This window comes from Argiope bruennichi, chromosome 5 (genome assembly GCF_947563725.1).
Source record: "Argiope bruennichi chromosome 5, qqArgBrue1.1, whole genome shotgun sequence".
In the NCBI taxonomy this organism is placed as follows: Eukaryota; Metazoa; Arthropoda; class Arachnida; order Araneae; family Araneidae; genus Argiope; species Argiope bruennichi.
In genome coordinates, this window is record NC_079155.1 from 61,035,538 (window position 1) to 61,323,895 (window position 288,358).

Here is a 288,358-nt window from a genome sequence, read left to right on the forward strand (position 1 = left end):
TTGAAAGGATTGCCGGTGACTCTACCATTTGAAACAAGCAACATCAGCTTGATGACAAGACTAAAGTATCTGTATTTTAAAAGGAAGTTGCTGACCATATTGAAGGACAATTTCTTCAACGACTATATAAACTTAACAAAGATGCATTTGAAAACCTCTAAATGCAGTGCACACATTGAAGAAGTGATCAGAAAATTCATTAAAGTCTGTACTGTGTTGGATCTTCAGACAGAACTGACCAGAGAAGATGTGCACCAATACGAGTTCATGGCAGATCTTCTGAAAGTTTGCTATGAAGCAAATATACAAGACAGCCAGATGGTCACAACTTTAGTCAAGATGGTTATTGACAGATGTAAAGTTGAACTTTCGGACATCAGATATGTAAAGCAACCCCACTATCCCCTGGAGTTTTTCAAGTATATTCTGGAACATGTGATCAATGCAAAGTTCGATATCGTCTCATATTGCAACGACAATCCACGAACTCTCTGGGAGTATTCTAGAAATTTTTCAGTGTAAGTGCTGTTTCTTTTGGAAATAAAGATCGGACTTTGGCTCTTCTGAAATATGGCTTTGAAGTTTTTCCAGAATATGAGGCGAGAAGAAGCGGTCATGGATTTCCTTTTATGTAAGTCATTTAACTATTTTTTTTTTTTTTTGACTGACTTAAAAACCATTAAATATATTTTCTTGAGATATTTATTCAACTTTCGAAGTAATATTTGAGTATGCTGTGCCTAAGTATCTCCTGATAACATCTTTCGTTTTTACATGCGGTATTTATTATTATCATATTTATTTATTATTATTTCTTTTTGCATAATTTGTGTTTAAATTTAAATCTTCATATTTAAATTGAAATTTTAGAATAAGATTTCATTTATTTTCCTTATTCGTGAGTAGGTGATTGATTTTTGATATGCTACTTCTTAGCTATCTCTGAATATATTTTGCAGAAATGACACCACTTAAAATTTTTTAGATGAGGGATCTATTAAATCTCCACTGAAAGTTTTATTATAATACAGAAATAGTCATTCTATAAATTAATGACTAGGGCATAATCATTTCCTGATTTGTAAGTTCCTGATTTATCGGAGATTTTCCTTTCTAGGAATTTAGGTCGCCTCATAAATAAATCTAATGTTAATTTGATCAGTCTACATTTCTACATGTCTATACACAGACATTTTTTTTTCATTTATTATTACTTTTTATTTTTGTATCATTAACACAGAATTACATTAGGTTGCCAACTACAAATTAATCAATAATTTTGTTACCAAAAATTAGAAGCATTCTCTTCGAGAAAAGCACACACCCACTGTTTTGATCTTGCTGTTTTTAGAGAAAACATGAAATATTAAGATTTGAGAAAATTGCAATGTTGATTCACTCGAGAGTGTGGGAACATATCGGCTTTTAGCCGAGTTAGCAATTTTAGAACTCATGTTGAAATAGAAAAGGTGGAATGGGATCAGGAAATAAGAGAATATTTTAGAATGAAGTGAATATGGGCTAAATTAAGCTAAAAATTATAAAATTAATTAAGTTTAAATAAAATTTTAAAATATCATTACACACGCACATACGCACAAATATATATATATATATATATATACATTCTTTTAGCTTCTTTGTTACTCATGCAAAATATTCTCTAAAAATAATGAAATAATTTGAAAATTACGTTAAAACACAAAGAAGAAGGAAAATTTTGCATTTATCTTCGTTCGTCATCATAATTTTAATAAAAACTGCCCAAATAGAAAAAAAAAGTGAAATGCTTTTTAATATAAAATTTTAAGTGCTTTACTTAACAGATAAAATATTAAAACTAAGAGAAGTGCAAAGAACTTTTTACCCTTACTTTATTTTATTATTTGAAGTAATACAACAATTATTTTTCCAGAAAATTTTTTGGAAAAATCTTTTTTTTTTTTTAATTTTATAAATCTAAAAAAGCAGTTCTTTATTTTCTTGAAGTTTTCCGATATTAATTTTTAAAATATTATATATAAAAATTAAGACAAATAATAACTGTATTTTCTCTCTTAATGCATTTAGAGAAGAAGTTGTACCAAAGGCACACCAAATTGTCTTACAGATGATGTCCGTCATGCGATCTCTCAACCTCATCATAATGAATTCGACACATTATTCCAACAACGGTCTTCTTACTCTCACAAAAGATCAAAAGGAATGTTTCCGCTTAATTTGGAGAGCAATTCCTGAGGCATTTGTCAAGTTTGCTGAAATGGGACTGAGTATTACCGCTGAATACTTCCACCTTGCCCAACATGGTATTCTGGAACCGGTACGCTATGAAGAAAACACTAAATCATGTATTATGTATGAAATGTGTTTCAAGGACATGGCATCAGGTGCAAGAGAGCCTCGGTCCTTACAACATCTATGTCGATGCACTGTTCGAAAATCTTTACGTGAATCGTGGAATTTACCTCATGGAATATACAAGTTAGGCTTACCAAAGATCTTGGAACTCTACCTGAATCTCGAATTTGATTAAGCATTATATTAATAGATGCTGCGATTTTCGTTTAAAATAGGATCTGTTTGTATAAAAATATTTATATTTATTCTCTTGTATTTTTATTGTGGTATATATTGTAATAAAGTAAATTGGGAAAAAAAATTAGTATTTATAATGCAATAAGAGTTTTTTTAGATAATTATTAATCAGCATATAACTCATTAACTAATGTATTTTCATGGTGTGTTAACATAATGCATAATGAATTGTTAGCATAACATTGAAAATTTGAATTCATATAGATAACTCATTAATTAATGCATTTTAGAGACACAAAACATTTTTTTTGTTTCGAATGTTTATACTAAATCTCAGAATGATATAAAAGAAATATTGTTTGCCTTTTCCCTCAAAATGAAATTTCTTATACTTTTGATAGTTTAATGTATATCGTAAAGTTAAATTTATAAAATGAATATTCAACACACTTCCAATAATATTTTAAGATAAAATGTTTCTTTCGAAAATAAGTTTATAATCGTTTATATAATGGTCATTTAGACTTTCTAATGTAGTTGTTTAAACTTTCCAAAAATTCAAAATTTTTGATGAAAATGATTTTAAAATCGCAGTGAATTGTTTTATTCTAAAAGGCTGAACTTCAAAATTATCACAAAAGAACATAAATAAAAAATTATAAATTATTTCTCTAATAAGTATTAATGAATTTTACTTCTGATAATGAATTCAAAAAGGTTTATGATGAATTTTTATTGAAGATTTTCTTCCAATGTTCCTAATTATAAGATCTAGAGAAGTATAAGATATATGAGCTTATACTTCTGTATATGAGCTGTATATGAAAATATTCTCTTAAAAATTATTATTCGTTAGGCACAAAAAGCAAAATAAGTAAATAAATAAAAATAAAAAAAAATCAGGCCATCTTTATACATCAATAACAAAAGATTTAGAAAATATTATGGATGTACACAATCAGAGAAATAATACGAAAAATCTTTAATTTTTTTTAATCCACTTTTTATAAAATCAAAGTATAATACTTAACAAATTTTCTTCGTTAAAAATGTAACGAAAATGAATGTGATGTTGTTTAAGCTAAGTTTTTTAAAAAAAACTATCACATGTACATTTATTATACAGAGAGTACTTTCAAGTGAAATTTTTGAATATATTATTTTAAACGTTTTTGAAAATTCAAAATAATAAATCAAATTGTAAAGCTTTGCTTTAGTTTAGAATTTGTCACAATTCAAGACTTTTAATCATTCTTAAATGTATTCTTATTCAGAAAAAGTGACCTGCTTGTGTGATCATTTTATTGCTAGAAATATTGATTTGCTTAACCGTTTTGCTGTTTTATTTCCACTGTAATCAAATACGATGAAACCTTCCGTCTCAGAAATTTACTGTCCTACAGATTCGACTAAAAGTCGATTGAATACGAAGAAAATGAGTTAATGTTTCTTTTAAAATATCATCTCTGTAACAGATAAAAATTATGCATATCATTATATATGCAGCATCTATTGTATACTGACAATACATAATTATAAGCAATAATAAATAGCAATAATTTATTATTAATTAGATTTTATCGCTTTTAGCTATAAATCGACAAGATATGACATACATGATCGTTATATAAGAATTATGTAACAATTTTTTTTGTCACATAATTTTTTTATATTTGTGCTCGTGTCTATTATTTATCTGCAAATGAAATAATAACTTTGTGGGGCTTTTTTTAAAGCTTATTTTGGTCTTTAATGTGAAATATTTTTAAAAACTTTACTAACGAGGTTTTTATTGTAACTGTAACTGTCCTTATGAAATATGGAAAAAATGTTTTAAATATATAAGAATAATGTAAATTAAAATCATTAAAAACTGCTAGAACAAAAGAAGTCAAAAATAAGAAATAGAACTAGGTGGGTGACTTCCTTTTTCTGCCCTCTTTTCCCATGCAATAAAGTGTGCTCCAAAATAATTATGCCTATGTCTTATGTATGTTTTCAGTTTAGTTCAGTAAGAATACTCCAGAAGTATTTACAGATAGTATGACTGAGATTTCTATAATTTTTATGATTTGTTTATCATTACATTGATTGTAGTATTGTAATATCGAATAGAAAGCTTGTTAATTTTCACAGGAATTTACATACATTTCCATCGGATATAAATGATAATATGCATGTTTAAAGACATCGTTGTGAATATAATATACTTTGCTAATAAATTTAGTAGCTTTTGATAGTAAAGAATTATAAGTTCTTTTAAACATTTTATTTGACAAATCACTCAGAAGCACTGAGTTTTTATTAGTTTTTATGGCAGTATCTAACTTCAAATATTGTACATGGATACCGTAATTATGTCTTCGTACACAGATATCTGCGTAAAATTTAACCCTTTCCACTCGTAAGGTGACTCTCACTCATCATTCAAGACGGTGCCTCATTTTGACGTTTTATTTATTTATTATTTTTTTTTTTTAAATTTTTATTGTTAAAAATGCTTAGAGATTTGTAAGAAGACGTATATTACTTTTTCGGGGAAATTCAGCTTAAAGCAAACATATATTTTTACTTTTCGGTTGGTTGGTTGGATGTGAATTGTAATGGGGCAAAAGCCAACCATGGCTAAATTGTCCCACTCGTATGGTTAAAATAGTGAAAATCGTGAGTAAAAAATTAGGTTAAAATTATTGTGCCAACTGATATTTTTATTTTTTTCGGAGCACTAAAGAAGATAAGTATTAGGGGGAATATCTATGCATCGATTTACTTTTCCGCGGGGAAAGGGTTAAAATAAATTAATTAACATAAATTCCTAAGAATTTAATTAATTAAAAATGTAAAGAAAATGTTAATATATTATACATATCCTACTAACTGAGTAAGTACACCCTCGCCCCACCCCCGAAAAAATTATTTCAATTTTTCCCCAATTGCTAGTTAAAGTGTTAAGATTAAAATATCTGCACTCTTTAAGACTTTTAATGACATTCTTTAATTTCAAGTGAATTAATTATTCTAACTCCATCTTAATAAAAATCATGAACAAATCAAAACATTCTTTTGTAAACATTTTCTATTTTCTGTATTTACAACTTCTAAAATTTATACAAAAATTGGCAGACAGTTTATACTACATTTAATAAGCTTAATGGCGTCGTTTAAAACAGAGTTCTTGCTTTTTGGGTTGAAGACTGATTCCGAGTTCCCCTTCTAAATCAATTTGCCTACCCGGTGGAGGTTGTACTTCAAATTTTTGTAAAATGGCTACTAAGTATAGGAAAACTTCAGTTTCCGCCAACGTTTTGCCTGGACATGCTCTTTTACCTGCAAAAAAGGAAAAGTCCAATTAAAAGGGTTAAAAACTATGCTCCCTGAATGAAGAAATAATTATTACTAATGTCAAATCCTTATTTTATATTAAAATCAGGAATGAATTCAGATCAAGTAATATGATTCAATTTTAATTTTCTATGTAAAATATTGGAATTTTTTCTTAAGATACAAATTATAGTACCCTGAATATATTCACACAAGATGCTCAAAATCATATTCTGTTATATTTTTTTTTAATATTACTCTGTTTTAATTTTTTTTTTTTTTTTTGGAAAATACGTAAATAAATGAATCGCATTTAAGGATGCTTTTTTTTAATCACTCGTTGAAATTATTGAGTCAATAGTCTTAGACATAATTTGAAGAAAGGGGGGGGGGGGGATTAAGGGCCAGTTTTTCCATATGATGCGTGGCGCCCTCTAGAGGCTAAGATGTAACTTTTTGCATCCTTTGCAAGTGATGAATTCCTTCAAGAGCTATTTAATGGCTTTTACTCGAAACTATTTTTTTTTTTTTTTTTTTTTTTTTTGGAAATTTTACCATTCATATTTTCACTTGTTTATATATTCTAGAATTTAAGTTTGCTATTCAACTATTTTATACAAATTTGCTTTTTATGACTTTTAAAGCAAGTCTTAGATCAAAATCAGAGCAAATTCGGTTTATGCCATTGAAAATACTCATAGTGAAGAATTTAGTTAATCAGACTTTCTTCCATTTATATACTTTTACAGAACTAAGAAATATCATTCGCATTGTTCCAGAATATTCCTAGCGCAATCTACAATCTCTAATCTTCTGGAAAATCTAAATCCACGCCGCAACTACACAAATCATCAAAGAATCTTTTTATTCGTACCAAGAAAATGATAATAGATTAAATGGATTTTAAATTTAACGATAATAAAAGCTAAATTACATAATCATATTTTAATATTATTAAATCTAAAAAAATTAAGCTAGTAATTTTATTAAAATGCAATTCTTATAGGCACACCTTCTTCAGAATAATATATTAAATTTCTATTATTAACATTAAATTATTGATTATTCTAAAATGTTATGAAAGATCCACATTTATTTTTAGTAACCTAAAAAAAGAGATACATGACGAAATTATAATGTTAGCCAAACATTTCAAAACAACGTGTGTTCTGTAACACTGTAGTGTAAAGCTTATAAGCCAGTTAATAACCTACGCTACACGGGCGCCACAACAGCTGTACAAAGATTGAAGGTTCATCACTAATGTGGTTTCGAGGTCACCAATGTAGCGGGTTGGTATGAGCGAGAACAGAACCTGGGATTTTGTAGTTCGGAGTCCAATAACATGACCATAATACAAAAGCAATAGCTCGTATAGTGTAGCTGTTAATTGGCCTATAAGCTTTCACTACAACACCTTAAAATATCGTACCATTCAATCCAGGGATATCCAGAAACTCTTGTAATATTTTGTAATATATGTACTAATTTTTTCATCTTCGCTTCTCTCCTTCATATCATCACTCGGTTTTTTCTTAAGGATATTTCTTCTGGATTTTATTACGTATTTAGAATACGCTATCTTGTAACATGAAGAGCATACTTACAATCATGCGATTACTGTTGCTTTTTAATAGTTTTTACACCAAAAGATTATTGTTTGCTAATTCATGATTCAGTCTCTTCCAGTTAGGACTCAACATGATTTAAATTTCCTTAAGTTCTGAAATTTAACTTTCATCGATCCCTATTTTCAAAAGATGTTGTATGATATTCCCACAATGCTGTTCAATGTTCCGAATGCCAGTCAATGTCGGAAAGGTATCTTAACAATATTGTTCGGCATTTTGTGCTAATAGGAATGATAAAATATGACCTTCAAGCTGTGAAGGTCAAATTTTATTATTTATGAATTGTTTTCTGCTTTTTTTTAAATATTAATTAGCACAATTACTTATCAAAACTGTACTTACCAACTGAAAAAGGAATGGCGTATTCAGGCTTCACGACTTTACTTCCATCCTCGCTCAAAAATCGTTTGGGCTTGTAAACGTGAACATCATTCCCCCAAAGTTTCGGTTCATGATCCACTGTCCATATAACAGATAAGACGCGTGTATGTTTTGGAATAAAATAACCTTTTAGTTCAGTGTCTTCAAGAGTGCTGTAAAAAAAAAAAAAAAAAAAAATGTTTCCGTTACCATTGCAGGGATATTTCGAGCAAATTTTGTACAAATATGAAAAATTTCACCGTATAATCAAGTTGCTGCGTCAAGATCTCATAAAATGTCAAACAGAAAATCGGTGTTTGGATTACGTAAAAATTGATGAATTAATCATCTTATTATGACTCGTTTCAAGAGGGTGGTGGTGGTGGTGGAAAGAAGATGCAAAATGTTGAAATCGAAGCACCATAAAATATGTTTTACTGATATCATGTAAAATGATTGCGTGGACGTCGTGATTACCAGATATGATTCCTTGAACTTTTTCTGCTCGGACAATTAGAAGAATTGGTATATCAATGCCAAATGTACCTTCTCTTTTGATGACACAATGATAATAGATTGTGCGTAGAATTCGTTCGAAATTGAAGAGCGTTGAGGTCATTTTGAGGACGTTCTTAAGTACCACTGTTTTGTTTGTAATAAAACTTATTTTCTATACTTTGGAAGCTAAATCAAACTGTCTAATCTTAATTTTCTAACAAAATCATATTGCTTTGAAAAGATATAATTTTGCCTTTCTTTCTTTTTCTCGCACTAAATATCATGCCATCCGAAGATTACACGTTCTTGCAAGAATGCTTGCTTTGCAATAAGAACAATCAAAATAAAAAATGAATGCATAAGAAAATAAATAATAAATTTAAATGTATAAAAACCTTTCATTATTTTAAAGTTTTGAAAAAAACAATTAATAAAAATTCATGTAAAAATACAGGATGTCAAAAAAGTGAAACAAAACTGTATTTCCTTAAAGCTTAAAAATGTGTAGATATATTCTTTTGATTATGAAATTTCACTTAATAATGTAAATAATTATATGAAAACACTTTGTCTTATATGGAAATTGATAATATAAAGCTAAAAACCTTAAATTCTTATAGAGAACTCCATAGTGTAAAATTGTCAATTAATAATATAATTTAGAATTGTCAATTAATAATATTATTTTTCATTTTTAGGCACATAAACTTTGTGCTTCTATCAATAAAATACTCAAATAAATTTTTATTTTTAAATTTTAGGGATCTTATCACAAATAAAGATGGAGAAATTTTTTTAGAAATGCTAATTTATTCAATACAGAAAAGTGCCATATACAAATACTTGTTTAGTAATGCAATATCAACTTATCATTATTTGAAAGAAATTTGCTAATCACTCACTGTTGTTCATTTTGGTTAATCGTTTGTTACAACTTCAATTATATAAAAATGGTAAGAGAAATAGAATATTTCAGGTATATCTCATAGAAATAGTGTAATACTGAACAGAAAATATAATTCTTTGCTCGCAATTGTGTTCGTGATAGTGATACGAAAGAGAAATACAGAAGCCCTTTCTCGAATTCCTAGTATCTTTCTGGAAGTGTAATTACAGGTGACTTATTCTAACTTTGACTATTTTTAACATGATTTGTATCGACACATTCAAATAAATAAAAAAAATCACTACTGCGATTATTTTCTTTTCTTAATTTGAAACTGTCTAAATGCATGTAAACTAATGTTTAATAGATTGAAGAAAAATACTTAAATAAAAAGAAGGAGCAAAAATATCTATTGGCTGCATTGCGTATCAGTGATCAATTTTAGTAAATTTCAGAAGTTGTGAGTGTTTTAGTTTTTTTAAATGTATTTGAGTATAATTATTTATTTATTTAAATGTAGGGGTGCAGTATATTTATTTTGCAGCAAATGCTGAATTATATGATATCAACAAGGTTATTATCTATTGTTGCTCCAATATGTAATGTTTCATTATTATTTCCTAAGCACTGAAGAGAATTTGAAAATATTGATTTAGATATCAAAGAATCAGCTTTTGATTTTCAATATGCCGAGAGGAACTTTTATTTTAAATTTAAAAATTCACACAGAAACAACAAAAAAAAAAAACACTGGCAAAAAGTTTTTATATATGGAAAAGAATATAGTACTCTATATAAGATAATGTGTTTGAATTAAAAAAAAATTATCGATTTCATTGTGCAATTTCTGATTTTCAAAAGGAATGTAAAATCGATAAAACTGACAAAATTCACTTTTTTGCATTTAATCGAGATTTTGAGAACACCAAAGTTACTCATGAGATTTATTATGCATGGAGAAGCAGTCATCAAAGAAATAAAGGAATATTTTAAAAAAAATTTGAAATATTACTATAAATTTGAAAAACTTTAATGAATCATTATTCAAGTCAATATAGTATAAAGATTATTATCATGAGAGTGTTTATAGGCTTCATACATCGTGACATCCATAATTTAATAAATCATCTTGAATGTCAAAATCATTCAAAATGCTTTACAGTGCAAAGAGTTTCACTTAGAGCTACCAAATTTGGCAGGTAGTAACTTCTTGGGTAGTTGATGATCTATAAGAACAGTTATTATTTTATAGTACGTCAATTCACCTAGAGTAAATTTTGTACTTACTATCGCATTATGTTCAAAGGAACTATTGTTTTCCATCTCATGAGTTCAAGTATTGCTGCCTCAGTGAAAGGCATCTTGAGGTGGTCATTCCTGGCTGGGAAACGGTCATGTCCAATGACTTCGTCGATTTCTTCGTGAATTTTCTTCTGAACCTCCGGATAAGCAGCACATACGAGCAACATCCAATCCACGGTAACTCTCACGGTTTCACTTCCAGCACCAAAAAATGCACGAGATAAATCTGCCAACACTTCCTCTGAAAATGCAAGTTAAATTAAGTGCAAATATGGTGGAAATGGATCTTAAAATTAATGTGTAAAATGTACTAAATAACATTATAGTGACTATAAGTTTGCTATGGTCTTAAATGAATTAAATGTTTTTTTAATTTTATCCGAGGCCTCAAATTTTTATTGGCATTATTTTCATGGAAATTTAATTTTGTGCTTTCATTTTATTCAGAAGAGGCATTTACTCTAACTTATTCAAATTTAAACTAACCGGTGGCCATGGTTATTTTGGGACGATTTCTCTCCTAATGTAATCATGTGATTGTTTTTTAAATTGAAACCTTAAGAAGGTTTTTTTTTGTCATTTTTTGCAGATATTAAAAATGCAGAATTTTGGGGTGTTTTGAATGATTGGCACAATTTTCTCCTGCGACTGAAAACAAATTTCAATAACTTAAGACTTCAGGAGGAATAATTTATCAAGAATCGGACTTTTAATACACTTTTAGAAGAACACCAATGAACAGAATTCTATTTAAACTGGCATCTAGCAACTGAAAAAAATTATTATATATTTTTTATCATCTTTGAATTATTTTACATTTTTATTATTATTGCTTTGTATTCTGCATCTTTTATATGTTTTGTGCGTATATCATTTTATATTTTTGTTTAAATTTGCTTTTTTTAATTAAAAAAAATACACCACCATCCATCCAAACAGAAAGAATCTTTTGGCTCTAAAAACTAAGAAGTAGATGCTTTAATGTTACGCAAAAGTTGGCATTCTTTGGCTTGGCTTGAAACTGGATTCTAATCTTATTTTTTTTCTTCAATTAAAAGCATAATCGTTTGAATTTCAGAACATTATTCTGAAAATTGTTTTCAATTTCTGTAGCAGGTCGGTGAAATTTAGTTTGTTTTCTTGTAGACCAATTGACTTAGAAGTCGATTGCATGAAGGTAAGAATTCATATTGAATTGAAAGAAGTTCTGCAAATTTTTTTCAAATAATTTAAAATTAATTACAAAAAGACATTTCTGTAAATGAGAGATATTGGGAAACAGCTATCTTAAAGATGATCGGATATTACATGTATTATTTTCAGACTGTCATAATATTTACTTAAATTATTTATATCGATATCGAATTAAAATCGTTTAACAAATATTTCTATTTAGAAAATTCGGGTGCAGCCCTCATTAACTGTATTGCTAACAGGCCTTGAAGGACTTAATTCAATCCTTTTTTTAATCTTGTTTTTAGTGTTTTAATTTGTCTATATTTTTTCTGCGATAAAATTTTGTTTTCAGTGAAAATCTGCATTGTTGACATATAGAAGTATTGGACTACTAATTTTTTAGGTAAATTGCTTCATAAGCAAAGTGATAATTTTTTTAATCATGCACGATTTACCCATTTTATATATAATCAATGAATATAAATAAAATTCACAAAACTTTTAAAACCTTAATTCCATATAAGATTCGTATACATATTAATAAATATAAAATACTGATATTTTTCATATGACACCAGCTATCATCATGCTAAACCATCTATGCATATTGCCACCAAATATTGCGGCAATATAGCAACTCAGAATAAATAGTAACAAATGATTCTCATCAGACCTTGACCTTGGCCAATTAACCTTAGCTCCCAGCCAGGTAAAAGGTTCACTTTTCTTTAGTTAGATGAGATTGGTTTTTTTTCAAGATTGTGGTATCTATGAGATTTCCCCTTCTCTGCAGTTTTAACTAAACGAGCACGGAACCAGTCCACTCTACGCTAAAATATTTGTGATAGTTATCAGATTGGCGGCAAATATTATTAGCGCCAGACCTTGATATATTAGTCAATGTCTTGCTTACAGAAAGTACCAATTTACAAAATCAGCCGAAAGGTACAGCCACAGGTAACATTTAGTTCTTATGATATGTTTTTAATGTTGTTCTCTTTATTTACAAAGGAATCTAATGAGAAGATTTCTTTGTAAATAAATTAATATCGAATAATACGAATTAAAGGTTTAAATATTTAAATAGGTATTTTAAAAAAGTATAAGTGTAAATTACACATACACACTATGAATGTAAATTACAGTGAAAGAGAAATTAGGAAAATTAAAAGTTACTGCTGAAAGCTGTGTTTGGATCATCTTTCCTTTTCTGAATTTCTAATAGATAGCCATCCACGAAATCACGAATGTTGTTAGGATCCAACGTTGCTTCATGTGCCTCGATTTCTTTCCTGCAATGTAGAACAAAGTGGCATATCAAACACAAATTTTGCTGCATCAATCTTTGAATCAATCCTTTATATAAAATTTTCAGATAAGCAAATAGAAAATTAAAAAAAAAAATAAAGTAAAAAAAATATTTTTATTTTGGTGAGTCCTTTCAGTTGATAATTTTGTCATATGCATCATGATAAATGTAAACATTATATGAATTCAATTATACTGTTTTTTTTTGTTTTTTGTTTTTTTATATTTCTCATCGGTATTTTTCTGTTCTTAGAACGTCATTGGACGGATTAAAGTTACAATTATGTAAGTCACATTTTCTTTGTTTTCCAGAAATTAAATATCTCAAAAGAAGTTATTAAAGTATTAATCAGGAAAGAAACGCTGTTATTATCTAGGGGATCTCTAGAATTTGTGCATTGGTTACAATTTTAAAGTCATTTTTTTTTTTGCTTTTATTAAGGAATTTATATCATTGTAATTTTAACTTCTCCAATTTTTTCAAAATAACCGTATTTATAACCGTGTGGCAACTATTCAGCATATCTGAATTGCTGTAGCATAGCAACAGAGCAGTAATTGATATTACAAGTCTTTTTGTTTTTAATCTTTTTCGATTAATACTGAGATTTAAAAATTCATATAATCAATCAATAACTTTATTTCATATTTAATGAAAACTTTTTTTATTAAATCATTAACATTTTTAAATAATTAATTTTGATTAAAATTTAATAAAGAATTTTATTTTACTAAAAATTTAGATTTACAAAACCCTTTTAAAAAATCATGCAGTATAGAATTATTTATTAAATCTTGATTTATTTTATCTGTATTTAAAGAAAAATGATTTTCAGTTGAGTAAACTTCCTAAAAATTATAAGGGGGAGTCGAACTTTGAAAAATTAGCGAAACAATGCTTTAGACTTGATTCATTTATTTTTATATTATTTATAAAATGTATATTTATTTATACAGAAACGAAAACGTGCATACAAAAAGATTATTTAATTTATTTCACCCAAACACGCGTGAGTGTGAATTTAGCATTAGAAAGAACAAATAAAAATATTTCGAAAAATTTATTAAAGTTAGCGAAAAAAAAATGTTTTAAGGAAATGAAACTGATTATCTTTAAAAGGCTGTTGTCCCGTTCATAACGATATTATGATGAGTTATGAATAACTAACATCAGCAACTTATTTAATTTTTAATTAAAATGTTGAAATCTCCTTTCTTGATGAGCAAGAAGTAATCATGCGCCATATTTAGTATCCCTAGGTTTAATTGCTCGTAAAGAATTTTAAATGGTATGTTCCATTATCTATATAGGATGATGCAATTTATAATGAATTTTCTAGTCTATAAATGTTAACATTCCAAATGAAAATAAAAATGGCTTTCGTTTATGTAAAGCTAAATAACTGTATTTCTTTGACACCTTCATGAGCAGTGTCTCATATACACGACACGCTCTTTCTACTCTTATCGGTCTAGCACCTCAGCGAACCGCTTAAATTCTCTGTACAGGCCCATGGTCGTTTATTGGCGACTTGAAAATGGGATGATCTATGTGAATTTTTAAATGCTACAAAATAGAGCAAAGGTGCAATGTTTTTTTTCAACAATCGAATCATATAGTGTTTAACCTTCATACAAAGGTAGTTGTTTCTGTTCTGCACTTCTGGATTTAATAAATTTCTTGATATAAAGAAACGAATCATTTTAAAATTGCACTTAAGATTTAAAAGGACTCCGACATTCCTGTTGATTGCTTTAGTTTTTTCGTTATGAGAATATTTCTCATTTCAAAGCACCTTTACCTCCCCCCCCCTCAACAATGCGCACTTTTAGGGGATCTGAGAGTAAAATATTTCTAGATGTGTTTCCTAAAAGTCTTAGTATATGTATTGGTATTACTTCATTTTGTTAGCCCGTAGATAGAACTTCATTTTGTTAGCCATAGATAAGAGATCATTTTGCTTTCTGAGATAAATAAAATGATACTAGTTTAGTAATAATAGCAATTCATAGGTTCATTTTATTTAGTCACAGAAGAATATAATTATAATATGGTATTAGATACTTCATTTAAACTTGCAGATGGTTGGTCTTCTGAAATAAAACACAATCAAAGACGAAATTTTCAATGAGAATTGATGAGACTGTGAATTTTTAAATTGTAGTTTCTTTATCTGCAGATTATAATTGCTTAACATTTTTTCTGTATAAATTACGTATGAATAGTATTTGTAACTCTGTTTTCATGTATATAATATTTATTTTCGTGGTCATGGTTAAAATTTGTATCTCATTTCTTTTAATGTTTTATTCTTTATAGTAAAACATACGAATAAGTAGTAGCATATTAAATACGTAATTTGCAAAATTGAAATCACTATATTAAAATTCTGATTCTATAACAATTTTTTGTAAAATTAAGTTAAGCTTTGGAAGTAGTCCGAGTGGAGAGCGAAGCTCAGTTTCGGAATGCTCGGTGACATGACCACGCTTCGTTATCGCGCGCTGGTCCTGAAAGGGTTGATCAGCTCTTCAGCCTGATTCTGAGCGAAGAACACCAGATTTTTATTCATGATACATAGATAGGTATGACACTTAATAAATTACCTGCAGTACTCTTTCACCTCATTCAGGACTCTAACCAATCTTCCTTTGTTACCGATGTTAAATGTGCTCATAAAATTTCTCAGCCAAGGGAAGAAAAGCTGCCAAGAAGAAGATCCAGCGAGTCTGCCAACTTCTCGTACAAGGTGGTCCAGCTTCAGTCTCTCGGGATCGTTGTATTTAAGACGCTTTCCGAAGACTAGTGATGTTATGTTGTTGGATGTACTTGGAGCGAGGAGGAAGGCATGTTTTACAGGTTTCCCTTCCTGATCGGAAATTCTTTCCAATAATTCCAAAATTTCTTCCTGGACAAAAAATAAAAATATATGTTTAAAATGGAAGTCTGGAAGATGGTTTATCAATATATGGGCAAAAAAGTTCAAACATATAAATTACTTTTATGTGTTCCTCCATTCTTGATTTTCCAAAACCCAAATCTCGAAGCATATGCAAAGAGAACCTTCTCTGTTCCTTCCAGGGCATACCATTAAATGCTCCAGTTTCTACAAAAGAAATTCAAATAAAAGTGTAGAATGCATAGTATCAAGTTTATTTGCTTTGATAAATGGAATTGTTATAATTTACAGTACTTTCCCACCAATAGTTGTAGCCAAGCTCAAACATTTTAGTCATTGTCACCAAGTGCCATATTGTCGTCTAATGTTGGCGGAAACGTAATATAAATAGTAGCCACATATTATTATCAGTCCTTAATAACTGCAATTTGATGTGGCTTTTTCATCCAAAAACTATTATGTATTCAATATATATGACACGTTTATGGTTTTGAATTCAATCGGACAATCGGAAAAAGATTAAATTGCATTTTCGATTCGTTCGACTATACGAAGAAGCTAAACATGAAACGGCATAGAAGCAACGTAGAGGAAATAGAATGTTGCCACTGCCTTTTTATAAATATTATTTCGGAAAATTAATCAGATGAGCATACGGTGAGAAATCACATAAGTTCGATAACAAATAACGATGCTTCTTTTTTTACAAGAAAACACCAACCATTAATAGTAGGACACAGATGAAACATATACAAAGACCAACAGCAAATCATTATTAAACAATCACAAACGAACACACTGCGATCAACACTCTAAAGAGAGAATTCACATATTGACTTCACTCGCTTTTTTGCCTCTCGCTTTATACAGTTTCTTCAACAGTGCAAAGAAACGTCTAGAAAAATCCCTAGATCTTGAGTCCTAATAAAGATATCACCATATTTCCTGTACTATTAAGAACATTTATTTTTATTGAACGGGTGTTTTTGACTTGATATACTTTCATCATCCATTTGAAATTTTCTTTCTTACTATGAGACTAACTGCGCAGAGAAGCGGTATTATAGATTCACAACAATATTTCTTTTTTTTTTTCAATTTTAAAGTTTTTAAGCAATAGAATATTTAAAATGTACTTACCTATGGTCTCACGACTAAGTTCGAAAGGTAAATCTGGAGGTCGACCCATGAAAGCATCCTTCGCAAAGGCCTCTTTCATTGTTTCGAAATCAGTTATTATCAAGACATCAACACTTCCAAGTCTTAACCTGCCAATTTAGAAAAGACCAGGAATTAATATTGAACGCAGAAAAAGAAGTCATATTTAGAAAGCATACAAAATACCTTTGAAAACTCAATTTCTTTCTTTAACGGCTAAATCAATATAAAAAGTAAAGGCGTGTTTAACTTGACTTAGAATTTTGCAAACGTTTTTTCGCTCTCGTCCTAGATTTCTAAATTATTGAAATTTTTAACACCTATGCAGGTTTGATATATCGACAGTACACGATTAAGACAAGGATAGAATTCATTCCCAATTTTTATTGAATGAATAATTTTGTGTCTTTTTTTGTTTTTCTATTTATGATACGTATGATATAATAAGTAATTATTTTTTTAAATTGTGTACTAAATACTTCATTAAAACTCTTTTGTTATTTTATATTCACAGCTATTTTAGCAAATAAAATACTTCAAAACAAAAATAATAAAATTCTTTATTTATCATTTCGAATAAATTATGACCAATCATTTTTTTTCAAAAAATCTCTCCATTTGTCAATCAATAACACTAAAACATTATCAACTTCCTGTATTTACGATGTTCACCCAAAAACCCTCTGTAAGATATCTATCTTTACGTGTTCATTGTTTTATAAACCTATTGTTTATCAGAGAAATCTGACGCGTAATTCAAGATCAGAAAGAGTTGCAATCAATTAAACACAAATGATTCCTTGTACCGTGATGATAATTTTGCTCGTCTATGCATATTGATACAAATGATGTAGCAATTCTTCAAAAAAAATTATCAGCAGTTATCCATAATCAATAATACTTGGATATTAGTTTTCTCCCTCTCTCTCTCTCTCTCTCTTTTTTTTTTTTTTTTTTTTTTTGTACATAAAGGGTGGATTGAAAAAACGAGTAATCAACGAAAATTTGAACTTGAGATTTTCATGCATCAGTACGTTTTAGATCACTCTGTTCAAATAAACCTCTTTGAATTTATGTCTATCTGTCATTCTGTTTTGTGAGTGCTTACTATATCATAGCACTGCTGACATTTAGATATATGCTCTTTCCAATGAAATAATGGATTCCTCTTAAATTTTAATATTAGGCTTGCCCACTGAATGCCAGCCTGTTTGTCTGCCTATGTGTATGTGAATGAGATAATTCAAAACACAGCTAGCTAGAAGGGTGAAAGCTGGCAGGCAGTTTTATACTAAATTTGTGGATACGTCTCAAATTTTGCACCTAATTAGTCAAAAACCAGGCTTATTCTCACAATAAGCACTCGATTTTTTCGCATTGCTAAAAGACTAAGCAAATAAATAAATAAAATTTTCATATTTAGAAATCCTACTAATGCCTCTTTTTCCTACTCATGTCTGAATAAATTATCTTATACAGTGTTAATGACTAATTTATTTGTCATAATATTTCCACTCACATAAATGCACATTTTACTGCTGTTACGGGATTGATGATAAATTGTTATGGCTATTTACCAGTGGTCTTCTCCTCTATCTAATTAAGTTTTGGTGAATAGCATATAAACCAGTTAACAACTACGCTACACGAGCGTACGCTTTTGTATCCTGGTTATGTTACTGGACTGCAAACCACAAGGTTCCAGGTTCTATCCTAGCGCACTCACATACCGCTAAATTGGTGACCTGGACAATGATCCTTCAACCTTCGTACAGCTGTTGTGGCGCCATCTACCCGCAGTCAAACTCACTTGACGCAGCAAAACCAAAGTCATCAGATTCACTTGACGCGACAACCACACACACTCGCTACTCAACTGGGTACAGGCCCATTAGACAACAGCTAATAATACTTCACCACTCAACAGTCACATAGTTCGACTCACTGGAGGGAGAGTCTGTGGTGCCGGTTAACAGCTCTGCTACCTGAGCAATTGTTTTGGTATCATGGTTTAGTTACTGGACTGCGAACCACCAGGTCCCAGGTTCTATTCTAGCGCTCTCACATACCGCTAAAAAGTAATTAATATATTCCAATTCATTTGGAAAAGAAATATTCGTGATTATAATATAAAGACAACATTTTAAAAAGTTTGAAGATAAGATGAAATAACATAATAATCAAGCGTGAATTATTGTATAGACAGTATTTTTTAATTTTAAAATACAAGAAAAGTGCTTTTTTTATCACATTATATATCTAAATAAAAGAATACTGACAAATATTTCAGTACAAAAACTTAATTTTGATGATTTTCACTAATAGATAGTTGGATAGTTTTAAAGAATATTGGAAATGCTTGGGTAATAGAAATTCCACGTGTTTTAAATGTTAACACACACGAAATAACCATGTGCGATACAGACAGTAAAAAAAAAAAAAAAAAAGAATATTTTCAGCTTTTTTAGAGGAATAATCTTTAATGCATTAAAATGGTTTTAAATTCTTGTGATGTGGTGCTTAGAATCTATAAATTATGTTAAAGCCAGATATGGAGTTAAGCAATTTATGGTTTCGGGCACTATATATTATGAGGCTTTTCTTTTAATAACTGACATAATTTATTTCCATATTTTGACAAATTTTTATATCAAAATATATTAATTATTATTTTATATCAAATAAAAAATAATATTTTTTAAATTATTATTTTTATATCAAATACATTGTTTTATATTTATCAATATATCAACACTCACTTTTACATAATTTTTTATTTTATTAAATTTGCTATAATACATAGGTTTTTTTAATTATATATTTTTTAATATATATGTCATGAAAAAATATCTTATAAATTTCTTGAGAAGTTAACCACAATTATTAATTAACAATTTCCTTTTTTATAAATAAAGTTCTTAATTATCATTATAGATTATAAGGAACTAATAATATTTAAACAAACACACACATTAAAAATCATAATTTTACAAAGCATATCAAGAGGAATGTAATATAAACATTTAAATGAATAATTAATATTTTAATGCATTATAAATAATTTTGTAGTTTATTTAATAACTTTATATAAACATGCGTTATCGAATGTTTTTTTTAATTCATAGAATTTATATTCTTTCGAGTCTTTTTAATAAAACAACAAGCTAATAACACTTTTTAATCAATATGCCTCTGATCATCATCATGTAAGTTCGCAATTGCTTTGTCAGCATAGTCGGAGGATTCCTCCATTAATTAAAGGAAGAAAAAACACAGAAAAAAGTTAAATTTAAAATTCGATTTCTAGTTCAAACCATAGTGGCATATTAATACATTACTCATCATTCGTCTGTTTTGCTTTTGTCAGATTGCATTTGAGAACTATCATTGGTGTGAAGAGAAAAAATTCTATTTGAGAAAAGCGACAACAAACCTGTATACCGGACCAAACTTTTTGGATAGTTCTGTCAGTTTTATGAAAGGTTTACTACTCATGATTGGTAGACTTCCTACAATAGGCAAGCTGTTGGTCCAAGGTCCAGGCAAACCTTTCATTGTAGTTTTGGTGAAAGACAGCCATATCGAAACCAAAACGATGAGAACTGCCACGATTATCAAAGTAGTTCCTTCCATTTTTCAGGCGTCAATAAAATATTTCATTTCCTTTTAACACTTAAACTGTTACTGCAAGCATCATCAGACAATTTTATTCGAGTTTTATCACATCTAAAATGAAAAAAGGGTTCGTTTGTTTGTCTTTATCTTTGATTCTGTTACATAAGTGTCCTTCACTGATTTTATATAAGGAAAAAAAAAAATCAGTGCCATCGTGACTTGGCAAATGATAACAAAAAGGAAATGAAATGATTTTGAACTGTTAGCTTTCCGTGTTTATAAAATTTACAATTCGAACAATTGAATATTCCTTGTCATTAAATTAAAAAAAAATGATATATAATTTTTTTATTGTATTTATATTTGAAATATCTGGATTGATCATCTCTAAAGAAAATGATCCGTTTAAAGGGAATTTTCATTACTCGAATTATTTGTTAATCATTTATTTACGAAGAATATTTTTTCCTCGTAAATCGATTATGAACATTTGAAAAGTTAGTTCATATAATTCAGACACGAAAATCGAGTGAACATTTCGATAAATTCTTAAAATAACAAATGTATGAATTCCTATTTGAAAAATCATATTGCTTAATACCAAATTTATTTGTTTTGGCAACAAAAATATTTAAATCTGACTATGTATCTGTGAAGTGTACAATTTTGACATCTTGGCCTTCTAAGGCTTGGCGATATTATCAGTTTTTTTGTGTTTTTTTTTTTTAATTTCGGGAAAACTGTAAAAAAAATCAAGAAGTAGAAGCAGCTATGCCATGCAGATGGCAGAAGAAGATTGAATTCTCTATTGGCAGAATCGCGGCCCAGAAATCATTCATAGATATATAACGGCTGCCATTTTTGATTTTGTTTGAAATCTTGATTTTCGTTTTTATCTGCTCGACTGGCGATTTGGTGTTGCTTTTGGCTGTCCTTTGTTTATCTGCTTTCTTCAGTTCATCTCTTTTGCAGCGATGTTACCAATGAGAAGTAGACAGTACTCCATAAACATTACATTTAACGCTGCTTTTTTTTTCTCGAAGTTCTTGCAATATTTTTTTGATGTCAAGAGCGTAGTAGGGAACGATTTTGAATGAAGGTCCGATAGTTGAACAGATGCAATAGAAGGGATGTAATTCTGTTACACACATAGGATATAGGCAATTGTTATTATTAGCGCTTCAGATTTATCTAATTGATATTACTCTCCATTCTAAGAAAGTAAAAATAATGTATGTTTTTACACTTCTGAGTGTGTGCCATAACAGTGTGATATAATTTCTAAATGTGGAAACAATACTAAACAAAATAGCGCTTTGTGATGAATTTGCGCCAGCTGTTTATCGGTTAGTTATGTATATACTATGCTTGACGTTTTGTAAACAAAAGTCGTTTTTACTTAATTTGTATTGGCAAATGATAATTAAAAAATTGCTCATATTATAAGGACTTATTCTTTGCTTTTATGCTTTCCTGTTTTTTTGTAGATCCATTTGGATTTCTAAATATTCAATCCTTTTTTTTTAAGCAAAAAAAAAAAAAAAAAGAAGAAAGAAAGAAAGAAAAGAAAAGAAAAAAAAGAAATGTGATATTATTTCACAGAAGAATTGAAAATCAATCCTTTAGCCAAATGTATTCTACCAAAAATTAAATAAAGAAAAGTTATAAGAAGGACAAAGCTCCAAATTTTACTTTTGATGGTTTTATTAAGCCCCTTAAGATCTTTTAATTTTCAGCAAATGAAATGTTTGATTACTTTTTAGCTGAAAGTAGAGAAGATTTGTATTCTTAGAGATTTATCCAATTTATCTAAATACCATTAATAAGCGTTTTTATGTTAAATTAGTTTGCTTTTTTCATTTTGGAAATGTATATCTGACCAAACTACAGTCATTTAAAACTCCCAATAATGAAAGGTGATCTGTAGACTAATATCACACTTTCAGGAACACGTCCGCACACAAGACTTGCTTAATTATTATTAGAGGTTAATATAAATAAGAGATTAATTCCTTTTATATTTATCTAGGTTATTCTATCACTAGTAGAAGTTTTAATATAATATTATAAATATATAAATTATACTTATAATATTATAAATTCTTAAATATTTTTATTCTCATATTCTTCTTGTTCTTAACAATTTTTGGTCCTGATTAATTCTTACATTCATTTTGTGGCATTAGATCTTCAAACGTTATACTTTCCAGAGCAAATATCGAAGATTCTATTTTCTATGAAGCTAAAAAGTAAACTGTACGTAAAACTGTTTACACTCTATATCGAAATTCTTCTTCGAAAAAGACTTGCCTTAAAATTTCATAAATTCTGTCAAGAATTGCAGAACTGTATACACTGCAAAGACTTAGTTGCAGCAGTAGAAATATGTCTTCAAAATATTTGCAAACCATTCATATTAAATAATAAAAAGCAACCGAATTTTTTACTAAAATATAAGGTTGTGGATGCAGTACTTCATGAAACATGTTTATAAGAGTGGTAAAAAAGAATGGAAAGGAATTAATGATGAGTTGTTGAATGAAATATTTGGGTAAATGAACATCTCAATTGGGGAGATATTTTTAACATTATCTGCTAAAGAAATTTGAGAAATAATATCTGCAATCATTTTTTTGTGAATATTAAGTTATAATTCCAGTACCGTAATATTTTATTATAATTTTGAGTAAATTCTCAGTAGAATTAAACGTTTGATAAAACAATTGAATAATAAAAATTTAATAACATGGCGATGTTCTTAAAACCATGGATGTAGAATACTAAATGGATTGTATGCATCACTTTTTCTATAAACTTTCGACGAGTGCTGGTTCGTTTTCTGAATGATCAAACTAATTTCTAGTCAACAATATTTAATTAACAATTCCATACTTTTCATTACAGAACGCTCACCATAGAACTCCAACCACGAAACGAGACAAGAACAAGAATAATAAAGAACAAAATCAGAATTTTTATAGAAGAACGAATGCCACAATTGGCGAACTATCATTTGACGTGGCGATAACAACAATATTTTTGTTTGATATTTAATAACAGGAAATATATAAACTTTATTTTCATAACGTTTTCAATAAATAATAAAAATCTAGATGTTTATTAATTGTATTTTTTATGTTACAGCGTTTTGTTGACATTTCTGAATTAGATTCACATAGAACACAATGCTAATAAAAAAAGTAAAATAATGATTCTTGAAAAGATTTCCAGTAATTATAATGAAATTTCAAGAATAAATCATCATAGCCTTTGATTTGTATAGATGACGTAACTTGAAAAACTTTCTGCAACTTCGTTCTGTTGTAACAATTTATAAAATCACTCGCAATGTCCTTCGTTTAAAATATACACCATCACATTGTCTTTCACTATAACGAAAATGTTTCTTTATCTGTATTCAAATATTTTAATAGAATCTTTACTTACCAATTTTATCAGCAACAGCCCAAGAATTTTGAATCAAGAAATTATAGTGTTCTTAAGAATAAATTTAATTCATTTAAATCTGCATTTTCCAAAGAAGAGAAAAAATTTCGATTATGACGAAATATTTATTACACATATTCGAGTGAAAACGATTTTTATTTTTTAAAACTTAAATATTATAATATCTTTTCTTTTATCATTGATTATTTTTTAGTTTATCGATCTCTTGTGATCATATCTTCGAAATATAATAGAAAAGGCAACCAAAAATTACTTTTAAAATATATATAACTGTAGTATTCATGCCCCTGCCATTTTATTCAGACATCTGTATTTTCGTCTTATAAATTAAAAATGACAATGAACAAAAATAGCATTGTCATTAGAATGCTTCAATGCAGTTATAGTTATAACAGAATCCATAATCCTATTTCATGAATGGGAGAAAATCGGGCAATATCATTGGTTCATACCGCCGCGTATTCTGTAAAAAGATGATGACGTCATTATATGCAAACTTCGGAACAGTTTCGTTTTGCATTGTTCGTATTGCTGTATACCGTGATTTCCGAACAAATTTTATCTTTGTGTTTTGTTGTGTGACTTCTCTCTCTTTATTTTACCTTTTATTGGATTTAATTTTACTGAACTAAATGGATTTATCTGATTATATTCGTATGAATATCACAGCCGAGAATTTCCTTCGAATTTGGAAAATAAAATTATGGAAAACAACTACATAATTTCCATTAAATGCAACTTAAAATCCATTGGTGATATCACGAAATGGGTGAAAGAACTTGGAAATTCAACAAGTACCAAGTGGAACAGTAGAAAATCATATCCTTCAGGATAAATATTTATTTGCTGGTAAGTCGAGTTTCGAAATTAATTTCAGTTTCTTCTGTGTAATTAAGGAATAAATTTTAGTAGCGTTAAATCTTAATAAAGAGTTTTCCTAGATACATTTTACGTTTCCTGGTGAACTCTTATAAAGTGTTGGCATTATTACAGGTAAAAATTTGTATGGCATCGTAGCTCATTCAATAAGATGCCATTTACCAAGAATAGGAAAGGAATTTCAGAAATGCTGAATGTCTTGGCTTTGTTATGGCGAAGATAAAACTAAATACTACATGCATAAGAACTTGAGATGATTTTTCAAGAGAGACAATTTTAATTTACATTTAAAACTTAACAGTTTTCTAAAATTGTTTATTTTTGCAATTAATTCCGTTTAATGAGTTATGTACATTTAATTATTTTAAATTATTTTATTTGAATTATAAAAATTGTTGGAGATTTTATGCTTATTATCTTTTCAAATGCAGTTCTATCTTATTATAACATATTTATTTCCTGAATTCGACGATGTAATTACCATAAACGGTGAATGTTAGCAAAATCGAAATCATAATAAAGTAAAAGAATGTTATAAAAAAGAAATATATATATATATATAATTCTGATTTTGACGCTTTCATTTTTTTTCATTCGCGTCTGTTCTTCTACAAACGATAATACTCTGAATCATTGAAAATGAAAACGTACTGAAAAAGAACGCGAAACAATAAAATTAAAAAGTATTCAACAGACGATGCAATTAGAATTTTTTACTTAATAAAAAGAATTTTCATGACTTTTTCTTAAGTTCAGATGTTGCCAAATCAGCGAATCTGAAAAACTTCACTCCATGGATCAGCTGATGGATCAGCTAAGGAAATCTTGGCTCTTTGCCAAATCAGATATTAAATCGCACATCCGTCTGCGGAACGGAGAAGGATATCTTTGCATTCATCGAACAATAAACTAAAAATCAATGAATGAAAATATTTTGATGGGTTTTTTTTTTGTTTTAAAGAGAAATGTTTGATTAATCTCCACAAAAAACATTTAAATAGCTGATGGAATTAAAATGTCAGATGCAAAAATTTTAATTTCAATTATTATTTTTCTCAAAAATTGATTAACCAAAAGAATTTCTCAACATTCGGCAAATTACGTCAGAGAAGTAGAAGAAATTTCTTTTTAGAATGGTAATTGCTCGATCTTTTCACTTGTGCAGAGATTTTTTTCTTCAGTCATTTAAAATTATCCCATGGGTAAATATGAAGAAAAATCATTCAGTTCAATACAAAATATTAAATAATATCTTTATCTAATTTTTATTGTTCTGGTTTCGAGATATATTATGTCGCTATTGCGACTAATCAAATTTTTAGCATTTTAAGTGTGTTATAAAGAATTGCAAACACACACGCACACACACACGCGCGCGCGTGCACGCACACACGCACTTTCTTTATAAGTATAAATAATGTTTTTGGATTAGCACTGAAAGAAAGAATCGGTGACATTGCTGCATAAATTCTCATATTTTAACAGGAATTCAAATTTCCCGCACAGTAATTCTTACTCTTGGGTGCAATTGCAAATTATATAGATACACATTTCTTTAAGTGTATTCACGAACTCCATTAAAGTGAAGTGACAAGTGTTTTAATTTTTCATATAAGAACTTAAATCCTTTTAAGAATACTATGAATAGGATAACAAGTAAAATGAGTAAGATTTCCTCTTTAATTAGAATCTTGCATTGATTCAAATTATAATCTTCACTTAGGCGTTTTTAAAAAATAAAACTTAGTATTAGTTTTTAGGAAAGTTGACGAAGATGTAATTGGTTTAGAAAATGGAGCTGCCATATTTAATAGAATTAAATTGTAATAAGCCACAGTCTTAAAACAATAGAAATTGCACATGCCATCTAACATTTGATTATATATACACACGGGGCTTAATTTAATTCAGCCTGCCTTAACCTTAACCTTATCAATAGTTACTATTTCCTTACCAGTGTAAGGTACGCGGCTCAAAATTAACGAGGTCCGTCCCAAAATAGACCTTGTGTTGCTTTAAAATGGGGCGTTAATACAACTAAAACTTAAAAAAAAAAAAAAAAAAAAAAAAAAAAAAAAAACAGTGTGAGGTAAAAATGGGATGGAGGAGAAAAAGAACCCTCATCAGCACGAGGTGGCGGAGGGACAACTAAGCCCCCAGGATAGTAAAAGCCCAAGCAGCGGTCCCAACCAAGCATACAAGTTGCATATATTTTTGTGTCTTCATTTATTATGCCACATCCTTTTTCTTTCATAATGCACAATAGAATGAAAAATTAACCCTTTCTACCCGATTTCTTCATGATCAAAATTTTAAATCCCTTGTAAAAAGGGTTCTTTTTTCTTTAATCCTTAAAGTAGGTTTATTTACCTAATAGGGAATGAAGTCTGATCTTCGGGACGTATATGCCCATTAGAGCCGAAAAGGTTAAATTGTAAACTGCGGATTTAAAGTGTATCATGCGAGAATAAATTGCTGCTTTTATTTCAAAAATCAGTCTTTTTTTTAATTTTAAGAAGAAAGCATATAAATATACAAGGAGATCGGTAAAACCCTTCGGAGTCCTTTAAAATGGCCTCTAGTATAGAGAGGAAAGTGTACCTACAGTAAGATGGTAATGCTGAATTTCTTGAGACAAGTTATTGCGCCCCCTAGTGACGAAATAGAGAAATTACAAAAAAAAAAAAAAATTAAAAAAAAATCGTATTTAAAAAATTAAAGGAGATGGCCAAAAATTCCAATTAAAAAATAAAGAAGACCATATATAAAGACCTTACCGTAATAAAAACACAGGAAAACGTTTCATGGAGTTATCTGTAAAACTAAAGAAGATATTTGCGATTAAAATTATAAACTTTGCGTGACTTGAAAAAGTGTTAATTCAAAAATTGAAAAGCGCATTCTCCAGTATTCTCTCCCCTCCTACTGTGTATACAATTTTATTATTATTATTTTCGTTTATTTTCTTTGTTACTTAGATTTCACTTTGGCATTGTTTAACTCAGAAAAACTGTATGTTAATAACGAAGAATACATTTTTCAATTTAGGAAGAACTTTTTTTCAAGTTACGGAAGATCATAATTTTAATCGCAAATATTTTCTTTAGTTTTACAGGAAACTCCATGAAATTTTATTTCTGTATTTTTACTGTGGTACAGCGTACATTTTTCTAACTGGATATTTTGGTCTATTTTCTTTATTTGATAGTTATTTTCTGTAACTTCTTTACTTCGTCACTAATGGAGAGGACACTAACTGCCTTAATCAATAACTGATAAAGGATTTTATAAAATAACAACACCCTGATAAAATAATAGGGTGTTATGTTATAATCTAATTTTATCTAATATATAAAATCTCACTAATTCAATGAGAAGTTGATGAAAATGCCCCTAATTAATGAGAAATAAATAATGTAATAATTCCATTCCATAATTATCCTAAAAGTTTGATTCATTTATTGGATTTCAGAGTTTTTCAGCTGCACAAAAACTATTCGTTAAAAAAGTTGTTTTATTGGCGGAGTTTAAAGCATAATTCTTGTTTTTTGGGCTGTAAACTGATTCCAAGTTCACCATCAAGATCGATTTTCTGCCCTGGTAAAGCCTGTACATCGAATTTTTGTAAAATGGCCACCAAGTACAAGAAAACTTCAATTTCAGCGAGCGATTTCCCGGGACATGCTCTCTTTCCTGTAAGAAAAGACAAAAAAAAATTATTGACTTATATATTTTATTTAAATTAAAAAAACCATAAGAGGAAATATATTTAAGTATACAACCTATTATATGGATACATAAGCAAGCTTTGAAAAGGGCATAACATTTTATGGCCGAAAATGGGAGTTTATCTTTCTTATGTTAAACCATGAAGCAACTACTAGATATAAAGTGGGAAATATCCTTATGACAACGCCTAGTTATTTTGATTTATTAAAGATAGATTTTACTTTGTAAAAAAGATAAAACATGAAAAAAGAAAATAAGTACTACAGCGTATACATAATAATAAAAAAATGCAAGATTTATAATACAAGGCTTGAAGCTATAATAATTTATTTCATTGGTGGGAGTATAGGAAGTTCTAATTTTCATCATATATAGACAATACTATAGCCGAAAGTACAGGATTAAAAAAAGTTTCGAAATAGGCTTTTATATAAAGTAAAAGATAACCCTTTTCTTATTTTAAAAAGTAGAAATATTTATACATCTGGGGCGATTGGGATGAGCGAGAATAGAACCTGGGACCTTGTGGTTCGCAGCCCAGTTACATGACCACGATACAAAAGCAACTGCTCGGGTAGCGTAGCTGTTAACTGGCTTATAAGCTATTCATCACAGATCCTGTAGCTAGCTGTTAACTGGCTTATTAGCTTTCACCACAGACTCTCCCTCTGCTCAGGTAGCGTAACTGTTAACTGGCTTATAAGCTTTCACCACACATCTCTACCCTAAAAATCATATCGCTGTTTATTGAGTAAAGATTTTTAGTGTATGAGGTGTTTTTGTTTCTTAAATGTGGATGAAAAAGAAAATGCTTGTAAATGCCGCAAGTGTTTTGTGATATTAATTGCTAAAATACCAAGAATTATTGAAAGTGGGGCAAAATTTAACAGAACATTGTTGGAAATTGAGTGTATTCAAAGCTATTATATAAATTTTAGGTTATAAATATTATTTATTGTTCGGCAACAGCAAATGGACAGGAATTTCTTTTTGTTATGATTTTTTTATAATGTGTGTATGTTGGTAAATTTATTCGATGTGTACATCTGAAACCATTATTGCACTCATCCTAACCTCAGATCAAAAACAATGGTTCCGTATCTGCGTACATATTCATATCTTCATCCAATTTGTTATAATTGATTCTGCTAAATCGTTTTAAAATATTCAATTAATTTTTCATAAAAATCCCCAACTTACCATATGAAAAAGGAATGGCAAAATCGGGTTTCACAAATTTTCGACCATCTTCCCGCAGAAATCTTTCTGGTGTGTATTCATCAGCGTCATTTCCCCAAAGCCTCGTATCATGGTCAACAGCCCACAGGACAGCCAATACGTTTGTGTGTTTTGGTATAAAATATCCTTTAATTTCCGTGTCCTCCAGAGTACTGTTGAAAAGAGAGTTTTTCTTATTAGAAAGTTACAATTATTTGCATGGAAATGTAAACTCGATATAAACATATTATTAAAATAACGGCAGTTATTTCTGTTTAAAAAATCATTCTAAATTATATATATAATGATAAATTCTGGAACTAAGCAATTAGCTTTGAAAAATAGTTGTTTATGTGATTCAGTTTTAAATTTCGTTCCACAAAACATTCTTTTAATCTTTTCGGGCTTGTAATGACATTTGAAATTATCTGAGACAGCTGATTTGTTATTTATTTCCGTTTTTAATTTCAAATAGTGAAGATTTAATACCACGTAGATGGCAACTATATCTACTCAATAATAGTGAAAGAGTAATTTTAATTAATTATTTAAGAAAATAATTAATTTATAATTAATAGAAAAATTAAATAGAAAGCTATTTTGATGCCTTTATTAGTTTAGTTTAGTTTTTTTTAAATTTATTTTTTTACAAAGTTTAATTTATTTTTTTACAAAGTTTTATTTTTTTACAAAGAGATTGAATACATGAGTAAGATAATTTATCAAAAAGACGATAGCATCTGTCTGCATGTCATGACTTTTTAACTTTTCAACTTGTGACCCAATTTTCATTAAAAAAAAGAAAGAAAAAAAAAGCCACGATTTTAAGCGTCAGGAATAATTACAAAGTAGTCAGTTTTAATTAAGGTTTTTTTTGCATTTGTTTATAAATATTTTAGATTTTAAAATAATGCTCTGTAAAATTTTCTACTACTCTGTGTTGCCTTACAGGACTTTATTTAGGATCGAAATTTTCAATATGGAATGCAAGAATTAATGAGGTAGTGATGCATCATTAGTGTAGACAATCTTTAAAACATAAGATTTATGTCCATGTCGAAAAGCGCAGTGAAAGATTGTTTCTTATTATCGACTAATCGCATTTAGCAACAAGTGGTTTCGCTGGGATTAATAGTTACTAAAAATTTTAATTAAATGTTTTATGTAACTTAATTTTAAGGATTCTAAGCAAAGTACTTTTACATATCAAATTTTGATAAGCATATAATAATTCATACCATATTAGAAATCTTAGACAATTCTGTTCATTGTACTATGCATTTTCCTAATTCTCTGTTTATATCTTTTCGTATCTGTTACTTATCCGTACAGTATTAAAAAAATGCACACTTGCTTAATTCCGAAACTAAACCTTGACTATAAATATAAAAATTTCAATATTTTAATAAAAGCATGCCTTGTATCGAAATCTACCCAACATGGAAAATTAAATCAAATCTTCATAATTTGTGACATCAATAAAGGAAAAAAATACAGGATGCAATATTAGCAGCAACAATGAAAGCAATTTGAGTTTTTCTTCAATAATATATGATAGATTGTTATGAAATGTTTTTTTTTATTTATCAAATATAGACAAATTTATACGGCAAAGAACCTGATATCATTGAAAAGTTTTTTTTAAATTTTTTATCTTATAAAAATCATTTTTAAGCGGAAATATTTTTAATCTTTAAGTAACAAAATTTCAAACTTTCACTTAATTTTTAATTCAAATTCTAATTAATATTTCAAAAACAGATCGCACATTCTTACTCTTTCAAATATAATTGCGTCAATTTTGATAGCTTTAGCTCATACAATCTGGGTTTCAGAGCACGCAGACTGACACAGAGGCACATGTATTTATTTGTATTATTAATAGAGTCAGAGATGCCTTTATGGAATATGTACATCAACATACTGTGAAGAATATTAGATGATGGTACCGGCCTCGTATTATATGGATATACTCTACCATGTCTGGTTCATAAAATGATATTCACTGACTAACTCTCTCCCGTAATACTGACTAGTATTTATTGTTTTTTTCTTTCTCCCAAGAAATCCTATTTAACTATCATTTTAAAAGATAACAAATACAGGTTACTACTATCTTGCAAGACTTTTATGACAGACGAATATAAAAACTAGAACCATCTCAGCTTTGCTGGTAATTATGTTGAAAAGTGCCGGCGTCCTGGCATAGGGGTAGCGCGTCTTCCCCGTGATCTGGGCGTCCCGGGTTCGAGTCCCGGTTTGGGCATGGTTGTTCTTCTGTTGTTCTATCTGTGAGATGTGTGAATGTGCCCTCCTGTAAAAAGGGGTTGTGCAAGCGAATGAATGATGCGTGAGTGGCAAAGTCTAACTCTTGGCCCTAGTTGGCGCTGCTATAAAAAATAAGAGACGTTCCCCCTCAGGCTTAAATTGCTGTCTTCGTAACAGCGGGCTTGTCAGTGGCAAGTGCCATAAGAAAGAAACAATGTTGAAAAGTAACTCATGACTGTACCATTTAATTTTTGAGTACAACTTTTTCTATGCCCTGACCATAAGGAATCTTACTTTCTTGATTAGCCTAGGAGTATAAATAACTTCTTATTTACAATAAAAAACAATAATTAATGAAGCGTTAAACAGTAAAACAATACTTACTATCGCATTAAATTCAATGGAATGATAGACCTCCATCTCATGAGCTCTGCAATCGAAGCTTCTGTGAAAGGCATATTGAGACGGTCCTGCCACGTTGGAAAACGCTCTTGACCTACGACTTCATCGATCTCAGCTTGGATTCGTTTTTGCACTAGGGGAAAAGCAGCACACACGAGCAGCAACCAGTCCACGGTGACTCTAACTGTTTCGCTCCCAGCTCCAAAAAATCCTCTGGCTACATCAATCAGAATGTCTTCTATCAAAAAATAAGATATAAAGTTTAATAAGAAAGATGGAAAGTAATAAGTAAAAAAGTGTGATTAATCTATAGTTATCAAAACAATAAATTTCTAATGAAAGTTTCTTTAATTAATTTTTTTCTAGTATGTTGATTTTTTTAGCTGAATTAATTTAAAAGATCGATTATTATCAGAACTGATAAGCAGATTCTGTATTCCTTATATTATTCAAGAAAAATTATTAGGAGACTTTTACTTAAATGTTTATTGTTCCCATTCTATTTCTTTCTGTTAATTGTTCCTTATTAGGAAAATTGTTAATTATTTTTATATAATTTTAATGGACTTGTTTCATTCTTGAAATAATAGAATTCCGCAATCGATTCATCGCTTCATTTCTAATGCAATAGATGTTTCAAAGTTTTATTATAAAATTGTGTTTATGTATTCTCTAATAGGTTACATTATTTTATTTTCAAATTTCAGTTACTAATTAATCCATACAATAAATCCAATTTTTATTTCAAATATGTGATGCAATCTAGCATTGAAGTTGAGAAAATATTGAATTCAGCTTCCATAATAATTGTAATATTAAATTTTAAAATTAATTAATTTCTTTTCATTTTTAAAAATTTTGAAGTATGATTAATTTTGTTAAACGCAGTTTAGAAGAGATATATCTCTTACTTGAAGAGAATTAAACATTTCTTGAATATTCTTTCTCCTACATTTTCATAATTACATTAGGTTATTCAGTTTAAATCAAATCTATGATTTAATTCATAATACAAAATGCACGCTTTAAAAAAAGTGAAGTATGTATTTTTACATATATTATTTAAATAAAATAGTAGTTATTCCCTTATTAGAAATATTTACAGAATCAATATCTGTTATTCAAGCAATACATGAATTATTAGTTTTTTTTATTTATATAAAAAAAGTTATTTATATTAATTTTCATGAAATACGTCGAAACCAGAAGAATTTCGACGATCAATATCGAATTATAGTTCTTTATTATTTTGCTTAGAACCAAATACCTTAATATTAGAAATAAAACTTGAGATAACAAAAAAGGTAGTTTACTTTTAAAAGTTGTATTCGGATCTGTTTTCTTTTTCTCAATTTCTAGTAAATAACCATCAATAAAATCTCGAATATTGTTTGGATCAAGTGTAGCTTCATGTTCCTCCATTTCTTTTCTGTGAAAAAATAACCAAAATTACGAATTTAATTAAAACATCTCACATAATTCTGTGATGTAGATGTTTTTATAATAATGGTTTTTACTAATCTAATAATGATTTATAGTATGAAGAAAATGAAAATTCTAATGACTTTATAACTTTCTTTAGATATGATAAAACTATTTAAAAAATTATTTTAATCTTTGTCAACAAAAAAATCAATAAAAAACAAATGAAATTAAAGTACAGTATCTAAGATAATACAGCCAGTGTTATGCATTTGGCTAGCTAGTTGGGTTTTCACTACTAGTTTAAACTTTTACCAAAAGAGGGCTCTACTGTCTTGAAGACAAATTAAGGCAGTTCTACTGTTGCATATTGAGTTGAATTTGTGCAATAAATTGCCCTGTGAATGAATTTCATTATTTTTATTTCCATTAAATCTTCCTAAGCGATCAAAATTTTGATCTCGTAAGTTTATTCTTTTTTCATGTAGTTATTGACTGGACGAAATTTAATGTATTATTAATCCTGATAGAATTTTTAATGCCATTCAATAACATGTGATAAATTTTCTTAAACCGTATATATAGTTTCTACATGCATTACAAGAAATTTCTGAAAACTAACTGTAGAGAAATAAGATCACAGGGTTACCGTACCTATATGTGTTAAACCTTCAAAATTCAAGAACTTTTTTTCTTAAATAGTATACTGCCCTGTCGTCTTTTTTAGAAAGTTTTCAACTTTTGAATTTTTACCAGAATGTAAGAATTTTTAATTTTTTTATTTTTTGACAATCTTTTCATTTGTATACAAAATATTTCGAAATAAATAAAGGAGCTCTATTTATAAAAATAGTGAAGTTGTGCCTTTTTACAATTTTTTTCTTTGGTTTAATTGAAATAAAATTAAGAAGAAATAAATAGATTTGTTGTGAAAATAAATAAGTGGCCGAATTCTCTCCCTGCTCTCTTTACTTTAAAAATAAATGTTTAAATTTCATGAAAAGTTAAAACAATTTATAAAAACTGAAAGTGAATAAATAATATTATCGAGTGTTTTTTTTAAATTTTTAAATGCTTTATTTTCATTTTTAAGTGTTTTTTAATCATTTTTTAAAAAATTGTTTCAAGTGTTTTTTATCAAATATTATTTATTAATGCATTTTTTAAAAATCAAATATGTTTTATTTATTAATTAAGTGTTTTTTAAATCAAATATTTTTTAATTTTTAAATTAAATATTTTTTATTTTTTAATCAAGTGTTTTTTATATCAGATATTTTTTTTTAATCGAGTGTTTTTTAAATCAAATATTTTTTTTATTCAAATGTTTTTTTAAATCAAATATTTTTTTCTTTTTTCATTAAAGGTTTTTTTTTTAAATCAGTTTTTTTTCTTTCTTCAAGCGTTTAATTTATTTTTTGAAGTGTTTTTTTTTAAATCAAGTATTTTTAGATTTTAATCAAGTGGTTTTTTTTATTTTTTCAATTGAAATTTTTTATTTTTTTAAGGTTTTTTAAAAATTTCTTTTAGTATTGCCTCATTTATTCCAATGCAGTATAAAAAATATTGACCGTATTACCCTCAAGCATTTTATATAATTTTTTAATACTTAATTTGAAAAGCTATCCTTATCCTCCCTACACACAAGATATATGTGCATTATTAAAATAACTTCTTCAGAGATCTGCAAGGACTGTAGGCTTCCGTAGAAGTTTATTTGAACAAACAAATGCTTCCTGTGTTAAAACATTTGTGTGCAGCTCTAAGTGTCTGTCATTCGAACTTGTCTTTCAACACCGAGTTGTACAGAAATTATCTTTTTTTTTTAGTAGCAAAATATACGTTTATGTTTTGTTTCTTATTTTTATTACTTTTCGATTAGAAATCTTCCTTTTGACGTTACCAAACGCATTATTCATCATTTTACTGGGAGTTTCAAAAAGATAAGATAAACTTTAAAAAATGATAGTGCGCACTGAAATAAACAATTTAAACTTTTTAAAAACAAAACAGTTGGAAGTAAAATACATTTAGATTAAAATACATTATGCGGTCATTATTTTTCATTCTAACTGTATTGTCGAATTGTATGTTTGTATAATTAGAAGACTGCTCTGTTTCGTAAAATGTTGATCAGTAAAAAAAAAAATAGTTGAAATCATATTTTGATTTTCAACCCAAAATATTGAAATATTAAGTGTCATATCTAAGCCAACAGAAAATGTGGGTTTCATTTTCTCATTTTTCAATGAACCATTCTTTCTGTTACTGAAATTCATCTATGAATAAGCACATTTTTGATATTTTATATCTCGACTGCCTTGAGTTTTACGGTCATTTGTCAATTCTTGTCAGTCTTTGGATCTGACAGTTGTAGCGTTTATTCATCACATTCAGCTACCTAGATCTGTGTTTCGCGTTCTATAAGCTTACACTTGATAAAACTCGATATATAGATTTCTTTTATAGATTAATAATAGGCGAATTTCCAAAACAAGCTTATAATTAATTTTCAACAGCCAAATCTTTATAACCTAATCCGGCAAAATCTCTTTTTTATTGCGAATTCTCGAATATGAAGTGCTATCGTTTTCAGAACTTAAGTTTCGAAGTCCTAGATGTTATCTCTTTTAAATTTTCATATACTAAAAAAATTCACTGAATTTTTAATCGAATCTAAACTTTTGCAACAAGCAAATTTGTTTTTTTTTTCAATTGTTTAGTCTTATAGTAAATAAAACAATTATGATTTGGTATCGCTTTTTAAAATATTTTTAAAGGCTCTTATACCTGGTATCATAATTTTAAATTTTAAAACAGAATAACATCAGATATTAAAGTTTTGTATCGCAGTATATTGTACTGTTATAGCCAGATTAGTAAAAATATTAATTTAATATAAACAAAAAGAATAAAAAAAGGCAAAAAAATGATGAGTCCAGCCTGAAGACTTTCTTAAGGGTTTCCCTCAGGTGGGGATTCAAACAAGGGATTTTTTCTGTGAGGGGTCTGACTTTCGTCCAAAAGTTATTGACCCCTCGTGACCCAAAAATCCCCTGAAATTGAGGCCTTAGAGATAAACTAGATTCATCATTTCTTTGTCTTTTTTTATTATTCTTTTTGTTTATAGAGACGCCTCACAGAAAAAAATCCCTTGTTTGAATCCCTGCCTGAGGGTGACCCTTGAGAAAGTCTTCAGGCTGGATTCATCATTTCTTTGCCTTTTTTTTAATTCTTTTTGTTTATATTAAATTAATATTTTTACTAATTTGGTTAAGTTCATCTGTGTTTTAGTAGTAGCAGCATTAGCGCTCTAAATACATTTTCTTCTTTTTAAATTTTTTTAGTTTTTTTAGTTTGATTCAGGAATAAATTTTTAAATTGAAATTCCATAATGTTTTTTTTTTATTAATTTCGTACTATTATAGTTATACTTATTGATTAAACCTTGTATAAAGTACTTTCTTCGCCGTCAAAAGAATTAGAAATCACAAAAATGGCTCATTTTAAGATAAGCTTATTATGAACTTTTACATGAAATTTTCAACATATGGAACAAATAAATGTATTGAAGTGTGTCCTTTCAACATATTTGCTTACCTTCCTCATTGACTCATGAATCGAATAAATCATTTAATGAATCTAAATATAATTTATTCCCGCTTTATTTAAAGGTTAGATGGCTTTATCTGCAATACTCTATCATATTTATTTACTTTCCTTATTGCCTGATGAATAGAATAAATGATTTAATGAATCTAAATATAACTTATTTTCGATTAATTTAAAGGTTAAATGACTTTACCTGCAGTACTCTCTCATTTCTAGAAACACACTGGCTAACTGTTTGTGGGATCCGATGTTTAATTTTTTGAATATTTCTCTTATCCAAGGGAAGAAAAGCTGCCATGAAACCATGCCAAGAAGTCTTCCAACGTCTCGTACTAGAGTATCCAGTCTCTGTCTTTGTGGATCGTTGTATTTTAAACGCTTTCCGAAAAGTAATGATGCTATATTGTTTGACATGCTTGGAGCTAGAAGATAAGCGTGCTTTACCGGCTTTCCATTATATTCAGATATCAGCTGTAATAACTCTAGAATTTCTTCCTGTTGAAATAGAAAATATTATTGTTGCAGAACAGTCTTTGAAAAATATTGATACAAGCTGTTTGCCATTATACTTTAATCATTTCTATGTATATCCAACTACTGTAAAGAAAAAGGAAAGGGCAGGAAGGATTCTAATATTAATACAAAAGAAGGAATCCACACAAAAAAATCGGTTATAATTCCAAACTTTGTCTTTAGGATTATATGCGAAATAATTGTATTTTGTTTAACAGATAATTTCCGGAAAAGCACTGTAAGAATTCAAAATACAAATTTATAGCTATATTGGTAACAACAATATTAGTAATTAGTGGTGTAAATATTTACGGAGACTGTCAAAAACATTTTGAAGATGCAAATTCAGCATACACTGAAGTGCCAGAAAAACTGGTACACCAATCTAATATCGTGTAGAGCTTCTACGGGCACGAAGGTGCCACAACTCGGCGTGGTATGGATTCAACTAATTTGTGAAGATATTCTGTTGACAGTTCACACTATGATTCCCTCAGGGCAGTCCACAAAGCCCAAGGGAAAAATGGGAGTACTAGGTGATGGAGATCTCCTAAGGGCAGCACTTACAAAACATCCTAGATATGCTCTATAATGTTCATATTTGAGGAATTAGGTAGCCAAGAGAGGGAAAGAAAATCAAACGAGTGCTCCTCAAGCCACTCCGTAGTTACTGTAGATCTGTGGGATGGCGCATTATCATGTTGGAATTGTTCACGTCCGTCGGAATGCACACAGGACATGAATGGATGCAGGTGGTCAGAAAGAATGTTAACATACTGCTGACCTGTCAAGATCGAATCTAGACATATCAACGGTCCCATTTCATGCTAACTGCACACGCCCTATACCACCACAAAACCTCCACTAACTTGAGCAGTTTCTTCTAAGCATGAGGGATCCATGGATTCATGGGGTTTTCTCCACACCCGTACACGGCCATCCACCCGATACAATTGAGTCTCGTCAGAGAAAACAACGTTTTTCAATCGTTAAGAGTCCAATGACGGTGTTGGCGAGCCCCTGAAAGGTTCTGAGCTTCGTGCCACTGAGTCAATAGTGGTACACGATATGGACTGTGGCTGCGAAAGTCCACGTCAATTAGGGTATGTTGCATAGTGTGATACTTTTGTTGGGCCTGCATTCAAATCCGCAGCAATTTTAGGGAATGTTGAACGTCTATCTCATGTAACAGTTCTTTTCAGCCGTCGATGATCCCGTTCTTTCAAGGTCTTTTTCCGGCCGCACCCTATCGGAAATTTGTTTGGAAACCTGATATTCGCTGTATATGCTTGAAATGGTCGTGCGCAAAATCCAAATTTCATCGCTACTTCGGAAATGCTGTGCCCCATCTCTCAAGCTCCGACGATTAGTACCTCTTTGTAAATCATTGATAATCTGCCATTGATGTAATAGCCTCCTCAGACACCTGTCGTCTTATATACGCACTGTAGACCGCATCGCATTACTCTGATTGGTTGAACACCTTTATTATTTACATAAGACCTGCTATATCAATTTTTCTGGCTTATCAGTGTGCATTTTATACTATCGCATATTGATGAAATAGTTTGATATTTTTGACATTTATAATTTAAGATATAAAAAAAATGAGTGGTTTGATTTCGAAGTCTTACCGCTCAGCAGGTATTTGCTCTTTAGAAAAGTCTTCGAATCCTGAAAAGAAGCATTATTTATGCTCAATATGCACTTTTTTAATAACAATCTGTAACGGAATTCATTCCGAATTTTCTACAGTATATCTTTGTCGATGCTTGTATTAAAAGCAAGCAGATTGTATTCGAGGCATAAATGCATTGTCTATTGATAAATGCATCTGTCGAATGAGTCCAGAGTATAACTTTTGCACAAGAAGTTCGAGAATAAGAGTATACATTAAGACTTCCAATATTTGAATGAATTATTATAAACATTCCTTAGGAAATTTGGTGGGAGGGAATGTGAAATGCATGGGAATGTGAATGTGAGTGTGAGGGAATGTGAATGTAAAATGCAAGATAGGTAGGCCACATTAAATTTTGACCAATGTAAATGTGTTGAATAAAAACATTGTGTTTTAATATTTATTGGTCAGTAGTTTTTAGAATACAATATTTCGTAGTTTCTTTTGTAAAAATTACTTGCGTGCACTATTAATTTTTCTTAATTTCATCTTCTTATGGCATAGTTCCCAAATATCACAGCCTGTTGTACAATATTGTACTATATTACGCGATATTATATGATATTAAGCAATATTCCACAATATTAAACAATATTACGAATATTAATTATGTCATACAATATTATACAATATTTGTGTGCTATTAGAGTTAGTCTGCCAACCTAGTTAAGACCTATTTCTACCGTTAAACTGAACTCGATTGTTTTATATTAATTATGAGCATTCTGATATTTAAACAAAGATAGGGATTTTATTCGTGGAAAATGCTTTTAAAGATATTCAAAATGTGAAACTGTTTAGAATTTTTTTATTTGCATTGATAAGAAATGAATGTTGGAATTGGAAAACGCAGTAGCTGCCAAGTAGAAAATTTTATAGGAGTGTAAAAAACGAATTCTAGGGCAATTTTGGTACTTAATGATTTTTGTTGTCGCTATTGTTATTTTTGCATATCCCCAAGAATAGCAGAGATATATCAAGTCTATGAAATTGTGCACTCTGAAGAAATCCAATACTGACAAAGAAAAAAATGAATTTTACTTAATTGTGGCATTAACCGTTTTCCTCCAAAAATATTCGTACCAGCTATGATGGCATTTATTATACTCACCAGAACTCACACATCACTATGTTGGTTTCATTAGTAACATTTGTTATCTATAGTTTAAACTACTTAGAATGTGTCGAACATTTCCATCATTTTCCAGGTTGGAATCTTGAAATTATTTATAATGGCTCATCAATAAGTTTTTTGCACTAATTTTTTGAAATAGGAATAAATCTTTTTTTGTATCTTGCTCCATTTTTCTGTCTTGAATTCTGAAAATAAAATTTCTATTTCTTTGTGTGCGCAAAAAATTAATGCTAAAATCTTACTGATGAACGAAAACGAGGTTCTTTTAAATATGTTCTAACTAAATATATTCTGTATAATCTATCTAATATTCTATTAAATGTGCATTCCAAAAGTTTTTTAATTTCTCGTATACGTAGAATAGAGAAAGTATATAAATCGTCAAAAAAATCTAAACCCGACATTTTGGCGAATCTCCATGTTTTAGACCGCCCTGAGTTCCAAAAACACATTTTTGGAATGTCCGTCTGTCTATCTGTCTGTGACAAAGATAATGAAAAACTGCTTTTATCTTGACGGATGAAATTTAGTGTACAGTTTTTATACCAAATTTATAGATTTCTATCAAATTTTGAGCAAAATCAGCTGAGATGAAGTCGGCTGTTCGAATATAATTTAACACGATAACTACAAAACGAAGAGAGCTAGATAAATAAAATTCGATACACGATTAGCATCTATAATCTAGACATCTGTCGAATTTTGAGCCAAATCCAACCAGGGATTGACCATCTATCCTTTTAAAAACATGTCAATACAATCGATAATTCAAAGGCGATGTGACTTAAATGTAGCAAATTTGGTATGTGATATTTTGGCTATAAGTGTAGTTTTGTGCCAAAGCTTTGTTTTAATCGGTTGGGAAAAGGCATTTAACACAAATTCGATTTTTGGTTACTGCTAACCATATACTATGGATTAAGCGTTTAAATACTCATCAGGTATTCAGTAAAAAAGCTAAATTCACGTCAAAGTTTAATATTTCATAACCATTATACGCCAGTGCTATGCAAGACTTTCTCTGGGATAATGCCTTAATCGGAGAGTATGTGAGAAAGGTTCGGCATCAGCCCTCTTGCTTTTTTTATGTGTTTGTTTTCTTTAAATGTCACCAGAGAACGTAAATGATCCTAGTACTTGGGATAGTAAAGATTTTTTTTGCTACATCTTTCTTTGAAAGTGAAACAGAATTCGAATATGTCATGTAATGAGAAACATATTTTATGTGTATAAAGAAATGGCTTTGCTTATTTTTATTACATCTATTTTATCATCTAATAAACCATTAAAAAAGTTGTCTCAGCTCATTAAAAGCTCAATACATTCGCTCACCTGAATATGTTCTTCCATTCTTGTTTTTCCAAAACCCAAATCACGAAGCATGTGCAATGAGAATCTCCTCTGATCAATCCATTTCATTGTACTCATTACTTCAGATTCTGCAAAATTGATTAAATCCATGTGTTAGCTCAAATCCAAGTTTAGTTTAGTTTAGTTACATTAATGTCCCATTTTAAAGCAACATTAGAGATACTTTGAGATGGACCTCGAAGTTTTGAACCATGGTCGGGCGACGAGGATGATACCTGAGCTAGCAGCCCCATCTCAAAGCTTCCACACCACATCGACAGGAGGATGGCCCCCGATTGATTTAAAGAGCGCCAACTCGCTTACACGATGGTTCTTTGGTGGTATCGGGTCTCGAACCTGAAACCCTACATTCCGAAGCTTAGACCTTACCACCAGACGTCAATCAAGCGTTAAAAAATTTTCACAGAAAAAATAAGGCACGAGCCCTATGGGAAATATCATTTGGTAGATATCAATAAAATTGTTGTACTCCGTCTTGATCCGTATTTAAATTTTTTACAAGGGTAAGGTAGAAACTAACAAGGAATAATAAAATCTTATAAATAGGAAATGATTGTCCAAATAGGTCCTATAATACATTTATTATTTTTTAAAGGATTTTCTGTCTTCAAGCCTTCAAATAACCTTTAAAATGAAACACTGCCCTTATGAAGAATTATTAATAAATAATATACTAGCTGATAACGATGTGACTGTTGATTATTAGGTTTGCTTTTGGTCTATAACTTTAAGAAAATAATTTAATTTATATTAATATCTTTTTTCCAACTATCTTTTCTTCGTGGAAATCTACCTTTTTCTTTCTCGCATACGAAACACTGTAATCTTAAAAAAAAAAAAAAAAAAAAAAAAAAAAAAAAAAAAAATCGAATTTGAGATTTCGATGAATTGCCATGTTTTAGAACTCACATTTCACATTTTTGGCGTTATGTATGTTTGTCTGTCCATCTTTCTATCTATAAACATGATAGCTTAAATACTATCCTAGCCAGACGAATAGAACTCAGTATGCGGTTTTGACAACAAATTTGCAGATTTCTATTAATTTTGAACGAAATCCATTAACAGGAAGTCAGTTGTCCGACTTCTCGACTACAAGTAAACTACAAAATCTAAAGAATAGTAAATAAAATTCGGTACATAGATTTAGCATCTAAAACATAAATTTTTATCAAATTTTGAACAAAATATGTTAAAGGGATCTACCATCTGTAAGTCTGTATATTTGCACACATCGAAACGTAATAACCTATAAACGCGATGATTTAAATTAATGGAATTCGGTATGTTATCTTTAGATTACAAATGTAGTTTCAAGTCAAATTTTGTTTTTAATCGACTTAAAATGCGCCCAAAATATAAATTCGCACTAAATATTAAAATATTCTACATTGACATTTAAGACATAGTTCATAGTTATTGGTCACCAATGTAATGCAAAACATTCGAGGTCTTACTCAGCGTTCACAATTTTATGTGGGAAGGGGATGGGGGATTTAGTTTAGTTATATTAACGTCCCGTTTTAAAGCAACACTAGGACTATTTTAGGACGGGCCTCGCAATTTTGAACCTCCGTGAGAAGACGAGGATGACACCTAAGCTTGTAACCCCCTCTCCATACTTCCACCCCACCTCAGCGGGAGGACGTTTGGCCCCTGTGGATTTAACTTATACCAGACCAGCTCACACGATAGTTGTTCGGTGCAATCGAGTCTCGACCCTGAAACACTCCGGCTCCGAGTCGAGACCTTACCAATATGCCAACGCGGCCCGTTGCTGCTCGTCAAAGCCATGCAAGACATTCGAGATCTTACCCAATATGCACAATTTTATGTGGAAGCTGGGAGATAAAAACCTTTATTAGCAAATGCTAGAAAATTTTGAGCAGACTATTCCCTCTGGTTCTGAAATGTGTTGGCCAAATGGAAAAAAATTCTTCTTAGATTACTAAAAATCTTAATTGGAAGTTGGAGATGGAAAACTCAAGTTAAAACAGAACATTAATAACTGAAATAACTCAGAAGGCACACTAAAAAGTGTATAAAAATATTGAAAAATAGAAAGTTCTATGAGTTCTTTCAAAGGCATTTTAGTTCAACATTGAGTGTTGAATGTTTAGTTCCGCTGAAAAAAATCTTGACTGCGACACTGAAAGATTCTGGATTCTGAATATTTATGAATATGAAGGTAAACATTTCCAGCATATTTTTTCTTTCTTTCTTGTAAAGTACCCTATTGTCTAAAAGTCGTACTAGATCTACAGATGATAGTTAATTTTTTAAATACTAATCTGTTTCAAATCTACAAGGTATAAGATAAAATAGGAGATTGCAGACTCTGTATTAACCCCATACGTTTGACTACGGATAAAAACTGCGGATTCAATCAAGAAACAGTTTTAGTGCATCTTCAAAATCAGACGTTTATCTTATCAATGATGAAGCTCTGACGTTTAGGAATTTCACAGAAATAAGATGTATTGTCAGTTGATAAGACAGACTTTCAAAAGATATAAATATTGACTTGACATCTAACAATTAAAACTGTCAATATTTTGTCGGATTTTTGTTTTGTTGTTCGAAATAATTATATAAATCACAATAATAGTCCAATAAAATAAGAATTTATTTAAACACCTAACCAGATGGAATATTTTACATTATACATTCATTGTTATCTATATCCATTATTTATGTTATGAAAAGTTATCCATTATTTATGTTATGTAAGTGCTAAAACGTGTTTAAATGATTTTTACGTTTTAAATTAATTCTTCTTTAAATAAAATACAGATTTAAACAATACATTTTTTAAAAATAAAATATTCTAAAATATTTATGCACCTGAGAGAAATTTCTAGTACATATTATAATATTTTTTTTTCATTTGCTTCATTTTATTTTATTTATTGTCATCAATTTATATTAAAGAGATTTGAAACGAAAAATAATAATCAAAATCAATATTAAAACGTATCTTTTCTTAAAAAAAATATTAAAATATCGTTGCCTACAAATAAAAAAATAATCAAATCACTTAATGTTTCTTCTGTGAATTCCAAAGGTATATCAGGAGGTCTGCCCATGAGAGCATCTTTTGAGAAAGCTTCTTTAATAGTTTCAAAATCAGTGAGTACAACTACATTAACGCCTCCCAGTTTTAATCTGTAATGAAAGAAAAGTAGATAAAAATGCAAAAAAAATAGAAAATGTGGATTTGAAAGAAGAAACAAATACATTTTTAAAAAGTCATGAAAAGTTTATTGTGTCGTTAATTTTAGCATTTCGCTTTGTAACTTCTCAATGACTTGTTTAAATTTAGTTGTTATAGCAAGGCTATCATTTCGAGTGGTTAATGAATGATCAACAAAATTTCGCAATGCTTTTTCCCTTTTACTTCTTTTATGTAAATACACAATAATCAAAACGTAAGTTTCTTTAAAGTTTATTTTAATATCAATTCTTAAATCAAGTTTTCACTTATCGTTAATTATTATTTATATTTTAAAATTGTTTTCTTTTTTTGGAATAGTAACATACTTTACACCGCGAAAAATTTTGCTTATTTAGATCAGAGAGTTCAAAGTCTATTAGATAATTAATGTGCATGTAGATATATATAAGATTTTTCCGCATTTCCATGTTATATAGACTTAAGATTGATTGGTTTAAATAATTATTACAGAAGTGTTGAAATAGCAAAATAATAGTTTAGATGCAGGACATGAAGAGTTTAAAATGTAGCATCAAAAATTAATGTTGATATATCAGTGTAAGTAGAGGGTCCATAAATTTGAAAATATAAGATCTATGCTTTTTTTTTTATCAATCCTAACTACTTCCAATACGTTGGATGATAGTGTACATTATTTTTCAATATTATACAACATTATTCGTTATTATCAAAGTATTGTTAGATATTATGAATGCTATCGTTATTCTGTATTTTCAATCTTTGTATGTTACTATGGACTTTTAAGGCTTCCTTATTCTTGACAATTAGCTTTTAAATAAATTTATTTGTTAATGTAGTAGAAATTAAGAGAAAAGAAATTAAAGGTTATTTTAATGTTTATGTCAGAGTTTGATCCAAATAAAATTATGACTTTAATTTTATTTACATTTGATAAAAACATATTCCATAGTTTGGAGAGTCCAGTAATGTATTATTTTAACTCTAAGAAAAAAATATTAATTATGTGTCATAATAAAACAAATCGATTATTTTTTAAATTAAAATTCCCTAAGTCTAACTTTATTTGGGTTGCTTTGAATTTGGCAATACTAAACGAAGTACATGGCAAAGAAATACTAATCATATTATTGAAAAGCAACATTTAAAATTAATACAACCACTAATTCAAGCGGAAGGACACTAGTCATTCTTCATATTGCCAAATATCAATTAGCGAATTTGACTTGATTTTGCGCTCATGTAAGAATTTTATATGCATAAATTTTTTTTTTGTACTGTCCAACTAAAAAAAAAAAAAAAAAAAAAAAAAGCATTGTCTCAGATTTTTACCAAAGCAAGTATGTAAAAATTCTGAAAGTGCGAGCTCATTTTGCGTCAACACAAACATTTTATACATTAGCACATTATAAAGATAATTAATGAATGCATTAAATACAAGCTAATAAGATTGTGTTGAGTTACCAACTAATGCCAACCAGAGAATTATAGACTAAGTAATTTTATTATGTGACGTGATCAACTTATGCCAAATAACTGATAAATATATTAAATGCAAACTAATGATATATTATGTAGGGACCAACTGATGCCAACCAAACTACTGATCAAAACATTATACACAAATTAATATCATTATGCGAAGTGATTAACTTATGCCAAGCAAGCTACTAGTCAATGAATTATATTCAACTAAGGCAGTTAATATTTTATTAAACTTGAACGATGAACTAAAAATACCCGATACACTTACCTGTACACTGGACCGAACTTCTTACCCATCTCTGTCAATTTAATGAAGGGTCTACTTGTCATGAAAGGAAGGCTACCGACAATGGGAAGTCCGTTTGTCCATGGTCCAGGTATTCTCATTTTCGGACCCGAAGACAGCCATATCTTAACCAGAACGATTAGAACAGCTGCTATTATCAAGGTTGTAGCTTCCATGTTTCGATATTAAAATTTGATCGTTAAGTCAGTCTATCTTCAAGCTACTAAAAGTGCAATTGTCAGTTGTTTTTATAACAAATTTATATCTCTGAAACATTCTGATAAGTACTTGGGAGACTGTTAAATGACCTTCACAGTTTTCACGTTATCGCATTCATTATTTCAGTATGACATTATACCATTTCTTCTATTGATCTTTGAAACTCAAAGTTAACAAGGAGTATTGAGCGAGCAGTGACATATCGCCCAGAAGTAAGAATTGTAAGATTCCGTTTGTCGTAAATGAAAATAAAATATTGAATAATGATTGTAATAATTGATTGTAAGTCGATATATGAATAGCTTCTTTGCTCCTCCGCGGCGTCGCCATTCTGGATGTTCTCAGATTCAAATAAAATAATTCAAAGTTTGAATTCGAATAAAGATTTCTTGGATATTAAAGTATATGAATTTTTGCTTTATTTTACTAGTTTATACATATTCAAATGATATTTAAGAAAACTTTGATGTTAATATATTCTATTAACTTAGAATAATAAGAATTAAAATATCTTCACTCATGTATATATATATATATATATAACTTTCTGGATATTCTCTAGTAATTGTATTTCTGTTTTATTAACCGCATGTAATTGACGAATTATAGTTACGAAAAAGGCGATTAATGTACGGTCTTCGACAATTACTAACCGGGATAGGTTAATTTACAAAAATTAGAATATGTGGTATGCACATCTTTTTTTTTCAAGAAGATTGGAGCCAAAATTTGTCACAGAACTGCCAATTTAAATCATATGATCACATACCAAATTATATATATTCAAGTCATTGCAATTTTGAGTTATTGCTCTCAGATGCCTGCTACAGACAGATTTTACATTCTATCATCATGTGTTTAATAAACATGTTTATTTTCATTAAGAATGTTTTTATATCAAATGAAAATCAATCATTTCCATTTTAAATTGAATTGCTAATTTTAGATGAGATGACAGAAAATTAGGGAGATGCATAGCACGATCAACAAAATGGTCTATTTTTTCTAAAATAGTATGCTTTACATCTCTATTAAAATTTAAGTTCAAAAACTCCTCCTTCAAAAAAAATCATTAACGGAGAACAACATAACATATTTAATTGAAAATTTGGCAACAATTGATTGTTCGTTCGTCAAAATGTATTTACCATACAAAGACGGGCAGTGAACAAATATATGAGAAATTTCACATAAATTTAAATATCGCCATCTAAATTCATGAAGACTTTCTGCAATTTTTCTATTTAATTTAGAATAAACAATTGTTCATCTCTTCTAATAACAAAAGAGATTTTTTTTTTATTTTTTTATTTTCCATTCAGCAATATAAACGGTTTGACTTAAAAATGCCAAATTCAGCAGAAATACACTTTGGAAGATAAGAACATGCATCGCGGAATGTTTTTTAATAAAAATTATAATTAAAATTTTTCTTAAAATAAAATACATTTTGGTAATTTCCCGTTGTAATTATTATTGAAATATTATTTTACAAAACTGATTATTGCATAGTTGTAAACTTTAAAAAAATCCTCTTATTATTAACGAATTTATTTACCATACAAATTTTTATTCAAATTTGACAAATTAAGAAAATTTGTTTGAATTATCTTCAATTGTAAATTTCACTATTGCAATGAAATTCAACCGTTTTGATTATTCCATGAATTTTTTTTCACGTGATTTTCTGCTATTGGAAGCGAAGAAGGGATTATTTTGTTTAGTTTTCTGTATAAAAATGCAATTAAATTACATTTAAATTCCTACTGAAATCATTCATTAGACTTATTAGAAGGGCTCATTTAATACAATAAACAGAATAGCATATTATAATAACCCGTATATCAGATTTTAATACAAATTTTTAGTTTAGGGATTAATTAACGTGTAAGACATTTAATTGCATTTAAACGCAATAAATACTTCCGGGGAACCAACAGGTTGCCAAAAGTGTCTATTCAAAGTTGCATAACTAAGCAGACAGCGATTTAGAACACTGTAAGGACTAAGGACCTCCAGACTATTTTTCGCCATTCGCTATACAGTGTCAAAATTCACCAATTCTCCTGTCTTACATTGCTTCCTTATTTCTATCACATATTTCTACATGATACCATAATTGCAATGAAATTCAACAGTTTTGATTATTCGCAGCCATAGAGGTTGAAGGTTGTCTTTTCAAACATCTACTAACAATTTCAGTTACATGTTTTCCAAGAAAATGTAGCAAGTGCGATTAACTGCTGCTAACTAAATGAGAAAAAAAAAGACAATACGAATCTGGACTTTTAAAAAAATTGCATTGTAATTCTTTGTTTTCTCTAGTTTCAATTTCAATACATTATTTTCTTCAAGCATAAAAGAAGCCAGATTGATCATTCATATCTAACGAGCAAGTATCTATCCAGACAATTCCAAGAAGTGTAGCAAGCACTTATTATTTTAAAGATTGCGCATTCTTCTGATTGCAAAGTTTTATTAATTAAGGCATACAATTGTATGAAAAAAGCTTTGTTTTTGAAGAAGTTAATAATAAAAAGTTAAAATGTTTAATTAGTATACAGCCCCCCATAGTGTCAATTAATAAAACGTTGTCTTCATTTATGCTGGTTCAGTTAAGTTTTGTTACACTAGCGTGCTGTTTAGAAATTACAGACAGTTATTTTTATATGAATCTCTGAAATTTGAATCCTGTTCTTTTCAAAAGAAGGGCACTTTAGCTGGTTTTCTCTTTATGCACTTTCATACCACATTAATGCTTAGGTAATAGTGCTTGAGGCCCACATATCTGCAAATAATTCTTTACAGAACCATTAGGAAACGTTAAGCGTTTTCTTAATCATTTTCCTTTTTTGAAAATTAGAAAATCATTGCAACTTTGATAAAAGCTGAAACTTGTACTATTGTAATAAAATAAACATTTTTTGTATTTATTTCACCCAGAATTTTTTAAGGTTCTGCAACTTTTATTCGTCTTAATTTTACTATTGAATAAATTTTTTTCGAAGTGCGACTAAATAAATGCTTTATTTCATTTCACTTTTACTTACATAATATCTGAAGATCATCAAAAGAAGAAGTTGAACACAAGATACAATAAATTTAGGTGATAATAGCAATAAAATCTTAACCGTATACCCAAGCAGCAAGAGAAGTCGCTAAACGATTGGCCAAGCATCGCAGCCATCTGATATACGCCGCCCGTATTTTGCCAATGTCACCTTTGCATTGGCGCGACATCGGATTTTGACCATATTTTTTTCTGTCGCCTCTGAAGATCGCTTTTTCATCGGGGCGAACTCCTACGGCGACTTAGTGAAAAAGACCGGCTCAAAGCAATCGGCCCATAGTCGCCTCGATGTCGGGAAAGTTGCTTTTCCTAGGTGGCGCTATGAGAACATATTTTAGAAATTTCCCATGAATCACCTGGCGTGTATTGGATTTTGAAATTCAACCAGCAACGCATACTGTCATTTCAAGAAACTTGGTAAGTGTAAAGTTTTTATTATTATATATTTGTAAATAATATATTATTTATTCTAAATAGTGAATAAAAAAGATTATTTTTGTTGAAGCCGTCCGAACTCGTTGCTTAACATGGAGTTGCACGTGATATTATTAGCGTTAGGCGTAAGCTACGATTATCATGTCTTTTCTTGTTTGTATTCTTTTCAAGTGATTTTATTTCCTATCTTTGTGTGTGTGTGTGTGTGTGTGTGTGTGTGTGTGTGTGTGTGTGTGTGTGTGTGTGTGTGTGTGTGTGTGTGTGTGTGTGTGTGTGTGTGTGTGTGTGTGTGTGTGTGTGTGTGTGCGTGTGTGTGTCTGTTCTTAAATTATTGCAGATATTTTTCCATTTCATTTACAATGCCTTTCCTTTTGTTAACAACAATTTCTAATGAAAAAAGTTTTAAAAAAATATTAAATTACGTTCTTATGTTTTGGTTTTGCAATAACATTTGTGTTATTATTTTTATTTCGACATAAAGCTAAAAAAATAGATTAGCAGAATATATTTATTGTAAATTTCAAAAAAAAAATCTTTAAAACTTGCAATTATGTAGTTATATTTGAATACTCTTATGTGAATAGTTTATAATTATTTCACCTTTCATAAAATAGTAACATAAATTTTACACCCATTAGTTTATATTATTTTTCTTTATTGACCTAAACATTATTATAATATTTCCCTATATAGTTTTATCAGATTGAAAACATTATCAAGCTTATGAAGTTCTATATATCTATTTTACTCCTTAATTACATATCTCCAATTGTCAACAAATATTTTATTTGTACTTTTAAAAGAAGTGAAAGCTCAATCATTATTCTAATTAAGGAATATGTTTTTTAGGTTCATCAAATCTGCAAAAAGAAGAGTGAACTTGAAGAAAAGTATATGTATTACCAGAAAAATATGAAATCCAGTATTCTATAGAATGCCCAAGCATTGTATATAATGCCTAAAACAAGCCAGTAATGTATGAAATAATTTGTATTTCATACATTTTCTAAGCATTCTATAGAATGCCAAATGACAACCTGGCAAAGTATGAAATACATCTCTCATTCAATGAAATAAAAAATTTTGTGCAACCTTTGTTTCAAAACTGAAAATGCAATTAAAGATAAAATAAATTTTAAAATTGATCTATAAATATAAACAAAAACAAAAAATCTCAATATTTTTTTGGAAACTACTGTGCAAGTTTCTATTTCTGACTTCAAGAAAGAGCAAAATATTGGAAGTTATAATTAATGTGACGGAGTATGGTTTCTACCTACTTGGAACATCAGAAGGAAATTTAAAACAATTATATGTCCCAATTCACTTTATATCCTAAGAACTTGTTTAGAATTGAAGATATTCCAAATCAGAAAATTTCTCTCTGGTCAGTTGCAATTACTCAGAGCAGTGGAAGCAATCAAGGATTTATCAGATGTATGTGTTTAAGTGCCAAAATATGTAATGTCTTTTCGTGAAAAATGTAGTAAAACTTCAAAATGTTGCAATGTGATAGGCTTGAATGACAAGTAGGTAAATTTTAATTTCTGATTTTTTTATCTGAAAACTTATTTGCCTTAATTAGAAAGTCATAAATTTTGTTTTGTACAAATTTTATTTTTCTATATAATTTGAATAAATTTTTTTAATGGCAACCTCATTATTTTTTCAGACTGACAATTCAAGTGATTTTAATTCTATTTAGCTTAGTTAATTTTCCTTTTCATTTACAATTTTTCTATGAAAGAAGTTTAATAAAGTATTAAATAACATTTTTATATTTTGGTATTGAAATAACATTTGTGTAATTATTTTTATTTTGACATGAGGCTAAAAAAAAGTTTAGCAGAATGTATTTATTTTAAACTTCAAAAAAAAAAAAAAACTTTAAAACTTGAGATTATGCAGGCACTTTTGAGTTCTCTTATATGAATAGTTTCAAAGTATTTCGCATTTCATATAACAGTAACATAAATTTTACTCCCATTAGTATGAGTTTTTTTTTCTTTATTATCCTAAACATTATTATAAAGTTTGCTTACACAGTCCAGAATCAGAACAAAAATATTATGCTTATGAAGTTCTATAAGACTTTTGCTTGTTAATTACTCATGTCCACTTGTCAACAAATGTTTTATTTGTACTTTTAAATGAAGCGAAATCTCAATTACTATTATAATTGTTTCCTAGGTTCAGCAAAAAGGAAAAATGAAATGTATAAATAAATGTATAATTTTTTATATGTAGCTGAAGATTCAGTTATACATATATAGAATATTTATATAAATGTGTGTGGATTTTTAGAAATTTCAAACTCTTCAAGTATTACATAATAAATAAAGTTTTAATAAATTTTTTATAAATTACCTTGTGTCAATATTATTTATTCTTCTAAATTATAAGTCATAGTTTCAGGATTTTGCTTGGGTGTATAAGTCATTACAGAAAATTCAGTAAAAAATTTCAAGTAAATTATTATTTTACTTTGTATTTCTAAAATATTATTTAATGAAGGTCTTTGTAAATAAATTGTTTTGCATAGTTGTTTTTCTTTTCTCCTAAAAATAAAGAGGGGAAAATAATAATTAAAAAAATATTTGTCTAAAGAAATTTTGTATAATTGAAAGTAGTGTTTACATTTTTAGGTATGGAGTTTTTGTAAAATATTCAGAGTTAATCATAGATCAAATTTGGTTCTTGTGCCATGAAACAAAACCAAACTAATCATAGATTTTAAAAAAAATTAGAAATTTGAAGTAAATTGTTAATTTGTGCTTGTAAAATGTTATCAATTGGACATTAGCTAACACTAACATTTGTAATAAGGTATAAAATTTCTACACCATAAAGTAACTTTGTAAGTTAATAATAAGATTTCGTATAAGTAAAAGAAGTGTTGTATTTTTGTGCATGGAATTTTTGTGAAACATATTTTTCAAATATTCAGAGTTAATCATAGATCAAATTTGGTTATTTTGCCACAAATCTAAACCTCACTAAACATAAATTATGAAAATATTAGAAATTTGAAGTAAGTTATTAAATAAGAAGTAAGTTTGTGCTTGTAAATTGTTGTTTATTGAATATTAGCTAACACTAACATTTATAATGAGGTTTAAAATTAATGCAATATGAAGTAACTCTGTAAATTAATAGTAAATAAAATTTCCTATAATGGGAAGAAGTGTTCCATGTTTGGGTATGGAATTTTTGTGAAATATTCAGTGTTAATCATTAATTAAATTTGGTTCTTGTGCTACAAAACCAAACAACTAAATATAGATCAAGAAAATATTAGAAATTTGAAGTAAATTATTAATTTGTGCTTGTAAAATGTTGTATGTTGGACATCAACCGACACTAACATTTATAATGTGTAAAATTTCTACAACTTGAAGAAACTTTACATGTTAATAGTAAATATAAGGAATTTTGTAGAATTGAAAGAAGTGCTGCATTTTTGTGTATGGAAGTTTTGAGAAATATTCAGTGTTAATCAAAGATCAAATTTAATTCTTGTGCCATAAAAACAAACTAATCATAGATAATAAAAAAATATTAGAAATTTGAAGTAAATTATTATTTTGTGCTTGTAAAATGTTATCTATTGGACATTAGCTAACACTAAAATTTATAATGAGGTATAAAATTTCTTCATGAAGTAATTTTGTAAAATCAATAGTAAATAGAATCAGTAAAATTGAATGAAGCGTTACATTTTTGTATATGGAATTTTTATGAAACATATTTGTGAAATATTCGGGGTTTAACATTGATCAAATTTTGTTATTTTGCTACGAATCTAAACCTCACTAAACATAAATTATGAAAATATTAGAAATTTGAAGTAACTTATTAATTTGTGCTTGTAAAATATTTTCTACTGAAGAAACATATAATAGGAATTATATAATTTAGTGTTTGAAACTATTTTTAACCAATGCATTAAATTTTAGGGTGTTAAAATAGGAATTTGTGTTTTATTCATTATTCTTTAGGAATTATTTGTTTATTGCTCACATTAAGCAATATAAAAGTGTGTATAGTAATATATATATATATATATATATATATATATTTTTAATAGGAATTATATATTTTTCTGTTTCGAATTTTTATAAAATAGCTTTTAAAAACAAATGATATAGGCAATATATATAATACATCTACTTTTAAATTTCTAATATCAGTTAAAATCATACTGATTAATTATATAATTGAAACTATGATTATGTTAACATTTCTTCCCATGCATTAAACAATGAAAATAAATAGGAAATATCAATGAAGGAAATAAATCTTATATGTAGATAGATGTTCAGGGGATCCAATTTAAAATTATTTCAGATAATTTTAACATTTGTTTATTTTTTTTAAAGAACAGTAAAAAAATGTCATTTAAACATTTTATAGGGTAAAATTGTGGTAAAATCTATGCTATAATAATAGTTAAAAAAAAGTTGGAAGAATTGTTAGAATGACATTTTCCATTAATTTTTATCGAAAACAAGTATTTTATGGAATTTTAAATTTATCAAAATAAATAACAAACACTATTATTAATAGGTAAAAAAGAAAAGTAAACTATTCAAAATATCTCGTATTTTCAGGCTTTTGACAAAATTTTGAAAGTATGATAGTTTTAAATATTATGACACTAGTTTCTAGAGTTTGAGAAAATTGAATAACCATTAAACTAATATTTCAATTTGACACCAGCAAGTGTTCAGAAATAAATTGCCTATTGAGTGGCATTTGGTTGCCCATTGCTAAAATACATGGGGAAATGATTGGTATTGGGTCGCCCATTGCTAAAACACATGGGGAAATGATTGGTATTGGGTCGCCGATTGTTAAAACACATGGGGAAATGATTGGTATTGGGTCGCCGATTGTTAAAACACATCGGGAAATGATTGGTATTGGGTCGCCCATTGATAAAACAGGTCGCGAAATGATTGGTATTGGGTCGCCCATTGCTAAAACACAAGGGGAAATGATTGGTATTGGGTCGCCGATTGTTAAAACACATCGGGAAATGATTGGTATTGGGTCGCCGATTGTTAAAACACATCGGGAAATGATTGGTATTGGGTCGCCCATTGATAAAACAGTTCGCGAAATGCTTGGTATAACGTCGCCCGTGATAATAACAAGTCGCCAAAGGATCGGCAAATTCGTCGAAAACAAGTCGGGGCGACCATCGCGCGGCGAACCGCCGGGGGACATGACCAATGTCGGGGCGAGATCGCCTCCGATCTCGCCCCAATCTCGCTCGTTCCGTGGGGCGATGCTTGGCCAACGATCTTTTGCTGCTTGGGTAGTTTCCCTCCAATAAACAGCCCCTGCCATTGATTTCATAACGGCAGTATGCTTTACTTTCCATCTGGTAAACTTACGATAAAGATAACAAGTAATAAAGATTTTCTCACTTTTGATTAATCAATTTTAGTAATATTGAAATATATTCAAGTTTTTATACCTTTCATTGTTAGGAATAGGATTTTAGAATATCTGAAAGGATGTGAAGTTTTATTACTAAAGAAACACTACTTTTTTTAAACAATGATGTTTCAACTGAATTAATTTATTAAATTAATACTGATAACACAAATATTTGCCTTTATTTTATCAATCACCCTTAATGGAATCATAATATATAACAAATTTATGGTCATTTTATTATTTGGAATAAGTTTATAAAATGACTGAGAATGATGTGAAGTATTATTACCAAACAAAACTATAATACATTTTTCAAACAATAATATTTCAACTTCTGAATTAATTTATTAAATTAATGTTGATAACATATGATTTGCCCTTCTTTTATTAATCTCCCTTAATGTTATCAAAATTTATTACAACTTTATAGAAGTTTTGCCATTTGGAATAAATTTACAAAATGACTGAGAATGATGTGAAGTATTATTATCAAATGAAACCGTAATACATTTTTTCAAACATCATATTTCATCTTCTGAAATAATTTTAAATCAAAACTTTTATTAACTCTCATGATTTAATATTTCTCAAAGAACTTATTAAAATAATGACATAGATATGCAAGTTTTTTAAAACATTTATTATAAACATTTTTTATTTTATATACAAACAAGAATCGCTTTATGTATCTCATTGTTTAGAGGCAAATACACTTAATATCTCAGTTTCAAATACAAATCTTGCTTTGGTGGTCGAAGAGAAGTTCCCAACTTTCCTTCCAATGATATTGTTTGTCCAGGTGGAGCAGATAGTTCAAATTTCTGCAGAATAGCCACCAAGTACAGAAATGTTTCGATTTCTGCTAATATTTTACCAGGACATGCTCGCTTCCCTACAGAATATCACAAAATAAATAAAAGAGATTTTAAATTGAAAAGAAAAAAATATGCAGCATGTTTTAGGGAAAATCTGAATTCCCAATGCACATATTAGTCATTTTTTCGGTTTAATGTAATTTTAAGGAAATCCTCAAGGAGATTTTCACTATAATTTTGCATTAAAATATGTTTCAAACTTTGGGGGGAAATTACAGAGGAAGGGTTGGAAAAAGGATTTAAAAATAATTAATTTAAATGTTTACATTGTTTATATTTATCAAAGTCCAAATAAAGAAAATTTAAGTTTAAATGACCGCATAAAAAGGGAAGTCGTCAGTTTTTAAAAATAACGCCATCGCATTTAAAAAATACAATATGAAAAATTAAATTAAGATAAAAATCAAAGTATTAAGTATTCAGGTTCTTGGTCATCTCTTCTCCAATATCATCTTTCATCGATCATGAGTCATCTCATCGATTGATTTCAACATTTATTCAAAGTAAATGTCAGTAATTATAGATATAATTGGATACATCTATAATCGAAAATAATTACTCCCACTATCCAAAAATTAACATTTTTTTAAATCAATGACAATATTTCAGTGCTTCCAAAACTGGAAGACAGATACTTATAAAACTCAGCTAATCCGACTTCGATGAATTTTGCCTTCAAGTCTAAATGATATTAGATATTGATTATCTCGCCTGATGTAATATAACTGTTGAATTTTAATTAGTCTATGTTGTGATACGTTTTTTTTTTCATTTTATTTGCCATTTTTTTCTATAATTTTCCAAATTTAGGTATGTTGACTTTTTTTTAAATTTTACCATGCTTCTTTATGTAAATATCTATCATTTTCAGAAACTAATACAGATCCGTGAAAATAATATCGTAATACCGTGAAAAGAAAAATTCAGGGACGCCAAAAGGGCAATTTATAGCCAAGCATGGAATGACAGAATCTATCTTATGAAATTGTAGCAAACATAAATCAGTCCCTTTCTGCGCATGTACTGTTACTGGCCTAGTGTAAGCCCACCATTAGCATCATTGATATTTTTGTCGATATGAAGGGACATATTGAAAGTAGATTTTAACCCAGAATAAAGTTGGTTGGTCCTGAAAAAAACCTTAAATTTACAATGAAAGCATTATGAAAATATATTCAAAAGTTAAAGGAAACTAAAAAATTAGAAAGGTGAGAGGTAAATATTGAATTTTAAAATAATCAATACATTGATATTTCATAAAATTCTTTAAAACAATTAATATTTTAATTAGTTTATGTTGTGATACGTTAATAATAAATTTGCTTGATTAAGAAATATTAAATTATGTATTCATATACGGAAAATTATAGACAGTATAAATTTTTTTTATAAAATTTTGTATTGATATTTCCTACTAGGCCACGAAAATGAGTGATGATTTTTTTTAGTGAGACGCGAATCTAATATTTTTGTTTAAAACACGGTTTAATCGGGAACATGAAATTTAGAAAGCAGGTATGTGCTGTATACCTTCTAAGGCATATTCTGTATCTTTCTAAGAAGGTCTATCTAACATTTAATCAGAAATTGGTAGGCCTTTGTGAAATTAAGCAAAAATTACTTAATGGGATCGGACTTGCAACATAAATTTTGTCTTGCAAGCAAAGCGCAAAAGTGGTCATTTTCAGCATAATAGTGCTTCGATAGTTTGACAGGTTTGGTTCAGAATTTGATACGTTTCTTCATTTTAGATTCTAAGCATGTGTACCAAATTTCTTCTACCTACCGCTTTGTGTTGTGTCATTAACTAGTTAATTTGTTCTTGAATATTTAGACAGACAGACTTCTTGAGAATGGATTTCATTCAAAATTTGATAGAAATTTACAAATTCGGTTCTGATTCCATGTACCGAATTTCAGCAGTCTAGCTCAAATCGTTTTTGAGTTGTCGTGTTCACTGATTGACAGACATACTGACTGACTGGTTAACTAAAGGTAGATAGATGCAAAGCCAAAAATGTGTTTTTCGAACTCAGGGTGGTTCAAGACGCGGAGAATCGTCAAATTCCTGAGTTCGAATTCTTTGACGATCTGGATACTTCTTCTATACTTGTATATGAGAATATAAAAAGGTGTTTCATTAATTATCACCTAATAATTCCTAATACAAGAAAGTAGATGCAAAAATTCTTTCTTAATTTTCTGAAAAAATTGTTAAATCTTGTTTCATGCTCGGCGATCGACAATTATTCGAACACTTAAGAAATACATGTGAGGTAAAGAAGTTACTTTAACAGCTCACCTGTCTTTTAACACATTAAACACATTTAAAGGAGACAATTTAATAAGAGATGGTATTCTTTCTTAAACATGTAGATGAATATCTGGTGATCACATGTTTGAAAATTCACCATTATTATTAAGCTACCACATCTATGTTTGGCGTGCTACAGGATTGCAGAATTACCAAAAAGATTTATATTTAATATACCTCTCCGATTCCATAATATGTACATTAAATTTTATTTTATTGATATAAATTTTTTTAAAAACTTACCGACTGAGAAAGTAATGGTGTATTCCGGTTTAACCACCTTTTTCCCGTCTTCAGACAAGAATCGCTCAGGCTTGTATTCTTGGACATCTTTCCCCCATAGTTTCTCGTTAAAATTTACAGCCCAAAGAATACTAAAGACGTGAGTGTGTTTTGGGATGAAATAGCCATTGAGTTCTGTGTCTTCAAGAGTGCTAAATCATGCAAAAAATAATTAAATTTATAATATAATCAGCTAAGTATTTTTATTAGATATATTTAAATTTCCATATATCACGCATTGCATACACATAACCTCACATTAATATCTCAGTTGCCGGCAATTCTGGCTTCTCAACCATTTTCAGGGTCTAAATTCTTTGAATAACCTTTCTTATATTTCCCCTTCAGAATTTTCGATGTGAAAAAAAAAAATCGAAACAAAATGGTGACGCTAACGTCCAGAAACAATAAGAGTAAACAAGATATTTTAGGCTAATCAGGCAACGAGGGCCTTGTCTTCATTAAAACTTTTATGTAAATTTATTTTATTTGCATGAAAATAATTTCTAAAAGCATTATGAATGCGAATCACAAAAGATTTGTGCAGAATAAGCACTTTGAGTAATCTCCAAATGATCTATTTTAGATTATTTTGATAACAAACTGTAAATCCAATACTAATTATTAAAATTTAAATGTTTCATTCAGATAAAGAACTTTATTTTATATTTGATAATTTCATATTCGTGCTATAGAAGACAGCCAAATTAGAAGAATATATTACTATTGGAAAAAATATTGATTGCTATTACAAAAGTAAAGGAAAATATTGTATTCCTACATTCTTACCAATTTAATTATCACATTATAAATAATCTTTTATGCAACATATTTAAATTAATCTAGTAAATTTCTCACAACTAGGGTGTAGTTTTCAGTAATGAAGCTTCTTTCGATTTGTATAACTATTCTAAGAAACCAGCAACTGTCCTGCTGATCTTTTGTACTAAATGATAAAATCCATTTTTTTTTTGTATTTGTATTTGAAACAAATATCGAATCAGATTCATGAGTATTAAAAATTATCTTGAACAACTGTTTAGTAATTGGTAAAAAAAGATCAGGATTACAGGGAAATGGCATTTTTACGTAGAAAAAGATGATTCCACAAGCAACATTTGGCCACTTCCGATACAATGGAATAACATAAAGAATAGGGAATCATGTTAGGCAAATACATATCGTAAAATTAAACTATGAATACTTTCTCCAGAAATTCTTGACAGGTTTTGCCAATTTCTGTCGAGTCGTGTTAGCTATAGATTTGAACAGATCAAACTATCTCGTACTATGTCACACAGAATATTAATGGTGAAATTTTTACTATGCATCGTTTCGATTTACTGTTCATGATTTCATTCGGAGATGTTATTTGCGGAAAATGATTTACTATCGTTTCAAAATGTAATTTAGTCCTTGAAAATAAAAAATAAATAAATAAAAAAAAAAAACAGTCTGAAAAATCAGCCAGTGGTAAAGCTCTCATGTCACAGAAATCGTATGTTGTGATTGTGACTACATATTCCTATGTTTAATTGCTTGTGTTGCATTCCTTATGATTTGATGATGATGATGTCGGGACCGCGTTACCACGGAAAGGGGGTGCAGTAGCTTCTAAGGGTAAAGACCCCTGAGCACCCGAGGGCAGAAGTCTAACTTCTAGCTCATATAAAGCTGAAATTCACACAATCGCTTGCACAACCCCTTTTTACAGGGGGACACATTCACACACAGAACACAAATGAAAAACAACCATGCCCTTCTTCTTCTTGCGTACAGCCGACCACCCCGCCACCACTGAAAGTAGCAGTATCGACAGGATTTGTTGTAGCCGAAAACAACCATGCCCTAATCGGGATTTGAACCCTGGATGCCCAGACCACGGGCAAGATGCGCTACCCCTATGCAAAGACGCCGGTACCTTCTGATTTGCAAATTATTAAACGTTGGTTTTGAATCATCATCTACACATGTAAAAACGAATAAAATGTATACTAACTAATGGGGAACGTTGATAGGAACGATGCTCTTCCACCTCATAACTTCTGTCAAGGCGGCTTCGGTGAATGGCATGTTTAAGTGATCCTCCCATGTCGGAAAACGCTCACGTCCAATCACTTCATCGATTTCAGCATGGATTTTCTCTTGAATTTCTGGCCGAGCGACGCACGTGAACAACATCCAGTCCAAAGTGACTCTCACAGTTTCGCTGCCAGCTCCGAAAAGAAATCTGGAGAGATCAACCAGAATTTCTTCTAAAAATACAAGATAATTGTTATAAATATTTCCTATAATTAATGTGGCATTTAATCGTGAAAGAATTTGATCTTGGAAATTTGATCGATTTCCAATACTAAAAGATCGTTTTTGAAATTGCTACTCCTTATGTCTACCTGCTTGTATATCAATTCGATAGCTTAAAGACCCAACATGTACAGGATGGATAAAATTTAGACAAAAAGGCTGGGGTTTAAAACAGATTTAAATTAAGCTTATTAATTAATGGGCTAAAAACTAGAATTTTATCGTATTTTAGTTATTTTTAACCTTTAAATTTGTTAGTCCTCTTAATATGGAATTTCTCAAAGGTATTCGCTACTAGATGGCGCCTGCAGTATGGAATAAAAATTAAAAGCCAGTTATCGATTTACAAGTAACCAAGCTCAGATATTTTTAAAATATTGTGTTAAAGAATATACAATAAAAATATCTAAATTCTGACGCATTAAGAAATAAGTGAAAATCGATTACAAAAGTACATTTTAACAAATCATTAACAGTAATAATTAAATCAGAGACAAAATAATAATTAAAATGGCATCATCGAATAGATAATTTTTTGAATTTTAGGACTGAAATCATTCTATTTATAATACTTTCCGAGTTTATTACTATAAAATCTAAAATCATGAAATCAAAAAATAGAAATGCAAAATTAATTTTGGCTATTTTTGGAGAAATTTTATTGATGTCTGTGGAGATTGCTTGATTGAATAATGTCATTTGTAATATTCGTTACAGTCGTTATTCGTGTACTTAAATATGTTAAATCCTCCATTCAATAAAATTTTCTTTAATGAAGTTTTTAGGATAGCAAAATGTTTGGCAGAACTTAAGTTTTGAATTGCATTTGCATAATATTCATTCTTCATTTTTGTAGGAGCATTCATTCGGAGCATTTTTCCCAGCTTTACGTGACTTCTCATTTGTCTAAGTTCGAAGTTCTAATAGCATCTACTAATTCGACTGTCTTGATCACAAGAGCACGACTTTGCTCTAATACAGAAATTATCCAATACAGAAGAATCTAATTCCACTAATCTTGAGGAAGACATTCTAAATGTGAAATATGAGACTTCATTAAATAGTGATTCAAAGTTATGGCGAAAAAACACCAATTTTCTATTTGATGAAGCAATCTTGTTTTTTATGAGCTTTCTTTGTGCTATCCTTCAGAATTTTCTTTCTTCTTATAATAAAAGAAAGAAATTTCACAACGTATCTAAATAAACAAACTTATATATATATATTCAGAATGTTCGGAAAAAAGTGGAACAAATGCTTATTTTCCTAAATATTTTCTTGCATTTATACGTATGCTTTTAATTAAAAAGTTTCCTTAAATATGATGGAAATTGTATGAAAAAGTTTCTACTATAATTAAAATTAAATTTACCTTTTATCTTTGTAAATTTCTTATATAGAGCGGAAACTGTCTTAGTTTGCTTGAATGTAAGAGAAATATTTTACTAATTAATACTTTTTCAATCGAGGACCATATAAAAATTTAATTTTTTAAATATTTTATTTTAATTTTTACAGAAGCGAAAGTGGATTCGTGCAAACAATTTTTTACTTTATTTAATGAAATTTTTTAATTATAAGTGTATGTCTAGATGCAATATTTTAAAAACAATTCTTGTTCCTCTGTCGTGAGACACCCTGTATAAACAAGATATTTATTTATTCCTTGTTGAAAGCAGCAGGGCGGACAAATCAATTTAAGATTGAAAGCCCAATGTTTAAGCTAAAATCTTACTTTGGAAAGTAGATTTTGGACCATTCTTTCTCTTCTGCATTTCCAAAAGAAATCCATCAATTACATCACGAACATTATTAACATCCAGAGTTGATTCGTGTCTTTCTATTTCTTTCCTGTAAGAATAAACAAGACAAATGATGCAAAGAAAAATTGCTTCATAAAAATGGTTTGCGTACAGCTTAATAATTTTACTAATACTTTCATGTGAAAATAATTAGGAAATAAATTCCTTAAAAAAAAAAAAAAAACGTATATACATAAAATAGCAATTTAAAAAATCCACAATTTTTTTTAAAATAGCAAATTTTTAAAACTATATGGATATTATAATAACCCGTTAAAAGGCTATTTTTTCTGACAATGGTATATTAAAATATTTTTGAGATTGCTTTTAATTTTAAAAAATAAATCATCAAACTTATTAGATGTAATCAGTCTAATAGGCTGATTGATTTGTTGATTAATTAATTAAGACATTTCATTATGGCGTATGGTGTGAGATATGAGAATAAATCATGCAGAATTTAGTTACATCGAAAATTTTGATGAAAACATAGGGCAACAAAAACTGATGAATTTGGTAATAAGTATACTCACCATGGGTTCAACCTGAAAATAACTACACTGACATTAAAATTATGGATTTGATACTAATTTTATTCAGTATTTCACTTCAGTAAAATATTTTTATACACTTATAGTCTGATGATTAAATTTTTAGCAACTCCGAAGTCAACTTAAACACACATATCAGTTTTTAAATTACAATAACGAGAATAATGTAAACGCAGTTATAAATTACATAATTTTGTTTTTTTATATGTAAGAATTACTTGTTCTTACTGTCAAATAATTGACTACTAATTGAAAGCTGTGTGTTGAAAAAAAATTGTAAGGTATATGATCAGTAATCATGTTCTTATATGGCGCTTTTGAATATGTTTTTATATAGCGAATTCTTATTAGCAACAAACCAAGCCAACCTGAATTAATTTTTTTCCATGTTTTTACTTTAATCAATACCAAATAAAAGTGAATTCTACTTTAATACTTATAAACTACTTAATTCTACTTTACTTCTTGAATTTATTGCCAGTATAGTAACTGAAACAATCAAGTGTAATAGTTCAGCTAGCAACTCTTCGGCTAATCTTTTTTTATAGTTTAGTTATACATCTACTACATGAATTTTAAGAGAAATGAAAATTTAAAACAATTAATACTTAATTATTGATTAAAAAGTTTAAGTAAAATGTGAGTTTAATTTCTTTTAAGAAGATTATTTTGAATAAAAGTAGTATTTTAATACTATTTTTAGAAATAATTTCAAATTAATTTTATTTTCTTCCTTTTCTCCTGGCATTTATTAAAAAATTATTACTTTTATAATAATCGTTTACTCTCTAGTCTCTTGAAATTGTTTGTCTTTCATTCGCAATTCTATATTTTAATATAAAATCTTCATCTCAAAGGAATTCTTAGAAATTTTTCGTTTCCGAATGCACTGATTTCATGATTCTCATGACATTACTATATTTTATTGATTGCTGAAAAAAAATGGAAAGAAGGTGAGTAGAATACTTTTTTTAAAAAAAAATTGGAGATGTTAGGGAGAATTTCATTAAAAGCTTCTCTTCTAGTGGTTGATGTTCTTTTAACTTTTCATTTTTTGTGCCTGTTTTTTATTAATTTTTTTCTGTATCTTTGCTTTTAATGTATTTCCAAAGCGCATTGAACTGTCAACAGACTAGTACAGACGGTTCATAGAATTTCTTTATTTCTAGAATAAAAAAGTTGGATATTGGTGGGCCATAAAGGAAGACTTAGTTGATAAAACAAAACCATTTGTTAAATTTCATAGATGTAATAAAAAATAATTTTTGTGATTTCTTTTCCGTACTGTTTGCCTTACAACCATCTTGTTTAATTTATTTTGACAACTTAGTACCGTTGATATTTTTGTTAATATGAAGGTATATTTTAACTCGGAATAAATTTCGTTAGCCTTGAAAAGAGCCTTAGATATGTGATAAAAGCATTATGAAAATATATTCAAAAGCTAATGGAATCTGGAAAATTACAAAGATGTGGGCAAAATATTGAAGTTTAAGGTAATCAATACAATGATATGTCATAAAATTCTTTAATTGATATAAATTTTAAAACTTAAAAAAATGAAATATAATGCAGTTACAAGAAGCTACATATTGAACTATTTTATAAAAGTTATTTCCATGTTTGTTGCACTTTTATGTAAACTTAATTACAGAAACTAATTTTGTGGTGGTATGTAGATTATTATGATCCATGCAGGAAGCAACAGGACGAATATTTTTAGGAACATTTCTTTTAATAATCGCATTCACACACTAAACAAGCACAAACACAAAGACAAGACATTCACACGCGCGGCTTCACAGTTCAGCATCACATCTCATTCTAATTACAATCGCAATGCACTATGGGATGACATATGGGATGGCCTAATCAGGTATCGCCATCTAGTATCCAAAAGAGAGGATAAGATTAATGCAACTGCTACAGTTTGTCATCTTGGAACAAATAATTTCTTCTTCTTTTTGAATATATTTCAAAACTTTCTACTACAGAATCATTAGTTTATTGAGTCTTTTATTTGTTTATTTATTCTTCCGATGAGATTTAACAATACTATAAAAATAATAGAATAGAATAATTTTTTGCAATATCAGTTTACCTGCCTCAGGATTTAATTAGAATTTTAATCGGCAAGCACATAGTTCCATTTCGCCAAGTTTTTTTCCCAATTTTCTTTTGCTAAAATTCTTAGATTTTTTCTAAGCTATTTTTATTATTATTTTCTGTACCTTCATAAACAGTTTTGTAGAGAATTAGAGTAACATTTATAAACAAAACAGATGTGCGAATGGGTAAAACATATTTTTTTACTGAGAATTTGGAATATCAGATTTATTCATTATACGAGTATTCTAGATTTATATGACGTTATGACGTGAAATTTAACTATCATGCAAGATATTGATTTAATTTCAATAATTTCAACATATTTATATAGAAAGGATTAGATTATTTAATTTATAACTAGCGTGTTTGATGACCAGCTAACCTAAAATATTAAATGTGTTCAATTTAAATTAAATTTTTTATGCATATCTTGATGCCCTCCATTCGCTTAACGAAGCATTTTTAATTAGCATATTGTGTCACATAAAAAGACGTGTTAAAATAACAAGGTTTCTAACGTGTGTGACAATTTGCTTCACACAACTGTTTATTGTTTACATTATCCACTTAATGGAGCTGAGTACCACGGCATAATAACTTAAGTCTATATAATTTATGACAATTTGCGCGTTTTCTTTAGTGATTATGTAATTACATTTTTTAAAAAAAATTTATGTAGATTGTAATTAGTGGCAGCTTTCTTACTTAGCTTCCAATAATGGATACAAATCACGCGATTAATTATCTGAAGAAACAATGATGAAAACGGTTTGAATTTTATTCAAATGTTTTGTTTAAACTTTGGAAAAGATATTTAAAAATTATTTTCTAAAAGTTGATGGAAAATTTGCGAGGCATTTAAATTGGTGAAGTTAAAAAGACGATTTTAAGATGATGAAAAATTCTGGTATATATATATTCTGGTAAATAAAATTCTGGTTTCAATAATATATTTGAAAGTTATTGATGAATTACGCTAAAAATGTCAATTAATTTTTCATTAAATAAAATTGTAATTAAAATTTAAAAAAAAAAAATTCTCAAAGTGAATATCTACCCTCTGAGATAAATCTAACCTGCCAAAAATGGTATCCTCATACAAACGTGTAGTTAAAAAACAGAAATTCCGTACATAATATTTCTTCCTTAAAGTTACGCTATTAAATATTTGTTGAAAAAATGAAAATGTTTGAATTCATTGTAGCAATTATAACTCTTGTTGAAAATGTTGGCCAAACAGTACATTGAAATTTTTTTCAAAATTTAAAGTACAAAACCCACAACAGTTAATTTGATATCATTAGTGAAATATTGAATTTTAAAGCGGTATAAAAATCATTTTTGGGCAAAAGTAGTTTGTGAAGTTATTACAGAAAAAAAACATTGCAGAGAATGTAGATACTCACCGAGGAATGTTGACATTCCCTTATTTTGGTTATTCACGGTAACATATAACGAAGATTTTCACATTATTATACGGAAAATTTTTGTATTGAAAGAGATTTAAAGTATAATTGTTTAAAAATTTGGAGTTAAAATGACCCTATATGTTAATTTTCCATTAAAGGTTAATGCAATGGAAGATGAAATTTATTTCGCAAACTTTCCTGCATTGAATATTATACCCTGATAAGAATAACAAATTCAGTTTACCTGCAAAAGTTCTTCATTTCGTTTAAAGTTTTTGATAATTTGCCTTTGCTTCCGATTTTAAAAGTGTCGAAAAACTTTTTGAGCCAAGGGAAGTATATATTCCACGATGCGACTCCAGCAAGTCTGCCTATTTCTTGTATTATACGGTTCAGTTTCAGTCTCTGCGGATCATTAAATTCCATGCGCTTTCCGAAAACTAAAGATGCTATGTTGTTTGACATACTTGATACTAACATGTCCGAGAGATTGATAGATTTCCCTGCATTCTTGACCAGTATATCAATGAGTTCATGAATTTCTTCCTGTTGGGAAAATAGAAATGCATTTTAAATGAAATATAATCGTTAAAAAGTCTAGCTTTCGATTTCAAGTATGATGTCACAGAAACTGAAAACTTTGCAGTGATTAGTCTTCTCAGAAATTACCATAATAAGGAATTCAATGTAAAAACATTATTTAATATTTAATCTGTTCATACAACTATGCATATAATTATGATGGCTTATTATTTTTTTTATCTTACCTTTAATAGAAGAGGAGCTTTAAGACGAACAAAATTATTCCTTAAATTAGACTTAAAACAAGCAGCTATCAGTGATATTAATTCAAAATATCAAAATGTCTTATATCAGTTTATATAACGTTTATGCAAGAAGTAAGAATTGCGTCATTATAAAGGAGTAACTAAGCACAAGGACATATGAAATGAATAAGTTGATTAGCTGATAGAAAATGTTAATAAAAATGACGTACGCCATTTGAAAAAAGATGAATTAATGATTCTATAGATATAGGGTGGGCAATACTTCTATGTACTTTTCATAATATTGCGGAGTACATGTTTCTTCCTTGACAAAAGAGCATTTTCCAATGACAATGCCATGCATAGGCAAAGAATTATTAAGTTTAACGTTAAGAAGAGTAGAGTGACATACATTATATGATCAAAAGTATTAGGAAATTTTCGGATTCGCACATTTTTTTTCACTATTTCTCCAGAAGGACAAGCTGTTCTTGAATTTCGTTCAAGTGAAAGCAGACTTGACTTTACAATTTAGAAAAGTTTCAAATATAATTAAAAGAACCAACCAGAATGGATGAAGATCAAAATGTTTTGGGTTTTCTCCGTTTTACAGAAAGTTGAAAGGTAATGATTCGGATATTTTATCAATATCTATTTTGTTTTGATTTACGTAATATATTTCATGAAGTTTTGTAATAGTATACATAAGACACCATACACTTAGTAGCCTACACGTAGCATACACATGCAAACTTTTTAATCAATTTATACGCAATTTAGGAATACATGACTATATATCATCACAAAAGTAGATAAAAAAATTAAAGCAAATATTTGGTAGTAAATTTAAAAATAGTAAATTTTTAGGGTATAATGTGATAAATGTACGATGGAATTGATAATTTATTTTTAACTGTTTATCTGTGAATCCTCGTATATTTCCTCTATCATAACTTATATATGAAAAGTCCATATGATGAATATATGAAAATATGATCATATATGAAAAGTCCAGTATGATGTCGTAAAGTTTCGCTAAAATATAGATACTCTGGATTTCTGATGCCATTTAAGAAAAGCAAAACGGTCAGGGCCTTTTACCAAATTGATAATTTTTAAAAACTTGAGTTTTTGAACAGTTAAATGTGCGTAGTTTGGCAGAACGGGACGTAAAGATGAGCTTTGTTATTGTCATTGTAATTAATTTTTTGTCACTGATTTTTGTATGATATGAAGGTTCCATTACGTAACATTAAACTTAGTAAAGTGGAATGAGCTTTATATATGTGAATTTACATTACAGTCAAGATAAGAAATCTAGTCATAATTTAAGCTATAATCAAGTTAGTCACTTTTTAAAACATTTCACAAAATTTGTTTTCTCTTTTCTATTCAAACTTTGGTTACAAACAGAGAACAGAACGATTGGCTTCCATTAATAATATTAATTTTGAAAATTGACAAAACTTTATTGATTTATTTAAGAAAAAAAAAGAATTTACTTTCAAATGTTGCTCCATCATTGTTTTCCCAAATCCTAAATCGCGAAGCATGTGCATGGTGAATCGTCTTACTTCCTTCCAAGGCAAATCATTGAATGCCCCCGTTTCTACAAAACAGTTAAAAAAATCATCAGAAATTGCTTACATATTTATTATTATTATTACTATTTTCTTATTAAAAAAATAAACAACAATGAAAGCTAAATAAGCAATTGAAAGATTCAAAATTTTGAATAAATACTGATTGATTAACATAATCAAAGTTTTATACAATATAAGCGTTTACCTGATTACAAAAATTATGGATTATTATTATTAGATATTGTTACGAAATTTCCGGGGTTCGTTTGGATAGTGGGAGTTATATGGTGTGGAGAACGCTCAATCAGCAGGCGGCAGTAGAAAATAAAACAACGACTTTATTTAGACGAAGACACACAGGATAGCACAAAGACGACAACTATATACAACACAACAGACGATTATCTTCAGCCGAGACGTGCAGCATACAACAAGTCTCTACTGTAGACAGTAGCGCACAGCTTAGTTCAGCACTAGTTTCACTCCCTCGCTGCTCCGCTTATCTCTGGAAGGCCAGTTCTTTACCATCGATCCCGACTACGACGACTCCACTGGTTCACGACCACTCTTCTCTGTCGCTTCCGACTACTCAATTCACCACTGGTTCACAACTACCCGGCAGCGGCAGGACTGCCTCGTTTTATAGGCATCAGGAGGCGGGGCTAAAAGCCTCTCAACCAATCAGGAACGTTCGAGGCGTAACTCGGTTCCTACTGGATGGATCGGGAAAATTCTCGATGTTTCGGGTATAATCTATTTTGGCACCAAAGTCGCCAAATGGTCGCCAAGTTTGTCGCCAAGCTCTGGGACCTCCTATGGAACCAACTATGCTGGAAAGCCGCATCGCAGATTCGTAACAATATATACTCATCTTTTGTAAAGTGTAGATACTAGAAAGAATTTTTAATAAATCCTTAGAAAATTTTAATGTCTTTCCCCTTTGTACTCACAAAAGGCCAACAAGGTATTCTAGTTCCCGAATGTGTTGTACAATATTAGATATCATGAGCTGAATTTTTTATTACGTATAATCCAAAAGACGACACCAGGGTGACTACTAATTTGAAATTTCAAGAACATTTATTCATGTTTAAACATTTTTAAATTTTTCTAAAATTTAAAAAAAAAAATCTGCATTATCGTAGAGTTTGGCAAAAATGCCTTGACAGCAATAAAAATTCGATTTTTCAGAAAAATAAAGTCATTATCTATGTAATAAAGGAAACGAATGTGGAGTGTAAAATGGTAATTTCAAGCCTAAAAATGATAATAAAGATTAATTTTTTTATCATTTAACAATCTTATAATAAATAATATATAATTTATAAAATAATCAACAAAATTACAGCAATAGATCTTAGCAAATAATCGACAAAAGATACTGCAGTCGTATTTATTTTTGTTCTTCCAAAAAATACATACTGAGATTGCAAATATCTGAAAATATTAAATACCTTCCGAAGAAGTGGTGTGAAAGATAGAAACTTCAAATTAAATGAATTAAATAACATAAAGTTAACAACAAAACAAATATTACCAATAGTTTCTTTGCTCAGTTCCACAGGTAAGGTTGGTGGTCTGCCCATGAATTCATCCTTCCAGAAGGCTTCTTTCATGAGCTCAAAGTCTGTGATAACAATGATATTTGTGCTACCAAAACGCACACTGAAAAAATGATGTAAAAGATGAGATGTATAAATACATATATAATGCAAACAGACAAAATAAATTGTAATAATGCGAAAATCTGATACAAATCACAGAAAACAATGAATCTAAAAAAATGCCCATTTCTTTTTTACTTATAAACTGGGTTAGCAAGGAGAAAAATAATAAACAGACAAAGAAATGAAAAAATTGTGAAGGAAAAAGAATATGTTAGAAATATTATTGAACATTGCATACAAAGGAAGTACCGCATACAGATATAGATGCTATGCCGTGATGGTGGTTTTCGAGCTTTTATTTAATAATATGTTCTTAAAGGAAATTAAACGTTGAAAAATTTCAATTCAGCATAATTCCAGCTCATTGTGACATGCATAATTTTTTCTTATATATTTGATAAGTTACTTTTAAGCTAATATAGAAATGGAATTAATAATTCTGATATTGTCATGAATTGATGTACTTATCCTTTATGTCATATAAATTCATTCGTTTCCTCAAATTAGAATTGTTTATGCATTTAGGGAAATCATAAATCTGTGACACGCATTTAAACAAATGCAATTTTATAGAGCCAACTTTTTATTTTTCTTATCCGTTAAACAACATCTACGATGAACAAGATGCAAATAAAATAGAAAATGCTTTTAAAGAAATAGTTTCTTTTACTGGTTTATTTTGCAATTAAATTATTTTTATTCAACTATTGCTTTCAATAGTTATTTCGATTTAAAACGTATCACAAATTATAAGCAATTAAAGGTATCATAAATTATATCTAAAGTACCTGGCATACCAAACTTTACTCGGCAGTTTTTTTCTTCTTAAAATCGTAAATAAATTCCTATCCTATAGCTCGTTTAATATATTGGAAATATAATTGAAATGCAAACGTGAGATCCAGCATGAGGAAAATGCATGGAAGACCGAAGCCCTAACCATTACTCCATCCCTGATTTGTTTATACAGGTCATGTATAAATTTTAGCTATAAAAATTTTTGTGTGTGAGTGTGTGTAAAATCACGTATTTTCAGGAAAGACACCTACATAGATAAACTTAAAAAGTAAAACCTATCATAGCATTGTGGTGAAAGCTTATAAGCCAGTTAACAGCTACGCTACACGAGCAATTGCTTTTGTATTGTGGTCATGTTACTGGGCTGCGAACCACAAGGTCTCGCTCATCCCAATCCGCCACAGTATAAACATAAAATAAATATTCTAAACGTAAAATTTGATACAAATCGTTAGAGCTGTTTTCCAGATTCCCGAAATAAATTTACATATGTTAAAGAATTGCGCGTTTAAAGTTATAAGATTATAGCATAGTTGAAAATAGTTTAAAAAAAGGTATCAAAATAAATACGATACAATATAAGGAATGGTGACTTAATAATATGAAATTGCAGTTACTTAATAATTGTTAATTAATATTATTTGATACGTAAATGTAGACTACCTAACAAAATCTTAAATACAATTATATATTTAAAAAATGAATGAAATATTTCATTTGTTTGTAATTTAAACATTTCTTCTGATTTAAGTTGAACAATAAGATATACCATAGTTAAAATATTATTTGAACATCATTTACAAACACGAAATTGCATATGTAATTTTCTGTTATAAAGCTCTATTTCAAAACACAACATTTTTTACAAAAGAACTTACTTTGAGATAAAATATAAAACAAACGCATTTTTCATTTATAAAATAGAATTTTATCTAACATTTTTGTTCTTAATTAAATTATATTTAAAGGCATTGTTTAATTCTTTATAAAAAAGCTAAAAAGAAAAAAATTATTAATGAAATGAACAATATTCCTTGAAATATAACGAACAGGCTTCATTCAAGTTAAATTCTAAAATATAATAAATAAAACAAACCTGTAAACCGGACCATAAATTTTGGATAATTCAGTCAATTTCTTATATGGCTCCTTCGTTAGGTAAGGAAGATAACCTACAATAGGCAAGCCAGGCGGCCCAGGTGGATATTTTTTGTTTTTTTTATTAGATAACAGCCATACTGAAACCAAAAAAGTCAATACACATAGAATTATGGCAGTTATTGTGTCCATTTTTAGCGACTGAAAGTATCCTATTCCATTCAAACACGACTTGTTGACATCGACCTTATTCCAACAATCTTTTATTTGAGAAAAGCCCTGATGAAACCTAATGATGTATCAGTGTCATCATTAGAAGAATTTTATTGGTTACCACGGGAGGCAGGACTACACGTCATAAATAAAAACTCATAATCGGGATAAGAATAAGACGCAGTTATGCAACAAGGAACCAACTAATATTTTATAAATATCAGATTTACTATTTTTAAACTGTTCCTATAAATAACTAGTCCGTTATGCAAAATTGAATTAACTCCACTAGTTGAATTGTAGATTTTCTATAATGCAACATTTAATTTTGGAATAATTCCCCATTTTCTTAAAAATTTAACCAACATTGCTATATCACAAAATGTGCGGTTTGGAGTTGGTTCCTAACTGCGTAACTGAGTCCTATCGTCACTTACGATATGAAATGTAATCAGTGACATAATATTTAATGTTTGAAATGAAAGCACTAATTTTTTAGCTGAGTAATATCGATTCTTATATAAGAAAATGAACTGAAAAACATGAAACTCGATCAATGTTATTGATAATAGAGAAATATTGACATAAAAAGTGTTTTTTGTAAGATAAAGTATATTAAAATGTTCCATTCTTTTGTTGCTTGAAAAACATAACGTTTTCATTTATAGTTTATAATAAAATTTTAGGTTTAGTTTTCAATTATAACAAATTTTCTATTTAGACAGCCTAACAAAATTTTATTTTGGCTGGCTGGGCGTCGACCGTATTTTAACATCAAGATATTTCATGTGAAATTAACTGATATTTCAATATACGACGATGTTTTTTAATTATTTTAGTTATAAATTACTAATAATCTCAACCAAAATGCTGACTAAAACCTTTTCTAAATAAAAGAAGCTTTTATTTTATCTTGCTAAATTTTCATTTTATATAATATATTCGTGATTTTACTTTTGATAAAATGATTAAAAAAATAATAGTGTTAAAATCTTTTCAATAAAGTAATAATAACAATAGCTATTCGCTCCAGCAATCTCTGCATTTCATGATTCATGAATTCACTTCACTTCTCTAATAATAGAATATTTTAAAAAGTTTATCGTATTTTCTGTTTGTGTGGAAAAGGAGTTTTTTCATTCTTGGCAAAAACAACAAAAATATATTAATGCCTTTCAAATGCTAAATTATGAAACTTTTATAAATCCTAAAACCAAGATCTAAAGTATAATGTCAGAAAAAATCTATTCAATATGTAGCATAAATTTTCCATTTTACATGAAAAGTGTAAGTGACTGATTTAATATAAATATGGAGTTAGATTTTAAATTCATTTGTAAATTAGGCGATTCTAACTAAAGAATAACGTTTCTAATGAATAAAGAATAATTTTACATTTTCAGAAACCAAAAAAGGATTGAAAATGAGTACTTGCGAACAGAAACAGATACTAAAACAAAAGCATATTTGAGGGAGAATGATGCAATACATTAAAATTTTAGAAAATGCCTTCCATTCTTTAACCTTTAGGAAACAACACGAACAAATAAAAGGGAATTAATCCGTATACAGTATTGAGAAAATGATAAAGTCCAGCTAAAGTCTTCATTTTTTTTACAGCCCTATATTTGAATTTTTTGCAGATTTAAATGTGATGCAAAAATGGTAGTTTTAATTATTCCGATCAAAATAATTACAGCAAAAAACTTTTCTAAATTTCAAAATTCCTTTTTTATATAAGAAAAACACTGGAAAAAATGATGAAGTTCAAATTCAATTTTAAAGCTTTCATTTTTTTATTTGTTATTTTCTGTGATTTTATTCTTTAAACTGTCAACTTGTTTTAACAGATTTCGCACACGTGTCATAGAGAAATTGTAATATTTGTAAGAAAGAAAAGATGCAAATAATTAACGTAATAGAACAAGATAAGAATCTTAATTTTACAGAATGTCGTTTAAATTCTCGTGAAATAATCAAACGATGAAACAGATATAAAACTGTGTGAATAACTTCCCTAAAATATAGCGATGATTATGCAAAGTTATATTAACCATCCGTCTTCATTGTTTCCTCGGTAAATAAAGATCTTGTTAATCTCTTAAAAAGCTTTCATCATCACAAATTGTGCCTAATTTGTACTTACCATGCATGCAATATTCTATCAAAATTTCCACTCGTAAAATGTAGTAAAACGAAGTATCAACCACCTATAACTAAGACACGTGAAATGAAACGCCTAGAGTTTCTAAAGAAAAATGTTGCTTTTGTGGATAACAGGGACAAGCAAGCATTTATTCAAGCAAATACGAAAAAAAAAAATTAATCTCGATTTTCAGACAAGTTTAGATATTATTGGCATAACAATCGGCGTGAACCATCTCATTTCAGGAAGAGAGAATATGGTGGGAGAACTGTGAAGATTTGTGGTTGTCTTGCTGCTGATGGAACAACACTATTTAATTTGAAAGCAAAAACTTATACAAAAAGACTACTAAGATATCCTTGCGAAATTTCATTGCCTGAGGCACCTCTGATAACATCTGTCTGGAGAATATATATTCCAGCAGCACAATATATCCATCCACGTCAAGTTCTACAAAATCTTGGCCTCAGGCTAGTAATATTCAACTTCTTGAGTGAACATCAAAGAGCCTGAACAATGATGCCAATAAAAAATCTTTGCGTATGAAATTTTCGGAACTGGTAAAACTTGTAGCAACGACGATAAACTTAAAGTGATCATTTAAAACAATAGGAAAAATTTCTCAAAAGTACTTTGATTAAGCAATTTTCAATCATGATCTCAAGAATGATTAAATTAATTGATAAAAAAAAATAAGCTCTTAGATTATTAGCAGTTTTTTTAAATAAAAACTCACGTTTCCTTAATATTTTTTTCCACCTCGCTGCATGTATAAAAAGAACAAGTAAATTTCCGTAAAAATAATTTAAATCATCATATTATTTTTTTAATTAATGGTAAAACTACTATTCCTTTCTCTGTGTGTTTAATTCGCATGAATTTTAGTCGTGTAATTTTCTAAAAATATTGAAAATTTCAGCTTTACTGTATCATTTTCCCTCCATTTATCATCAATATAAACTTATGGGAAAAATAATCTATTAAATTATTATGTATATGAATTTTAATACAAATTTTAGTTATTCTACTAACATTTAAGTATATTGTGAAATTCGGATTATGAATTTGAAAAGAAAAATATTAAAAAGGGTTATATAAAAGACAATTATAAATATGAAAACTTCTGCTAATGGAATGGGTCGATGCCATGTGAAGAAAAATATATAGATATATTTCCTTTTTTCAACTGCTTGGCTGAAGTTAAATTTTCGATAGAATATCGAACGTAGATCGATCTTTATACTCGCTTTTCCGTTATTTTCTGTTTGAAGATAGATTTTAGATGAAATATTGGTACCTCAGAGTAGCGTTGTTCATTGTTTGATACTGCAGATTCCTATGTCAATCTTTCCCCAACTCCCCTCACATACGAAAATGGGCTTTAATACAGGAAATTAAGATATATCTGAATATCTTTCTTCTTAGATTTCTTTAGATGTTCCTTGCTATTTTTGAAGTTATCTTCCTCTTATACTCTAGCCTGGTTGTCGATTATTCCCTTGGTGTAAAGCTTTAACTTATTTTATTGCTTACTTAAGGGTTTAGAGTCCTGTATAAAATCTGAAGGAATAAAACTGTATTGTAATAATTGTGTATCTTTCTGCATCACTGAGTATTATATCTTGGTTTAATATGATACAAAATGACAGGTTTTCCATTTTTGTCTTGGACTAATCCTTGTAGAGACGAATTTATTCGGAGATTTTGCCTTTGGATGTCTCGTGATCTCACGAGTTTACAATATATGTATATTTAAGGTGGAAATTTGGAGCTCATTTTTATTGGACCAGAATATAAACATGGATATTACTTCGTGCGTTTAATTTTTTTTTATAATGAATGCATGAGAGAAAGAAAAAAAAGTCGTTTGAAAATACTGGATTCTACGTATTTTCTGTCCAGTTTTCTAGCAGATATCCATTTGCTACTAAATACCATAGAATTAAGGCACTACTAGAACGGACAACCCATCTTTGTTATCGAATATCTTGGCCTTCACTTAAGTACAAATTTTCTTTTGAGTAGCAAAATTTAGAAGATCTATGTGAGGTTATTAGATTGAAATCAATTGAAACTATAGAAATAGATATATAGAAAAAAGTGTACATCACTGAAAAACTAATTTTTAAATTTTAAGATGATGTAAAAAAGAAAATGTGTAAGGATATGCTTCGTAATTATGAAAGGGAAGCAAAAAAAAAAAAAAAATCTTTTAACCTTGATATGGAAAACATGGCAAGTTGACTTGAGACATACTTGAGAAACATGGCAATTCTTTAATCGTGCAAATAATCTCTCTAATATTTAATCTAATTAATCTAGGTTCTATGAGACATGTATGATAAAATTTGTTTGATTCTGTCAAGGAGTGTGGAATTGTATATGATTCGAATAAACAAGCAAATGGTCATTCATTTCTATTTATACAAAATAGATTTTAACAATTTATTCATACATCATTTTTTACTTTAAATAAAAGCAAATTTGGTTTTAAATATCGCATTGTTTAGCTACAAATAAACTAATGTCTCAGTTTCAAATACAAATCTTGCTTTGGCGGAAAAAGAGTTGTTCCTAACTTTTCTTCCAAAGAAATCTTTCGCCCAGGTGGAACAGACAGTTCGAATTTCTGTAAAATAGCTACCAGGTACAAAAATGTTTCGATTTCCGCCAGTATTTTACCAGGACATGCTCTTTTACCTACAAAATATCATAAAAAAAGTAAGTAAAAAAATGAAATTTGTAATTTTATTCAAACAAATCAAATCTCGAAAGGGAAAACATGCAACAAATATTAAAAATAAATTGAGTTTCCAAAACACTTTAATTATAAATTTAAATTAAGATATTTTTAAAGTTAATTCCCAAATATTTTAAATTATGATTCTGAATTTAGATATTCTTAATATAATTTGATATTGTACATTTTACTTAATACATAATAAATAATAATGTACTTAATAGATAATGATAATAGAATTAATATGGATTTCGAATAATGAGAAAAAATAATATATATATTAAGAATCAAAAGAAAAAATTTAAAGCATGGATTAATCTAAATATTTATACTATTTGTATTTATCACGGGCTAAATAAACAGGATCTCGCCACTAAAAAAAAAGTAAACTTTTATAGAAAAATAGATTTATTTTGAAAACACAATATAAAAACGAACAAAGTCAAACATAAAATTAATATATTCTTCTTGGTATATGGTATCTTTTTCTCATGACCATCTTTCCTATTTCGAGAGATATCTGTCAGCAGGGATTTATTTCGAATTTGTTTCAGGGTAAATCTTGTTATGACAGGAGATATTTTTCCTTTCAATAATGAAAATTATTACTGGTGCTGATAAGTCTTCCAAACGAAGAGATAATTCGACGCCAATTTCCGAGATTTTCATAACTGGAAGGCGTTTGTAAAAAATCAACCTTCCCGTTACTTAGGCAATCAAAAGTCTAATCTTCCCTTTACCATGAGTCCTTGACTCGTGGGCTAAAGCAGATATATTAGAATTAATAAGGTTTAGGTTTTCATTTTTGGAAAGGGATTTTCCTTTCTGATGAATTCCTTTAAAAAATACTACTGCCGAATTTAAACGATGGAAAGATTGTAATCTTATAAACGAAATAATGCACTATAATAATTATATAATATAAAGATTTTTATAAAAAAGAATAAAATGTTTTATATAGTAAATCTTCTAATAATGTGCTAATGAGATTTTTAAATAACATTTTAATAAAGAGATATAAAAAGAAAAGTACTTTCCTATTTTTCACATCAAACGGTAATAAGGCATGATGCCTGAATTAAATTATTCTTATTTTCCTTCATTGGAAATAAATTTATTCATTTCAGGATTTATTCGTTGAATGATGCAATAGAACAGAATTATTATGAAATCTACTAGATTTAGAGACACCATATGTAAAACATTTAGGGTGGGTATAAATTATTCTATATTAGATAACAAATCTATCTATTGCAATACTAATTCATACAATAGATACCCGTTAGTAGAGGGTAAATTGTTCATAAATCATCTGTATTATCAATAAGTGAAGATTCATCATTATGATGAACGAAGTATTTTCAAATGGTCTCAGTTGAATAGTATGATAAATGTTACACACCATTACTGCAAATTAAATACTTCTAAAATCAAAAATGAGATACATAAATCTGCAGATCCTGAATGCCTTTGTCCATTTAGTAAGGAAAATTTAAAAAAAATATTTTATTGTGAATTGAGTAAAATATAACCTAGTATCAAAACTTAATACTTATTAAATCCACTTAGAATTTGGAGCAGTCAAGAAGTGCAATTGAAATAAGTAATCAAAGAGATTAATTTTATATATATAAATTTAAAAAAAATACTTACCGACAGAAAAAGCAATGGTATATTCCGGTTTAATAACCTTTTTGCCATCGCCACTTAAGAATCGTTCAGGCTTGTATTCATTTACATCTTTCCCCCATAGTTTCTCGTTAAAATTTACAGCCCACAGAATACTCAAGATGTGCGTGTGTTTCGGTATGAAGTAGCCATTGAGTTCTGTGTCCTGAAGAGTGCTAAATCCAAACAATAAAAATTTGTAAAACAACCAGTTTTATATTCTTATATTAGATTAAACTGTGTGTATATATTACACACACACATATAATCTTCACTCTAAATTCTAACTAGCACGAGTAGGGATTGCAATACCGGACCAAAATTCCAATACCGGTATTCGGTATTTTTTAAATCTTAATACCAGGATACCGGTTTTAATACCGGTATTAGAAATTTTGGAAAAAAAAGAAAAGACAGATGTTTCTTTGTTTTATTTGCCAGTTTTGTTAGAGAGTGTAAATATCACAAAAATAATTTGTAATTTATAAATTATAACAGTATAAAATCACAAAAAAGTAAAGAAACATCTTATTTATTTAAATCACAAAAAAAGTGTAAATATCTCTATTCAGTCTGTGGTACTATTACAAATTTTTGAAATGCGATCTTAAAAAGCATAATGCATCAATTGTACTGTCATTAAGCCTGTAAAGTAATTTTGTGTAAAAATTACCAGCTATCGAAAACGCTCTTTCGGCATCTACGCTAGTTGGTGGTACTGTTAGCAATGCGCAATATACTTTTTCTAAGTATTTACCTCTAAATCCCTCATCTTCAAATAAATCGATTTCTCGTCCGATGGTTTTGGATATAGCTGATTTCTGTATTGTATTTTAGTTCGTTGAAATTTTTTTATTTATCGCTAATTCTAATTTTTGTTCAAGAGACAATTCCTTTTCACTATCGACATTAGTGTCATCATAGTCTTCGATAATTGTACCAAATTCTTCTGAATGTGGATAGGTTTGCGGGTAAACGGTAAGAAAATTTACTATAAGCTTTATCAGATTTGAATTGGTTAGTCTCTTTTTCTTCTTTTTCATTTTTAAAACCATTACAATTATGTAAATACCGTAAGACATTTTTTATTTCGGTATGCCTTTCTTCTGTGCGATTTTTCAATGTATTACATAATTCTTCAGATAGTGATGTGTGCTGTTCTTTCAGTGACTGCAACGTGAAATTTATTGTTGCATTAGCTGTTAAAAAATTAGAATCTCTCAGACATAATGCCTCAATAGTCATTTTTATTGTAAGTAGAGCTGATATAGTTCTGGATATTAAGTCGAATTCACTATCTGAAAAATTAATTTACAGGTTTAAATCGATTATTGCTTTTAGGACTGGATTTCTCAGTTTCAAAAATCGTTCCATCATTAGGAGTAAACTGTTCCAACGTCTTTTAGAATCTAATATTAACATATATTCTGTTTTATTTTCAGTTAGTATATATTTTAGTAAAATATCCTTTTTATAGGGGAACGTTTAAATATCTTAACAATTTTTCGAACTTTATAAATTGTAGGAAGCAATTCTTGATAGGTTAATATTTCATCCTCATTAGCAATATCTTCTTCAACAATTACATTCTCATTATCTTCATTGTCAATATTACTCTCACTCTTACTCTTTTCAAAGTTGGAATCCGAAATTTCTATATCCACACTATTTGGATTCTTCTGTTCTTTATTTTTTTTGGTATAACATCTATTACTCTTAATTGAATTCCATGAGCATAGCACAATTGCTGATTTGCACCAATCAACTTTCCAACTTTTTTCATAACTGTTGCTCAATTAGTCGTTAATAGGGATTGCAATATCGGTATACCGGGATACCGAATACCGGTATTTTGAGCCATTTGTACAATTTCGTAATACCGGTATTCACAAGTTTAAATACCGGTTTTTCGGTATTTACTAGAAATTTTTAAAATTGTCTCCACTATATGTTCAGGTATCGCGAACATAGCAAAATAGTATACGTTTTTGTTTTTATGTCTCCCTAACGGACGAAATTAATTAGCCAATTAATGGCTTAAATCTAAATTAGCGAAACATGGATTATCCCTGAAAGAAAATATTGTATCCATAACGACTGATGGGGCAACAATTATGAAAAAAGTTGGAAAGTTGATTGGTGCAAATCAGCAATTGTGCTATACACATGGAATTCAGTTAGGAGTAATAGATGTATTATACCAAAAAAAATAAAGAACAGAAGAATCCAAATACTGTGGATATAGAAATTTCGGATTCCAACTTTGAAAAGAGTAAGAGTGAGAGTGATATTGACAATGAAGATAATGACAATGTAATTCTGGAAGAAGATATTGCTAATGAGGATGAAATATTAACCTATCAAGAATTGCTTCCTATAATTTATAAAGTTCGAAAAATTGTTAAAATATTTAAACGTTCCCCTGTAAAAATGATATATTACTAAAATATATACTAACTGAAAATAAAACAGAATATATGTTAATATTAGATTCTAAAACACATTGGAACAGTTTACTCCTAATGATGGAACGATTTTTGAAACTGAGAAATCCAGTCCTAAAAGCAATAATCGACTTAAACCTGTAAATTAATTTTTCAGATAGTGAATTCGACTTAATATCCAGAACTGTATCAGCTCTATTTCCAATAAAACTGACTATTGAGACATAATGTCGAAGAGATTCTAATTTATTAACAGCTAATGCAACAATAAATTTCATGTTGCAGTCACTGAAAGAACAGTACACATCACTATCTGAAGAATTATATGTTACATTGAAAAATCACACAGAAGATAGGCATACCGAAATAGAAAATGTCTTATGGTATTTACATAATTATAATGATTTTAAAAATGAAAAAGAAGAAAAGAAAATAACCAATTCAAATCTGATTAAGTTAAGAGTAAATTTTCTTAAAATTCTTTACCCACAAACCTATCCACATTCAGAAGAATTCGGTTCAATTATCGAAGATTATGTTGTCACTACTGTCGATAGTGAAATGGAATTGTCTCTTGAACAAAAATTAGAATTAACGATAAATAAAAAAAAAATTCAACGAACTAAAATACGATACAGAAATCAGCTATATCCAAAACCATCCGACGAGAAATCGATTTGTTTGAAGATGAGGAATTTAGAGGTAAATACTTGGAAAAAGTATATCGCGCATTGCTAACAGTACCACCAACCAGCGTAGATGTCGAAAGAGCGTTTTCGACAGCTGGTAATTTTTACACAAAATTACTTTTTAGGCTTAATGACAGTACAATTGATGATTATGTTTTTTAAGATCACATTTCAAAAATTTGTAATAGTATCACAGACTGAATAGTGATATTTACACTTTCTTTGTGATTTAAATAAATAAAATATTTCTTTACTTTTTTGTGATTATATACTGTTATAATTTATAAGTTACAAATTATTTTTTGTGATATTTACACTCTCTAACAAAACTGGCAAATAAAACAAAGGAACACCTGTGTTTTCTTTCTTTTTCTAAAATTTCTAATACCGGTATTGAAATTTTGGTCCGGTATTGCAATCCCTAGTCGTTAAGGATAGAATATTTTCTTTCAGGGATAATCCATGTTTCGCTAATTTAGATTTAAGCAATTAATTAAGCCATTAATTAGCTAATTAATTCCGCCCGTTAGGGAGACATAAAAACAAAAACGTATACTATTTTGCTATGTTGGCGATCCCTGAACATATAGTGGAGAAATTTTAAAAATTTCTAGTAAATACCGAAAAACCGGTATTTAAACTTGTGAATACCGGTATTACAAAATTGTACAAATGGCTGAAAATACCGGTATTCGGTATCCCGGTATACCGGTATTGCAATCCCTAAGCACGAGGCTCTGGAGTTTACACGCTTCTCAACGATTCTTTTTAGTAATTTTTAATTGTTCAAAGATAAATTGCAATGTCACATGTTAGTGAAACTCATCAACTAAATATTTGTACAACTAAATATCAATAAAATTCCCTTCTTGAACATAATGCACCATCATAGGCCCTTTTTCCAGTTTCTGCCTTGTAATAATGAGAGTTCAGTTTTTGTTCCTGTTTACAGTTTTTAATTTTATAAAAAATGATTTAACATCATTAAACACTTTTAAAAACTTCTAGAAGATGAACTTTTCGCTTAATAATCCAGATAATAAATAAAAGCATGAGTTAAAAATCTCCTTTCACTCATTATATATATATATATATATATACACACACACACACACACAAGGGGTATTCAAATGAAAAGGTACTAAACGACATTATGGGTGTAAATAAAGACTTTATTCAAAGTATAGGCCTGAGCACAACGATCCCATTGATTAGCGAGAATTCCTGTGGCCGTAACGAGACCTAGTCCTTCACAGCGTCCTTGAGTTCGCCGTCCGAGTTGAAGCACTTCCCTTTCAGATGTTTCTTCAAGGGACCAAACACATGAAAATGGCAGGGCGGCATGTCCGTGCTGTAGGGCGGATGGTCAAGCTGCTCCCACTTGAGCTTGACCAATTCCGGGTATGTGACCCTGGAGACGTGTGAACGAACGTTATCATGGAGCAGAACCACACACTCCGTGAGTAGCCCCAGTCTTTTGTGCTTGATGGACCTGTATAGTCTCCGCAATGTCTCATAGTACATCGGAGTTAATAGTTCTTCTGTGTTCGAGGAATTCAACAAGTAGCGCAGTTTGATGGTGCTCTTTATAAGAACCTCCACTCTTTCTTGCGCATGCGGGCTACCGCCCATGCTCCGATCTCGCTGAAGACTTCAATCGCATCCCTAGATGTCTCGCTACGTTCTCCCATAAAGGCATAGGCAAATATTCAACGGTTACATTGTTATGACGTATCTTACCTTTTCATTTGAACACCCCTTATATATATATCAAATTGTCAATATAAATCAATCCCCTTGTATATATCAAATTTAAAAGCCTGAAATTTCTTATATTTTCAAGCTTTTATTTTCCTTCAAATTTTAATATTTTTGCAGATATGGGTTCTAAACTACTTTTTCGTTTTCAGTAATTTACGACCCCCTGGATCATCAAATCGGCATGTTACTTACATGAAAAATAACCTTTAAGAATGTGCTTTCATTTAAAAAAAATTCATATTTCAAATATCATTTGTTATTTTTTTTAATTAATTTTTTACAGTTTCCAACAATTTTTGGACTATTTATATTTTTGCGATTTTCATCTACTAAACATCGTTTGGGACCCTATGTTGTATAGTGACTCTTAATCCCCTTGATGCCTACTATCACCTCTCTGAATCTTTCTGTCGAATTCGGCAATTCTGCCACACCCTGTATATATATATATATTCTTTCGCAATTAATTATCAAATTATAAGTTGTACTCTTGCACAACACATTTAGATTGTCCCGTAATTAAATATTAAATTTCAAGCAGTTGGATATAGTTTTCAATAATAAATTTGCAATCCTCAGAAATGGATATCCCATAACTCCCATAATATATGATCGAAATAAATTTTCTTTCAGACTCAAGCAATCCAGAACAACTATTCAATTGCAGGAAAGTGGTGTTTACTGAGACTTTTCATTTCTATAAAAAAGCAATAAAACAACGTAAATTCTAGAATATCATGTTAAGGCAAATAGCTGCCTCAAAGTAAACTTAACAGTAATTTCTTCATGAATAAATAACAGGTTCTACCATCGATTCGTATTAGTTGTGTATACGGGTTGAACAAACTCTCATAATGCCACCATAAGTGTGAATGCCATGCGTTCTTTTGCTTTTCCTCTCCTGGATTTTCACCATTTACAAATAGCGTTTTTGCATAATGGCCCCATTATCCTTCCAAAATACAGGTTTTTTTCCCCCACGGAAATAAACAGTCCAAAAAGTCTAAAGCCATGACCTGTTGCTTCCTTACATAGCGATCATATGTTATGATTGCTAACCACATGTTCCTAAGCTATAGTTTCTTGGTATTGTATTCCTTACCCTTTGCAATCCTCCTTACCCTCCCTATCCTTACCTATTACATTATTTTTGTGCCATCTCTATACATGAAGATATGTATTACCCTGGTGGGTACCCCAGATATGGGAATTAGAAGCTTCTGACATGGTTGTTGGTTTTCGTCGCCTTGGTTGGTAAAGAAATGTTGTGGGCTGGGTTCCCTATCGATGGTGGGTTGTGTCTCTTATAGGGGGAGTTACACTGTAACAAGTGATGGCGCGTAGGACTTAACCATAGTTCTCGCGAATGTTATAGCAACGAAATCATCATTCAAAATGGAAGTCGCTTATGATAACTAAAAAATTGAATAAAATTCATACTAACTAATGCATGACGTTGAGTGGAACGATGCTTTTCCACCTCATAATTTCTGTCAAGGCGGCTTCGGTGAATGGCATGCGTAGGTGATCCTCCCATGTTGGAAAGCGCTCGCGTCCAATCACTTCATCGATTTCGGCATGGATTCTCTTCTGAATTTCTGGGCGAGCGACACACGTGAACAGCATCCAGTCCAAAGTGACTCGCACAGTTTCGCTGCCGGCGCCAAATAGTAACCTAGAGATATCGACCAGAACTTCCTCTGAAAATTCAGTGTCCATTTTTACTTTCAAGATTACGAAATTCACAAAATTATAAGATCACGTTTGTATTCAGATCTGAATATTTTGGATTTCTCTGAGGCCGGAAGAAAAATATTTGGAATCATGGTAATTTTTCAGACGATCAGAGTGTCTATAAATAAGATATCTCAAAAACATAGTAAGCTAGATGATTAAAATTTGATTCCAGATTTTGCACGAAAATTGAATTTATAAAAATAAGTCCACATGTGTCCTTGACATGTAGATTCTTAAAAGACTTATCGAGCAACAAATATATAATGAGGCGACTAAAAGGACATAATAAAGTTACTTCTTCAAAAAAAAAAAAAGATCTTGTAGCACTAAATTTGTATGTAGATATCTATCAAAGCTTGAACGAAATCTAATTTTTGGATGGATACCTCTCCATCATTCTGTTTGAATGGAAAATGGTTAATTCGAAAATGATGCAGAAATCCTTATGGAATAAATTTAGCGGTTTAATTTATCATTGAAATTTTAAATCTGTATACAAATTTATGTCAAATCCTTTACCTTCGATCAGTCCATTCCTTTAGTAGGACGTAAGGACGTTTCTTCCTCTTTCCAGCTTTGATCACCAAGGAAACCGACTCATGCGCAATTTTTCAAGAACTTTAATTCATTTTTTTGTATGCTTAGCCATAGAAATTCTGTACTGTCTAATTAGATATGTAACCTTGAATATCTTTGTATTCGTTTGTGTTTTACTAGTGCGTTAATAAATATCCAACTATATTTAATGATATATATGATTGGAGAATTTGAAACTAGATTTCAGATGTTCGATAGAGGAATAAAACCATTGAACCACATAATTAGGGATTGCAATACCGGTATACCGGGATACCGAATACCGGTATTTTGAGCCATTTGTACAATTTCGTAATACCGGTATTCACAAGTTTAAATACCGGTTTTTCGGTATTTACTAGAAATTTTTAAAATTGTCTCCACTATATGTTCAGGTATCGCGAACATAGCAAAATAGTATACGTTTTTGTTTTTATGTCTCCCTAACGGACGAAATTAATTAGCCAATTAATGGCTTAAATCTAAATTAGCGAAACATGGATTATCCCTGAAAGAAAATATTGTATCCATAACGACTGATGGGGCAACAATTATGAAAAAAGTTGGAAAGTTGATTGGTGCAAATCAGCAATTGTGCTATACACATGGAATTCAGTTAGGAGTAATAGATGTATTATACCAAAAAAAATAAAGAACAGAAGAATCCAAATACTGTGGATATAGAAATTTCGGATTCCAACTTTGAAAAGAGTAAGAGTGAGAGTGATATTGACAATGAAGATAATGACAATGTAATTCTGGAAGAAGATATTGCTAATGAGGATGAAATATTAACCTATCAAGAATTGCTTCCTATAATTTATAAAGTTCGAAAAATTGTTAAAATATTTAAACGTTCCCCTGTAAAAATGATATATTACTAAAATATATACTAACTGAAAATAAAACAGAATATATGTTAATATTAGATTCTAAAACACATTGGAACAGTTTACTCCTAATGATGGAACGATTTTTGAAACTGAGAAATCCAATCCAAAAAACAATAATCGACTTAAACCTGTAAATTAATTTTTCAGATAGTGAATTCGACTTAATATCCAGAACTGTATCAGCTCTATTTCCAATAAAACTGACTATTGAGACATAATGTCGAAGAGATTCTAATTTATTAACAGCTAATGCAACAATAAATTTCATGTTGCAGTCACTGAAAGAACAGTACACATCACTATCTGAAGAATTATATGTTACATTGAAAAATCACACAGAAGATAGGCATACCGAAATAGAAAATGTCTTATAGTATTTACATAATTATAATGATTTTAAAAATGAAAAAGAAGAAAAGAAAATAACCAATTCAAATCTGATTAAGTTAAGAGTAAATTTTCTTAAAATTCTTTACCCACAAACCTATCCACATTCAGAAGAATTCGGTTCAATTATCGAAGATTATGTTGTCACTACTGTCGATAGTGAAATGGAATTGTCTCTTGAACAAAAATTAGAATTAACGATAAATAAAAAAAAATTCAACGAACCAAAATACAATACAGAAATCAGCTATATCCAAAACCATCCGACGAGAAATCGATTTGTTTGAAGATGAGGGATTTAGAGGTAAATACTTGGAAAAAGTATATCGCGCATTGCTAACAGTACCACCAACCAGCGTAGATGTCGAAAGAGCGTTTTCGACAGCTGGTAATTTTTACACAAAATTACTTTTTAGGCTTAATGACAGTACAATTGATGATTATGTTTTTTAAGATCACATTTCAAAAATTTGTAATAGTATCACAGACTGAATAGTGATATTTACACTTTCTTTGTGATTTAAATAAATAAAATATTTCTTTACTTTTTTGTGATTATATACTGTTATAATTTATAAGTTACAAATTATTTTTTGTGATATTTACACTCTCTAACAAAACTGGCAAATAAAACAAAGGAACACCTGTGTTTTCTTTCTTTTTCTAAAATTTCTAATACCGGTATTAAAACCGGTATCCCGGTATTAAGATTTAAAAAATACCGAATACCGGTATTGAAATTTTGGTCCGGTATTGCAATCCCTACACATAATGGATTTTAAATGGCACGATTGCACGCAGAATGAGTTGTTGAAAGCTTTGGCGCCATAAAAACCAAACAGATAATAATAAATCGCAGCAAGTTATAAGGGGAAATTTTGGTTAATGATTTTGACATAACATTTATAGATCTATGTCAAATTTTGATCTAAACTGCCAATGGATGAACTATTTATTTGTTTGTCCTTGTGTATGTTACCATTGTAATTAAAAAGCAGGAAAAATTTGGAAAGTGATTTGTGTAGCAGAATTTTAAATCTGAATTAAATTTTGGACTTAATCAGTGAAAGGTAAAAAGACCAAAAGCCATACTCGATTTTCTTTTGAATATTACGAAACTGAATGCAAAAAAGTGTTATATTGTGTAAGCGCATGAGAAAAATAGAGGAAAAACATTCCTGAGGCAAGTAATTATCACTACCTATAAGAAATAAATACCATGAGAGTGAATTATATCTTAGATAAAAAAAATTATATCGATAATATTACGAATCTCACTGTTGTTTGTCCAAAATAAAATCCACCCGAGTCGAAAAACTCTACTTTTGGGTTTATATCTGTGTATCTGTCTGCCCATGTAAGAGAAATTATAAATCAAAAAGCTAGAATAATTTGGATAAAATTTGACTATTATATTTAGAATTTAAAATATTTTTTATAAAGTATGGAAATCAGAAGAAAAATAAATCGTGAAATGAATTCATTGTAAATTTAAAATTTTATAATTTTTAGATTGAAACATTTTTTCGATAATAATTCCTAGGTAATTGCTAGAAAATTTTAAAATCCTGAAAGCCGGCGTAGAAGTAGCGCGTCTTCCCCGTGATCTGGGCTTCCTGGGTTCGAGTCCCTGTTTGGGCATGGTTGTTCTATTTGTGAGATATGTGAATGTACCCCCCCCCTGTAAAATGGGGTTGTGCAAGCGAATGAGTGATGCGTGAGTAACAAAGTCCCTCTTGGCCCTAGTTGGCGCTACTAAACAAACAAGAGACGCTCCCCCACCCGCTTAAATCGATGTCTTCGTAACAGCGGCCTTGTCCATGGCAAGTGCCATAAGAAATAACAACAAAATCATGAAATCAAGACGGAACAGTGAAAAATGATATTTTGAATACTTTAGAGAATTTTTATTCATGGCATTCGAGCATGGTTGGTTAAATAATATCCGTTTTAACATTCTTTGCAAATGTCATTAATATATTGAAGTATGTGAAAAAGTCGCGGGGAAAATATTCTAATTTTAATCAATAAAATGAAACAGAATTTCTCTTCAGCACTCAATATGCTGTCCTTGTTCAAAATTGTTTTTTATTGTGATGATAAAGATAATTTCATACTGAATCTGTATGAAATTATCTTTATACACAGATAATTTCATGTATACACAGTATTTAATCAAAACTTTTCTTTAAATTATAGTTTTATAATAAATACTTTGACATGGGAAAATCATAGAGGCAGTTTTATTAAATTATATTGCTGAAGTGGCTATTCGAAACCGGTCTATAAGTTTCCACTCGAATATGTTGCCAGATACAGGATAGAAGAAGAATGATAATTAAGATACCGATTTTTTTTACATTTAAATAAAGCTATAGTCAATTGAGTAAAAAAAAATTTAATGAAAAAAATGTTGGATACTAAAGAAAATCTATAAAATGAAATGCTAAACATTATAAAAATTTAATTGGGTCAAGAGTAAAGTTATAAAAAATATGAATTTAGAAAAATATTTTTCATTTTATTATTATTATTATTTGAGAGAAGCTTTTCGGAATTCCACTAGGTTATTTACATAGAATGAACTTCCTGACAAAACTTTAAGATCAATGCCTGCATTATTTTTTGAAAAATTCGAATTAGTCAAAAAAATAAGCTCCGCGAAGAGTGTTCTAGGAATACTTCAGTCAAAGTTCACGGATCGAAAAAAAAATCTACTCTAAAAGTATTGCTCTAAATTTCAGATGGTATCATGAAGTCGATTTAAAAAAAAATATGAAAATTAAATTTGAAATTAAAATTTTGTGTTAATTCTAAACACTGAATTCATTATCCGATGGCTTGCACTCGCGAACTCACGTTTTAATGTTTTTGTGCATCAGCTGTCTTTTTCATCAAAGAGAACTGATAATTGATTAATTTTTTTTCAATTTTTTTTTTATTTTTATGTAGCGTCTAATTAAGCAAAAACTTCAAAATTTTTATTATTTTTTTTAAATGAAAAATGCGTTCCCAAATTTGCTTTTTTTTTTTTTAAATTTACTCCTGACGTAAGTTATCATAACGCTTGACAGCTCATTTCATAGATCTTTTTATTACCAAAAACTTTTTTTTAAATTTTTCCGTCCATGTTAATGACTTTTCAATTTAGAGCAACATATCCGATTGCAAACCTAAAGGCTTGTTTTCGATAGCCAACTGAACAATTTAAATCAATAAAAACCTGCTGTTATGTATTTTTCGCATTTTAATACTTCTCATGATAATTTGACTGGACTTTAAGTAAGATTTTCGTTAATTTCTTGCCCGAATTAGTGTGATTGGGAAAGAATTAGATGTAAAAGTTAAATGATTAGAAAACCTTACTTCGGAATGTAGTATTTGGATCATTTTTCTTTTTTTGCATTTCTAAAATAAACCCATCTATAAAATCACGAAGGTTATTAGCATCCAAAGTTGATTCATGACTTTCAATTTCTTTCCTAAAACAGAGAATAAACAGTTACAAAGACACACAAAAAATTGCTGCACAATGTAGATCTGTTTTAGTTTTATCGAATTTGTTATTACTTTCAACTGTAAATTACTTGAAAAAGAAAACTAACATGCTTAAAAATTAAAATCTTTATTTTTTTAAATGGAAATTAGATTTTCATATTCTTTACATACGTATTCGTTTAACATGTTGGCCATAAAATTAGACATTCTATAATGCATTTCATTTTAATTCATTTCAGTAAATATATTTCACACTCCCATAATCTGATAAATCTATGCCTAGAAATGACAATTTAAAATGAAATATGAAAGGAAACTGACAATATAAAAAAAATATGAAAGAAAAATAACAATATAGATGGGGAAATAAGAACTGTTCTTGCAGCTGGTTTCTTTTGTTATTTAAAATGTTCTGCAGAAAAAAATAGCAGATATGGAAGAGATGTTGCGTTTGACAAGAAAGATAAATAATTTTGCCCGAGTCTTTGTTTTTAAATTTACAGGATGAACACAAAGTTCTCCCATAATAGCAAACTAGATTTTGGCATTGAATCAGAACAAGGTAAAGCATTTTAAATTTTATAACTTTGTTTTTTATCATCCAAAAGACAGCACAACTAGTTTTCTGTCTTATTTATTTTACACAAGAAATTTCCTAATCATAACATCATAGTGTGATAAAAACTTAAATCTGCAGGTATTCCATTTCAAATTGCACGTTTTCATTTACAATAATGTAATTTCATTTTCTGAGCCCTGACGTATCCGCTCAAATTGTAAGCAGAGTCTCTCTTCTTTAATTTTCAACATCGGAAAAAAAAGTATGAAATTAAATATTTGAAATTGTTCGGTACGAAACTCTGTCATAAAAAATGCAATTTTTTAAATTTTAAAATTATGTAAAATGTGATTATTTACAATAATATTTTCGAAATTTATTATAGAAAAAAACTATATTCTAATATAATTATTAACTAGTTAAAATTCTAATAAAACTATTTTAAAAATTGTTACGATTTGCACATTGTATCTTTCCAAATTATATTTCAATTAAATATGGTAGCTTTGGATTCAAATGGTTTCTTTTAATATAAAAACATCATTGCCTATATTTTCCTTTATTATCAGTAGATAGAGTTAGTTCTTTATTCGAAAGGAAATGATAAAAAAAATGTCTGAGTGCAGAAAAAATAAAAAAAGGCTTTACATTTTCTTTACATTTGTGTTATATTTGTATCTAAAAATTCATCCATATTTGATAAAACTTTTATACATGAAAGTTCATAAGCAATTTCAATTTCATGCATCCAATGACTTTAAAGTGCTTAACGGATTGGTAGAAAAATTCATTAAACTTAAAATCTTGATTTTTTTACACTAGTTTAATAATTTTTATCACCTTTCATTTTTGTAATCAATTTTGAATTAAAAAATGCTTCAAAATATTAATTTTTGTTTTAAATATAGTTTATAGCTATTAAATAGCTTATTTCTAGTCAGCAACATTGAGCTTTAGTGATTAAAAAATCGTGAAAAATAACAAACATGAACTTAATACCTTACTTTCCAAGAAACAACTTTTAATTCAGTATTGCTGAAATTTGAAAGGAAGTGAAAGGATATGCCATTCTTAATAGTATAAACAAAACATAAAGGACATGCAGCCACAAGTGAAAACATCGTTTGTTTGTTTTGGTTTTCACAGGCCCTCGTGCTTCCAAGTACATGTTGTAAATCTAAATTATTGACATTATAGACATGTACAAATTGGTAACAAAGGTATTAAAGCCTCAGTCTTATTCTCATGATATTATAGAAGACAAAATTGGATATATTGATTTTAGTCAATACTCGGCATTGAAGGGTAAAATGGTAAGATTTTTTAGCTAAAATTCTTTTGGCAATTATCTACCAAATTAGAGATAAATAACCTCGTACATTTGTTAATGGATTTGTTAAATGATGGATACATGTGTTCAAGGCTGAAATTTGTTTTATAAAATTTTCTACAAAAAGAAAGAAGAATCTTTCTTTGAACCCAGAAAAGAATAATAGAAAGCAGTTTACCTGCAAAAGTTCTTCATTTTCATCAAAGTTCTTACTAATTTGCCTTTGTTTCCGATATTGAAGGTATCGAAGAATTTTTTGAGCCAAGGGAAATATATATGCCATGACACGGCTCCAGCAAGTCTGCCTACATTTTGTATAACACGATTTAATTTCAGTCGCTGTGGATCGTTGAATTCCATGCGCTTTCCGAAAATTAACGCCGCTATGTTGTTTGACATGCTCGATGCTAACATGTCCGAGAGATTGATAGCTTTCCCTGCATTTTTGACCAGTATATCAATGAGTTCATGAATTTCTTCCTGTTGAAAAGATACAAATGTTTTATAAAAAAAACGTATTTTGCTAAAATTAAGATTCCTAAAATTCCCAAAAAAATTTTAATGGTAGATAGTCAACTAAAAAAAAAAAAAACCATCTTTACTATACATTATAAGAAATAAACAATTAAGAGCCAGAAGTATTTAAATTTTAGTCTTTCAATTTTAATGTCATGTGTGCAATGTTTAATTTTATAACTAGCCGCCCTTTGAGGACCAATTTATCGCTGGGATTAATAGTAGCTAAAAGTTTCAGTTATTTCCTCAGCTAAATATTTTTAACTCTAAATTTTGATAGACATTTAACTTACATTTTTGTATATGCCTTATACTATACTGTTCTGTTTATCGCACTTTGCGTTTCTTTAATTTTTTGTCTATATAATCAATTATATCACAGAAAGAAGTATTTAAAAATATTTACACAAAAAAATTTTCATCGTTATTTGTTCTGAATTTAAACCTTAATTTTAAATGCAATCAAGTATCAAACAATTTATTAAAAAAATGTTTAATATTAAAATTCTACTTAATAAAAAAAAGCTGAATTTTCAAATCTTGATAACAACAATGGAATGGCAGGATGAAATATTAATTGCAACAATACGAACTGTTTGAGTTTTCCTGCAACAAGGAAATATATTGCTTTAAAAAAACACTTCAAATATTTTAAAAACTAATTAAAAATTAAAGAAAAATTATATAGCGAAAAAATGTAACATCATTGGAAAAAATAAGGTTTTGAAATTTAAGAAGATGTAAAAATTATTTTTCTATTCTATTATTTTCGGATTTTGTCACGAAAAAATCTAAAGTTTCGCTTAATATTTACTTAATTGAAATTCTGATGAATTTTGTTAAAAAAAATCATTCCGTGTTGTACATTTCCACTCTCCAAAGTACACAAATGCCATGTTTATAGCTTGATCAAACGGTTTGGACTGTAAAGCGCTAACACACACACACACACGCACACATACACACACACAACACACACACACAACACATCACTTTAATCTTTAATATTATTAGAAACGAGAACAAATGTGAATGTTGTCTAGAGTCCTTTAAGTAGTTCACATTAGTCTGTATAGAGACCTCTAGAATGAAACACTTTTTACACTTACGACATTTATTATTTATAGTCTACTTATTATTCCAATCGAGCAATTTCTAATTCTCCAGTTTGCTTTTTCTTTCAAATTAAGAAAGGATCAAATCCAGATTGGGGAAATATCGTTTTAGATAGTTGCTCATAGACTTTGAAACTTCACGTTTCTTTTTCAGAAAATCAAAAAAAAAAAAAAAAAAAAAAAAAAAAAACATTTCATCTTTTGAATTGCAGTTAATTTTCACTTTTTTATTTTCAAATAATGTGAAAATTCCATTGTGTATCGCTTTAATAAATTCGAATGAAACTTAATATTTGAGTATTAATATGATATTGAAGGTTATAATAGTTAAGACTTATGTTATTGTCAAGTCAGTCAACTTTTACTGTGGAATTTAATTATTTAATAAAGATTTATTTCATCCAGGCTTTTTTAATGTCACACTTTGAATGATAAGATCATAATTGGCATACATGAAAAATATTGCCATGAAGAAAATACAATTTAAAAAAATAATTTGGTAGGTTTTACAATGTTAAGCAGAGATAAAATGAAAAGAAACGCTCAAAATAACCCTTGAAAATTAAAAGAATCGAAAGAACTAAAGCACGTGCAGCTTCTGGAATTTTCAAGCTGATCGTTTTTACAAAATGTTGCCAATAAAGTTTTCTGTTTTTTTTTTTTTTTTGAACTAGTTTTATTCAAGCTATTAAAATTTGTTCCACGTGCACGTGAAAAATAAATGAAGAAGTAAGCATATAAATTTTAATATTGTTTCATGTGTCAATATTTCAGAGATTAACACAGCTTTATTTTTTTAGAAGAAACTGAGCTTACTTTCATATGCTGCTCCATTTTCGTTTTTCCAAAGCCTAAATCGCGAAGCATGTGCAAAGTGAATCGTCTTTGTTCCTTCCAAGGCAAATCGTTGAAAGCTCCAGTTTCTGCAAAACAACAAAGAAAGTCATCAAGTCCATTACTTTATTATTATAAAATATTACTGCATAAATTAACCAGCATTTGAAAAATCACGAATAAATATCACGAATCAAAACTAGTTGGTTAACATATCATGTAATGTAAAGATTAGTATTAATAATTATTAACATATGTTATGCATTACTAGTTTATTAGCATATAATGTAATGTAAAAGACTAATTGGTTAACATAATAATTTATGTAAACATTATATAACATATTATGTAATGCGGTTAACATATATAAAATAATCAAGATTAGTTGGTTAACTTATTATGTAATTTTGATTAACACATTTAGTAATGCATCAATGCCTTTTCCTTATTATAAAAAAATATATACATAGTTCTCTGAAACTATTATTCTAGATATATACTCATCTTTTTAAACCCTTTAAACAACCTTTTTTTTCTAGTCATAATATGTTAAAATATTTTTAGGCTTGAAATTAGAATAAGAAAAGGGATTCATTTAGCTTATTAGATAAATTTAATTTGATTCATTAATTAATTTGGTTCATTAATAATTAAGTAACAAATCAAGACACATCATTATGTCTGAGATAAAGAACTGAAGCATCTAAGTTTCTGACTTACTAAAAAAAATTGTGAGAACTTATGCCAACCTACTATCATACAAAGATTGGTAAATTTGGTGGGAAGCATACTTCCCACGGCCCTAGAAAGGGTTAAATAATATATCTCACAACGGAATATGTAATAAAATCTAGGTAAATCTCTTACTGTAGTAGTCTTACTGTCTTTCTGTGTGTAGAATGTCGGCACGGTATTCTAATTTTCGGAAGCATTGTATAATATCAGATAGCACGAACTAATGTGAAAAACTTTCTTTCAGTCAATTCAAAAAGAAAAAATAAGGAAATGTAATGCCAGGATATCGTTGAGCCCATGTTATGATCCCTTCCTTTTAATTCAACTATCCATAAAATTATTATTTATTCTCTATATTCCCTCTGAACAGAAATTATCTATTTAATTCCGTGGAACCTCAAATGTTTTTCAATTTTTCTCTCAAAGAAACCATTTCGTTAAAAATTAATCTTTCATTAAATCCTTTTGTTTATGGACTCTATTCGCAACGACATAAAAAATTTTAAGAACATGACTATGTAATACAAGAATCTTTATAATACAATTATCTTTCTTTTCATATACGAAGTATAGATGGAAAGGGAATATTTTAATAGTAAAAAAATTCAAACATATTGTTTTGACGAATCTTCGAGTTTCAGACTTCTCTGAGTTCAGAAACATGCTTTTGTCATTATGTCTGTTTGTCTGTGAACATAACACAAATCCTCTTTGCAGTAGATGGCTTCAATTTGATATACTGAATTATGATCAAATTTGTAGATTTTATCAAATTCTGAACGTAATCCATTCGCTAAAAGTCTGTCTATATGTGAACTCAATAATTACAAGACGTAAAGATCTAGGTCAATAAAATGTGGTACACAAGCTTAACATCTAAAGCATAGATACCTATCAAGTTTCGAACCAAATCCATTAAACTTTTGATCGTCTTTCGGACTGTTATCTCCAGAAAATCTGTCTGGCTGTTCGAGTACATGTGAATTTGATAACTATAAAACATAAAGATCTAAATAGATAAAATTTGGTACATAGGTTTAACGTCTAAAGTGTAGATGCCCTTCAAATGTTGAACCAAATTCATAAAACGTTTGATCACCTGTCAGTCTGTACTTTCACATTCACGCAAACCTAATGACTTAAATCAACAAAATTCGGAAAGATATCTTGGGACTACAACTGTAGCATCCAATCAAATTTTGTTATTAATCATTAAGCAAAAAAGCTGCCAAAATACATATTTTCGTGATAGATTCGCTAAAAATGTAATTTTATTGTAGTTTTAATGTACGTTCGAAACTATCATTCATCAATACCATGCATGCTATTTGCGACCTTATCGAAGGTCCCCAATTTTACGCGGGAAAAGGTGGGTCGTCGCAATGACAACACATCTTAAATCGATTTTATTGCTTTCTCAGAGGGCACGGAGTTAAGAATTCAGTTAACCACGTGATCTTCCTGGGCGGAGCTAGCTGCCAATCATGTATCACGTGGTCTCCCTGTTGTTTAGTACGTTTTTTTTTTACTAGAAGCGAACTGGACTCCTGTACTGAGGGGAGTGTTATCTCGACTCTCTCTCTCCCGAGAGAATTTTATGTGTAGTTCTGTAGGCCTTCTACACTTTGGCGTAATCATGTGCCTTTTGTTGTTGTTGTTACATATAAACCCCAAAAAAGACAACATGTGTCTTCAAGTCATTTCACCCAGACCACAATCTTCACTATCAAATGAATTATTGTGTAATCAAGAAACGCAACGATAATTTATTTTTACACGGCTTGCCGATCAAAAATGACACCAATAAAATAAAAACCCAGGATGCCTAATGGGTGATAAAGATGCCAGAATGGCAAAATCTAGAGTGCTTAATTTTCTCTCCCTGGTAACCCTATTGTGCCTTTGCTGCACCACAATCGAGTTTCCTGAATTGACACCATTCTTTCTCGGTATGGAGGCCTTTTAAGCTTAATCTCTGTCAGATGGGTAATAGCTCGGATTTACCTATGAAAATGGACGACCATATCTTCTAAATTTATTAACTCCCACAAATGGTTTGTGCTTTATATTAAAATTTGAAAAATTATCTTTTTAATGACATCAGTTTCATTTTTATACTAAGTTTTTATTTGTAATAATTTTTTTAATGTAATACATAATTTGTAAAAATAAATAAATTTTAATTAAATTTTGTGACAAAACATAAATTTTTAATATTATGATGAAGTTCGAATTCATTTATCAAAACATTCTGTCCCTTGCTTTTGCCAATTTACTGCGCTTTTATTTTATAGTACATATACATTTTTTGCCAATTTACTGCGCTTTTATTTTATAGTACATATACATTTTAATATGTACGTGTACTAATTTATTTTGACTTATTCAATAAAATTAGCATTTTTCTTATATATATATATATATACGAGGGCAATTCAGAAACTAACCTCCGATTGGTCACAGTGCGGGTAGTGGGGGGAGTAGCGCGCCATCTGTGCATTCACACGCTCAGCAGGTCAGTCGGCATCAAGCCGTAGTCGAGTGAACATCGTACCTGCGCTAGTTTAGTTTTTGTGGCAGTTTGAAATGTGTGCTGCAATAGAAAATCCCGCCAAATGTGAAGTGCGTGCTGTTATAAGGTTTTTTACAGCCAAAGGATACTCTGCAGCAGCTATTCATCGTGAGCTTTGTGCCGTGTACGGACCAAAAGTTATGAGTGAAGGAGTTGTCCGTGAATGGGTACGTTTATTTAAAAGTGGACGAGAAAACGTTCATGATGAAGAGAGGAGTGGTAGACCATCCTTAGTGACTGACGAACTCGTTCAGACAGTTGATGCAAAAGTTCGTGAAAATCGACGTTTCACAATGGCGGAGTTGTCTACTGATTTTCCACAGATTTCTAAGACTCTTTTGTACGAGATAGTGACAGCAAGATTGGGTTACCGTAAGTTCTGTGCACGATGGGTGCCCAAAATTCTTACCGACCACCACAAAAGTCAAAGAATGGCCTCTGCATTAGACTTTCTGTCACGTTATGAGGACGAAGGAGAACCATTGTTAAACAGAATCGTGACCGGTGACGAAACCTGGATTAAGTACGTGAACCCTGAGACAAAAGAACAATCAAAGATGTGGGCACATTCAGATTCGCCTACCAAACCAAAACAAGCCCGGCAAGATTTTTCTGCCAGAAAACTGATGGCAACGGTGTTTTGGGATGCCAAAGGGGTGTTGTTGGTTGAATTCATGGAACGTGGGACGACCATTAATCAAGACGTGTACTGAGAAACACTAAAAACATTACGACGGGCTATACAGAACAAACGCCGTGGTATGCTGACTTCCGGTATCGTTTTTTTGCACGATAACGCCCGTCCTCACTCTGCTCGCAGAACAACAGCCCTTCTTGAGTCCTTCAAGTGGGACGTTTTCAACCATCCACCTTACAGCCCAGATCTGGCGCCAAGCGATTATCACCTCTTCATGCGTATGAAGAAATGGCTCGGGTCCCAGCGGTTGATGACGACGAAGAGCTCAAAGATGCGGTCACAGGCTGGCTCAAGGCACAAGCGGGTGATTTTTATGCAGAAGGAATTTCAAAGCTTGTGAAGAGATACGATAAGTGCCTCAATCGTTATGGAGACTATGTCGAAAAATAGTGCAAAGATGTAGTTGTAAGATGTATATATTAAAATATTTTTACTTAACTTGGTGTATTTTTTTCAATCAACCGGAGGTTAGTTTCTGAATTGCCCTCGTATATATATATATATATATATATATATATATATATATATATATATATATATATTCCTAAAAAGTCGAACTGGCCACATACTGCTTAAAAAGTAAAAGTCAATAAAGCTGGTCTGCAAAGGCCAGTAGGTACATAGTAAATAGATAATCGCCTAGGAATTTTAATAAATAAATTGTTAATAACTGAAAAAGTAGAAATTTTAATTACTTTAAGAATAATATTCTCAATAAAGAAATGAGTAGTAACAATAATAAATCTTTATACCATCTTGAATATTGCAATTTTATAAGAACCCTTGGAAATAAAAAGCATCATTCAAAAGCTGAATTTTCAAAGTTTATTTTTAAAACATACTATGTATATTTAATTATTTTCTCTACACGAGACATCATCTACACGTTATAATCATCAAAAAAATTTTTCTTGAGATTTTGACGAATTTTCTCGTTTTATCCCCCCCCCCCCACCTCCTACCGTCCTAAGGGCGAAAAGTAAATTTTTAGAATTATGTTAGCCCGTCCGTGAACATGATAATTCAAAACCATTTCGATTAAAAAGGAAAAAATTTCGTATGTAGTCTGTACACCAAACTTGAAGTATCCGAATATGTATAAGTTCGAGTGAAATTGAAACACGGCTACTAAAAAACGCAAAAAACTAGGTCGATAAAAAATTGCACAGTTTTCAGAATTGTCACATATTAAAAAAAAATTTTAAGGCTATTTTATTGAACTTTTAAATTGTTTTTTTTTTGAAAAGTAGAAGAAAACATTAATTAAAACATGAAGTCACCCCAATAGCTTTTAATTCTGTACGGAATCAATTTGTTTTATTTTTAAAAAAACAAACTCGAATGAAAATAATTCTTTAAAATTGTAGTCAATTCTTATTATTTTTTTACCAGAATTTTTTTTGTGTGTATTTATTCCATTGGCAATTTTTTATATTATTTATTACGTATCTGTTTTCCAGTTCAAGCATCTCTAGCAGTAGTGCCATATACTGGGAAAAGAGTTTAAACTTTGCAATAGATATTGAAGTGATTTTCTTTTTTTCTTTTGAAAAAGACTTGTTGAGATTATTCCTCAGGAAATATTGATATGCATTTGATTGGGAACTTGACAGTTTAAATCACATTATAGAGACAAATCTTAAAGAAAAAAATAGACAATCATTACCAATTGTTTCTTTGCTCAGTTCAAAAGGTAGGTCTGGTGGTCTGCCCATGAACTCGTCCTTCCAAAAGGCTTCTTTCATGAGGTCAAAATCAGTTAGAATAATGACATTTGTACTACCAAGCCGCACTCTGGAAAAGGGATGCAAAATATGAAATATACATGTAATATTATTTGTTGTGAAGCATGATGCAGTTTGAAGACAATGAAGATACTTTTAATTTTGTGACGTTTTATTTCATTTTGAAGAAGCAAGCATATGTACAAGCGATGAGCACACAGAAACGGAAAGAGGGAAAAAGCTCTTGGACATTTTATCCCTGGTCTTATATAACCTATGATTTTGATAGGGAAAATATTTCTTTACAGTGCTAATGTATGATGAGATTTCGATAGGGATTTTCGTTATACGGGTGGACAAGGTAGGGGAAACACAGGGAGATGCATGTTATTAAAAAAAGAATTTGCTTGATCAGCGGTATGTTAACTCTTCACGCGTAGTGTGGGAAAGTTAGATTTTAGCTGATTCAACAATTTAACAAAGCTTCTCTTGAATTAATTAAGTAGAGACAGTAGAATTGGATCACGAAATAAGAGAATATTTTAGAATGAAGTTACTATGGGCTAAATTGAGATAAAATCTTGAAAATTAATTAAATTGAAATTAGAGTTAAAATATCATTACATATATATATATTTGTATGTGTGTATTGCAAGCAGACAAAAAATTAAAACACGAATAAAAGTAAATTTAATACAAAACAAATTGCAAATTCGTTATAGATTTTTTTAAATGATATATACATTTTTAATGATATATGTAATGATATTTTAAACTCTAATTTCAATTTAATTAATTCCTAAAGTTTTATCTTAATTTAGCCCATAGTAACTTCATTCTAAAATATTCTCTTATTTCCTGATCACATTCCATTTTTTCTATTTAATTAATTCAAGAGAAGCTTTGTAAAATGCTTAGGTCGTCAATTCACACGCTCCTTGTGAAGGGATAGAAAAATGTCAAGTAAGCACATTCTTTTTAAAAGATCCCTGTGTTTCCCTTACTTGTGATTGACATGCTTCAAAAATCCCTATCAGAATCTTAATAATATATTAACACTGTGTAAAAATATTTTCCCTATCGATATCTTATGTTATATAAGAAGAGGGATTATTAATTTCTCGCTCTTCCCTCTCTTCTTGCCTAATCTGTTGCTGTAACTGTGCCTTGTCCGCGCCTTCTTATAAATAAATTATGCCTTCCTGGGATGGATTAAGGCGAATTTAAAAATACAAAGTCCCTTCACTGCTTGTTGCGCCTGAAATCTGCTTGACATAAAATCATGCTTACATTACACACACACACACACACACACACACACACACACACACACACACACACACATATATATATATATATATATATATGTGTGTGTGTGTGTGTGTGTGTGTATAATAATAATAATCGATATGTATAATATATATATATATATATATATATATATATATATATATATATATATATATATATATATATATATATATATATATATATATATATATATATATAATTAAAAATATCCATAAACGATACAGACTAATTAGAAATTTGTTGCATAATAATTGTAATTTTCAACTGTAAAATTAAATAAAAAATGATATTTTCCACTTTTTCATATTTTAAGTATTTTATCTCATTCCAGTTCAGCAACAAGACGATATGCCATAATTAAAATGTTATCGCGCATCATTCATATTCACGAAAAGGTACATAGTTTTCTGTTTTAAAGCTTTATTTCAAAAGAATAAAAAAATTACAAAAAATAAAAAAGTACTTATTTTAAAAATATGGTGTTAAACAAATGCCTGCGTCACTGAAAAGCTTTATCAGTAAAATACACAAAGCCCTGAAATGTAGCGAAAAATTTTCATTTAAATAAAATTCTAAAATACAACAAATAAACAAACCTGTAAACCGGACCATAAATTTTGGACAACTCGGTCAATTTTTTATGCGGCTCCTTCGTTAAGAAAGGAAGATAGCCTACAATAGGTAAACCAGTCGGCCCAGGTGGATGTTTTTTTGAATTTTTGTTGGATAGCAACCATATCGAAATCAAAAGAGTTAGTGCACCTAAAATTAAAGCAGTTACTGCGTCCATTTTCAGCTACTGAAAAAAATCTAATTCCATCCGAACACGAACTGCTGGCATTATCATTATTTTCATAATCTTTTATCTGAAAAGTAATCATGTTAAAAATAAAAGATATATCACCATCAGATGAAATGTTTTTGGTACGTATTAGAAGCAACAAACCAAACTGCAACTCCTATAAACCAGATTAGATATGAATGCAGTTAACATTTTCTTTTGTTTTACTTACCGACTGAAAATATTTTACTAACTAACTTTAGTGTTTTGCGATTTTCAAAATTGCTGTGCAAAAATAAATTTCATAAATTGGAAATTTTTTATAAAATGACTCTTTTAATGATGCAGATTTAATTTTGGTGCAATTTTTCTCTCATTTTTCTATATTTTCCCAATATAATTTGCAACAACTTTTTCAATGAAAATGAAACTATTTTCATAGATTTGGAAAGAGACATTTGGGAGATTTCATTCTTTATATACCTCCAGTCGCGATCCTCTAGAGTTACATTTACTGACACATGTATTCATGCTTATGAACTCATTACTTTTTCATTTATTTTATCAGTTATTATTAATTTATTTATTTATCAGTTATTTATTAATTTATTTTATGTCTTCAGTGCTATATTTCGTAAATGTTTTGAGCAAGTTCTTTTATTTCTAAAGGCATAATTTTCTTGAACCTTTTTTTCGAATATTCTTTAATAAAGGTGTTTCCCTCCCTCCCGCATAAAATTGTAAATCTTGAGGAAGGCCTTACACGCCAGAACAGAATTTTATTTTCACAACCCTCACATGATAATTTTGTGCTTCGCAATATAATAAAGAAAACCGAATAGAATCAAGTTCAGAATTAAAATAGGGCTTGCATCTATACGATGTTGGATACTTTGGCCAAATAAGACTAAAAAGCCTTTTGGCTTAGAAAATTTATCGACAATGGACAACACGAGCACAGAGTACATGTAAAACGTTCATACACACACACACACACACACACAGATCTCGAGTTCTTTCTTAAATCAGCTCGCAGACTGACGTCATAACTTCGCCACCTATCGGCGGTTACATTTCGATTCTCCTCACGTCAGGGTAGAATACTACGGAATTGAGGCTTTCTAGTTTTGTAGTGCGTGTTTTCACAGTGTTTTCTTTTATCATTCGGGAGTTTTGAACGTATGATATAATTCTTAAGAGCTCCGAAAAAATTAATCAAATGCTAATTTTACTATTTATAACTACTAAATAATATTTTATACTTTTAAATTACTACTTATATTTCATTGTATTAAGACACAAGTTTGTTCTTATTAGTGGTGGTAATTTATATATATGCTTGAAGGTAATAAACTAGAGAAAATTTCATAGGCTTGAATAGGTAGCTTTCCATTTAATTTAATTCATGTATAAATTGTAAATTTTGACTTATAACATAATGATTTTCAAAGCAGTTCGACAACTACTTTCAATATCGTGTTTTAAAATCTTCTTTACAACTTCCTATTCTTTATTATCAATATTTCTAATTCCATTCACTGAAATTGAATTTTTAAAATTTGTAGATGAATAAAAGAAATATTAAATAGTTATGAAAAAAAATAACAGAAATAAAAATTCGTTGAAAAATTTATATTATCTATATTGATTTTGTCCCATAACCAATTGAAATTTTAGTGCCTTAATCGTACAATATGCCCAATAATAATATTACGTTTTTTCCTGATATTGTATAGTAATCAAAATATCTCACAATATGGAGGAGATATCGTACCATATACTTTATTCATTGGATCCACATTTTAATTATGTTTTATTCATTAATTGATACTGTTTCGTTCTCTAGGTCTAGAAATAACATTCTGCTATACATCGCTTAATTGAATTTCGTCATCTTCTGTAACTGCAAAGAACATTACATCAACATAAACTTTTTTTTATCGGCATATGTTATCAAATGTATACACACAATAGAACTTGCAATAACACTTCAGCTATTTTTATTTTTTGATAAAGAATCCCATACATCCTCTAGCATATTTTATCAAAAAACACCTGTATTTTCATATTTAATAATATTTTTTGTTGTAATTTAGGAAGAATTTTAGTATGATGCATTTTAGCTTAATTGAAATATACTAAATCATATTTATATTCTATTCTATATTTATTATACCTTCTATTTATCTCCATTTTATTCCGATTTAATTTAATATTTTTTCTATATGTTTTTTTTTTTTTGCATTAGTTAACATGTTTAACCTATTCGTTAAAATAATATAATCTGTTTGGTTAAATAAGTGAATTTAATCATTTAATTAATTAATTTTTTTGGGATTCTAAAATATTAAAATAATTGCTAGATATATTATTAAATTTAGGTTGGTAGCATGAAACGTCCAAAAAGTTTGAAATTATCATAATTTTTTCATAATCATAAAATTTATTTTAAGATGAATACTTAGACGACGTGATGTTTAATTTGGCGGAGCGCCTGGAATCGGTGGTCTTTAATCTCCGCGACCTTAAAGTTGAATTAATTTAATCTGGTTTAAAGGATGATTTAAGCCTAAATATTTTAATGCTTGATTGGCTGGTGGATATTATACCGTACTTTTGTTAAATTATGCCTATTAACATATTTTTTCATAATTCCACGATCCAAATTATGTTTATATTTGAATTATGCAGTTTTACAATAATTCCTTAAATGTTTTGGTTTGTTTTTCCCTTTTTTCCAACAGTTGATATATGCAGCATTGCTTTGAGTTATAATCATTTTATGTAAAGCTGGATTACATTTTATGTAGAATGCAAAACATTTTATGTATAAAACCTTTAACATAAAAATTACTTTTGCTTAATATACAAATCCTTTTATTTTCAGAAATGTATCTTTAATTACAATTAGAATAAAAATTGAACCAGAATTTTTTTAAATGTCGGTTATAGCTCATTTCCTCCGTAAGATATTGATATTTAATATATTAGTACTGTGGATTTTGTTCACCAATAAAACTTTGGAAAGTTTTAAAGTGCATTTTAAGATAATAATTGAATAATTAATTTTTCATCAATATAGAAACATGAAAATAAATAATATCAATAGCTGTTCCTGATACAAGTTGTTAATCGTCTGCTTTTAAAGATTTCGTTAAATATTTTGCCAATGATTTCTGTCAGCAACTCTTCGTATGTATTCTTGCTATTCTGCAATAAAAATATTTCATTTACACGATGAAGCGTTTTTTCCTTGAATGCATTTAGAGAAGTTTAAAGTGTTTGTCGTTGCCTAATAGCTGGATTAAGCAAACCAGACTAGTTCCTATAAATTTTATTATTCGAAGTTATCTACAATTATGCCATTATTTTACAAACTAATATAAAGGCAAAATCTCACAGAAATTAATGTAATATAGCTGTTCCCACAGTTTTTGTAGACTTCATTCTTGTTAATCTTCCGATTCTTCATCTCTTGATATATTCTTCCACTCCGATAACTCTTGATATTTATATCTCTCTTATTCGGCACAGTTCCTCACAATTTGAAGCTGCTGCTGTCATCAAACATTGCACCATTTTGTACCAAAAACGTTGCTTTTCTTGCTTTCGTTTGAACGATCGACTTAAATTTGCTTTTAATCATCTTTAAATCACCATTTTATAAAAAATCAACAAAAGCATTGTCAAATGGCATGTATTAAAAAATGACAGACGTTAAAAAATGGCTGTAAAATGATTCAAATTTTAAAAAAAGACAAAATTTTAGTTAATTTCTAATTAACTTAATTAATTTTTGCATCTGGAAAACACTCTTTCTTTTGGCACTAAGAAATAGATTCTCAAAGTTTAAGTGAAATTGTCTTAATCGTATAGATGTGAAAAATATATAGCCGCAATGACTTTTATTGATTCGCTTTCTTCCCTATCTCTTTGTCTGTTCGATACACATTTTTCAATCGATTTTAAAATAAGTTACCCGATGCGCTAGAGGTTTGGAACTCAAACCGTAGTTCAGAACTGGATGGCAATGCAATATTACCTCCTTTCTTGCCTTTCTGTTAGATTGGCTATTCAATATAAATGCTGTATTCGATTAAAAATATTCATTACCGACAGATGGCACCAAGGCAAGTTCTTAATTTATAGGGAAGTTGGTAAAATCGATTACAAAATTTTTCACACACGAAGCTAAGAAGCAGAAAATAACTATTTAAATAGAAACTTAATATACCACATTTCTAAAGCAAGTTGAAAAATAATAAATAAATTTTCCTAGCTCCCTACATCTTTATAACTCCACATAGATTGCATAGGCGTGAATTTTTAATATTCAAAATTTTCAAGACAATCTGCATGAGGCTAAGAATCTGTTATAAATATTTATAAGACGGGGAGAAATTATTTTATACTTTCTAGGCCGTTTCAAAAACGTGCTGTATTAAAATCTTTTTATTTAAATAATTACTTATATTAAGATTAGATTATACTTTCGTTTCGATAAAGTGCTGTCTTACTGATCCCATTAAGAATTTATAGACTGGTGTTGATATACCCGACGTTGTTTGGAATTTAAATACTTCATGCATGATATTTTTAATGTAAAAAAATTAATTTTGTAAAAATTGTTATACTTTTCATAATAAAATTGTATACTTTTTTATACCATATACCACCTGAATGACAACTCTTGGCCTTAATCACTGGTAATGGCTTGAAAAGGAAAGGTGTATTTATACGCTCTTACAGTTCTTTTAGATAACTTTTAATAACTATCTTAAATCAATTAAAAATTCAAAAGTTATGAAATAAAAATTTCAAAAAAATAGAGATTAACTCTCATTGTATTGCAAACTCATGAGCAATAAATTTTAAAAGAATTAATAAAACTCGAATGAAAATTGCATAGGAAGGAATCTAATATCACTGAAAAAACAAAAATTTGAATATTAAAACGACATTAAAATATTCCTTGTAAATTTATTTTCTCCAAAGTTACTGTAGAAAAATGACGCAATTTCAGTTAATATCTAATTACTAAAGAGCCATTTTTTTCTAGTCATATTATGTTAAAATATTTTTAGGCTTGAAATTAGAATAAGAAAAGGGATTCATTTAGCTTATTAGATAAATTTAATTTGATTAATTCATTAATTTGGTTAATTAATAATTAAGTAACAAATCCAGACACATCATTTTGTCTGAGATAAAGAACTGAAGCATCTAAGTTTCTGACTTACTAAAAAAATTTGTCAGAACTCATGCCAACCTACATAATTTCATACAAAGATAGATAAATTTGGTGGGAAGCATACTTCCCACGGCCCTAGAAAGAATTAACTGAATATTTAATTAAATTTTGCACTTTCAAAAGGTCACAATATTCTTTCTCTTATTTTAAAGAATAAAAGCTCAAAGTTTGGTTGAAAGCGCGCCGACGGCAAATACTTCATTTGGCCCCAACAGATATGGCGAGCGCCAAGTTCGCTTACACGACGATTCTTCTGTGGAATTGAATTTCGAGCCTGGAAATATCCGGTATCGAAGTTGGGAGCTTATCACTAAGCCACCAAGGTTCTCTTGCCCTGTTTATACTTTATGCATAGTTTTAATTTCAAATTATAGAGTTTTTAAATTATTCAATTTCTGTAATTAAATTATTTAATTTCAGCGATATTCCAAAGCCTCTATAACGCATAGACAGGCCGATTAAGGAATTAAGACGAATTATGTATTACGGATATTATAAGGAAGATTTTTTTTGTGTGCGGACAGTCATAATATGGTAATATGTGCACACAGGTAGCGTGGTATTCAACGTGTCTATGAGATTAACTATAACACGATAAAACTAAATTCACATCACAAAATGAACGGAAACAATAGAAAATTTTATCGCGATATCTGATGGAAAAAATTCCGAGTCGAAGTAGAAAAAAAAAAGATTGTGGTTGGCATGATCGCTACTGAGATAAAAACAAAAGGAAATTATTTCGGAAACAAAAGACAAAAAAGTGTGATGATGCGTGTTTTGCTAAAAATGCAGCTGATTTAATTTCTAATAACATCTGTCATCGAAAAAGTTGCGTCATTTCTCATCAAACTTTTTCTAAATGAAAGATCAAATGCTTTGCATTCGAATTTTGTGTTCCATTCTGTAATATTTGAGATTCATTTGCTACTGTGTTTGCTTTTTATAAAGAAGCCAAGATGGATTCATCAGAAAGTGATTATTCTTGGCCCTTTACTACAGCAAATATTATCGATTATGAAGTATTGTGTCTTCAGACTGTGTATTCCAAAGCGCCAAGTATTAAAAAAACTCTTTCATCGTTAGAAGCTTTTACAAAAGAGTGTAAATTGATAGCAGATAGAAATGGTGTTGAATATTATACTTATTCTCAACTTCATTTTCTAAAAGAAATGGTACTGACAATACCTTTCGATACAGCATTTCTTGATTTTCTTGTGAACATCAACTACTCTTTATGCAAACCTAAGTTTTTTGACAATTTCAAAAATGTTTTGATGAATGAATATATTCATCATATGGAAAAGTATCTGTCAACATCTCTCAAGGCTTCAGTGGAACTCGATGGTGGAATTCTGTTAACTTCTCAAGTAGAAACTATTGTAAAGAAGTTCTTAAGAGTATTTCATATTTTGAAACTAGACCCAGAATTGACTTCAGAAAATTTAGTCCAATACGAATTCTTGGCTGAGCTTTTAAAAGTTTGTCATTCTGTGAATGTCCAAGATAGTCAACTGGTTGTATCTTTATTGAAGTTAACCATCGACAGATATGTGAGTGAAAATTGTGGCGTCATGTTTGTGAGACAGCCCCATTATCCTCTTGAGTTCTTCGAATATATTCTAAAGCATGTGACGAGAGTGAAATTTGATTTACTTCAGTATTACAGTAATCATTCCCGAACGCTATGGGATTGTGCAAGAAATTTTTCTGTGATATGTGCAGCATCATTCGGAAAAGTTGACCAAGTTTTAGGTTTGCTTCAACACGGTTTCGATATTTTCCCAGATTATGAAGCACGGCATAGTGGACATGGCTATCCTCATATGTAAGTAAATTTTCTCCCTAATAGAACGATACTTTTTTCTAGAAAAACTGGAAAAATTTTAACTGTAGTAAAAATAATTTATTTATGAGTTTTAATGAGGTTTAAATATAAAAAAAACTCATTGCTTTCTATCTTTTCGAATAAAAGTCAGCCAATCTGCAATCGAGGTATATACAAATCTAAGAGCACTTTTCTCTTATAATATAGTAATTTATGATAAACCTTTTCATTAATTATTTTTAATGAATTGTATCTTAAGTAAAATAAGTTTATTGTTTTATGTATGTGCAAAAGTACAGTCATATATCCGCTAGGTGTATGTGCAATCCAACAAAAAGGTTTGCATATTTCAATGCATTCCGTTTCAGGACACTTCATTTCTATAAGTCTGTTAAAATCTTGAATTTTTTAAAGTAAAAACGTTGCTTGCCTGTGTTTTTATAAATTACTAGTTACGTTTATATTCTTTCCATTAAATCAACTACAGTTGTCTCCAAGAATTAATATATGGCATAAATGTTCATTTTTACTTTCTTGTATATGATGTATAAAAAAAGGATTGTAATCGGCAAAAAATTCGAACCTGAGCTTTACAGATCTCCACATTTCACTGAGTTTGAAAAACACATACTTCGCATTATATTTATATGTCTGCCCGCTTTTCTTTCAACCTGTGAACACAATAATCCAAAAATGCTTTAAGGTAGACGGATGGAATTTGGTGTTTGGACTTTAGACCAAACTTCTAGATTTCTATCACATATTGAACAAAAAACGTCATTCTGATGAAGTCTGTCTGGTTTTACAAGTACCAGTTAATTCAGTAACAACAAATTCCAAAAATCTAGGTAGGCAAAATTCAGTACACATGTTAAGTATTTAAAATATACTTGTAAAATTTAGAATTAAATCTGTCAGATGTGGCCTGTACTTTCACGTGTATATAACGCAATGATTTAAATCAATGACATTCGGTAGGTGATCTTGAGAGTATAAATGTAATTCTATGTCCATTTTTGGTTTCAAACGGTCTTAAAAAAGTCGTCCAAATATATATTTGCACTACAAATTTATTAAAAATGTTAGATTCATACCATCCATCAATATTTCATAACTAAAGTTCGCCAATGCCACTCAAAGCATTCGCGGTCTTATCCAAGTCCAATTTTGTACGAAGGAAGAAAGATCAGACCTGTAGTGGAGAGTATGAATTAAAATTTTGGTATTCCACTTCCGCTGATTTTTAACAAGACAAACCTCAGCATGCTTCTAAATGATAATGTAGTAATCGTAATTCTTAAGCAAATAAAAAATAAGCCTCATGCCTTTCGCAGCCTACACTTGCGTAGGTACAATCAAAATGGTAGTTGGCATGTACTGTAGCTCCTACAGAGCGGGCAAAAAAGCTATAGTTTTCCTATTTTCCCTTCATTTGTATATAGCACATTGGAATCCCCTGTATTAGGTTTCCAGATAGATCAGCTATAGGCATGGTATCACAATAACATATGCAAACTTTGAGTAACAATTAGGTAAGTAATTATTGATTTTAATAAAAAAAAAGTGCTTTCAACCAAAACTCCAAACATCTATTAATTTTTCAATTTATTAAAAAAAATATAATTTTATAAGTGAGGGAAATTGGAAATCTAATATTCCATCATAGAAATTACCCCCAAAAATAAAATTAGCTAATTAATGTCCTTCATATCTCATTTCCTGTTAAATAATAATTTTCCTTGTTCTCTTCTTTGCAGCAAAGAAATTATGTCTCCAACAAACCGCATGGTATTACAAATCATGTCCAGGATGAGACTGGTGAATTGTTTCACTTCGGATTCTGATCAGCCTCCTGAAAATGGTTACTACATGACAACACCAAAACAAGAAGAATGCTTCAGACTCATTTGGAGAGCCTTACCGGAACCTTATGTGACACACTCCCAACTAGCTTTAGATATATCTACAGAATATTTTTATCTTGCTTTACATGCCATTTTTAGGCCATTTCGTCACAACAAAAACTTGAAGCTGGCTGCCATGTATGAAACTTGTTTCGAAGATATGGCTGTTGGACCACATGAACCGAGGTCCTTGAAACATCTTTGTCGATGCACCATTCGAAAAAGGCTGCATCAGACCCGCAGCTTACCAAATGGTGTATTTCATCTAGGACTTCCTAAATCATTGGAGAAGTATTTAAACTTGGAATATGATTGAGTTGTATCAGATTATATAGTCCGTAATTTATATAACAAATTATTTCAAAACACTTGTGTTGGAAAGTTGTCACGGATATTTCAGCGATAAGTTTCCTTTTCTTTTTTTATTTGCATTCATAATCAGTGTTCTTCATGGTAATCGGAATTAATCTTATTCTTGAGATCTGGTCTGAGAGAAGATATTCAATAACGAACTTTTAAAATCGCATGGAGAAAGTGTGGCCATAGTAAATATACGAGTTATTTCTATTCCAAAGCAGATTTATTCTGTTTTTGTTTTTATTCTCTGTATTTGAAACGGAAAAAAAATTAAACAAAATTAAAATACAAAAACAACATCTTGGAATTTATATTTTAATGCCAAAAGTTAGGGAAATAAAAATAATCTAAAATCATGAAATTATCTGAAAAGATTTGAGTTTCAGTATAAAAATTACTTTTCATCCGACTTAAAACAGAAATATTGCTTTAATTATTAATAACATAAATTTTGGACCAACCATATATCTATTTTCCTATTTTATAATCGCAAAATATATCTACCCCATCCAATTTTGTGTTTTGATTCTAAATGATTATTATTATACCTTAATTCTCATTTTATCTTAATATTTATTAGTAATTATTTCAGTAAAAAAGTCGATAAGGTTGTTATTATAATAAAATTAGGTAATCATGCTTTTGGAATAATCGGATTTGTCATTAATAAATAGAAAATAAAATCCTGTATGTATCTGTATAAGTAACTAACTTTAAATATTATAATTATTTTAATTTGTTTTTAAATGGTTAGTAAATATCATCAATATGTTTCTATACGTACAAGAAAATATTTATAGATAATATATGTTTATTAAATCTTTCAAAATGATGCATTAACATAGAAGAAAAAATCTGCAAATCCAAATATTCAATGAATTTTGCAAGAAGTTTGAAGGTCTAGATCTCTATATTTCACTGCTGAAATAAAAACTGTAAGTGAGAAAAATTGATAAATTATTATTGAAATAAATCACGTGATTTACAGGCTAAAAAAAAGATTAGAAATTTATACATTGCAAATTAAGATCGCTATGAAAAAGTTTTGAATAAGCAATAATTGCAGAAATAAAACTTGCTTTTTATAATTAAATATATTATAATTAGATTAAATTTAACTGTGCAAATTCGCTATGAATAGCTTTTTACAAAATAAACATTTTACGTTTCTTTCAATATTAATACAAAGGAATTTAACTTATTGGAATTCGGCTAAAATTTTAATCATTTTTTTGTTGTTGTTCTCTTGAATTTTATTAATATCGTGCTGAAATTCATTCTTAATTCGAATTTAATTTATTAAATTCGAAGTCGAAATTAGAAAGTCTAAGATAGTAGTTCTTATTTTGAAATGCTTCCAATTTTGAATTTTGTCCGCAAATGGTGAAAATCGTGTTTGTTTTATTTTATTTAAGTAGTTAGTATTAAGTTTTATTGAACAATTGTTGTACTCAGGACGATGTATACTATTTATTTAATAAAATTTTTATTATTTATTTATTAATTACGAATTTATTTATTTATTATTAATTATGACATCAATATTTCAAATTTCCGTCACTGTCGCTTTTAGCTTAAAAATTTTATTTTTTCTTGTACTCCTTCTTTGATCAATTTTTCTTAATTTGAATAAGATGAATTTTTATTGTGGTTCCTACAGCTTTGATTTAGACAAGTTAAATTGTATTTTGACTAAAATCAATTTTCAATTGTTAAAATATAAATCACTTTTTCTTAACAAAAAATGATTTCATTAATATAAGTTTTTTTTTAGTTTTTTATTTTTGTGGAGAATTTTTGTTTCAAACAGATTAAAATGTAATAAAATAGCAGCTCAGAATATAGATCACGTCATTATTTATTTATAAATTAAACCATTTTTAATAAAGGGAAGAATAGAGAGATAATATAATTAAAAATTCAGTAATTCTCTTGAAAACAATAATAACTGACTGTACAATATTAATAACTGACTGTACAATACATTATTTTTTCATATATATTCAGCAATATTCGCAACATGTGGTTCAAACAATTCATTTTAACAATTATTACTGAAGTTTATTATCTCTAGATAAAAATACATTGACGTATATGGCACAGAAATTGCTGTTATTATTTTTTTATCAGATCAGGCAACAGACAAATATAAACAAATTATCGTATGAATTTTAAACTGCGTCATTCAACGTTTTCCAGCTGTATTGAATTCAATGCTTCGAAAAGAGCTGCAGTAACTTATTCATTTATCATTACATCTGCATTGAATTCAGCCTTTCAAATAGAGCTGAAAAATATTATCAGAAATGTTTTGGAGGAGGGCACGTTATGTCACCAAAAGTTCTATTCAGTTAAAGAAAATAATATATAAAAGAAATCAAGAAACAGACTTCAAATAGACAGTTTAAACGGACCAAAATATAGGATTAACGCTGCCCCTGTGTAATCTCTACGATTTTCATAAGAAAATTTTTTTCGAAATAATCAAAGGCTGCGGTGGCCTTTCGAACCCGGAGGATTTCAGGTTCGAGACCCGATTCCATCAAAAAACCTTCGTGTACGTGGGTTTGGTACACGTTAAATCCGTCGCGGCCAAACATCTTCCAGCTGTTGTGGTGTGGAAGTTTGGAGTGGGGGATTCCAACTCAGGTGTCGTCCTCGCCATCTGACTGCGCTTTAAAATTATGAGGTCTGTCCCAAAATAGCCGTAGTGTTGCTTTAAAACGGAACGTTGATAAAACTAAACTTCGAAGCAATTATCTTAATAAAAAGTAACTTTTTATTACCTCAAGACTTATAAGTTACCTTTATAATGATATCAATTCTATTTCCTATAATTTTTCTTTCATTTTAATTATGTTTTATAATTCAATTTTATGTGCTATCTGTAACAATGTTTTTAAATGTTATATTGAAATTCAAACTCATCGAGCAAAACATTCAATTACGTACTTTTGATAATCATTAACTCTATAACAGGACTTTCACTTCCGCCTTCATTTCGTAATATGTACACTTTTTAATTTGCAATAAACTAATTCAATGTGTTTTTCAATCTAATAAGCTTATATATATATATATATATATATATTTAAAAAAGCAGTCCTTATTTATTATTTAGCAACCTGAAAAGTCAATAATCTGGGCGAACAAACTGATCGCCAAAGGCGGCTAGTACGCTGAATGATTTCTAATACCCATCCATATGTTAACAAAGAAAAAACTACAGAAAATGAAGGCATCAAATATCATTAATATCCATCGTAAAATACGGATAATCAAAACAAAACAACCGCTAAAATGTTCCGGAAATGATCAATAGGAAAAGATAAACGTATGTTACTAAATATAATAACCAGCTGGAGTGATCTTTCAAAATTAAATAGATACAATTAGCAATTTATTGATTCATTGATAATTAATCAGAACTTAATTCAAATGAAGTAATTTTTACTACATCATTAATATATCGAAATAATTATCCATAGAAATAAAATATATGAAAATGCTAGGAAAACAAGATTTTCTTGTGGAAGAGATGCCTAAGTTACACCATAAATGCACCAGAGATTTTAATAACGGTTCGAACTATATCACGATCTTGAAATGTGTGCGTTTTGAATCACTTGGACACCTAAGCGTTGTTCATTAGTACCTACTGTATCCGAATTTTCTTTAATAATTTGATTCGTTCAAATCCAAGACAGTTCATGTCCGAAAAGCCCTTTTGAAATTCCAAAAAGTAAATGCCAAAACATTTTTAAATTTTTAATCAAATTAATTCTTAGAGTTGATTACTTGAAAAGCATGAAATTAAAATAAAGCAAAATATGTCATTTCTAAACAGAAAAGTCATTTGCTACCATTTTGATGCGAAAATTTTATTATTTTTCTGTATTTAACATTTCAAAATCTTTATTTTATCAACTTATTTGCAAAACCATGTATAGTGAAGAAGATGCGTTCTTTATTCAAATGTCTTTTCTTACAAGCTGCGCGAGCCATTCTTGCGTCTCCGTCCAGTATCATTAATAAATAGTTCACCATAGAATGCTGGGGTTTGTTTGGCGGATCCTTTAGCATCTCTAAAAGCTTTAGATTACCTTACTAAATGTTGCTTTTCTCGAAAATTGGACTTATGGCTAAGATGTTAATGCATAAAAATTGAATCAAATATTCTCCGGGTTTCAAGAAGGAAGGCGGCTGAATCAGAAATGAAGAATTCCAATTTTGCCGCTGTACCAGAAAAAAGGTTTCTACTCTACATGGTAAGTCGATAATATTTAAAAATGAATTATTTTCCTCTTGCATTATTTGTTAGATATCATCGCAATTATGCTCGACTTATAAACTGCTTAATTTGAATTCCCATTACAATATTTTTATTTATTGCAATGACTCTTCCTGGCTTAGTATATTTTGACTTTGTTATATTGTATCTACTGTTAATTGAATTCGTATATTTTCTTTATGTAATATTTTTAACTATTCAAAAATGTGTGTATTGAAAAGTAAATATTTTTACTAGACTTATAATTTTTTAAGTAGAACTGTTTCATTTTTACGTCTATTTAATGAAGTAGTGCGATGTTTAAAATATCCACTATAGGCAAGAGTGCTTCTTTAACCGATTTTTAATATTAATTTTGAGTTTGTAAGTTCACAATTTTGTTATGAATCCTGATATTAATTCCGTTCACCTTGTGTTATGTATTTTAAAAGATCAAAATTTTCAATGCTAACGTTTAAAAAAAATCTTGTATAGTGTTCATTGGTACAACACTGTAGTTTCACATTTAAATTTACAACTTATTTTTGATTCGCAATAAAAATTCAGTCTGCATTAAATACGACTATTTGTTTTTCTGTAGTATTTACACCATTATCGTTCCTTAATTATATAAAAATACGAGATGAGTTGTACTATTTGTAGCGCGTTTTAGTAGTGACATCGGATAAACACTTCTCTTCGTCAAAATAAACATTTCTACAAAACGCAAAATTGAATCAAGTAGTTGATGCTATATCTTTATACCAAACTAGCTAACTGTTAAATCTTATCGCTAGCATACGTGGTCATGGCCTTCGGAGCAACTATCGTGCTACCATTCTTTGGAATTACTAGTAGTGAAACTTTTAAGTTCGTTAAGATGAAGCATGCTATCCAGTTAGAGCATACATATCGCCCAGGTGAATCAAAAATCGATAAATCGATAATCTCGAGTTGAGCTGAAGTCGCAAAAAAAAGTCGCTCTTCGTTTACAAATCAGTCTCCGAATAAATTCCGACATCAAGTGGTCTCAATCGACTTGGGTTTCCTTCTAAATTCGTGATCATTTGAAAAGGCAGAGTAGATCCTCTTGCTATATATTGGAGTTAAAATTTTGTAATTTGTTTTTTACTTGCATTTGAAAGTTTTAAAAGTAGAATTTTTCCTTTTTCAAACTTTGATGCTTCAAAACCATGCTTTTGGTAGAGGTAAATCTTTAAACCAAAGCAAAACCGGGGTTTGCAAGTCTTGCAGCAACCTTTTGGAAAGTTTCGTTTTCATATTCGGCTTGAATTGTCTCAATGAAGTAATTCTCATGAAATGACTAATCTTGAGTAACAAAATTTAAACTGGAATGCGGTATTTTAAAGCAATGGCATAATGAAAAATACCTTTGAAATATGTATCTTAAGATGGTTATTTTTGCTCGACTTCGTAAAAAATTCTAACGTCGCATTTTCCTACAATTACCGACTTAAAGTAACCGATTATCTAGCGCACTGTACTATTTTACCTATGTCAAATGGTCCTGAAGAATCATTTGCTATTAGAAATCATGAAAAGGTGATTGTTTCTCAATTTTAAAACCACATCACTGCGTGCTAAAAGCGACAATTAACAGCAATAAAAGCATAGTTTTAGTGCTATCTCGTAAACACTGAATTGTGTTCAGAGTTGATAACTATGAAACCTTTAGAATGGGTCCTTTTTTTTGGTCACTAATTTTGCAATCTTAAAACCATTAAATTCTTCAATTATCATTTGTTATTGAACTGAAACCTTAAAATTAGCGAGTCATTTTAACCGAAATTGAGATGAATGATCTGACAGTAACGAGAAGCATTTCTAAAACATGTTATTGTAGGGACATATTTATTTTGGAATAAATGGACTTATCTCGAAAAATTGGACATTCTCTCAAGTGTCGCAGCAATGCATAAAATTCGAAATATTGGACTCATTTTAAAGGCTATTTAGATGCTGCGCTTGCGAAAATGAATGTTTTTGTTAGTGTACTGCGCCATTATATTTAAGCCTACGGATGCGTATGATTTCGACGAAATTTTTACTTTGGCCAACTATACATGGGAACTCGAATACCAGTTGCTGTAAAAATGGTGCTTGAGGCTGAAATCGAGTACCTACATAAATAAAAACAATTCTTATTAGTAAGTCAAAAGAATGAGTTTTCAATCTCGTATTTTAAAATTTCAGAGAACTGGTAATTGTCTCTGAAGCGCATAATTTAGTGCACTGGATGCATATTATCTTTTGGAAGACCGTATTCGGAATTCTGACTAGTTAACCTTTTTCAGGATTGGTATTTTCTATAATTTTCCGATATTTCATGCAACAGGATTGAGGAAAAGTGGAAAAGTGCTTATTCCACAGAATCCTTAACAAATAATTGAGACCTAATGTTAAAACTAATATCGTAATACAACAAGGTTCTAATAACTAAGAGAAATCAACAAATGAATTTAATTTATCGGTTTTTGTCTTTAGTAGTTGATTGCAGAGAAGTCAGCTGAAAACATTTTTACTTTAAATTCTAGAATTTAAAGAATTCCAGTGATTTACTTCCGGTTTATTGGTTAACAATAAACGAAAACGGGTAAACTTAACCATCTGAACAAATTCCAATCGAATCTGAATATGGAACCGATTCTTTTCAGGTACAGTTAATAGAGCTTTGAGTCTAACTTTGATTTGAAATGGAATACAAGACTATTGGTTTAAACTTCTCCTTAGTTTCGATACATTACTTGCTTTTTCCTTGAAATGCGAAGTTTTGAATCGAATAGTCCAAATGTCCCTGTTAATATATAAATATCGAGATATAATTTGAGCATCTACAGTATAAAGAAAATCCCTCTTAAATATTGCTTAATGTTTTGTTTCATTTATCTACATTGATAAAAAGTTTAAGAACATTGAACTGTTTAGAACCGATACGCTTAAATAAAAATGTTCATGTTAAACGAGTCGTTAAATTTTCATCTAACAACGTCTATTTTCTTTCAGAAATCTTTTGACCCTTCATTCAGGAGCATTGGTTGATACTGTGTTAGAAATGAACCAGGCATTTGAGTCTGAAAGGGACAAATATATTTGCCGAAAATCTCAAATCTACCGCCACCTTATATAGAAATTTCACTTGATGAAAAATTGAAGGGTACGTTATTTTCATACGGGAAATAATTTGATATTTATTCTAAAGTAGTTTGTAATTCCATATCTAAAAGTATTGCAATTATTTTCAATAAAATGGCTATAATTCTAATTATTAAATGTAGTAAGAATGGATATAGTAAAACCTCGATGTCAAATCCTCTAATCAAAGACGGCATTTGTACCATAAAACACATACTCGAACTTGAAAATCCGCCACTGTTTTGCGCATGCATTAGGATGTGTATTTAATCAAAATAGGGGTGAGCGGTAAGATGTCTACATTTAACAATAAGAAATTCGGATTATTCACGGACTTGGAAAGCGTAAAACCTGTGGATAACTTGTAATACTATCGATAAAAGTATTAACTCGCAATAAAATACTCACGAGAAATTTTTATTTCTTGTAAAGGGATTAAATATCAAATTATGTTGAATAAATTAGACTTTTACTCTTAAAATTGGGTAATTCACTTTTTACAAATGATTCTTTAACTTGTTTCTTAGCGACACTCTTAATATTTTGATATATTAATCGTTCGATAATCTCGATCATATTTAATGTGAGTGGCACGGAATTTTTTTATACAAGAAACTAGCCATATAAGCAATATTAGAACTAACCCTACGCAATTTTGAGTTAAAATAAACTAGTACGGCAAGAAATGACACGACACATGTGGGAAAACTGAACGAAAAAATATCGAATGGAGTAGAAGTAAAGGTCGGAGAACAGGAATTCGTCTATGCTTTCGCACCTCGCCCCTTAGCAAGGTAGAACCGTCGAAAAATGATAATCTTGTGATACCAAAATGACCAGTAGATTAAAATGTTGCAAGTGTTAAACCATTTTATTAGAAGATTAGGCATTTAACTACTTGGCGTATGACTTGACTTGTCTTATTTTGAAGTATTCTTGGTAATAAGGCCGAAATTCCTAAGCCTAACTGGAGATCCGAGTAGGAAAGGGGGAAATTTCTGATATAAAACCAAATATAGTTGGATCTTATATTACTAGGTTTTATTCTTAGTTTGGTTTTTATACAAAATTCATCAAATGTTGTCAGAAATGACAACATTTGATGAATTTTGACACCTTACAATAGACACCTTAAGTGCATTGACAATATACAGACACCTTAAGTGCATAATTCCAACGAGTTTCTCTCGACTTCAAATACTCTCTGTATATTTGAGAATTTTCAGATTTAACAATCTATTTTTAATACTGGATTCAATATATTGAATTTAGTCTTCTGTATATTAGAATGTAACGAATATGCTTATTGATTTCATTGTATTTCTAGGATTTAATGAAAGTATTATACAAAGTCCATTGCGCCATACTGTGCTCCATTCAGATGAATAATCCAAGTGCATTGTTATGGAATTCCTGTCACCTTGTCCTAAAGTACAGATATCAGCGAATAACATGGCATCTGCTCTACAATTGATGGCATTTGCACAAGATCTGAACTGGAAAATTGGGCTGCAGTGTGATTAATATAACTAGGTAATGAAGTTGTTAAATCAAAATTGGTATTGCTGTTACATTGCACTTGTTACATTGTTTATTTGAAGTATATAAATATCAATTACTGATGTTTACCAACCATTTAAATCCATTGTCGGAGATGCTCAGACTTCTCAACAATTGTATACCATGAAATTGCAGTTTGGCAATTTTTCAGTTTTTCGCATTTAAATATTCCAATTTGTGCAGGAAAAAGTTGTAGTATTAGATCAGTTGACTGACAAATAAAACGGGCAAGTTTTGTTTTAATTAGTCACTTATAGAATTCATGATATCGAAATTCAATTGTTGTATAAATTTATTTCACGTAATTACCTGCATTTTCGAATGTAAACAAATTATCAAGCAACTTCAGATAACAGTATGTGCTGATTCTAAAATGAGGATAGTTTAAAAATTGGTTGCAACTGATGTTAACCTATTCTTCTAAGCAATAGAATTCGTATTTCCGATTTTTCATGTTGAATCCAAAAACATAATATAAACGTAACATTCCACAAATTCGAAAAATCTTATTCTCTTGAAAGCCAACATTTGTATCACACCAAAATATTTAAAATTCCTTTCATGCAGCATAGTTTATCCTTTACCGTTTTTCCAGCTTGATGACACAAATCATTTACTGCTTTGATTCTTTAACCTTCCTCTAAGGGGAAAATGCCTCGAATGAGACTTTGCTATGGTTCTATTATGCAGGTCGAGACATTATCGATTTTGCAAATGTTCCAATACTTGGCTTCAGATGCATTGAAATTTCTCTTGCTATTTGAATATTTAAATAGTCGAATGTTTATATTCACGCCATTTAGCTGCTTTCCAAGGCTGGCTTGGGGCATTTTTTAACAATCGAGCATGATCTTATGCTTTGAACATTGTCAATACTTAAAACAGTTTCGGGTCTCGCAAGAAAGCGGACTTATCGCCTTGTTTTGTCGGAACGAAAGCTGTTTTGGCCCTCGATAGCTCAGTTTTAGAAAACTCATTCACATAATGAAACACAAACTCTTGGACTGTATCCCCATTACTTTATTCTCAACACTCACAACACACTCTCTGTGGTATTCACACTCTAAAAAGTTATATCATTTCACCACTGGGTGGCGCTACAAAATTAGTAGGCGGAGCGTTCTGCGGACTTATTGGCGCCAACAAAAGCATTAGATGAAAGTGTTTGATACAGGATCGGTTCCCAGTTGTATTTTGGGTGCTTTCTGAAGCTTTTCTTGTTCACTGGGAATTCGTTTTTAGAGGGAAAAATCACCTAGGCACTGTTATTTAGACCTCTGGTAATGTTGTCTAGTGGTATTTTGAAAATGCTACAGCAAACCGACCCTTGTTTTACACAACGCATTAAATTATCAGTTTTCTTCAAAGACTTGACCTCAATATTGTCAAATTATGTATCTTAACGAACTTAATATCTTGAAAATCAACTTTTACTTCTGATATCTCCAGGTTCTTCAAGGCTTCATAAGTTTTATTCGTAGAATTAGTGTCTGCTGGAGATTGACTTTTACTGGTTAATCGTTACTTCTAAGTGTCCCTCTTTGAATAGTGTACAAGGCTTTGAGAGTAATAGGTCCCTCTTTGAATAGTGTAGAGCAAAAGTGCCTAAAAAGGACTACCTCAACTTGATTCTTCTTCCAAGACCGAAGCTGTGACTAGCCTTGAAATAGCTTTTTCAAACCTGAAGTGGAGAGATTATTCCCTACCAACATGTAATTTTTAAGTACTCCAATTTCTGTAGAAACGGATCCGACTTTCATATTCCAGGCGTGATTGGTGATTTAAAGTGAAAGTAACATTTGCAATTAAAGACGGCAATTAAAAATAAGTTTTGGGTAGGCAATTCATTATTAAAGTTAATGTATACAAGATTTTTCATAATTTAAAGGAAGATAAATCGGTTTCGCGCGAAGTTTTTTGAATTGCAAAATGGAAATCAAAACGAAAACTCAATTTTGCAATTATATTCGGAGAATTGTCTTAAATTATCTATTTTTGATATTTAGTATGTTAGTAAAGACTCTTAAATTCAAAATCAGGCAAATTTAATTCGGGTAAGTACATAATTTGTTAGGCTTAATTCTTCGAGCACTTTTTTCTATTTCGACAAGAATGTATGAAATTAAGCTTCTTTATAAAACTATATATATAAATGAATGCTAGTGAGTGGCAAGAAGCGAATGTATGAATGTCTCGGCGCATTGTTTGAGTGATGAAAGGTTTGAATGGATTGTTCATTATTGTAGGAATAGAGTGGTTGGAATAAATATTTCATAAGTATTTTGTCAGATTGGGCGTAGAGGTAGCCAGCCGGCTGGCGGGTGGGAGGTGATTTCGGAATGTTTAACAGACGGGAGTGAAGATTTTGAAATATAAAGAGGCTTATTTTATACGTTCAAGACCGGTAAATCTTCAGGACATTTGCTAATTGCTTAACATTTTATAGAATATAATTATTCGTTTATAATTCAGTAAAGTCATTGACTTGCCTTAAATTTGCTATACAAGTGAAATACATTTAATTTCAGTAGCAATATTCACGTTAATTTCTGCTCGATTATTTAAATATCGGTACTATTTTGGCAATGTTGTAAACTTCCTTGAATTTATTCTAAATACCGATTAGTTTGAATAGGTTTTTAATTGCAAAATACTTTACTTCTACTTTAAATCATCGGCTATTTGTACAAGTGAGCCTAAAATTATTTTTCAGAATAAATGAAATGCTTGCATTTTGATTGTTATATTAGTAAATTTCCTACATAAGAACCACATGTTTATTTCAATCCTGCAAGAATAAATATTAAAATAATTGAAATGGAATCCAGCTGTCCCGATACCAAATCCCAAACTGGAGTCTTGTTCTTTGATTTTCGAAAATAACTACTTGCAACTGCAGCTAGAATCCAAAAATGTATTTATAGAAAAGGTTAGTAATTATTCAAAGGCTAGGGCATTCCATACCATGCGCTCATAGAAACGTGGAATTCGCAAAGAAGTATGTAGAATACCATATTTTAATTTTCAACTTGAATACAGAGGAGAAGTTATTGGCATTTCTGTTCTGTTACGATCGTAGGATTTCTCGTCGAAATTGCTTGCATGGTTCTTCGAATGAATAAAAATTTATCTGCAACTCGATTGCCTTTTCTCGAATTCATGCTTCGTATCAGCAAAGTTGTTTTTTCTTGTGGCTTGGTAGCTATTAAAATATTCATTAGTCAGTATATGAACATTTATTTGTAGCAGCAGAGATGCTTTCGATTCATGTCGTATCTATTGTAGCAGATGCTATGAGCATTGTCAAAGATTGTCAAAGTTAAATTTTGAAGAAAAGAGTAAATAAACAATTATTCTTGCAAACAAGCTTCACTCTCTAACCTTTTGTTAAATCAAACATTAGATTTGAATGCAAAAAAAAAATCAATGTTTCTTAATTCCTAAAATTCTTTTCTGAAAAGAACTAAGCAACCAATTTCAAGCATTTTAAAAGTCAAAGGAAGATGCAAGTTGCAAAATTAAGCCAGCAGAACATTTTTTCAACAAAACCATTTCTGTAGTATGCCATATTTTTCGTAAAGATATAGTTATAAATGAGGCATGCTTTTATAAATTGTAAAAATCATTATATACAAATTACAATAATTATATAACCATTCCTCACCAACTGCATGTTTCTAGTCATTCAGGCAAATGAGTGACTGCAAAAATAGTCTTTATATGCACATAAAGATTCTCGATATTTTCCTCGTAGAAATGAATTACCCTATATTTACTACACTGTTCGCAAGTAAAGTTTGATCAAATATATCCTATCAAGTAACCCCTAAGCGACTTAATCGTGGTTTTTAATTTTGTCATACAACACTTCTAACATCAAAATGCATGTATATATGTCGCAATTCAAATTCGGATAGAAATGTGAAAACAATCTTTCTTTGAAGCTTAAATGTGGTACGATCAAGTGCTTTTAAATGGTTGGTATTCATCTCTTAAGATTGGTAATGGTAGATGCTAGACCTACGTTACAGTAGTTGCCTGGTTATTTGTTTCCTACCATCTTTTTCATTGGAGTTGCCTTAAAATTCATCGTCGACATCTCTTTGTAATCATCCGATGTAACAGTGAATCGGAACTTTTCCAACTTATTAGAATCTGGAAAAGATGTCATTTTTTGAAAAGATTATATTTCATATTTAAATTTGTATAATTGTATTTTAACATTGCTTTAAATGTAAAAGACTGGGTGATATTTGAATTCATATGCTTGACCTCTGAACCAATTTTTATATAGGTATTTTATACTCGGATATAACCTTGTACCGCAAATGCTGAACGAAAATGGTTCTAAAAATTTACGTTAATCAAGACGGTATATTCGATCTAATTCAACTCGAACAAATCTATGCAATTGACCAGAGTTCATACTTTTGAATTCGGCTCTTGGTGTCTATTAAATTGTATTTCTCTTAAATTTTATTCAACCACTTAGACTTACCATTTTTGCAACAGGTAGTTCATTTTAAGTTGGGAAGAACTTGGATAGCTTAGCCATAATTCTGTCGATTCTATATCACTCATTTGCAGAATTCTGTCGGGTTTCTCTTCTGGCATCCTTTCTGAAATATTTCTTGTGTATTTTCAGTCTTAAAGCTACGTTTTCTGCAGTTGAATAATTAAGACAATTTGTTTCCATTGACATTTGACCAAAGTCTCTCTTGTGGAAAAAAATACGAATTTCATTAGTAAATCGATTTACCATAAATATTTCAACAGAATTTTGAAATACAAGCATGAACATGCTTGTATACTGGATGTTTTTATATTGTATGAATGGGAATGTACAGCCAAAATGAATGTGCATTTATTAAACTCATTGGGCATGAAGTTATTTTATTGCATCGGATCAGTTTATTCATCTTTAATAATCAGAATAGTTAACAATTCAGGTACGAAATTCCCTTCTAGTTTCTATTCATTCTGCTATTACTTGTCCTGCCACTCTATGCTTTTGGCTTGTCTTAATCTAGGTTCCAATATAGATGCTGTTGGTTTCTGTTCTAATAAAACATTTGCAGGCTTTCCTTTAAAATGACTTGGAAATTTGATTATTTCATAGCTCTATAATTCCTTATTAGGTAGGAAGAAATGTTCCTTAAATTCTGACAATTTAGTAATAGTAGTCGCATGGTTCGAGTCAATTGGACACCAGTTTTCAATGACCATTGTCAGTGAACATTTTTAGAATTCTGGAGACGGTGGTCGTTGCTCTCGGAAACCTTGATATGCAAAGTTTGAAAATTTTTCTAACTGTATTTTGTGCAGAAATTGAATATATACCTAGTTAATGTGATTACATTCAGGAGTGAATGAACAATTTCACTTTTCCATCGAACACTGAGGACGACAGCTATTCTAGTCACCACTTAGAGGTTGAGGAGGGAATGAACTGAATGGATTTACTTGCAGATATGAAATTTGATGCACTTGTTTCGTAATATTCTCATTGACTTGCTAAAGTTAATTTAGAAAGCTTATCTCTTGGAAATAATTACATCCTTATGAGAATGAATGTTTATTTAAAGTGTCTTTAACAAATTTCGTCAAAATTGCTGAAGGTTTCTCGCTATTCAGCTAAGAATGGTGAAAGTGAGACCCATTTCATTGGGATGTTGAAATTGTTTTTGGTAACGCATCGATCCATTTCCCATTCCTAAAATTTTGGTACGAATCTAAGACCATCGTTTGCTAATGTAAAGTTTGTTGGCGTCTCGATTCACATTCAACAGAAGCGATGTAAATTGTCCATTAAGTCCCATTGTCCATTACCGCTAAAATGTATATCCAAATGAAATTATGAAAGCGATTTTACCATTTTAAATTTTTGTACAATTCGTCCAAACTAGCACTTGAAGATCTTGCCTACAAGAAAGATTTGTTAGTCTTCTCCAGCTTACTAACACTCTCATTTTAATATTCTATTGCCTTTTCATCAAATATTCTAGTTTTATAATTGTAAAGTTATCTTAGTAAGCAATTTCCGAACAAGAATTCTATTGAAATGATCCCTACACTTGAGAAATGGATATTCCTTAATGTAAAAAAATCGATTCGCGAAAAGTAATTTCCGTGACAGTTTCAGTTAGTCAATTTTAGAATAGTTATGCATTTTAAATTTTCATAATATAAATTATTTCCTCTGCAACTTTGAATCTGAAAGACAAATCTGTTCACAAAGCTACTGAAACTTTTAAAAAATAAACTTCCAAAAAATTTTTAGCCGCAGAAATGCACCAAGTTTTAAAAACGATCTGAAGTTATGACATTCAGATATATCCTAGTAAAGATTATTTTAATGACCAAAATGAATGTTAAAACAACTTTTTGCGTTTTTTGTGTCCTTCCGATGACTACAGTCTTAGAATGTTACATCTTTAATTTTGTTAATATAAAACTTGCTTTTTAAAATCCCTTGCATTAATTTTTTTTTTTTAGTTTTCATTAATGAACAGTTATAAAAACGTATTTCTCTCGATTGGTGGAATTCGACCTCATCGAAATGATCGACAAATTTATTCCATCTCAGGAAGCATAAGTTAGAAGTTATATGAGCAAGAAGCGACGAGGTACGTCAATCTACAGCATGACACTAGAGCGAAAAGACAAATATTTATCCGCTATAATTATATACTGCGAGTCGGGTAGGATTACTTTACGCGTGTCGATTTAGGTAAGGGGAAAATGGGCATCTTTTTAAATAATTAGTTTAGACCGACAGATTTTTATCCTTTCACTCGGAGTATGCCGATTTCAGCAGTTTTGTAGAGCTCGTGTGGAATTAAAGGTAGAATTGGATCAGGAAATACGAGAACCTTTTAGAATGAAGTTAATTTGGGGTAAAATTAAGATAAAATGTTGGAAATTAAGATTTAATTTGGATTTAGAGATCATTACATATTTATAATTAATTTGCTACATTACAGTTTGCATTATGACGCGAAATATTTTAGCAACTTTAAAGTACTTAAATTTAAACTCTGCATTCTTGTGAATTTAAATTTCGGGTTTGTCTTCTACGAAATTCGCTAGAAATGAATTCTTACAATTTAGCATTCAATTTGTGTATTTGTGGGGAGGGGGTCCTCATCCAGGAATCAAATTATTTATGAATCGTACATCTCTTATCACTAGGATACTAAATTTTTTTTCTTATCAGAAATGCATAAATTCATTTTAAGTATTTTGTTTAATAACCAAAAACGCTTTTAAAACTCTGGGGCAACTTGCAAAATATGCAGAACAATCTGAAATTTCTTAATTTATTTCTTATTTAGATTCAAATTGAGTATTAAATTTTCTAAAACTAGACTTCTAAATTCTATTTAATTTTTAAGAAATTTATTTCCAGACTGATGGTTCAGTTCCAAATTTCAAGGAAATCTTGGTTTTTAATAAGTTTTAAATCTAGATCTCGCCAATGTTTTCAAATTTTGAGACGGTAGTACCGCAAAATGATTTGATAATTATCTAAAAATGGACAGTATCGTCAAATAGATTCTCTTAAAGCATGCAATAAAGTCGGTATGGTAATGTTCATTACACCAATTTTTCGACTTAATATTCGACCAATTTTTCGACGACAAATTCGACTTATCAATACCAGTCTTCTCGTTTTCGGCAATTAAATTGCAATTATTTTAAACTGCAAAATAGTTATCTGAAATCTAAGGACATTCAAAATCCTAAACTAAATATAAAAACGGAAAGAATTCTAATAAGCGATGTATGGCATGTAATTTCTCCCCGTGTTTTAAAGGCAATTTTGATTTCGTAATTTTAATTTCCGGTTTATTAGAAGATTGCCGAGAAGCTTTGCTAGCGAGCCAATCGGTTGTCTTCTGCAGTTAAGGAGGGAATGTTTTGATCATGATGCCTGATCACCATCATAATCGAAACTCCACCCACCCAGCGAGAAAGGAACATATTTTAAAATTATGTCCAGTATTAAAATCTCGTTTCTAAACGTGAACCGAAATTGGGTTTCAAAAATATTTTAAACCAACTAGGAATATTGAATTTAAAGAGGATTTATAGACATGAATAGGATCAACTGAAAAAAAATATTCTTCACTAACCAATATTTTATTATACAACTTGTTTTCATATGGGTTTCTGCTAGATTGTACCAACCTGATTTTGATGCTTAAAATTCAACGTCGCTAATTTGAGATAAAATGAACTTTGCATGCTTTATAAACTGTGTCTATATTTAATTTCAAATGCATTTTTAAAAATTATTTCTAGGTTTTGGGGTTAAATGAATTATCAGTCTGGTTAAATTGATTAAATATTTTCTGTAGAACTAGATTTTTAATGGAAGATTAGAATTGTTCTGCATTATAGAGCCTAGACGAATTAATTTAGACCATAAAATTTTAGGCAAAAAATTTGAATTCTAAATTTAATTACAGCTGTTATTACTTAAATTACGCTATTACTATAAGCATACATTTTTATATTAAATGACTTGAGTTGTATCGCACAAGGCCAAAATCGAGCAAGCTTAACTTAGCAAAAAGGGGAAACGACAAAAGTCCACCGTCGTGCCAAAATGCAACATCATATTCGTTATTGGGAAAAAAGCTATCCTAATGTCTAGTTTTTAACGAATGAATACCAGATGCCAAGAGTGCTGAAACTAGGTTTGTGGAAATGTCAGACTAGATCCGATTTGCTGATCTATCCAAAGAAACCAAAAATTACAAACGCTTATCGTTTTTATGGCCATTAATAGATATATTTTTTTCTTCAAAATTAAACGAGTAGTTTTGAGAGTTAAATAAGTGAAATTACTACGTGATAAGTATGCCTCTAATTATTCAAATCAAATCGAATCGCCCATTTTTAAGCAATGTTATTGGATGATTTCTTCTGAAGAGCACTAGAAAGTGCCAAATAATACTCAACTTTTCTAAACATATTCGTTTACTATCAAATAAGGGTTTAAATGTCATTAGCATTTAGACATCATTAGATGGAATCGGGCACTTCTCCCCTTTTTCTCTTCCTAAAAATTTGGATTGGGGGAAAAAATGGTCAAGTGTACTCTGCGACAAGGAATTCCGACTTAACTGCACAAGAACGCTATTCTTACCCATGATCGCCTATGGAATTTTTATTCAACTAAAAATGATTGTTTTAACTTCAGTTACTCGTAAAATTACTTCACGAATTTCTTGTTTCTTTTAGTATTAGAATTTATCTTGTCATTCTATTGTTTTCAGACTGAAATTTGTATCTAAATATTTTGCATCAATGCAACTCCCTACACTTCAAGAAATGTATATTTCGAAACCCGGTGTTTTTAAGGTTATTTGCGATTGAAAAATGATTAGCTTTTACCAATTATAAATAAGTGATTTAATTCTTTGGCAAAAGAAATTTTTATATACCGAATTTCCATTACGAGTATGTTGTAATCTTGAACTTAAGAGTTACTTATTAATGAACTGGAAGCAATTTTGATTCGATAAAATCTTGTCATTTTTAACCTAAATGTTGAAAGATGCCAGCAGGAATAAAAATATCTGAAAAGAACTAGGTAAGCGGCGAAGCAAACTCTTAATTTCAAATCTGAAGATGTCAACAGCTATTCACGCTTAAATTTGAAATGAACTAGATTATTTCTATGTTCGAAACTATGTACTATGTAGGTTTATTGCTTTGGCCATTCAGTGATGCCAGCGACGCGTTAATACTTTGCTGTGTTAACAGAAATGAAGGTGCTAAATTTGAAAGGTTAAATGTTTTACCGAAAAAACTGTTGTCTAAAAAAAGTTCGTTAAACGACTTATAGGATGCAGCACAGAAATATGAACAAAGTGCAAGACGGATTGTAAAATTAAAGTTCTGAAGCTGAATTTGTTCTTAAGACTCTGAATATTTGCGGTTATGGCCAATTTTTATAAGAATTTGTCTCAAATGTTCCCATTTCCGATCTTACTAGTGGACGATTATTGAACTTAGCATAGTTTTGGAATTATAAAACGGTTCATTTCGATAAATTATTCTGATGTTTATTCACAGAAATGCAATGCATATGGGATTAGACAGGATCGATAGGAAATTCATTTTATCTTTTATATTAGAATAAAAACTATTAGAATAAAACCGTCAGCTTTCGAGTTTAATTCAATAAATACCGCCCCAAGGTCTAAACTGAAAAATTAAAAATGTAACTCTTGAATGCTAGTTATATAGAACTTAACAAGCCGAAAAACGAACTTAAATTATCAAAATTGCATCTTTAACTTTTAGTATAATCTCTTTAAACTCGGCGTTCAAAGTTAGCAGTTTAATCCTGTTTATAAAACGGAACCGATTCGTTTTGCTAGCGAGCGAATCGGTCTTCCGTAGAAAAGAATTCGAGTAGAAAACCATTTTGATTATGTCTGGCCAACATAATCGAAATGGTTCGAATATATTAAGATTAACTATTAACTTATTTCTAACTTAAATTCAGTTTTAAAAAGTACAACGGAATCTTTAAGGTCAAATTAAAGCAGAATACATAAAAATCGCCCGCAAAATGTTCTTTCAATATTTTGGAGTTAAAGAAATTCTTGTTTCCTATAAACTGATCCTAAAGTTTAAATTTCTATATAGAACTTTCTGAGGAAATTTTCAAACCTGTTTAATCTATCAATCCTTTTTATAGGAAAATATCTAAATATCAAAGATTGCGATAATTGTTCGATTAAAAGTCTAGTTTACTTCGTGCCTGTGTAAGTAGTTTTTACTGGAGTACAAAAGAGATCAAATATAAAAATCGAAGTTATGTAAGCATAAGCTAAATTGGGTTTACTTCTAAAATGAGATTTTTTAGTCATGCGATAGTTCGTTAAAGATCTCTTGTAATGAAGACGTATCTTGTATTAAATCTCGTCATAACTAATAACTCTTGTAATAAATGATTATCTTATACGGCGGAAGTGGGAACATCTTACAGCTAAAAATTGTAATCAAAATTCGGAATACTTATGGAAACTTTTTTGGTATTAATAGTTCCAAACTTAACTTTTTTTAAAAGTTTAAATTAATTCTCTGATCACGGGACATCAGCCATTTAGTTATTCTAGTGGCATGTATTTGGTTCTTTTTCTGCTGCTCATGCGCTGATCCTTACCGAAAGATGCCTTTGAATTGATCCCATTTTCGGCACATAACGGTTGACATATTTCTTCCCATTTTAAGCCTTTGCAAGGCACGGTAACGTAACGGTCTAGTTTTCTTTTAGGCTTCAGGTTATAAAGTAGTTGATACACAAGGGAGAAAATAATTCTATCGCCAAACAAAAGGTAAAATATTATGAATAACAACGATCATAAGCAAGATGTCTCGGTGGATGTTTTATTATAGTCGGAATTCTAAAGACTGGATTTTTTCAAGCATTAATCATCCTAAAAATTAAACGTGCTTTTAAATGGACAGTAAAATATCTATGAAATGATGCATGTAGCAACAAACTTCAGTTCATTTAATTTTTATTGAAACAAACTTGAAAAGTTTTTTCAAATGAACTACATTTCAAAATATTACACTATAAGCGAAAGGCGTCTGTACATTTTTTTTTTTCACTAAATGCGAGTAGATTGAGTTCTTAGATTCCATCCGACTATGTAAAATTTCTTGAAAAGTAAAAATATAGCTGTCTTTAGTACTTTTTACGAAACCGTAACCGATTTATATCAGAGAAACGAGCCGTCTAGAAACTGATTGTTCTTATTGAAAAATTTACTATTGGAGTCATAATAGTCTCGTCTGGCATTTAAAATATATAACTCGTATTTTTTCGTCATCTCCAACAATATAAATCTTTAATAGGCTTTTTCCCCCCAAGTCATGTTATATTAAAATTTTAGGATTAGGCTTGACATACTCATTTAGCTTATTAGATAAATTTAATTTGTTTAATAATTAAATTGCAAATCAAGATGCACTTTTTTGTGAGATACGGAACTGAAGCTTCTATGTTTCTTAAAAAAAAAAAAAAAAAAAATGGCCGAAACTTTTTTTGCCAGCCTACATAATTTTTGGCGAGAGGTAAACTTCTCCTGACCCTAAAAAGGATTAAAAGAAACGCGACAAATTTCCAATCCAGATTGAATCCCGAATATGTGTAAAACTCGAATCCTCAATTCTTGCCTAAATTTATTCAATTTTACTGAAACTAAATTTCTTGTGAGAAAAGGGTGTGCTCCATTTGTCTACCTCGATTATAAAATCCCCAAATTCAGAAGCTTGATGACAAAATTTCTAAATATTTGCCGATTTTCATTCCGAAAGCTCTTTAAGGTTGCATAGTTTCCAATAATGCCACTACTTTTAATTATTTGCTAGAGAAATTCGGAATTTTAAATTTAATAAATTGTGGTCTCCAAACTCTAAAACAATAATTTAATTGCTGAATGTTTGCACTATTGGAATGCGCGAGCAATGCCGTTGTAGATCTATAATTCGCTGTGTTGATATCTTGCGTAAATGAAATACAAAAAAATTCACACCTAACTTTAAAAAACTTCGTATTTCAGATTCCAGTTCATTTTTATTCCATTATTAGAAATTAATCTTGGTAACTACCAAGAGTTTTCATCGGTTGAAATTTCCATCTTCAAAATACTTCCATATGTATTCTGTTAAAGTATAAAGTCTACTGTATTCTGTTCTGAAATTAAAAACGCATGAAAATTCTTATTTAGATCGAAAATAATTAAGAGTTCGAATACATCAAATATCCAGTTTCAAGATTAAATGTTGGTATTTATTAGTGTAACAGATTTCAAAACCCGCTCGTATTCTTGATTGTTACTGGCGAAAGCATTCATCAAGTATTTTATTTCCAGTGGCTGTTTTCTTTTGTTTCGTCAAAAGGTTTGAATCGTATTTAACCAAAACTTTAGTCTTCAGTTGTCTTATTGAGTGCCATAGCTCCTGCTTCATTCTGTGGATATATATGAAACATTCTTGCTAGATGTCGCAAACACCAATATTTACATAGACATTTTAACAATTTAATTTGTATTAACCATACTGATTGGTTAATATTCTGTCTATCCTCTCGAGATTTTAAATATCATTTAGTTTTTATGCCGTGTAAAGAAACTTCTTTCGCATATTTTATTCCGACTATTTGTTCAAATCTATCTCAATTTATAGCATCATAAATGTTCGCCAAACTTCTTAAGTACAATTTGAAAATCGGTTTTTTTTAAATTTTTGCAACTTTCAATCTTATTTTGGAGGAGCAGGGCCTTATGGTGTTCGCACTATAACCCTCAAACTTAATTATCGTCTCTACTGCGATCTTTAATATCCCTTTTTTGGAAATCGAAGCGCTACACGATCGGATTCTCACTGTACCACATGGTTGCCCTTCATGGACTCGTCTCCTTTACATAAGAATTGTGTTCTAATTCCGAGGGATATAGGTAACTTTTCTCTCCTTGTTTGGGCAGAAGCCATCCATTCGGATGAACAGAAGCCTCGCAACTGATTGTAGAAAAGTTAATGTCCATGTATCGGTCGGTACACAGTTATTTGGCTGTGCCTTCTAGAAATGGTAGTTCAACATCTGGTTGTTGAGATGGCGAGTGGGAGGTAACTGTCGGATTGTCTTGTTCTGCAGGAACAGAATAGGTGACTTTTTAAACTGCAGTTTCTCATTAGATTTTATGGATTGATATTTAGATGTTTTTCGGCAGTTTAGAACATTGGATCAATAAAACTCTGACAGTTTTTGTTTATAATAAGCCATAACACCTAGACGAGCATCTATTAGTGTGACTCTAAACAATTCAGTTAGTAATTGCTCTGGAGCTCCTTGTTTTGATCGGAAGTCGATTGCTGTATCTAGAAAAATGGAATTTGATCGAGGAGAGATCGGTTCCGGTCAGTAATTTGGTAACTTGATGACTGAAGACTGTAGTAACGATTTGTGTAGTGTAGGATATTTTGATGCCTTTGTGATTAATTGTAACGATTCAATAGAAGGCGGGCAGCTTTTGTAAGATCCAAGTTTCCAGTCTGGGTTTTCAGCATCAGTGTTTTTATGAACGACATCACGGTTAGACCCTGAACGCGTTGCTAAGATGGGAAGATGGTAATATCAGAAAATCGGATTTTTTTTTCGGGAAGAATTTGGTGCTGATAAGGAGTAAGGATGCGTAATGGCGCAAGATGAAGCTTGTAGACTGTAACATTGCAAGGGATAGATAATGGCGAAGTAGTTGGCAGGATCCACCCATTTAATTTGCTTTCAGATTCCATAAAAGACGAGGAATAGTTTCTTTCCTACTTTCGTGAACTGCATATTTTAAATGTGGTCTTCTGGAGTGCAGTGTCCGGCATAGTGTGGTGGTGTCGTTTGTGTGACGAAAGCCGGGATAATTTTGCAGTTCTGCGATTGGGAAAAATTTGGAATTTTTATTGCTAAAATTTAGTTTAACATTACAGAAAAGGATAACATTTGTGTGTTATCTTGGTCTAACATCTAGACAAATTTAGGAAAGGTGTCTAATGGTTAGGTGCCTGGATAACTGTTTACTGACGCCAGGTTTGGTGGGAAATATGGTAGTCGGGCGCTGCCTGGTGTTTATGGCTGGGATCCAAACGCTGTTACCTAGAAAGCGGCAAGCAGAGAATGAAGGATACATGATTGTTTCCCCATGGCGTACTCCTGGAGAAGGGCCAGCGGTTGGAACTCTCCAAAATGGCTGTTCGTGTCTGAGGAATTGGTTGGTGACGTAGTCGGATGACGATTAAGGCATCAGCCAGTGGAATCAATTTTATCGATATTCAGTTCGGTGGTGACGGGGTCAAATAGGCCTCAAATGAGAAACAAGACAAATCTAGAATATTTTGATTTGAAATGTATCTGAACTTCTTACTCTTAAGAAAATTGGATTTTGTGAATCAGTGTTTTTACTCGCTATAAAATTACTTTCAGAAACTGAAGTCTGGCTTTTTTTGGAGGGAGGAGGGGGAAGAAAGTTTTTGACTGAGCTCGTGAGATTACCTCAATATATTCCTGTTAAAAATATCTAAAGGGGAAACATTACCCGGAATTCCTCTTAGAAAATGCATCCACTTTGTTTTATTCGATTTGAATAAAGATTTGAAATATCGTTAACTCCACTAGATTTTAAGAACAAGATTTTAATGTTCAGACATGTTTTCCAATATATCCGTTAAGTCTTCCTATTCTGAAAATAAAAAGTTACGATATTGCATTTTGCAAATGTGAAACCATTTGTTCAAGCTCAAAGGTATCATTAAATAGTCTGACCAGATAAGCCAATTTTGTCTTTCAATATTTAAGTCGCTCGCTATTTTCGGTTACCTTGTGGTTTGTACAACATTTTAACTCGGAACACACTGTAATGGATATTGTTTCTTAAGTTTATTGTCCGGTTATAATCATGAATCATCGTTTATTTTGAATTCTGCATCATTAGTCGGTGGTTGATTTTAAATGTTGATTTATTCTAATCTTGAAGCTTTATTATTGAAATGTTTAACAGCTCAGCAAAATTTAGTTCTTTCATCAATTGTAAAACCAAGTCAAAGGTTTTAGTCTAACTGTTTAGTCGCATATCCTGAATGCCGTGCTTTAAAACGCAGTTTTACCCACGAAAGAAGTTCTAATGTCATTGTGGTCGTATTGGACATAAAAGCACACAAATATTTAATGTTTGTAAACTCCCATTCAACTATAGAATGTAGCCTTTAACAGATACAGATTGAATTATTTTCCATAAAAATGGATCCATATTTTGTCTTCTCCCTGAATATGAACAGAATCTTTTGGAATGTTTAGTTTTTATTTGCTATTAGAATATTTAGTCTTTCAAATTAGCCTTAGTACCATTGCTGACGGTTTTTCTCTTACTGCTTTCTTACTACTTGTCACTATTAAAATATTCATATTTTCTTTGTTTCCAACACAGCTGAGAATGGAATGCATTCAATTATCTGGCATCATTAAAACTACATGAAATCTTTCCCTTGTTCAAATCCAGTGATAATAAATTTGCATTTGCGACATCTCCATTTGACTATTCGCCTTTGTTTTGATCTTTCTAGATATTTAAACTGTTCTAACTTAAATTTTTTGAGCTGAATGATTTCTAAAACCCACAAGAAAGACGTGGCAAATCTTTTTGAGTCATTTAAATGGTAATTAATTTTTGGTTCGGATGGCTCGTGATTTCTGGAAAAGCTGGAAGTTGGGAAACAATCTTACATTAAACATAAGAATAGAACGGAAAATTAAAGTAAGAACATCACCCAGTCTTGAACTATTCTTGCTCTAATTTGCTATCCACGTTTTTTTTCTTGAAACGAAGGATTTGTTTCGTATTTGAATATGTAATTTATAAAGTGTTTTATGGATTAATTAGTCAAATATTTTATAGATTCGAAACGAAATATAAAATTGTTGTCAAAGTTGCTATAGACACTCTTTCTTTTTCACTCGAGCTTTCTATTTCATCCATTGATATAACTATAATCGGCAACAATCAATGCTGCATTGTAAATGTAAAACCTTTTTAGTGTTCATCTAATTAAATATTTCTATATTGTACTGCAAATAATACAATCAATTAATGCCTGTTTTGGCAAGAAAAATTTATATCCATAATGTTTTTGTAGTTTACATTTTCATATCTTTTTGTTTGTGTACTATCTGAATTCAAATAAAAATGTGTATAATCAATTCTTGCATTTTAATAAATGACTACAAAATTTTCATAATTGATCTGAAATACAATTTAATTTTGAAGATTTATTGGTACAAATTGAATTGTATATGAATCTATAGTTCGAAAAAATATCAAGATTTCTTTAATATTAATCTAAATCTTGGATTTTAAATTTAATTGGCTTAATCTATAGGAAATATATCAAGAAACTCGTAGAAAGTGTAATTTTTTAATGAATAATACTTGGCTTTATATTCGTTAACCGGCAGACCTGGCAATTGAATGGGAAATAAAGAACGGGGAAAATTTCCTACTTGGAAGATTCATGTTGAATTATTAAATCCTCAAACTTGCCCGTAAATCAAAACATTCTTTTGATTTCAAATTTAATGTCTTATTTCTTCATTTGAAAATGAATTCAACTCTGAAGGTTTGCTTTAATTCTTTCCCTTCAGAAAAACATAATTCTTCGAATACAATGACTTATTTTCCTGTTCTCAAGAAATAAAAATTGTTCTATAAATTTGTGTCGAATTATCAAAATAGTTTTTTATCATTTATAAAATGTTATTTACTTTAAAATAATGCACCTTCTAGAATAGTGTACGATAACCAATCAATGCAAACGATGAAATATGTATGACGTGCACATTATATAAACGTTTAATGTATTTCTTATAACCGCAGCAGAGCGTTTTTATAAGATGAGAAAGGATTATACTGTGTATAAATGCAATGACATTCCTTATTTTTAAAATCAATCTTTGTAAGAAGTTTTTAAAATATTTTAAAGCGTCGTGCAATTATCCTGATACTGTTCTTTATTTCAATATAAAATCTTTCGAATTCGACTTTTAAATTTGTTTATTTAATTGTAATATCTATGCCATCAATTTCCCAATTCTTTTTAATGTACATTTCCTCTGCCATGATCCTTCAACCATGATTGAGTGAATAGATTTAAGAAAATCAATGGTGAATTAATCTTAATGCCTAGTAAGTTTCTTTACCATTGAAATCTTTGCAAGTTTGAATGGATTTAATTTAAATGTTTTCTTGACAACCATTTCATTTTTATTGAACATCTCAATTTTTTAAAATCCCTTTGCACTATAATGAATATTAAATTTTCTAAGTTCTTAAATGTGGTATTAGACTGAAGTTCTGTGTGAAAACGAAATTTTGAAAAATGATTGCTTTTAAAATTAATCTGTTTTTAATTTTACTGCATAACTGCTGCATATTTTGTGAATTGTAAATATTTAAGAAAGTTGCCTCTGAATTAACTTTGAAAACATTTCTCATTTTCTTTTAACTTCAATTCTCACGTCTTATTTGATTTTTTAATACAATTTTGATTTGATCTATTCTTTACCTGTAGGTACTTAAGTAATCATGTGTAATATTATTGTAGATATTTGCATTTATGTACATAAAATATTATGATTAAACAATGAAACTGTATTCAATGGTTAATAAAATGTTTTTTTATAAAGTGTTTTAATATTTTTAACCCTTTTTTTTCTCTACTGGTTTCCTTTAAAATGTAATTTCATTTCTCAAGAAATTCTAGGAAGTTAATATTGAATTACCACAATGTTAATTTATGAATCTGCATAAATGTAAGGAATTTTAAACGTAATTTATTAAGTTTAATTGTAAGAAGTAGATTTTAATTAAGATGGCAAGACGGCTTATCCCAAATAGCTTTGAAAACTTCGATTAAACTTTCAACTCAAACTCTTAATATATCAAACTGAAATTAATTCCCTGTATGGACACATTTTTTAAAATTAATGTACTGGAGTTGAATTTGTACTGTAATATATTACACTATCTTTCAGACTTGGTTTCAAAACCTTAGATTTTGGTGAAGTCAGAGTTCAAACTGCAATCGTACAAGAATTTTTCTTCTCTAAAAAATATCGGTCTAAATTTGTGCGGAATCTTGGTGATTTAATGTAGTAATATCTTTAACAGTCGTATTTTGTAAAAACAGTCATGAGCAATTTTTAATAGAACAACCTAACATGCTGAAACAAAATTTAAAATTAAAATGAATTCACCTATTCATGAAATACTTTAAAATGGGCATTCAGTTATGGAATTAATCTATATTTCATCCAACCAATCTTAAGATATTATCAAATCCTTTAATTTGGAACACAAGAATCGAGTGGAGTTTTCAGACGTCCAATAATTTCCAAAAAGAATTCGAATAAAATTAAATGTTCGAAAGGGAATGAATTTTCCAATTGGAAAGTTTTGGAAAATTGCAAACGATACAGAACGATAGTAAATGTAAAGGCTTAAAAGTAGGCAATCCAATTCTAAAGTGCATTCTCGCCGCATATGAGCGTATCATGCATAATTTTGATATTTAATGCAGTCGGACTGCAATTGTGCATCGGTGAGCTGACTTATCTATATCCCTCGCTTTTATTTGTACAATTGATTACAAATAAAGTGGAGCACTTCGCCAATAAACTTAAATTTACTATCGTATCTTCACAAAAGATTTTAATATAATGATTCGAGAGACGGTTTGTACAAAGCGACAAACTGATTAATCCAATTAAATATTATATCGAAATTTCTTGCATTACGCAAGATGGAACTTCACTAATTTCATCTTGCATATTGTTTTCGTTCCAAATTAATATTCTTGAGAATGTTGTTTAAAATTATCCCTAAATACAGCCAATTCATTAAAAATTGTATTTAAATAATTACTATTAAATGAATAAAAATAAGAATTTAGGCAATTCCGATTGCTATTTTCAAAAATTTTTATCGATTATTTTTATATAAATTATTACAATATATTCAGTGTTGAATGTTTTAGAATTCAAGCACTAACGGGTTTTATTGCGAATGAAATGTATATTCTCTTAAAATAAGTCTGTCATTCTCGGTATTGGCTAGTCAAACTTTTTTTGGTTGTCATGTTAAATATTTTTCAATAAAGTGTTCCATTTAATCATTTCCCTATCCAATTATTTTTTAAACTGGAATCTTTGAATGATAAATGTAGTGCAAGTTGGGTTTTAAACAAGTTCACTTCTTTCGTTAAGACTAAATATTGCATTTTAAGATTTTTAGAACAAAAACTCTAGAAGTTTGAATATGGAAATAAAGTTGATCTTCGAATCGACTCGTGTCTGCAGGAGCAGCATGATTTTAATGTAACAATTTTTATTCTTGTTCGCGTAAGAAATATCAAAAGAAAAAAACTTGGTCTCAGTATCTTAAGAATAATTAAATGTTAAAATTCACTGAATTTGTATGTCAACTAGTGGATTTTAGACTTAAATTCAATATGACCCATTTCTATTCACATCAAATTTTGGTAGAAGAAAAAATGAACTTTCGAATAAATTTACTTTATTATGGAATCTAGAAATAGTCTATCAAATTCGCTTCCAGATGGCATTATTCATATGGAATTAGTTTAATTACGAATTAATAGATAAAGTGTTTTAAGAATTTAATTATTCTTATTGGATACTTTAATACTTTGCCTTCCACTCAATATCGAGACATTTTTTAAAAACCTAAAAGATTAGGAAATGAGTGAACTTAAGACATTTCTACAAACATAAAAAAAAGTCGATTTACTTCAAATAAAAGGTATAGTTAACTTTCTCTTTACGTTATTTAGGTGCCCCAGAATTTATCGTGTAAACTTTGGTAATTCTTTTCCTTTGCAATACGTGAATTCTCTCATATTCTAATTTTATTATAAAATTAATCAGAAAACTGAAGCTATCGATGAAATATTGGACAAAATACAAGCATTTCTGTCAATTTTATTGAAATAACTACAAAGAATTCAAAATATATACAATTTTATTCTTGAATATTTGATAATTGTGAAACAAATCAACATATAACGAGTTTACGCCTCTCGTCTAGAATCAAACATTGATTGATAGATACTGAATTGTTGCTAGAAAATCTTGTCGTGCAAACCAGCTACAGTTCACGAAACACGGGCAACTACTTTTCCAATATTTTTCCCAGAATGCAAATGCTGAAAAAAAATACATTTATATTTTTTCATAATGAAAGGAATCAACATGCCGCTTTTATAGCAATTCTGGTTAAAATATTTCTGATATTCAATATAGGCTGGAATATTTTATAACAGTTCAAATTGAAAGTAAGTTTAGAAAAGCATTCAATATAATAGGTAATTATAGATTTCTTTCAAATTTTATGGAAATTCATTATGTTGAATTTATATTTTATGCACCCATATGATTGTGAAGGAAGTGAAATTATTCCAAATACAAAGTTAGGATTATTCGGGTACTATTTGTTTCAGTATCCTGAGACGACCACTTTTAGACAATTCTATCTCGCTAAAGAGTCAAACGCGGAAAGATGGCCGCATTTCCGGAATTCTTGGAACGAAAACGTATTTAAATAGGGCAGAAATCAAGTTCGATTTTTTTTCTTCGCGTATATATGAGTATCTTGTCGTTTCTGACCGTGTTATTTTATTTTAATTCAGTCCGCGATTAACGCGAGTTTACTTTATTATTAAATATAAACATCTCCTGCTTTCATATTTCCTCTCATCCCTATTTTGACCCATGCGCAAAAGCGAGGAGGGTTTTAGAATCTGTTGGTAAACAATAGATAACTCGACAATTACAGGATTAGAATATAACAGATGAAAATGCTTAGATCAGGAAAATGTTGAAATCAGGACCACAACTCTGATTTAATTCTACCCGACTCGATTCACAATCTTCACTTAAAACATCCTACTATAATTCATCGAAAAGGGAGAATTCTCCATTCTGATGAGTAGACAGGCAGTCGTCACAAATGAAATAATTTCTCTTGCTCCTTGTGTAAGTGAAAGATGCGCTTTCGGCTCAGCTAATGCTGAGGCGCCAGCTTCCCCAATCGACTTCGGAACCAGGTTAAAATTCTACCAAACTAAGCAAACTAAGACAGCAGGAAGTTAACATTCAAATGGCTGTATCAGAATAGTTCTAAATATTGCTGATTACAGAAATAAAACCTACTTTAAGCAGCAATTATATAATTATCTTGCTGATGTTAAATCATAATTAAAAGTCTACCAATAAACACAAACATAGACGATATGAAATCAATAAATGAGCAAAGAAATTTTAGCAGTGAACAAGCGGTTTGTTTTGAATACCGTTGTTTGAGCCAATTGCTATATCTATAATATACAATGCAATGATTCCCTGCAGCTGAAACCTCAAATTCCTAAAATTAAAGAAAATCTTCAAAAATGCTTTACCTTTCTGTAATTAATCATTGTTCTATCACCTGGAGGGTAGACTAGATGCTTAAAATGTGGAAAGAATTAACAAATTGTAAATTACCTTGTCATTGAGAGAATGAATCTGCTTTAGTTGTGGGCTCGCAGAATGCATAGCTTCATAGACAAAATAAGAAAACTTTACAAACTATCCGCTGTTGCATCATCATTACTTTCTTCCTACTTATTTAATAGATCATGATCCTTCGTTCATGTCACAGAGAATCATTAAGCTCAATCAGCAAAATTCAATCCAGTTATTGGCAACACCATGATCCAGCAGATGGCGCCACGCCTCTAACCCAATTTATTGTCGATGATCTGACTCTATTAGCATAAAATATCGTATTATATCCCCACGACGTTTTTTAATGTTCTAAATGGCGTTAAATACCATGAAAATATCATAATATTGGTCGTTTCGTGCTGGCTATGGAGTATGAATGAAACATTTGAAAATGAATGCACCGAGTGAGATAAGAGTACTTGTAAAATCTAGACTAGAGATGTTAAGATTATTTGAATCTATAAATCCAGAAGAAGCATAATTCAAACTGTTAGTTAAATATTGCGTAAATGCCCATAGAAAATAACCAGTACAGCATAAGGATAGCCTTCTGGGATGCTAAGGGCTTTACATCTCGAACACAACAATTTACAGAGTTTAAAATAATATCGGGATTGAGCTTGTTTATAATCCTGAAGAACCACCTAAGCTATTCTATTGGTTTGAAAAGGTCAAATTATGGTTCGCACCAATACTACGGAACAAACCAAACCTTATGAAATTTAGAGAAGATGTAGCCATTCTAATCAAAAACTGTAAAATCCCCCTTCCCTCCTTATCTCAAATACAAGCTTCAATTATTTCATTCAGCCTGAGGAACTCGGATCGATGTAGCCATTCTAATCAAAAACTGTAAAATCCCCCTTCCCTCCTTATCTCAAATACAAGCTTCAATTATTTCATTCAGCCTGAGGAACTCGGATCCGATCAATGTAGAATTCGACCTCTCAACAGATACATTCTCATTCAGGATTTTGACATACTAATAATTTAGGTAACATATGCATTTTAAGGGCAATTTTAACGCTCGTCACATTAATAAAAGATCAAATATAGAAAGGAGAAACAAAATTTAAGTTATTCTCTTCAAAAACGAACTAGCGATCATCCCATCCTTTCCTCACCCAATATAGTAAATACACAGCTTCTTTCATAGATCTTGCTATGACAAACTTTTTATTCCACTACGGTATATTTTCATGCCGGAACTTCGTCCAACGTACAAAACACAAATTATAAACTTCTACTTTAAAGTTAAAACAACAAAGCAAAACAAAATAATAAATTGAAAATTAACTGGATGGAATTTAGAATTGATTTGATCAATCACACAGATTTCAACAGCACATACAGTGGAAAAGAACTTTGAAAATTTCATATAAAAATTTTCCAAGGAACTACCAATATTTTTCACGAAAACTCGGAAGAAATAGAAACACAGCTCAGTCTGTAAAAAAGAATTATTACGACTTGGAATCGAAGCTCATACGAAATGGCAAACCCAGCATATAAAAAAAAAACGATAAATTAAATAGAGAAACGCAAAAATGCATCAATAAGAAAAAAACTGGATCAATAAACTTACAGCCCTACATCCCTATAATAAACTTCAGAAACCTGCAATAATAGAAGGAAACAACACAAAAGAATTCAGTTCTTTAAAGTCAGAACAGCACAGAAATTTCGAACACAGTGAAACTTTAACTCAAAATCTTGGCGCAACAATTACCAGTGAACAACATGCACAACACAACGACAGAGATTAAATTAAAAATTTTAAAAAGATACCCGATAGTTTATATGTAGAGCCATATAAACTTATGGAATTTATTAATTATATCAGAACATTAGAAATTTGAAAGACATCATTCATTGAATGATACCTCCAGCAAAATTGTCAGAATACCTTCAGAATAAACTAAAATGACCTGATAAATTTGCAGGGCAGGCACTGTTTGGTTGCATATTTTGAAATACAATAAATGAAAAAAAATGTAGTAAATTACTTGGAATTTGTGATAAAGCTGAAATTTGCAGGATTTTATAATTCGCTATTTATATGTTAAATTATTGTTATCTCTGTTCACATTTAAATTTTAATTTTTCCCAAAGTACACATTTAAATTTTAATTTTTCCCAAAGTACACTTTTTAACAAATATTCGACTATATGGGTTTCAGAATTGAGGAGCTAAGTAATAAGTAGAAACAACACGGAAATGCCGCCAATATTAACTTTTAAACAAGTATCACACCCCAACTGAATATAATTTATAAAAACACTAATTCCTAACAGTCAAAGTTTAGTATCGGTAATGTGATTGGGATCATCTAAGAAATGTATCAGTTCTAGTGCAACTCATCAGGGTTTTTTTCGGGATGAACAATTAGATTGACACTTTATATCATAGCATTTGCTTTGGAGTAGAAGTATCATATATATCATGCTCTTGGTGATCTTTTATGAAGGACAATAAAAATGTGATAAAATATATGTTTGATTGGCGATAACAAAGGGTTTTTCATCCTTTCTTATCTCCTATTTTCCCTTTCTTATCTGTGAGGTTAAAAATATTATTCTTTTCTATTTCCTCTCAAAACTTATGAGCAAATTTTTGAACCCTCTGACAAATGTAATTCAAGTTATATTCAAGTTTTTCGTATTTTAAATGAGAGCTTTCAAAAATAATAAAAATTGCTCTAGAGAATCAGTAGGGGCATTTACTTCTACTATATTATCATATATGCGACAGTGTCGCTTCGTACATTCGCCGTGCATTTTACAGTATAAAAGCTTGTTTCTTTGGCAGTCAGTTGGAAATGAGTCATAATGAGTTGGAATCATTTGTCCTTTGAGTTAACTCTGTTTCTTCAACTTTTGATTTGTTCATTAAAGTTATCTTTTTTTATGTTTATTAAAATTATATTTCGTTGATTAGAACGAACTAATTGAGTCTTTGAAGTTAATTAAACACACAGTAGGCATACAACTTTTATAGGTAGTGTCTAACGGTTATTTTTACCCTTGGGGAAAACACCCGGGGAGGGCACCTCGGAAAGAGGATGAGATGCTTCCGGTATGGTGGTTGGATCTCGCCACCCTGGAGGGTACACAAAATGGTGGGGGATCTGGCTCCTCCCATCGATGACGGGATGTACTTCCTTCGTATCCTAAGGGCCATACCGTGGCCGGTGATGGCCCTTAGGATTCAACCACAGTTCCCGCCAGTATTACTATTGCGACGGTCCGGTCATTCAGTTTTCGTTATCTGTGTGCCTTCGGGCAGGTCGGAGAGTCAGTGATATGACTTATCCTTGGGGAACAATATCTTTAGTAATATATACTCACAATGGTGGCTTCGCATATACTTATTTAGTATGAAAACTTGACAGTTTCGCAGGAGAATCCGTAAGGGAAAGGGCATGTGCATTTTGAACTCCTTCTCGATAATTTCCAATTTTTATTTTACATCTACAGTTTTGATATCTAAAGAACAAACAATTTTAATTATTTTACTCGCTTCTATTTTAGAGTTATCGTGTTCATATTAATAGTCTGTCAGTTGATGAATTTATCCAAAATTGAAGTAAATTTTGCTGTAAAGATCATTGACAATAATTCACTTGTTGATTGAGTTTTAGACTTACATTGTTCAGAGACCCACGAATGGACGGTTTAGTTTAGTTATATTAACGTCCCTTTTGAAGAACACTACGGCTATTTTGGGACGGACCTCGTAATTTTGAATCGCGGTCAGATGACGAGAACGACACCTGAGCTGGCACCCCCCCTCTCCACTCCACACCACACCAGCCGAAGGACGTTTGGTCAGGACCGATTTAACGTGCAACAGACCCCCTTACACGACGGTTCTTCGGTAGAATCGGGTCTCGAACCTGCAACCCTCCGGTTCCGAAGCCGAGACCTTACCACCAGACCACCGAAGCCTACACGAATGGGCAGAGAGACAGCCAGTGGGGCAGCCAGTGGGGCAGCCAGTGGGCAAATTGACAGCCTAAGAAGGGGCAGAGAGTTTAAGAACCCAGTCCAAATTTTTATACTGATCTATCATTTTGGTGATAACACTATACATCATATTTCATCTATCAAATTGCATAGAGACGGGGAAACTTCCCATGGGCAGATTGACACTCACTATGATTTACAAATTTCGTACTGAATTCCATTCGTTTGACAGGCATCATTTGGAGCTGTGTTCCCTAAACAGATAAAACTGAAGACAGACAAAATCCCAAAGACTTTTCTGAAACTTCGACCTTGAAAGTGTAATAATTTTCGAATCACTCAAAGATTATAATACTGTGTATTCATAAATGAATACCTCAACTTTGCAGGCTATTAAAAGAAAACAAAAAAAAAAGTATACGATAACTCATCCCATACATTTTTCTGCATGTCTGGAGTGTAGCTTTGAAAAGTTGCAGATATGCATGTATGGCAATATCTGGCACAACGAGCCACCGTTAGATTGAACGCAATTAGTTTCATATATGTGATTCATTTCTGGCTGTTAAGATTCTGTAATACTGCTACCCTGCTAGTATAATTACATGACAAGGAAATTTTTTGTAAATATTTATGACTGCTGAATGGCGACCAGGTCAATGATGTTCATGTATGGCAATATCTGGCACAACGAGCCACCGTTAGATTGAACGCAATTAGTTTCATATATGTGATTCATTTCTCGCTGTTAAGATTCTGTAATACTGCTACCCTGCCAGTATAATTACATGACAAGGAAAATTTTTGTAAATATTTATGACTGCTGAATGGCGACCAGGTCAATGATGTTCATGTATGGAAATATCTGGCACAACGAGCCACCGTTAGATTGAACGCAATTAGTTTCATATATGTGATTCATTTCTCGCTGTTAAGATTCTGTAATACTGCTACCCTGCTAGTATAATTACATGACAAGGAAACGTTTTGTAAATATTTATGACTGCTGAATAGTGGCCAGGTCAATGATCTCCCGCCCTTGGTGACCTTAACATTGAAAAATTTAAATTGAACATTTTTATGTTTCAAGTTTCGATTAACAACAAGGTTGTTCTTTGTTTTTCTATTTTTTAACAGCCCAAAAAGGTTCATTTATGAAAAAATATTTTTAATTTGAATGCTTTGCATAAGCGAGAAAAGTAATGGCATTGATTCCCTTCAAATTTATTTATTATGAAAAATTAAATAGAACTTAATGAAAATGACAGCTTACCTCCACTGCTTTGATAATACCTTCTACGCCAAAAAATTCACTTCCCGTCGTTTTTTCTCCATTGTCACATACAACAGTCAACTTTCCACTTTCAAGACTTTCGCTCAAGTATTTGAAATAGTAACCCTCTTCATCAGGGTACTGGGTGAAGAGAAAACCCTGGACAGTCGCAGATTTAGTAAGAAGCTGTGGGAAAGATCAGTATGTAAGAATACATATTTCTTTCATTTAATTGAATTACTGCTTTCCTTTAGCAACCAACTGGTTCACCTTGAAAATTAGTAGCATACAATATCAATCAAATTTCTTGAGAATAACTTGATGTTCATAAAATAATTGAACTGAAAATAATTTTATGCACCGATTTATGTCAGATAATAGAGCCGTCTTATTTCGATTGCTTTTTTAGTATATTACCTTTTCTCATGGAATCGAGTACAATAAAAACTTAAGTAAAGTAAAATAAGTAAAACGTAAGTAAGTGAGTAATCCATTTCAAATTGCATTTTCTCTCCTGAAATAATGTAATTTTACTTTCCGATTCTTCGTATAGACAATGCAGATAATAATATTTTTTCTTTGTACTTCCTTTTCATTATTGAAAGATGAGATTAAATATTTAATGAAACGATAAAATTTATTATTAAAAGTTATTCAAAAAAATATTTTAAAGAAATTATCAAAATTTTAAAAAAGGGTGCGCAACAAATTAATTAATATCATTAAAAATTATTTTTAAATTTTAAAATGGTGTAAATATCAGCTTTGTGTAATAAGACGTTCCAGAATTATCGGGTGAAAAAGCAAAAATTTTGTTTATTTTTTTTATTATTAAAATTTCGATGAAATGAATGATTGCAATGAAAATTAATAAATGAAATGAAATTATATTTAAAATCTAAAAGAATGAAAGAAATAAAATTCGCAAAAATTGTTTGTATCACATATTAATAGAGTAATTACTAATGAATTTTAAAACATTGCTCATCACATTTTGATTATTATATCCCGTTAAATATTACAAAATCATTTGTATGAATCGGAGTGGTAATGGATAAATGAAAATGCTATGACATGATGCCAGTGATATTATTTTCTAAATCTATGAACAAATCTGCATTATTTACAAGAAATTTCATTTAAAGAGGTTAACTAATTTATAACTATTTTTAAGCATACACTTAAAAAAGAGTATAAAAATACCTGAGAACAAAAAACTTCAAAAAAACTGTGTTATTACTAGTTCGTAGTTTCATTTAAAAAATCAATTCAAAATCTAATATTTCATGCTTCGTTTCATCATATAGTGAAGAAATAAGAGGGCGACTCTTCGAGCTGATTGTTTTAATTCAAAATTAGTTACAGACCATTAGTTCTATGTGTAAAAATAATTCTATTCTTCTGATTTTTTGCTATTGGGAGTTATGGTGCTCATATTCATTAAAAATCTCGATACTGTAATGTTACATAACCTTGTTATAAGAAAGTATAAAGAATTATATTTATAAAAGATTTCATTAATATTAAACAGGCACTAATTCTTTTATAAACCAATATATTTCTGATGAAAATCAGACTATAAGTTTAACAAAAAAAAATCAAAGAGGAAGAGAGGAAGTAAAAAAATTTAACCGGTACTGTAAGTTTGTGGGGGAAAAAATTATTTTCAATAATAATATGATGTTATTGATATTAAAATCTTATTCAAAATATAAAAAATAAAAACTCCTACTTGTGAAGGCAAATTTGACAAGTCTACTTTCGTAAGGGCTTCTTTATTTTCTGTTTTATAACCAGATATGCCGCCGACAATCAACAACCTTCCACGGATAGCCAGATGTTTTAGACATTCTGTGAAAACCTTTCCTCCGATTGTTTCCCATATCACGTTGATTCCTTTCTGCAAAATTATGATTAATTAGAATTTACTACAGTATTTAAGAATTCTTTTGCTTCTATACTTGTCAAATAAATAGTTTTAACCTGTCATCTGCTAAGGTTTACTCTTGTGATTCGAATCATCTATCTGTTACCGTAAAAGATCGAAACTCAAGAATGTCGCATTTCACTGGTGAATATCAACACATACTAAATGCGTCGGTGAAAAACCGAATGTTTGATTATGATCTTGAATATTCGGACCATTTCCGGTGTATGTCGACAAACACAAATATTCTTTGGTAAAGGTCGAAAAAAGACAACAAAGATAACTTCAAACAAAAAATATATGCTATTAAAATTTTATTATATAAAAATAAATTTAAGGGGTCTAATTCAAAAATTGACAACTTTAACTTTTAAGGTGAGGAAGTTTTTGAAGCTGATTTTCTTTAATGATGCTGAAATGTTTAAATATTATTCCAATCTTTTTTTGTCTTAAAAAAATTGATATTTTTAAGGTTTTGGGGTACCAAGCTCCCTCAATAAGATATGATTTTAAAACGTAGCAAAAATATTTTTATTCTTTTTATTCTAGGAAGGTTATTTTTCAGTGAATCCTAATGGCGAGGTTATAACAGAATAGCCCACAACAGAATAAAAAGCAAATTCTTTGTAGGCTAAACTTATAATTAAAATCTTACTGCTTAGCAGGTACTGCGATAAATGTTATCATTATTAAGAAGGGTAGTAATATTGATCACCCCTTCTTCTCACTCTAGAATCTAAAGTTACATGCCCCCCCCCTCTCCCAACAAAAAATAATAATCCCGGGCTGCCTCTTAAATCTACCAACGCATTTAAATTCTCCAGTTAGTTCCGCAGTGAAAACTCCTCTACAGAATGACGAACCCCTTCTCTTCACCGTGATTGGTCATTTTTCTCTGCAAGAGAGGCGAAAAAGTTACGTCACACTTGTGACGTTTTATCTACCTAAAATACGGAGAAAATGCCAATCTCCGACATGTTCAACATTCACCATTAGTGCATGGTGAACGTCGGCATTTGCTTGTATAAGTTAGAAATAAGGATGTTCAGCAAATGTTACTGACGTACACCATATGAATGTTGACTTTCACCAATAAAAGTTAACATTTTCCAATTTTTGGTCTTTCATCGTAACATATCTAATTAGATGGTCACTTCTTTGCCGTCTCTCAATTGAATGGCTTATTTAGTGGAATAACAGATGCTAGCTTATTAGATAAAAGGTGTGAATCACAAGCGCTTATCAATGTGTTAATTAGAATACAATTCGTTTTTTATTTGAATCTGAAGGAAATTCCGGAAATTTTGATAAAACTTATTAAAACCAGAATTATATTAAATTCAAAATTTTCAATAGTGCGTTATATGATGTACATTATTCAAAACTATTTTAAGTTTAATAGTTTAAAATGCAAAAAATTTCTAAAATATTAGAATAAATTTATATATAATTTAAGTTCAAAATAAAATTTTCAATTTGGTGCCTTAAAAAGTACAGTTTTTGGATTAGCAAAGATTTGACTGGAAGACCGAAATATATACTATATAAATAATATGTATTACAGTGGCACTTGTAAGGAAATATTTAATATAATCATTTCCTTACAGAAAATACTTCCAATGAAACTGCAAATTTGAATAAATTTAAAAGTATGTATTACAATAATTAGTTTTAAACGAATATAAAAGAAAACAATTCTATATTTACTTACTCGTCTGTAAACTAAAGTTTCCAATTCTGTTACGAATCTTTTCTTAATATTGTAAACAATACTAGTTTTTATATTTATTTTATTAATTATTCCATTGCATACATTCAGATGTAAGACATTTTTTGTTAATTTTAGAAAACGCGAGTGTAGTTAAAACTCTAAAAAAGCTGATAATATTTGAAGCCATACCGGATATTCTTTGGATAGTACTTCTCCCAAATCTTCTTTCTTGTAGTTGATAATCCGATCACATCCAAGTTCCTTCATAAATAAATAAAAATGACCATAATTTTGTTTTATGATAAAGATATTTAAGACATGAGAAATACAGAAAAAAAGCAAAAGATTCTTTATTAGAGCTAAAATGCAAAAACAGTTATAATTTAATTTTAATGCACCAAATGGTTATTATCGTTTCATTTTTTTTAAAGTAAAGAATTTATTTCAAAAACTAAATTATTTTATTTAACGAAAATTATGAATTATTCTTCAGTCAGAATGAGAAAATTATCAATTCAAACATTTAAAATATTCGAACTTTGCACAACCTTTACAATACTGTTTCAAAAACCTAACAATAAATAATTAAACGATTTAGTAGTTAATCTTGCAAACCTGGAGCGGAAAATTATTAATTTCGATATTTGATTAATTGATATAAGCCCAAAATGCCCCAAAGCTATGTGTGTTATTCATATAGTCCCCCTATATGTGTTATTTAATTGCTTATTCCTGGCCCTAAACTCTAAAAGACATCTCGAGAGGAACTGTTTAATGCCTAGATTACATTTCCATTATTGAAAGTACAATTAAAAAAATTGTCTTTCAACAAAAATATTCTTCATTGCATACTAAATGTTATAAAAAAATTACTTCATGAAATAGCGAGAAATTTTCTTCAAGAATAAAGCAAACATAATTGCTTTTTGTGTGTGTGTGTGTGATTGGCATTTCCTGATAATAGAGGTTGTTTCATTTTCATCCAAGTGTGACATGCTACCCGAGATTGTGCACAATACAAATTGAGTTGTAAGTTCGGATACAATTTAAAATAATGGTCAGTACATGGATAGAAAGAATCTATAAAAGGACTTCAAAAGCTTAACGAAATCAATTTTGGCATTAGAAATCTTATATTGTCCTTTTTTAAATATTGCTTCTTTTTTTTCAGAATAGTATTGATCCAATTCAAAGAGAAAGCAAATTATACTATTTGGTTATCTACGTGAAAATCGATCTTTTCTTGTCAAAAAAGCTTGAATTCCCCCCCCCCAAAAAAAAAAACGGTGGAAATACTTCACAAGAGCTCCATCTGCCAAATGAAAAAAAAAAATTTAATTTAATCAGCAAATAAAAATTTAAAATAAAATTTAAAAACACGCGGATAAATCTAAATTTATCCAGATCCTTTTAGCAAATTCTTTCTGTCATAATATTTATAAAATTACATTTATTTCATTTTACGCCTGTATACTTCCGCTGGATTTAGGTACAGCTGTTTTTAATAAACATTGTTTTCTACTACACCAGTTGAAAACCAAATTACATGTAATCGAGCAGTTCGCTGAAAGTTCCATTCTCATAGTCAAAATGATTTAAGAAATGCATTTGCTACTGCAATAAAAAATCATTAATTCTTTTTCAGTAATTGAAGATTGGGATTTCCTTTAAAAAAAATCAAATTTAGAGGAAATTTTAAAACTCATCTTTATACAGCACAGCCAAATATTACATTTTAGCCATTGAACAAAATAAAATCGATCTATGAAATCATGTACACATAATTTGGGTATAAGCTGATTACTCGTTTAAACTATTCCTCTTTCATAAGTGATTAAATAATGTATGCCATGAGCTATGAAGTGTTAAAGTGAATTATTCTATTGTAAGTAATATTGCCGAAGTAAATACTGTAGTCGCTTATGAATTTCTGTTCTGACATTTAGATGAAGCTCCATCGTTAATTCACACTTCAATTTTTGATATTGATTGCAGTGACGTTTCTATCTTAAAATTTATCACGACACTTTTAAAGAAGTATTTAGCTCATAAATTTAAAGGAATGCATTAATAAATGAAAAAAAAAGTCCAACCTTTAAGATTTTCTCTTTTTCTTCCGATGAGCATGTGCCAATGACATGACAGCCAACCGCTTTAGCCCATTGCACCTGCATATACAAATAAATGTTTTTAGCGTTACTAAAGCGTTTATAAATTATTCTAACAATATAAATGCTATTTCATTTTATTTCAAAAAAATCTATGTGGAGTTTCTTATGATATATTAACTAAATATCTGATATTAAAATATGTATTCTATAGTAAAAAAGCATAGAGATGCTCATTGCTCTTGTAATAATTGCACTCTTTATTTTTTTACTCTTATTTTATTTGCTTACTTTTTGTGCAAAAGCATAGAAATGCAGTCATTCGTTAAATAGCAAATGTTTCCTATTTAACAGTTCTTGCATTGAAAATTACTACAAAAGAAACAATTCGTAAATTATGTGATAAACATATTGATTGTAATTCGAAGTATATTCTTTTGAAATTAACATCCACTTTGAAATTATTCTTCATTACAAAAAGAGTTATTTTTGCACAGAACTTTTATTTTTATTACAATCAGCATTTATATAATTTAAATACTTCTCACTGTTTTTGTTTTTGTTTTAATTTTGAAGGAATTTTCTCTAAACTTCTTTTTTCAAAACTTAAATCTGTACTCAAATATTAAAAAAAATAATAATATAATAGTAAATAATAAATAACAATATAGTTAGTTATAATAATAATATAATAAATCGATAAGAGTGCGGAAGATTCTATTTTAAGCTATACGGATAAAGTGTTTATTCTTCAGAAGAAAATTTATTTTCTATTTAAATATATTTAGAAATGAAAAAGAAAATTTTCCTTTATTAAATTCATTTTTTGAAAGAAGACATTTTTTGAACCCAATTGTTACAATTGGAAACTAACGCAAAATAAATTATGAGACAAACAATACAGAAAAATGTATTTAATAATTTAAAAATTTAATTTTCAGGTGTTCGGATGGTAGGATCTCTGCTTCAGGACTGATAATTCCGGGTTAGTGACCATATTCCATTAAAAAAAACGACATAAAAGGGTATCTAAAGCATTTTAAATCCCATGGGCCCAAATATCCCACAAGTGTGGCATGAAAATTTGGAATGGAAAGTGGCTGATTACGAATTGTTACGAAATTTCAGGGTGTTCGTTTGGATAGTGGAAGTGATATGGTGTGGAGAACGCTCAACCAGCAGGTGGTAGTAGAAAAAAAACAACGAAGACAGAACAGCACAAAGACGACGAGTACGCCGAAGACAACTATGCACAGCAGAGACGAACACAGTAGACGACAGTAGCACACTTCAGTAGACAGCAGAACACGAAGAGGATAGACAGAATCCAGCAGGAGAGGGGTTCCTGGGAGCTTCGCTCTACCGTCTCTCCAACGGCTGACCTTCTCGCTTTAGCTGCTGACTCGCTACTTCTCACACGACTTCACTTACACCACTCTTCGCAGCTTGATGGCTGGGTTGACAGGGCGCCTAGCCCCGGCATGAGGCTTACCCCCGGTAAGGAGAGACTTCACAGTGCTTTGCTGTCTATACTTTGCCGTGGCCTTCTTCGACTAAATTTGGAGATGGCGAGTGTCAGGACTCATAACTTACACCACTCTTCGCAGCTTGAGAGTGCCTGTCTTTTATAGTTGCGGGGGGCGGGTATAGAATCTTCCAGACCAATCAGGACGTCTCTGGGTGTATCTCGGTTCCAACTGGATGGATCGTGAAACTTCTCGAACTTTCCAGTATGATCCATTTTGTCGCCAAAGTCGCCAAATTTATCACCAAGTCGCCAAATGGTCACCAAGCTCAGCACGCACAGGACAGATCGTACATCCTGTCTTTCTTACGATGACACTAGTCGTATTGGAAAACAAAATTACAGGTTTGTAACAGTATCATCTAACCGCAGTGCAAAATTATAAAGTATATCCCCCAAGAACTCTCATGTTGCTTCAAAATAGGAAGTACATGTAACGAAATTAAATCAGAATCCATTATTTATCATTCAATTGATTACAACGCAGTGGACTGAATTTGATTCAATTTCATTTAACGAATTACATATATTTAACTAGAGTAAAAATATTTAATTCTTTAAAATAGAAGTTTGTTTCTGATAGCATAAAAACACCCTACTCATCATAGTTGAAAACATTCCTTCTTGATTTATTCATCAAAAAATGTATTTTTGCATTGACAAGCAAGTGGCCATATAAATAGCAACTGAAAATACTATATCAACATTGTTTGTAACTGTATTGATGGTTTCCTTTTGTTAAATTTGATAGAGCATTAACTTAGATATAACTTTACCACAAATATATATATATATATATATATATATATATATATATATATATATATATATATATATATATATATATATATATATATAGATGAAACACTAGCCACTGAATAACTTGGAATAAAGTGCCTTAATTCAACATGAGAAGGAATAAATTTGGAACAATAATATTTTAAAATAATACTTACTGCAATATGACCAGTACCACCCGCAGCTGCAGTAATAAGCACCGTTTCTCCAGATGTAATTCGAGCAGCCTATAAAATGGAAAAAAAATTCAACAACAACAAGTTTTTTTAACTCTAAAATGATAGCAAAAGTCTTATCCTAAAAAAAATTGGTCTCTTTCTATGGAGAAACAAAAAAAACAAAAAAATTATACAGAAGTCTTAAAATAAGTAGACCATACTACTCAGTGTTCTACAGAAAAACAAAGCAACTATGTCACTGCAACTTAGCACAATATGTGTTAGATGACCGTTTTTATTTGCGGTGAACTTGAGGACTTGAAATATAATTTGCAGAACTTGAGAAATATAACATTTAAAGTTGTCTATCCGAATTCTTTAGAATATAAATGTAGAATTTTAATCAAAGAAAATACAGAACCTGAAGATACAAATAAAAATTTTGTTTAACAAACTACATTGCAATATTTAAACATTGTAAAAAATTATATAAAATGTTTCAAAAACATTTTAATATTTAATGTAATTAATTTTAAAAATCAGCATTTTTTTTTTCAAATTGGGAGATAAAATAAAAAAATAAAAAACATCCCAAATTAATTGGGATGTTTTGTCATAATAGTATTAACTAAATTTTGTGTTTTGTACAAATAATAATGCAAAAAATAATTAATAAGCATTTTACAAAAAGTTCTATTTTTTTATATTTCTGTTTTCGCATCTAGTGAGTATATTTTAATTTGCAAATAAAAAACATAGAATTTGGATATTTAAAACAAATATAAATCAGTAAGAATTGTCTACCAAAACTTTCTCGCCTACTCTCTAATAAATTTATCATGCCACAGAGCGTCTTGCATGGTACTGGCGTACAATAGTTATGAAATATTAACTTTTGGCGTGAATTTAGGAATTTTACTGAATCTATCGTGTTGGCGAGTTTTTTGGTATTAATCCTTCGCCATTCATTAAAATAATCCAAAAACTGAATTTGTGTTTTAGGCACATTTTTCCCAACCTATTGAAACCAACGTTTTACATAGAACTACGAGTGCAGTCAGAAAATACCAAATAGATATATTTAAGTCATTGCATTTTTGAATCATCGCGTTTACATATTTCTGAAAGAACAGACGAAAAGACAGTCAACAAACGTCGTTGGGTTTGGCTCAAAATATGACAGGTGTCTATTTTAGCTATCTAGTCTCTTCGTTTTCCAATTATAGTGTTAACATATATTCGAACTGCCGGATTTCCTCTGAACAGATTTTACTCAACATTTGATGAAAATCTACAAATGTGGTGTACAGACAATATATCAAATTTCGACCGCCTAGCTCAATGCGCTTTTGAGTTATCTTTGTCGCATATAGGCAGATGGATGGATTGATATTTTCCAAAAATAAGTTTTTCGAATTCAGAGAGGTCAAAAAGCGTGGAAACTCGTCAAAATCTCGCATTCGAATTTTTTGACGATTACTATATTTTCTTTATACTACGTATACAAAAAAGTAAAATGCACTTACTCTGTCTAAACCCTTTGCAGCTGTCTGACCTGCTACCAATAATGCCAAATAATCAGGAATAGTTTTAGGAATGGGAAGAACCTCTTGCGCAGGCAGACACTAAACAAAAATGTAAAAACAAATAATGTAATTCAAATTAATCTCATAAACAGCAATTAAAGTATGAAAATGTATTTAAATAAAGTATTTCTCTTGCAAGATTGGATCTATTTCCTGTCTATCCATAATTCAATTTCTTACGATATTTTTTATGAAAACAAGTATTAATACATCAAGGTTTTTCTCCTGGAATTATTATACCGAAATCAACTCTTAATAATCAATTATTTGATTTCATTTTTACCATCATTAATTCCCTGACAGAAAGCTTATATCAATAAAAAAAATAAGTATTATTAAGCATTTTTACAATCTATACACGCTGTTGCAATTAGATTCATTGACGAGAATTTATCGAGATATAATTCTACTTCTGAAACCAAAAATATCTTAAATCGTTTGTTTAAACGTTTTCTTTAAAGATATTTAGTTTATCATATCCAATAAAACATATAAATTTATAATAGCTGATAAAGCTCGTAAATTAGCAAAAAAAAGTAAGTCATCTTATTAGTACTATTTATTGTTTTAAACGAATTTGTTTTTGTTTTTTTACAAATAATTTCTTGTTTTACACGTTATTTCTTAAATAAATTATCAGTTGTTGGTTATCAAACTTTTTATGTTTCCTTGCCACTCAACTTATACTCTAAAGAAAGAGAAAGAGTTTATTTTTAAAAAATATATTTAAAAAAAAGAAAATTAACGTCGACGAATTTCGTATTGTCAGGAAATATTTTATTCTGTTCTTTATGAGTGGGAAGCTTTCCGTGATGGGCCAGCTTTTCACAGGCGTTGCCATTTCATTCTGTGAAAGTTTGGCGAATCTTACCTCTCCACATCAGTAAAATGCACAAAAAAATATAACAATGATTGATGAGAACACAGAATTTTCCTAAACAAGAAATTATAACAACTATTTTTTTTTTGTTTGTTTTAGAATCTTTCATCTTTTTAGTTATTTCTTACTTTGCTTATTTACATTATTTAATTCCTATCTTTTTTATATCATTACTCCTATATAATTATATTGTATTATTATTTTAGATACTTGAATAGAAGATTCAGACAAATAAAAAAAAGCCTGCAAGGAATATAACGGATTACCAAAATTGCTTAAGGTATCCGAACACTTTCGGAGCACTTTTTTAGAAAAACATGGTGTAGGCATACTTAAACCCTATTTCTAGGCTTAAGACTATTCAAGATTAGCAATAGCATGTCAATATTTGAAATAAACATTAATAATTTTTTGAAAATTGGTATTTAATAGCATAAATTTAAGTAAATTATTTTTAAAACTTCAAATTGGCAACACCAAAAACTATTACTCTCATCCGAACAAAGCTTATTACAAAATAAATTACATAGTTTTCTCTGGGGTATGAAATACAAGCTTAGGGTTATAATAATAAATAAAAATTTTAGAGCCAATTGAATATTTATCGCGAAATTTTTAGTAAATTTATGACGTTATTATTCAAATTAAAGGCTGTAAATTAAAAAAAATACTCACACAATTAGAATTTTTTAATTCATTCCCTAGAAAATAGTGCAAAGATAAAGTCCACCAAATTTCATAGTAATATAATAATTATCTTTTGTGTAATTTGATTTGAAGTGAGCAAAAAATAAGAAAAAAATCAGTTTTGAGAAAAACCCATTTAAAATATACGCTAACATGTTTTAATAATAAATTACGTGTGTACATACTTAAAATTCACCACATTTATAGGTTAAACGTTTTTTCTTTTCATCAGCTTTTAATAAATTTCCTTTTATAATCATTTTTTTCTGGCGATTTTTGCATTTGGCAGTGAATGCCTCCTAGATTTATTTATTCTGTCTTTGTCGAGCTCAGAAAATGCTCTAACTACATTTGCACTAGGATACACTCTAACAACCTGAAGGATATATAGTAATCCTATAAAACGTTCTTTAAAATGCATTACAAACATAAATGCCTCTAATCTGTGGGTTCGGAGTTCAACAAAGACATCTTTAAGTACAAATTTCTACAAAACACCGTTGAAACTCTCATTGGCATTTTGCATTTTTCCATGCAAAACATTTTCCGTATTTAAAGCGAAATTTGTGCTTATTCAAATTTTTAACATGTTTCTGGCCCTTTAAATCGGTGCTTCCGGTTATTTAAATGTCCACTTCCGGTTTGCCGATCATTGCGAAAATATTAAAAGCTTGGCTTTTAATTAACGTAGAGACAGAAGTAAACCTGTTTGGGATAGCTTAAAATTCGTAACTTTTTAAAATAAAACTTCTTATTCACTATACAATTTGATGTTTAATAAATAGTCTGCATTATAAGGTTAAGGGTAACAAAAGGAAAGTAATGTTTTTTTATTATTGAATGTAATTTGAAGAAAATAGTGTCGCATATAGTATATAATTCTGTTAATTTGAATTTGAAGGACAGAGAGGAAAATATAAGCATAGTTTCATACATACCACATATTCAGCATAAGCATTACATCGAACATCCATGTACGCTACACTTTGTCCAACTTTAAAATTTTCAACAGTTTCTCCAATTTCCACTATTTCACCAACACCCTAAAATAAAGGTGAAACTTTCTTTCAAAGACAAAGTTGAAGATCATTCGATTTCATAGTATGATCTCTATATGTTTGAAAATAAGATTCTTTTTACCTCTACATAAATAAAATCGAAAGTACTGAATTGGCTTACGTTAACGTTTTTACGATACAGTCAATTCATATTCAAGCAATACATCTAAAATTTGGCCGGCCAATTCAATTTTTAAATTCTGAATTGATTCCTTTCTTCGAAAGCTGAATAGAAGAGAGTGAATGAACGAGAGAAATGATTTGAAGTATATTAAGGAAGCAATCAAGCATGTTAATTATCTTCAGCAAACAACGGATCATTTGACTATTAATTGAAAAGACTTCAATTTTCTTTTGGTTTTAGCTTACAGCTTCTTCGTTCAAAATTTAATAGAAATCTACAAATGTGTTGTTAAGTCCATATACGAAATTCCACCGGATTAATTCAAAGCGTTTTTAAGTTATCACAATAGAAGACGAACAGAGTCAAATCAATTTTGTCAAATTATTGGTAATTAGTTATTTGTTAGAGAATGCCAATTTCCAAATGCCCTGATTTAATGACATTTAGTAGTTTTTGAGGATGACTTCCTAAACTTATACTGACACTATCTTTTAATATAAAAATATGGGATTGTCCCTTTAATAAAATAAAATTCTAATTTTTGGTAATCGCATAAAAGCCATAAATGCCACGAGTTTTTAAATTGTGAAAATTAACCCTGGTAAAGAAAAAAATTTTAATATTTTTAAAAACATTTTCTAAATAGTTTTAACGTTTTGTGGCTTTCATAAATATCCAGTTTTTACCTTAAAAAGCAAAAAATGTTTTATTATTAATAATAATATTTATAAAACAGGTAAACAATTTTTTTACCTCAAATCCAACGCCAAATGGCACTTTGGCACTAACTAAATATCGACCTTTCGTCAAATTAACATCTGTTGCATTAATGCCAACATATCTAAAATGTAGAAGAAATTTTTGATTATTACATGACCGATGTTATAATTAATTCTTAATGCGTTTGATTACGTTCGTATATGTAACATTAAATATACCTGGTAGAATAACTAAATGAAAGAATTATTGATTTGACAAATGCAATGATTGGACATCGTCATGCTCAATATTATCAAAGTCATTAAAAAAAGAATGAGAATGGTCTACTGGAAACATTCTTTTATACTTTCAAGTAGAGGTATTGTACTCCTGTCCGTCTCACAAAATTGTTGGAGATCGCTTAAAAACCATCAATGCCACGAGTTCTCAAAAATTTATTGGTAGGAACCCGTATATAAGAGTTTTGTGCATCATAATATTGCCAAAATGCAGGAAAAATTCGTACGATTTTAAAATTGGTGTCATTAAAAAGATATTTTTTTAAATTTTGAAACGGTGTAAAATTTTCTTAGTGTAAGAATATTTTCTGAAATTATAACGAAATAACACCAAATTTCAAATAAATTTTTAAATAAACTCTATTTAAAATATTAAAAAAAAAAGTTGCTTCTATGTGAAACTTCGCATTTTCCAATGTATATGTACGGTAAATTTGGTAGTTGCAGGCCAAATGATATAACAGCTCCACATACACATTCATCTTTATTAGCAGTCGGTATTATGATCTTAAATGAATGTAGTAGGTATTATGATCTTAAATGAATGTAGTAGGTATTATGATCTTAAATGAATGTAGTAGGTATTATGATCTTAAATGAATGTAGTAGGTATTATGATCTTAAATGAATGTAGTAGGTATTATGATCTTAAATGAATGTAGTAGGTATTATGATCATAAATGAATGTAGTACATTATGATCTTAAATGAATGTAGTAGTTACTATGATCTTAAATGAATGTAGTAGTTATTATGATCTTAAATTAATGTAGTAGGTATTATGATCTTAAATGAATGTAGTAGTTATTATGATCTTAAATGAATGTAGTAGTTATTATGATCTTAAATGAATGTAGTAGGTATTATGATCTTAAATGAATGTAGTAGGTATTATGATCATTCTACATTTTTACTATAATGTAAATATTTTTGAGCTGTTCATCTCACAAACAAAATGCATTCATCAGTCTAATTCCCGGTTTATAAAAATCGGTTTATTTCTAGTTTACAAGGGCCGCGGTGGCCTGGTGGTAAGGTCTCGGTTTCGAAACCGGAGGGTTTCAGGTTCGAGACCCGATTCCACCGAAGAACCGTCGTGTAAGGAGGTCAGTTGCACGCTAAATCCGTCCTGACCAAACGTCCTCCCGCTGGTGTGGTGTGGGAGAGGAGGGTGCCAGCTCAGGTGTCGTCCTCGTCATCTGATTGCGGTTCAAAATTACGAGGTCCGTCCCAAAAATAGCCCTAGTGTTGCTTCAAACGGGACGTTAATATAACTAAACTAAACTAAACTTCTAGTTTACAAAAGCAATGGTTTGCACACTGCGTGAAAATGAAGACAAAATAATATACGATATATATGTATCTCTAAAATTATTACTTATATTATAGTATATCGATAAAAAAAAGTCCGCTGGTAATTTAAAAGAGTGTATAAGGTTATTGTTACGATGTTTCTTTTTGTAATTAACTTAAAATTATAAATTAACACTTTTGAAATGGCACTTTATGAAATCTAAAATTAATAAAACACTTAAATATTTGATTTGAAAATATATAAAATTTCGGATGAACTAGATTTTATTTTATTTTTTCTTTTATAAATATTTTGACAAAAAAAATCTTTGCATTACAATACTTATATAATAATTCTACAGATATATTTTTATAGATTGAAATGTATATTTTAATTTGGTATCGTCATATTTTAGTAAAAAAATAGATTAATAGGCTTTATATGTCATTAATCACTTTTGATAAATTTAACCATATTACGTATTAAGAAAATCGAGTACCGCATAGCAACAGCTTTAATAACCCATAGTAACAATTCTGAAAATTCTGAAAACTGACTAAAACACAAATAAACTATCGCAATTCACTTTAAAAAAATTTTTTTTAAGTCATTGCATGACCGGATGCCATCAATTAATTTTTTTATATATCTCAACAATTTGTAATCATCCCGTAATGTTGCGAAAAAATAAATTATATTGCATTTTTTTTCGGACCATTTTTTTATAATTTTAACGAGTATCAATTTCGGAAGTAAAAAGAAAAGCGTTCATTTCGCCTTTTAAATCAAATTTGAAAATGAAAGGACATTGGTGCAAAAATAGATTCAGTTTTGTACCGAATCATCATCATATTACTGGATATATAAGAAATTCAAATTCTTCAATTCGATATAATGTTTCTGACAGCGATTCTATAACAGAATGAAGCGATTCAAACCAGTGGTGTGCAGATCTGGATGAAAGGAAGGGAGTATAGAAGCTTCAAGTGTCATTCTTGGGGACGAGAGAATTCCATAAACAAAACGTTAAGCGCTTTTCACACTTTTTAAAGTTACATATGATGGAAAAATAAACTAATGCTATGCCCCAGGCACCATTTACTCTTTCTAAACTATTGATCACAACTCGAGTGAAATAATCATATTACGTCCCGAGCATCATTTATTCTTTCCAAACAATTGATGATGACTGGGGCAAAATAATCATACTATGCCCTGGGCACAATTTACTCTTTTTAAATAATTGATGATGACTGGGGCGAAATAATCGTATTATGCCCCGGCCACCGTTTACTTTTTCTAAAGTATTGATGACGACTGAAGTGAAATAATCATATTATATCTCGGACACCATTTATTCTTTCTAAAGTATTGATGAAAACTGTTGTGAAATAATCGTATTATTCCACGGGCACCATTTAATCTTTTTACACTACTGTTTCGAATTTCCCAACACTTTTCTTTTAAGAATCAGAACTAAAAAAATGATTGTCATACCACTGATCTCCATATAGCTGCTCCAGCCAAAGACAAAGGAAGTATAAAAGAAGGGAATTGACAGATATGCGGTAGAAGTGACAGATAACGATGGGTATATTGGTGCGAGCTTCGCAAGGAACACCGAAATACGAGTTTTAAATTTGAATTTTAATTGCAATATGGAAATTTATTATTCGATAAATACTATAAACTCGTGCCACCGAGTTAAGTATAATCACTCATGTCATGATATGGTACGGTGCTATTTTGACTTACTTGTTTTTAACGCATACTTCTCCCTTTTTTGGATGGCACATGTCGACAGTCTCAATCGAAACAGCCTCCCGAAAGTTCGAAGTCAATTTCTGCACCATTAGCTTTTTAAAGGTTTTTGGTTTGGATGCCATTATGAAGACTGCAATAGAAAATCATACAATGTTGCATGAATCGCAAACAATTTAATAAAAATTTTAAAAATTCTAAGTATTCTGAAAATGTTACTGTAAATAAAACTTATTGAGACAAAAAAATTTGTATAATACCGAAATATTCTCAACTCATTATAATGGATCCAAATCATGTTCACGTAATAAATCCATCAAGCATCTTGTATTTGCTACTTCACATTCTTAGTATCATAACTAACTCAGAGTAAGACAATGTATAGTTAGTATGTATAATTAGTATGTACAATGTATAATTTGTATCATACCGAAATATTCTCAACTCATTATAATGGATCCAAATCATGTTCACGTAATAAATCCATCAAGCATCTTGTATTTGCTACTTCACATTCTTAGTATCATAACTAACTCAGAGAAAGACAATGTATAGTTAGATGCTACAAAAAGAAAGCTACATAGCCTCGGTGAAGTGCATTAGCTACTTCAGACTTGTAGTATGTAACTAACATTGAATAAGTTAATGTATATTTAATGATACATGGTGAAAGCTATTTCCCGTTTATGAAGTGCATTAGCTATTTCAAATTTGTAATATCATAACAAACACAGAATGAGACTATGTATAGTTAGATGCTACTCGAGTTACATTTACCGGGTGAAAGCGATATCACATTAATCAGTTCCATTACAATGGCAGTTAAAAATGCCAAGGTAAGTCACATATTTTTATCATAAATGCATATAATGTTATGGTACTAATTATAGTAAAAATGCCAAATCCAAATACTAATTCGGGCCAAATAAACAAATTCACTTCATTCATTATCTGTCAAAAAGCGAAATTAAACTTCACAGAATCAAATTGTGAAACAAATAAAACAAAAGCTTTTTGTTTTCTTAACAATTGGCATCTCTTGTCAGAAAAAGTCTTTATTTCTTTGAGAAAAAATAATTCGTATCTGCCGTGATTAAGTATCAAACGCAATTTCCAAACAACACGTTCTAAAAGATTATATAACAACAGGTTATAATAACAAAATGATCTCAAAATTTCGTAGGAGCATTATTTCCTACCTAAAGTGTAATTTACTTATAATAATTATCTTTAAAATTTGCTTGATAAATATTAGTTTGTATTATCTCAAAATTTAGGCTGTAAATATTTGTTCAATATAAAATTCCAGTAATACTGAGTGATGAATTCAAATCAGAGGCACACTGGTCTGTATTTTCCCTCCAGTCGCATACGATAAATTGCAGATTTTATATCAGCCAAGAAAATCGAAGAAAATAATCTCTTCTACAAACAAACCTTGTTTCAAATTTATCTTTAAGGGTAAGGTTTGACACCCATTTGCAGTCTTTATCAAAAGGATCGTTATGGTCATTATCTACCAATTAATCCCTATTCAATGTGTCATAAGTAATAATTGAACTGCCAGCCTTTTCATGTCAGCTTTACATTTTTTTTTTGTAAGATAGATTGAAATGGAAAATAAAACAAATGAAAATTAGAAGAAACTCACTCAAATTTATAGCGTATAGCGCTAGAGTGATTTTTTGGCTGTCGTCTTTTTCTCACTCCTTTTAAAGTACAATAAAATAAAAATACATCAATATCCGGTACTTAAAGTCTGTGTATTTTCAATAGGCGGTTCAAGGTCACATTTTCTACCTCGTTATTGGTTGTCTGGTTCCAGTAACGCGGTAGAAAATTTGACCTTGAATCGCCTATAGAAAATAACAGACTATAATTAGTTGTCAATATAAAAGTAAGACACATTTGAAGAAATTATTTAAATCCGAAATTAGTTTGTGTAATGAATATAAATAAATGAAAAGGAGTGCAGGCTTCGGTTGGTGCACACAATTTTATGTCCATCGTATTCTCTTTTGATGAGTAGGCAATAACTTGCCCCTAGGAAAGGCCTAAAGTCATGGATAGAAAGAAGAAAGTGAAAATAGAGGCGAAGAATTGTAAACTTTCGTAAAATTTATCGAGCGACACAAACAACACGTGATGCTATGGAACTTCAATGTAACGATATTTAAGACTCTAAAAACAATCTTGTAAGCAAACATATATTCAATATTATATATCATTAAAATAAGAAATGCTTCGCTTTTAAGCAATAATATTTATAGACATTTCAAAATATTATTTAATTTTTGCTCTGAAATATAAAAGTGAGTGCTTTAATTTTAAATATTCCATTCCATTTGCTATAGTATTAATTTAAATGTAGATTGAAAATTACAACCAACGAACTCCGCATGCTATGATTTTTACTGGAAGTATCATATAGCATAATAGACAAAAACAAATAATCAATTATCCGGAAATATCCCCGTCGGCTTGCTCATTTCAAAAGTTCCCTATCAGTGGTTAATTCTTGCTTTCCTAATGTGTATAGGGGAGATCGAGTTATGTCCACTTCAATGCCAATGCCTACCTCTTAAAAGAGAAGTTTTACAATGGCTGGAGATGATCATCAGGATTCAACTTCAGTTCCTACTTCTAAGCTGTCGCTACGAAGGTCATTCAATTACGCCGAGTGATTAGACGCAAGTAACTCAGATATGGTTATCTAGAGGGTTTTTTTACTTGACGTCGACAAGACCTTCGGACAGAGACGGCAGCAGATATTGCCGAAGGGGAGGCAAGACAAATCCGACAGGGGGTCAAGTCCAATATCTCTCATTTGGATTCAAAATAACTCATAATAATTAATTTTACACTTAATTAAAGAAAATCAAGTATTATTTAGCTTCTTTTTTATTCAGAGGTTGATGCTTTCTTTCATTGTTAAAAATTTGCAAAGGTATTTGTAAAAAAATGTTGTTTCCAGTTTCTTTTAATGACCGTCAAAAGATCGCTAATATTTGAGTCTACTTTTTATGAGACTCTTGAGATTTAATTGCGCTATCTAATTTTAGAAATAATATGGCTATATTTTATTTTAGGTTGCAGTATTTTAATAAGAACATAGATTGCGCCAGAATGGCATGTTAGTCTAAATGAACAAATGCATGCTCTTATCGTGGAAGCTATATAAAATGAATGTTGAGAGAAAAAGTTTTATAAAAGAAACTTATAGAAATCCAAATAAATAAAAAATATTCGATGTGCTCACCAAAAACTGATTTTTCAGTGTAATTTCCTACCTAAAATATTTGTTAAATCAGAATTATAGCAACGAGCAGGAATTCAGATGTGCTTCCAATCCGAGGAGAATGAGTGTGCAACAAAAGCGTAAAAAATTACATTTAATACTACAAAAATTTACTATAGTTCTGCCACGATCAATATAGAATGCGGAAAAGATACAATGATGTTGTTTCTTAAGAAGGGTGGAGAAAATATTTTGTAAATTAACATTAGATCCCCCATGTATTTATTTTTCAATATAAATTTAGACTTTAAAAACTAATGTACTTTATTAAGAAACAATTAGATCTTGAATATGAATTCCCTTATCTTCATTTTTGGGCATGCTTTCTTATGGTTAATTATTTTTTTTAATCAAAGTTATTGCCAGCTAATATTCCTCTCAAAAAGTGAGTTTTATCCTCCTCAGTTGCATGCAATGATTTTTCTTACCCCCTTCGTATACAATGAGGAGTCTGATTCGCTATGGAATTACTAAATTTCTAACTTTATTTCTGCAATCAAGGGAAAGTATTAAATAATTTAAAAGGCAAAAATCACTTGAAAACGCATCATTACCTCAAATGTCCTTTTATTATTCTAGGGATTAAAATAATAATAATTATCCCAAATAAGATCTGCCATCTTATTAGGAAAGTAAGTAATTTCGAATGTCTAGGAGTTAATGTGTTATATATGAATATTCTATGAATAACTATTTTAATCATCCTTCTATCAAGAAATCTTTATATAAAGTCTATTAAAAATTTAGAAGCATCTGAATTTATATAGTTTTTGCAGCGAATAGTAATTGAAAGAAAAAAAATGAAAACGATACGTTTCTACGAAAAAATGAAAACGATTACATAGTCATAATTTTGAATGCAGAGTTTGAATAATTTAGGTAGTAATTTATTTAACAAATTTATTACAAACTTGGTGAAACTCTTTTAGTGTAGCTAAAAAGTTACTATACCACATATATTTATTTATTGTTTTCAGTTGTAGTCGGTAATACTTCTTTAGTGCAATAATTGTAGCCTGATATTGTCCACATAGCTAACGATGATATGTTTTTAGGTCTTCCGCCATTAAAATCCAGTATTTGAAGCAACGTTTTAGTTTAGTTTCTGTTTCTGATTAACTGTTTCATAAATCAAATTTTTTTCAAAGTCATTTGAACAATCATATGGGAGAACATAATAAATTCACTGAGATAAAGAAATGCAGCAAAGTATTAATTGCTTGAAAAAAATGCAAAATCTCTATGACTCTGAATTAAAATACTAGAACAAGATACAAATTACTTCTGGCGTTTATTACCGTGACTATCAAGTGGATTAATTCAGTTTATTGTAAATTAATTAAGAGATTAATTAACTTAATGTAATTGGAGGCAGCAACCTTTTCCCAAGGGAATCGTAATGAAATTTTTTTAAAAATAAATTGTTATAAAATATTAATCAAGAATAACAGAAATAGATAGACAATAGATAATAATAGAAATCAATCAAGAATAATATTAAAATAAGCTACAATAAAGAAACGTTATTTTTCAAAATTAATAATCAGCTTTCCAAAAATAAAATCTTAAAATATTCTAATTAATCTTTAGATTATAAAAAATATACAATTACATCATACAATAAAGAATCATATACGCCTCTTTTTAGAAATATAAAATCGTTTGGTCTTTTCTGAAAGAAAGCTATGTAAATATATTTCCTTGAAGAGAGTTAATGCTCTCATTATTGAAGAAAATTAATATATAATACAAAAAATCCATTTTATAGTTTCAATGTTCCGTAAATGGATGAATTAACATAAAAAATAAAGAAGCAAGGAGTTACGAACCTTTTAGTGAACTTTTCAGAACAAAGTAACTGATACAAGTTATCGAAAAAGGAATATTTAAAGTGTCATTTTCTCCTTTTATCAATCATGCATTTCAGAAGGAAAATTTGTTAAGTCATTCTTACTTCCTGCTTTATTGTAGACGTAAAATAGATAACTTTTATCATCCTTTTTTCCTTAAATTAATTGGTTTTCCACAGAACACATTAAAAAAAAAGTTGCATTAGTCATAGCATAGTAAGAACAATAAGGATAAATAAATATGTTGGTTTAAAATATCAGCATAGGAAATATGATAATGAATTTGAGTGTGACCTGTCAAATTCGTCACTAGATTTTTGAAATATTTTTGTCCACATCATAAAAGATAAAGCATTCATCAACTGGGCGTTCTGACAGTATTATCGAAGATGTGAAAGGAGCATTGAATAAACTAATCATTGTTAGTTTTAAACTTTATCATTTTTAAAACCTTCAAAATTGATACACATAAAAAAATTCATAATATGCCGACCTGGATTTATTTTTTCAGACAGAAATCATGTGATTCTATTTACTTAAGTAAAACAAAGTCATGGAGAACAACTATTTTTACACTTTTTTAATTCGTTGTTTTAACTTATTTAAGTTGAAATGCTAATCGTTTAATTTAATTTTTTTGTCTTCTTTACTTAAGGGGGAAAAAATGTTTTAAATCGTTCAGATTTTTTAAAATTAAATTTTAAAAAGTTTAAAAAAAAAGTGTGTGTGATATTATATCTGCATGTAGTTAAGATTCAAATTAAATAATTAATCACCTTTAGCAACCAACTGTTAGCCATTACATAAGTAACATTTAAGTACGCAATTTCTATCAAATTTGATTGGCTGCATCTCACCACAACAAAGAAAAGTACTATTTTAGTTCTTTGAAACAGATTTTTGTATGATTGAAATTCTAGCCTCCATATACAAATGGTTCTTTCTACAATAGTCTATATAAAAGTAGGAATTATTTAACCAATAGAGAATGAAATGTAATCTCCGGGATATATATGCCTATTAGAGACGGAAGAGTTAAACTATATTTGCAAAATATAGTTTAACTCTTGGTAAAATTAGCGAATAAAATTTACGAAATTTGTCCAGTTATTAAAGTTGGAGCTCGTGTAAAAGCAAAGAAGTTGCAATATCTCTTTAAACTGAGAGGAAAAGCGGCAGGTAACCAATGGTGACGTATTGAGACGTCATGAGATTTTAAATAAAATAAAAAATAACTATAACTGAAATCGAGAAATTCTGTTATAACTTTTTTTGTATGTAGATTGAACGGTGAAGTTGTGTTTATGAAATTTCTTTCGAAAATTGAGATGCTAATTCACGCGACCATTCATGATATATGTAGAAATCATAAAATTTCATATGAAATAAAAATTACGGAAATGGAATAAGTGGTTGGAGCTGGAGAACTGTCTCTTTGGTATTGCATTTATTTTAAAATTACATATGCTGCAACATCAAATGCAAAATTTAGATGCAATAAGAAAATAGTGATCAAAGCTACTTTTCATGCTTTTGCAAAAATTATTTTGTTAAAAAAATGCTTTTTTTTCCGTAATAAAGAATTGTTAAGTATAATTAAGGCAGATTAGTATTATTAGCACTATTAAGCATAGTTAATGAATACTACTTACATTAAAAAATTATAACGGAATCCTTAGTTTAAACTGAATTCATAAAATGGAACTCTAAAGTCAGTCTACACGTATATGCTTCATTATACTTCAAAGTCGTGTATTTTATCAATAAAAGTAATGGTAAATAGGATACGTTTATCTCAAAATAAATAGAAAATGAAAGAATTTCTATCATATTAGCTCAAGATACGGCAAGCACGGCATTTTCATGATGTTGAAAGCCAATATCGTAACACTGTTGTTCAATATTTAGTGTTAATGGATGTGGAAATAAAATCGTTTCAGAACTATTAAATAAACAGTAATATTGGAACAAATGGAATTGAATGCTAATTTTACAACCGATATAGGCATGCCAAGAATTTTTCTGGGAAAAAAAAAATTTTAACATGTGACGTAAACAAAATTATAAGCACATATTTTTTAATCATTATTTTTACTTATAATTAATTTGAAGGAAAAATTTAAAAAGATTCAACATTTAGACTGAAACATCATAACATTACAATAATTCAGAATTCATAAATTCTAAGATTCTTATTTTTTATTATTTTTAAAAATTGACTTTCAATTACAGAAAAGTTAACTTCCCACAAAAGTTGCAACACACATGCATATAATCACATTTACTAAAAATAATATTGCTGTGAAACAGACTTACACATTTTTTGAAAAATATTTATTAAACGTAGATAAAAAATTGTACGGAAACAATTTTATTTCTGTAAGATTTTGAAATCACTAAAAGATATATATTTTTTTAATTCTTAAAAAAATTATTTTTATCCATAATATATTTCAAAGTTATTGAGGAAAAACTTTAAAATTACGAGATATATTTAATTAAAAATCTAATAAAATTTTTGAAAAACTCTTTCTTAGGGACACTTATAGCCAAGATGTAATTATCCCTAATTCGGTAGCTCTAAATCCAACCATCTACCCTGTAGAGGATTGTGCTCGTGTTTTTTTTTTTTTTTTCTTTCTTTTATGTATTTCGCAATTTACAAATACTAAACCAGTTTATTAACATTATCATGTTAAATAAAAGCCGTAAATCAATCGAGATTGAGATTAATGCTGAATTTCATTAAAAAAAAATTAGAATAATAATGTCATATAAAAGCTTGTTATGATATGATTACAGTTTGCCCGGAATATTTTGCAAGAAACTTTTAGAAAAAACAGTCACAAAGCGTCAATGCCCTAACAGTTATTGCTTGTTTAACTTAAATCCAACAAGAAAAAAAAATTATAAAAAAATAGCGTGTGGCTTTTAACCTTGCTTCAAATTTGTTTTTTTACATTAACAATTAGTAATCTCTCGTGATCGATTAATTATTGTACCAATTCTCGATTAATTTTGTGTAGCCTTGTTCGGTGTATGTGTTCATTCGATATTTATGTTACTGGCAAAGTATGAAATGCCAGCATTCTATAGAAAGCCTATTCATTGTAATAATGTCGGACCGTTTTTAGGTAAAGTATAAGAATTATTACATACTTTCCGTAGGCATTGTATATAATACTTAAGCATTCTATAAAATGACAGACGCTATTTAAGCAAAGTATTAAAAAAGATCCTGATAAAACTATTTATATAAATGGCATGCATTCCGCAAAAATGCAATTTATTCTGAAAAAATAATGAACCATAAAAAATTCTCATTTGGCATTCTATAGAATGCCTAGGAAATGTGTGAAATATGAATAATTTCAAACATTGTATTCTAGTTCTAAGCATTCTACAGAATGCCTAATTTCATACTTTGTAAGCAATATTTTACTCTTTTCCAAGCTTATGTATCTATATAATTGTGTGATATGCATCTGAGTGGAAGAAAATAAATATAAAAGCAATTTATCAAATTATCTTTAAAAATTTATCTTAACATAAATCAAACCAAATTAATCTGTTATACCAGATATAGATCAATGTTTCACCTATATTACAGATTAAAGATTTACATTTTGTATATTCCAAATGACTCTTAATAATTATTAAGTTGCATTCTAATATTTTCTCGAATATTTTTGGTCATTTCAAGCAGACTATAACCTATACTAATAGCTTATATAAAAGAGATGCAACATATGCCATGAAGGCATTAAAATTTTTGGTTTGGTTTGGTTTTGGTTATATTAACGTCCCGTTTGAAGCAACACTAGGGCTATTTATAGGCATTAAAAATTTATCAGTAATGCATAATATGCAAGTTTATTCATCAAATATGAGACTTTTCCTATTTGAATGCAACAAAGCAAATTTTAAGTAAATGATGGAAAAATTGAGGTTTTTTAAAAAAGTCTAAATGTTTTACTTTTTAATTTAAAAATTCAGTAAATAACAGAATTTTAAACCATAATTCAGTTGACATCCTCCATAGAACCTTATATAATATTTATAAACAAATTTAATTTTTCTTTCAACTCTGTTGTTCTAAAAGAATTTTTTTTAAAGTATTTTTAGTAATTTGTAAAACTTACTAAGAAATGAAAAGTAAATTATATTCAGTGAAATCACTAAATATAATTAAATTCCTAAATATAATTTTAAATGGCATTCTTTGAAAAGCAAATGCTTTGAAAGGAAGGGAGAAAAAACTTTTTAGAATAGAGAAATTTCAATACAGAGAAATACATATAATAAATGCTTCATTATCTAATGAAAAACAATTACATGTTAATTGTTTAGGGTTAAATGATCATTTAAAAGAATCATACAAAAGATATTTTTTTAAAATATAAAAATAATGAATTTTTTAAATTGATGTCATGCTTATTGAAATTTTATTTTTTAAAACATTTTGAAGCTAAGCTCAAAATAAAAATATAGCTCTAAATTAAGATTAAAAAAAAAAAAAAAAAGGTAAGAGAAGTATTAAGCAAGAGCTAAAAGTATATGACATATTGCAAAGCATTTATTGCTTTTTAGTAAACGATTTTTGGTCTTGCAAGAATTTCTTTTATGATAAAAATTTTTTTAAGGTTCTTATTTTTTTTTTTTTTTTAGTCTTTGTGAATAAAATAATCATCTTTTGATGGCAATATATTTAAGTACATATAATTTTTATTTCTACATATTGAATTGTATTTCATAAAGAGTAATTTCTTTTACTAATGAATCAAGAATCCTAAACAATACACAGATTGTCAATATAAGAAGGTTTCACTTTATTAGATATTAATTGCCTCTGATGATCAGCTAACTGACTGGAAATATAGGTTTTAGATAAATCCTTTAGATATTACTTCATATCTATGATGTTGTAAAATTGCAGACATTAAAGTTGTGTTATTTTAATTGCCTTATTTAAGTTCTGTTTACTGTGTACATGAACCTTTCTAAAGTAGACAGTCCATAACATTATAGTGCTATTAAAAACGATAATGTGTGGTTGATTTGTCTTTCAATCTTCGTAGTTTTGTAACTTCATTTCTTTTTCTTATAAACTACACAGATAAAAAGAATATTATTTTTTCTTAGTTTTCAACAATATAAGAAAATCACATGACCGAATATTTCACAAATCAATGAAAATGGTTTACATTTCAAAGTGGCAATTTAAGTGGACAAAAAAAGTAAAATTCAGAAAAAATGTGCATGGCTATTTAATTGGTATAATTAAAAAATCATTTTAAATTTTACAATTGAATAAAATTCATTTTTGCATAATGTTCCAAATTATGCCAGATGCTAATCACTGGAAAACGTCAATATTCAGCTTAAATAAATTTTAATTAAAATTTCCGAAAAACCTCTCTAAGGTGTACATTCTTATCCTCCAAGGTAAATATGTGCCAAATTTGTAGTTGTATGTCAAATGGTCTGGTCTGTAATAGCAAGAGATATATTCAGCTTTATTATTAATAAGGATTCTCGTCTCATTGCATAGTGAAGAATGTATTATGTCAGATTCAATAGTTTAATTTATTTAAATTCTTCTCCTATATGTTTTGCATGTAATTAGCAAAATTTTGAATTTGTAAGCACACATACATAATAATAATTTCTATCTATATATATTAACAGTGGAAAATTTCACATAATGAAACATTCCAATATGACAAACATCAAATAAAATAATTCTCAGAGTGTCCATTCTGCATTCACTTTTTATTTTCAACAATTTATTTTAAGAAAATAGAAATTGTTTTGCAGAGCAAATGATTAACAACAAGCGATTCAATTTCCCATGATTACAAAGTAAACAAGAATCTTTCGTTCTTCATTATCCAAAGATTTAGTATAACCTTGCAATTACTTTTCCACTACTCTTTCCAGAATGTAAGTGCTAAAAAGATAAAAAAAGAAATGGTGTTTAGATATTAGTATAAAAGGAAAATTAATTTAATAAGAACATTTTAAAAATAGACTGATTAGTGTAGTAAAATATAATTATTATTTAACTTCATTTCTTATAACCAATTAAATTAGATTATAAGGAATACGAAATCCTGTTTCAATTTCCTCATAAATTTACTACCAGATGATGCGACTCATATTGAATTAAAATTTAATAATTGGATTGTCAGAAATATTTAATAATATTCATCAAAAACGCTAATATTTACAAAATTTTTAAGCTAACATATCAATGAGTATACAAAAAATCAGTTTTTACAAACATGAAACTGGCCATGTTAGATAAAGTATATAAAAGTTAAATAAAATTATTAAAGCATAAGCTATATAGCATTTACCAATTTTTACACAATGTAGAAATTTCTTTTCAGTAACTAAAAATGAATAATTTCATATAATTAAATATTATTACTAATGTATCCAATCAGATAAATTCAATACTTAAAAGAAAAAATCTTATAATAACATACCTCAACTCCTCTGATGATACCTTCCATGCCAAGAAATTCACTTCCTGTAGACTTTTCACCATTATCAGTCAAAATTTTTAGTTTTCCAGATTCAATACTTTCAGACATAAATTTAAAGTATGAAGCAAAACATTCAATGTATGCTAAAACCAGAAAGCCCATCACAGCAGCAGATTTGAAAAGCAACTGTTTTGAGAACAATGCATATAATTAGTTACATTCTTAAAATTTAATCATCATTTAAAATCATTTTAGAAAAAAAAAATGGTTATTAAATAATATAAATTATTAAAAGATTATTGATGAAGATTTTGTGTCTAGACAATACAAATGCTGTACTATGAAAACAATTAGGATATATGAAAGGTAATAACATATGAAGAGTTAAACAGTTGTTTAAATTAACAAATATAATGATTATCACAATGGTATATGCTAATTAACATTGAATATAAAGTCTAAATTTCTGAGTTATATTAGTAAGAAACAGATAATAAATTATAAAACAAGGGATTGCAAAGCTATTAAAAAATCCTTATTATATACTCGGAAGTGGGACAATATTCTAATAATCAGAAAAAGATTTTTTTTTTTTTAATTATCTTTCTATACGTAATACTCTAAACAAGTCCAAAAACAAATAATTTTTAAACTATTTGAATTAGGCATATATTCCTAATTGGAAATATGTTTTAACTGAAAAAAGATTATATTTCAGGTAATGTACAGCTGAAAAAATTATGGAATCTAAATTTTCATACAATTTCTGTGTCTTACAAAATTCCCTGATAATATATAGTAAAATATTTTTACCAGATTAAAATGTTTAAAAAAAAGTTCCATTCTTCGGTGGTCAAAACTGGCCAAGTTATGAAGCTTTTCATTCATCATTTTAGATTAATCAGCAATTTCTTCAAGGAAATGGAGCTGAATGATAAAATAATCATCCTTAAATTTCATTGAGATGCGATAAAACTTTTTTAAATAGTGTGATTCAAGTTGATCAATATTACATGTAGAAAAGCGGTACTTTATTTAATTCAAAATTTTACTGTGGAAAGAATATTTAAGTAAATATAACTGGGGTGCAATATAAAATTAAGATTCTCATTTTTTTAATGCTACATTCATTGACTGAAACACAAAATATAATTCATTACATTATTTAAAGCAGTATGTGTATGTAAATTTTAAGTAAATTAGGTATTATGTATTTAAGAAATTTTTGAAGTGTAATAAATCTCAAAATATTTCAAAATAAGTGCGTGAAATATATATGTTTTTATAAGAGACAATAAAAAAAAATAGCGTATCTAAATCCTATTGAAAAATTTTTCAATAGGAATTCAATACACACTAACAATTTAATTGTTTTCATCAAAATTTTGATTTACGTAAAATAAGTTCAAAAGAATGCAGTTTAAACATTTTATTTAATGTATTATGAACTATTGCAAAAAAAAAAAAAAAAAAAGTGTTGAGTATGGTATTATAAAAACAACAGAAACACTAAGGTACTCTTCAGAACTAGTGCTTCTTATCACAAATATCCCAGCTATAGAACTGCAAATTATCATTTGAAAAAGAAGGAAAACAAGAGATAAATCACTGAATGAATGAGGCTAATGTAATAACATGTTTAAAATAGGATAGACTGCTTTAATAATCAATATACCAAGTATAGTAAAGGATATATATACTTAAACAACATGAAGAAATATAAATATAGCAAAACATTTATATATTATTACAGTAAAAAATAGATTTTAAAGAATTACTTGTTCTGGTAAGGTTGATAGATCTCTTTTAATTAATGCTTCTTTTTCTTCAGTTTTATACCCAGTTATGCCTCCAACCACAACAAGTCTACCTCTAAGGGACAAATTTTTCAAACAATCATCAAACACCTGGCCACCAATTGTTTCCCAAACCACATTTACTCCTTTCTAAAAAATTAAAAGATTTCAAGAAATCAAAAAAATGTCAGCAACTATACTAACATTTAAAAATTGGTTAATTTATCATTGTAAATTAACAAAATGAAAATAATCAAATATATAAAAATGATTTGAAATAAACTTTCTTCTAAATAATAATACTAATAATAAATACTCCTAAAATGATAATTTACAAAATTACTGGAGAACTTACTGGGTATTCTTTTGCTAGAACTTCTGCGAGATTTTCCTTTTTATAATTGATAACTCGATCACATCCAAGATCCTAATAAATACAAAAATATTAAATCAAAACATATATTAATATTCTACAATAAAACTGCAATTCATACTTTTACAATCAAGCAAATTCCATTAAAAGAACTTTTCCTTTTCACAGGGCTTATTTAATTACCTTTAAAAGTTTTTCTTTTTCTTCTGTGGAACAAGTTCCAATAACATGACAGTCAGCAGCTTTAGCCCACTGCACCTAAAATAATTTGATTTTTAAATAAAATTTCTTGTCTAGAAATCAGCACATTTTTCAGTTAAATTGCATTTATAAATGAAATTTCAATATGCATGATACAAAAGTATATTAATTGAAAATATTTTTTATTAAAACATTTTCACAAATTCAATTTCATTTTGAATACTAAAACTATAAAAACTATCTTCAGACTTAAAACAAAAACAAACCAATATAAAATTATTTAATAAATAAACACATTATCATGTTACTTAGGTTCAATTATGTTTAAGCCATTTATATAAATTTCTTTTTAATAATAGTTTTTTTATATTATTCCTTTCATAAGCTAGAGGAAGTAAAAAAAAAAAAAGAAAAAGAAAAAAAGAAAAATCATTAAATGCTAACAAAATAGATCCAATAGAGCATAAACATAAAAGCTTTGCTTTAACATTAAAAAAAAAAGAAGTTAAAGAACTTCAAATACCAAAGAACATTTTAAGCAGCAAGTTCTTCAGTTACAGATGCCAAATGAGAGAATTAGCAAAATCAATAGCCATTGAAGAGATTAATATGAATACATTAAAAAAAAACAATAAATTTATTTCCATAATTTAAAAAAAATGAAATATTTAATAAGAATTTTTATAACAAAAATTATCAATATGCGAGTAATGTCGAAAGATATCAATATTGATAAAAAATTATATTCACTAAAGAACTATATTTAAAATTCTAGATGTTCTCTTTCAATCTACACATTTAAACTCTTATGATTTAGAACAAAATACATTCCAAGATAGTAGCAAAAGTTAAACTTCAAAAATTCTGGAATTAGTTATTTAACTTCAGAATTTAAGTTAGAAATTTCATAAGAACAGTTATATAGGCATGAGTACTTACGATTTAGTTAAAATAAGCAAGCTAGTAGAAAAGACAAACAAATTGTGTGCTTTATATGTAATGCACTTTTGTAACTACACTTTCAAACTCCTTTCAACAATATTAAACAATTTAAATAATTAAGAAACATCATGGTTGATCTAAATTACATTTATTTAAATTCTTTAATTATAAAATACATAAGGCGTTTTTTCTTAAATAATTGATACATACAGCTATGTGGCCTGCTCCACCAGCTGCAGCAGTGATGAGGACAGTTTCACCAGCCATAATCCTAGCAGCCTAAAATATTTATAAATTAAACAGAAATTGGATTAAAAGAATTTATATGAGTTAAACAGTGTATTAGCAGTCAACAAATTACAATATATAAAATTATGCATGCTAAAATAATAAGTTATTAAAATACAGTTAATGCATGTATTTAAAAAACATTTGCATATAACTCTCTTCCAAAAACTATTTAAAAATGCAAGTTTACTTTAAGTTAATAAGTATCCAATTCATTCCAACCATTTACAAAATATCTCTGTAGAAAAATATATGCCCAACTTTTAAGAAAATAATTTAGCCCTTTAAAGGGCCATTTTTTTCTAGTCATATTATGTTAAAATATTTTTAGGCTTGAAATTAGAAAAAGAAAAAGGATTCATTTAGCTTATTAGATAAATTTAATTTGATTAAATAATTAATTTGGTTAATTAATAATTAAGTAACAAATCAAGAAACATTTTGTCTGAGATAAAGAACTGAAGCATCTAAGTTTCTGACTTACTAAAAAAATTTGTCAGAACTTATGCCAACCTACATAATTTCATACAAAGATTAATAAATTTGGTGGGGAGCATACTTCCCACAGCCCTAGAAAGTGTTAACTAACACAAGCCCACACCAAGCCTATTCTCTTTTACTGTTGCAATGGAATTGTTATACTTTATATATAAATTTTATGATGCAAAAACTTTCAGATTCTTCTTGTATCCAACTATCTTACAAACCATTTAGAATCTGTTGTTTAGAATACATCTAGTTTTATTTTAATTTACATCTGTCCATGAATGTCTGTGCCATTAAATGTCAAGTATTAGATTGTTCTTTATAATTGGTGTTCGCATCCTTATTTTCCAAATCAAAATATTAGTTGAATGCTAGATTTTCCTTATTCTAATTATCATTTAGTATATGAATATTCAGATGTAAAAAAATCATGATTGTGATTAATCTTAATTATATCCAATTCCATTTTAAAAAAATCTGAATCATTTCTAAATATTTACAATAAATGATAATAAAAGTAATTTGACATTCAACAAGATGAATTAGCTCATTTTTAAATACATAAATCGAAATGCCATTTAAAAACAGCTTTTTAAGAAAAAATAATATATTTAAATGTTTTGAAAGTAAATGAAATGCTGGATGGTTTTTAAAGTAAATGAAATGCTAGAATATTCTAACACATGAAAACTCATCTGTAAAAAAGAGCAGAAAAATATTGATAGTTTCTAAATTACTAAAGAAATTTTGAGTAATCCATTCTTCGGTGTTAATCTATTTGCAAAAAACAAATTTTGTGTAATCCATTCTTTGGTGTTAATCTATTTGCAAAAAACAAATTTTGTGTAATCCATTCTTCGGTGTTAATCTATTTGCAAAAAACAAAGACAAAGTGCATTTAAAAAAAAAGCAGATCAAGGTTTTGCAGTCACTTATTTTTATAATGAAAAGATTACTAAATACTAAATTTAAAATGCAGAATATATAATCTAAAACGCAGAATATCTTATCCAAAAGAGGATCAAAAACATTCATTATCAGATATATTCATTTAAATAAATTGAAAATAAAGTGTCATAAAACATAGCAAAAAAAATTTTAAAAACTTGGCATACTTGTATAAGTGATAACTGCAGATTTTTTTCCCTGATACTCTTACCCTTTTTTTCTATTATAAGATATGGGTATACGAGACCCCTCCCTCCCCTTCAAGGGCATTTTATTAGATTCCAAAGTACAAGGTGTGGTTGAATACTTAGAGGTTGCATTAAAGAGGAACATATGTATGTTTTGAGAAAACATACATATGTGTGCGTAAATAAAACAAACTCTGAAAAGTGTATGCATATGCTTGGATAGGTTGAGAGGTTGAATTGAAGATATTTAGAATATATGAGAAAGATACTTTTAATTTCATTTATTTCTAATAATTAATTGTTGATATTTCATTTTATTTCGATAAAAAATCATTAGAAATAAAATAACAGAACTTTACCTTATCCAATCCAATAGTGGCAGTTAAACCACTCACTATTAGGCCAAGGTAACTTGGGGTTGCTTCTGGTATAACAAATACTCCTGTAGCTTCTATGCACTAAAATGGAAAGATTTAATAAATAAAATTCAAAAAGGAATAATATTTATCTTTCAGATATGACATTTCAAGAAAAATACTATCAAACTAATTGATCTTTGGGGGGAGAAAATATTAAAAATATAAAAGACCATTTTCTAATAAAATTAATCAAAAAAATTAAATATAAATATTCACGTAGTTTCTAAATTAGAAATGATTTTTAGTTTATTGTACATATCACTTTTAATATACCTTATATTTTATATATAAAAATAATTAATTGAGAAAATTTAGGATTACATTAACAGTGCTTAGTGAGTAAATCTAAATACTTAATATAAATGGTTTCTTTATATTGTTAATCAATCATTTCATATAAGCAATTCAATTTATTTATGGAATACTGTAAACATATGAAAGTCTTACTGAATATTCTGCATATGAGTTGCATTTAGAATTGAAATAGGCAATGCATTGTCCTACTTTTAAATTCTCCACATCCTCTCCTACTTCTACTATTTCACCTACAGCCTATTAAAAAAAAAGATATTAAGAATTTAAAAAAAATTATCTTTTATGATAACAATGACTTATGTTTCAACATTTTTTTTTTTTACATTTAAGTATACTAAAAGATAAATAACATTCAATGGTATATCATCAATTTCCAAGTATCATTCCACTCGAGCAAATCATTAAATACAAAGGTGAAACTATGGAATTTGTTATAATCTATGAAATTTGCTATAAATTGTTTAATCATATTTAAAATATATTTATCAAACAAAAAATGAGATTTTATATCATTAAAATTCTGACTATTTATCCACAGACACATCAATATCACTAAAGCAAATTCATAAATGTTTTATTAAATGTATATATCACTAGCTTGTATTAAAATACTGCAAAACTTAAAATTTTGAGTTTATTATTTCACATATATTAGTCTTGCAGTACAAAACAAAATCAAATTCAATATTTAATAAAGTAGTAGATTTCTTAAAAACAGCTTCTGCTTCAAAGATCCGAGAGTAAAACAGTACATAAAATTATAACCATTAACTAGTAAATCATATAAGAAAGGGGAATATTTTCAAAGTCGAATCATAAAAGAGCTTGTTCCTAAAATTTAATTAAAATTAAAAGTTTCTTAAAATAAAGATAAATAAAGAACTGTTCACAGAAATTTAAGATAAGATATCAAAAAATAAGCTTAAAAAAACAATGCTTAAAATCTTGAATAAAAATTATAAATAAAATTATGTCTTTGTGAATACTTGAACTTTGTACATATTTAATCAAGAACATCTATATATTAAGCAAAATCATTTATAAAAACCCTTATATTCTTCATATAATCATCATAAATTTGATATACAAGCAATAAATGTTTGTATATAGAAAAGATTACTGATTGAAACATCATAGATAATTGAAACAGCTAAACTTGAACTACTGTATCATAATTGACATTTAGATGTTCCCATTTCAAAATACCATCAAAATTTTTTCTCAGATTTTAAAAACGTTCGTAACAAAAGTTAATTTCAGGAATTTTCAAATAATTTGCATTACTGTATCACCATAAATGTATTAAATATCACATACAATTTAAAATTATAACAAACCAAAGACTTTGTGATTGTCCTTTATTTTTTTATTTATTTTTATTTTGCAAAAATATTTAAGTTAACATAATTCTACAGATTTTTTTTCTTTGTTTTAAATAAATAACTAGTCTAAAAGAGGAATGGATAACATTTGAAATTTTTTATACTGTACAAATCATTAATTTTCTATAAAGAAACAAAGTTTGAGAAGACAAAAAAGACAATTAAAAATTCATTAAACTAATCATACTTCCTAATAGTATTTTTATTTAAACACACAAAATTCCAATTTTCAAAGAAATAAGTTTTTATGACATATTTTAATACTAAAATAGACTTCAGTATCTTTAAAACTAATAAATGCACTAATTCATTTATCAATAATAAAAATTACCTCCAATCCAATTCCAAATGGTGGTTTGCCACTGACAAAATATCTACCTTTGGTCATATTAACATCTGTGGCATTGATACCTACATATCTGAGAAATGAGATTATTTACATGTTGAATTAATAATCGATTAATTTTTCATAAAAAGTTAACCAATAAACTTGAACAAAGTTTTGGGGGAATTTTTGATGACATAAATCAGTGATATTGATTGTATTATTATTCCAAGGAGTTCCATCAATTTCATTTGCAGTATATCAGTAATATATGGATAAAGAATGAGATGAGTTCATTTCTCATTGAGATCTTCTGACAGATTTTCTCATACAATCAAAATTAGCAGACTAATTATTCTAATTAAAATAAAACTATATTTCATAAGCATTTATTACCTCAGTTGACTACATAATTGCATTAAATCAAACTATGTAATTTGATATGTTACTATTTCATTAATTTAAAAACATGCAAGCTATTAAGTTAAAAAATTATTTTATATAAAAAAGAAAAATCATATGTTTTCTACTTGGATACAGCTGCAAAGTGATAGCAAATAAAAGCACCAAATTAATCATATTATGACTACAAATATATTCATTTGAAATCTTTTTATTCTGTTTTATCTGCCAAAGATTTTCCATTAAAATTAAAGTTAAATAAATCATTAAATATTAAGAAAATATCATAATTGGAAGAAAACTAAAATCAACTTTCAATGAAACAAAATACAAGAGAATTTGTAAATATATGGATGCTCAATTACACTTCTAACAAAGAGAAAATAGAAAATATAATAAGAAAAAGTGTTTTTGAAAGAATTGCGTGCGTTTTTCTCTCCTTATTGTCATAAATATTTTATAGTAAAGTAAAATCCTGATAGAATAGGCAAACAGCAGCATAACAAGCATAAATGTTGTCCAAGGTTGACATTTTCACATCTCCTTATACTATTTCTCTTTAAGAAATGACACAAATACAATAGTTTTTGACTCATGAAGCTATCTAAGATTGACACCCAAGACTTCTACATTATCTTATACTTGCTTCTTTTCAATAAAAGTATAGTAAACAAAATACTACACTGCAGATAATTTAGACACTTATGAGCTAACATATATCTTTATATGCATTTTTAGAGAATAGCAACATCAGTCTAGAAAACAATATGATCTCACTAAGATTTATGTATAAAGTGTGATAAAATATAAAACAAACATTTTAAAAGTTAATGAAACAACAAAATATGTTTACTAATAAAACTGACTTTTCTCATAATTCAATACAAACTAACATAGGGATAAAAAGTATGGTAATTTTACTCACTTATTTTTCACACATATTTCTCCTTTTTTAGGATGGCACATTTCGGAAGTTTCTATAGAAACAGCATCGCGGAAATTTGATGTCAATTTCTGTACCATCAATCTTTTAAAGGTGCTTGGTTTTGTAGCCATCTTTGAAAGTTGCCTAAAAATAAATAGTCAATTAAAATATTTTCCATGGAACTGAATAATAGTATTAATGATATAAAGAAAAGAAAATTAAAATTCTAAAATTTATGAAATATTGTATCCCTTCTTGATTAAGGAATATTAATCATTTTTAATTTGCTACGGATTTGTTATAATTAAATAAATTGACAAAACCTGGAAAAAATAGAACTCCAATTATTATTTTTCACACCTTAATTATTACTACTTATTCCGGTGTTTAGGTCGATAAATCAAATAAATGTAAACAGTATGACAGCAAAAAGGAAAGTAAAGAAATCAAAGCAGCATAAATCAAAAGACAGCATAGTAATAAATAATTATCTTTTGCGATTCAATTGCTTTGTTTTTCTAATTGACAGAATGTTATGTCTCATTTTAGTTACGTACAATCAGTTTCTTAAGATATAACGTCATCATTTCAAATCTTTCATAGCTGTATGCTATTTAAACAACGCGCCTAAATCTTGCGATGAATCTATTTTTCATCCTATTATTGTCATATCAGAGACAGTAGTCCATTAGCAGAATTCTGTTACATTAAGATCTCTTCCACCCTCCCTCTAACTGACAGAAGTTTTGGAAAAAAGATTTCACCTTAAAGCTTCAATTATATCAATTAATGAACACCACGAAGATTGTCGTTAACAAACCAAAACTACGCTGGGTTTGTATTTATGAGTCTGCCTAGAGTCTACTCGAAAAGGGAAAAGCAGAGGGCGTCCCGTTAAGAAAGCAATTCAGTTGAATTCTTTGTCACATTCTAAGAATCGCTCAAGCATGTCCTCGGATCTTTCTTTCCTCGCACCAGTGATCAGGGTGAAAATTATGCATAAATTAAAAACAAATAAATAAAATGCTTGCTTATATACGATATCTATTGAATTTTAAAAATGCAGTGCTTTATTAAATATAATACTAACAGCAATATTTGATATTTAACGTAGCAAATATTAATTCTATGAAATAATTAATGAATAGTTTAAATAACCCTGAAGCATTATTCAGTTTCAAATCTCGCATTATTAGTTTTTTTTTCTTCCTTTTTTTACAAACAGATTTTTTTTTCTCTCTAAGCAGTAATAGTGTCCTTCCTCGCTACTAGTTCAACACAAACTTTCTTGTATACTAATTAGAAATTATGCATTACAAATATAGATTCAGAACATCTTCCACCCTAAAGATTGGATTGAGGATTTAATACAGATACAAACACTTTGGTTTTAAAAAAAAAACTTACTAGATTTTATTTGTTTAAATCATTGCTTTTTCGACTGTTTGCCTTAACACACAAACAGATATCCAATCCTAAGTTTAATACAAAGCTGGAACTATAAAGATCTAACTGCATATTAAATTACATCCATCAACTGTTTGGCTTTTGTGTTATGTTGTTTACACGGATAGGTGGACTGACAAATTTGCTACAGGCGGTTTTTGCCCGAAATTTGATAAAAATTCACAATCTTAGTATAAAAAGCCACATACCAAATTTCATGCAGCAACCTCATTATATTTTTGAGTTATCGTATTCACAACAGACCAACATACATAATTCCAAAAATTATTCTCTGGAGAGGCTATAAAAAATGGAAATTCATCAAAATTTGAGATCGATTTTTTTTTGTTCGCTCTGATTACAAGATTTGTATACGAAAGCGCAAAAGGTCTCAAAAATATTTAATGAATATATTTCGAAGGTACTTACACATTGTCTCAGAGAAAAATCCATATTTAATACCAGTAAGTAAAAATTTAGCAATAATGTTATAAATTTATTTATACACCTAAAGTAAAATTTATATGCAATGGACGTATTATAGAAATTTCATTAAATAATTATACAAACATTTCAATTTTCAGAGCGGCAAATTATGAAAAATAAAATGAAATAACTATATCAGGACTTGATAGGCTTTTATTTTTAATTTGGTTCCATAATTAAAAAACATAATTCAGAATACTTGAAACTAAATTTGAAAATGCCACTTCCAAGCATAATAATATAAAACCAAACACAGCGCTACAACAAAAAACATCACATAATACAGAATTCTACGAAATTTTTCTCATAGGATTTATGTTTTTGAATTAATCAGATACATTCCATTTCTTTTCATTTTTATTCTATCCCAGCTGCCATTGGCGACCAGCTGGTGAGTCGGAAATGTTAGTAAATCTCTTATACTCACCTAATTGTTCATGATTACGTCAGGAAAGATTTTTACTTTTCGAATAATGACAGGCATCAAAATTAATACGTTATTTTAAAAGCGTTATGATTGCTCTGTTGATTGATATATGAATATCCTACGGAGCAAATTACATGACATCATAGCGTTGTTAAAAAATAACTGTCTTGTTATTTAACTTTCGCGGTACTAATTTCAATTTTTCACACTTCTTGTAAATTAGAAGAATAATGAACAAAATAATTTTTCTTTAACTTTCAAAAATGGAAAAAAATCCCTTAATTAAACGTTTGATGAAACTGAAAACACCTTGAATTCCACTGAAACAGTAAAATCTATAATTGTGAAAAAGAAAGAAAGAAAAAAAAAGAGGGGGGGGAGTAAAATTCTAAAAAATTTTAGCAGGACACTTAAATCAATAAGAAAAATGTCTGTTTTTTTTTTTTTTTTTTTTTTTTTTTTTTTCTGGTATATAAAGTACACAAAGAGATTGTAATTGTGGAAAAATTCGAACTCGAGAATTTGACAACTTTCAACGCTTCAGATCTTCTTGAAACTGAAAAACACTTTAGGATTTATTTGAGTTTGTTCGTGAACAAGATATTTCAAAAATGTTTTTGACCTAAACGAATGAAATTTGGAGTATGATCTTTACATCATATTTATAGATTTTTGTTGAATTTTAAACGTCATTCATTCTCACACCTATTGTTGTACACGTACTAAATTGCATGTCTGTTTAGCTGTCCAAGTACGAAGAAATACAATGAATACAAAATTTAAAAACTAGATGTATAAAATTTGGTATACAGATTTAGCATTTGAAGTACTAAATTTTGCAGCAAATTTCTTGACCGTTTGCCTATACTTTCACATGTAAATAAACGCGATACCTCAAAAAGTTTTCAACTTAAATAAATGAAATTTGCATAAAGTCTTAGCATCTAATGAATAGATTTTTGTCAAATTTTGAAACCAATTTTTTCTAAAAGTTGACCGTCCGTTAGTTTATATTTTCGTGCAAATATATAAACGCGATGAAACAACGACTTGGATAAATGAAATTTGGTTCACAGTTTCAACATCGAATATATAAATTTTTATCAAATTCGGTCGGTCAAAAGGCTGGTCGTCTGGCGGTCTATACATTTGCATGCACATAAACGTAACAACTCAAAAACACAACAATTTAAATACATAAAATTTGATATGTGATCTTGTAATTACAATTACAGTTCTGTGCCAAAATTAGCCTTACTCGGTCGGTAGAAAAAAAAAAAAAAAAAAAAAAAAACATGCTTAAAATGCATACCCGATTTTCTTCATAGCATAAAGTATTCATGCAATGTACCCTGAAAATAAAAATTTGACCAATAATATATTTACGGTCACGTTCAAGGTCATTGGGAAGGGAGGATATCACCTTTATTAGGTAGCATGCGAAGAAGTTTCATGATGACCACTTCGCTGGTTTAAGAGTTTATTTGAATGATGTGCAAGCTACGTAAAAATCCAATGCCTGTCAGTATTGTCATAATTTTCTATCACAAAATTTCAATAAACTTTTGAAGTATTCAACAAATGCTATGGAACTGTGGAGGTATTAATGGAAGGATTCTGATTTTGGCATTTAAGAATAATGAATTTGGAAATTTGTCTCCTCCGTTTTTGGAGCTCAGTGGATGTGAAATATCTAACGGATAAAATGTTTAATCCTACTATGGACGTTCGGGTAACGAGATGTCTTTAAAGTGCCATTTTCTTTATATAACCACGCCTCATGGGCTATCTGAGTTATAAGGCAAAGGTCAAATCGAAAATTCTGAGTATACAAATAAAGTTTTCTTCTCAATAAGCATTAGAGGAAAAAATGCATCCAATACTATATTACGTTAAAATTTTAATTCTTTTAAAATTATTTGTATCGCAAATGTAAATATGCTTATACAACAAAACATGAAGAGAGAGAGAAAAAATACCGCATAGTTCTAAATAACTTAAAATTCTATTTTAGTTGTCATAGTAAAATGCAGGAACGGAAATAACAGTAATTGCATTAAAAAATAGATATTTAACTTCCCTTTTGATTTATTCTAATTTTGCGATTGCTTCCATATTTAATGAATTAGCATACATTATATGGTGAGCCTTAAGATAAAGTAAAATATACACAAGTTATTTAACATGTTGGAAAACCTAGATAGATACGAACATACTAAAAGAATTACAAAATGAAACATTTAATAAGCTTGTTCCGATCATTTTGAACAATGTCAGTCGAATTGATCATTTTATTACTATGATTTTTCCCTTCTTTCCTTTTTTAGACGCTGGTGAAAAAAAAAATTAAAATAACAAGTAATAAAGAAAAAAAAAATCCACATATTATTTTCCAATCTTAAGGTTAAAAATCTATCCATATACTATCTATGTGTTTCTTTCTTTGTATCTATGTATCTTTGGCCATTAATGTTGACCCTTGAAGGTCAGCCATTAATTTGCCACTTCTTGCCATTCTGAATACTGCGACTCTATTAATTTATATATTGTAGTATTTGTTTACTGACTATATTTTTTATAAAATAGTAGTAAATCTCATTATATAAATAACTTTTTACATTCATGCATTTAATTATAAATGCTAAAAAAATGTATAAATACAAAATTGTTTTCTACAAAATTTGAAAAGGTCAAATACAGGTGAAGATATTTTAAAAGCATATTTAAGAAGGAGGGCATACGCCAAAAAGAAACCAAATATTACATTAAATAATCTTAAATAAATAAAGAATAATTTTAATTGGCGGATGCATTTATATTGTATATTGTATAAGATATATGTATTTCTTATTTTATAACCTTCATAATTGTTTCTGTGATTTTTTTTTTTTTTTTTTTTTTTTGACAATGGCAATTCAGATTCAATATTCAATTAAATAACTTGGAGTTAGCGATGAGAAATGCTGTTCTGGATGCTATAATAAAAATGTTTGTTTTTTTAAAAGTTGTTTGCTGATTTAGTTTTTGCTCTCTTAATTTATTTCTCATCATATTATTTAAAGTGACCAAAATTAAAGAAATTAATTTTTAATAATAAATAAAAAGAATGAAACACTTTTGCGAAATATGCATAAATATGATTGAAATGATATAATTTAACATGTTTACTAAGAAAAGAAATACTTCATTTTCCATATCAAACAAAATTTGCCAAGAAAAAAAATAATACTCTTGAAAATTAGACATACCAATTTTACAAAACACGTTTTTGTAAAATGATATTCAAAACAATAATATATATATATATATATATATATATATATTCCTGTTATTCATGTATGTTATAACAAGTACGTTCTTTTTATAAAGAAAATTTGTTAAAAACCAACACAAAATTACAACAAAAATCCGAAATCACTTACGTGAAACACTGCCTTCTATAGCTAAGTTTGTAAGTGAAGAATTAAAACAAACACCGAGTTGTTGCAAGCAGCTGCTGAATACATTGTTACGCCTCCCATTTCAGCTGAGTCAGAAGATAACAAGGTGATAAAAATATGTCATTAGTGAAAAGGCGGCTATAATCTATACTCGCGCGTGTATTTATACCTCAGATAAGCTGCTCATAAAAGGCATTTACCTTTAAATAAAAAAGAAAAAAAAATACATCCGAAGCTTTTAATCCATGATGAACGCTCGTCTTTTTTCTGCATTGTTCTATTCGCTATTCTGCTTAACATTTAGTTTTTCTGTCCCTTTAATTTCTCGTATCGAAATGATACAAAGAATTGTAATTGTGAAAAAATTTGACTTCGAGATTTGGACGAATCTTGTTACAACCGTTTCAAAGCTTTGTGAATCTGAAAGATGCATTTTTGGAACTGGATTTTTCTGTTTTCTCTCAACATGATAACTCAAAATCACATGAAACTACAACGGTGGAATCTGATATAATCGAACTTTAAACCAAACCCAAATTCGTAGATTCTATCAAAATTACGATGAAATCCATCGAAAGGAGATCAATCCTCAACGATAATGTTAATGATAACTCAACAACACGATTCAAATAAATGAAATTTGCTATGCAATATCTTGACTGAAATTGTAGAAGTGTTTAGTTGAAGAAGAAAAAGGTATCCAAAATGCATACTCATTTTTACTTTCTGGTATATGTAATATAGAGAAAGTATAATAATCGTCAAAAAGTTCGAACTCGAGATTTTGACGAATCTCCATTTTTCAGACTTTCCTGGGTTAGAAAAACACATTTTTAGAAAATGTCCGTCTGTCTGTCTATGACAACGATAGCACAAAAACATTTAGAGCTAGACGACTAAAATTTGACACATCGTTTTTAAGCCAAATTTGTAGATGTTTATCAAATTTTATGTAAAATCCGTTCAGAGGAAATTCGTCTGTCCGGCTGTTCGAATGTATGTAATCACGATAGTTAAAAAACGAAGGGAGCTAGGTAGATAAGATTCGGTACATAGATTTAACATCTATAGTGTAGACACCTATTAAATTGTGAGTCAAATCCAACAAAGTATTGACTGTCCGGCGGTCTGTATTTTCAGATATATGTAAATGTGATAATCCAAAAACGCAGTGACTTAAAATACATCAAATTTGGTATGGGATTTTGTGACAACAAGTGCAGCTTTATGCCAAATTTTTGTTTTAATCGATTGAGAAAAAACATGTATAAAACACAAACTCGATTTTTGAATACAATTAACGACATGCCAGGGATTAGTCGCCAAATAACTTGCCAAGGATGACAAAGTAAATTTAATAAAAATGCTGAATTTACGGCAAAATTTAATATTTTGTGACTATTGTACGCCAATGGTCGGGGAAGTTTATTAAAGAGTATGCAAGAAAGTTTTTGGGAGACCACTTTCCCTGGTTTTTCTGTTAAATTACGAAGCACAATTCGCATGTTTTTGCCTCACTTCAAGTGTGAATTGGGGAGGGGGAAGAGCAATCACGCTTGTGGTCTGCTATATTTTTAAGGGTTTGCCGCCTCTTTTTCGACACTATCGTACCTCCTTCATAAGTTCGAAAGGTATAGAGAAGGATAAATGGAGAACAGAAAAGAAAATTCTACATTATCTAAGTATACAAATAAGTCGAAGGGAGAACTCTCCTATTGTTAAGTTTTGTACATATTTTATTTGGATTTTATTTTTTTCAAATGTTATTTGAAACTGTACTTTGTTTCATCTATAATTGCGTGATTAATATATTTTATCTGCATTGAATATATTATATAATTCAACGCAAATAAAATATATTAATAACACAATTAAATTCAATTAAAATCACCTTGTAAAATAAAAATCAGGAGAGTGGTCTCCCCGGAACTTTCTCGCATATTCTCTAATTCTCTTGCTCGCATAAAATTGTGCATGTGGGGAGCCCAATCCAGGTGTCGTCCTCGTCATCTGATCGTGGTTCAAAATTATCAGGTCCGTCCCAAAATGGCCTTAAAACGGGACGTTAATATAACTGAACTGAACTGAATTGCATAAAATTGTGAGTCATGGGCAAAGCTTGTGAACTACATGAGAGCTGTGATATTTATTTTTTGAGTCCTGCACACGAAAGTTGCGTGATATGTAGAATTGTAAAAACTTGTAACGTAGTTTGTATTTATTAACCGCATGCCCTTGACGAACAATAATTACGAAAGAGCCTATTTTTTGTGCGATATTTGGTACTGGAAGGTAGTTAATAAATTAGTACAGGAAAACGAAATGTATGATTTGGATGTTTTTAAACGGTATATTAAAGTCGAAACTAAACGCAAAACTTTTGACCTTTTTCAACTTTATCAATTCTTTGACAAATGTAGTTTAAAACTTGATATAGATCTACAATTTAAATACTAAATTTTATCAATCTAGAACATTTAATTTTATAGATATATTATAAGCTTATATTCAGACAAGAAAACAGATTTCCAATTAAATTCAAGATTTATTATAAATTTTATATAGTTTATAATATTTTTATATAATTTTTTATTAAAGTTTATTTTAAAGAATAGGATATTCAAATTTTTATACATTTCTACAAATTTGGGTAAAGATCATACGCCAAATCTCATCCATTTAGCTTAAAGCGGTTTTGAGTTATCGAAATCATACACAGATCAAATTCCAAAATTGAGTTTTGGAGACTCACGGAGGCCTGAAATGTGAAGATTTGTTAAAATCTCAAATTCGAGTTTTTTTACTATTTCAATAATTTTGCTTTGTGTACTTTGTACATGAGAAAATATTAATTTTGCATTTGTTTTGAAATTTTAAATCTCTGAAAAAGAATTCGCGTGAATTTTTATTTTATTCCATCAGAGGTATATTACGAGGAATATAGAGTCTTTATTTCAGGTTTATGTAGTAGTATTTTACGTATAGTGTAACAGTAAAATATTTAAAACTCTGTTACAAAAGAGTGTAAGCAATATTTCCTTTTTGTAATATATGAAATGTTTCACAACTTAGAAATCCTACGTTTTTTTCTAGTATGTGTAATTTTTCACAAATTAGAAATTCTTCCAAATAAATTAATTAAATATAAAACAAAAATTTGTAAAACTATGCTGTTACCAAAATTTAGAAACCGAAATCCTTCAAATTTGACATGAAAGGCTATAAACAACTTGATTTATACTGATGCATTTTTCACAATTTGGTCTTTAAATCATGACAGCATCTTAACATAATTTTTTTGTTGGGGTAAATGAAGCGAGCGGACTATTTTTCTCGCGTAGAAATATTTGTGTGATTACGCTTCTGATTCATTCCTCCCGCGAACTGCTGAATATGATGCTGTATGCGTAATTGTCAATATGTGTATTCTTTTCTTTTCGTTTTCTTTGTCTAATAAATGCGCTGTCTTCAAGAACCATGCTGAGATTTATTGAAAAGTAACAACAGTTTTTAAGCTGGTAGATTTTATGCAAATTGCGTGATGCAAAATATCGTTTAAAACGATCTACAGAGGAGACCATTGGGCTTAGAAAAACAGAATGTGACACGCAGTTACGTCTTGGGTAGTAGGTGCTTATTAAGAAAGGATTACGAATTTGCTTCATTAAGGAAACATTTTTAATTAAAAAACAGTTGAATTTTTAATGTTTTCCCTTGATAACTTCAGAACATATTATTGTTCAAAAGCCATTTTTACTTCATTTTAAAGTTTAATAAGTTAGTTTTTAGTGACATTAATTTTATTTCTGTACAATCTTTCTTTAAATCTTGATTAATTTTTCTAAATTAATTTCAAGCAAATATTTTTGTACTGAAATTCAATCCGATTCCATAATTTTGGCTTATTTTCATTCATGTACTTTTTTGCAATTTCAAAGTTTTAATAAAAAAAATTATTTCTTTGAGCATTAACTTCAAAGCAGTATTTTCATTTTGGCTTTTATTAACTTAATAAAATTTTTAGGTCGGCATTCTTTTCTGAGATTGAGTAATATATTAATCGTATATTGTAACGGCTGTTGCAATCAAGCCAGACGAAGACAAGACAAAGTTATCAAGAGCGAAGCATTATCAAACTATAAACTTACAGGTTCGAGCAAGAAGCTCTAATCTCTCCTTTACATTTTATTTTAATTAATCCTCTGATTAATTTTAATCTTTATATTAATGGGACACGTTTGGAAAATCAATATAATCATAAAAAAAATCTATGAAGCATTGAAAGATTTCATTTAAAAATTTATTAGTTCATTTTATTTGATTAATTGAGCTGATTTGCAATTAAGTGAGTTGTTTCTTAAAAAATAAATCTATAAAGCCTGTTTCAATCAATTAAAATATTTTTTTGTTATTTTTGTTGTTTATACAAAATTATTTGTCCTTCATTTAAAGACTTCAATAAAAAATTTGATTGGCGCATCCTTTTCTGGAATAATTTTAGATTATTTACTTAAGAAGTAGCCATTTAAACAGACAAAGTATCTTCCAGCATTAAATATAATAATAATAATTAATAAAATATTATTTTTAAAAAAACTAGATACTATTTAACATACATTAAGTAGATTAATATTTAACGCTACATAGATTTCGATGTTCGAGTACAATTTTAAAGTAACTTTAATTTCTTTTTTTGATTAATAATCTGGAGTAAAATTCTTGATCAATAGAAAATGAACAAATAAATGTATATTATAAACTATCTTGTTAAATTGTTAGCGATTTTGAATTTTATTCAAATAAGTTTCATTCTTTTACCAGCGTAATAATATCAAATTTTGTAGTAATTACTATAAAAAATATTCTATTTTAAAATTACGTCGTGTGGTCACTTAAGTCGGATTTTTTTGACGATTTCTTGACAAATGTGATAATCCCGACACCATACAGATGATGAACGCTTGGAAAATTTTTGGTTTGGTTGGCAGGATTTTGGCGTGGTTGGCGAAAAAACGTAAACTGTTTCAAAATTTTACTGAAAAAAATAATGCGGTTGTCATGTTGATGGACTAGCTGCAAGTTTACCATAATAATTTCTATAAATTAAACTAAAAATTTATAGTTTAATTTCTATAAATTAAACTATAAATTAAATCAATATTTACCGCTGGTCGAAGCGAATTTAAAAATAACAAAAGACCAACATTAAGTGTTAATACAACCAAGTATACGCACCAACAAATAACGCATTAGCTACTTAATATAAAACGAGTGTCTGTAGTACAAATTTCTAGTAACTCGCAATAGGAAGTTAATAAAAATAACAAATGAAAGCAAAGTGGAACACACTCTAAAGCAACGTTTCCACACTCCGACTTGAAACAGGAAATATAATGCAAGGTCATTTGTAAAACGATACTTACGCCATGCGACTTTTTTTGTATGTGTGCGTGAAGTGATATCGTTTTCATTAATACTAAGAGCTAACTGTAATTTTGCAACGTAGAGAGAAGGGAATCATTTATTTATCTAACGCAAATAAATAAATGATAAATGTAAAAATACTGAAGTTATTCTCGGAAAAGTTTCAAAAGAAAACATTTTCATACATGCGAGGTAAAAATTGTTGAAAAAGCATTTTTAAAATGGGAAAATAAGGTAGATTCGAACCTTTAAACAGAAACATTCGTCGCATGACAATATTTTAGGCTTGATTCATTTGTTTTTATTTTATTTTTTTAATATACTCTTAATTATAAAGCAGTGATTACGTGTCATAAAAATGTATTTTATATTGTACGAAATGCTTGCAAGTTTAAATCCAGTGTGTAAATAATGTAAAATATTGCTTTAAAATATACTTAAAATATTTTGAAATATTTAATAAAATCAGAGAAAAAATTAGATTGAATTAAAATTAATATAACTTAAATTAATTTTTTTTGAAATTTTAAAGCGTGTAAAAATTTTGTGCAATAATAAGTTCTGGACTTCTTGAGAAAAAAACGTTGAAACTTTAATTCATTTTACGTCAATATTTAGTATAAATTTGTTTAAAAAATTAATTAACATTTTGAATAACCATTTCTTAGAGAGCATTTATTACTAAGAAATAAGTTCAAGTTCAATTTAGTAGTTCTATGCTTTGTAAAGTGTTATAGATTTTCTATCGTGCAAGTCATAATTTAAATCAGCCATAAATTTTTTGAGACTAATAAGTATTTTTTTTTTTTTTGGCATCTTTTGAAACGAATTGTCCATATGATCTCAAAAATAGAAACCATGTGAATTAATATCTGGTAAATACGATCGCCAATGCAAGCAAAAGAATAATAATTAAGGTACTGATGGGAATAACTCATGTTTCAAACTCAGTGCATTGGTTTTGAATGTTTGAAACAATTTGATGGAAATGTAGTTCCAGTTTTGTAACCCAATTACAAATTTTAACAATTTTTCGACATTCCAATCCCTCTGAGCTCTGTAAAGCGTTTTTTAATGATATGCTACAAAGCACAACGCAATTTGCAGGTAACATTTCATTCTTTACACCTTTGATTATGAATTTTAAAAAATTATCTTCATTTTCATTTCAGTTGAAAAAAGGAAGTGTTGAAAACAATTTATATGCTGAAATTTTTTTTTCCAAATTTAAGTCAATGGCTGGGACAAGATGGTCTAATAAAAATGAATACCTTTATTAAGCATTATTTAAACTAATTTTAAAAGGTTGTTAGGACCCTTTAGTAGTTATAGGGTTAAATATTATCCTGTTAAAATATAATAAATAATATGTTTATTACCTGATATAGCATTTACTGAAAATTATATTTTTTAATACAAATGGAAATTGATATCATTTATTTTATTTAAAGTCTTTGGTCCTTGACAACCCGCTAAGAAAATCTTAATCAAACTAAAGAAGATGGATATATAAAGGGATAATAAATTTATTCTTAACTTCATTTGGTATTTTGCAACCTTTCTAGTGTTTCCGAAGTTTTAGAGTTTAGTAAGAATGTTTTTTGATCTACATTACAGAGTAGAAAATTTCAGATTCATATTGGACTTCGCATCTGATATTGCATAAATTCCATACAAGATTTGCCGCTGAATAAATTTTATAAAAAATTATTTCTTTATTGGTAAACAACAACAATTCACTCAAAATTAAATCTAAAAATAAAATATATGTAAGCCTTTTATAATTTATAAGCCAGTTCTCATATTTTTAGTACATGAAATTCACATTACCGAGCATCAAAAAGGAAACTTATAGGTTGCTAACCAATGAATATTACTAAAATGTATAATGGATATAAAATCTCTCCTATATCATTCTATTTTAAAGGGGAGAAGAATATAACAGTTTTATAAAAATCTCTGTATAAATCAGTATTTCATTTTTAAAATAAAATGCTTGGTTATCAATGTGTTTTAACATGATAATGTTTACAGTTCGCATACTATCTATAAATTGCACTATGTATTATAAAAATATCTTTCTAAAAACTCTATAGAGCACACCGTTGGATTCAGATCTACAAAATTTGGCACATTTATTCCTAAATTAATAGTAAACTCTCTAAGTTTTTAAACAGTTTTCAAATTTTTAATTAATTAAAAATTATCAAATTTCCATATTTTTCTCAAAATACTAATCTTAGACCACTTTCAAATTTAATAAATTAGTCATTCACTGATACCAATTACCAATTAAACTTTGCAGATATATCAAATTCGAACAATTTCATCTCTATTAAAAGTAAAGAAAGAATATTTAAAAATACAGTGTGTTTCTTACTGAATATTCCAACTTTGCAGGGTTATAAAAAGAAAATAAAACAAAGTACAACCTCGTTGTTGATCGGAAATTGAAAACAACAGTTGAAAGTTTAAATTCAACACAGCTTTAAATGTTCAATGTGAGACCCTTCAGAAACACGGAGGATATCAAGGCAGTACGATAACTCATCGCACGATTTTTAAGCATGTCTGTTGTGGTCCTTTGAAAGGCTGTAGATATAACTACCGTAAATTCATCAGTGTCAGTTAGTAAAAGCAGAACAAACATCTGATGCATGAGGTAGCCTTTAGAAAAGGAAAAAATCAACTATCGTCGTACACGCATATTGTGCGACATTTCAAAGCTTCATATTAGTTTAAACTTCCAGCTGTTCCATTTTTGATTTCCAATTAAAAAAAATGTTCTTTGCTTTGTTTTTCCAGAGCCATGCAAAGATGGAATATTCATTTATGATGACCTATTTTTAAACATATTTTACAACAATATTTTTCATTGCTCTAGTAATACACAAGAGCGTTGCAACAATATTCAAAACAAATTTTGATCAAGTGATTGGTGCTATATAATTCCGAGTAAATTTTTTTCAAGGGAAATTATTCTGTTCTGGGTGTTAATTCCACACTAAATAGTATTATTGTCTTTGGAAATAAAATTTTACTTAGCAGATTTACAAACATAAACTCATACGTTTTTACAAGCCAAATTTATATTAATGCTATAGATACATTAATCAGCTAAGAAAGCTCAGATACAAAATAATAGATTAAATTATCATTAATTAGATTAGAACAAAATAATAGATACAGTTAATGAGGCTAATGTATATTTAATGCATTAGCTCATTAATTGTATCTATAACAGATGTTCGATATGAAGGTGAGGAGGAGAGTTAAAAACATTAAGACAACTCAGAAACATATACTAATATGGATTGGAAACGCTTTCCTGATAAAGTACAAGGTTAGTAAGAAATAAGTTACCCACTTCAGAGGGCTCTCAAATGTGTTCTATTGATCCAAATGAGATAAAATTTGAACTACAGATTATTGAGATTATGCGCTTTACATTTATTAAATAGAAGAAAAAAAATAGTACACAAATTCACCGTTAGGTGGCGTTGTAATAAACATTAAACCATTTAATATGGTTTATAATTGTTAAATAAAGTAAAATTGAAATTGTTCATTATGTCCTCCTTCATTTTTAACAATATGCTCTAATCGGAGAACCATATTTTCTATAGATGACCGGAGTGAGTCTGCCGGAATATTAAGAACATGACGCTGAATGTTGTCCTTCAGATCTGGTAGAGATGATGGAATTTGATAGTAAATATTGTCGTCCAAATAATCCCACAACCAAAAGTCGCAAGGGATGATATCCGGCGAGTCAGAAGGCCATGCTGTTGGGAAATGACGGCTGATAACTCGTGCTTCTGTGAAATGCTGTATTAACAATCGCTTTACACGACGATCAATATGAGGTGGTGCACCATCCCGTATGAAAATGATGTTTCGAAGGCATCCACGCTGTAGAAGAGTTGGGATTACTCAGCATATCATAGTACCGTTGTCTTCTGGCGGAACAGGTTTGGATTCTATTTGAAGTTGTCTCTTCAAACAAATACGGTCCAATGATGAAGGTAGCTGTAAAATCACACCATACTGTCACTTTATCAGGATGCAAGGATTGTTCCTGCATAACGTGAGGGTTTTCCTCTGCACAAATTCGACAGTTGTGGTTGTTAACTTGTCCATTGAGGCAAAAGTGGGCCTCATCACTCCACAAAATGTTCCATGGCCAAGTTGTATCAATAACCATTTGAGCAAGGAACTGAAGTGCAAAAGTTTTATAGACCTCTAAGTCCCCATCCTGCAACAGGTGCACAGATTTGATTTTGTATGGATAAAAATGCAAAATATTCCGTACAATTTTTCGTACAGTTGAATGCGGCATATTCAGAACACGGGAAACAACTGGCAAACTCACATTATTATGCGGCAACTGACTGCTTACTTCAATGAGCGCGGTCGCAACATTTTCGACGCTGGAAGACGGTTTTTTTTTTTATTTTGCTCTACCTGGAAGAATGTCAAGTTGCCCAGCTTTTTCAAATTTCTGTATATTTTTGCGTAGGGCATCTGGATACATTGGACCTCTTCGTATCAGCTTCATACGACGAAATTCCTTTAGAGCTGCAACGGAGTTTTGTTGGTTCTGGTGGAACAATTTCTAGAGTAGCGCTTTTTCTTACGACGTAGGCATCACGAACAGAGAAGAAGCTAATGTTCTTGGAAAATCCGCCTTCTTTTTATCCAAAGAAAAATGGTAATAGAAATGCGCTGTAATGCAAATTATATTCCACATTTTCAATATATACAAATAAATGCCATTTGTGTTACAGCGTCATCTATTAGTGAATTTTTGTACTAAATCTTTTTAATTAATAAATGTAAAGCACATCATTTGATCATATTTTATCTTCTTTGGACAAATAGAACGCCTTTTAGAGCCCTCTGAAGGGGTAACTTATTTCTTGCTAACCCTGTAGATGGCATTTCAGAAGTGCAAGAATTTTGAATAATATCCCTCAAATATATTGAATATTTCTCATGCGAGCAGAGTAGTAGTACAATGGCAGACTAAAAGAACTAGTAGCAAGTAGATAGACGGATTTATCATGCTTTGATTTCTTTTGTGGGAACAACAAATCCATTATCTATTTTTACACTGATCCTCTATCCTTACTCGTCTATTAACGAACTTTTACACCCCAAAGACATAAGGGTCGTCAATTTTTTTGTCATTTTTTATATCAATGGTATTTCCCTTCGTACAAGCTTTCCTTTTTTATGTTTATGTAGAGTGAGTCGTAAATATGCGTTTTCTCTTGTTTTATATGATTTTTAATCTTATGTTTTATATCTATCTACACTTCTAAGTCAAGAATGTATTTGCAACAGGACATGCAACGTTATTCCCAAAAGTCTTAGTATACTCTATTTCTCCTAAAAATTTATAAGCCATCAGTTGAGCTAATCTGTATTATAGAATCAAATATAAAATAAAGAATGAAACAATATGTATATAAAATTTTCCAAAACAATGAAGTAGAAAATATTATATTAGGTTGATCCTGATTCAAAATAAAGGGCATTTGTCATTGCTTGGACAAAACTTCAAAAACGGATTCAATCTACAGTCCAATTACTCACATTATATATACTGCATCAATTTTATTTCTGAATGTTTTGCCTTTATAGAAAGTACCAAATCACATCACAATATAAGGTAATGTGTAAACAGATTTTAGATAGTATGCAGCGTTTATTATGTTACAATACATAAATAAACTATTAAATAATTTCTCTGATTTATTCATTTATTGTTTTTATTTACATTGTTCATTAAATTATCAATATGTAAAACAATTAAATATGATAAAAAACAATAAAAAAAAGCAAGCTCCTACAATAATTACAAGAGATGCTATATGTTTAGCGTAAGAATCACCACATGTTAATCGCGGTATTATAATATCATTTGAGTGATTTTATCAGGTTCAATGAGAATTATAATTATCAAGCACAAAAGATGATAAAAGATGAGTGAATTTATTGATTAATGGAAAAGTCACAGAAAATTATCTTAATCATGTGATTACAATGCCAGTTGAAATGATTCATTAAGCATCCTTCGTACAAGGTCAGTTATTGCGGCGCAATAAAAGGAAGGCCACCCAGACTTCGGTAGGACAAAGCAAATAGTTGCTATACAGAAACAACTATTTGCCATTGTCCTGACAATGTTGTTTCAACTGTTCACATTAGGACAATATCGGAATAACAGTAGAAAAACATCAATTGCAGTCAACTGCAAAACAATAATTGGCCTCGTGTAAACGTACCTATAGGCTGGACGAGATTATAATTGCCAAGCAAAAACAAAATTATAAAACGAATGAATTGATTAGTTAATGGAAGAGTTGCTACAAGTTATGTTAATTACATGATAATAATGTTACTTAGGCTGAAAAGGATTCTAACTGCTAAGCACAACAAATGATAAAATTCGAAAATAATATTAAATTTTTTTCGAAATATTTTTAAATATTATTAATAAAATATTTTTAATATTATTAATAAAATATTTTAACCAAAAAATTGTGCGTTTAAATGTATTGATAAAATAATTTGTGTGTCCAGTAACATTTATGAGGCTAGTATTTGAGCTATTTTTATTCTTTTATAAATCGCAAAGAATTTTCAGATAATTACTTCTCTATTTCTCTCTAACAAAAGATACATTAAACGAAAAATCTCTAAGTTATAAATTTTTCATTATATTTGAATTAACTGTCTTTCTTACAATTAATTTTTATTTAAAAAAATTATAAATTATAACATTTAAAAAGTACGAAAATTATTTAAAAATCATAGTTATAGAGAAAAGAAGTAAAATCGTCAATTTTTTCTACATATTTTAATTTAACTTTTTTCCTGTTTGTAAGCATGGAATTTTGTCATCGATTTTTCATACATTATATGATGCATTAGAATTCGCAAATTTTCTGAAATTAAGTATTTTCAATGGCACAGTAATAAAATTATAAAGATACCAATGTTTACAGAACTTCATTATCAGCTGAATGACTAATTTAATTAAATAAGGATTCTACACAATCAGATAGTGAATTTCAGTGAAAAAAAAATCAATTTCCAGCTTTTATACTATTTCATAATAATGAAGTACAAAACATTTCTGGCTTTCATAGTAATGAAGCACATCTTAAAACATCAGAAAAATATTGAGGTTAAAAAATATGTTCCATGTTTGGCTATATAAAAAATATAGCCAAAAATAAAATACACAGTCAAGTATGATAATAATTAATTAGCTTTTCAAAGGCTAATAAAACCAAGTAAGTATTTAAAAGACGATTTAAAAAATTATCTCCTTTTTTCATTGAAAAAGAAATAATTTTCTAACATCGAAATAAAATATGAAATTTTGTTACTTAATAAAACAGGTGCATACATACATACATTTTCCACATTTAAAGAAAAATGAATTAAAAAGGGCATTTTATTTGCAAAATTTTATTTTAAAAAATTTAAAAGTTATACAAAACAATTCATTGAATGAATTTAATCTCATGAGTAACAAAATTTGTTTAAAAATTATAACAAGTCAGAACATAACAATTACCTATTATTTTACTAAACAATCAATAGATCCTTGCATACACTTTTCCAACATTTTTTCCAGAATGAAGATGCTAAAAAAATAGTAAATATTAATAAGTTTCTAGAATTAAAAATAATCTTACAACAGATTGAGTTTATTTCATCACTTTTTTTTAAATAAAAAAGGTTTTTTTTTTTTTTTTTTTTTTCTAAATATGTTTTTAGCCATAAAATGGTTTCATACTACAGAAAATGTCGCATATAAAAGAAAAATAGTTACTAAATCAAATCATTTTAAAAGTACCGTACCTCAACTCCTCTGATGATTCCTTCCATGCCGAAGAATTCATTTCCGGTTGATTTTTCACCATTGTCCAAAACGACTTTTATCTTCCCCGCTTCTAAGGTTTCACTCATGTATTTGAAATAAGAAGCAAAGCATTCACCGAAATGCAGAAGCATGAATCCTACTACAGATGCAGATTTGAAAAGCAGCTGTGGGAAAAAAAACCATTCATTCAACTGATATTGTAGATTGACCTTGTTAAACAAGCATAAATTCTAAACAAAACATATTGTTACAAATTTGTAATTTTGTTACCCGGAACGAATATTGTCATCGTGGGAAAAACCGTTGTAAGATCTGTCCTGTGCGTGCTGAGCTCAATAAACTCAGAACTTGGAGACTAACTTGGCGAGCATTTGGCGGCTTGGCGATGAATTTGGCGACAAAATGGATCATTCTGGAAAGTTCGAGAAGTTTCACGATCCATCCAGTAGGAACCAAGATATACTCAGATACGCCCTGATTGGTCTGGAAGATTCTAGTCCCGTTTCCCGGAACTATAAAAGACGGGCTCTCTGAAGCTGCAGTGAAGTTGTGTGTGAGAGGAGTCGGAGTCACCGACAAGTAAAGAAACTGGAGGATTAGACAGCAAGCAAGCTGCTAAACTATAGCGATTAAATGCGTTACGTTATTATGATTGATCGACGGTATTTTGTTGTAAAAAATTTTTTGTAACAATATATTAAACAGAACAAATCATTTAAAATATTATTTTATATTCTAAACTATTGTCGAAATGTACAAGAAATCGGTACTTATCAATTTTAACCGCGACCAAAAAGCGCCAAGAAAAAACTTCGCCAAATTATAAAAATGTACACAAGTATCAAGTAATATAATCACATGCTATATAGTTTGACGTTTGAAATCGCCAAATTAACGAAATTTTTTCTTGGTGCTTTTCGGTTGCCATTAAAACCGGCGAGTAACAAAAAATCAAATGGATAACTGAAATGGATGTTTTAACGTTTTTATTAAAAAAACGGAAACTGTTGTTTCTGAAAACTAAAGAATATTTAATAGCTTAACAAAAATAGTAAATTAACTATTACTAAAAATTTCAAGTAGATAACTATGTAACTACATTTAAATAGCTTCCTTAACAAAATATCTTTAAATTTCCAATTATATAGATATATAATTCATACTACTATTTATGTTTATTGCAATAAGTATTTCTCCATTAAAAAAATTTTTTTAGTCTATTTCTTTACACATCTAATTGCAAAGAAAGCAGGAAAAATATATTTAAAAATTGGCACACTGAGAAAGATTTTCGTTGTTTAATTTTGAAATTAAAACGTTACTTGAAAGTAGAACTAAAATGCAAAAAAAAATGTATTAAAAGTATGCCATATATTAAAATGCAAAAAAAAAAAAAGCGGTATTTTTATATCTTGACTAGCCGCCTTTGGCGACCAGCCGGTTCGCCAATCTTAATGTTCGTTAAAATTTTAATAATTAAATATTTTATGCAATTCCAACTTTAATAGATTCTTCAGAAAAATATTTTAAAACTTCAAATTTTGATAGTGATATAATTCACTCATAATATTATAAAGGCCTTCAGTCATAACGTGATATGTATCTCTCTCATTTTCTGTTACCTCTCATAGAATTTATGCTTTAAATTAAAGTGTAAAGGATTCATCTGCAATTAATATAATAATATTTTTTACTGAAACAAAGCATTTTTTTTAATAATATGATTACTGATAATAGAGTCACTGAGCGTTTAAACTTTATGGGCACTAAAGAATATCTTTCTTAATTTATATAATATCTCAAGAATTTGTCAACAAAATTTTCTCAGATTCATCATGAACGGATCGATTCATTAACAATGTTTCATTTTAAATGCATCAAACACTAAGAAAATAAAATGAATCGTTTAAAATAATCGGTCGAAAACAGGTTTAAAAAAACTACTTAAAAAACGATGTACTTAAAACTATAAGCATATACAAAAAATATATAACTAACATAAATACAATTTACTTACAATAGCATACAACTAATCTAAAAGTAATTTAAATCGTCCGTCGAGAATGGTTGCCATGCCAACAATCAGAACACAGTGCGCATGCGTGAATTTTCTTCGCCTTTTACGGTAACGCAAATGCGTGAATTTTTCTATTCCAGTTGGGGTAACGCTATGCAGATTATACATTTTTAATTTCCTTTATTCTGTGTTATTTTAATTCAAAAGTACTTCAGAATGAATCTGAAACATGGATTAATTAACAATGTTTAATTTTAAATGCACCAAACATTAAGAAAATAAACAGAACCGATTGAAATAATCCGCCCAAAAATTTTAACCCTAGCCTCATTACTGTTGGGAGAAAAAAAGAACTAAAGCCTAAATCATTTGGCGTTGGGGAAAATGGAAGATTATTTTGGCGGAAAAGTTGGCGGTGGGGAAAATGGAAGATATTTTGGCGGGAAAGTTAGTTTTTAATTAATAATTAAAATTCTAATTAAAATTTCAAAAAAAGGGACCCCAGGTGCACATTCCCGACCTCTAAGGTATACATGTACCAAATTTGGTAGCTGTATGTCAAATGACCTGGCCTGTAGAGCGCCAACACACACACACACACACACATTGAGCTTTATTATAAGTATATAGATTACAGGAAAGGGAAAGGCCAGCATGAAATGTTTGCTAGTAGTAACAATGAAAAACATTTGAGTTTCACTTCAACAATGAAATATATTGTTGCAAAATATATTTACTTTTCAAATACTTTTAAAATACTTTACAAAAACTGATTGAAAATAAAATTTAAAAAAAATATTCGTAAAAAAATTAGTATAATTGAAAAGATAACCTTTTGAATTTTAAGAAGAGTTAAAAATAATTTTTGTGCTGTAATATTTTCGAATGTTGTTGCGGAAAAAAAGACTAAATTTTGCATAATTTATAATTAAATAAAAATTTAATTAATTAAAAAAATCACTCCTAGGTGCATGTTCTCACAGCTCTAAGTCAAATGATATGGCCTGTAGGGTACCAACATCATTCATAGTTTTATATTAGTAGAGAAAAATAACAATAGAAAACCATTTTAACCCTTCCCAGGGCTGTGGGAAGTATGCTTCCCATCAAATTTATCAATCTTTGTATGAATTTATGTAGGTTGGTATAAGTTCTGACAAATTTTTTTAGAAAGACAGAAACTTAGAGGCTTTAGTTCTTTATCTCACACAAAATGATGTGTCTTGATTTGTTACTTAATTATTAATTAACCAAATTAATTAATTAATCAAATTAAATGTATCTAATAAGCTAAATGAATCCCTTTCATTATTCTAATTTGAAGCCTAAAAATATTTTAACATAATATGACTAGAAAAAAATGGCCCTTTAAAGGGTTAAATTAGAGATTGAATCAATTAAATTTATCGCATTATTTTTTTAATTGCTTTGAAAATACATTTCCCAAATTATTCATTTTTGCAATTTTTCGTTTTTTTAATAAGTTTTAAGAATTTTATTTGCTTCTTCTCTCACAATTAATCATTAAAAATAATAAACACCTTACTTATCCTTTTTTTTTTTCTTTCAGTATAATTAACATGTAGCAAATCATACTAACAGAAGCTGTAGTAAAAGGAAGTTTAGGGTTCCCTTTTACAACAAAAAAAGAGCAAAAATTTTGAAATAATTTTATTTTTTTCTTTTTCATAATTTTATTTATTGCTGGATGACATTTACTTAAAAAAATTATTTTTGATAAATGCGTAGTTATTGTATTTATGTACACAAGAATAAGCAGACCGCCATACAATCAACGCAATGATGGACTTATACAAAATTTGATGCAAAAATGCTAATTTTGGTATAAAATTGCGTGCCAAATTTCATCCTTCAATCTAATAGTGTTTTTGAGTCAATAAATACATAGGATAAACACGAAACAGATTTATTTTTGTCAGATTTTGTTCAAAATTTAATATATATATGTAACATTATTTTGTTTGCAAGCAGAATGCAGTTTTGAAGACATAGACAAGACGTTGTATTTTTAACTTCGTTTTATTCTCTCTTTAATATCAATCTCGGGAAAGCAATTTATTTACAAGCAGACGCAGCGCGTCACAAAAGCAGAAGTAAGACAGAAGGGAAGGAAGGGCCGAAACAAATAATCACTAGTCTTATATAACATAGAATTTCCGGCCACGCGCCGATGGAATGCATGTGTTGACCTTTGACAAGGGCAACGGAAGTATCACTTTCATTTGATACGTAGTACTGATGGCGCATTATTTTTACAAAGGAATTAATTAAACCGAAAGTGGAATTAGATCACGAAATAAGAGAATATTTTTAGAGCGAAGTTACTATGGGCTAAATTAAAATAAAATCTTGGAAATTAATTAAATTGAAATTAGAATTAAAATATCATTACATATATATAATTTAATTTTATAACATTAAAAAAATATTTTCCCCAATTTTATATGTATTTTTTTGGTTTTCCGTTCCGTTTTTTAGAGCTGGAAAATGAAGTGCCACCATTGCGTTCAAAGATATCAAAGAATATTTATTTCGCTTATTTCATATACAAAAAAGTAAAAAAAAAAAAAAAAAATGATGAGGAAAAAGTAGTTGTGAAACTTTATATGAAGCTTTGCAAGTGAGAATAATACTACTGAAACATGCTATAACATCAAAAAAAAAGGGGGGGAGGGAAAAAAAACGTATCATACTTGTTCTGGCAAAGCAGAAAGATCTCTTTTCTGCACTGATTCTCGGTCTTCATCTTTGTAAGCAGAAATGCCTCCAATAACTAGAAGCCTTCCTCTGAGAGCCAGATTCTTGAAACAATCCTCGAAAACTTTTCCACCAATCGTTTCCCATATAACATCCACCCCTTTCTGAAATATTAATAATTTCTTTAATTACATGGAAAATTTCTAATTTCATAAAAATAATTAAAGTGCTTTTATAACTGTCGGCAAGAATGAAAACGTAACTTCCTTTTGTCCATTGATTAAGAAAAATTAAATTCCTTTTGCCATTCCCACCTTTGATTTCATACGAATTATATCACCACCTTTGATATTCATATTCATATTCAGAATATATATAAAGAGAGAACAGGATGGAAAAAAAAAAAATAAAGAGTAGCAGATTTAGATATTTTGCAGCCCGAGAAAATGCACATTATCAAACTCCTTTTTTTAATAAACTGATGATTCAGTTTCCCATTCTGGCACATTTTTAACAATTACTTATTTTAGATTAATCATTAATTTTATGTAAAATGAATTGGTCATTATTTATCTATTATCTTCGAAGAATATTCGGCATCCATATTTATACACAATTTATTAACGCAGAGGCTCGCGGATATCTATATGTCCTTATAAGTATCCAAATAACTCAGTTAATGTAATGAAACATGAGAACTTGACCAATTGTATTTCAAGAAGTGTGTTAGATAACAATGCTCATTTTTCCTTCCTAACCTGCTCTCCTAAAATAGAATCTTCCGTTTTGCAGCTGCCAAAGCTAGACGTTTATATAATCCTTTCTTTTCGTCTGATTTGAGATATCTTCCGACGTTGTTGTAACCTAACACTTTTCGTGTTTTTAATTATCTTACTGTAGTGTCTTCATGTTTGTGTTGCTGTATAAAATAAATGCTTTTACTCGGCGTATTTACAATACGCAGGTGTCTAATCTAAATAATCGGAAATCGGCCTCTGAGAATATATACAATAATACCTTTCCAAAAAGGTCTCACATGGTTAGAAAGCAGTTGAAATTTTGAATTAGAAATCACTCGTCAAGCCATAATTTCTAAAAAGTTGCAGTTATCGAAAATTGTTAGTTATGATAACGTAGCCAAATTTAAAAATTATGGCCTTCAATGGTAAGAGAGTTATGGAGAAATGAGAATTTTACTCAATCCTATTATTTCTACCCATTTTCAACTATGAATTAATAGAAGCTTTCATCCTGCTCACAATATATCCTTTATCGGACTAAATCCAATAGATCTAAATACATAAATGTAAAAAGGTTTTATTATTAATTGAGAATAAAGTTAAAAAAAAATACAAAGCTTGTTTGTAAATGAGTCAAAAAAACATTCTTTAAACACTATTGGAAATCAAAAATATATAGCTTAATACAAAAAAAAAAAAAAAAAAAAAAAAAAAAAAAAATTGCCGGCTGGGCTGGAGTCGAAAGTAGAATATTTGTCCTCAGAGAAAAAGAACAGAAAAATGTGTCTCTTCCACCATCACTTTCTTGCCCAATTTTCTTAGAAAATAATTTGATTTATTTTAAAAAATGAAATAAAAACAAAACAAATACGCTTACACTCTCTTTCGGTGATAAAGATTTTGACAAAATATAATCAAATGCTCTGAAGCATGTGCATCTATTGGGATTTTCTAAAGAATTTTTGCACAATGTTGCCAATAAATCTGTCTGCTCCTTTAATTTCATTTAATTAATTTTCAAGATATTAAATTCTAGTCCACAAGCATTCAACAACTTTAAAATAAAAAAAGGAACTAAATATATAAGTTTATTTATTCTTTAATATGGCAATAAAGATCATGTTAAGAATAATGGAAGTTAGGTATTAGAAATCAATTTTCAGCTTCTAACTTCTAAGCAATCGCAGTTATCGAAAAACTAATATTTTTTCGTCTCAAAAAAACTAATTATCCCTAGTTTGATTTATTTTTCTATCTTCAATCATAAAAAAATCTATGGAGAAATGAAAATTTCACAACCACATAATCATCTCATTTCCAGTTAAAGTCCTTTTAAACTTTTAAAAGAGTTTCTCGCATAGCCATGAAGGTAACGTGCAACAATAATAAAGGAATTATGCTAGACTTATTGAGAAAGGTTATAGCGCCCCTAGCGGCGAAATAAAAAAATTGCAAAAAATATTGTATATATTGCATATATTTAAAATATTATTAAAATATTTTATAGTATATATTTAAAAATAAACCTTTAATCATCAAGCTCTTTACTTTAAAAATGGCATTATGTACTTACTATGTTTTAAAAGCAATTTAAAAAAAAAAAAAACTGACCAGAAAACGTAGTAAAAGGCATGATATCTATAAATAAACGATAATTTGTAGAATAATACTACAGTACATTACATTTTTTAATCGATGAACCATATAAAATTCATAAAGCATAATATATTTATGTTAAATTAAAAAAATTTTATATCAGTCATAATAGTTTAATGATGAAAATGACATCTTAGCTGCAATTTCAAGACGGATCTGCTAATTAGTCTTCAAAAAGTACTTACAGGATACTCTTTGGCTAGGACTTCTGCTAGATCTTCCTTTTTATAATTTATGACTCGATCACATCCAAGGTCCTGATTTGAGAAAAATTTATACAAATTAGTAATATATTTCATCATGTAATTCGTAATGATCCTATATAGGGTGTCCACTTTACAGAGCCATATATATGATTTGTAATACGTTAAAGATAAGCATATACTTCCTATTGGAAAACTGCTCTGAATGATATAAGAAATTATATGTAATGCAATTTCAGTCAACAGATATGCTGCCGAAAAAAATTAGGAAGTGCAAATCAGTCTCATGCCCTAAGTCATCTGTCATAAAATATTTTTGATACAGCAACATTTGAAACAAAAAGAAGCTTCATTACTCTTTCATTAAAATTGATTATGAAGCTTTGAATTTTATTATTTTAATCTGTCAAATACCACCAAGGACAAAGAGTGCTTATTGATGGAGGTGGCCAATGAATTAATCTAAAGTAGAAATATTCAAAGCTTCAAAACTCATCCAAATCTAACCGCATATGACTGAAGCTTTTTTTTATTTCAAATGTTAATATGCCATGAATATTTTACTAAAAAAGATTTATAGAGCGAGGCACTGGTTAAAAATTTAGACTCCGAAATTTTTTCAACAGAACCAAATAACTTTAAATATAATTATTTAAGTCATTTAAAATATTTTTCCAATTGGATCTAGATACTTATTTCTAATAGTTTTGAAATTAGCTATTGATTTCCGATTAGAGTGATAGTGATTCTAGTGAGACTTAAGTAACGCCTGTTCTAGTTAACGTATTTTATTGAAACTTAATTTATGCGTAATATGGGGGAAAAATTGCAAGTAATAATGATAATAATAAAGTAATAGTTTAAACAGTGACCATTCGATGGTGATTTCATGCTATGTAGAGAATTCGTTATACAAATTATGAATATTTAAAAATGCCAGTAATCAATGCAGTAAAATCATTTTTTCACTACATTTTAAGAGAGGAAAGAGCGAACTGTACTTGCCAAATTGTTTATATCAAAACTGCAGGCTTAGCGATGCTACAAATCAACAACGCTTTAAAGGCTTGTGAAAAAACACATGCGGAAAAATTGATTATAAAAGACGGTTACTAAATTTGAAGGCAAATGCCAGGAAAGGATTTGAAATGAAAGTATGGAAGAAGTCGTAATAGCTGAGATTGCAAGAGAGCCCGATTCAAGATATTTTATGCTAATATTCTCGAGAAGTGTCAAGTAATTTGTCTATACTGGTACACGAAACGAAAGATTCTTCGATTAATTTTAAAGTAATATCCATACAAGATACACGTGATGGAAGGCTGCCACCTCAAAACCTGGAACAAGCATTGATTTGTTTACCGTTTCTACCGTGCATTGAACAAATGTGATTAAATAAAGCTCCGAGGTTCAATTTTCCATTTTTTGTTCTCTATGTGCCGTCTTTTCATCTGGAGGTCGAAATTCGAATTATTAATTTTTCTTAAAAATTTCGTTTTTCCATCGGCGAAATAGCGCATATATTAAGTTTCAACAATATACATAAACAATAAAGGACTACATAATTTTGACATAAGTCTGAGTAGCGTCATTTTTATTGCATCTATCGTATATAATTATGCAGAAAAATTTTATACCAAGAATGGAACATGAGGTGTCCATAAAAATCACCTGCAATTTAAAATAGCTATAGCTTTTTAAGTAATGATAAGAAAAATTGGTAAAACATTATAAAACTTGAGGTTACATAATGAAATTATATAGCTTGGTTTTATAAAACTTAATTTAAAAATAACTCATTTTTCTTTATCATTATTGATGTATGATTTCATTATAAATAATTTGTGTTCTTTAGGAGGAAGAACTAAAATATATATTTTAGTAGTATTAAGTAAAATTTAGAGCCTGATACGGAAAAAAAGAATCACGCTATAGTTTCATATCCAAGGGAAAAAAAAAACGATTTACTTTATCTTCTATTAAAGTCATGTGTTAATGATTCTGAGAAATAAGTATATAATAATTAACTCAGTTATACTCAATTATTTTTATATTTATTGCCCGACGTGAAGGAATGTGAGGACAATTGAGTTAAAAATTGCATTATTAAAAATCATTTTGAAAAAATTAGGTAAATCTTGCTTTTTAATTGTTTTTTTTTGTTGATTGCTTCTGTCCTAGATGTTTGCATTTACAATTATTTTAACTTGTATATGACTTTCATCAGCACCACATTTGTTTCTGTGAATATATTTCATTACAGATCCTGGTTCCAAAAACAATCATTGGATGGATATAAATTATTTGTAATGTATTCTGATGTAAGTAAAAATGTTTAATATTTTCTAACGTTTTCGTTCAGAAGAATTCATAAATAAAAATTTACTTTCAAAACTTTCTCCTTTTCTTCAGTAGAACAAGTACCAATAACATGACAATCAGCTGCTTTAGCCCATTGTACCTAAAGAGAAAAACCGAAAATTGTTTCTAAAAAAATTCAAAGACAGCATCATAATGAATGTAACTAAAAAAGGTTACAAACAACAAAATATTTTTAAGCATCAAATTGTGAGAGACAGAAAAACTATTATATTTTTAATAACTTCTCACATGTTCTTATTATAGAGTAAGTCAACCATCTAACTCTCCGACCCGCCCGAAGGCACACGGATTTAAACCATAAAACTGAATGACCGGACCGCCGCAGCAGCAACATTGGCGGGAACTGTGGTTGAGTCCTAAGGGCCGTCACCGGTCACGGCACAACCCTCCCAGAAGGAAGTACGTCCCGTCATCGATGGGAGGAGCCAGATCCCCCACCTATTAGTGTACCCTCCAGGGTGGCGAGATCCAACCACCATGCCGGAAGCATCTCATCCTCATTTCGAGGTGCCCCCCGGGGGTCTTATTATAGAGTAAATGAACTTTACCAATGGAATGAAGATTCATAACCCCTTATTGGCATTAAAAATGTAATTGAATAACTCATCTATCTTCTAACTGCGCAATGTCTTCCACGTTACTATAATTTCCTTTTTTTGTTCCGTATATAAACTGTGCAGATAATAAATAAAAATTATTTTTTTAGCTGTCACCAATCGAAGAAAACCATACAGTCAAATACTTTATAAATCATAAAATCAGTTTGAATTTCATTTTAGTAATTACAATCTTATTAAAAAATTATGTTAAAAGCATTTTTGAGAACTGTAAGAATTTACAATAATTAAATTAAGATAGCTAAAGGGACAATTTTGGAACTTTAAAAAATGTGCAAAAATTATTTTAGCGTAATGATGTTCCCGAAAGTTATCGCTAAAAATAAAAACATTTCTAATATTTTTAATAATTGCTCCGGAATTTACATTCCCAATCTTCAAAGTTTATTTGTAACTAAATTAGATAATTTGATATGGAAGCTCCAAGTCAAACAATCTATTTTTCTGCAGAGTCAACACGCAGATGGATACATACACATACACATTCACCTTTATTATTAGTAGAGACGCAATTCTTTCGGAATATTTGCTTTTCATTGTTCTTCAAAATAAAAATTCTTTAAAACTGCTATCTTATCATTTCTGTATTATCTGCGTATGACCTTGATTGTAATAATTGTTAAATTAAGTAAATATCATAAACAAATATCATATTCAACTTATTTTAGTTTTCTCTATATTTTTTTTGTTCAAAATGAATTTATGCTTCAAGACAGATGTTTTTATAATACTTTGCAATCGTAAATAGTAATTAAAAAAACTAATTTAGCAGTTTATTATGGAAGTAAAACGGTAGGTTTAGTTATATTAACGTCCCGTTTGAAGCAACACTAGGGCTATTTTGGGACGGACCTCGTAATTTTGAACCGAGGCCAGATGACAAGGACGACACCTGAGCTGGCTCCCCCCCCCCTCTCCACACCAGCGGCAGGATGTTTGGTCAGGACAGATTTAGCGTGCAACAGACCCCCTTACACGACGTTTTTCGGTGGAATCGGGTCTCGAACCTGGAACCCACCGGTTAAGAAGCCGAGACCTTACCACCAGGGCACGGCGGCCAGTAAAACGGTAGGAGTTCTTAAATTTAAATTTTATTAATAACTTAATTAAACTAAATTTAACTTTTTGTAGTATAAGCTTCAATTTCTTTGTTTGTCTTCTTTTATTCAAAATTAGTTTTAATGTTAAGACCACAAAAGGTAATAAAAAAAATTTCTATTGTTTGTATGATTTCTGAGATTATCAACAGATAGAAATCCAAATCAAAGGCCGTAAAATAGGCTACCAAGTGTATTTAAAAAAGCTGAAATTAACGAGAAATAAATTTTTCAAGACTTTAAAAAGGTTTAAAATGCAGCAATTTAAAATGGACGAACAAAAGAGTATATTTGTTTGTAAATACAGTTCATTACTTTTGATTTAATTTCGTTTATAATATGCACTTTTTTAAAAAATTTTTTGTTAAATTTTCCTAAGTATTAAAAAAAAGTATATTTGATTTTTATTTTAAAAAGAAATTACTTGTGCTAAATTTTTAAAAATTGGCGTTATTTACGTAAAGATTCACATAATAGATATTCTATGATATATATCAAATAGAATAAAAAAATATGTGTATCTTTAAAATATCAAGATATTGCTCATAAAACAAGAAAAATCCTTTAAAATAAATTTAATACTAAGAACATTCTTACTGCAATGTGTCCAGTTCCACCAGCTGCAGCAGTGATTAATACAGAATCTCCTGCACTAATACGAGCAGCCTGGAGAGTACAGAAAAATCATTAGCCGATATATACGCCAAATCAATTATCATAATTATAAATAAGAAACATTTACATTTTCAAGGTAAATCGAAGTTAACTAGATTTTATCAATGTTTGAAGTTAAAACTAAATAAAATAACTAATTTCACTAAATGATTAAAACAATCAAAACGCAGTTAATTTATATATAAATGTTTATATCATTATTAACGTCAGTAGTTGTATATTAACCGCATGCCAGTGATTAATTGCCATCATATTAAATTAGAACCAATGAATAATCTGCCAAAAAATTATCAAAAGTGTTATGTTAGTCGGAGTTACTCTTTATTCTCGGATTCAGAAAACTTCTGAGCTTTTGCGCATGCGTCAAGAGATATTTCTTTCCCAAATAAATAAATAAAAGAGGAGCGAGAAATTAGTAATGGGGTGAACTCAGATTATTTACGGAATTAGGAAGTGCGACAACCGCTCATCTTTCTCTCACTATCCCTTAGAGAAGTGCAATCACAACGAAATGTGCTAGTCTCGGGATCCTGAAACAAACAGTAAAATTTGACTACGTTCGACAATGGCATGCAAGCGGTTAATACACTAATACCTTAACTCTTCAACTATTTTGTTTTCTCAACTATCTAACTAGATTATAATTTCTTTTTCCAGAATGAGCTATTCAATTGATTTTGTTAAAAATTAATGTGCTTATGTATTATGTGGTATTTTGATACAGAATTATAAAGTCTTTGAATATTTAATTCTAGCTATTCTATTAATTTATTAATTCTATTAATTTATTCTAAGTTTAAAAAAAATTCGATAATTCGATGCACGAATGACACGCAGACTCAACGGCTAAAGGGTTAAAGTAGTTCTCCTGTAAGAACAAAAATAGGAAAAAGGGCCTACTTTGATCAAAAACAGAATTGTTAATCTGGTTGTCAATAATTTAAAGATTAAAAATTCTTCACTAATTCATTTTTACCAAGGTGGAATTCTCATCTAAAGATGGGTACATGAAAATGAGTAGAAGTGGGGAAAATCTTTTAAGAGTAGGGGAAAAAATGGATCCACATAATTTATATAAAAATAATTTCTATTCTCGTTTTTTATAACTGCATATTTCCTCAGAAAGAATTTTTTTACAATTATTTTTTCAAAGAAAAAAAAAGAGATTACTTTATCTAGTCCTATGGCTGCTGTGAGACCGCTCACTAATAAGGTAAGATAACCAGGATTTATTTCTGGTACAGGAATAACTTCAGCTGCGAGCACACACTGAAAAGAAAATTATGAAATACAAAGAGTAATGAATTATTTTTTGTAAAGAAATCTATTCATAGAAATCATTCATTTACAACATAGTTAATTACTAAATGGTTTCATTTTGTGTACTAAATTGATATATGTTTTGGAATGATTTGTTTTTTTGATTTAACTTAAACTCATGAAATAACTGAAATGTAATGAATTTCGTTTAATTTTTTTATCAAATTATATAATTTACTAGCAGACCCGGCCACTCGTTGCTGTGGCTAAGGTTTTTGTTATATTACATAGTAGTAAACTATTCAAGGGAAACGATAGGAGAACACCAATCATGGGGACCACCATGCTTTTTTACACAGATGCCATTTGTAAAAAAAAAAACATGGGGACCTCCATGATTGATTTTCTACTACCGTTGATATTGAGCAAAAATCAATACAAAAAAAAATAAATTTAAATTTCTTTATTTTTTGTTTTTAAGTTTGTAACAAATGAGTACATTACAAAGTTGTTAGTAAAAAACACGTAACACTTAAACTTATAAATGAGGTAGGTAGGGCAAATAGTTTTAAATCTTTTATTAATGTTTATTAATAAAAGATTTAAAACTATCTTAATGTTTATTATTTTGAATTATAAATACTTTTAATTTCAATTTAATTTAGCCCTAATCGGTGCACAATATTTTTGGTTAACCTGTCTTTAGCTAACTCAAATAGATTTGACGGTTTTCCTACACGTGAACATGCAACATATAGTTGCCCATGAAAAAAACATGGATTTTCCAAATCTAAACCACAAATGGACATTGTTTGGCCTTGAGACTTATTTATAGACATGGCAAAAGCTAAACGAATTGGAAACTGTAACCTTTTGAAGGGTATCGTAGATTCTGATGGTATCATCCGAACACGTGGCAACAGGACCACTTCTCCTTTAAACTTTCCAGTTAAAATGGTAGCTTCAAGTATATTTCCGGTGATCTTTTTGATGACTAAACGCGTACCGTTGCATAATCGAGATGGATTCAAATTACGCAGGAGAATAATAGGTGAACCAATCTTTAATCGAAGGTTATGTGGTTAATTTTGTCAACATCAACATTTTTGGCTGCCAAAATAGCCCGATAACTGAGCCAGTTATGATTCAAGTAATTACTCAGTATATCCGGAAAAATACTCTGAATCAATTCATTTTCCCCTCAAGAACAGTGCAGAAATTGTCTGGCAGTTTAATGCATTGCGTATTTGGTTGCAGTTCTATTTTACCGCTCCCAATATCTAGTAATTGTTCAGAAAATATTTGTGCTGATGGATCATTTTGCAATTGTACGCGCATGTTTATGGCCAATCGAAGTGTTTCAACACTTCGCCATAAGAATGATAGTTTTAAACATGCATTTTAATTAAAGATTGTTGAACAATGAAACACTAATAATTAAAAAGCAAGAAGAATTGCACTGTATTACTTTTACTATAATATGAATTCAATTTATACTTCAGTCTAAATAACACGTGGTCGGCTATGCTAATACCAAAAATTGAAAAAGTAAGAACAATTGAATTTCATTGTATTGCGTTTACTACGAAATAAATTTAACTTATACTTTAGCCTAGGCAGCACGTGGTGGTTATGCCATTAAATTGTAGCTTATGTGAAACGTTGGTACTTTTAACACAGCGCCATCTGTTAGAATACTTACTCAATCCAGTCAACAGATACCGCCATCTGTTAGAATCGCTTGGAGCTAACAGATAATTGTGACTGTCAAATAATGAACAAATAATTTGTTCCTTCTTAAAACCTTCCTTCTTAGTATAAACCCTTTATGATGTATAATAAATCCTCTAACTTCAGTGATACCGATTCTGGCTTCCTCAGCTTAAAGGAAAGATTTTAAAAATAAGTTCTATATTCCACACATGAAGTTGCCATGAGATTTATTCCGTCATTGATACATTTGTCTGTTGCAATAATTCAGAATTCATTTACAAAATGAAATCAGTTTCAAAAACATATATTAAATAATGATAAGCATTGTAGCTGAAGTGAATGATAGCTGAGTTGATGATAGCTGACATAACTTGATACGTACATGCAGTTTATTAGTAAAGAAATGAAAAACTGAAACGATTATTGTAACCATTTTTTATTATCATATCTTCAATAATTTATATAAAAAAGATTAAATTTCATTTAGCATACAAATGAGTTAATATTTTTTTATTATCCGATTAGAGGAACTTATTATTGGCTCGTTCACTTACCTTTTTTACGATATGCTTAACAAAAGAAATAAAATCATTTAATTGAAAATTCAATGAAGGTAACAAATGTTATTGCCGTACAACATTTTTCTTAGTAAACATTCAAATAAAGAATCGGAATTCATTCAAAACGAAAAGTAATAATTATCCGTGTGCACCTCCAAGTATTTTTCCAAACTTCTTTATAATTAAAAAAAAGCAGAATTTTAGTATGTTATATTAATCAGTGATCCGTTAAAACGTTTGTAATTAATCATTTTCAAATAAAATATCTTATTTCTGAGAATTGCCACCGTGCACAATAATACAAAATTCAAACATAAGATCGTGATACTTTATCCGTTGCAACGTATCAAATTTATTGTATGCATTAAAAAATAATTGTGGAAAATGATATCTTATTCCTGAGAAACGTTTTCGGATAGGATCATAAATAATTCGAACATTCGGATTCGAAACGTAACGCAAATGCGTGAGTGTTTCTACGCCAGTTGGGGTAACGCTATGCAGAGTAGAAATTTTTAATTTCCTTTATTCTGTTTTATTTTAATTCAAAAGTACTTAAGAATGAATGTGAAAGATCGATTCATTAACAATGTTTAATTTTAAATGCATCAAACATTAAAAAAATAAATAGAATCGTTTTAAATAATCAGCCGAAAAATCTTAAGCCTAGCCTCATGACTCTTGGGAAAAAAAACTGAAACCGTACTCATTTGGCGGTGGGGAAAATGAAACGATTTTTTTGGCGGGAAAGTTAGTTTTTAATTAATAATTAAAATTCTAATTAAAAATTCAAAAAAAGGGCTATCCTATCTTTTAAGTTAGTTCAAACTGCACACGGTGTGCAAATTTGATTAAAATCGGTTGAGTAGTTTAGGAGTCCATCGCGGACAAACAACGTGACACGTAATTTATATATATTAAGATTAATCGTTTAATTTTAGTCTTCTTTTACAATAATAATGATGAATGCGTGTCTTTTAGTTTTTTTTTATGAGTGAAAATGTACATTACAAAGCTATTTTTTAAAATTTAATTAATTAAAATTTAAGCCTAATTTTGAAATTTTCCCTCTATAATTTCCTAAAATATTATTCCTGAAAAATAAATTTAAAAATTTAAAAATTTTATTTTTAATTATGCTAATTTAATAGTCATGCAAATGTTTCCAAATATTACTAAAAGAATCCTAATTTTAATATTGACAAAAGCACGTGATTTATGATTTGATGGAACAAAAACAAAAGTTTGAATTTAATCTTAGCAATAAATACATCGGTACAGAATGATTACCAAATTAAATTTTAAAAAATTATTAAAATAAGAGAAAAAATATATGGAAATGAAATTATATGAATAAGTAAATTTTTTGAGTTTTAAGATAATGTGAGATAAATCTTGAGAAATAATATCTTTGAAGATAAACACCAAAACTTGTTTAATTCTTAATTAACATATTTGAATTAACTTTTGGGCTTATAAAAGTTCATAGTGATTTCATCTTTTCTTAAATAAAATGACATGCGTCACATTACATCAAGACAGCACAATAAATATATTTATGTAAAAAGAACAAATAACTTTCCAATGAGAAATGTATGTATTTTGCATTCTTTTGATGACAATAGTCAGCATGATTCTGTTTTTCATTTAATTATTATTTATTTTTACTACTTTCTTATATACGAAAGAGAAAATATTGTAATCTTCAAAAAATTCGACCACGACATTTTGACAAATATCCATATCCTGAGTTCATAAAACACATTCTTACAATTTGTCTGTGATTCAAAAATATTTTGATTCGGACAAGTAAAATTTTACATGCGATCTTTACACTAATTTCTACATTTTTATCAAAATTTTAAAAAATCTATTCACAGATAGTCTGAATAAAAAGGAAGGTAGTAACTACAAAACGTAAAGAATTAGATTTAAAAAAATTAACATAGAAAGCGCAACTTTTGAATCAACTCCGTCAAGGAATTGGTTGTATTTTTTTTTTTTTTTTTTTGTACTTTCACATGTTTATAAACACAGTAACACAAAAACACAACTTAAATATATGAAATTTGGTGTAATGTTTTAAAATTTAAAGAGCAACCTCTTTATTAAATTTCAAATCAAATTTGTCCTAGCGTTGACCGACTATCAGTTTGCATTCATACAACACTATTGTCGCATTCATATAAACGCTATAACTGAAAAAAAAAGCAATGACTTGGATCAATGAAATGTTACAGCGTCTAATGTCTAGATTTTCCTCAAATTTTCAATTAAATCTATTAAACTTTTGACATTTTGTTTGTCTGTATCTTCTCAAGTATGTAAATGCTATAACTCAAAAACACAAGATAAATAAAATTTGATATATGGTCTGATTGCACTGTAGATCTGTATTGCTTTTGGTTTCAATCAGGCTAAAAAGGTATTAATGATACACACTCAATTTTCTTCGATATACAGGGTGGTTATAATTAAACTTCCTCAATAAACAGCATCCTACATTGCAAATGGCTGAAAAGATTGCAACGAAATTTGATATATAGACTATACACGAGATGCGCTCATGAATTAAAAAAAAAAATTAGTCCCAAAATGTCCACCAAAGGGCGGACATTAATTTTAACACAATAAACAACCAAAACGGAATACAGAAACAGTATTAACATTTATTTGCTAGTTTCTGATCATTTTGTCGTCGAACCACATTAAGTACAGGTAAGGAAAAAATAACAATATGCTGTTTGAGAGAAAGGAAAAAAAACACTTCAGTTTGCAGAAACCAAGAATAGATTAGGACGAAATCAGACAAGAAAAGCAGTTATTAATCATGTCCAGGACGATGTAGGGAAAGGTGCGCCATGTGACCACCATCATTCACCTACAAAATTTCAAGTCGATGGACAGTGTGTTCAATAGCAGATAATAACTGATCAGTTGTATTGCTTCGCAAATGAAGCGTTATGGAGTTCTTTAAGCCATTAAACGTCTCAACAAGATACCGTCATCATTACAGCCGGAAACATCGACATAAAACATGACAACGACTGTAAACGTTTCTTACCCAAACCTGTTTTGTATAAAGCTTCCTGTTTTTCGCACGCATGCTAATTTCGACATTTTTTCCTAGAATTGACAGCTTTTCCCGGTTTTGCATTTTATTAGGCAAAATTCTTGTTCTGGATTGTCAATATTGTTTCTGTATTCCGTTTTGTTCTTTTATTGTGTTCCTTTTTTTTTTTTTTTTACTTTTTTTTTTTCAGAATTCCGTGAGCGCATCTCGTGTATAGTCTATGCACCAAATTTCGTTGCAATCCGTTTACCCGTTTGTGTTGTAGGAGGCTGTTTATAGGGGAATTTTAATTATAACCACCCTGTACTAGATAGCACAAAGCGTTCATGTGTGGGACTCTAAAACTAAAATTCTAAGCACTTTTGGTGTTTATGATTTTGTTCAAGGTCCATAACTTTATATGGGAGAGATGGATAGAAAATTTATAAGGAAGTACCTGAGAAAGTTTCGGGAGTACTACTGCTTTTTGTTATGAAATGCATGTTACAAAAAGGTAAATGAACTATGTGAAGGTCAAAATAAAGTACCTCTTTTACTAAAAAATTGTTCTATGTCATGCATTCGAAACATACAACAATATGAGGTTGATAATAATTATGCATTTGCATCAAATGAACAGCTGAACGAACATGCAAGCGTGATATAGATTACGTCATTAGATAAGCTCTTAATTTATAAATGAAATCACATGAAACAGTTACAATATAAAGAAAGTAGTTTTTTAAATATATTAATGTGGTGTATGTAATAAAAGAATAATAATTGAAGGAAGAAAAAAATCTTACCACATATTCTGCGTATGTATTCATGTAAGAATTCATATAGGTAACGCTCTGTCCTACTTTGAAATTATCTACATCTTCGCCAATCTCTACTATTTCACCTACAGCCTATATAAAAAAAAATACGGCATTACAAAAAAAGCAAATAGCGTAGAAAAATAAAATTGCAAAGTAAAAACATTCTTCGTAACGTTTTTCAATTTATTTTGGCTTAAAATTTCTTCTATAACTAAATATCGACATTTAAAAACTAATGGAAATGATGATATTTAATTTCAAGAAGGATAAAATTCAGGTAAAACCAAGATTTCTGAGGTAAATTTTCAGCACTTAGGAGTAAAAAAATAAGAAAACTCTAAAAATAAGAAAACTGTTATCACATGATGATGATGTCGCGCTCGCATTACCACGGAAAGGGAGTGCAGGAGTTTCTGAGGGTAAAGACCCCTGAGCACCAGAGGGCAGAAGTCTGATTTCTAGCTCTTATGAAGATGAAACTCACACATTCGCTTGCACAACCCTCTTTTTACAAGGGTGAAAAACAACCATGCCCGAACCGGGATCCGAACCCGGGACGCCCAGATCACAGGGAAGATACTCTGCCCCTATGCCAGGACGCCGGCAACTGTTATCGCATAAAATATTTTACTAAAATTTGCTAAATAAAACATCTAAATTTATTTTTTTATTGAGCTAAAATTAATGGCAGATTACACCATACATTATTTCTGTTGCCAATATTCCTTTTTATCTACTAATACAAATTTCAGAGCGACTTATAAGGATAGAATTTTTTTAACCGATTTAGGCATAAAATAATTTAATTTACCACATATTTAAAAAAAAATTAAATTAAAAGAAATATTAAAGAATTATAGCATTGTGGTGAATTGAAATTGACAGTTTTGTGATAAAGGAGTCTAAATATGAGAATGTACATTGACAGGAGTGCTTTCTCAGTATTACTTAGTTACGTAATTTCTAACTAATAAGAATTTTCGTCTGTGAGAGTTGATAGTGATAGAAATGTAGATTTTGCTATCTGTTTATGGCATTTTGAAAATGAGATTAAGGCGTGCTGGTATCATAAAATGCATTAAAATATCGATTTATTTTTTTGTTATCTCTTATGATAGTTCGAATAATTCTAAATATATCTGCCTAACTCAAAAGCTATTGTTATTTAGCAATATTCGATGCTTGACTGGAAAGCAAATAATGTTGCCTCATCCAGTTTTCAGATTGTCTACTATAAAGATTTTGATAAATATGGAGTTTCAAAATACAGTTATTATTAATTTTTTAAAGTATTCTTTAAAGTATATATTTAAACAAATTTATGGAAGCAGTTCTTCAATTTTGGCACATTTTATGTATGAAATGTTCTTCTTTATACGAATAAAAGCTTTAAATTAGGAATTTTTTAAATTTAGGGTAAATTAGAATTTTGATTTAAGATTTTTAATAAAATGGAAATAAAAATATTAATATCTTTGTGTGTGTTGTGAATATATCTTAATAGCAGAATTGTGTGCTTCGTATTGTAAACTAAGTTTGATTTTTTTTTTATTACGTTACTGATTTATTTTTTATATTTACATCTCAACTCTAAAAAAGAAATATTTTCCCTATCAGAACGCAAACGATTATTTAAAAAAAAAAGTGCTAGTAAATTCGGTTAGAATTATAATATCATTAAAAATTCTTTCTTTTTTAAAGTGAAGTTGTTTTGGAATGTAAAAGATGCTTTTTCGTACTAAATAAAATAGCTATTATTTTTCATTTCATTTGGAGACATTTTTGATCATTTGAATGAATTTTAATTTTCGAAGATATCCATGAATTTGTTCATTGTTGCTGTTATTTATACTTTCATAAAATCAGCTCTGTGGTACGTATTTATTTTTCAAAATCATTTTTAAAATTAAGATTTATGAAAAATCAATCTTTCGTTTGTTTTTCGTTAGTAAGTTTATTATAAATATATAATATTTTATCGTCACAAATTCCTGTAATATTTTATGGAAAACAATTTAACATACGCTGATCAGCATTTTATAAAACTTTGCAGACAACTGTATAAATTTTATATCCTTGAAATTGGGAAAATGAAAACTTTAAATTGATATTTTTCGAAATTGCGTGTTTGTTCGTTTACAACTTTTCGAATCCTTAAGGTGTTTTTGACAATCGAAATAGTGATGTGCAATTTTTTCTGTTAACACATTTTTTTTTAATAATTGTGTATGGAATTAGTTTTAACCTGAGTAGTATTTTTTTAGTTTCCAAACCAAGGTTAGTGCACTTTTTATATTTTTTAACAATAAAAAAAATAAATAAATAGCATCAAAAAGAAACCCATATCCAGTTTTATGTAATACACTACCAGTTACTAGGGAAAAAAGTTTTATAAAAAATTACGTGTATTTAAAAATACTTAAAATTTTTTTTAAGTTTAGAAAAAGAAAAAAAAAATTTGAATTTTAGAAATTTAATTTTAACTTTTTTTATGGGATGGCAGTAGAATATTAGTTTATAGAATGAATATTTTAAATTTAGTTCCAGTTATTGCAAAATGCTTAGATGATATCAAATTGCCTAAATAACAAAATCGACTAATTGCCATGAAAATGCTTCCCGTAGCCATTTTTATAAATATCATGGATACGCAGCTATTTTACAAAACAAACTCAAATAAATCAAGTAACTTATGTATCCTTTTCAAGAATCACTAAAATTAGCCAAATTCTGGTGTCAATTATCGAAATAAGATTTAAAAAGATAATTAAGGCAATTACATTCAAACCTCAAATACCGTATACAGAGAAATAATGCCAACACTCTCACATTATTAAATTATCTTTTTATTTTGTGTTTTTTTTCCGTAAAGTATTTAATTTGAACAATCTAATAAAAAACTAAATCATTTGGTAGGGGAAGGGGGGCGGTAAGAGATTCATACAGGTTTACCATTATATGTAATATGAATGTAAATACTAATAGCTAATAATTACATTGGTATATTATTTGATGTTGGAGTTAAAATTTAATTTACGTCATAATTTTTAATTTTTACAAAAATTATCAAAGGAATTCAAAAATAATTATTGAAGAAATTAAAGACAATCACAGTAAGAAATTTTTTATCAGTCTTACTATTGCTTGTTACAAGTCGTGATGGTTTTTTAAAAAATTGCTAGTTATAATAAATTAGAAAATTTGAAAATAATTGCAATACGTCTGTGGTGAACATAAAATTATTTCATATATTATTTCAAAAGTTTCAACAGGGTACTCAAGCCTTTGCAAGAGAGGATTTTGAAGAAATAATATGGAATTATATGCAGAATATCCATTCAAATCGTAACCTACTATATAATTTCTCAACCGTTAAAGAAAGGTATACACAAGTGATTGGAAACTCTAAACAAGCTATTCTTTATCAAACAAATTAAAGAATAGCTTTTTTATGCTGCTTGAATCAATAAATGCACTGCTAAAATCTGCAAAATCTAAATTTTATACTGTCTCTCAATCTTATTAATTAGTTAAATTTAGTAAAATAAATCTTGACACGTTAACATTTTAAGCAAGAAAAAAGTGTTATTCTTATTCGACAAAAATGGAAAGACTCATAAAGTTTTAAAATTCTTTATTTTTGATCACTTCAAACCATTTCGCTAATCATCTGAAGACAGATTCGCTAATCAATGGAAAGCATTTCTCACAGAGGTCGTTGTATGACTTAAACTAATAAAAAAAATAATGTTTCATCACAGAAAGATTAGTCATAGAACTTTTATAAAATTATTAGTGTGTCAAGATTATTTAAATAAATATGACCAACAGGATAGAGGTATAATATAAAAATTTATTTTAGCAAATTCTCCAAATATTTATTATTTTTTTAAATAAATAATTACAATTTTTCGTAATCTTGTCTCAAATTACATAAAATTAATTCTTTAGCTATTTAGAGCATTTTTCTTATTGGAGTATATATCCCTAATGGTTAAAAATTTCCTTTTTTGTTAAAATTAGAGTGGACACCCTGTTTATAACCAAAGATACACTCAAGAAAAAAAAAGGTTTTGATGTAAATGATATGCACTATTGTTTTCCTGCTGCCTTCTGGAATTAATTAATTAATTTTTAATTAAAAATTTGAGCAAATAATTTTTTAAATATTTTTCCATGCGTTGTTCATATTTATCTTTATCGATTTTTCGTAAATGCTGTTAAAAATAAAATAAATCTTGTAGAATAAGGTTGACTTTAAAACATCAGTAATTTGGCTTATGATTTCTCTTTTATAAAAATGATAACATTCATGCGAATAATTTGAAAAAATTTACCTTTTTTTTCATCTAAAGCTAGAATAAAAACTTATTTTTCACTCTTCCAAACACATAAATACTAACTGGAAGAAAAATTTTAGTTTGATTTGCGCCTAGCTGGGGATAGACATCTCTTTTTTTCCTTTTGAAAATTTGATACTTTAATATAACAATTACACAAAATAATGATGTATAATTTTTTTTAAACTCACCTCAAAACCAACTCCAAATGGCGGTTTACCACTGGTGAAATATCGGCCTTTGGTCATGTTTACATCAGATGCGTTGATACCAACATATCTAAAGAGTTTATTTATTTGAGATTAATAAATATTCAAATCTTATTCAATTTATAGAATTCAAATTGGAATAAACAATTCTTATGTAAATTGGAATAAGCAATTCTTATGATATCAGTAATAAAAAAATATACGAGTAACAAGAATAGGAAATACAAAGTAATATCTATTTATTAATAATATAACACAAATATTTTTCAAATTTTACGTGATTTTCTTAGTTTACAAATATTTATTTAAATTTTATGTGATTTATTCTTCAGATCAAAATTCAAAATAAAAAAGTTATAAATAAAAAAAATATTTTTTTTCCTTACTTATTTTTTATGCATACTTCTCCTTTTTTAGGGTGACACATTTCAGCGGTCTCAATAGTGACTGCTTCACGGAAATTAGTTGTCAACGTATGCACCATCAATCTTTTGTAAGTACTTGGTTTTGCAGCCATTTTTAATCAACTGGATTCTATAACGAAATAATTTATTTTTAATTCTAAATATGTATGGCTAAATATTTTCAATCAATACCAAGAGGAATGTTTTTAAAAGATACAAATATTAAATTGAAAGAACATAGGTTATTACTTTTTCAAAGCAATTAATTAACTATAATTAATCTATTCTTAATCCACTAATGTCACCAACTGCATTCAGCTTCAAAATTATTATCTGCAACCTGTTTAAAGAAATACTCCTCTATACCTTAGTGATAACAAAAGCGATAAGAGTTTCATATCATTGTGTCATTTCAGAAATAAAAGACTTTATCAAGAAAGAAAAGCATTTATTCTGCTCTACCTACCTTTAATCTACTTTATCGTTTAAATAAAACATTACGTGGAAGAAGAAAATGTTTTTTTCAGAGTAGCTTTTAGAATAAAACAGACTCAAAAACTTTGAAGAATTCAGTTTTGTCACAGCTCTATGTATTAAACTAATGTACAATTCTGGGGAAGAAGTAAATCCGCCAAAAGTTATGAAATATCTTATATAGTAAAATAGTCTTTAAGAGTTTTTTTTTTATTTATACATGTTTCATTCCAGTACCAGTTAATTCATAGCCATTGTAATGGTAGAATATCTAGATTATATATTGTTTTTCTCTTTTTTAAATTTCATCAATTTATTCCCTTAAACATCGTTCTTCCGAAGAAGAAATTTCTCCTAAGAAAAAAGGAGGAGAGGGAGGTGGTATATTTCCTTTCCCAATATGCCATTTTCAAATAGAGAACAATTAACGAAATAGATGACCCTCATAATTACGGCAAATATTTTAAAATCACGAGGAAAATATATTGGAAAAGTTAAAAGACTACTCAAAAATAAATAATAAGATCGCAAACTAAACACGCAATTCAATAACTTCTACTTTCAGGTGTTAGACGGACCTGATGATCATGAAATGTGTTTTGAAACATGGAATCAGAATGGGAATGATTCATTATTAGTTTCTTTCCCACACTAATATTTATGAAATATTTAATTTTTACGACACTAAACCTCGAAAATCTCATTTCAAACAATTAAATATTCGACCATGAAATTACAATTATCTATATTTATATAAAGCTCAATGTGTGTGTGTGTGTGTTGACGCTCTACAGCCCAGATCGTTCGACCTACAGCTACCAAATTTGACACATGCATACCTTGGAGGTCGGAAAAGTGCACCTGGGGTCCCTTTTTTTTAAATTTTTAGTTAGAATTTTAATTATTAATTAAAAACTAACTTTCTCGCCAAACAAACTTTTCATTTCCCCACCGCCAAATGAATAAAGCTTGAGTTTTTTTCCCCCACGCTAACGAGGATAGGCTTAACATATTTTCGGCCGATTATTTCAAACGATTCTGTTTATTTTCTTAGTGTTTGATGCATTTAAAATTAAACATTGTTAAATAATCGATCTTTCAGATTCATTCTGAAGTACTTTTGAACTAAAATAAAACAGAATAAAGGAAATTAAAAATTTCTAATCTGCGTAGCGTTACTCCAACTAGGGTAGAAAAATTCAAGCATTTGCGTTACCGTAACTGGCGTTGAAAATTCACGCATGCGCATTGTGTTCTGATGGTGACAATTCTATTTTCAATGGATATGGACTTGGTTTTGAAGGTTTAACATGTTTCCTACCGATTATTTTAAACGATTCATTTTATTTTCTTAGAGTTTCATGCATTTAAAACTAAACATTGTTAATTAATTGGTCTGTTCATGATGAATCTGAGAAAAATTTGTAGAAAACTTCTTGAGATATTACATAAATTAAGAAAGATATTCTTTAGTGCCCATGAGATTTAAATACTCAGCGACTCTGTTTTCAGTACTCATATTTAAAAAAATGCTTCGTTTCAGTAAAAATGTTCTTATATTAATTGCAATTTAAACATTTCCACTTTAATTTAAAGCATAAATTCTACGGGAGCTAACAGAAAATTAGAGCGATACATATTACGTTGTGGCTGAAGGCCTTTATATTATTATGAATAAATTATATGACTATCAAAGTTTGAAGTTTTAAAATATCTTGATGAAGAATCTATAAAAGTAGGAATTGTGCAAACTATTTAATTATTAAAATTTTAACGAGCATTAAGATTGGCGAACTGGCTGGTCACCAAAGGCGGCGAATCTACAATAAATCAGACGTGGTGTTTATTGTGGTTTAGTGTCGTAATAACCAAAAAAAGCTAGCTACATTGCATCAAACACAAAGGGAAAATTCATTTGTTATTGCTACTATAGTCCAATAACCTCTTTCTTATGCATGGTTTTCAGTTAATTAATCGACAAACTCAAAAGTTTGTTAGTTACAAGAGTTGATTATTTATTACAAGAGTTATCGGAAGTAGCGGCTGCTGACAACTACAACGAAATAAAGCGATTTCTGGAAGCCCTTGAAGATACCGCATATATTTTTGATGTCTCCTAAAGCGACGGCAATCCGCCTTATGAGATTCTCCGTTGTGTCATTAGGTGTCGCATAAAACAGATGCAGATCCAGTGAATGTGGTGGCCAAGCAAAGAATCGCACATGCGCAATCTGCCTTCATGGATAAGTAACACCAAAGTGATTACGAATCTTGCGGGGAAAATATGCGGAAACTCCATCAAGAATTAATCGTATGCTTTGCTGCACTGCAGTTGATACACTTTGCAATATTTCCAGGAGAATGTGTGACAGAAAAATAACGTACATTGATCTGTTTAGGCCTTCGGACAGCAAGTATGACCCCAAGATATAATCAGCGAGGAATTCTGCCTACATGTGATTATAAACTTCTCTTGAGAGTTTTAAGGTACATGGCCATAAGAATTAACCATCATCCATATGCATGCATTTACTGTGTTGGCAATGCTTTTTGGACTCAGAGCCTGCATTTTTAGCGATATTCATCCTCATAATGAGATTTTTCACACCAAGTTCTATTACAATTTTGGTTACCCTTGATTTCTGCTAAAAAAACATCTGAGTTTGTCAGCCCATTAGCAGAACACCCTGTATATGATTATCACCGCTGCCATGTGATTATCACCGCTGGAAAGGGAAATCTGCAAGGTGTCTAAATGGATGCTGAATTACGATAGACCAATGATCAACCATCTTGATATATACTTGGCGACGAATTAAATGACAAAAATGGAGGTTCTGTAAATTGCAAAAATTATAACTCTTTCTCTATTAGGAACCGAAATGTAAAAATTCTTTAAGAACATCCCATGAAACATCACGAAGACCACATAAGTGCAGCCGTCCAAGCGAACATCTGTTTCCTCTCTTGCTAGTGGTTGCGGTGCAAGCTCTAATTGAGCATCTTGAGCATTATTAATATTTTCTAAATACAAATTTTCTGTTTATTGTGTTGCAGGTTTCTGCAGGTGCTGTTCTTTCTGCACACCACGGCTGTGTTTTTAAGGCTCATGCTTCGTTTATTTCGTGGAATAAGAAATTGTTTCCCATTACTCAGTTTGTTACTAAATATCCGCATATCCACAGAATGATTTTCCCTATTAATATATTCAAATAAAAAAATATCAACCAAAAAATTGGAATAATTTATTTATTATAATTAACCTCATATCTATGCATCAGCAGGTTAAAGCTTGGATGCTAAATAAGAAGAGGTAAATAATAATTGTAAATTCTCTGAAATATCGCTAGGTTAAATTGAAAGTATCAATATGAAGCTAATTCATGTCCACCTGTATCATTAACAGCGCTACATTGAATTAATTTTACAATTTATAGTGCATTTGGCAATATAAAAAAATGTGATATCGTACTTGGCGTAAGATTATGAACAGTAATTAACATGCTTTGTAGATACTTTTATTTTTAAATATTATTGTCTGGATTTAACATTATTATTTTTTTTTATTAGCCGCCTTTGGCGACTAGGTGTTTCGCCGAGATTAACACTCATAAAAATTTTCAATTTATATATCTTAAATAACTTGATTTTAATGGCCCCTTCAACAAAAAGTTATTAACTTTCAAATTTTAATAGATATATGATTCATACTAATTTAGAAGCCTTAAGCCATTCCCTTCATTTTACTATGCATTTCCTTTATTTTCTGTCAGTTGTCCCAAATTTCTTAAAATCAAAATGTATCAAAGCTTTATTGACCCATTATTAAAAGGCTTGAATTATGAATTTCCAGCCTTTTAGTAATGTAACCTAACTTTTAACCTAAAACAATGTAAAATTTGAGAATTTTCACCGTGTTAATAATATTTTAAATAAAATTTAAATCTTACAAATTCTTTCCAGAATTAAGTAAATATATTGCTTGTTTTCTTGAAATCTGATCTGCTAAAATTAATTTTTATTAAAGATTGGATAGTAATTCGGACTGAAAAATTAAAAGGAAAAAGTATCAGCAACTTTAATAGTGACCTTTATCAATAAGCATACAGGAGCCCCTTCCCCCTCCACGTACCGTAAATCTCTCAAACGAAATTACTCACCCGAGAATCAAAATCGCTCTTAGGGAAAAACAATGTGAGGATATTAAAATGGTCTGTATATCCAGGATTCCAATCTATACCTATGCTGACTGGTTTTCAATTTGAGATCGCCTTTGTAGTGCTACTATTTTATTGATATGACCTGAAATGATCTTGTATGACCGGCTTCGCAAGGTGGGTCCATGTAGGGAAGTAATTAGATAATATGCGTGGCTACTTTTATCGCATGATATTGATGTAATATGTGTTGATTCCATTCATATGATGAAGAAATTCAGTCTTTATATTTCAATATGCAGATTTTTTTCTTCCATATATAGTTGGAAAACACTTCAAAAGAATACTACTCCACTTCACAGGAAATAAGCTCAGTTTATTGAATTACTAGAAAAATGTGAAATGAAAGTGCAAATTATGTTTTCTAACACAGATGCAGAATTTTTAGTGACACACACGTAAATTCACATCGATTGTGGGCAAAGAATAAAAGGGAACTTTCTTTCCTTTCGCCACAGAATATCTCCGAATTTGGAAACTCTAGGAATCCCTGTCAGTTGAATGGACGTGTGAAGATATATTAAGAGAAAAAAAAAGTTTAAGTTTACATACAGTACACAAAGAATGTTTCATGGCACAGCTGAAAAAAATTATTTTATTCTCTGACTAAATTTAAAAGAAAATATCTAAAAGGGCAACTTTCCATTGTTTGGAAAATGAAATGATAGGACAATTATAGGGAGATAAGAATAATGGGAATTTCAAGAACAGATTGCAAGAATTTGAATGCAGTACTCAACGTCGTGTCAATTAACGTAAAGAGAATAAATCATAGTGAATCATAGATCGAAAGGTGGAAGAGAAAATACAATGGAGTTCAAAGGTCATGATGCCAATGAAGACCGATATCTTTCAGTTACAATGACGTGAATCAGCGGTTTTCCTATTCTGTGGTGACTTCTATGGAGACATAATAAGCCCAGTTCCAAGGCTGTTAGTCTTAGAAGACTACGTTAAGTAGCTGTGTTTTAGAGTAGCACGCTTTTGCGTGCAATAGAGCTCTGGCTTCGCGAGAGAAAGAATATCAATTTCGGAATAGGGATAAATCGGGATAACTTTATTGGTTCATTCTGAATATATATTTTTGTCTTTTAATGACCTGACGAGAATTAAGAGCCATTACTTGTTTTCCGATATCAGAAGAAAAATATATATATAGCAAAGTAGATTTCATGGCATGATTGGCGGCAATTCGTCCATTAAGGCTGCAGAAATCCTACTCAAAATCTGAAATTATTTTTTTGAAGTTGCATTTTCGCTTTTTATCTAATTTACCAAATTGGAAATAGAGAGTTCGATGCTTGTGCTTAATTTATCACGATTAAGAAATTGATGATTAACGAAAAATAAAAAATAAATAAAAACGAGAAGAATAGACGGAAAATAAAAGTAAGAAAAACGTAAATCGACACTAGTCGTTAGGAGGTCTACGAAAATCCTCTGCTAACAAGATTAATAGATTTGAAAACTAAAAACAATTTTTTTTTCTCTTCTTGAATTTAGGGGAATTAGAGCTGCAATTCCATCAAACTCGCTTTATAGCACGAGAACAATTCTTTTTTTTTCATCCAAAAATATTTCGTCTTTTTTTTCTTTTACTTCCTCATTGGCTGTTTATGAATTGATATTTGCTGCTCTTTGCGTCAGCAGAAACATAAGTAGATAACTTAATATTCATTTCTTTTTATAACAGTTCATTATTCGAAAAAAAATATACACAGATAATTTTCTAAAATGCTTTTTAGGTGAAACGTTTTTAAAAAATCAATTGTTATTAGCTAAATGCAATAGACTTACATAAAAATTGTACTCTTTTATTCTGTAGAAAATCGAATATAATGGCGAATTTGGGCATAGTTAAAAAATTCTCAAGCTGTAAATTCCAGTATCGGTGAAAATTTAACCGCCAATTTTATTCTACTATATTTAGCTGAAATGTAAAAAAAAAAAAAAAAAAAAAAAAAATGCATTAATTTATTTCTCATGGTGAAGATTCTACATGGTTTATTGATGATGAATGATCTGCATAATCTTCTTAAAAGAGATAAAATATTAAATACATATTCTTAAAAACCTTTAAAGAATGTTACAGATACTTGGTAACAGCAAATTTTATAATACATTTTGAAATTTAAAAATTCAGACATGGATAAAGTAGCTTTTTTAATTCAATTTCTTGAAAATTATTTTTACAGCACAGCTGATACCTGAGATTACACGCAGCCACTGTGTATTATGAGACCTAGAATGGAAGTATATAACTGAAAAGTTGGGTTCTCATATAAATCTGCGCGTTTGACTGTTGAAAGATACAGAAATGAAAACTAGAAGCCGTTGGGTTGCCTCTTTCAGAAATGCACTTAGTTCTGGTTTCATTTCTAAAAACGATAATGATCATCCCACAGGTTTTATAAATTTCTTAATGAATTTCTCAAAAACAAAGCCATTTATCAGAATGAATTGGCCTATAAGATAGCCAAGCTTAAATTTTATACAGCATATCTGGAACGTTCATGAAGGAACTATTGCAACTCACTTTTCATCAATCAGAACCAAGAAACAATGTTGCTTGATGAATGGGAACGTCTACTGAAAGTCTTCTTTAAATGTTCCATTTTTAATTGAATTCAAGCTGTAAAAACTGTATAACTTTGGAATTATATCGTTATTAACCTATGATTTTGTTTTACTTTGCAATATTTGTTTTATATTTTCTTGTAATGGTGAATTTTACGCCTTGAGCCTTCCATTCTACAAGGCATCAATGATTCATCTCTGTAGATTTGAGAGGTCTCGGTTCAAAGAGGAGAGATAGGAAAGACAAAGCATGTCACTTAGAAACCACTCTTGGACTGATCTATGAAATGAGCCTGACGTTATACAAGGTGAATTCTCTAGCTCACTGAAAAGAGCAGTAAACAAACGACCACTCTCCAGTAGAGTACTATTGTGAAGCGTTAAGTACTAAACACTTACACCATTCTTCAAGTGGTATCACTTGAAGAATGGTGTCCACATTTCATTAGGATTTGGGTTCAGCTTCTACATCACCATGTGCATATCTATCCTGGTATTTGACGATTCATATTTAGCCGAATTTCTGAGTGTTAAATCTATGGTTCGAAATATTTGGCAGTCATTGAATTACAGAAAGGCTGACAATCTGACCATTTCTATATAATTTCGACTTATTTAATTTCCCAATAGCTCACTCTAGCAGTCCTAATGGCTTATGGTGATGCGATGAAAAATGCTATTTTTTACCTCGGCCATCATTGCAAACTTTAGTATTTATTTCTAACATATATGACACTTTCAACAAGCAGATTCCGATTGTAGTGACATTATTTTGTAAGAACAGTTTGATTCGGGATCTTTTAATTAACATTCTCAAATTTTATACCGATTGTCTCCTTTCTTCAAGTAAATATTACTTTCTTGAATAATCTTCCCTAATTTGTGGAAAGTTGTATATTTTTAACTTGTTTTAGAAACCATGGAGATTAGAGAATAGTAGCCATTATTAATCCTCAAATTTGCTTAACACGTTTGCGGATGTGAAAGCTATAGTAAGAATTTTCATTGTGATGTAAAATGACAGTAATTATAAAATATTCAGTTTTAAAGCATACTATTATAGATTCAAAAAATTATTTTTATATAAAATTAATTTTTTGATAGGATTGACTAATTAAAATTAATATACCCATTTTGTTTTGAATTTTCTTGCAATTAACCCCAAAGATGCTTGAGTATTACGAAGAAACAAACCAAAATTAATCAACGAAATAGCAGCAACATTTGAGGTACTGATGTTTTGTAAAAAATACATCAGTATCATTGGATTTTTTTTTATTTATGATTAACGGTCAAAAGGATTCTTGAATACTTTATCTCTTATTCAAACAACTTAAAGGTGGGGAAAAATAACTGAATAAGAATGCAGAATGAGAATCTGGAATTAATTATTTCGATTCTCAATCTGAAGAAAGAAAAAAATATTAAAATCCAGTTAAAAATGATGAAAATGAAATAGTCTATTGTGTTTTCTTGATACTACTACAGTTTATTCGCAGATACAATGAAACCAAAAACTTGCCTTAGTACAAATCCCCTTTTACTTAAGAAAAATTTCACACGAACATCCACATTATGTCGTCTTTTTTATTTTCAATTTGATCATTCATAACTTGAGCTTTCAAACTGAAGTGAAAGAATAAATACTGTAATCAATTGATGCCAAGCTACTTTCGTTAGAAGACTAGTAATTATATTCAGAGACTAATAGATTATTTATTTTATCTAATGATATTTTTTTCAGTTTAAACCTATAAACCATGCCTATAAGCCATGCGACATTCAAAGCAAAAATCATTATTAATCATGATAGTATAACTTGTTCACAATTTATTTAAAATATATAAACACATTTTCAGTGAACTATTACTTTCGTTAGTTAAGCTTAAAAGATTAACTCCCCATTTTGAAGCTACATTCTTGCAGTTCTGGGATGAGCCTCATAATTTAGAACTGTGGTCAAATGATGAGAATAACTTCGTAAGCAGAATCCTTCTCTCTTAAACCAACCAATAAACTAGAATAAACACCCTTCATCTAGTGTTAAATCTTCTCAGCAATAACAGAAATTTTCACAAACCGATTTTCGATGAAATCTAGAACTGACTCATGCATTAACAACTTCAGGCATCTAGAATAAGATCAGAGAAGCATAAATGACAACCAACGAGTCTACTAATTCCAATCCTTTCCTAAGATATATAAAAAGTGTCTGGTGGCGGGGACAGTGGTGGAATTTAACAATATGAAGTTACAAGCGTAAAATTATTCTGAAGCTCCTGCCTAACCTATTGTGATCCTAACCTATAAATCCGCCATTGTCAATTCAGTGCAATGTTCCCAATAGATTTAGAAGTTCCCAGTATCTCGTGGTATGAGAAGAATGCTTCAAGAATTTCTGCGGAATGCTGTCGTTAAAACTACCTGAAATTATATTATGAAACATATCACTTCATCCAGTGAGAGAAATTTCGTAGAGAAGATTCTATATACCTAGTACATTACCTATGTCATTGTATTTATAGTACATAACACAGTGGCATATTGAGTTTTGTCGTGAAAGCTTATAAGTCAGCTAACAACTACGGTGCAGGAGTAGTTGCTTTTGTCTTGTGGTCTTGTTACTCGGCTGCGAACCACAAGGTCCTAGGTTCTATTCCAGCCAATTCATCACCTTCCACAGTTTCCAAGCTAAAAGTGATAATCTACCAACTACTTCTTCATTAGAAAAAATACCTAGCAGTAAGTCTCTATTGGTGTTAATAAGAACTCTTAGTTTCGTAATGATTTGTTTTGAAGGGGAAGCACTATAGTATCTATGTTTTATAGAAAATGGCCTTTTTGTATGGTGTTCATCTCTCTGTTTTGTTGCTCGATTCTGTGAACACACTGAAACTAATTGAAATCAAAGATGTATTTCCAAAGTAAGAAATATTAACCAAGATGATTAATTTGAATCATATAGACATTCAGAAAAGAGAATAAACAACAATTTAAAGATTTTTAAAATCTTTATTTTGAAATTCTTCTCTAGCACAAATGATTTATTTCATGACATGAACTTCATTCAGTAAAGTCTGGCGATGACTTTTCCAATACTTTTCCCAGTATGAAGATGCTAAATACAAATAAATAAATCAATGAAACGTGGCAGTTAAAGCATCATAATTAATGCATTATATCTTATAACATTATTATGCTAAGTATTAAATATTAAAGAATCAGTTAAAATATTTATACCAAATAAAAAAAACATTCTGATTAAAAAACTTCTAGAAGTCATTTATTTCCAACAATTTGTCCAAGTTTTGAGTCATCTTACATTACATATAAATGAATTCTTCATCTTGTTTTAAATAGAATTACTCATTTTTAAAGTAGCAGAAGGAAAGTGAAAACAACTTAATTTATACATTAAAATAATTTATCAGATTTTTACTTCTAAATTATGCAGTAAAGCTTATAGTATAAATGACCTGATTCAACCACCATGAGAATAATAATAATATGGCTAGCTTAATCAAATTTATAATTCCCCATCAATATATTGTTCCGAAATTTCCGGGTTCGTTTGGATAGTGGGAGTTATATGGTGTGAAGAGCGCTCAATCACCAGGCGGCAGTAGAAAATAAAAACAACGATGTTTATTTACACGAAGACACACAGGACAGCAAAAAGACGACAACTATATACAGCACAGAAGACGAATATCTTCAGCCGAGACGTGCAGCATACAACAGTATACACAGCAGCTCTACTCCGTCGCTGCTCCGCTAGTCCTTGGAAGACGAGTTCTTCACCGTCGCTTCCGACTACTCTTAGACTCCACTGGTCCACGGCTCAATTTACCACTGGTTCACAACTATTCGGCAGCGGCGGACTGCTTCCTTTTATAGGCATCAGGAGGCGGGGCTAGAAGCCTCTCAACCAATCAGGAACGTTCGAGGCGTATCTCCGTTCCTACTGGACGGATTGGGAAAATTCTCGATGTTTCGGGTATAATCTATTTTGTCGCCAAATTCATCGCCAAGTCGCTAAATGGTCGCCAAGTTTGTCGCCAAGCTCTGGGACCTTCTATGGTACCAGCTATGCTGGGAAGCCGCATCACAGAATCGTAATAATATATAATCGTACCATTTGTTACGATGGGTGGAATTAAAAAATATCCCCGCCCTTTCGGTCAGCATTATTATCGAATGCGAAGTCCCAGCTTCTCTTTTGTTATCTAGCAAATGAGGCGGGTCTTTTCTTTTATTTCAATTAATTTATTGGGAGTGAGAATAAGGTTAAGCACGAATAAAAAATTGTTATGTGATCGTAAACATCACATTTATTTACATTTTTATTTTGGATTTAGAAAAGGTTAATGAGCTGAGATCTGCAGTTTTTATAATTTTATATTTTCGCTGATTCAAAATGTTCCCATTTCAGTTGAATGCTGTTGCTAAAATTTTCTTTCAGCATTATTTTTATTTTGTTTTAGGCTATGAATTTTTGTTTCTCTAAGTAGATCATTATTTGCTTCAAACCGATTTTAGTTATTTTTTATTTCTGTGCTCGCGAATTTTACAGATAGAGAAGATCCCTATGTAAGTAAATAAAATTTCTAATATTATTATAAGTTTATATCTAAAGTGTAATAAATAACTTAATTTTTTAATTTTTAAGCACTTTACCAATGTGCATAAGATTTTCTTAGCACATTCGTTACTTAATCTATCCTTTTTTTAGTTACTTAATCTATCATATTTGAGATATCTTTAAAAGAATAACAGCCCACCTAGACAAGTACATCTTCTAGGGTTTTTTTTTTTAATTTTTTATTTATCTATTCATTTCTTTAATTTTCACGCTGGAAACATAAATGCTTGCACAGGCAAGGAATGAAGGAAATAATAGTTAGTAGAAGTAGAATAGAAATGCACCAGTTTTGAATTGAAATTATAAGCATATATATAACAAAAATCATTCAATTTCGTTGTCTCAAAATTAAGTTAACCGTTTTGTTCTTTACATTAACGAATTTAAAAAAATTAAGAAAAATTACTTGGATCATAATTCTACCAGATGTGAGTATTTTTTAATCATTTTAGTCATGCATAATTTTAATTTCAACTAATTATATACATTTAACTAATTATAGAAAGAACATACTGAAGTTAATTATAACTAATAATTAATCACAGAAAGTTATAACTGGACACATTTCTACAATATAAATAGGCACAAATGTCATCTTATGAAGCATAAAATCAGAAATCTATAATTATAACCAACTATCTGAATCATATATACTGGCTTATAATACATCGTATGATAAATATAATCAATAAATAACAATTGTGACATGCTTCAAATCTTTTGCTCCACAAATCAGAAGCTACTTGAATCATATTTCAAAAGCCATGGAAACTATAAAGTAAAAATAACTTTTCAAATATTTCAATGTGCGATAAACCTTAGGAGCTCCAAAAGTATCGAATAACGCATACTACATTTTTAAATGATCGCGGTGGCCTAATAGTAGTCTCGGTTTCGGGGTCGACGGATTTCAAGTTCGAGATTCGATTCCAAAAATAGCCGTCGTGAAAGTAGGCTTGGTATACGTTAAATTCATAGGGGCCTTCTCCAAGTGTGATATGAAAGATCTGAAGGGGTGCCAGCCCAGGTATCTTTCTTGTCATCTATCAACGATTCAAAATTATGAAGTCCGTCTAAAAATGACTAATATTACATTGAAACATGGTAAGGTGCAATTAATATAATTTAATATAAACCGTTTTTAGAAACCGAAACTAAAGCAGCTGACTTCATTCTAGGCGCAATGAATGCATTTGGAGATGAACAGTACGCATTGTTTCTGAAAGAAGCTCTATGGACAAAAAAGGCATTTTTGAGAAGAAAAGAAAAGTTTATAATTGAATTAAATAATGACAAATTGTTCGAAATCAACGTGTGCATAAAAAAAATTACACGCTCATAGTAAAAAGAAGCTTTTGATTAGATGAGCTGCGTATGAAACAATCGGAAACGAAGCTGATTGGAGCAGCAGGCGACGGACGTATTGCGTACATAAAACCAGTTTCTGATTAATGTATCATCGACGCGTTTAAAAGAGTGTTTCTTCATTTATTGTCATTTATACGAGTTGCTTATTTGCTTATTGCGCTGTATGTGTCATGTTACTACCACGTGGCCTGCTGAAGGTTTAAAAGATCACATCGCATTTTCACAAATTGTGGGAAGATACATATACATCAAAGATTCTCTGTACACTTTGCGGGTAGGAGTAAATTTCGATATATAATTAGAATGTTTTAGTAATCGATTTCCAATAAGAAAAATTAAACATGCATTAATAATAGTATTATACACATTGAAGATCTTGTCGTGACCCATTAAAAAGCCCCTCGAAATCCCCCATTGGATCGGGGCCACAGTCTATGAACCCAAAACTGTACAAATAAACACACATATTTGCAAACAATTTTTGTAAGAAATGAACAATGAACATTTTCTTTCTTTATTTTAAATTAACTTGTTTCTCTGTACAGTTTCACAGTAACTTAAACCATCCTTTTTGATTTCTCAACAATTAAAAAAAAAAATAGCTTGATTTTGGTAGCAGAATTATAAATTTCAGAAACTCTTGATATTAAATTTTTCTTAGTAATAAATTGATATTCAGTAAAATAAACAAGATAATGAAGAGAGAAGTTTTTTCTTATCATTTATTATGTATACTAATATTAAAGATGAACGTGTGTGTATTGGTGTTCAACAGAATAAACCATTTGACTTACAGTTACCAAATTTAGCACATGTATACTATGAAGGGTAGGAATGTGCACATCGGAGCGATATTTTTTGGAAATTTTATTAGAATTTTAATTAATTAAATAATAAGCTGAATTTTTGCATTTTCTGTGATAATTCCCATAAATATTACTCTTCAAAAATTAATTTTACTCCGTTTTAAAATATAAAAAAAAATAGATTTTAATGATATAAATTTGGGAATTTTTCTGGAATTTTGAAAATTTTTAAATAATTTTTTTACCTAATTTCTAACAATAGATTACATTTTTGTTCTGCAATCCAAATTATTTCAAATATATAAGCATGTGATTTTCTTTCACTGTTGAAAACAAAGGGAGAAGGAAATCTGCTTTATACCTGTGTAGTTTATAAAATACGCTAAAAGAATGTGAAGCTTCAATATCTTGAAATTTAGAAGATCGATGAACCGGATTTACGTTTCTGATAGCTCTATGATGTCATAGATCTGCCCCCATTAGAAAGATTCATGTACTTGATAAATAGAACTAAAGTAAGACCGTTAAAATAACTTGAATGTTAAATTATTTGGCATAATAATTAATGTGAGAATAAACAATTTTTCGGAAAGCAAATAAATATTCATGAAGTACCAACTGGTCGCTTGAGGCGACTAGTATTAAATAAAAACCAGATATGCACATATTAATATATTATGTATGTGAGGAAAAAATAGGTGAATAGACTCATGAATTGTGAAGAATTCTGACAAATGACAACAATTCAATAAATTACTTCTTAAATCTGGTAATTACTACTAATGATACATTATGTTGTAAGATATAATTTTCATAAAAAAATTTAAATGAATGATCAAAATGAATGTAAATGGTGTCGATTTTAACATTTCTGATTTAATTTTCATTATTCAGAATATATGTTTCAGCTTTTGGTGCCACTCTTTTTATATGTTAGGTATCGCTCTGGGAATAATACTGAAACACATTCTCAAGTTTTTAGCTATTAAATTTAAACACAGAATGTGGTTGTAATTGAATCAGATTCTAATGAAAAGTTCATTGAATTTGACAATTGACATTTCCAATATATTGAAAACAATTCAACATACTGAAAATTTCAATATGTTGAAATTGGGTACAGTGCAACAGATTCTTACACAGTGTACGTATTTCCCATATTAAACCCGCTAGTGGGCCTTTAAACAATAAAAGTCTCGTAGACTTCTTTATGCCCTTTCTAGCTTCTAAAATCAGATATTTTTTATTAATTTTAATTTAATTTCTATATAAGAATTTTTAAGTAAGGACTCTTGATAAACTGAAACAGTAAAACATTAAATCGTACATCACTTACAATACAGCATATCACATACAAAAAAAAAAAAAAAAAACCCGCAAAATGAAAGTTAAAAAAATAATTTTATATATAATAATTATTTAAAAAATGATAAATTTTAGCAGAATCTAAACATTATTCAATTATAAGATCGAGAATTTTTTAAATTATAAAGCTATAAATGTTCTTAGAATGATAAAGCAACATAATATAAAATTAACAAAAGGTAATTAATTAGGAGCGTTGGTAGAATAATATTTTTAAATTGAAATGATATTTTATAGTAATTTGAATAAATCTGAGTATACCGAATTTATAAATTCAATAAAAATGCAAAATTAAATTACCAATAAATAATTATTACAATAAATTCAATAAAATATTAAATTAATATCGCGAAAAAGTTTGAGGTTTCGGGGTTCCTAAAGTCACGGGTTCTTTTTTATTGCAGTTGCTTACTTTTCTTATTTAATAATAAGGCCTTATTTATATATCAAATTAACCCTTATCATCAGTAAACCTTATTACTTGTTATTATGCATTATTATCCCCTATTTACAAAAATATATTTGCATATTGCAATGTAAAAGTTCATTTATAAATATAATTTAATGATATAATTGTTTTTTATTCTTTGAATATTATAGCGAAAATTGTTCCTTTCGACCAAGCACATCTTAGCTCAGTTGGCTCAACCAAGCACCTCATAGCTGAACGGGAGTTTGTGGGTTCAAACACAAACGGGGCAAGTTGCCAAAAAAAATTGATTTTTAATTTCAATTTGCTTTATGTCAGTTATGTTAATATGCGAATTTATGTTATCTATGTAAATTTAAATTCCCAATTTTCTGCTAGCCTTCAAAGTCTGGAATGTTCCTTAAATGTGTATAATTAGTTCCTCGATCAGTAAAGAGTTTGTAATAAAATCTTGAGTGCATTCATTTCCATTGTCCTTACTACATTCACCTTATCTACGCGACAATATAACCACTCCATTTGGGATGAATTAATTTTTCATAAGAAAATGCTTTTACAATGACATATATAATTTTGATTCTCGTTAATGCTGAATAAATTTTTTTAAGTTTGAGAATCGCTACTTTAAATACTTTTACAAATGGTTTTGAGAGTGATTTTCTCTTGCCTAACGCTTTAGAGAGATAACATTCATATTTAATGGGAATTAATATTTGACAGGCAGCTCAGTATGCAGGCAAACAATACTTACGAATTAATTTATATTCAGTCATAATGTCACTCCAATAATAAATATCTAAATGATATACTTATTCTAAAATAACTTGAGAGAATAAAACTGATTCAGAATTTCTGTAGCCTGAATCCGAAAAAGTCTTAACTGCAATTAGACTTTTTTAAAAATAAAACACTATAAAACAGCTAAAACCTATAAAAAGAAGCATCACTTTTTAATAATAAAAATGCATGAGTAATTTTGGTCAAAAATGAGTTTAAAATATAATAATGATTTTTTCAATTGATTACAGTCCTTTAACATTTGCATTAAAGTTAGATTTATGTGTACTTATAATACATAAATGATTAGCAGAAATTAATTGTCGCAGATATTTTTAAAAATAAGCATAATAGCCATATCTTATGAAATGTACAACCAAATTATCTATAACTATAAGAGTTATGACAATCATTTACATTGTTCGTGTATACGCATCATAACAAATATCTCAGAAATAAAAAACCCTTTTATTCTATTTAGATGCTATTAATGATGCATACATTGAAAAAAATACGTAATTTTCACGAGTAATAAAAATGTAACTTATACTTCAAGTTAAAAAAAAATATCACAGATATAATGATGCCCTCTTTTTATTAATATCACATAATTTTAATAATAATTATATGAGATTATTGTGAATTAATTATGATAGAAGGCTTTGATACAATGTGCAAAATTACTAGTCACTAGATTTACAAAATATGCACATTCTTCTCCTCGAAATTTGCGACAAAAACAGTAAATTTATAAGCTGTAAAAACATATATTGAACTGTATTTATTAGCAAGCAAAGTGTTAAAAGAGAAATTTCTGATTTAAAAATTATCTGCGATGTAATATTTTTTATTATTAGAGTCGCACAATTCTGGTGAAAATCATATACTAATTAGTTTATTAAAAAGTACATATTTAAAATATTTATAGCATAAAATTCTAGCTAAAAATGCATCCGTGATATAATGATATTTTTAAAAATTTATTTATTAGCGTTATACAGTTTTAAATGCATTAAATGTTACTTATGAAATTACAAAAAATCCTTATTATGCTAATTATAAAATATAAATAAAAATTAATTAAATTGCACTATTATTATTTTTATTTAAAAAGCCCGCAAAATTATAAATTTCTTATAAAACATGTGACAAAATGAGCAAACGAACCATGCACATCCATAAACGAAAGAAGTGTTTTTAAATCCACTTACCGTAGTAAATTTTGAACACGGAGTTGGGAACCTATGAAATAACGCTACGCATTCATTACTTCCGAATCGAAACAATTTGAAACTGATAAACAGCATATAAAGAAACACGACACATAATGACGCCAACCACTCACCGCCAATTAAAATCAAGGTTGCCTGTTCAGAGAACCCAAGGCCACACAAGGATTAGCCCAAGTCTTTACTGATTGTCATTGCTTATGATCTTCCAACTTCCGAAATTAGAATGACAGATAAATTTTCAGTCGCCAAAGTTCTTTGGCTTCTATTTCGAACGCCAACTTCAAATCTTTTTAAAATTCTTCTGACCAAAGTGCAGAATTCCGTGTTCTTTTTTGTTGTTACTTTTCAATAATCTCAGCATGGTTTTTGAAGACAGCACATTTATTGGACATAGAAAACGAAAAGAAAAGAACACATGTATTGACAATTACGCACACAGCATCTTGTTCGCGGGAGGAATGATGCCGGAACGAAGCGCCAGAAGCGTAGTCACACAGATATTCCTACGCGAGAAAAATAGTCCGCTCGCTTCATCCCAACATTTTTATTGACTGTTATTTTCTTCTATTAATAACAAATTACTTTTCCTTTCTTTAACCAATTAATTAAAATATTACCCTCCAACATAATAGAGGATTTCCGGTTAGGTAGTCAAGGTAGTTTCCTATAGCCGTTCAGTTGTGAAGTGACCTCAAATATGTCAATTAAAAGTATATCAGTTAAGTATGTAAATTAAAAAATATATTAAGGTAATTATGAAATCAATAAATTTGAAGGATTTCAATGAATTATAAAATATTGGTATAATATTAAAACTTGGTCAAATATATGTTATTGTATTCATATCTATTTCATTACGTTCACTTAGTTATTTTTATATTTATAAACATCGAGCAGCTGTTTAAATATAACGCTAAATATAATTGCGAACGTACGTAGAAACCGTGCAGTCATGAGTCGTAAAAAATAAATAAAAACGTAGACATTTTATCGAAGTTACTGAAATAAAAATATTATATAAAATAAATCCTTTAACTTACTGAGTAAGTGAAAAGTAGGTTAAAATGAGCTATTAAAAGAGGTACCTCATAATGTGCATTGCCTAAGGTCACAAAATGTCTAAATCACTCTGCTTCCAACAAAAACTGAAAGATTTATGCATTTCTAGAAAGAACGATAACAAAGCATTTGTAATACACATGGCGTAGCTAGAGAAGAGGCAGGCCGGTTTTAGACCTAAGAAAATGAAAATTTCAGGACCCCTTTTCTTCAATCAAATTTCCAAAATCAGATTTCTTTATTGATTTTAATTTAATTTAAATTTTAAAAAAATTTAAATAGCAAATAATGCAACAAACAAAAGAAAAGAAAAATATTTCATTGCACGTCACCTTTAATAGAGTTGGTTTCAATATCTCGCGTATGCAAAAAATGGAAATAAATAATTATTTTAAAATAAAGTAATAATAAAATTAATCGCAAATACAAATATACTCTTTTAACATCTTCTAAATACTAAAATACAAAGTTTAACAATATTGCTTACTGGTAAGTCAATCGAACAACCAAGCGAAAAAAATGGAATTCACTGGTCTGGAAACGAATTTGAAGGCACGAAAATAGTCTTAGAATAAGAATTCCTTATTATTAGAAAATTTATTTTTCTAATTTTTTTTTCGTTTATTTCATTTTGGAGTTTAAAACTTATTTTAAATTGAAGGCATTCGATTTCATGGCTTTTGCAATTTAAATGAAAACACAAAATTAGATTATGCTAGAAATGCTTCAAAAAGAAAGAAAATCTCTAGGCTCCAGGACCTTCTTAAGTTGCGAGGCTAATAAGCAATTGCCTACTTTGCTTATTTATAATCCGATCCTGGAGGACAAAGGGCGTCAGATACAGGCAGATATAGCAAATAAATCACGTTCTTAAAGTAAGATATATATATATATTTCTCAAATCTATTCTATATATCTATCAATTCTATATATATTCTTCTTAAATTCTGGCATATAATCCAAGAAATTTCAAATTTCAGGAAATTCCTATTTCCTTGCATTTTTAGTCACTTCGAATCGGAATTCCAAGATGGAGACGGAAACTGTAAAAGCTAATTTTGAGTATCGCTTATCATGATTTCATTACCATCATTAATTATGGAAATATTATTATCATATGCTGTCATGAAGTTCTTTTGGATAGCTTAGGTGATCGTGTATATTTTAGAAGCGTTATCGTGTATATTTAGAAGATACATTTTCGACAAAATTAATTCTTATGAGACATTTGCAAATTTTTCTACCATAAAATTTAGAATAAACACATGTTTAATTAAATCCAAATTATTCAATATAATTTGAACCATTATTTGCCTAGTAAATCCGGTATTCTATAGTAATCTATATTTACATTACTTAAAATTTTGACATTTTAAAATTAATGTTGGCTAATTCAAACGATTTAATAAAATTTGTTTAACTTATTGCCATCAAATATAGGAGTTTTTAACGACTAAGCAATTAAATTCATTTAATTAGTTATGTTAAAAATTATTTTAATTATCTTTATATCTTATATATTTTGATATACTAACAAAAAAATTTTTTAAGGTAAATTCCGTAATATATGGTTTTGAAAATATATATAAATAAATTGTTAGTGAATAAATATGTGCAATTTATAAGTAAAATATATGTAAGAACAAGCGCTGTAGTACTTAATTTCTGTCGTGCTATGCTACCGTTTAGTACTACAGTGGGTAAAAAAAGTATTGGCAATTGCCTTAATTTATTCATATTGACAAATAAATAAAATGTTATGCAATTTTAACTGTCGTAATTAAATACAAGACATCTTAGATATATAAAAATCGTAAAACTTTTATTTTAATTTGCATTTTCTACGATTTTTTCTTTCAAACTCGAAAATTTGCACATCAAAAAAATATTGGCAAAGTTTTAATTGCTATGCAAATTTTGTTACATTGAAGTCACGCGTTTCGACTGATAAAAAACTCTACCAGTATAAAGTCTGCAAAACTACTCCAAAAGTGTCTATGCATTATTTTGCGATTATTGCAGTAAAATGACTTCGAAATCGAAAGAGTTGGACGTTAGTGTTAAAAACATGATTATTAGGCTCAGAAATGAAGGTTTAACTTATCGTGCTATAGGAGTGCAGTTGAATATAAGTTTATTGACTGTCAGAAGTGTTGTAAAAAAGTTCAAGGAAAGAGAATCAACGGAAAATAAGACTAGAAGTGGACGACCTCGAATATTTTCTACAAGAGAAAAACGTGCCATTATTAACAAGGTTAAGAAAAACCCTAAAATAAGTCCACCCCAGATAGCTAGAGATGTTGCTTTCACGTCGCAAAAGACTTTCAGCGTACAGACTGTACGGAATGTTTTACACGAGGGACGTTATTATTGAAGGGCAGCTAGAAAGAAACCATTCAACTCACAAATAAATAGGAGAAAGAGGTTAGATTTCGCAAAATCCCACGTTGATTTATCCGAAGAGTTTTGGAACAGTTATTTTTTCCGACAAATCAAAGTTTAACATTTTCGGCAGTGATGGACGAAGATATGTGTGGAGGAGGTCAAATACTGAATTGGAAGAGCAACATTTAACTGCTAATGTAAAACATGGTGGAGGCAGTGTCTTAGTTTGGGGCTGTATGGCAGCTAATGGAGTTGGCAACCTGTATTTTATTGATAGTATTATGACAGCACGTACATACATTGACATTTTGCGCCATAACTTAAAAATCAGTGCCCAAAATCTTGGCTTGGGAACATCATTCGTTTTTCAACAAGACAATGACCCCAAGCATACAGTGAATCTCATCCGTGAATGGCTACTCTACAATGCTCCTCGCCAGTTAAAACCCCACCTCAGTCGCCTGACATCAATCCAATTAAAAATTTATGGCACCTGCTGGATCTAGAAATCAGAAAACATAAAATTTTAAGTAAAAACGACCTCAAACGTTTACTCTTGCAAGAGTGGCACAAAATTCCCAACAGTACAACAAAGACTTTAGTTTCCTCTATGAAAAATAGATTACAAGCTGTTATAGATGCAGAAGGTATGCATACAAAGTACTAAACATATACTAATTTTGTTTTCGCTCATAATTTTGTCAATTTCATAATTTTGCCAATACTTTTTTTATCATGTAAATTTTGGATTTTCTCGTAGATTTTAATTAAAAAAATATTTAAATGAAAATTTCGTTATATTTGTTTGTCTTTTCTCCTTCTGTAATCGCTATGTTAAAATAAAATTTGTAAACATACTTTGTTAGCAAATATGATCATTTATAGGCAATTGCCAATACTTTTTTTATCCACTGTAAATGTGCTGTAATATTAAATTTATTTTCTGTAAGTCAACAAATATGATTGGAGGGCGCAAGAAAATACTGATTACTGTTTTAGCGGTATGTGATGCGCGAGGATAGAACCTGGGACCTTGTGGTTCGCAGTCCAGTAACATAACCATTATGCAAAAGCATATGCCCGTGCAGCGTAGTTGTTAACTGGCTTATATACTTTTCATCACACTGTCTATCGTTTACCTTCTCTATGCCACTGCATAGAAATAATTACCTCATCAACTTACAAACTTGTGTCTCTGAACGTTGAGTGGCTTTCACTAGAAAATTTGTTCTTAAACAAAACAAAATATTAATATCTACATTTTGGTGTTGCCCCATTGCCAAAGAACGCCAAATCATAAACGCGAAAAAGCAATAATACAAAATAACATGAAGTTCTTTTCAAAAAATGATATAATGATTCTAATTAAAATAAATTTTATAAGGTTAATATCTAAATTCTTGTGCGATTGAATAGCCCAAATTATAAATCTAAAAAGAAATTCCAAACTGAAATAGGAATGAATGTTGAAAATGAATACCTTTAATCAATTACTTTTAAGACCTATGAGCTCTTGATTTCCTTAGTTCCCAGTTTATGCTTTCACATCCCATCTTTATATTTCGATTATGAATTTAAACTTAGATTAATTTTGACTTTAATTTTAAAAATCATTTAATAAAGAAAGAAATTATTCTGAGTTAAAACTATTATTATTATTAAAACCTTTCGAACAATGGTGGATTTAGACATACTGTGACCATAGGCAGAGCAGATTATGAAGTACACTTTAAAAAAAAACAGGCCAATTAGTCTCATATTTAAATGCATTTTTAATTTACTAAATGCTTTAAATAATTTATTTTAGATTAAAAAAATTATAATTTTGTGAAAAAGTTACGCTTTTGTTTGTTTATTTATTGTGATTTATTTATTGCAGAAGCTTGGTGTTTGTAAATTCTATAATAACTAAACAAACGTAATGAGACTAATAGGAATTTCACCAATTATACTTGACAAATGTTAGTATTATCCTAGTATTTATAATTCATACAATTTTCATTTAAAAATTTATTTATTTAGAGATTAAGCTACTAACATTTTTTAATCAACCCGTGGCCCCGCTTCATTTCAATGGCACTTGACAGCAGCCTAATTCGCTTTGTCGGAAATCTACTGCTACTTTCAAAGCTTTTCGATTAAAAAAGTTCTGCTATTTTATTCATAATGTGGTGATTTTCGAGAACTATTAATTGCCATCTTTTCCTTTCAAATGCACCGCAAAATACATAGTTGCCAAGGGCATCATGCCAAGGACATATTCCATGGATTGTACAGTTTATATGTAACATTTCCTCGAAAGTATTCTGCATCTTTCTCATATAGTTGTCTTCAATCTCATTTTCGCATTCTCTTTGCCATTTTAGATCACCATTCATAAATCTAAAAGAAAGAGGAAATGTTCTTCATAGCGGATTTTTTTTTCCTGCTTAAATCAGATGACCTTCTAACATTCTGAGCTAAATGCAACTAAATCAAGTCTAGGAAATGCAGAATTGTGGGATCAAACGTGATTCCGTAATTTTTACATCCGCTGCCAACATCATTTTCTCGTGATAATTCTTCAGATAATAATGGCAATAATTTGAACGAAAGTGCTAGCCTTTTTGCATAATGTTAAGAAGTAATATTTTAAATAATATTTTGGGGTGAAAATGACATCGAAGAGTGTAATTCCAGTTCTTAATTAATTATATATAAAGTTGATAGCTTTAAATCGAATAGACTGTTTTTAAATACCATTAACACCAGATAATAACATTCATTCGCATTATGGATAATGGCGACTTACAGCTAACAGCTTCTAGATATAAACATTTTTAGACCATCTTTTAAATGTAAGAATTCAATTAAATCGATAAAATTTTAAATTTGCATGAGGTAAAAAAACAGTAATTAATTAGTATAATTATTCGTTAAATTCCCAACTATTATTGCCTTGCAATTATCATAATTATTATTTATGTTTAATGCCTATATTAAATAAAACCTTATTTTTTAAAGATAAAGCTAGGTATTCAAAGAAAATGCTGCAATAAATTATTCGATTTAGAAAAATAAATAAACCTTGGGAAGATACTAAAAGTGTTTGAATAATGCGGCATTCTTTACACATTACGAAAATAATTTAAAATAAAAATTTTAATTTCAAGTAAGATTAGCAAGAAATAAACTAATATTTTAACCAAAAAATTTTAACTTATGTAATTTGGATCTATATTAGAAAATCTGTTTAAACAATCGCATGAAATCAGAAAACATAAAAAAAAATTATTTACAAAATAAAATAAGCCCGCATTGTGAAAATTAAATACTTTTGAACTTAATCATTTAATAATATTCAGCTCGATATGAAACATTCTAATTACAACTAATTTTGCATGAAAATCATATGTAACATGAAAGAGTATAAACAAATTTGATAAAATTGGACAAAATATCTCGTGGTATTGAAACTATTCATTTGAAAGAAGACTGTAAAAAAAAAAAAAAACATGTGTGATAGTAATATAAGAAGTTATAAGAAAAAAAATTGAAAAGACACTATTTTACTTAAACATTTATACAATTTTATAATTTTGAAAAAAAACTTCCAATAGTTAAATGCGAATATATTTTAATGTTATAAAATATTAGTCGTTTTTAGCCACCAGCTTGTTCTCAGAGCATGCTATTATGTTTAATTTCAAAGAAATTAATCATGCATAATTTGACAATCCTGATTCCTTTCATTTTTTATAGAATTAAATTGTAATAGATTTACAGGTGTTTAGTCGTGTGTTATTAAAATAAAATTATATTTGTTCTATTTATGATGAATAAATCTTCCTTATTCCCTATTAAACGTAAATGGCAATCATGGAAAGATTCGTTCAAATTTCTAATTTACATGAATATTTCCAATATAGCTGAGTTTTTTGAGATCAAAATGTTATCCAAAATCTAGGTGTCTGTGCATCTATTTATTTCAAATTTCGTATTGTTCTTTTGCGATAATGATAATTTTCCTTTCAGAACCTCACATAAATACATGGATAATACGAAATCTTTTAATTTTAATTCTTAGCTTTCAACAACAGAAGTAAATTTAATCAAACAATGGAAACAGTCTGACTTTCCTGCAATAAAGTAATATTTCCAACAACAAAATAAATAAATGAAAAATAAAATTACTACAGTTCAGAAAAATAAATATTTAGCAATTAAATTAAAATCTTTAAATATTTTTCGGAATTTTAAGACAATGTAAAAATATTTTTTGGGCAATATTTTCAAAAGTTATTGTTGAAAAATGGCAAAATATCTTTTAATTTTTAATTAATTTAAATTACAAATAAATTTTTTTGAAATACTTCTCTGAGGCACACGAGGGCGGGACGAAATCAAATATATATCTCCGAATTAATAGAGAGCAGAAATGTTACGGCGATATTGGTGTAAATCACAAGAAAAAAAATTGTTCAAACATAATATTTTTCATTCGAGCAAAGCGTCTTAACATTAAAAAAAACTGAGAATATCATTCTTTCATAGTATGTTTTCTTTTTAATTTTGGTCTCCTATTTTCTTTTAATGTTGCAGTACCAAACTAATTCTTACGAGTACTACGACATAAGAAATTATGCCGCTTGGCTAACATAACTATACATGGCATAATAATATATTATACATAGCTAACATAAACGGAACATTTGTTGATTTGATTCAATCCTTTCTATAACTATGTGATCTTTACTACCGTCAAAATGAATCGCTCGAAATCGTGCTGATTGCTGCTTCGAGAAGTTGAACGAACGGGACACGCTGTTTTGCCAGCCGGACAATGGACAGTGAATATAAATTAATTACGCACACTAACACTATAGGGGCTGTTTTAAGGAAGGATTTGCGCGATTGGTAGGTATAATTTAATGATAAATGTCTATTTCTTATGTAGCAATATATGCATTGCAATTCCCCCCTATAATGTTTAAGAAAATGCATGAATAAAACTTTAAAAATATTGTTAAAAAGCAGAAATTTCCCTGTTTCCTCGAATATTTAGTGCTTTGTGCAATTTAAAGATATTATCAGAATGAACGATTCTTTTCTTATTTAAATATGCACTAATCCCGATTTTTTCGTTCTGTAGTGAATTGGAAATATAATTTATCTCGCATCATTCTCACTCTCTAAAGAATTCTTAAATTAAATTCGGTATCTCTAGGCTAAATTGTCAGGACCATAGAGCACTAACACACAGACACACATTCACATTAATATTACTAGAGATATAGGTTAAATTTCATGATATAAAATGAACGTATAAAATAAATTGGATATCCGCTCAATTAAAAATTCGTTTCGAATTTTTAATAACAGTTAGAAATGTAAAAGAAATTTAAAATATAAAATAATGTTATTGTTATCTTACTTCAACTCCTTTAATAATGCCCTCCATGCCAAAAAATTCACCCCCGGCTGATTTCTCGCCATTATCAATCAGGGTTTTCAAATCTCCTTTCTCCAAGCTTTCAGATAAAAATTTAAAATAAGTAGTGAAGCATTCCCTGTACGCTGCTCGGCGAAATCCAAGAACTGCAGCAGATCTGAAAAGAAGCTGCAAATAAAGTGAATAAAAATGTTTTAAAAAAACACACACATTTTTATTATTATACTAAAAACTTTCTTACTTTACTTATTTTTTACATTTTTTTTTCTCTTACAATTTATTATTATAATGGTATGAAATAATGGAATAATTTTTTTCATGCTTACTATTATTTCAGTCCATACCTATGGAATCAAATCAATTAATATATTAACTGATAATTAAATTCTGAAAATATCACATTTTTTCATAAAAACAAAAAAAAAATATTTAAAATTTCAAAACTTTAGCCCATCAGAAAGTGAGTAAAAAATATCGATTACAAAATTACATTTTTACAACTTGAAACAACTCAAATTAGTTAAAAGTGTGTAAGGATCTAATTTTTGCCATTAAGAATAAAGGATTATATAAAATTTTAAAACTTTAGCATATCAGGAAATGAGTTAAAAAAAATCGATTGCAAAATTCTATCTTTACAAACTTGAAACATGTCGAATTAAAGAAATGCATTTCAAGATAAAATTTTTCTATTTAAAATACAGAAACCATTAGCAAGGTTCCATAAATTATCTAAGTTCTTTAGAGAAGGTAATAAGCTTATTTCTGTTATTATTTTGTCTTTGTATACAATGTAAATCGTAAGGGCGAAGAAAGTAAGTGAAAATTTATTCCAATTTTCCCTACTTAATGAAAAGAAAGAGCTATACGATATTAATAACTGTTCAATAAATTAATGAAATCTTGAATGTATTTAGAAGAGAAGCTTAGCTAGTAAAAACTTAAACAGGTAAATATATATATATATATATATATATATATATATATATATATATATATATATATATATAAATTGAGAGTTTTTGAGAGTTTTGAGAATTTGAGAGTTTTATGAAAATATCTAGCTAGGCGTTCAATGAATTTAACTTAACTAGTTAACGAATAGTCATACCTTTATGTTATAAAAATATTTTACTGAAATTTATATCACAGGTCAAAAAAAGTATATTTTGTAAGATCTTTATGAAATACCTTGCTGTTAATTTCATGCAGTGTAAGAAATATTTAAAAATAAATAATTTTTACACTTTCAGATGATTATTAAAAACTTTTGGAAGGGCTCCCTTATCAGATTTTTACACTCTTACTTATAAGATTATCTTTTATATATGTGTGGTCAAACAATATTGTGTCCAGGATTTATGCAACTGTTCTAAATTGATACTGATAAAAGTCATTTACACTATCTTAACCCTTTCTTGGACCGTGGGAAGTATGCTTCCCACAAAATTTATCAATCTCTGTATGAAATTATGTAGGTTGGCATAAGTTCTGACAAATTTTTTAGTAAGTCAGAAACTTAGATGCTTCAGTTCTTCATCTCAGACAAAATGATGTGTCTTGATTTGTTACTTAATTATTAATTAACCACATTAATTAATTAATCTAAATTTATCTAATAAGGTAAATGAATCCCTTTTCTTATTCTAATTTCAAGCCTAAAAATATTTTAACATGATATGACTAGAAAAAAATGGCTCTTTAAAGGATTAAAAGATAATTGATAACATATAACACTCTTGTAAAAAACATTTGTAAATAGAGATTTTTTTTTTGCTTTGTTTCTTCGTTTTTGCGTTGTTAAATTGAATTACATAATTAGGAAAAATGTATCTTTCCTCTAACGAATTTAGACTAAAATGTGATGCAAATCTACAAATTTCGCAAAAGAGATAATGCTCAATTTTATCCATCTAATTCGTAATGTTTTCAATTGTCTGTTTCCTATACAAAGAAAAAATTTAAAAAAAAGTTTTTCGGCATTAATATGTAGAAATTTATCAAAATTTTGAGAATAAGTTACTTATTGGTTTTTATAATGTCTCAGTGTATGTGCTTCGCATATGAGTACCTGTAAAAAGGTTTTACGATGGATTTCAAAAAGTTCTTCATAAAATTTTTGTGAAAAATGGGCAACTAAAAATTCTTTGGTGTATTTATTAATAGCAATACTTGCAAAATATTATATTTTGAACCTGTTAGAGGAAAATTGCTACACTGAAAAGAAGATAAATATAGTACAGACTTATATCAGATAAATGAGCAACATAAATTTAAATAAAATTCTGTAAAGCGTCTTTAAATATTATTGCCTAAAGAATGAGATTAATTATAATTTGTAAATAAATAGTAGGGAAATTCTAAATTTTTGGAAAAAGATTAAACTACGAAGGAATTTTAGAAAAAATATAAAAATATAAAAAAAAACTATTTAAAAATTTAAAATATCCGCCATTAGTTACTCAATAATAATTATAAATAAATAATAAAAATCCAACTTGGTAATAAATAATTTTTGTTTCATTAGATTTGAGAAGAAAAAGTCAGTAATTCACAAAGAAAAGGGCTTAATTTCAAGTGTACTTAAGATATTTTTACGTTTTTAATCATTAGATTAATCAACGTTTTAAAATTCATGTTTTTCAGAGTTTTATTTAAAATAAAAGAACAGTTTAAACATCTTACTTACTAATTCAGGCAAGAAAGAAAGGTCCAACTTCGGCATAAAGCTGTCTTCACTTTTATAGCTTGATATCCCACCAACGATGACAAGCCTTCCTCTGTTGGCAATATTTTTAATGCATGTTTCAAACACTTGTCCTCCAATAGTTTCCCAAATCACGTCGATGCCATTCTATAGATAAAACAAGATTCTGAATATTTTTATACTTTTTCTTCAAATAACAAAAAAGCTTAATTTATCAATTTTTTATCAATATATGAATAACCGCCTAGAAAAAACACGCCAGTGGTTTCCTCTAAACTTTCTAGTATGATCCCTAATAAAGTTACTAACTCTCCATAGGGAAACTATTAACTTTAGGCAAGGCCGTCAATGCCATAAATGCTCAGATTTTTATTATTAAGGAATTGGAGATCGAGACAAGGCAGAAGAGATACAATACAGGCGGATTGTCTTCCATATCTATGGCATGGGGCTACAAAAACCAGGGCATAATAAACGTTTAGCTTTTCATAGTATAGAGAGATAAAAAAAAAACAAAAAAAAACGAGTATGCATTTGGACGTGTTTTTCTTTCAACTGATTGAAAACAAAATTTGATACAAGACTACATTTTAATAGCAAGATCACGTACAAAATTTCATTTAGCGAAACCGTTGTACTTTTCATTTATAACTTTTATATATAATCGAATGAAAAGATCAGCTGCAGGTCCACCATCAATAATGTCATCAACCTTGCTAAAATAGTGTGCCAAATTTTATCTATCTCTTTATGTTTTGTAGTTGTAGTGTTCCCTTAAACACGAATAGACAGGCAGACGAGTTTCCTGTAGATGGAATTCAATGAAAAATCAACAAATCAAATTAGAAATCAACAAAAATATTAAAGACCACAAGCTACATTTCATCTGTCTAGATCAAAGTGTTTTTGAACTATCATATTCACAGACGATCAGACAGACATAATTCCACAAATGTATTTTTCGAATTCAGAAAGGTCAGTAACTTAGAGATTAATCAAAATCTGGATTTTAATAATCTAATTTTTTTGGGCAGTTAGATTACTATCGCTTTGCATACTTTGTTTACGAAAAATTAAAAATTGATATTTTTTATAAACAGTCATTGATATTGCATTTTTTTAGCTGTGAATAACGGCAAAATAAAATTTATAATTATTAAAAAATAGGATGTTTTACAGTACTTGTGCAGTTTCTTATTTTTTTTATCATTTCAATCTAAAACAAGATAAGAATTTCAGAAAATATTTGCTATTTTTTTATCAAGTGTCGAATTCTTCAATGCACAAACTGGCAACATCCCACCTAGCATGGGTTAAATTGAAAGCTTTCTATAGGAAGAGCTAGAGTCGAAAAGTAAAATTTAAAGTTCATAACACTAGATGATCAACAATTAGGATTAAGTTAGTTAAGTAACAGTATATAAAATTGAAATATACAAAAATATTCCATTAATCCTTATGCATTTTTTTGAAATAAATAACTTCATTACATACCAAATTTAACAAGTTTATTAAGTTTTTCACTCGGATTCTACTATAAAGCCTCTTATCGTTTCTCTTATATTCAACTGAAACAATGTAATATTTTTTCTTTCTCGTACACGAAGAAAGTACTACAATGGTCAAAAGATTCGAATTCAAGATTTTGACGAATCCCCACGTTTCAGAATATATGAATAGGAATTATCTCTGTCCATATGTGGACACAATAATTCCAAAACGATTTGAATTAGAAGAATGTAATTCAGTATGAAGTTTATAAATTATGCTTGTGTATTTTTGGCAAATTTTAAATGTAATCCATTCACAGGGAAGTTTGGCTAGCTGTCCAAATACAAACGAACACCACAACTACGAATGGCAAATAGTTATGTGGACAAAAATTTGGTACTAAGATTTGACATTTAAAATGTACATGTGTATAAATTTTGAACAAAAATCTTGAAGGGATAGATCGTAGATTCTTCTTTACTTTCGCATGAGTGAAAACGCAATACTCAGCAATCATGACATTTGGTATACCGTTTTACATGTAAAGTGTAGATTTTTATAAATATTGAATCAAATTTGTAAAAGAGTTGAGCGTCTACTTTCGTATGCATTTAAACAAAATAGCTCAAAAACGAAATGACTTAGATAAATGAAATTTGATTCACCATTTTAGCATGCAAATTGCAGATCTTTGTCAAATTTTGATTAAAATTTATTGAAGGGTTGACCGTCCATTTCGCATGCAGGTAAAAGCAACAATTTAAACTTATGAAATTTGGTTTGGGATCTCATTGCTGAAATTGCAGTAATAAGTCAATCATTTGTCAAATCTTAATTTTTAGAAGTTCGAAAAAATGCCTTATAAAATGCATATTCTATTTTCTTTATTATATGAAGAAGTACGTAACTCTTATATGCACGTCTCTGAGTCGTCAGGGCTTTCATCTATTTGCTTAATGCCCCAACTTTGAGTTGAAGAGGGAAGGGATAATAACACCTTTTATTAAAATATAAGCGAAAAATTTTTGGGGAACTAACTCCCGCTGATCTAATGCTAAAAACAGTGTTAATTATAATCAAAATAACAAAAAAAAAATGAAGAAAATTTTATTTTAACCTAACTTAAATAATTATGATTATTAAAATCTTCTTTTCCTTTAAATTTCAAACACACAAATAAAATATTTTACCTGGTATTCCTTCTGTAAAACTTCAGCAAGATCTTCTTTCTTATAATTGATAACTCTGTCGCATCCCAATTCCTATAATTAAAAGCAGTTAAGCAAATAATTTGGAGAAACAGAAATTTCAGCAATCATAGTGGAACATTTTCAACGTAAAAAAAAACGAGTAAAAATTGCAATGTAGTATTTTAAAAGTTGAAATGCTGAGTAAACGAGCTGAGTAAAAGTTAGTAAACGAGCGGACAATCTATAAACTAAAAAAAACTCTTAATTATATGAATTTTTTTTAAAAAATAAATGCTTTATATCTTTATCATAAATCTTCTAATTAGCATTTATTCAAAAGATTTAAAAGTGTGGAATATATAATAATTATTTTCTTGCACTAACTGATCGTCTAAATACTCAGAATGTTAACCGCAAATCCATAAATAATGAAGAGATTCTTCCAGTTTTGAAAATAAATCCCAAAATATTCAGAAATTATTCAAGATAAAAGAAAAGAATTTCTTAAATTTATTGATTATTTAATAATAAGTTTTGGTCGTTTAACTTTACGTTGGAATCATACTCTAATATAATTAAATTAACTAAAAATATATTAGATTTCAATGTTAACTAAAAGGTAACAGGAACAATAAAAATATTTTATAGTATGATTCTAAACTTTGAGAAACGTGTTCGATATTTATTCACTTTTGTTTCTAACTGATGATATAAAAATATATTCACCACAGTAAATTGTTGATTCAGAAATAAAATCTGATGAGAATATATAAAAAAACGCATATATTAAAAAAACACATTTCAAATAGTAAATTAAAACGAGGAAGCAAACGCTGATTCGTGTACGAACACAATCTTTCCAATTTTCTTAAGAATATCAGATGTTATACTTTTAGGAACATTATTTCATTCCTGATAAATAATCTTTTTCAGGCATATTTACGTGGATGGCTTTAATTGTTTTATGACAACTCAATATTTAAATCAATTGAAGTGAATGAGATCAAATGAAGATAAACCAGTGGCGTAGAGAAGGTAAATGGTTCCCAGAGCGTAATAAATCATTTCTTCCTAATACATCATTTCTTCCCCGCAGTGATCATTGGTTTATCAAGAATAAATGACATGACATTACTTTTTGTCATCGTTTTTAATTTCAAAAACAGACTAAATCGCACTAATGTTTTGTCTCCAAGGCTCTTTTTAACACTTGTGCACCTTACCGCTTCCACCCCAAACCCGATTTCTATGCCAATGATTTTACCTAATTTTTGAATGGGACTGGAATGTGAAAAAAAAAATCCTTGTTCTTTAACTGGGAAAGCTCTCCATCCAGGGAATAGTGTCGTAAAGTTAGAATGGTTTTTTTATTGTTTTATTCTCGTTGAGTCTGATTGAAAAATATATCCTCAATAAAATACTCTACCTAATAATTATATTAATACCTAATAATAATAATAATAATTACCTAATAATAATAATAATTACCTAATAATAATATTAGTAAAACTTTCGGTAGATGGGCTTTATCAGATCTCAGTTTACGGAGTTTTTTTGAAGAAGATTAATGACCCTTATTGCATTTATTTTAAAGCTGTTGTGTGGGGGAAGGGGGGAGGTTTGCTTCCCTTACTTGTCTGTGAATAGCATCAGTAAATCAATTGAGTGCAAAGTGAATGTGCCAATCTTTGGGTATTTAAAACACACAAGAAAGGCTTTGCACCATTCCAGGTAAATGTTTCTTGCTGAGATAACATTTTCTATTATCATGTAATTAATCTACTGAAAATAAAATATGTGTGTTAAAATGTTCCTCTAAATATTGGTTTGTCTTTTGTTTCTTCTCTGTTACAAATTCTTCTTTTTCATTAAAATATCTCCACTTGAGTAATCTGTCAATTTATTGCACATTCTGAAGAATCAACAAGTAGCACTAACGGGATTGATGATTTGGAATGGAAACTATGCTCTGTAAGCAATTAATGAATTTCCTTAATATGTTGGATAAAATCAAACCAGGAGATGAATTAAAAGAAGGAACTGTTTAAAAAAAGCTTTGCACATCCAAGAATTGAAGTTCCTTTTGAAATACCTATATAATTTTACTTGACAATTAGGATTTTCACTAATTTTACATGCCACTGAAGAATTTAATATTAAAAACCTATTGCACCGAATAAGTATTTATTCTTTTAATGAATTGATAATCCTGTATTTCATAATTTTCATTTATTGCTCTCGGAGAAGTTTTAAAAGCATATACGATTTATTTTCTTCAATATCCATGCTAATTATTCCTTTATTTTCGTCAGTGCCAACTCATATAGATCAACACAATGTCTATATGAATCATCCTTGAGTATTGTAATGTGCCTTTTTGCATATATGAGTATTGTAATGTGCCTTTTTGCAGTTATAAAAATAATTCCATCTGTCAAAACTATTTTGATTTATAAAATACAGAATTACAGCACACTACAACGATTACTGGCGTTTATCTATGCATTTAAAATAATTAAGAAAGCCAAAGAATCAATCCCCCGCTTCAATCACTGACCCGATTTCTCCAATTTTTATTTCGTATGAAAATTTGTGACAAATAGATATGGGATTAACGATCACTTTCTTTCCACCACCTTTCATTTTCGCCGTAAATCTCAAAAACTGTACGTCACAGTACATTTCCATCGATGAAAACTTGGCAGAATCCCTTGGTTATAATCACTGTGCCTATTTCGGCAATTTTTATTATGTATATGAGTTAACGCTTCAACTCTAAATACGTAATAAATTGTTGGCAGAGACAGCACATTTTTTTTCGAGTGATACCACAAAAGAAATATCAACAGAGCCCTGAACCCCATTAGTGGACCAATTTTGCTACCTTGCTTCTTGCATTTGTATAGCTAATCAGTCTGAAGGCTGCATGATTATTAAGCAAATATAATTCTTTTGTTGAGTTGGATGATATGATTGAATTATTACTTTTAAAATGATGGACGAGATTAATATAAATTAAATTCCATTCAAATATATTAGTTACTTTTAAATACTAGGGTCATTTAGATTTCTTTAAGGAAAGATATACCACAAAGCTTTTCTCATATTATCAACTTGAGATATCACTAATTATAGAGTTATGTAATTTAATATTCAATTAAAATATTGTATATGGTAATAATCTCGAATATATATGAACTATATTATTCCAATTAAGTAAAATTCTCATCGGAAAAATTCATAAATTGTTATACTAACTTTTAAAGCTTTTTCTTTCTCTTCTGTTGAACAGGTACCGATGACATAACATCCAGCTGCTTTTGCCCATTGTACCTAAAAAAATTCCGTGACACACTTTTCTGATTAAAATTACAGTAAGTAATTAGAAATTAATGAAATAAAGGAAACTTTTACGTCAGATTTTTCAAGTGCCAAACGTTAAAAGTAGATGTCACCCAGCGATTTTGTAATTCAAGTGAACAATGAAAAGGACAATTATTAACAGTTGAATATATTTAAAATCAATCATCAATGAGCACTGATTGATAGTTAGTTAATTATTTGGCATGCGTAATTTCTATACTTGAATATTTTTGGTTGGATGTTATCAAGTATAAATTAATTACATATTGCTTCATAAATTCGTGGGAACTTCAAAAAATTCATAATTAAAGAAGTAAGCTCGGAAAAAATTTCGGTTTACACGGATATGCATATGAATATTCGATACAGGTGAGGAATCGTTTTTTTTTTTCCATGTATAAAAAATTTATTCTAAAAGTAGCCGAAAGAGGGCGCTTATATGTCGTGCTGGAACTTTTTATGCTTTTTATCGGATAGACACAAACAGACAATGTAACAGATTGTAATAATATAACATCGTGCATTTAATTTAAAGTAAAAAATGTTTAGCATAGATAAGATACTGTTATTCACCATGCTTGTTGCAGCTGAATGTAGCAAGTCAGCATCGATGCCACAAACTGAACTCTAAGATGCCGTATGGCATGTTTCAGTTCCAACTAAGTGTTGAAGAATTTCTGTACACCTGAATTTTCCGCATCTTACAACTAAAAATCTGATGTCTGTTTAAATGACCGTGAGGGTCACTTAAACTTATAACCTCGATTCCGTCTTCAATAAAGGTTCAACAGAAATGTCTTGACTTTACGAGTAAAGTGGGGGGGGCACTATCTTGGATGATGTTAATGATAATAATGCATGTTTTTCCTGAAGTGCACGCAAAAGCGTAACACACTGACATTTTTTTCTGAGCAATACTTCTTTTATTATGAATTTTTGTATTTTGTATGAATTTAAGATGCACGCAGTATATATGAAAAGGAGAAAAAACAAACAAAAGAAGCATTGCTTACTGCTATATGTCCTGCTCCTCCTGCAGCTGCGGTGATCAGTACCTTCTCTTTCTCTGTGATGCGGGCACACTAGAGAAAGAATATATTGAAAATACTTTTTGAAAGATGTAATACTTGAAATATATCGAAATATTTCTCGGATATTTAAGATACTCTTCAGTATCTTAATATAAAAATTCAAGTTGAACACATTTATTTTTTTATAAATGCAGTATTAGTAATTTTTAGCTATATGCGATTTTAAATTTAATTTATCACCTGCTGTTTAAACATTTTATATATTTGAACTCTGATTTCTGAGTATAATTAGAAGATAATTCGAAAGTCATTTTATATATTATATGATATTTTTAACTTTTAAACAGTTCCCGATAAATAATGGCTTTATAGAATATACAAATATGTTCCATCTATAATTTTATTCTATTATAAATTATAAAAGCAACCACGTTTCATAACGTAGCAGTATATTATTTAAAACATAATGTAAAAGTAATCGTATGCTATGTTCGCGCTCTTACCTTATCCAATCCAATCGATGCAGTCGCACCACTTACGAGGAGAACTAAGTATTCAGGATTTAATTCTGGAATGGGGTAAACTTCCTCCACAGGAATGCACTAAAAGGATTCAAATTTGGTGGATTAAAAAGAACAAAATACAAAATGCATAAAACAAGAAAAAAGGTATTTTTATTCCATCGGAAGGGATATGAGAAAAATGAAAAAAAGTTTTCAGAAATCATGCTCCTATTATGTTCACTAAAATATAAAAAAATAATTTTTGTTAATAATCAAAAAATTAAATTTAAAATTCCTAAAACGTTAGGCAGTGATATAAATGCTTAGTGTAAATTGGGATTTTATTTGTATTTATAATATATTTTAACTTTTAATCAGTGCCTAAAAATTTTCTTCCTTTCATAATTATTGGATTTAATTTCTTTGTTGAATATTTCACAGCGTCTCCGTTTGAATAATTTTTGCTTTCAACTCTAGATTTTTGATAAGAATAAGCGGAAATCAGAACCTCTATGATGGTGTTTTATATTTAATTTTACATGAAGATTTACAAATTTATATGTGCCCATTCGATCACACATTAAATTGTACTGATATTGTAATATTTTTAACATAACAAGCGCTCTGAATGCAACCAAACCAAACGAAAATAAAATAGAAGAAACAAATCTAAAAATGTGTTGAGTTGTGATAGCATGATGTTGTTTATTATAGATTTCAATTTTCTTTGCTTAAGTTTGTAGTTTGTTTTCATAACTTTCTTGTGTTTATTCTTTAATATATCTTTCATGGTGCGTCATTATAATTATTATGGATTATGAAATAAATATTTCTAAAATTCACTAACAGATGGTGCCTCTCGTATGAAATCAAACTCGATAAAATTAATCGATTAACTGAAAATCAAGCTTTAAAAGCAATAATATTATCTCACAAAGGTTAAATATTATACCGCGAGCACAGCTACAAAACTCTAGTGCAATTAGAAGTAAATGTAAAATCAATTCCAAAATGTTGTCTTTACAAATATAAAGCAAATCGAATTAAGTAATAGAGAGCAAATGTAATTACACTTATTTTCCTGTAGCACAAATCGAAACAAAAACTTTTGAGTTGATAATGTGAAGTCCAAAGAATGTAAAAGTTTAATATTTCCACAAATTTAATATAAACGATTATCTTTCAGCATGTTATAAGTATTAACAGAATACTTATGTAGTGATTTAATTCCTCAATAGGTATAAAAAATTATTTCTTAATGAATTTTCAATACAGTCGTCAATGTTTATTTAAAGTATGTGACTATGTTCGAGATAAATTTTTTTTTTGAAAAATGCTATTAAATATTTGTATTTTTTAATTTTTTTATAAAATACACTTAAGAAGAAATCTATAAAACAAAGCTATATTATCAAAACCAGAAAATGTTTAAAAAATTGAGTGTTTCGGCCGAAAAGAAATATAAAACAAAAACTTTCGAAATTTTATCAAATGATTTCTCCAAAATCTTACAGATAACTTAAGAAATATATTACCCATTTCCTGAACTAAGGGATAGTCTGCAATTCTAGCCAGGCTTTTAAATATTGACTTTCGACCGATAAATAACATGAAATTTTCAATTTTTTTTTTAAATTGTGAAGCATATTAATAATAGCAAAAACTTTCTAAATGGATAGATTGTTTCTTAAAACCTTCCAAATGAATTGATTGCTTATGTAGTTCCTGAGCTGCTGAACATATTCAAAAATTATTGCACCAAAATTGAATAATAAAAATTAATTATGAAAATATAAAAATCAATGTAACTTTCCAAAGAATCAACTTAGAAAACTTAGAAACCATTGTATAAATTGAACTGTTCAGAAATTCAAAATAACAGAGTTATTAAGAAGATATGAAATGAATAGCCGTGAATAAATTGTTTATTAGTTCAAGGAAATGGAAAAAAAGTTAAGATGTTTCGATTAAAAGATGTTTCTATTATTCTATAAAAATTATAATATTTAAAGATGTAAAATAACATTAAAAATGAATTATGCAAATATAAAAATCAATGTAACTTCCCAAAGAATCAACTTAGAAACCATTGTTTAAATTAAACTGTTCAGAAATTTAAAATAGCGGAGTTACTAAGAAGATATGAAATGAATAGCCGTGAATAAAATGTTTATTAGTTCAAGAAAATGGGGACAAAATTTTGTTAAGATGCTTCTATGAAAAAGAATTTGTTAAAAAATGCGATCCTTTGATAAAGCTAAAAAACACTTGCTCCCTTTCATTTTAATTTAAGTAAATCTTATTCGCACATTCGAAATTTCTGTACTTAGTAAGAAATGTTTTCGTTTCTTTCAAGAAAAACAAAATCACGTAAATTTATATTACATCTTAGCAAATTTTATAATTCTCCGTTTTTTCATTAATATTTACTTTCAAAATAATTAAAAGCATTATTTTTATTTAACTATGTGATATTTTGATTTTAATTTTTAAAAAGAGTTTTTAGCATAACTTACAACAAATTCTGCATAAGAATTTATCTTGGAATTCATATACGCTACGTACTGTCCAATCTTCAAGTCTTTGACATTTTCTCCAACTTCTACAATTTCGCCAAGACCCTAAAAATGATTTATTATTTACTGCATGAGGACATTAAAGATTCAAATATCACCTTCATTATATTATTTTGTTTCAATTAAGTTCAATAAATTTATTTAATAAAAGAAACTGTATTCATCTTAATAGCCGTAAATCTGTAAACAAAATGTTTTCTCTGTTTAATGTTTATCGGAAAGTCTTTTCAGGATATAATAATTTTCGTGGGTAGCAAATATGTTCATTCTTTTAGTAGTTTTGAACTGGGTTTAGAAAGTAATTAGTTTAATTTTTCTAATAACACTATTTCATGGTGGGTAGAATATAAATTATTTTGTAAAAAAAGCCCAATTAATCGAAATGAAAATATAAAATATGATTAATCTCTATTCTTTATATTACGGATGCTTTAATACAAGGTGATTATTAAAAAACTATCCCGATGTATGAGACCGTGAGTATCATACCGTTCACAGAAGGGGTATAAAATTTTGGTTCAAGGTATTTTGAGGCATGCGCTCAAGAGTCCTACGGAAAACAACAGTTAATTCCAGCAGTTATAGTTACAGCGACAAAATTTCAAAATTTTCCAATGGCAACACCGACTTTTTTTTTTATTGGAATGTATCCTCCAATAGCCTCTATAGCAAAAAACAATAAATAGCATAGGAACGGTACCTGTGGCACGAAAATTACCAGCGTTAGACGGACTAAGAAGAAAAGAGAAAATAATCAGTAACAGCAGAGAAACAACAGAATAAAACATTTTATTGTGTCTCACAAATTTTCTACGTGACTTACTTCAACCACGATGACACTTTGCATGCGGCAGATGCTGCCTGGAACCCAAGCATGTGCCATGCCGAAAGGAATCTGTTGATTTTCACGTCTCTGCACTCTACCGTTGTTTTCTCTTTTCTTCTTAATATGTTTAGCGCTATTTTGCAACACCTGTTTGTTTGGTGGCACTCCCGAAAGTTTTCTAACGAGTTTATAACAAAATTTCCAATACTAAGAAAAGGCATTAGATAACATTATTGTGAGAGAATGCAGTAAAGCAAAATGGAAAAGACCCGACAAATATCACACATGGTTAGTCTTACTGTCTCAGGACATTCCCTTTCGATGATGATTTGTAATCTTTAACGGCGTTTCTTTCTCAAGCATAGGAATGACCATGGTGAATTATTACATATTCGAGATTATTGGAGAAATTTTGAAGATCAAGCAGTAGAAAGAAATAGAGTCAAATTTCAAGCCGTGCCTTCTCCCATTGAGACCCTGAGTTCGACAGCCTTAAAAGCAATAAATCGTTAAACTTTTCTAATTACGGTGTTACGCATCACAGTTATTGTGACTGTAACAATAATGTGTACTTGGTTCGTTTTTTTTTTTTGGGGGGGGGGGGTAAGATCCATTTTTTGTCGTACTAGTCTTGTAATTACGACGAATAATATTTGCAATGAAATCAAATTTAAATTTCAGCAAGTGAACAATTAATAATGCTTTATTCAAAATATAATTTTTTATCTTTCCCATTAAATTAAGGAATAAACACGAACAAGTATAAAGATGATTAAGAATTCTGTACGAACGCATCACGAGCAAGAATGCAAAAATGAGATATTAGAATGTGTTCATACACTTGGATAGACTATTGATATTATGGAAACGAAATCGATTTAATACTGTGTTTTGGAACTATTGAATGAAACAAGCGAGGGTATCGATTACCTGAAAATTATTTATAGTTTTTCTTTCTGATAGTACTATCCTTTAGGCGCAATTGCAGTCAATAGTTCTAAAATTAGATAACTTTCAAACTATCCAGTGTTTCCTTTTCAATAATACTGTCGATTATTCATTGAATTGGAGTTTTCTGGTAGATGGTCATGTAGTGATAGAAGTATTGATGTAACTTATAATAACAAATTGCTCATCAGTGTATTATTGTATAAATAAATTTTGTTTTATATAAATTAGTTCACAATTAGCCTATAAATATTAACCAAAAAATGAAAACTTCAAAACAATGAAATTAAATTTCCATCCCCAACTATATTTTTGCAGCTCAATGGGTTTACAAGTTTTAAGCATATGCAATTTTTCCAGTAACAATTTGAAATTTCATTCAGGCTATTAGTCAATAGTATTTGCCGTTAATCTACAGTGTGTTGTTTGTAATTGATGGCTTGCGTTTATTGCAATAAAAAAATATTATTTCAGATTATTAAAGTTATTGATTCAAGGATTCTTGTGGGAAAATGCATTATAAGAAATATCATTCAAGATATTATGAATTGAATTCAGGAAATAAAAGTTTGTATAGATTATTGAAAAGAGTGTTCAATAAAATGCAAGACCATTTTAATTGATCTTGAAATTTTTTACATATTTTTCAAAACAATGTTAGAGAGAAGTAATATCAATCTTAAAAAATCTGGTTATATAAACTTATAAATTATATAAAATGACTCAGAAGTCGTATTCTTTTAAAATAATTTTCTACTATTTTGCAAAAGACAAACTATTCTTTGATCAAAAGTCTTCATACATTTAATAGAGCATTATCATTTAGAACCAAACTTATATTTATTCAAAGAGTAAGAATATAAAATGTAAAATATACTTCAAGTCCAACTCCGAAAGGTAATTTTGCTCCAACTGAAGCGTATCTTCCTTTGGTCACATTTACGTCTGTAGCATTGATGCCAACATACCTAAAAAAATAAATTGTATAAATTTCTGCTATTCAGGAATTAAATGTTTTAATATTAAAGTTATGGTTTAAGCTTTGAATTCTAGCAAATTTTAATTTTGTTATTTTGAGTCTATAATTGAAATAAATATATTATGATTCTAAATATATATAAAACTAGATATTAATATCCATTACAGAACATATAATGATTTCACTCCTTTTATATAAACAGAATTTAAGTGATTTTATTGCAGAATAATTCATTAACGTTTATTTGTAACTGGTAAAATTTATATTTAAAATAGAACTTTTAAAAAGCATTAAAAAATTTCAAGATATTTTAGGAAATACCAAGTCTTTCTAAACTATAGTCAGAAGATGAGGAAAACGAACCCTCCTTTCTAAATATCCACATCACTCCAGAAAAAGGGCATTTAACCCACCACGGATTCAACGTATAACAGACTTTTTAACAGGACGGCTGATAATTCAGTGAATTATCGACATTTTAATCTCAATTGTTCTTAAGTCCCTGACTATTATTGGAGGAAAAATTGGTATTATAATTATTTAATAAATGAGAATTCTCAATTTAATTAGATTCGAATACAATAAAGAAAAATTTAGTTATAGTATTATGATAATAAGAGAAAAAATGAGATGGAAGTCAGCTCTAAGTGATAAAACGTTATTATCAAACGAATATAGATCAGAATTTTAATTTCACATAGATATGATGTTGATGCGGTGGAGCATCAAATCTTAAGTGAGTTAGCTAATAATGAGTCTTCTGGATTCTTCCTTTTCTTTTTGGATGATCAGCAATTAGTGATTGTCCTTGGGCGATTCATTATTATTATTTAAATGTTTAATTATCAAATATATCAAAAAACCTTTCACAATTTTTTATGGAATTAATTAATTGTTGTAAATATATATCTTTAATAAATATGATTTTGGATTATATCCAAAATTTTGATATTCAATATTTTAGTTATATTTATTTGATACCCAAAGTGATTTATTACTAATTTCATATATGGCTTTATTTTGAAATATTTCAAATTCTTTAATGCGAGTTTCAACAGTAGTTGCCGAGATGGAGGTATACATGGCTAACTCGAATCCACGAATTTCCCGCTACAAAAACTGAGATAACTAAAAATATTGGTTTGGAAAAATTCCCTTTAAAACCCAAATATTCTTCATTTGTGTAATTTTGAAAGTAACCGAATATATTGAAGTAAAAATGTACACGAATATTGAATGTTGTTCTTTGAGACGACAATATAAAATGTTACATAAATTAACGTCGAATATATTAACAGAAAAACCATTAGATACTTAGAAGAAGGAATGAAAATTCCCTTTAAAACATTTAGCTTTATTCTAAAATTCTTACAGTCCTCTGAAGACAACAACTGCCGGTCGTCTAAATAAAACCGTTGCATATCAAATATTCTTTGATTTGTTAATCTACATTTGTTAAAATTGTTGTCTCAAAAAACTGATGTTTCTACATTCTATCCATCTTACTTTTAGCTGATAAACTGTGTCCTTGAATTCGTGTTCTGTGCTTTATTTTATATTATATTTCAGCATCAAATATTGAGTTATGCTCGCTTCGTGGCTGAATCTCAGCAGGGCATTCAGGTCAAATGTCCTCCAACAGTAATGATTACTGTTATGGTGGGCGAGCAGCTAAATATCAGATTGAGAACCGAACTGGTTGTGAATTCGAAATTCGATTCCCTGAAAGATTCACCATGTACGTTAAATTCATCAAGGCTGAATATCATACGTTATGAAAGTTTGGAGATTAGGTACTAGTTCAAATCTCGTTCTTATCTAGCCATGGTTCAAACTTATGTAATATTAATCTAAGCAAAACTAATATAGACAAACGAATAATATAATTAAAAACAAATTAATGATTCTTAAAATAAGGGGCTTTTATTTCTAAAGTAGAAAATCATAGCTTCTGAAAAGTGCATATATAATTCTTTAACTCTGAATATTATACCTATTTGTATAATATAACCTCAAATTATTTCACTAAAACCTAATGGAGAATACCGTGGAAGTTTTTATGTTTTTATCATTCATAAGCGATTAAATTATTATTAATTAAGTATTATTATTTAAGTATTTATTATTATTATTTATTATTAATTGTTATTATTTATGTATTTATTATTTTAAGTATTTTATATTTAAATTTTTTTAGAATACAAAATCTTCTAGAAATTATTGAAGAGTTCATGTACTTTTTAAATAAAAAAAATATCTTCTGAATTTATAAAATTTAAGTCACGATCGTACAAATATATTTATTTCCACATTTAAATCTTTTCTTACTTATTTCGAATGCAAACTTCATTTTCTGATGGATGACACATATTTGAGATTTCAATAGATACAGCTTCTCTAAAATTGGAGGTAAGTTTCTGGACCATTAGCTTTTTGAATGTTTTTGGTCTTTCAGCCATTTTGACAGCCTGAAACATATTAGAAGTGTGTTACTTTTTATTAAGAAAAAAAAGACATAAAAGAATTACAAAATGAAGTAAATTTTAACTCTTGCAAATTATTTTATTTGTTTTAATATGCAAGGCTTTGCATTTTTTCCACTTTGGATTTAAAAAATTATACAAAACCATTTATAAAATTTAGCATTATCCAAAATACGCAAATTTGTCATTATTAAGAACTTTCTCGTGCTCTATAATCCTCTATTTTAGTTCACTCTTTCTTAAGCAAGTAGGAGTATTCCTTTATCGGTTTTCTTTGATGCATATGGTATTTCTGTGAGAACTCCTCGAAGTAGGAAATTGATTATACTGTTACGGTTCGGGCAGGTTAGGGAAATGAATGAGCTTAAATTAAGACAAAACAAACGAAATTCGTTTACAAATTTATAAATTGATAAAAGGAAAAACAATCTAGCCTTCATAAACAGCAAAGTTCAGCTAGTTCGCTCATAGGATGCGGGGGAAAAAAACTCAAAACTCTTACCGGCAAATTGATTCAGATTATCGATAAAGTTCAGTAGTTTCGCAGGAGTCAAGAACACCAATGATCGTGTGCTTTATTTATTCAATGAAAGCACAGCAGCAATTCTTTTATCGTTGATTATAGCAAGGTTTTGTATATTATACAGTGGCGTACATAAAAGGGCACCTGGCAAATACCATAATACCATCCTCTCTGTCCCTCTCTGCATATATATATATATACTAGCTTTTACCCGCGACTTCGTACGCGTGGAAATAGATTGGAAAATTTATAGCATCCATGGCTTTATCTTTTGTTACTCCTGCGCATGCGTGAATTTTCACCGCCAATTGGGGCAACACAAATGTATGAATTTTCTACGCCAGTTGGGATAACGCAATATAGATTATAAATTTTTAATTTCCTTTATTCTGTTTAATTTTAATTCAAAAGTACTTCAGAATGAATCCGAAAGATCGATTAATTAACAATGTTTAATTATTAATGTATCGAACACTAACAAAATAAACAGAATCGTTTGAAATAATAGTCAAAATCATGTTAAGCTTAATCTCATTAGCGTGGGAGAAAAAAAAACCCTGAAAATTTACACATTTGGCGATTTTTGGCGGGAAAGTTAGTTTTTAATTAATAAACAGTTAACCAATCAATTAAACTCAATAAATAGTAGCCTGTGTCCTATTCCAGTCTATAATCTATCTCTCAGCTAAATTTCATCCAATTCTGTTCAGGCGTTCTGGCGTGATTGACTAATCTCAAACCTCGTATGTGCAAGTAGCAAGAGCTGTGGTATTCATATGCGATACTTTTCTTTGTTTACATCTGATTTTAAACAGCGATTCAAATCTCATTATCCCCAAAAGAAGGAAATTCAACCTTGGCCGGAGCCTATAAAATGTCAAAACGCTTCGTTTGTTGCGCGATAATGAAAATGTGGAGGAAAGAAACGTTAGGTTAGCGAATATCAGAGAAAGAATGTCCATACTTTCTTCGAAGGAATGTCTTCTGCTGAGCGAAGTAACCGTAAATAAATACATGAGAGATCTAATGTTTAAGCAGTCAGTTTTTTATAAGAGCATTTTTCATATCTTACCTAAAATAGTAAGTTTGTACATATATTTATAAAATATTTTCTTCAGCCTTGTTAAGAAACAACATCATTGTATCTTTACCGCATTTTATATTGTTCGTATCCGAACTGTAGTAAATTTTTGTTGAGCACGCGCACTCCTCGGACTCGAAACATCTTTGAATTCCTGCTCGTTGTTGCAATCCTTATTTAACAAATATTTTAGTTAGGGGACTATGTGCTGAAAAATCGCTATTTGGCGAAAATATCGAATATTTTTTATTTATTATTTATTTCTAAAAAAGTTTCGTTTATAAAACTTTTTGTTTCAGTATTCAATTTATATAGCTTCTTATATAAAATAGTAGCATGCGTTTGTTCATTTAGCATTGACATGCATGATGCAATCTGTGTTTCTATCTAAATACTACTATCTGGAATGCAATATAACTATATTTTTTCTAAAATTAGATCTCAGAGAAACTAAATCTCAAGAGTCTGATCGTTTTAATTTAATTCAGTTATATTAATGTCCCATTTTAAATCAACACTAGAGCTGTTTTTAAATGGACATCGTAATTTTGAGCCGTGGTCAGATAACGAGGCTGACACATGAGGTGGCATCCCCCTCTCCAAGCTTCCGCACCACACCGGCGGAAGGGCATTTGGCCCCGACGGGTTTGGAGTGTACCAGACCCGTTTACACGACGGTTCTTTGGTGGAAGCGAGTCCCGAATCTGAGGCTCTCTGATTCCGAAGCCGAGACCTTACCACTAGGCTACCACGGTCTCCAAAGAGTCTAATAAAGTAATAGATTCAAATATTGGCAATTTTTTGATGGTCGGTAAAAGAAACTGAGAACATTTTTTTGCAAATACATTTGTAAAGTTTTAACAATGAAAGAAAGGATCAGCATTTGAATTAAAAAAAAACTAAACAATACTTGATTTTCTTTAATTAAATGCAAAATTAATTATTATGAGTGGACTTGAAGCCAAATTAGAGATATTGTGCTTGCTCCTGTCGGATTTACCTTGCTCCTCCCCCTCCCCCCGTCGGCAAATCTCTGCCGCCGTCACTGCTGGCGCAGTGGTATTTCCCAGCTTTTTTGGACCCTGCAAACTAATAAAGCTGGGAAATGTAATTTTTTTTATGAGTACTTTCCATTCATTATTTTATTTTCAGATATATGTCTCGGTTAAGTCAAACATAAATATGGTTCAAATGGTTGAAAAACGACTCATTTCCGAAACGTGTCTGATACTCTTATTGAAATTTATACTAATGCTGTTGTCGTTGCCTTTACGACATTCTAAAAGTAAAACTATTTCTTTTCATAGAAATACTGAAGATTAAAACCCTCACTCTTTGTTTCCATACAAAACAAAAAATAATTTGTTTAATATTAGTTTTGTTATTATTTATTCTGTTATTACATTAAATATGCATTAATTTCTAAGAAGCCCTTATTCCCAAGGGAAGGACCTTTGAAAAATTTTCATTTTTCTAATTTTGCTGAAACCGTTTTAATTTTTAAAAATTTTGGGAATAAAAAAGAGCTTATTGGAATTTCTTTTTAAAAATCTAATATCCTTAATTTTACACCTCCCCGCCCCCTTGGAAATTACGCTCAGGGTGCCCACTCTAGAAGTGATATTGTAAGAAGACTTTCGAATTTTTTGGAAAATGATATTTGGCAAGTCGCTAGATATATCTCCAAATACATGTCTCTAAACTGTCTAAACTGTAGTCAAGTGTGTCGCCAAAACGCCAAATTTGTCGTTGACTTCTAAATTTGATATAAATCTGTAATGATAGTGCAAAGACTGCATATCATATTTACTTTATCAAGTCATAATGATTTTGAGTTATTACTTTCATAGGCAGGGAAACGACCATCCTGTTCATAGATTTTTTTCAAACTTTAGCAATGATATTTGTGATCTTCATCTGGTAATAAAATCATATGCTAAATTTCATTTGTTCTTCAGGTTTTGTGTTGACATCAGGCATGCGGATTGACAAATTGATTTTACGGACTTCTTTTTCTCTTAACGGATTGATTCAAAATTTGAGACAATTACAGAAAATAAAGATTACATATTATATTTTATTTGTTTAGCTTGTTCCGGTCTACAGTTATTTAAATTTTCGGATAGGCTTAAGATTTATAAAATTTAAGAAAGGATTTTCTCGAACTCAGAATAGTTTCCAAAGGATAAGAACGGGGTGATGAAAATGACAAGTGACATCCGTCTCGAAATTTTCCTCATGCTTTAGTCCGGAATGTCTGTGAACACGACGAATTAGAAGTATGAACTTTGACATGCGGTCTTTACTCCAGCCTTTGAGGAAATCAATCAACGTAAAGTCTGTCTACTTGCCTGCCGCTCGCAAGCGTGTGAGCACGAAAACTAGGAAAAGTTTCGAATTGATAAATGAAATTTGCCAAACGATTTTATCATCAGATTTTTTTATTATTATTAAAGCGAATTTTTTACATTTCCACTAAAGTACGTGTTATAGAAGGAATATTTTTGGTAAAATTTTCATAGTGATAATAGTGTTATTTTTCGAAAAATTAAACTTTTTCGGAGGAATGAAAAGCCTTATCGAACTGCGAATCAAAATATTTTTCAGTTCATAACATAAAATAATATTGAAATAATGCTGTATTACAATTTCGGATGTTTTTTGTGTGTTTGTTTTTCCAAAGAAATGGGTGAAATGCATTTGATGATACCTTAAGATAAGCACCATTACGCTTGAGAACACTCATTTTTTAAAGTTTTTCGAGAAACAGCTTTCATGAGAATAACTTTTTCTCCCAGATTTGTAAAATATAAGATGGGCTCAGTGATGTAAAATCATTTTTAAAAAATGACATAATATATATATACTTAATCAATAATAAAATATATTTTCCGCCCAAATGAAAGAAAATTATCGTTATTGATGCGGTAAATATCAATATCGTAACTGCTTGTAAATGAAACAGCGAATCATCAATGATTTTTTTTTTATCTAGGAAGGACCTCAAAATAATTTAGTACATGTAGCCACATGTTGTAAAATCCGCCAATGATACGCAATTGTTTTTCATGTGATTCTGACGGTTCAGTCAGATAAATATATAAATGAATCTATTAATCTGAGTTAAGAAGTTAGAAAGAAAACCAGGTTGTAATTATTTTGAAAAGCTTATAGATTCTTATTATTCCTTTTCTGGGCTGATTAAAACTGCCTGTATTTATGCAATTAATAATTTGATTAAATGAAAGAAAATTGCATGTTATAAAAATACCAATTGTAGGAAAAAGAAAATAAGTTTTTACAAGTATAAAGAAAACTGCGCTTTAATTATTAATTTAGAACACATATTTTTATATTGAAATATGTATTTATCACTAAATACTTCTTTCAAAAAGAATATGTTCGAAAAAGATATATTACTCTATATTGATGAACGAATGAAATGGATCAACAAATTAAAACTTACCTGCTTTTAAAACAAATGAATTAATATCAAATCAATACTGGTCGAATAAATATTCGTCTTTAAAGATGTACTCCTCCTTATTTGTTATCTTACAGTAGATAACAGAACTGCGATAAGACAAATCTTTTCTAAATCGTAAATTCAGTTGCTATTGTAGATCTTAGTTTGTGATTTAAAGGCAGAAACATTTGTAATTCATTTTATTAAAAAAATTAATTAATTAACAGTTTCTTGGAAATAATGAGAAATAAACCTCAATTCACTTATGCTTTAAAAAGCTTTATTATTTTTACTCCTTTTAAATAAATAAAATAAAAATTTACAAATAAATAAAAAAATTATAATAATAGAAATGAAAAGATTTTTTTTTTCTCAAAACAACTGTTCACCATCAAAGAAAAACTTCTTGAGTAGTTGTTTTTAAAATATAATATAAATTATATTACTTTTAAAATATTCTATAAATTGATTTGTTAAATAGAAACTAATAGCATCAAATATAACTATATTACCAGTATAGCTGTACTTGTTTAATATAAACTAATATTATTTACAGGATACTCTCTGAAGTTCAGTGAAATATTTATTAACTTCCGAAGCAACCTTTTTGAATCGAACATATATTTAAATCACAATAGTGAAAAATATTTCTGAACTTCAAATGAAAGAATGCGCCCTAAATTTAATTTTTCGAATGTGGGTATATACAAAGAAAAGTATTATAAACAACAACAACAACAACAACAAAAAAAAAAAAAAAAAAAAAAAAAAAATGGAACTCAAAATTTTGGCGAATTTTATGTTTTTGACCGAAAAAGCTTATTTTTGGAATTATGTCTGTTTGATTGTCTCTTTGTAAAAGCTATAATTCAAAACCATTTTGAGCTAGATGGATTACAAAAGCAAGATGGGCATGACAAAATATTAAGAGATAGATGTAATTTAGTACACAAATTAGCTCTTAACATGTAGCTCTGTAATGGATTTGAAATCAAATCTATCAAAAGGTTGACAGTTTGTTAGTCAACCTTTATTTTTGCATGCATGTAAACATGATAATTTAAAAATGCAATAACTTGAATAAATATAATTTAGTTCACAGTTTTAACATCTAAAGTGTGAATTAGTATCAAATTTTGAACTAAATTTGTCATGGGTTGATTGGTTGATTTGTATTTTTTTGGCAAAATTTGTCATGAGGTTGTGGTGAAAGCTTATAAGCCAGTTAACAGCTACGTTACCCGAGCAATTGCTTTTGTATCATGGTCATGTTACTGGGCAGTGAACCACAAGGTCCCAGGTTCTATCCTCACTCCTACCAACCACCACATTGGTGACCTCGGACGATGATCCTTTAACCTTCGTACAGCTGTTGTGGCGCCATCTACCGACAGCAAACCAAAGTCGTCAGATTCACTTGACGCAGCAAACCAAAGCCATCAGACTCACTTGACGCAACAGCAACCACACACGCTTGGCGCTACTCAAATGGGTACAGGCACATTAGACTCAACAGCTCATACATCACCATTCAACAGCCATATCGTTCGTCTCACCTCCGACTCACTGGAGAGAGAATCTGTGGTGAAAGCTTATAAGCCAGTTAAACTTCCGTCTCTCTGTACTTTTTTATGCATGTAAATGTAATGACTGAAATAAATGACATTTGCTATACTATGTTGTTACTGTAAATGTAATTCAATGCCAAATTTTAGTTGCAATCGATCAGAAAAAAAAAAGTCATCTAAATACTTATTCATTTTTCTGAGATTTTCGTATTAACTGAATGCAAATGATTAATTATATAAAAAAAAGGCTAACGATCGTATTCTAGATTCACAGTGAAGACCTTTCATATGTGGATTATCTTTCATAATTATTGCTCTCCAGTGACATGCTGTTAATATTCAAGTATCGATTTTCTTTACTATGAAGCATAAAATACTCGTGCACGAAACTGAAAAATAAATATCTAAACATTCATGGCCTTTCTGGTCTTAAACAATGTCCACAATTTAATGCATAGTCGGGGAGAGGGATAACACTTTTATTAGAGAGGGCGAGAGAAAGTTTCGGGGAAACCCACTTCTTTTGATATTAATATCAGAAACTCTTATTTGTATAAATTGAAATTAATGTTTAAACATTTAAAGAATGATGCATTTAGAGTTCTGAAGTGATTCATCATTAAATTAGAAGTAATTATTTGAATACACATCAACAGATTTTACTTTAAAAAGGGTTTAAAAGGGTTAGTTTAAAAGAGTCTTTTTGCAGGTCAAATGTTTTATTTGCTGAAATAATTTTCTTTCGTGCTTTATTCTTCAATAAAAACTCAATGCAAATGAATTTTACAAAAAGATTAAAAAAAGTAATAATAAAAACTTCGAAATATGATATTACCAAAAATACCTATAATAGCTTTCAAAAGTTTACTGTGAAGAGAATAACATTATTTTTTTTAAACTATACATAAAATGCTATGATTTCTATTGAATTTAAGAAACCATATCTAATATTCTCCTTCGATTAAATTTCAAGTTGTAAAGTGCTTCTATTAAGTTAGAGATCCCATTACTAATCCTTATAAAATAGCTTCAGTTTTTATATAAAAAAAAAGATGCAAAATTTAATTTTATTAAAATTTAAAAAAAAAAAATCTTTTAAGCATTTCTAGTTTCGTAAATATTTTTTATGGCAAAGAGCCTTTTGCATAAATAATCGCAACATTAAGATGCAACTTGTACGAATGGAGAAAAAACTTTGGTGATTAAACTACACACATTTCAGAAACGCATTTTAAGTTTTCGTGAAAAGTTTATAGTCATCTGTTAGGACCATCATTTGGATGCACCAATATATATATATATATATATTTTGCTCTGTAATGAGTAAACTTTTAAATATATAATCAAGTTTAACTTACAGCAGTATTTTTTTGTCTTTTTATTTACTGCACTTAACAAACCGTGCATATATATTAAAAGTTTTTTACTGTCAGCATTATTGTTATTGGTGCTTTAATTGAAAAACCGGCAGATGAATTCATCCAATATTTTCATGCTATGATGTTTCAAATTAGAGATCCGAATATTCTTAATTTTTTCCCAATAAATACATTTTTTTCTATCATATCCAAATTAGTAATTGCCACTGTTTAAGTCCAATGCTTGTTCTCGAAATTTTTTGGACTTGGATGACGTGATGGGATGATACCGAAAATTTCGTCTTATGATATAAACTAGAGCTAACCAGTCTTTCTTTTGTGGATGGCGCTTTTCAATATTTTATATAGAAACCTCTAAATATGTAAATTATTTTTCTTTCTTAGTAGTGAAATAATTTTTCTTTTTTTAAAAAAAATAATAAATTTATTTGTTATTTGACTGCAAAGGCGGCAAATTTGACCTACCTTCAAAACATTTCTCTTTTTTAACTGTAATTGCGACTTCTCGTTGCATGAGCAAAATCCGAACCGAACCAAAAGTTTCGAATGAAAAGTGTTATGAGATAAATCATAGATTTTCATGAGTGTTTTTCTCTGTCTTATAGTTTGGCATTTGCATATTGTTTTTATGTATTCTAAAAACCTTACTATGCAAAATATTTTGGATTATTTAAGTTTATATCACAAATGTTTACTTGTTTTTAAACTTATGCTTTAGCATTTGTACCTGTAAAAAATTTTTATAGTTTCGATTTCTTTTTAGTCATGAATTTTATAAATACAAAAGAGGTAATATTAAAAAGAGAGGATCTGAGCAGAAAAGGTTCAGTTGATGATAAAATCTTTGACCTCGTATGTTTTATAAATGCTCAAGAATTTTATGTTACCACAAGTTCATGCTCTGGTAGAACTTCAGTTTTTGTACACTCAGTAAGTTTATATCATTGAGCAAAAAGGGAATTTTATTAATGTGTATATCTATTACTACAAATCAACTTTAATGTGCATCCTCATATTGCTTAAGATACCAAGTTAAAATTATCTGAATTATGATTTATATATATATAATGATCTTTCTTAATTTAAATCCTAATTTATTTACTAGTTTTTATTTTACATTATCCCATATTAACTTCATTCTAAAATATTCTCTTATTTCCTAATTTACTTTGTGACAAAATAGTTTGATGTCTGAGAAGCATATAATTTATTAAAATAACTTAATTTTAGTAATCCTAATTGATGCATCTTTTTTAATTGTAAGTGTGAAAACTTTTAGCAGAAATTGATTATATATATTAATGATGTTAAAATGCACCTGCTTTTAATAATGCTTTTTTTCCCCATTTAGGAACAAAGAAAAAAAGGATGTGATTGGCTGCTCATCAGCCATGATATTGTTAGACCGGATGATGTGGTATAGTATCTTATATATATATGTACTTTACAATAATAAATTTGTAAAAAGAAAAAATTATGAAAGATATGATTAATGATTGTTTGAAATTAAAAATTTGACATTACAGAAATTTGGAAAATTAGTTTTATCAATAATAAACTATAAAATCAGAAGAAGAAAAAATAACTATACAATTTCTAAACATTTGTAGTTTCAGAAATATTCTAAAGTTATTTGTTTTGAAAAAAAAATTAAAGAGAGGCATGATCTCATTAATATTGATTGCATGCTTCAGTCCAGGGTTTCTTCAAAAGTGGCTGTCACATTTTGCAAAATGGATTGAATTGAAACTAAATATGAAAGTGAATGCTTAAAGTGATTTTTCATAATGAAAAATTAAGCTCATAATATGTTGATTTTTTTTCAGTTTATTATTTTAAAAGAAGTTGAAAAATTCTGTGATTTTCTAAAACTTGGTAAAGAGTAAATAGTATAAATTTTGAAGTCTACATAGAAGGCAAGTAATAATTCAGATTATTTTTGAATTTTATAATGCCATTGATGTAGAAAAGTTGCACATGAAAAGTGAGTGAGTTTATTAAAAATCGTTGAAATAGGAATTGAGGAATTAATTTTCACATAGCTAAATGAATGGGACAGAGAGTAAGACTGTGGAGTTTGATTTTGCTAAATCTGTAACTAGTGTTACCTAAAAAAATACAAATAATTGCAGTAGAGAATAATTTTTTTATTTTGTTTTAAATTTGAGCTAATGAATACATTAATTTTAATTGTATTTTCTTAAATATGTATTATTTGGCTTTTATTTGTACACTTGATATCAAATGCATTATATTTTTACAAAGAATATTTATAATACATCATTTTCATTTAGATACAAGCACTTGAAAACCATTCTGGTTCTGCTACTTTAAAATTTGAACCTTTTGTTCTTCATGTTCAGTGTTCTACAGTAGAAGCAGCCCAAAAACTTGTAATATATATTATTTTTTATTTTATAATTTTATTTAATGTTATGTTGTGTATGATTTGTTTAAAAAATAATTTTACCTTATTGCTGTACTATGTATACTTGAAAGATGAAATAATTTTTTGTATTAATCTATTAATGATTATTATTCAATAAATTAAATTTCTTATACTATTCATTATATAACTATCTGCTTTTGTTTACCTTTTGAAACTGAATTTCATATGAAATGTGTTTTTCTCTGTCAATTCCAGCACACTGCCAGTATAGAATCTGGTTTTCGTAACTCTGGTATGAGTGTAAGCAAAAAGGGAAAAATAATATCAGTAAGTATATTTTAATTTTGAATTTTATGCTATTATGGATTTTCATTTATTTATTTTTTCTTTTTACAATCCAGAGTATTTATTTTATTGTTAACCACTTTTGTTAACCACCTTAATAGTTACAAGATTTGAAAGTAGTTTGACATTATTATTTTAATTTGTACTAATAATGTATAATTAAAACTATCCAGTAAATTAATTTTCAATTTTTGAGCACTAGCAATTGTTATTTTTGAGAAGAATAAAAAAATAGATAACATTAGAAATTTAAAGAAAAAAATTATTTTAATCGTAATAAAATATTTTGAAAATACATATTTTTTTTAAGATGAAATAACTGATACTATAATTTTTTAAAGAATAGTAAACTTTTGAAGAATATTTTATATTCAATTCTCTCAGTAAAATCATATTCAGGGGTACATAACTAGAATAAATAAATTGGATGTAGTTTATTGTAATATACTTTGAAAGAATTATTCACTGATTGTAATTATTCACTGCTAATTTTCAAATATTCTTACTGAATGAAAATGATTTAAACTTGAGTTTGAAACAATTTGAAGTGTATTTCTACTTCAAATAAAAATAGTATAAGAATAAAATATGTAATGTTTGAAATAAAAAAAAATGAATATTTTTTTATTATGCAAACCGATATTAGAGAATATATATTTCACATTTAGTAAAGAAAATATTTATCTTAGAATAAAGCTATTCATATGCTTTTTTAAAAAAAATTTAACCTTACATTATCTGCTCTTTTCCGTTCTTTTCTAATACCAAGAAAGAAATTTTTTTAAAGATATCAAAAAAGAAAAGAATGCCCACTGTTGATATTTTGAAAATATGAATGAGCAAAAATTACAATCTCAAACTAATGAAAAAATTTAGGAAAAGAAATTAATTGTAGTTGAACTAAATGACTTAAATCTAAATATTTAAATTTTAAAACAATTTCTATACTCGAGAAGTTTGAATAAGCTTATAGAAAAGGCTGAGAAAATAATAGTGATTTTTATTTCTTAGTAAAATCAAATTGGGTTTGATCAGAGTAATTTAACATGAAAAATGAAAATATTTTAATTCTTATTTTGCTTCCATTTATTTGTTTAGTTGTAAATAGAGATTTGTTAATTTTCATTCTCCTAAGGATAAGTCTAAGATAGAGATTCTTGTAAGATTAAAATTTTTTTACAAACTTTTCAGTCAAATTGTGAACGTGATTGTGAAGT

The 288,358-nt window shown here is 29.1% G+C and overlaps 9 protein-coding genes and 1 long non-coding RNA gene across 17 annotated transcripts in view; 4 read left to right on the plus strand and 6 right to left on the minus strand.

Annotated features, from left to right (window-relative positions):
* LOC129969065 (uncharacterized) overlaps nt 1–2,651 on the plus strand; it is a 2,925-nt gene extending 274 nt beyond the window's left edge. Inside the window, exons 1-2 of the mRNA XM_056083473.1 lie at nt 1–631; nt 2,071–2,651. The exon at nt 1–631 is cut by the window's left edge and continues 274 nt beyond it. Coding sequence (XP_055939448.1) covers nt 1–522 — 522 coding nt within the window. The 3' untranslated portion in view covers nt 523–631; nt 2,071–2,651. The remainder of the gene's footprint in view (nt 632–2,070) is intronic.
* A 2,942-nt stretch (nt 2,652–5,593) lies between these two features.
* Nucleotides 5,594–47,579, minus strand: LOC129968276 (uncharacterized). Its single transcript, XM_056082132.1, has 16 exons — nt 47,335–47,579; nt 45,426–45,553; nt 42,350–42,456; nt 37,882–38,183; nt 33,968–34,083; nt 32,637–32,892; nt 29,967–30,157; nt 28,555–28,730; nt 20,509–20,708; nt 17,058–17,185; nt 16,018–16,124; nt 15,625–15,926; nt 12,886–13,001; nt 10,519–10,774; nt 7,830–8,020; nt 5,594–5,862 (listed from the first exon to the last, which is right to left on the minus strand). Exons 1-16 carry the CDS (start codon nt 47,526–47,528, stop codon nt 5,684–5,686), a joined length of 2,949 nt encoding a protein of 982 aa, XP_055938107.1. The 5' UTR covers nt 47,529–47,579; the 3' UTR covers nt 5,594–5,683.
* Nucleotides 47,580–57,234: 9,655 nt separating this feature from the next.
* On the minus strand, nt 57,235–105,073 carry LOC129968277 (uncharacterized). The gene is made up of 17 exons (XM_056082133.1): nt 104,822–105,073; nt 102,857–102,984; nt 97,169–97,275; nt 94,900–95,201; nt 92,701–92,816; nt 87,186–87,441; nt 80,833–81,023; nt 78,962–79,139; nt 77,176–77,202; nt 74,079–74,369; nt 72,055–72,182; nt 70,437–70,543; nt 68,412–68,713; nt 64,032–64,147; nt 61,992–62,247; nt 59,954–60,144; nt 57,235–57,413 (listed from the first exon to the last, which is right to left on the minus strand). The coding sequence occupies exons 1-17, from the start codon at nt 105,013–105,015 to the stop codon at nt 57,235–57,237; spliced, it is 3,069 nt and encodes a 1,022-aa protein (XP_055938108.1). The 5' UTR covers nt 105,016–105,073.
* Nucleotides 105,074–111,023: 5,950 nt separating this feature from the next.
* LOC129968321 (uncharacterized) lies at nt 111,024–115,799 on the plus strand. The gene is made up of 2 exons (XM_056082176.1): nt 111,024–112,085; nt 113,843–115,799. Exons 1-2 carry the CDS (start codon nt 111,217–111,219, stop codon nt 114,303–114,305), a joined length of 1,332 nt encoding a protein of 443 aa, XP_055938151.1. The 5' UTR covers nt 111,024–111,216; the 3' UTR covers nt 114,306–115,799.
* A 2,619-nt stretch (nt 115,800–118,418) lies between these two features.
* LOC129969364 (uncharacterized) lies at nt 118,419–124,430 on the plus strand. Its single transcript, XR_008784501.1, has 3 exons — nt 118,419–118,614; nt 121,641–121,791; nt 123,097–124,430. It is a non-coding gene; the product is annotated as an uncharacterized LOC129969364 (long non-coding RNA).
* Nucleotides 124,431–143,882: 19,452 nt separating this feature from the next.
* Nucleotides 143,883–174,186, minus strand: LOC129969525 (prostaglandin reductase 3-like). 2 transcript variants are annotated; one of them, XM_056084134.1, is made up of 11 exons: nt 174,115–174,186; nt 167,309–167,447; nt 164,016–164,103; nt 163,019–163,123; nt 160,454–160,552; nt 158,928–158,996; nt 156,432–156,506; nt 154,528–154,599; nt 152,433–152,600; nt 150,701–150,886; nt 143,883–144,122 (listed from the first exon to the last, which is right to left on the minus strand). In XM_056084134.1, exons 2-11 carry the CDS (start codon nt 167,437–167,439, stop codon nt 144,072–144,074), a joined length of 1,044 nt encoding a protein of 347 aa, XP_055940109.1. In that variant the 5' UTR covers nt 167,440–167,447; nt 174,115–174,186; the 3' UTR covers nt 143,883–144,071. The 2 variants fall into 2 exon arrangements, with proteins under 2 accessions (XP_055940109.1, XP_055940108.1); XM_056084133.1 differs by lacking the exon at nt 174,115–174,186 and adding an exon at nt 172,442–172,647.
* A 4,029-nt stretch (nt 174,187–178,215) lies between these two features.
* Nucleotides 178,216–198,932, minus strand: LOC129968897 (prostaglandin reductase 3-like). Of its 4 annotated transcripts, none has more exons than XM_056083232.1 (11): nt 198,908–198,932; nt 187,944–188,087; nt 186,623–186,710; nt 185,042–185,146; nt 184,535–184,633; nt 182,476–182,544; nt 181,306–181,380; nt 181,105–181,176; nt 180,732–180,899; nt 178,954–179,139; nt 178,216–178,412 (listed from the first exon to the last, which is right to left on the minus strand). In XM_056083232.1, the coding sequence occupies exons 2-11, from the start codon at nt 188,072–188,074 to the stop codon at nt 178,362–178,364; spliced, it is 1,044 nt and encodes a 347-aa protein (XP_055939207.1). In that variant the 5' UTR covers nt 188,075–188,087; nt 198,908–198,932; the 3' UTR covers nt 178,216–178,361. The 4 variants fall into 4 exon arrangements, with proteins under 4 accessions (XP_055939207.1, XP_055939206.1, XP_055939203.1 ...); XM_056083231.1 differs by lacking the exon at nt 198,908–198,932 and adding an exon at nt 193,725–193,858; XM_056083228.1 differs by lacking the exon at nt 198,908–198,932 and adding an exon at nt 189,599–189,694.
* Nucleotides 198,933–206,632: 7,700 nt separating this feature from the next.
* On the minus strand, nt 206,633–249,874 carry LOC129968789 (prostaglandin reductase 3-like). Of its 3 annotated transcripts, none has more exons than XM_056083038.1 (11): nt 249,532–249,874; nt 231,513–231,660; nt 231,109–231,196; nt 226,563–226,667; nt 220,342–220,440; nt 219,094–219,162; nt 216,787–216,861; nt 214,383–214,454; nt 211,798–211,965; nt 207,045–207,230; nt 206,633–206,827 (listed from the first exon to the last, which is right to left on the minus strand). In XM_056083038.1, exons 2-11 carry the CDS (start codon nt 231,641–231,643, stop codon nt 206,777–206,779), a joined length of 1,044 nt encoding a protein of 347 aa, XP_055939013.1. In that variant the 5' UTR covers nt 231,644–231,660; nt 249,532–249,874; the 3' UTR covers nt 206,633–206,776. The 3 variants fall into 3 exon arrangements, with proteins under 3 accessions (XP_055939013.1, XP_055939012.1, XP_055939011.1); XM_056083037.1 differs by having other exon boundaries at nt 249,398–249,538; XM_056083036.1 differs by lacking the exon at nt 249,532–249,874 and adding an exon at nt 231,780–231,921.
* LOC129968790 (prostaglandin reductase 3-like) lies at nt 241,796–281,560 on the minus strand. Its single transcript, XM_056083039.1, has 11 exons — nt 281,461–281,560; nt 276,236–276,375; nt 273,806–273,896; nt 271,095–271,199; nt 268,579–268,677; nt 268,058–268,126; nt 266,940–267,014; nt 263,682–263,753; nt 260,983–261,147; nt 258,276–258,461; nt 241,796–241,916 (listed from the first exon to the last, which is right to left on the minus strand). Exons 2-11 carry the CDS (start codon nt 276,364–276,366, stop codon nt 241,866–241,868), a joined length of 1,044 nt encoding a protein of 347 aa, XP_055939014.1. The 5' UTR covers nt 276,367–276,375; nt 281,461–281,560; the 3' UTR covers nt 241,796–241,865.
* A 3,367-nt stretch (nt 281,561–284,927) lies between these two features.
* LOC129968791 (tRNA wybutosine-synthesizing protein 3 homolog) overlaps nt 284,928–288,358 on the plus strand; it is an 8,239-nt gene continuing 4,808 nt past the window's right edge. Inside the window, exons 1-5 of one of the 2 annotated variants that reach the window (XM_056083041.1) lie at nt 284,928–285,081; nt 285,171–285,337; nt 285,759–285,824; nt 286,702–286,800; nt 287,052–287,123. In XM_056083041.1, the coding sequence (XP_055939016.1) occupies nt 284,988–285,081; nt 285,171–285,337; nt 285,759–285,824; nt 286,702–286,800; nt 287,052–287,123 (498 nt within the window). In that variant the 5' untranslated portion in view covers nt 284,928–284,987. The remainder of the gene's footprint in view (nt 285,082–285,170; nt 285,338–285,758; nt 285,825–286,701; nt 286,801–287,051; nt 287,124–288,358) is intronic. The other variant, XM_056083042.1, reaches the window with a different exon arrangement.

Excerpts from the sequence above, each read along its gene's own strand:
- LOC129969525 (XM_056084134.1), bottom strand. The coding sequence starts at position 167,439 with ATGGCATCCAAACCAAAAACCTTTAAAAAGCTAATGGTGCAGAAATTG. Across the intron at positions 156,507-158,927 it reads GTGGTACTGGTCATATTGCA|GTGCAATGGGCTAAAGCGGT; the intron begins GTAAGTATTATT and ends TTGTATATGCAG. Across the intron at positions 152,601-154,527 it reads TACTATCCAAAGAATATCCG|AAAGGAATCAACGTGATATG; the intron begins GTATGGCTTCAA and ends ATAATTTTGCAG.
- LOC129968321 (XM_056082176.1), top strand. The coding sequence starts at position 111,217 with ATGGATTCATCAGAAAGTGATTATTCTTGGCCCTTTACTACAGCAAAT. Across the intron at positions 112,086-113,842 it reads GGACATGGCTATCCTCATAT|CAAAGAAATTATGTCTCCAA; the intron begins GTAAGTAAATTT and ends TCTTCTTTGCAG.
- LOC129968789 (XM_056083038.1), bottom strand. The coding sequence starts at position 231,643 with ATGGCTGCAAAACCAAGTACTTACAAAAGATTGATGGTGCATACGTTG. Across the intron at positions 226,668-231,108 it reads CATTTGGAGTTGGTTTTGAG|GCTGTAGGTGAAATAGTAGA; the intron begins GTGAGTTTAAAA and ends TTTTTTATATAG. Across the intron at positions 214,455-216,786 it reads AAAAGGAGAAAGTTTTGAAA|GACCTTGGATGTGATCGAGT; the intron begins GTAAATTTTTAT and ends TTCTCAAATCAG.
- LOC129968277 (XM_056082133.1), bottom strand. The coding sequence starts at position 105,015 with ATGGACGCAGTAACTGCTTTAATTTTAGGTGCACTAACTCTTTTGATT. Across the intron at positions 87,442-92,700 it reads TCCAAATACTACATTCCGAA|AGGAAGTTCTGGTCGATATC; the intron begins GTAAGGTTTTCT and ends CTGAATTTTCAG. Across the intron at positions 70,544-72,054 it reads ACTGAGCAAAGAAACTATTG|AAACGGGGGCATTCAATGAT; the intron begins GTAATATTTGTT and ends ACTGTTTTGTAG.
- LOC129968897 (XM_056083228.1), bottom strand. The coding sequence starts at position 189,621 with ATGAGGTTGCTGCATGAAATTTG. Across the intron at positions 179,140-180,731 it reads TATCAACCTTACCAGAACAA|TTGCTTTTCAAATCTGCTGC; the intron begins GTAATTCTTTAA and ends TTCTCAAAACAG. Across the intron at positions 178,413-178,953 it reads GTATCATCAGAGGAGTTGAG|CACTTACATTCTGGAAAGAG; the intron begins GTATGTTATTAT and ends TTATCTTTTTAG.
- LOC129968790 (XM_056083039.1), bottom strand. The coding sequence starts at position 276,366 with ATGGCTGAAAGACCAAAAACATTCAAAAAGCTAATGGTCCAGAAACTT. Across the intron at positions 267,015-268,057 it reads GAGGAGCAGGACATATAGCA|GTACAATGGGCAAAAGCAGC; the intron begins GTAAGCAATGCT and ends GAATTTTTTTAG. Across the intron at positions 263,754-266,939 it reads AGAAAGAAAAAGCTTTAAAA|GAATTGGGATGCGACAGAGT; the intron begins GTTAGTATAACA and ends TTTTAATTATAG.
- LOC129968276 (XM_056082132.1), bottom strand. The coding sequence starts at position 47,528 with ATGGAAGCTACAACCTTGATAATAGCAGCTGTTCTAATCGTTCTGGTT. Across the intron at positions 34,084-37,881 it reads GAAATGAGAGAGTACTGCAG|AAAAGAAATGGAGGAACATG; the intron begins GTAAAGTCATTT and ends ATTTTTTCACAG. Across the intron at positions 13,002-15,624 it reads GAGGTGAAAGAGTACTGCAG|GAAAGAAATCGAGGCACATG; the intron begins GTAATTTATTAA and ends TCTACATTGCAG.